Source organism: Euleptes europaea, chromosome 16 (assembly GCF_029931775.1).
Source record: "Euleptes europaea isolate rEulEur1 chromosome 16, rEulEur1.hap1, whole genome shotgun sequence".
Classification (NCBI taxonomy): Eukaryota; Metazoa; Chordata; class Lepidosauria; order Squamata; family Sphaerodactylidae; genus Euleptes; species Euleptes europaea.
This window is the reverse complement of record NC_079327.1, coordinates 3,830,649-4,119,006: the sequence shown is the minus strand read 5'-3', so window position 1 is coordinate 4,119,006 and position 288,358 is coordinate 3,830,649. Positions and strand designations below refer to the sequence as shown.

General features: G+C 46.5%; 1 protein-coding gene across 1 annotated transcript; it reads right to left on the bottom strand.

The window, feature by feature from the left end:
• Positions 1-123,916: 123,916 nt before the first annotated feature.
• On the bottom strand, positions 123,917-275,839 carry PCDH17 (protocadherin 17). The gene is made up of 5 exons (XM_056862123.1): positions 273,218-275,839; positions 205,046-205,104; positions 204,710-204,882; positions 132,635-132,709; positions 123,917-125,189 (listed from the first exon to the last, which is right to left on the bottom strand). Exons 1-5 carry the CDS (start codon positions 275,837-275,839, stop codon positions 124,504-124,506), a joined length of 3,615 nt encoding a protein of 1,204 aa, XP_056718101.1. The 3' UTR covers positions 123,917-124,503.
• Between the last annotated feature and the right edge of the window lie 12,519 nt (positions 275,840-288,358).

Here is a 288,358-nt window from a genome sequence, read left to right as displayed (position 1 = left end):
GACTCTATGGCACTGAAGTCCCTCCCCTCCCCAAACCCCACCCTCCTCAGGCTCTGCCCCCAAAACCTCCTGCTGATGGCAAAGAGGGACCTGGCAACCCTATAATTCTCCCTGTTGGCTGCGCTAGGGGAGGGTCCCCAAAGTGAGGGATCCCCCACCCCCACTGGGGGTTTGGAATCCCTATTCAGCGATCAGAGTAGAGAACTAGGAGCGAATAAATGTGTGCATTACTGATTATTAAGGAAGTGCCGCCGGAACCTTATTAATCAATATTGGATGTGAACCATGGTCGTCTTCTAATACCGTAAATGCACCCAATCTCCATGGAGTTGTTTGTGACATTCGTGAACAGTTGGAAACCTTCCAATGTGACAACAGTTTGGACAGTTCTGTGTGCATGACAGGACATTATCCAACCAGAAGACCTTGTCAATGTTCCTGCCAAGCATGATAATCTTAAATGGCATTTCTGTGCACAGCCTTGCCACTTTCCACCAGCAAATGCACTGCCTCAGGTTCTGGAAGGGCTTTCTGAGTTCTGTATAAAGTGTGGGTCATGTTCGCAGGAGCCGTTTGCTTGACTGAGTCGCATCTTCTGGCTCGATAGGGATCCAGGCTGAGTTTGGGCTCGCTGCCAAACAAGAAGAGCTCTGCAGGAGGGGGAGGGACAGGGGGGGAGGACGCCCGGGCTGCCCCCTCTCCATTGACAGGCAGCTTGAAAATTGTGTGATGTGCCCTTAAGTCGCTTCTGACTTAGAGCAACCCTATGAATGAATGCCCTCCAACACATCCTCTCATTAACAGCCTTGCTCAGGACTTGCAAATTGAGGGTCATGGCTTCCTTGGTTGAGTCAATCCATCTCATGTTGGGTCTTCCTCTTTTCCCGCCGCATTCAACTTTTCCTAGCATGATTGTCTTTTCCAGTGAGTCTTGTCTTCTCATGATGGGACTAAAGTATGATAGTCTTGATTTGATCTAGAATCCATTGATTTGTCTTGACAATTAGGCTTACTAATACGAACACTGTATTCCCCCCCCCTTAAACTGATCTCTTCATCACTCAGTTTCTTTATCTATGGCTGACTGGATAGATTGGAACACATATTAAAAGATCCTCCTCCTTCCTCTATTATTATTATTAGGGTTGCCAACCTCCAGGTACTAGCTGGAGATCTCCTGCTATTACAACGGATCAGTTCCCCTGGAGAAAATGGCCGCTTTGCCAATTGGACTCATGGCACTGAAGTTCTTCCCTTCCCCAAACCCAGCCCTCCTCAGGCTCCACCCTGCCAATTGAGAAGAGCTTCTTCCTCTTCCTCTTCCTCTTGATGGTGGATTTATCCAGTTTGAAGTCTGCATTCCATTTAGGGGCTGTGGCTCAGTGGTAGAGCATCTGCTTGGCATGCAGAAGGTCCTAGATTCAATCCCCAGCATCTCCAGTTCAAGGGACTAGGCAAGTAGGTGATGTGAAAGACCATCATCTCCAGTTAAAGGGACTAGGCAAGTAGGTGATGTGAAAAACCTCTACCTGAGATCTTGGAGAGCCGCTGCTGGTCTGAGTAGACAATCCTGACTTCGATGGACCAAGGGTCTTATTCAGTATAAGGCAGCTTCATGTGTCCATTATCTCTTTCCTACAAACTTCTTTCGATGACTTCAGCAGACTGGTTTTTAAAGGGTTTTAAAATGTAATGTTAGCAATTGGTTTATTGCAGCTTTCTAGTGACCAGGATTGTTGTTGTGTTTTTGGAAGCCTCCCCAAGGGAACTGGCTTAAAAGGCAAAGTGCAAGGATCCTGGGAATTGTAGCACAGTGACAATTCTCCCCTAGTGCTCTCTAGCTGCACCCCACCCCAAACCATATTGCCAAGGCTCCCTGGGGCACTGGAACAAAAGTTAAACTGTTTTAAATCTGTAGCCGAAAGATTCCCTTCTTCGGCTGAACTGTTATTGCCGCATCAATTCATGAGGCAGTGCAAACTGAAGCGCAATGCACACAGCCCGACACCGTCCCGTTCCCAATTATGTAACTCCATCAGCAACAAGGCACTCGCTTGACTTGGTCCAAGGTCACCCAATGTCACTGATGCTAATTTAACCTAGATTTCCTAAACTCTGATGGAACAATTAGGGGAATTATCTCAATCTGCTTCAACGGGCCAAATTAATTTTTGGTGCCCGCCTGCCGTTCCGTTCTCTCTTCCTCGAAGTGGTCCCATGATATTTGGAACAGGAGTGAAAAATTTAAATGTCAGAGCCGTTGCTTCTGATAATCAAATGGAAACATAAAACAGATGCTCGGAACATGTGCTTACCAAAGGGAGATGTTCCCTGGAAACATAAGCAAAAAGGCCTATGACATTAATAAAACGACTCCCTCTTCTGTGCTATAGTTCGGTTAAGTAAACATCTGAAATACTTGCTCATGCCTCCCTTAGCCTGTGGTAAAAGCACATGCGTTTCGTAATGGGTAAAAAATAAAATGTCATAGCTCAAGAGTAGAGGTGTGTGGCTTTTGTTTTAGAACACGCCTGGGCTGTTTGAGAGCTGATCGGCTGTCCTGTGTATTTGTAGTGTTCAGGCTTACAGGGATTCCTAATTATCCTGTGGAATTAAGTAATTTCATCCGGCAACATTGCGGTAACACTTGCAAAGCAGTTCCTGGCAGCTCCCAATTTATGAAATTCAAATAGTGCAAAATCAGCTCCCATCTGTTCGGCAAAGATAAAGCAACAATTAAAGCACCAAAAAAGATCAAGTAAGCATATTGGCCCAACTTTCCCTCATTTCAAAGAATCCAGGTCTCCCAACCTAGAAAATCTTTCTTTCCACAAGCGAGAAAGGCCAAGGTGGGGTGGAACGTCAGGGAGCCAATCATGTTGGAGGCCGTCTCCTACAATGGAGTATTTCACTCCAGCCTTCATACCATTTTAATCGAGCTGAATGGAAACAGATCCGTTACACAGAAATTGCTTGGGGGGTCAGAGATGCCTCACTCATCTCGCGCATATTTGCCAAGCTGCACTTGAACAGGCACAATGTAATAAGATACAAGAGGCCAGTGGAGGCCCAGTTAAAAGGAGAGAAACTGCCAAATGGGTTTCCTGAACCTTTTCGAGATAGTCTATGTAAGTAGAGTGAAAATGCAGAGATGGAGAGACAGAGAGAGAGGGCAGGAACATCACAGCAGCCTGTTTTCCTCCAACCTACATCTGTTCATTAAAACACATTATCTAGAGTCTACCTGTGAGCATAGATATGCTCTTTCGCCATGATCAATAAAGGTAGTCCCCTGTGCAAGCACCAGGTCATTCCTGACCCATGGGGTGATGTCACATCCCGATGTTTACTAGACAGATTATATTTACGGGGTGGTTTGCCACGGAGTAACCAAGCTTCTGTGTCCCACACTTTGCCTTATGCATGGGGATTTCACCCGGGCTGAGCTCAGGGGAGTGTGAGCTCCAGGCTGAGAGCTCAGCTGGAGTCAAGGTCGAGTAGCTCAGAGGTTTGTTATGACGGCCTGCGCCCCGGCGCGATAACTGTAATCTATCATGGGAACCAGGCTCAGCCTGGTATCCAACGGTGCCTTTCTGATGTATATGTTTCAACCTGCCTGCTTTCCCCCACTTGAGTCCTCATACCTTTTCCTGTAAGTTGCTGCTACACAAATTATGCTTCCCAAATAAACTGCTTCTTAGACGACTCTGTCTGGATGTTCTGTTGTTTGGGATTTGACAGGTGGACTCAGACCTTACAGGGAGAGGGAAGGATTGGGTTAACAGAGGAATGGAAAGGTCCAGGATTTGTGAGGGCTGACAGTGAGGTCATCTCTAATGGAGGGAAAACTCATGCATAACTCCAAGGAATAACTGAGACAGGTGGAGGGCGAACGTGAGTGAACGTACCCATGTCAATGTGCACATGTCCCAAGGTATAGTGGAAATCATATTTGTTACATGTATTAGTCTATTACTCTCTCTATCTCTAATTTTTTTTTTTTTTACAGTATTTCAAATTGCTGGCATTTCTCAAACCACACAAACAACAGACCGAAAGCAGCTCTGGTTTAATTGGGTTCTCTCCTTAATGTCTCTGAACTGGAATGGTGGCACGGGAATGTCCCCTCTGATTTATGATAGCTTCAAAACCTCTTGAGCTGTGCGCTAGACAGAGGGGGCATTTGGAAGTACCTAGTTGTAAAGTGCCTGCTTGGAAGAGGATGTTACTGTCCATCCCTCGACGTTGCTTAAAAATTAAGATGATCTATTCCCTTTCTAAAGAATACCCAGAAGAGTTACAGGCTGTTTACATATCAGGCTAGTTGTATTTCAGCGGGTTGGGAGAAAAAAAAGTGTTTACAGCGGAGGATGTTAAATGAATCACGCATCCTTTGCCTGGCTTTGTTCAGTGACAAGATGATTCAGGGTTTGTGCTTCTTTCGGGGGGGGGCAAACCACTGAATTCATAGAATCAGAGTTGGAAGGGGCCATACAGCACACCTTGTCCAACCCCCTGCTCAATGCAGGATCAGCCTAGAGCAATCCTGATAAGTGCTTGTCCAGCCACTGCTTAAAGACTGCCAGTGAGGGGGAGCTCATCACCTCCCTAGGCAGCTGATTCCACTGTCGAACAACTCTTAGTATAAAATGTTTTTTCTTGATATCAGGTACCTTTCCGCCCGCAATTTAAACCCATTAGGCCAACAGGAACAGCTCCCTGCCCTCCTCGAAGTGACAGCCCTTCAAATACTTAAAGAGAGCAATCAAGTCCCCCCTCAACCTCCTCTTCTCCAGACTAAGCATTCCCAACTCTCTCATTAGTCAATGTCAGCATGGTATAGTGGTTAAGAGCTGCAGACTCTAATCTGGAGGACTGGGTTTGATTCACATGAGCAGCAGACTCTAATCTGGTGAACCACATTTGTTGTCCCACTCCTCCATATGAAGGCTGCCGGGTGACCTTGGGCTGGTCACAGTTCTCTCTGAACTCTCTCAGCCCCACCTACCTCACAAGCTGCCTGTCATGGGGAGAGGAAGGGAAGGTGATTTGTTAGCTACTTTGAGACTCCTTTCATGAGCTGCTTATGCTCTCACAAAGGGAAGCACTCCAAACAAACAAGGGTAGACCCACATTTGCGTAGAGCCTTTTCCCTGGCCAGGTTCAATGTAATGCCCTCTGCGGTTTTATATGGCAGATTTCAAAAAGTGGTGTATGATGATAGACTTTGTACATGTGCATTAGGAAGCGTAGAATCAATTGGGCATATTCTTTTCTATTGCCCTTTTTATACGCACCTTCGGCTTAAACACATTGACCCCATTTTTATTAACCTAATGGGCTTGACTGATCAAGCTAAAGAACAACATGTACTGAAAGATGTGTTTCCCGACATCACTGTGGAGGTGGCCAAATTTCTTAATAACGTCCTAACGATTCGTCCAAAAGAGAACTGGGGGTAATCTGATGTATTTAACTATGTTTCTATGGTTGTTTGATATCTGAGTGAAATTTATATTAATTGTTATCTTATGTCATTAAAGGTTATTTGAATTTGAGACTCCTTTCAGTAGAGAAAAGTGGGGTATAGAAACCAACTCTTCTTTAATTACAGTCAGGTTGGGTTCCCTGGAACCTTTAGAAGGCAAATTTCAGGTCCATCCAATAAAACATTTTCTGTTTTGTTTTAGGTAAACTGGAAATGGTTCTTCCCAAAACTGCAATCCCCATTCCCCCCCCCTCCTGAAAAGGGGATCTTCTATGTTTGATCAACATGGTTTGAAAGCTCAAGGGAATAAAGACTAGGTTCAGACGTTGCTAAATAATAACACTTCACCTATTATATAGTACTTTTCAAATGTGAAAGCTGCTCACATACTTATCCATCTGTCAGGGAGAGGGGGCGATGAATTCTAATGAGTGGACTTGGGCTAATCATACATCACTGAATTATATCCCAGCTCTTCTTACTACAGTCTGGTAAGGTAGCATTAGAAGCCCCGGGTTACAAATGGAAAGCCGAATCAGAGAAAATTGTGATTCATGTCAAGCAAGCTTGTGATGGATGAGAGGTGGGGGCAGGCAGGAGATGGTGTGATAGCTACTTATGGTGATGGAAAGGGACCCTGGCATCCCTGTGGATGGGAATAAGGGGATAACATGCTCATGGCTGGATAGAGAGCATCCTATCCCAACCGACAGGAGAACACGCTAGCGTTTTGATGCGTTAACACCTCTCGATTGGAAGGTCCAGATCTGGCAGGTTTGAGCCCCAAGACCTGGCACTAGGGTTGACAGCTCCGGTTGAGAAATACCTGGAGATTTTTGGGGTGGAGCCTGAGGAGGGCAGGGTTTGGGGAGGGAATTCAGTGCCAGAGAGTCCAATTGCCAAAGCGGCCATTTTCCCCAGGTGAACTGATCTCTATCGGCTGGAGATCAGTTGTAATAGTAGAAGATCTACAGCTAGTACCTGGAGGTTGGCAGCCATACCAATAAACAGCCCCACAAACAGATGAAGCAACTTCACACTGAATCAGACCATCCTTTCATCAAAGTCAGTATTGTCTACTCAGACTGGCAGCGGCTCTCCCGGGTCTCAGATTGAGGCGTTTCACATCACTTGCTACCAGATCCTTTTAACTAGAGGTGCCGGGGATTGAACCCAGGACTTTCTGCATGCCAAGCAGAGGCTCTTCCGCTGAGCCATGGCCCCTCCCAGCCTTACAACCAGAATTTCATTCAGCTGTGCCGTTCTTAAAGTGAGCAACACCTTGAAAGACTGTTTCTTAGCAGTATGACACAGCAGGGTAAGGTGTTACGGCATATTCTAATAAATTGTTACTCTGCATAAAGGATATGTTTTTAATCATTAACTAGCATTTCATTAACTTTGGGATTGGGGCTACTCATTCTAAATTAAATAATTATTTGAAACACTGCACGTTCCCCAGTCCTTGTTCCTCTTGTAAGGAGTACATAAGTTGTAATGAATAGGTAGGGTTGCCAACCTCCAGGTAATAGCTGGAGATCGCCTTCTGTTACAACTGATCTCCAGCTGATAGAGATCAGCTCCCCTGGAGAAATACGGTTCCCTCTGGGAACCGGTCTGACTTTCCTAATAATGGAACTAACTCCATCAGGAAGAATTTTCTAACAGTTAGAGCGGTTCCTCAGTGTACAGGCTTCCTCGGGAGGTGGTGATCTCTCCTTCCCTGGAGGTTTTTAAGAAGAGGTTAGATGGCCATCTGTCAGCAATGCTGATTCTGTGACTTTAGGCAGATGATGAGAGGGAGGGCATCTTGGGCATCTTCTGGTCACTAGGGGTGTAGAGGGGGGAGGTAGTTGTGAATTTCCTGCATTGTGCAGGGAGTTGGACTTGATGGCCGTGGTGATCCCTTCCAACTCTATGATTCTATTCTATGAAAACTGGATTATACTAGAGGTGGTTCCAGTTATAAATTGAGAGGAGACTTTGCACAGTCATGTATTGAATTGAAGAGAGACTGAGGAAGAATCAGAAACGAACATCTCCCCTTCTTTTCCTGACATTTGGAACCTGCTTTTTCTCTTGTACCTGGCTTAAGGACATCTGAAAATAAGAAGATTCACTACTACATATACTCTTACAGGCTTTTGTACCAATATTGGACTTTTATAACACATGCAAGCCCATTTGGGGATAGTAATCCTGTGTTATTCACTTGGCTATTTATAGCTATGAGGACAGATATATAGTTGCACTGTCATTGACCCTGTTTTTCATGTTATGTAGCTTGTATCATATTATATTTAGCACTTTGTGATATATTTTCACTCCAGGTACTAGCTGGAGATCTCCTGCTATTACAACTGATCTCCAGCCAATAGAGATCAGTTCACCTGGAGAAAATGGCCCCTTTGGCAATTGGACTCTGTGGGACTGAAGTCCCTCCGCTCCCCAAACCCCGTCTTCCCTACCTCTGCCCCAAAAACCTCCTGCTGGTGGCGAAGAGGGACCTGGCAACCCTATGAATAGGGGGATAAGGGTTGGCATTTTGCTCACTCTTTTCTGGGTAAAACAGAGAGAGATGAAGGCAAGGCTGAAGGGATTCCTGCTGACTGTTAATTACGGTTGGCTACAAGTGCAAAAGACAGGAAACTCAGAAAACAAAACAAATTACCAGGAACAGCATGGAAACGAGGGGAAAATCTGCACTTCCTGAATAATTTTTGTGATGAATTCCAGAGTTTTAATTTAGGAGTTGTTTCTCAATGGGAAAAAAATCTGCAAAACTACACCATCTTTATTGATATTAAAACAAAGTGGAGTTTTGCGTTGCCTTAAAGACTGTCAGATTTTATTGCAGAATGAGCTTCTGTGGACTAGAGCCCATTTAATACTGTGTTATAGGCTTGCTAGGTGCCCCGTGGCGCAGAGTGGTAAGCTGCAGTACTGCAGTCCAAGCTCTGCTTAAGACCTGAGTTCGATCCCGATGGAAGTCGGTTTCAGGTAGCCGGCTCAAGATACTGATCTTGCCAATAGAGATCAGTTCACCTGGAGAAAATGGCTGCTTTGGCAATTGGACTCTATGGCATTGAAGTCCCTCCCCAAACCCCACCGTCCTCAGGCTCCACCCCAAAAACCTCCCGCAGGTTGCAAGGAGGGACCTGGCAACCCGAGCCTACAAAGATCACTTTTTCCTGAAGGAAATGGCAGCTCAGGTGAATGGACTGTTGGCATTTTACTCCACTGAGGTGTCCCCAAATCCCACCTTCCCCATGCTCCACCCCCCAATCCCCAGGAAGTTCCTCATCCTCAGCTGGCAACCCTACCCATATATCAAGGGTGTGTGTATATATATATATATATATATATATATATATATATATATATATATATATATATATATACACACACACACACACACACACACACACACACACACACACACACACACACAAACAATGCATGCCTATTCTCTCCAGGATCAGAGGAGCATGCCGAATATATTAGGTGTTGTGGAACACAGGCAGGACAATGCTGCTGCAGTCGTCTTGGGTGAACAGACTGCTGGACTTGATGGGCCTTGGTTTGATCCAGCAGGGCCTTTCTTATGTTCTTGTGGAGGAGAGGGCTAGCCACGGCTACTAGTCAAAAGGGATACTAGTCATAATGCACAACTATTCTCTCCAGGATCAGAGGAGCATGCTTAATATATTAGGTGCATTGGAACACAGGCAGGATGGTGATGCAGTCGTCTTGTTTGTGGCTCCCTAGAGGCACCTGGTTGGGCCACTGTGTGAACAGACTGCTGGACTTGATGGGCCTTGGTCTGATCCAGCAGGGCCTTTCATATGTTCCAACGTATAGAAGAAGAAATGAGAAAAAGTGGGGTCAAAGAGAAGTGAAACTCTGCAAGAGACATTCTGTGACTGTACTAGAGAAGACTCAATTGTATATAAGACAGGAAACAGTGAGTATCCGCCACATCAGTAATAGGTGATAACTCCATCTTCCTAAAGATCATGCCAAGTAATTAACACCTGTAGTGTGCTAGGACTCCACTGTGTTTATTGAGGCCTAATGTGATAGTGTTAAACTGCCTGATGGATTTTAATTCAGGAAGCACAAACTAATCTGGCCTGAGAAATTCTGGGAGATTTGGAGGTGGTGGCTGTTGGAGGGGGGATGTTGGGGGGTGGTTTCACCTAGAATCTATGGTATATCATAAAGTCTGCCCTGTGGAGCTGGTTTTTTTTTTTTTTTTTTTTTTGGCTTTTCCTTTCTTTCTTTTTTTTTGCAGGGAAACTGGTCTCTGTAGCCTGGAGAGCAGTTGTAATTTTGGGAGAAATTCAGGCTCCCCCTGGAGTTGGCAACCCTAGAGTCCTTTTGTGAAGGACAGGGACTTCCATGCCTTCTCTAAAGTAAACCAGGAAATTGAAAAGTTCACACACTGATTTCTATCTTATATATAGGGTTGCCAACCAGCAGGTACTAGGTGGAGATCTCCTTCTATTACAACTGATCTCCAGCTGATAGAGATCAGTTCACCTGGAGAATATGGCTGCTTTGACAATTGGGCTATATGACATTGAAGTCCCTCCCCTCCCCAAACCCCGCCTTCCTCAGGCTTTGCCCAAAAAATCTCCAGGTATTTCCCAACCCAGACCTGGCAACCCTATCCCCTCCCCCAACCCCACCCTTCCTGCCTTCACCCACAAATCTCCAGGAATTTCCCAACACTGAGTTGGCAACCCTACTTACAAAGACCCATCTTACTAGTATTCAGGGATAGATTGAAAACGAAGCTGTATATTTCAGAGAGATTTGTTGAGATTGTTTCCTTTTATATACCTCACAATCACTGTTGAGATGTTATCAACAAAAGCCAAACAGCTGCCTGTATAAGCAAAGGGATTTATACCTTGGGCATTGTGTGGCTGGCCTTGCACCATCTCAGGCAGGTGAGCACATTATTAGTTGGGGGGGGGGGAGTACATTTGCGAGCACCAAACCAAAGTGTACCATGGAATGCCCAGAATAAAACTGTGCCAGTTTCCATCAACACAAGAATTAGTTCTTTGGTCTCCCCATTTGCCATCAAAAGATATAAATAAATTAACCCCCTTCTAGGAAAAAAAAAATAGATGTCTGTTCTTCCAGAAAACCATCCTTTCAATACCCTTCTCTTCTGTCCTTTGCAAAGTTTAAGCTTTTTATAGAAGAACAAGAACAAGAACAACAACAAGAAGAGTTGGTTTTTATATGCAGACTTTCTCTACCACTTAAGGAAGAATCAAACCGGCTTACAATCACCTTCCCTTCTCCTCCCCACAAGAGATACCTTGTGAGGCAGGTGGGGCTCTAAGAGAGCTCTAAGAGCTGTGACTAGCCCAAGGTCACCCAGCTGGCTTCTTGTGGAGGAGTGAGGAAACCAAATTAGTGTCTGCCACTCATGTGAAAGAGTGGAGAATCAAACCTGGTTCTCCAGATCAGAGTCCACTCCAAACCACTGCTCTTAACCATTACACCACATTGGCTCCTAAGCCAGGTGGACGAGATACAGCCAGTGCTGCAGTCCTTCACAAAGGGCCTGATTCTTAGAAGCACTTACAGACAGCTGACAGCAACCATTTGCCCATTCATGCTGAGCCTCTTCCTTTTCTGAATCCAGCTTGGAAATCAGGCATTTCTCGTTCCACATATGGTAACGTTCTTTGTTGTAAGATTTTGAGCATCACTTTACTCACATGAGAAATTATTTCATGGTCCGAAAGTTGCTGCAATCTTTGATATCTTCTTTTGGGGGGGAATCGGAATATAAATTGACCGTTTGCAGTCTGTGGGCCATTGTTTTGTTTCCTATATTTGTTGGCATATTCTTTTCAAGATTTTGACGGGCTCCCTTTCTGTGGCTTGGAATAGCTCTATTGATATCCCATCTGCTCCTGGTGATTTGTTTCTCCCAGTTGCTCTCAGTGCAGCTTTCACTTCACTTTCTAAAACTGCAGGTTCTTCTTCAAAAGCTTCTTCTTGGAAGGAATCTGTCACCCTTTCATCTCTTCTGCATAGTTCTTCGGTGTATTGCTCCCAGTCAATACAATGAATACAAAATATGAAAGATAAAAACAAATAGGGAAAAGATGCCAAAATACAATGTATGTGCTCATCCCAATGAATGTCGCCTTGGGGACCTTATATGGGTGGGAAAGTGGCATATAAATATTTTAAATAAATAAAATAAAGCATTCTGTGATGTACAGGAGGCTGTCCCGCCCCTGAAAGTAAAAAAACAACCACTCAGCTGAGCCTATGGGAGTGTTGCTCCAGCATTAGGGGTGCCAGGTCCCTCTTTTAGCCAGATTGGTGTAGTGGTTAAGAGCGGTGGTTTGGAGCAGTAGACTCTGATCTGGAGAACTGGGTTTGATTCCCCACTCCTCCACATGAGCGGCGGAGGCTAATCTAGTGAACTGGATTTGTTTCCCCACTCCTCCACATGAAGCCAGCTGGGTGTCCTTGGGCTAGTCACACTCTCTCTGCCCCACCTCACAGGGTGTCCATTGTGGGGGGGAGGGAAAGGTGATTGTATGCCGGTTTGATTCTTCCTTAAGTGATAAAGTCGGCATATAAAAACCAACTCTTCTTCTTCTTCTTTGCCACCGGCGGGAGATTTTTTGAGGCAGAGCCTGAGGAGGACACGGTTTGGGGAGGGGAGGGACTTCAATGCCATAGAGTCCAATTGCCAAAGTGGCCATTTTCTCCAGGGAAACTGATCTCTATCAGCTGGAGATCAGTTGTAACAGCAGATCTCCAGCTAGTACCTGCTGGTTGGCAACCCTATCCAGCACCCAATCACCTTTCCGAAGGGGAATTAAATGTTGGAGGGACGGACAGCAGGAGTTGAGTTCTGGTCTGCCTCAGGGAGAGGAGGGCAGTCATTGTTTCCGGTCTACCTCAGAAAGGGAGGAGAGTTTGGAGTGTAGCTCTGCCTCTGGGAGAGAATAGAGGACCCGGTTGTTAGGCTTGGCTCTGGTAATGAGCAGACTTTGTACCTTTTAGTTTAACTCATGGGCAATGGCAGGCTAGCGTGGGTCGAATCCTGTATGTGTGAGAGTATCCAACCCAGTGGGTAGTCAGAGAAAGACTCTTTGTACCTGCAAGCATTAAAGGGAGCTGAAACCATACTCCAAAAACAAAACTAGCTTAAATTTATGTGGCTCAGCCAGCTTTCCCCTTTGACTGTCTGGAGACCTGCGCTGCCGATCTGTTCTCCAAAAGCAGCCTGTAAATAAATAAATCTTCTTTTTGTATGCCTTCGTAGATCTCCCTGTTATGCTCGGTTGCCACAAAACTTCCCTCACAGCAGCAAACCCAAAGACTTTATGCTGGCTAGCTGAAGGACCTCTTGTAACTGAGGGGAAGGTTTACGGTTCAAAACAAAACTGGTTTCCCAAAATCGTAAGAGAAATGGGCTGTCTCACATTCACGTGTTGAATGCTGGGGTAATATTTCCCATCCAAAATATACATTTCCAATCTGGATTAAGAGTTTTGTATTTAACACTGAGTGGAAGGCTTTTGGCAGCTTTAAAGTATTTCTGACTATTCGACTGCCCCTTTTAGGCCTTTCTTTTCTGGTCTATTTGAGATGAGCGGCGGATGGTGGACTCTAATCTGGTGAACCAGTAAGGTTGCCAGGTCCCTCTTCACCACCGGTTTTTGGGGCAGAGCCTGAGGAGGGTGGGGTTTGGGAAGGGACTTCAGTGTCATAGAGTCCAATTGCCAAAGTGGCTGTTTTCTCCAGGTGAACTGATCTCTATCGGCTGGAGATCAGTTGTAATAGCAGGAGATCTCCAGCTACTACCTGGAGGTTGGCAACCCTATGAACTTGGTTGGTTTCCCCAAATGCTACATATGAAGCTTGCTGGGTGACCTTGTGCTAGTCACAGCTCTCTCTGAACTCTCTCAGAGTTCTAAGCCAACCTCACAAGGTGTCTGTTGTGGGGAGAGGAAGGGAAGGTGATTGTAAGCTAGTTTGAGACTCCTTTCAGGTAGAGAAAAGCGGGGTATAAAAACCAGCTCTTCTTATTTGACCCAGCCGCGCCACATGGACTACCTTTCCCTAAATTTCTCTTCTTTGGAAAAAAAAAAAACATTCCCATGTTCGTTTTCTAGCTCTTTTCTTGAGGTTCCCACTTCTTGGCCTTCAGCTGTAATCAATAGACAAGAGATTGTACTCAGAGCTGGCGCTGTCTATGGTGAATACTGGAACGCCACCAGAAGACTTTCAGTCTTTTAATCTTCATCTGGGGGAACATTGAAAGAAGTTCAGGTATTTTACTGCTCAGCCTATCTCTGCACTAATGTAGCATTTCACAGGATTTCAGCAATAACCATTGTTGGGTCTCCTCGTAAGAGCCCTGTAATAGCCATAAATATTCCTCAGGAGAGCCAGAGACTCTCTGAAAGGCCCATAATAGCGCTCATAAATGAATAATAAAATGCAGAAAGGACAAGCCACGCCGAAAATGGCAAATGAATAAGATGACGTCTGTGTGTATGTGTGCAGATGCGTGGGACGTGAGCTCATTTGCTTGTTTCATATTTAGAAAGAAAGAAAGAAAGAAAGAAAGAAAGAAAGAAAGAAAGAAAGAAAGAAAGAAGCCATTTTCAGTGTGTCAGCATGGTTCATTGAGGAGGTAGAACATTCTGCCTTGAATGTGCTTGGCACAGAAAGTGGGAAACATCTTTGTAAAAGGCCCAAGGCCAGTTTATACAACCTGCAGTTTCAAGGAGTACAGGTTTGGTCTGTATTGCACTTGTTCAAGCTGCAGGATGCTTACTACTGGTCGTGGCCCTAGGGTTGCCAGGTCCCTCTTCACCACCGGTGGGAGGTTTTTAGGGCGGAGCCTGAGGAGGGCGGCGTTTGGGGAGGGGAGGGACTTCATTGCCGTAGAGTCCAATTGCCAAACCGGCCATTCTCTCCAGGTGAACTGATCTCTATCAACTGGAGATCAGTTGTAATAGCAGGAGATCTCCAGCTAGTACCTGGAGGTTGAGCAAGGAAGAGTAATTGTAACAAGCACACAAGCCAAAAAACTCTGTGATTCAAAGCTGAGTATATTCAAGGTAATGATGCTAAAGTAACATATGTAACTTAAACATGCATAATTGCATCAATATGCATGCACCAAGCAGTACACAAATTATCTACAACAATATAACAAGACAGGAAAACAGTATCCAAAAGCCAAGCTGGAAAGCTTCCAAGAGCGGGGTTGAAAAAAAGTCCTGCAATAGCAATGAGGAGCATGCGCACTGTAAGTGGCGAAAGGATGAGGCAGGTCACGATCCTGCGTCTTGGCTGGAGGCTTGATAAGTACAGTTATACAGAGCTATTTTGGGGCAGACAAAAGTAGAGAAATGGTGAAAACCATCCTTACATCCCACAATAGGCTGGGTGTCCAAGGCTGCAACGAGGCCTGGAATGTATGAGCCTTGGATGGGATCGGTAATGTTGGTCCGTATGCATGTGAAATGACAAGCACTGGTTACACTTGTTTCGTATCCTTTTTCAGAAACATGTAACACATATAAACTCCATCAGACTGCAGCATTTGCAGTTCGCGGAAGGACTCGTGTGTCATCATTGAAAGCCTCGAACAGTACCTAACAGTACCTGGAGGTTGGCAACCCTAGGGCTGAATGGGCCTAGGAGGTGACCAGCCCCCTAAGCTGGCATCCATGCCACTTGTGCATTGCAAACTGGCACAAATGCTGGCATAGTGCCATGTGCAGTGGCCCTCCAGGACTGATGAGGCAGTGCGGCCCTTTGCAAGACCCCCGCCCAAGACCCTGGAGATCCGCTGCCAGTCTGAGTAGACAATACTGACTTTGATGAACCAAGGGTCTCATTCAGTATAAGGCAGCTTCATGTGTGTTCATGTGTGACACCGGCTCGGCCTCCCGCCAGCGTCCTGACAGTGCAAGCGCTCGCACTGGCATCCTGGGAGGTTACCAACCTCCAGTTACTAGCTGGAGATCTCCTGCTATTATAACTGATCTCCATCTTCTTCTTATTATTCTCCTCCCTGCTCCCCGCAAACTCTGCCCTTCCCCAGGCTGTCCTCAAATTTCCAGAAATTTCCCAGAATTGGCAACCTTACACTCCACTGAGCAGAGTTTGAAGCCTTCCTCCAGCCTAAGGAGACTTCCTCCAACTTAAGTGGCTCTCGGCTCTTCTGTTTGAGTGGGCGTCAAGAGCTCCCAACAGTTGATGTATTTGCAAAGCAAGAATACCTCTTCATAAACTTTAACAGTGAGATAATTAATTTTTCATGGTGAGCTAATCAGTTCCAGTCCTGACGGAGCCCAGGTTCAAGAGTGTCAAAGACAAATATAGTTTCAGAGAGTAGCCGAGTTGTTCTGCCGTAGAACAGCTAGGTTACAGTCCAGTAGCACCTTAGAGACCAGCGATAAATCAAATAAAGCCAGAACTCTCCCTAGAAGCTAAAATGACAACTGAGGCTGTTGTACTTTGGTCACATTATGAGAAGACAAGAGTGACTGGAAAAGACAATAATGCTAGGAAAAGTTGAGGGCAACAGGAAAAGGGAAAGACCCAACATGATTCTAGACGGATTGACTCTATAAAGCAGTGGTTCCCAAAATGGGCAGTACCACCTCCTGGGGGGTGGGATTACCTGGGGGGCACTGAGAGGCAAGAGGGCAGCAGGGGACGCTAGAAGTGGGCCCCTTCAACTGTGTTGATCACTAATTTACAATATCTCAAGGTATGGCTCCATGCTGGCAAATTTGGTGGAAACAATCAGAATTTTTTTCCCCAGACTTTGAAGAGCTGGTACCACTGGATCACATTCATCAGTTTTGTTGAGCAAATTTCAACTAAAAAGTTTTAATTTGATTTTGAATAGACGTGCAATTCATTGTTACTGTTTTGAAATTTTATTGTTGTTATCTTCTTTAGTGAGTCATGCAAACCCCTATTTTGAATCATGCTTTTTATAGGATAGGGTAGGGGGCGCTGGGGTTGAGTTTGTGGAACCAAGGGGACGGTGGCCCGAAATGTTTGGGGACCGCTGCTATAAAGGAAGCCCGGGCCCTCAGTTTGCAAGAGCTGAGCAAGGCTGCTGATGATAGGACATTTTGGAGGGCATTGATTCGTAGGGTCACCATGAGTTGGAAACGGCTTGACGACACTTAACACACAGATTATCCTAACAGATTATCCTGAGTTAGGTGCGCCGGCCACAGTTACACAACACACAGCACAAATAGTTGCGACTCTGCCAACTCGGCATAACGAACGGTGTTTGATATTTTACAGCGGTTAATAAATTACCATAATCATGCCCGTTTATTTCAATTTAAAAAGAATACTGAGCTTCATCAGGAGAACCCAAAGATGCCTAACATCGAAATAAATCATTTCTTGTTACACTATTAGCATGAGGACTGCCTCCAGCCTCGGCCCTCAAGCCGAGAACTGCAGGAGATATTATAACAGGCTACAAGAAATAGGAAGACGCTGATGGAGGAACACAAAGGGAGACATTTTTTTTCTCATCTTGTTTCTTGATTTATTTTTTTAAAAAAATGCTATCCAATGGGCTGGGTACCTTCACCTGCCACTGTGAAGCAGTCACCTCTGAAATAAAGAAGCTAGGTACAGAAGAATTCCTCAGCTGGTGGAGGGAGGTAATTGCCTTTGCATCTGGAGGGGAGGGGGGAGGGCCCCTTCGTCTTTTGTGGAACAACTTTTTTATAGCATTCAAATGCAGGTGTTCATCTGAAAGTGGGGGGGGGATCCCTCACCTGGCACCGAAAGGCAATACATTTTAGAAAACCTGGTAGCCTGGGGTAACCGAATGGCATAATGGAGATGGCCACAATTACGCTGAATGAAGCTAAAGTCCGGTGCACTTTAACAGCATGCTACATTTGCACAGTTCCTGTGGAGCAAGATAAATAAACGCCAAAGTCATGTACACAGGAAAAGGACAATACTGCTCTTCTCAATGGACCAAGCGGATATTCTTTTCATCTGAGTAAGAGGCTCGGAACAGGCCTGAGAGAGAGCCACCGTGGTGTAGTGGTTAAGAGCGGTGGTTTGGAGCAGTGGACTCTAATTTGGAGAACCGGATTTGATTCCCTACTCCACATGAGTGGTGGACGCTGATTTGGTGAACTCCACATGAAGCCAGCTGGGAGACATTGGGCTAGTTACAGCTCTCTTAGAGCTCTCTCAGCCCCACCTACCTCACAGGGTGTCAGTTGTGGAAGAATCAATCTGGCTTACAATCGCCTTCCCTTCCCCTCCCCACAACAGACACCCTGTGAGATAGGTGGGATTGAGAGCTGTAAGAGAACTGTGACTAGCCCAAGGTCACCCAGCTGGCTTCGTGTGCAGGGGTGAGGAAACCAACCAGGTTCACCAAATTAGTCTCTACTGCTCCTGTGAAGGAGTGGGGAATCAAACCGGGTAAGCCAGATCAGAGTCCTCTGCTCCAAACGGTCGCTCTTAACCACTACACCATGCTGGCTAATACAACTTGATACAATGATGACCCATTTCAGTTTGTCTACAAAAAGCTTCAAGCAGCCTCAGTTTGCCTCAGGGGAATGCAGGAAGGGAGAGGAGAGGGAGTTTAGCCCTTTGAAAGCCACTCAGTTTTGCTGTTTAAAACAAGTTCCCCTGCTGTGTCATCAGCATTTTAAAGGAGAAAAGACATCCTTTCAAAACAACAACAATATGTAACTCCCTTTAAATGGTCAAAACAAATCGGGGCGCCTAGGTTCACACATCTGAAATGAAGTGGCAAGTAAGCTCCCTCTCCCTTTCCTGCACGGTCCAGAGGAAAATTGAGGCTGCTGGAATCTGTATTTCACAAACTAACTGGGAGGAGTGATTTTCATTTCATCTGTTTTGAGCCCTTGGCCAACTTTTTCAATTCCCCTGGCTAACAGTAGTTCAGCAGAGCAAAACCAAACTCTACCAGCGTGTAACTCCAACCCTATAACTTAACTTTCATGCCTTGGAACAAGCGGCATCTACCCCAGGGTATACGTCAAGAAAGCAGCGTGTGCATTGGCTCTTCATGTGGTTAAATTTACAGCCATTTCCCCTGTGTAACAAGGCTGGGAGGTACAGCTTGCTTGACTGACTGGGTGATACTTTAGGATTCTTTCTCAGAGGTGCTCCTGTCAATAGGGAGTACGCAAAACAATGAACTAGAAAGGAGGGATTAAAAAAAAGACGAGGAATAGGAAGAAAAAATGTGATTGTTGCTCCTCACAGAAGAGCAAAAACAATTCCCAGCTTCCTTCAGACTCGACAGGTAGGAGCAGGTTTCGATGAGCACATTTACTCTGCCAAAGCAAAATTTATACTGGGCAACATGTTCCAGGGCAAAGGAACAGTAGAGAAGCTGATGAATACAAAGAGATACTTTAACAACTTGGCCCAATTTATCCACGGATAAACCCTCCAAGTAAGCTTTGTTCCTCTTTTTTGCCGATGTAGCCCTTGTGAGAGGAAAGCAATAAACCAGGCAGAGAAGAAACAGTATATTACAAGTCAGAGGAAAGTCCCCACTTGCTGCAGTGTTGAAGTGCTTCGTCACACAGTCATTCTTTGATTGGAAAGACTTTGGGCTGCTTTGGATGTAACACAAAGAGAACCAGTGTTGTGTAGTGGATAGAGTATTGGACAAGGATCTGGGAGACCAAGGATCCCCACTCTGCCTTAGAAGTTTGTTGGGTGACCTTGGCCCAGGATTGTTGTGGGGCTAAAATGAAGAAGGAGGTTGGTTTTTATATGCCGACTTTCTCTTCCATTTAAGGAAGAATCAAACCATCTTATGATCACCTTCCCTTCCCCTCCCCACAACCGACACCCCTGTGAGGGAGGTGGGGCTGACAGAGCTCAAAGAGAACTGTGTCAAGTGCAAGGTCACCCAGCTGGCTTCATGTGTAGGAGTGGGGAAACAAATCCAGTTCACCAGATTAGCCTCCGCCACTCATGTGTAGGAGTGGGGTATCAAACCTAGTTCTCCAGATCAGAGTTCACCGCTCTAAACCACTGCTCTTAACCATTACACCATGCTGGAGGAGAGTAGACCAACTGTATCACTACTGAATCTTTCCTTTTCACTGCCCTTCTGGCTATGAACGACACTGAAATTGGACAGCAAGGGATCAGTATAACGTAGCGTTTCCAGCCATTCCAGGTATCAAGCAAAATTTGTGTTGGATTTGGAGAATTTACAATATTAAAGAATAAGTGTGGTTTGGTTACAGCCACACATTTCCAGCATATATACATATCTTTTACTGTAAGCCTCAGAGAGAAAAGTGAAATCCTTTGGCTTCGTGGATGATGAATGAATTGTATATGATGAGTCAAATATAAAACCAAATAGCTTAGAAATGCTGTTTCAGATCACAAGGGAAGGCTTGGTGTGACTTTGAAGTCCTGAGGGAGGGCAGTCCAAATTGGCTATTACTACTGCCATTTCCACATCAAACACCCAGTGGGGGACCACAACCTGGGTCACAGAAGAGGCACAGCTGGCAAAGGGACATGTTCAAAAAGCAGACAACAGAATTCACGATCCGATTGCAATGTCACAAAAGAGGCAACAAACCAACCAGTCAGGTCTGTTTGCCTCCCAGACTTCATTTGGAAGTTAAATACATTTGGTGACTGGTCTGTCCCACAAGGACACAAGAAAACAACCATGGAAGCAATTTGAATCCACCTGAAGTGGCAATCCTGGGGTGGGGGGAGTTCCTATTGAACACACACACACACACGGACAATGAAGCTGTTTTATACTGAATAAGACCCTTGGATAATCAAGATCATTATTGTCTACTCGGGCTGGCAGTAGCTCTCCCGAGTCTCAGGTAGAGGTCTTTTCGAAGAAGAAGAAGAAGAAGAAGAAGAGTTGGTTTTTATACCTCACTTTTCTCTACCTTTAATGGGTCTCAAAGCGACTTACAATAACCATCCCTTCCTCTCCTCACCTTGTGAGGTAGGTGGGGCTGAGAGAGGCTGGAGAGAACTGTGACTAGCCCTAGGTCACCCAGCAGGCTTCATGTGTAGGAGTGGGGAATCAATCCCAGTTCTCCAGATCAGAGCCCATACGACATCCACTTACACTATCCTTTAGCTGTACAGCAGTAGGAAGTATAATGCAAAAAAAAGTGCCAATAAAAAGAGATAAGTAATGTTTCCTATACCCACATGCTCCAAACCCACTGCAACCTGTGTCCTTCAGGTTCTCATTAAACCAAGTAGTAGCAAAACAGCAAGAAAAGACCAGCTAGAAAGGAGATGTACTGTGAGTTTCACAGTAAACATGCTCTCCAGGCTAAACTTACCTTGTTTAAACTCTCTCGGTTACATCCTGATTGGATCACCCCAACTGCCCCTCGTGAAGTTAGCCTTGGGCATAGTACCATACTGATCATCTTTGTGTCTGGAAAGTAGTCAACTTGCCCAGTCCAAGAACTAAATAAGCTCAATCAGAGAAAAGGTAACCTCTCTTGGATCACAGTTTTTTAAAAGTTATTATCTGTGCAATCCTCCTTAGACTCACACCCTTCCAAGTTCATTGAAGTCAATGGAGGTAGAAGGGTATAACTCTTCTGAGAACTGCACTGTAAAGCTTGTATAAAGAATCACTTGCATCTGCACAGTTGGAGAACTGATAATCACAAACAGCCTTTTCCATGGCAATCACAGAAGGTACACTAGGACACCAAAATAGTAAGTCTCATACTCAAACATCTCAAACTTATTATTTCGGTTCTTTGTACTATGGGCCTTTTAACATTGGAGGAAATAGCAGCTGGCGGGTTCTACTGCAAGAAAGCTATCTTATATGAGGAAACGGTGTAATTCAGTGAAATTATGCACCTCAGATGAATGACTAGAACACAGGGTCATCTGCTGAAGCTGGAGGGTGAGAGATTCAAAACAGATAAAAGGAAGTATTTCTTCACACAACACATAGTTAAATTGTGGAACTCCCTTCCCCAGGAGCAGGACGATTATATTAGGTGCTTTGGAACACAGGCAGGACAATGTTTCTGCAGTTGTCTTGTTGGTGGACTTCCTAGAGGCACCTGGTTGGCCACTGTGTGAACAGACTGCTGGAATTGATAGGCCTCGGTCTGATCCAGCAGGGCTTTCCTTATGCTCTTATGTAACACTACACCTGACTACAAAGAGAGCCGGAACAGCACAGCAACAAGACAGGTAGTTTCCAACCCAGATATTTTGTTCCCTGCTTGAGACCTGTGATTCTGTGTTGGGAGAGGAGACCACGAGTGCCATCCCGGACTGCCTCTCCCGTATCTCAAAAGTTATCATCAATTTATCCAGTTGGCCATTGGGGAGATGGATGAGTCTGTGGTAAGGCAGCTCCCCTAGAAGTAGCATCCAGGTTAATCATGCTGTTTCATTTTCCGTCCATTGTTTTGGAGAAACTTGTCTTCTCCTGCTCACCTCCATGCCTCAGGGCTTGCTTCTAGCCCTCAATGGTTTGATTTGAAGCACAAAAAACCACCACAACCGATCCATACACAGCCTGGCAAAACAGCTGTTGTGACAGATATTCTTTCTGCCTTCAAATTATTGGAACACATAGTTAGATATGCATTATGGTATTATTAGTACGATCCACGGGTGTTTCTTTTCTTTGTGGTTTGTCACATTTAGAGACCACTTAATTTAATTTAGCCCTCGTTTCCTTGCGGAGAATATTGACTCGGTTGCCACAAGCCTGAAAGGGAAAATTGGGGCTGTCTTCTTGCGAGCTGGCTTTAAAGACACTCGAACAATCCCTTGGGAAAACCTGAATGTGAGCTGGCTGGTGGAGGCTGAAGTGGCTTGCTATTGTGCCTGGGGGCTGGTGCAAGTTAAGTGGAAGGGTTCCGATTCCTTCTGCTTTTGTTCCCTGGGAAGCCTCAGGGAAAATAATTGCCCCGGCATTGAGCCTGAACTTTCCAAAGCCGATGGGTGGCTGAAATTAGACTGCTCAAATGGAAATTAAATTTTGTTGTTGTTATTTCTGTCTTAATATTACAGTGGAAACCAAGGTGAAGCTGAGACTTTCGTTGCAGTCAGAAATTGCACGTGCAAGCATTGCTTCGATGATGCCTTTCCCAGGCTGAAAGGAATTGCTCTCAGCAGGATTAAGGTTATGGACATGACCTGCAGGTTCTTATTTAGGGAACTTTAGAACAGCTGCACCCAAATAGCCATAAGCTTGTGTCTTGGTGAAACTTCTCTGTAACAAGGCTGTCTTGACACACAAAGTCTCTTTGTTCAGACTAGGATTGCCAACCTCTAGGTGAAGCCTGGAGGTCTCCCCAAATTACAACTGATCTTCAGACTACACAGATCAGTTCCCATGGAGGAAATAAGGTTATTTTAGTGATAGAATCATAAGCCAATGGGTTGAAGTACTTGAATATGCTCTAATACCTTAGAATATGCTCTAATACCCATTTCATATGGCCTCAAAATGTCCCTGTAACTGGTCAAATTTCAAAATTTTCTCGTGGGGCTTGCAGTGCCCAAACACCCAGAGCCTGAACCCAGGCCTCGTTGCTGGTGGGAGGGGGTAGGGTTGCCAGGTCCCTCTTCGCCACCTGCGGGAGGTTTTTGGGGCAGAACCTGAGGAGGGCGGGGTTTGGGAGGGGAGGGACTTCAATGCCATAGATTTCAATTGCCAAAGCGAGCATTTTTTCTCCAGGGGAACTGATCTCTATCGGCTGGAGATCAGTTGAATTAGCAGGAGATCTCCTGCTACTACCTGGCAGTTATACCAAAAAATCAGCACGGAGGCTCAACTAATAAACAAACTGAATATACTCACAATGCTTTGGTGTCCCTGTACTTATGCAACATTGTACATATACAAAAACATAAACAATGTGTTAATTCACACACAACATTTTCAAGTTCAGTTATTTGTGGGCAAATGCTGAAAGAGAGTCCAATTAAAGTCCAATTAAATGAAAGGTTCAAAGCGCACCGCGACTGCCTTTCCACAGCCGGAGACCGAAGGTAGGGCTGTTGATTCGGTTCGGCCCGAACTGAAAATCAGCCGAATTTCCCCTGATTCGGTGGTTTTTAGTTCGGGAGGAACCAAACTCAAAACTGGCGGGCAACCGGGGAGCCGAATTCAGCGAGTTCGGGAGTTCACGAATAAATCTGGCAAATTCGGGGCAGTCAGTAAGCAGCATAACCATCAGTAAGCAGCATTCTCCTCCCCCAGCCAATCGGTGGCCAAGCTGGGTCTTCTTCTGGCCAATCAGTCAGGATTGAGTGCTGGAGGAATCAGCTGATGTGCGGCCCAGCCAGAGAGAGAGAGAGAGCGAAATCCTCGTGTGTGTGTGTGGGGGTGCTTGTGCACATTTGCTCCTTTCTGTGGCTGCAGGGGGCGTATTTTTTGGGGTACAGACACAAAACTTTCACTGGAGCTTCAGATGAAGCTTCTTAAGATACCCCCCAAGTTTTGTAAACATTGGGTCAGGGGGTCCCGAGATATGGGCTTCCCCCTTTTTCTTTCCATGGCTGCAGGGGGCGCATTTTTGGGGGTACAGACCCCAAACTTTCAGTGGAGCTTCAGATGAAGCTTCTTAAGATACCCCCCAAGTTTTGTAAACATTGGGTCAGGGGGTCTCGAGATATGGGCTCCCCCCTTTTTCCTCCCCCCTTTTCCATTTATGTGGCTGCAGGGGGCGCTTTTTGGGGATATAGCCCCCAAACTTTCAGCATAGCTTCAGACAATCATTCTTAAGATACCACCCAAGTTTTGTAAAGATGGGTTCAGTGGGGGCAGAAATATTGGCTCCCCCCTTTTCTCTTTCCGTGGCTGCAGGGGGCGCATTTTGGGGGGTGCAGATCCCAAACTTTGAGCGGAGCTTCAGACAAGCCTTCTTAAGAGACCACCCAAGTTTTGTGAACATTGGGTCAGGAGGTCCCGAGATATGGGCTTTCCCCTTTCCCCTTTCCCCTTTCCCCTTTCCCCTATTGGGATGAATGGATCAGCCGATCCTGTGTGTGCATCTCCAGAGCAAAACGTCCCGTGCCTAATTGGAATCATCTTGGATTACAAGTCCTCCCCAGCCCCTCCTGATGGAACAGAAGACAGCCACAGTAAGACCCCTTTGGGGGCTTTAATCTATAATTTTTCTCCTGTGTATGTGTGTGTGTGTGGGGGAAAGCAGAGTCTGTGTGTGTGTGGGGAGGGAGCAGTTTCTGTGGGTGGGGGGGAAGCCAAAGGGGGCTTTCGTTGGTTCTGCCTGGGGTGTGTGTTCCCCCTCGAGTCTCTCGCTCCCTGGTTTGAGGGGGGAGGTTTCAGTTGTGTGTCTTCTGGTTTTCCCTGTTGCAAAGGTGTTGTTTTACAAGGTTGTGTTGCTTTGCAGTTGCTTTGCAAACGTCTCAGCTGTTGTCGGGGCTGGGAGCTTTGTGCGTGGGCGGCAAGCTCTGCTGAGAGATGCACATTAAGGGTGGGGGGGGACCCCTTTCAGGGCCCATATCTCAGCCCCCCCTGACCCAATCTTTAAAAAACTTGGGGAGTCTTTCAATAAACGTCCTTTGAAGCTCTGCTGAAAGTTTGGGACCTCTAACCCAAAAAATGCCCCCCCAGAGCTGCGGAAAGGCGCGATTGTGTTTTTAATGGCTTTATTCGGCCGATTTTTCCCCCCAAACTTTGAATTCCCGCCGAATTGAACGGACCCGAAGTGGGGGAGTTCGGACTTCGGCATATCCCGAATCTAAACGGGCCGAATTCGGCCGAATCCGAACTATACCGAATTTTTTTTTAATTCAACAGCCCTAACCGAAGGTTCAGTGCCGGCTGTGAGACGAGGCGCATGAAAAAGGCAAAGGAGAACACCCAGACGGGGTTACTGGGTAAGGAGATCACTGAGTCAAAATGGAAGCCGCGCCTCCTGGGTGTCGGAAGTTCCCTGAAATCTCCCGGTAGGAAACACCACGAACGAAAGGAAATGAATGTCGGCAAAATGAAGTCCAACCATAAATGACACCCTAGGTTGCTGCTCGTTTCAATACTTCATCAGTATGTGGGTCTTCTTCTTAAATTTATATTTAGCTTCTATGTGGGAAACTGCCCACGTTGTGTTAATCAGGCATAAGACCTCTGTAATGAAAAAAATGCATTTAGACTATATTCCTAACTATACAATGGTGTTCCATACTAATAACACATTCAACTTTTATGGTTACAAATTCCCATTATAAAAATGTTACATTCGGGGGAAAAATTGATACGTTACTTTACATATATGCGTAGTCCCCGCATACCTTGTTACGTTTGTTAAAGACCTGACACGGTTCCAACAGGTTGATACTCTCCAGACCGCATACAATTAATTAGCATCTGACATACAGCCACAGTAGGTTACAGCTGCTTGCAGTCACTGCCTCATCTTAAAGAAATATCAGGCTAAATTAAAGAACTCAGTTAAGGTTACAGAATTTTGAAAGCCTCATAACAAACAGGAAAGATCAAATTCTGTGTTGAGACCTATAGGCATTAGAGTTTTGAATAAGTGTATGAAATACATTTTTTTTCCTAAGTAATATACTTTTTATATCTTGGGAGGCATAAGGTTTGGGATGATATTGCCAAATGAGAAATAAAAACAAATCTGTGTCTGAGTGGCCTTTACTGAGGTAATGTGACACAAGTGGCGCGTCCTTGATCTTCGGGCGAATTCTAGCCCTGTGTCGCCTATTTGTAATTTAACGGGGCGGGATGTGGACCCTACGTACATCAAAAACATGGACACAAAATTCCATAAATAACATTCTGGGACTGACAATTACTGAACCCTTTTATGATGAACTTAAAATTAGAAGCGAGGAGCTGATTTCTTTAATGGGCAAACTGAAAGCACAAGAGGAACATGATCCACATTTAAAATGCCCCCTGATGTTAATGATGGGTTTCTTAGGTGGCATCAAATCTGTTTTCACCAATCTATTCTTAAGAGAAATGGTTTTCCGCATTCCAAAAATGGGAAGATTTTCACATTCCGGTATATCCTTAAGAATATGCCAGTGTCTGTTGACTATTTTTTGTATATCATATGTTAAGTGGTTGTATTCAAGTGAGGCGAATATACGCTTGTCTTTAGAAGTTGTTTTCCTGGTGTTATTCAGTAATGAGTTCCTGTCTCTACCTTGGGCTCTTCCCATAGCATCTCGTAAAATATCTGCTGGATATCCTCCGTTCTTGAATGTTGTTTTCATTTCCATGGCTGCTTGTAAAAAATCTTCCTCGCGAGTACTGTTGCGCTTTAATCTCAACAATTGGCTAAAAGGAAGGTTCTTCCGGAGGTGCATTGGGTGGTGGGAAGAAAAATGTAGCCCCGTGCCCCTATCTGTATTCTGCTTAAAGAGTTTCACTGCAACTTTGTTTCGTTCTGTTTTGTAGACTGTCACATCCAAAAAAGAAATGAATTCATTATTATGATTTTCCGTGAATTTTAAATGTTCTGAGAGTGTATTAATCGAGTCATAGAACTCCAGAAAGTGTTCTTCCTTATCAAAAATAAAAAAGATAATCAATAAAACGGCGAAAAAAATGATATGTGCAGAAAAAATTCATATTTATACAAAAATTCATTTTCAAAATTAATCATGAATAAATTTGCCACCGAGGGCGCGGAGGCTGCCCCCATTGCAACCCCTTTCTTCTGTAGGTACAACTGTTCCTTGTACCTAAAAAAAAAGTATTGTCAAAAATGATGTCCAGAAGGCATAACAAAAAATGAGTGGGGGTTTGTTTATTTTGTCTTGTGTCCAGAATGCCTTGTATGATAAATCGCGCTTCTTCCAATGGAACGTTGGTATAAAGGGCTGATACTTCCAATGTGGCGAACACAGCTGTAGCTGGCAAATGGAAATCCTCAATTTGTGAAAAGAAGTCCTTGGTGTCTGAAATATATGAGATGGTGTCGCGGGTAAAAGGCTGCAAAAAGGAATCCAGGTAACGTGAAATAGGTTCTATTAAACTGCCTATGGCTGAAATTATGGGTCTGCCTGGAGGGTTTATAGGGGATTTATGAAACTTTGGCAATGAGTAGAATATTGGGATTCTTGGATGTTGTACCATTAAAAAATCAGCTGTCTTCTTATCTATGTAATTCAATGCCAATCCTTCAAAAATTACCGTCCTAATCACTCTCATCATCTGTGAAGACGGATCTGCTCGAAGAGGTTTGTAGTATGTGGTGTTGTTTAATTGCCTCCAGTTTTCATCATCATACTGTTTAAGATCCATGGCCACCAAAGCCCCGCCTTTGTCAGCTGCCCTGAACACCAGATTAGGATCGGAAGTGATATTTTTTAGAATTTCATTTTCTTCTTGAGTAAGATTGGGTGGGTTCCTTTTACGGTTTTGATAACGTTTCTCCAGATTGTCAACATCGCGGAGAACCAATGCTTGGAAGGTGTTAATAAAATGACTGGGGTTTTTTGGAACGAAAGGGAATTTTCTGAAAGGGGAATTTTCAAGGACTCCACCCCACCACCCTGTTCTCCGCCTTTTGGGCCTAGAGGTCCTTGTAAGGGCAGTAGGGTTGCCAACCTTCAGGTAATAGCTGGAGATCTCCTGCTATTGCAACTGATCTCTAGCCGATAGAGATCAGGTCACCTGGAGAAAATGGCCGCTTTGGAAATTGGACTGTATGGCATTGAAGTCCCGCCCCTTCCCAAACCCCCACTCTCCTCAGACTCCACCCCAAAAACCTCCCGCCGGGGGCAAAGAGGGACATGGCAACCCTAAAGGGCAACAAGGCCCTTTGGACCTTGTTGGACGTTGTCCTATTGTTGCTGGTTGCGAAGGGGCCCCCATAACAGTTCAAGCTTCAGGGTCCCAAAAATGTAGGTCCACCACTGGCTGGGATCACTCTGTCCTCACTAAACCCTGTCCTTCCCAGGGTGGTGGTGGTGGTGCTGGTTGTTGTTGTTGTTCTTCTTCTTCCATTCCATCAGAGGAAGATGCTTGGCTTGGAGCCTTTTGTGGAATGTCTTAGTACTTTGTGATTGGACCCAACCTCCATGGCAGCCATTGTCTCATGGTGCCCACCACCTATTCTCAACGTTCTCAAAGTTTGCACAGGTTCACAGAGTTGGGAATCCCTACCCTATACCCCTGCTTACACAAATGAGTAATATGAAACACCAGCTTGAAAGTGACCGGGTGACCATTTTAAGAGAAATGACTGGAAGACCCCGGTACACCCAGACTCAGTAGATGAAAGAGAGGAGAGCTTTCGTTTCCAAATACACTGGTTTTGGCTCAACAGACCTTGGAAGTTGTTTTTATTTTCTCATGTGGATTATATGAAGCTGAATGCATGACTGTGTAAAAGTGATTTGTGTTAATTGCAACCCACATTTCAAAAGGGCATGTGACACTATGGCCTTGCAATGGCTATGAGTTACTGGACCTATGTTACGCTTCAAAAGTTATGTCAGGTAGCCACAATATCTAGTATCATTTATTGTGATGCTAACATTTCACGGGGCAACAGGAATGTGTGGAAGGTAGCTTCCCTTCCATTAATGTCTGTTTTCTACAGTCCTAAATTTGCAGTTAAGCAGCCTGAATAGCCTGAGCTCATCAGATCTTGGAAGCTAAGCAGGGCCAGCCACGGTTAGTGATTGGATAGGAGCCGCTGCCGGTCTGAGTAGACAGTACTGACTTTGATGGACCTAGGGACTGATTCTGTAGAAGGCAGCTTCATGTGTTCACGTCTCTCTCTCTGTGTGTGTGTGTTCATGCCATTACATGCTCACGTCTACAACCATACAAAATTGCTGGTAAAAACCGCTTCAGGGTTTTCATACCTGCATGCATGTGGCACAGGCCATTAACAGATGATTTACAAGCAATACATAATTGGTCAATGTTGCTCGCTGCATAGCTTGGGCAAATTTGAAAATTAAGCATGCGTAAAAGTCCTACTGAGTTCAGTGTGTGAGGTGTAGGCATGAGCGTAACATTCCTACTGAAATCAATGGCCTTCAAAGTACTTAACATTGGCTCTATCCTTCTTTCATTACTGGGGGAGGGAGAATTGTGTTTAATGCTCCCAGAATGACTCATTTCTATTTATCTTGAAGCCCGTTCCTGGCAATCGGTATTCTTTCCACTAGCGCAAGGTGTGGAGCCATGTCACCAGATCTGAGTTTTACAGACCACAGTAGAATCCCATGCTCTTGCTTCTGCTAGGGTAAAATTTTTTGGTTGTCAGCAGAATCTGCTAGGAAAATGCCAGCCAAAGCAATTCCACTCTATTTTGGTTTTTGTGTGAACCCCACACCCTAAAGAAGAGTTCTATATAACTTTAAAAGCCTGTGATCAGCATTTTAAGGATTAATTGAGTGTTGGCTTTTTCCCACTACTGAAGTGTACAGTTGCCCTGTGCAGACAAGGAATGCTGATTGTCTCAGGTACATTCCTTCGCGTTTTCAGCTTGGATGTTCTGCATGTACCATGAACACTGTTACAAGAAAATCCCAAAACACATCTTTGGGGGGAAATAACCGAAGGTTTCGAAAAGCAAGCTCTTTGCAGATATGTGTGGAAGAGGATAAGAAACTACAATTCCAATGAGGCACCGTGAGAATGCTGATGGATGAATTTAACTGGATCTGGACAGCTTGAGAGCCATTAATAAAGAGATGCTAGAAGAAGAAGAAGAAAAAGAGGAGGAGGAGGAGGAGGAGGAATTGGTGTTTATATGCCGAATTTCTCTACCACTTAAGGAAGAATCAAGCCAGCTTACTATCACCTTTCCCTTCCCTTCCCCACAACAGACCCCCTGTGAGGTAGGTGGGGCCGAGAGAGTGTGACAAGCCCTAGGTCACCGAGCTGGCTTCTTGTGGGGGAGTGGGAAAACAAATGCAGCTCACCAGATTAGTGTCCGCAGCTCATGTGGAGGAGTGGGGAATCGAACCCAGTTCTCCAGATCAGAGTCCACCGCTCCAAACCACTGCTCTTAACCATTATACCACACTGGCTCTTGTGCAGGCATGCAGAGACAGTACCTAAATCAGTAAGTCATTCCCATCTTAATTTTTGTTTCGTGTTTATTTTTTGCTTTTCGCAATGGGCACAGCAGTGAGGGATGCATGCCTTGCGGGTGGGGAAGAAGAATCTGTGGCAAAACCTGGCTTGCCATTTTTCAGGTGGGGCCTGGAGATTGTCCAGAATCAACTGATCTCCAGCCTATAGAAATCAATTCCAGAAAATGAGAGGGAGGGCAGGAAGGGTTGTATCAGTGCTTGGCTCTCGTGGCCCTTCTTGCATGCCCAGGGTAATGCTGATTGCCACTTTGAGGTCAAGAAGCAATTTTTCTCCAGGCCAGATTGGCCAGGGAGCCTGATGGTTTTTTGGCTATCTTATGGGCATGGAGCAGGAGTCACTGGGGGTGGGGAGGTAGTTGTGAATTTCCTGCATTATGCAGGGAGTTGAACTTGATGACCCTGGTGGTCCCTTCCAACTCTATGATTCTTAGGGTTGCCAGGTCCCTCTTCACTATTGGCGGGAGATTTTTGGGGCAGAGCCTGAGAAGGGCAGGTTTTGAGGTGGGGAGGGACTTCAATGCCATAGAGTTCAATTGCCAAAGTGGCCATTTTCTCCAGGGGAACTGATCTCTGTCGGCTGGAGATCAGTTGTATTAGCAGGAGATCTACTGCTACTACCTGGCAGTTGGCAACCCTAATGATTCTATGCATTGGAGGCTGGACTCTATGGAATTATATTCTATTGAGGTTAGGGTTGCCAGGTCCCTCTTCACCATCAGTGGGAGGTTTTTGGGATGGAGCCTGAGAAGGGCGGGGTTTGGGGAGCGGAGGGACTTCAATGCAATAGAGTCCAGTTGCCAAAGCTGCCATTTTTCTCTATCGGCTGGAGATCAGTTGTAATAGCAAGAGATCTTCAGCTAGTACCTGGAGGTTGGCAACCCTAGTTGAGGTCCTTCCCCTCCCCAAACTCACCCTCTCCAGCCTCCACTCCAATCTCCAGGAATTTCCCAACCCTGCTCTGACAACCCTGTGCAAAACAGTATGTAGTCCCACAACCATCTTTTTCACTGTCCATCAAACATGATCGAGCTATTGGGACCTAGACCATCAGTGGTGTGAAACATTCAACTCCAACGATTGCAACTTACAAGCAGGTGACCAGCTGCACTGTTTTGTGATTGAACATCTACTTATCTTGGGGGGAAGGGAGCCATGACTGTACAGCGCTGCCTGCCAGCAGGTATAAACAAAACCTTGGCTCTGCCTACCCAGTGCAGCCTTGGATACTGGAAAAACTCCATTCAGACTCAGTATCTGCGCTTCTGTAGAATGAGAAAGCTCTCCCAAAGCCACTGAAATGGTGGGATGATTGATGAAAAGTGGAAACACTGCCCAGGAAAACACCAATCAGGATGAACCTGTTCCGGTCGGAGAGCATCCTTATCAGGCACATATTTGTTGGATCATTCTCATTGTGTTTCTTGGGAAACCGAAAGCAGACTGAAAGATGTCAAAAATAACCCATCAGATTGGATATGAATACTCACATGAAAACATGAACACACGGAGCTGCCTTATACTAAATTAGACCCTTGGTCCATCAAAGTCAGTCTGGTCTACTCAGACCAGCAGTGGCTCTCCAGGGTCTCAGGCAGAGGTCTTTTACATCACCAACTTGCCTAGTCCCTTTAACTGAAGATGCCGAGGATTGAACCTGGGACCTTCTGCATGCCAAGCAGATGCTCTACAAACTGAGCCACAGCCCCTCCCCTGCAGTCAAACTAATTGTATTAAAGAACGGACATGATCCAAGTCAGATTTTTGAATCGTTACTATTCAAGTGAACCTTCCTAAAGCAGGATCAACTCAAATTCCACATTAAGTTAGAGTGAGCCAGGGATGTGATTGGTTTCGATACTGCTTTAGAAATACAGGCCTAGCCTCTTTGCCAGCAAAACTGGTATAACACTGCTGATTGCTAAACATCCTTTTCAGTTAAATTCCCACATCCTTTTCACACCCTCTCCTCTCTCTGACCTTCTGAAATTTTAAGACGGGGTGCAAGAAAGCCGATAAGCTGGAACAAAGAACTGGTAAGAAACTGGCTGAAATGTTTCCTTCCGCCCCCTGCTTTGATTACACCCCAAAGTTGGGGTTGCCAACCTCCAGGAACAGTCCAGAGTTCTCCCAGAATTACCGTATTTTTCACTTCATAAGACGCACTTTTTTCCTCCTCAAAAGTGAGGGGAAATGTCTGTGCGTCTTATGGAGTGAATGCCGGCTGGGCGTGTGCGCGTCCGTACGGCGCGAGCCGGCGTTCCCCGCCCCGACGGCCAGCTGGGAGGCGGGCAAGGCGCACAGAGCTGGCTGGGCGCGTGCATGTCTGGATGGCGCAAGCCGGCGTTCCCCGCCCCGACGGCCAGCTGGGAGGCGGCTGGGGCGCACAGAGCTGGCTGGGCGCGTGCGCGTCTGGATGGTGCGAGCCGGCGTTCCCTGTCCCGACGGCCAGCTGGGCGCGTGCGCGTCGGGACGGCACGAGCCAGCGCACGCGCCCAGCCGGCTCTGTGTGGCCCTGTCCGCCTAACAGCTGGCCGTCGGGGCGAAGAATGCCTGCTCGCGCCGTCCCGACGCGCACACGCCCAGCCGGCATTCACTCCTTAAGACAAGTTTTTAGAGGAGATTTTTTTCTTGTTTTCCTCCTCTAAAAACTAGGTGCGTCTTATGGTCAGGTGCGTCCTATGGAGCAAAAAATACAGTACTGCTGATCTCCAGACTACAGAGATCAGTTCCCCTGGAGGTAGGGTTGCCAGATGCCAAGAAATGGTGGGCAGTTGCCCACCAATTAAGGGGGCCACCCGCTTCCCCTCAGCTGGCTGGCAGGCGGAAGCAAGCCAGCTGAAGAGGGGCGATTAATGCCACTTCCAGGTTTACCCTGGAAGTGATGGGGTCGCTCTACCACATTCCTCCAAAAAACTCTATGGTTCCTATAGAGTTTTGGAGGGATGTGCTAGAGCATCCCTGTCACTTCTGGGGTAAACCTGGAAGTGATGTTATTGTGCCAATCACACACACACAGCCCTACCACAACAAAGCTCCCATGGGTTGCAAGGGGGGACCTGACAATCCTACCTGGAGGAAACAGCCGGCTTAGAGGTCTTTCACATCACCTACTTGCCTAGTCCCTTTAACTGGAGGTGCTGGGGATTGAACCTGTAGGGTTGCCAGCTCCAGGTTGGGAAATACCTGAAGATTTTGAGGTTTTGAAGAAGAGGTTAGATGGCCATCTGTCAGCAATGCTGATTCTATTACCTTAGGCAGATGATGAGAGGGAGGGCATATTGGCCATCTTCTGGGCATGAAGTAGGGGTCACTGGGAGTGTGAGGGGGAAAGGTAGTAGTGAATTTCCTGCATTTTGCAGGGGGTTGGACTAGATGACCCTGGTGGTGCCTTCCAACTCTATGATTCCATGATTCTATGATTCTATGAGAGCGCGGGTGATGAAAGGCCATCTTTAAAAAGTGATGGAAATGGTTGGAAACTACCCTTGCTGTTATTCGAGATATTTGATTCCAGGACAGTAGATGTATGGCAGGAGACACGTCGCCATACGTTTTCCTTTAAGCCAAATTGATGATAAACTATGTTCTTTGTGAAAATTTGAAAACTTCCATTGGAACAATTTGTGTGTATTTCCCCCCTTCTTTTCCTTGGGGACCTTTCTACATTTGCAAATCAGAAACCCGTGATGTTCTTCTTCTTCTTTTTTTCTTTTTTTTTCTTTTTTCTTTTTTTTTGCAAAATTGTATATCAATAGTATAAGCCAAGAAACCCCTTGGAGGGAACCTTTAAATAATGTGACTTCATTAGTCAGTAATATATTACTCCATTGTACATTCTCTACAGTCAAGAGAATCTTGGGAGTCCTCAATGTGTTTTATTTGTATTCTGGCCAAATATATTTCTCATGTACTCAACCCTGAGAAGATCTGAATGTTAAAAAAAGAATGGGCTTGAAGGTATCTGTTGACTTCATTATATCCTCACATTCATTTCAGCCTACTTAATATTCAGTCAAGAATTATAAGATCTTCGCTGTCACAAGTTTTGGTCTCTATAAGTTATAAAAACAGAGGCACTTGGAACGTGGACCCCTCCTAGGGTTGCCAATCTCCAGGTACTAGCTGGAGACCTCTCACTATTACAACTGATCCCCAGCCGATAGAAATCAGTTCACCTGGAGAAAATGGCCACTTTGGCAATTGTACTCTATGGCATTGAAGTCCCTCCCCTCCCCAAACCCCGCCCTCCTCAGGCTCCCCCCCAAAAACCTCCCTCCGGTGGCAAAGAGGGACCTGCTAAGCAGAGATATTATCAACGTACTGTTTATACCACTATCCCTTTTAAGCTATTTATTTATTTTTATATTTGTAATTTTAAAATGATTTCTGAATCCCAAGATTTTAAAGTCATATTGTCTACAATATTTTAACATTCCATAATGTTGTAAATTTTGGTTTTTATCTTATGTATGTTGAGCTCAAGGTCTTTGGTCATATGAGCTTGAAATAAAGGAAAGGCAAAGAGTGACCTGGCAACCTTATTGGTGACCTTGGGCTAGTCACAGTTTTCTCGGAATGCTCTCAGCCCTACGTACCTCCAAACATGTCTGTTATGGGGGAAGGTGATTGTAAGCCAGCTTGAGACTCCTTAAAAGTAGAGAAAATCAGCATATAAAAACCTTCTTCTTCTTCTTCTTCCCCCCAACCAATCAAGAGCCATATAGTGGATGATACTATTTAGCCTATCACTTTGGTTTATTTGAAGACAATAAAATCAAGCGAGAGTAAGGACAATATTCCCTGTAAAGGTCAAATGAATCATGGTAGACAGTCAGAGATCACAAAAGAAATACTTTCATAGCTCTTTCATTGGAATGCAGTTCAACTGGTTCTGATAACGATTTTGGCAAGGCAGAACCCTCTCTTTTATTTTTTAACTCCTAAGATAGATGAAAGCAGAGCATTATTTCAAACTAAATATTTTATACCCTGGCAATGAGTCGTTTCTTGAATAACATTTTTCATCTAATACATCTATAGTCTTCTTGACTATAAGTGTTGTTAAATAATTAGATAAAATAATCTAAAAATACATGTCTCTCTAACAGAAAAAAAAAGTAAATTATGGATGGCTTTTCCTCTTAACGAAGATACAGTACTCCTGTTCCGGAAAGCAGTTACACCAAACAGCCTGTCTATTCATTATTAACTTAATTTTTAAAATATATTTCCAATAACTCTGGTTTAACTGAAAGCTTTCATCCTTTCAATCCTGAGAGCTGTTTCTATACAACAATCAATTTCAAAACCATATTAACAATTTCTAGGCATGGACATGCACATCTGAATCATCTTTGTGCATCAATTTGTGTAAGGGCACTTTCACATATCCTGAATCATGAACTTTCAATCCACTTTCAATGCACTTTAACAATAATTTGCAAGTGGATTTTGCCATTTCACACAGTAAAATCCAGCTGCAAAGTGCATTAAAAGTAGAAATAATGATAAACTTAGTTTTTAAGACCATGAGATATGTAATTAAATGTATAAATGACATATAATGAATAAGAATTTGAATGCAAAGGGGAGAATAGAGATACTAAAGAGACAGAGGAGGGAGAGGGGAAGTCAATAAGTAAGAACTATAATGATTAAAGAAAAATGGTTTATGTTGTATGATTTTGTTGATTGGAGGACGGATGTTAATGTTATCTAATTAGAAAACAATAATTTTTTAAAAAAAGTAAAAAAAGAAAAGAAAGTGGATTGAAAGTTCATGATTCCAGATTTGTGAAAGCACCATTATGTCAGCCAATTTTTTCCTTTACTTATATGTTCATCTAGATATTTATGTGTGTGTGTGTTAAGTGCCATCAATTCGCTTCCAACTCATGGCGACCCTATGAATCTGTGTCCTCCTAAATGTCCTGTCTTTGACAGCTTTGCTCAGATCTTGCAAAGTGAGGGCTGTGGCTTCCTTTATTGAGTCAATCGGGTCTTCCTCTTTTCCTTCTGCTCTCAACGTTTCCTGGAATGACTGTCTTTTCCAGTGTCTCGTCTTCTCATAATGTGACCAAAATACAATAGCCTCAGTTTCATCATTTTAGCTCCTAGGGTCAGTTCAGGCTTGATTTGATTCATAACACACTGATGATTTTTTTTTTTTTTTTTAGCAATCCACGGTATCCATAATACTCTCCTCCAACACCACATTTCAAAGGAATCTACTTTCTTCCTATCAGCTTTCTTCATGGTCCAGCTTTCACACCCATACATAGTACCAGGGAATATGATGGCCTGAATGAACTTAATCTTGGTGGCCAGTAACACATCCTTACACTTTTTATATGCCGACTTTCTCTGCCACTTAAGGAAGAATTTAACCTGCTTCCAATCACCTTCCCCTCCCCTCCCCACAACAGACACGTTGTGAGGTAGGTGGGGCTGAGAGAGCTCTAAGAGAGCTGTGACTAGCCCAAGGTCACCCAGCTGGCTTCATGTGGAGGAGTGGGGAAACCAATCCAGCTCACCAGATTAGCCTCCACCACTCATTGGGAGGAGTGGGGAATCAAACCCTGTTCTCCAGATTAGAGTCGACTGCTCCAAACCACTGCTCTTAACCACTACACCACGCTGTCTCTACACCACACTGATTTCAGGGACAATTGTGTTCTGGGGAAATTTAGTGCTGTTATCTTTAGAAAAAACTGCCACAGTCCTTCACAGACATCCCCCATTGAAAACTCTGGAACCACATGGATTTGAATCCTGAACATAACCAATCATGATAACAATCCCCCTCAAAGTCCAGATCCATAATTAAAACATTTTTTCCCCTCAGCAAACACCCCTACTCAAAACTGTGCATCAAAGAGCATAATTTCAACTGCATTATAGGTCAGGAAGTATGTCATTACAAAAGGCATTTCCCCCCTCTTCTTAAACGGGAGAGATCACTCCAGAGAAGTGTACAGTTACATCTTTGCCAAAGGACCTAGATGCTACATCTCAATGACATCAAGAGTCTTGCGCACACAAACACACCTGGCCTTTCATATCTAGACTACAGAAGAAAACAAGCAGAGAGAGCCGAGTGTTTCTCACTGGAACGCAAAGGAACACAAGCCGCTTTCTTTCCTTCTTTTAGCCGAAGAACCATCCACTGGCAATTAAAGATAAGAGAATAATAAGCCTCCGTATAGAATAATTTCAGTTAGTTTCTGGAGGTCAAGTATTGCCTTTACTGTTTGTAAGCATAGTGATAAGTGGAGTGGTAGCCACAGAACATAGGTTGGAGGAAATGCAAACTGCCGGGACGGATAATTGCTTATTAAATTTAGGATCTGTTTCCACTCGCAAGTCATCGGCTTGCCTCGTATTAGGTCACACCTTCCTCTGACTTATCCAGGAGGGGTAAAACAAAACACACAACAACTTTTCTAATCAGAATCCAGCAAATCATTTGTTTTTATCGCCACACAGTACTCCAGCCACACAAAGTTGGAGTATGGCAAGACTATCAGAAGTGGCTTTCTGTTTGATGAGCTTTGTCACTTGGAGAAGCGATCCACTCTCATTTATGGAGGTTACATAGGCCTAATACGCAGCGACTGTGCTTTGCCAGGGAATTTCCAACACTGCCTTTATTGTGATTTACAGGCAAAATATCAGAGAGAGGCTGATAGGAAGAAAGTAGATTCCTTTGAAATGTGGTGTTGGAGGAGTGTTATGGATACCATGGAGGAGGAAAAGGAGGAGGAGGAGGAGGAGGAGGAGGAGGAGGAGGAGGAGGAGGAGGAGAAGGAGAAGGAGAAGAAGAAGAATTGGTTTTTATACGCTAACTTTCTCTACCACTTAAGGGAGACTCAAATCAGCTTATGATGTCCTCCAAAACGTCCTATCTTTAACAGCCTTGCTCAGGTCTTGCAGACTGAGGGCTGTGGCTTCCTTTATTGAGTCAATCCATCTCTTATTGGGTCTTACTCTTTTCCTGCCCTCAACTGCTCCTAGCATGACTGTCTTTTCCAATGTCTTCTCATAATGTGACCAAAATAAGATAGCCTTAGTTTAGTCATTTTAGCTTCTAGGGTCAGTTCAGGCATGATTTGATCTATAACCCACTGATTTGTTTTTTTGGCAGTCCACAGTATCTGTAACACTCTTTTCCAACACCATATTTCAAAGGAATCCACTTTCTTCCTATCAGCTTTCTTCAATGTCCAGCTTTCACACCCATACATAGTAATATGGAATACAATGGCATGAATTAACTTAATATTGGTGGCCAGTGACCCTTAAGGATCTTTTCTAGCTCCTTCATAGCTGCCCTTCCCAGTCTCAATCTCCTTCTGATTTCTTGGCTGCAGTCTCCCTTTTGATTGATGATGGGGCCAGGGAATAGAAAGACTTATTGTTAGTAGTCTTCCTGGTAGTAGTAGTAGTAGTAGTAGTAGTAGTAGCAGTAGTAGTAGTAGTAGTAACAATAATAATTTGATAACAACAAAGACAGCAATGACTACCATGTGAGAAGGAGGGCATCACAGATTTAACATTCCAGATGAAACATCCTTATCAATGATCTATTGAGTTCTAGGTTCGAGTCCAGTAGCACCTTAACGACCAACAAGATTTTCGGGGTATGAGCTTTAGAGGGTCAAAACTCCCTTCATCAGATACCCTAATTCTTGTAATATATGCATATCTCTATATAGGGTGTCTAACACTGCAAAACCAGACAAAGTTACATCCTGGTAAGACCATTGACTTCAAGGGATGTAGAGTTGTGTTACTCTGTTTCAGTCTGCACTATCAAAAACTTCAAAAATGTAACCATTTTTTAAAAATAAAAATAAAAAATGGCTTCTTCCCACTCCCATTTCCATAGCCCAATTTTTCCTGGAGACTGCGGAAAGCCCTGGAGGTGACCTTCTATCAGAACAATGGAATGATGCATCTTGGAGTCAGAAAGGAAATGCTAGATTATTTTCCAGGTTGGAGCAATTTAGAGTCCATCCTTTTTCCCTCCACCCAGTCCCATTGTTCATGATCTCTCTATATATAGAGAGATCTGCAGATGCCTATCATGTTAAACAATATGTAAAGGAAGACATATGATCCAAGTATTTCTGGGGAATACATTTACAGAACCCATATGTGAACAACAAAGAGCTATGAAAGATCAGTGTTAACCCATTGAAAATCAGAAAGATATAACTCTGAACTGATGGCATCATATATCTTCTACACATTGTAATGAATCATCTTGTACGAAGGTGTCATCCCTTAAAATATCCTATTATTCCATTTAAATATCGAATTGATTATTAATTAATAATTAATTTATTGGAGCAGTGGACTTTGATCTGGAGAACCAGGTTTGATTCCCCGCTCTTCCACATGAGCAGCAGAGGCTAATCTGGTGAACTGGGTTGGTGTCCCCACTCCTACACATGAAGCAATCTGGGTGACCTTGGGCTAGTCACAGCTCCCTCAGCCCCACCTACCACACAGGGTGTCTGTCGTGGGGGGGGGAAGTGAAGGTGATTGTAAGCTGGTTTGATTCTTCCTTAAGTTAGAGCGGTTCCTCAGTGGAACAGGCTTCCTCAGGGACTGATAAGCTCTCCTTCCATGGAGGTTTTTAAGAAGAAGTTAGATGGCCAACTGTCAGCAATGCTGATTCTGTGACCTTATGCAGATGATGAAAGGGAGGGCATCTCGGCCATCTTCTGGTCACTGGGTGTTTGTGTGAGGGGGGAGGTAGTTGTGAATTTCCTGCATTGTGCAGGGGGTTGGACTAGATGACCCTGGTGGTCCCTTCCAACTCTATGATTCTAAGTGGTACAGAAAGTCGGGATATAAAAACCAGCTCTTCTTCTAAGGCCAAGGCAGAGCCTGGACAAAACCTGCTGGCTCATCAAACTGTGATAGGTTCTTAGCAAGGCCTGACAGAACCTGGAATTTGCATGCCTTTGGGACGATAATATCAAATATAGTTTTATTATTCAAAGCCCCTAAAGCATGGGTGTCAAACATACGGCCTGCAGGGCGGATCCGGCCCCTTGAAAGCCCTTATCCAGCCCATGAGCCAGTCAGCACCCTGCTCCCAATCTGGCCCAGCCTGACTAAGTGACATTTATACCATATCTGGCCCTCATAACAAATAAGTTCGACTCCTCTGCCCTAAAGTATAGGGTGGTGAACAATCCTTCTGCCCCATTTTCATGTGACAACCAGGGATACATGTTTGCATGTTCCAGGAATGAGTCAGTGAGGATGTATGAGTAACATAGTCTACATCTTTCTCATTTCTGTTTTGAGCTCTAGGGGAATTCTCTAGGTTTACCAATCTCCAAGTGGGGCCTGGAGTTCTCCGGGAATCCCAGACTAAAGAGATCAATCCCCCTGGAGAAAATAGCAGCTTCGGAGAATGGGCCCTGTGGCACCGCATCTTTGCTGAACTCCCTTCCCAAGCTCTACCCTCGGTGGGCTCCATACCCAAATGTTTTTGATACTCCAGATGTTTTCAAACCCGGAGCCGGCAACCCTAGGATTCTCCCCTCTCCCACATGGATGTGTGATGTCCAGATATGACAAAAACTTATGCACCTCTCTGTGGGGGGCAGATGCAAACCTCAGCCCTTCACAATAAGCATGAAAAATGGGCACTCTGAGGCACTCACCCCTGATATAATACGGGGAAAGATTCCTGAGGCCGTTTGAGTGCATTGGATTGTGTCTGACACATTTTGTTGGCGCATTTTTTTAAAAGGAATCCCTCATCAATCTTCTTTCAAAATCTCTTCAAACTGGAATCCATTCTGCGAATGTTATTAAATATGCCTATTGGAGAGAAGAGACATGAGCTGTTTTCTATCAGATAGCAATCGGACTCTGCGCCCCTTCCTATCCTCCTCCTAGGAAAAATAACAAATTAAAAGTGATAAACTTCAGAGCCACACTCTGTCAGGCGAGCAGATGTACCATCTATGAAGTCATAGCCAATTTCCCTCCCTTATCATTCAGCTACGGAGGGGAAATATATATATATATATATATATATATATATATATATATATATATATATATATATATATATATATATTCCTGTTTTTCCATCCTGCCTGATTTTGAGAATCTCCCTGCAAGCTGGCGGCTTCGCTGCCGGGCTGCGATACAAGAGCATTATACCCCCAGGAGCAGGGACTGATTTCAAGGCCAGGTGCTGGGCAATTTGAAATGCATGAGCTCCTTGTTGGGAAACAATCATTCCCTCAGAGAGTGTGATTGTTCTCATCGCGCCATGAACTGTATGCGCGGGGAATGTGCCTTTCCTCGCTTTCCGGCTAATGCCTTGCATGCATATGCAGAAGGAGAGAGAATTGCCAAACTCTCCTTTGATTTGTGGGACGCTCTCCTGATCCAAACCTGAACAGAGCCTTTTGCTCTTGCCACGCGGGTTGATATAGGAAGGGGAGCCAATGCTCAGACGAAATGATCGGGGCGGGGGAGCTAGACTCGCCAGTCCTGGTCACTAGATCAGGGGTCCCCAACCTTTCTGGGTCTGTGACCACCTTTGGATTTCTGACACAGGGTGGTGGCCACAGCCACAAAATGGCTGCTGCAGGAGGTGAACCACACAACCATACAATGGCTGCCACAGGAGGAGGAGACAACCACAACATGACTGCAAAAGGAGGTGGAGACAACCACAAAATGGCTTCCACAGGAGGAGGAGAAAAGTACAACATGGCTGCCGTAGGAGGTGGAGACAACCATAAAATGGCTGCTGCAGGAGGTAGAGACACACATATACACAGGAAGCCCAACTGCAGGGGACAAGGGGAGCCATTTTCAAAAAATGCACTGTGGAAAAGGAGCGTGCGAGAGAGAAAAATCAATACTACAGCGGCAGCTATTGCCAAAATGATTTTTTAAAAAAATAAATAAATAAATAATCCACACAGCCCATCAGATCACTAATGGCCAATCAGAACCCCTGCTTGACAGCAGCCCCACCTGACTCCGCCCATTTTCTGAAAACATTTGGTGGGCACAAGGAAAGGGGATGGCAGAAGCCATGGCACCCAAGGGCACCACATTTGAGACCCCTGACTTAGATGGAACTTTGGTCTGACCCAGAAGGGCGGGTCTTCTAGTCATAAAGATCAACATAAAGTGGAAGTGTTTGTCAACCTCAGTGAAAATAAACTCAAGAAGTACAGAATAGTTCCTGCTCAAGCACAATAACAAAGATGCTCCCTAAGTAGACTTTCACCAGATGGTGGCTTCTTATGTATATCCTTTGAACACCCACAACTATGGTTGCCAACTCTGTCAGGGGAAATTCCTACAGATTTGGGGGCAGTATCTGGGGAGGGTTAAGAGTGGTAGACTGTAATCTGAAGAACCAGGCTTGATTCCCCACTCCTCCACATGATAGGCGGACTCGAATCTGGTGAACAGGGGTTGTTTCCCCACTCCTACACTTGAAGCCTGCTGGGTGACCTTGGACTAGTCACGGTTAAGTGCGAATGGTCTCAGCCCCACCTATCTCAGAAGATGTCTGTTGTGGGGAGGGGAAGAGAAGGTGATTGCAAGCCGGTTTGAGACTCCTTAAAGGTAGAGAAAATCAGGTTATAAAAAACAACTATTTTTCTTCTATTTCTTCTAGACTCTATGGCCCTTCATAGCAGCCATTTTCTCCATTGGATGTCTGTTGTCTGGAGATCAGTGGTAATTCTGAGTTAACTCCAGTCTCCACATGGAGGTTGGGAACCCTACCCATGACAGCCAAGCTCAAGTTGACCAAGCCTACAAGTACCCTCTGAAATCAAGGGGGAAAGGAGAGGTATTAACAGTAGAGAAACAAGGGAGGGAAGAGATACCATAAGAGCCAGAGTGGTATAGTGGTTAAGAGCGGTGGACTCTAATCTGGAGAACTCAGTTTGATTCCCCATTCCACTACATGAAGCCTTCTGGATGACCTTGGGCTAGTCACAGTTCTCTCGGAACTCTCTCAACCTCACCTAACTCACACGGTGTCTGTTGTGGGGAGGGGAAGGGAAGGCGATAGTAAGCCGTTTGATACTCCTTAACAGTAGAGAAGAGTGAGGTATAAAAATCAATTCTTTTTCGTCTTCTAAAGAACTCGATGATATGGAAGGAGGGTGGGCAGAAGTCATTGCAATGATAGAAGAACGCTGTCATCACAAAGACAGAAAGTACAGGCATCGTTTTCTGTTTCTTATGGATGGGAAAGACTGCCAGATTTACGAGCAGGGATTTTTACAGTATACATAAAACATTTTTACAATACTATTATCTTTACTAGTATTACCACACTCTGAAAGAAGTATTGCAAAGCTAGAAAATTCCTCCTTCCTGAGCTTGCTGCTTGCTCTTTCATTAATTATAACATTTGAACCAACTAAGATATGTTTGAGAACAATGAAGGAAAAGACTGCTCTGTTCACTAAATATCGTAAATCATGTATATTTTTTAAAAAATCTTTGAATGCAAGATTTTGCACCTACTCAATTTGTATCTACATTTTTAAATGCCTGCGATCAAACAGTTCTGGTCCATCTCTTCAAAAAAGGGTCCGCCACAGAATTTTGGAAAGCAATCTAAATGTCGCGCTTGACAACAGCGATAAAAATATGTTGGGGAGCGTCAGCAGTTTTGCCAATTAGAGCTCAGTCAGCATGGGCAAGTCTCTCTTAGGGTTGCCAGCTTTTGATTTCAAAAAATGGGGACACCGGATGAAGGCACATGAAGGAACCGAGGAAAGACCTGGTGGTTCAGAGTCAGAATGGAATCTGGTTATGAGGGGCTCCAAGCTCACCTAAGATTAAGGTAATTTATGCATGGGAGTTTTAGCTGAGGTTCGTTGCTCGCTGTCCCCACACTTTCCTGTTGGGAATCTATGCTCCATCAGTCTCCAAGCTCAAATCAGGAAGCATTTGAGCCCCCACCCTTGGAAGTGGTGCTTTGTAATTGGCTGTAGTGAGAGAAAAGTACCCCCCCCAAAAAAAAAACCAAATTTCCTCATAAAAAAGCATTTTAAGAACAAAAAAACAGAGCTATCTGAAAGGAACCAGGGGGTGGATGGACCCAAGCCTCATTTCTAAAACCCCTTCTTCTGCTCAGAAATAACTCCCAGGAAGCAGGAAGTATTTTAATGCCCGCCCCTTGACACACTGCTTTGTAATTGGCTGTAGTGCTTGCAATGGGCCCTCACAAAGCTAAGTCTTCTGTCTCTTTTTCTCTCAGCTGGGTTAGAGTTCAAGGCACCTACGATGGAGGAGAGGTGTGTGACAGAGAATGAGAACCAGGCAGTCACCAGGGAGTGGAAAGGGAATTCTCCAGTTTAGAGTGAAATCCAAGCTGGGTAAGAACCGAGATACTCATATTTAACCATGCTGAGAACTTTACAGCATGCCTGCTCACCAGGTAGGGTTGCCAGGTCCCTGTTTGCTACCAGCAGGAGGTTTTGGGGGTGGAGCCTGAGGAAAGCAGGGTTTGAGGCGGGGAGGGACTCAATGCCATAGAGTCCAATTTCCAAAGTGGCCATTTTCTCTAAGTGAACTGATCTCTATCAGCTGGAGATCAGTTGTCATAGCAGGAGATCTCCAGCTAGTACCTTGAGGCTGGCTGCCCTATCACCAGGTGAACATACGTTGATTACCCATGAGATGACCTCCTGATCCAATCACCTCAACGTTCCCTGGCAAAGTTTGATGCGCTCTCCATACTGTTCTGGTTAGCTTTGTGCCTGCACAGTAGCCACTTGTTCATTGCCGCTTTTTGCACAGTTAAAAAATGAAACGGTCTCATTTCCTGGACAAGTGACCTCCTCCTCCTCCAGAGCCATGGTCATTGAGGTCATTCAACTAACAGAGTTTTACAAAATGTGGAATCACTTGCCATCTACCCTTTTTTTTGCCCCAGCACAGTTAGATGCATGGCTTAAACAACTGACATTGGAGTGCGTGAATTGCGTGCTTTCTACCCCTGCATCTATTCAAGAAATTATCACGAGGACTGAGCGTGAGGTTAACTCGTTCATGAGCAGATGCTGCAAAATTTCTGCTTGCACTAGAGGTCTTGGCCAAGTGGAAAGACAAGCAAAAGACCACAGTAGCTGCTCTCACAAAGTCAAACCTATTGAGGGTTGCCAGCCTTCAACTGGGGAGGGTCGTGGCTCAGTGGCAGAGCATATGCTTGGCATGCAGAAGGTCCCAGGTTCAATCCCCAGGATCTCCAGTTAAAGGGACTAGGCAAGTAGGTGATGGGAAAGACCCCTGCCTGAGACCCCGGAGAGGTGCTGCCTGTCTGAGTAGACAATACTGACTTCGATGGACCAAGGGTCTGATTCAGTATAAGGCAGCTTCATGTGTTCATGTGTGTTCAGGTGGTCGCTGGTGTCCAGGTGACAGAGATCAGTTCCCCTGGAGAAAATGGCTGCTTTGGAGGGCGGACTCCAATGGCATTATATCCTGCTGAAGTCCCTCCCCTCCACAAACCACACCTTCACCAGGCTCCACCCACAAAATCTCCAGGAAGTTCACAAACCAGAGCTGCAACCCTGTGTATCCCACCTTTGCATTTCTGCTAGTGTGAGCTCTTGTGTGACCAATCCCGGTGTTTCAGGAAGTAAACTGAGTGGATCCTTCATTCTCAAAATGGCTCCCTGAGGTACAATGTAGGAGAAGAAGGGGACTGTTGCTGAAGATTTTTCTTGTGTATATATCACTGTGTAGGTGAGCACTGTACATTAAGAAATTTAAGCTTATAAATTACACACACACACACACACACACATATATATATATACTTATTTAGGGTATTTCTATGCCCATAGAGAGCTGGCATGGTGGAGTGGTTAAGGCATCGGACTAGGATGTAGGAAACCCAGGTTCGAATCCCCGCTCTGCCATGCAAACTTGCTGGGTGACCTTGGGCCAGACACACGCTCTCAGCCTCAACCCTGGATAGAATTTGGACGGGTGACCTCCAAGGAATACCAGGGGGTACAACACGGAGGCAGGTAATGGCAAACCACCTCTGAATGCCTCTTGCCTTGAAATCCCTATGGGGTCGTGTCACCATGTCAGCTGTGACTTGATGGGGGAAAAAAATCTATTCCACTTCTGCAGAGTCCTGCTTGAGGCAGCTTACAATTAAAACAACATAGATCAAATCAAGCCTGAACTGACCCTAGAAGCTAAACTGAGGCTATCATATTTTGGACACATTATGAGAAGACAAGAGTCACTGGAAAAGACAATCATGCTAGGAAAAGTTGAGGGCAGCAGGAAAAGAGGAAGACCCAACAAGAGATGGATTGCCTCAAGAAAGGAAGCCACGACCCTCAGTTTGCGAGATCTGAGCAAGGCTGTTAAGGATAGGACGTTTTGGAGGATATTGATTCATAGGGTCACCATGAGTCAGAAGCGACTTGACAGCACTTAACACACACACACACAACAATGTAAAAGCAAGCTGTCTCTGTCACCACATATTAAAAACAGGGATATATTTGTTCCGCTAAGTGCCTTGTCCTCAACATTTAGACTCCCACTGGAGCGTGAGCAGCATCTGACTCCTCCTTGCTTAGTCCTCAAGACGTTTAAGATCTCTCAACCTGGGAGGAAGAGCTAAAATGCCAACCAGCAAAGAGGACTAATGTATTGGGAATGAGAGAGGAGAAGGAAGAACTCGTCAGTGTTATCTTTTTTAATGTTGTGAAGTGTTTTAGGGACTTGGTAACCCACATTTCTACTGTCATGGTAAAGTTTTTTAAAAAAAAAATCATTTCCAGGAAAGAGGTTTTGTGTCACAGGGTGCATTTCAGAGTCCCTGAAGGGGCTGGGTTTCCAATTTGTACGTACCATCGCTTTCTCTTTTGTCCAAAATATGGCACATTTTGACAGCGGATGTGTGCACACTTTGATATTTAACAATCACCTGTTAAAATATGAAAAACGGTTTAAATTATTGCAACACTTTTTTCCCATTCCGAAGTACCGGATATATTATTCTGGGTTTTCATTGCTTTCATTATGCTGTAGCAGAACATGGGAGCGATTTTCTTGTCTGCTTCAGGAAAAAAAAGAAAGAAATTGGCTGTAAGTTGAACAGCTATGGCAAGTTCCTGATAGGAAGAATTTCCCTCCCCTTTCAATAATTTAGCTTTCTCTCCCAGACCCGTCTGCTTCCTTTCTTGGAGTCCCAGCTCAGAGGGTCATCTATATTGATTTGCTTCCAGTGTCAAGATAAAGCCGTGAACTGTAAGAAAAAGCCGAATGGTAGTCGGGCCAATTAGATCAGCCATAATACCCGGGTGGCAGAACGAGTATTAATAAAAAGCTTAAAGAAAGAGAAATCCTATTTTTTCCTTCTTCTTTTCATTTGAGTGAATTCCCATACTTTCAGACTGCTGATTTCCCTTTCTCCGGAGCCTGAGCCGGTCTACGAGGCAAGCGGGAGTTTTCACGCCCCCAAAAGGAGTGAATCAAGAAATGACAGTACAGTATAAAGAGAAGCGACACCTACGTGCTGTATCCACTGCCTACCCATCCGGGAAATTGATCAAACACGAATATGCGTGTAACGTCGGGGAAGGTATGAGGGAATTGTTAAAGGGGTTGCCATAGCTATGGCGGGAAGCATCCAAGTAAACACTAGAGTCAACTATTAATCACGGTAGAAAAGGAGCCATTTTTTAAAAAATCTGCATTTAGTGAGATAATACAGTAAATAAAAACTTTAACTCTGGACATTCCCTCAAGGCAAAAAGAGAACTATCTAAAAATATGATTTCACTCTGGAGTAGGGTGGCCAAGTCCCTCTTCACCACTGGCGGGAGGTTATTGGGGTGGAGCTTGAGGACGGCGAGGTTTGGGGAGGGGAGGGAATTCAATGCCACAGAGTCCAGTTACCAGAGCTGGAGATCTCCTGCTATTACAACTGATCTCCAGCCAATACAGATCAGTTCACCAGGAGGAAATGGCTGCTTTGGCAATCAGACTCTATGGCATTAAAGTCCCTCCCCTCCCCAAACCCTGCCCACCTCAGGCTATGCCCTAAAAACCTCCCGCCGGTGGCGAAAAGGGACCTGGCAACCCTAGTTTAAAAGCCGCTCTGCTGCTCAGGCTTCCATGTTGTCGTCACGTAGAAGAAGAAGAAGAAGAAGAAGAAGAAGAAGAAGAAGAAGAAGTTTTTTATACCCCACTTTTTCTATTAAGGAGTCTCAAAGAGGCTTACTATCACCTTCCCTTCCCCCCCCACAACAGACATTTTGTGAGGTTAGGTGGGGCTGAGAGAGGTCTGAGAGAACTGCGACTGGCCCAAGGTCACCCAGCAGTAGGGTTGCCAACCTCCAGGTCCTAGCTGGAGATCTCCTGCTATTACAACTGATCTCCAGGTGACAGAGATCAGTTCCCCTGGAGAAAATGGCCACTTTGGCAATTGGACTCTATGGCATTGAAGCCCCTCCCCTCTCCAAACCCCACCCTCCTCAGGCTCCACCCCTCAAATCTCCAGGCATTTCCCAACCCGGAGCTGACCACCCTACCCAGCAGGCTTTGTTTGTAGGAGCGGGGGGATCCCACCCAGTTCTCCAGATGACATTCTGCCGCTCTTAACCACGACACCACACTGGTGTTTAAAAAAATGGAAATATGATTGGCAGTCCAACATGCCTGGATCATTTCAGTGTTAAGAACATCCTTTGTTCTTTATGTGTGGGCCCACATTCCCTTTACTTTTTTCTTCTCCCAGTGTCAAGCGTAATAGGAAGGGCATTGTTAAAAATTGTAACAGGATTTCATTTCCCCTCACAATAGCCGTGCAACCCAGAGCTGCGGCTTCCCTCTCCATCCCGAACTCATTTCATGGCACCTGTAGGTATTACAGAGGCCCGAAAAGACTTGTGTGATCTTATTGACCATATGTGCCATAATCCGACTTAAACACAAAAGCTGTGTAAAAATAATCCGTCAGAAGCCAGGAATGACAGAGGTAAGGCTTCTTATTCGGTCCCTAACACAGTTTCACATACCCACAGACTGAGTTTAATACTCTTCTGTTTCTGGCCCGACGCAGGGAAAGATATACAATTTTGCAGTAAAGGTTCCTCTGTACTGTGAGTGTTCAAAACCCACTTGAAATTAATGTTTGTTCTGTGATTTCTCTCCAAAATCAGATCAACTATAAGATATGAAGAAGATAAGGGGAACAACCATCTTTAGATCTTTTCAGAAGGCTAATTCATTTGCCAGGGCTTTTAACTGGGTGCAGACTTTTGGCATCTTTTTGGAAAGAGAGTTATTTGGCGATTTTCTTGTGTGTTTTAAATTGTGGTGTCTTTAATTGTGATTTGTAAGTTGTCTTGAGCCAAGAGGAAAAACTGGATATAAATAATGAAAGGAAGGAAGGAAGGAAGGAAGGAGGTTCAGATATTTCCAAACATAAGGGAAATGTTTCCATCCTTGGGGAGGTTTTGGGAGGTGAGGGATCTCAGTAGGGTAGAATGCCACAGAGTCCGCCCTTCAGAGCCTCAATTTTCTCCAGGGGAACTGATATATGTACTGTGGAGATCAGCTGTACATCTGAGCTACCTCTTGGCTAAACCTGGAGGTTGGCAACCCTACTTTCTCCCTACACTAGGCCTGCCAGCTCCACGTTGGGAAATACCTGGAGATTTTGGGGATGGATCCTGAGAAAGGCGGGGTTTGGGGAGGGGGAGGGACCTCAATGGAATATAATGCCATAGAGTCTGCCTTCCAAAGTGGGCATTTTCTCCAAGTGAATTAATCTGGAGATCAGTTGTAATCCCAGGAGATTTCTAGTCGCCACCCGGTTGGTAAACCTTCTCCACACCCAACACTACTTGCATACCAAGAGGCAGGGGGAAAGAGGGAAATAATCTTTAATTTTGGGCTAGCCACAGCTCTCGCGGCCTCACCTACCTCACAGGTGTCTGTTGTGGGGAAGGGAAGGGAAGGTGATTGTAAACCAGTTTGATCCTCCCTTAAGTGATAGGGAAAGTCAGCATATAAAAAACAACTCTTCTTCTTACAAAATTTCATTCCAGCATAAATTTTGTGGACTACAGACCACTTTCCCAGATGCAGTGATGCATTCTTCAAATGTTCATTTCAGCAAATAAAAGTGAGAAGACCAAGGAATCTTTGTAAGTATTTGAAGGACCGTCTCCTTCCATATCCCTGTACACCAGCTATGCTCATTGGTTAGCCTATCACTTGGGGTGGCCCATCTAGCATTGACCAGAGCCCAAAAGGCCTTTTTCATTGTGGCTCCAGTCCTTTGAAATGGACTCCCTGAGGAGGTGTGTGGGACCCCTCCTTGGAGATCTTCAGGGGGCACTGCAATGCCTGCCTGTTTGCCAGGGCTTTGGAAGGGTTTTAAATGGAAGGCATCTTTTAAGGGGGGAAGAGATTTGAGATTGGCTAATATTTCTTTTTGTTTTTAACTGAACATGTTATTGCTATTATTGTAAGCTGTCTTGAAAGGCAGGATATAAATGTTTTAATCAGTAATATAAATAAATACATTTAGACTGAGCTAGAAGTTGTCATATCAGGTTTGTTTTCTGAGTTATGCATTTCCCTTTCCCTTCATTTCTCTAACTTCTCATGTGTTTAGAATAAACTCTTGGATGTAATCCTGAGATGCTTTTATTGCTAGGTTTTCCCTATAGGCAGTTGCTGCTGCTCACTATACATGGAAGGCTGTGGAAAGAAAGACAGATGCCTTGTTGGAGACAAGAGAATTTAATCAGGGGGCTGGAGCAACTGCCCTATGAGGAGCAGTTAAAACGCTTAGGGCTATTTAGCTTGGAAAGAAGGCGGTTAAGGGGAGATATGATAGAGCTCTATACAATTATGCATGGTATGTAGAGAGTGGACAGGGAGAAGCTTTTCTCCTTCCCTCTCTCATAATACTAGAATGCTGAAGCTGGAGGGTGAGAGATTCAAAACAGATAAAAAGAAATATTTCTTCACACAATGCATAGTTGAATTGTGGAACTCCCTGCCCCAGGAGGTGGCGATGGCTGCCAACTTGGAAGGCTTTAGGAGGGGAGTGGACGTGTTCATGGAGGAGAGGGTTATCCATGGCTACTAGTCAAAATGAGTACTAGTCATGATGCATCCCTATTCTCTCCAGGATCAGAGGAGCATGCCCATTATATTAGGTGCTGTGGAACACAGGCAGGATGGTGCTGCAGTCAGTCGTCTTGTTTGTGGGCTTCCTAGAGGCACCTGGTTGGCCACTGTGTGAACAGGCTGCTGGACTTGATGGGCCTGGGTCTGATCCAGCAGGGCCTTTCTTATGTTCTTAATTTGCCCAATACTCCCTCCTGAGGCACATATATGGGTTAATGAATGCACACTTACACACATGAGGGTTTCCAGGTCCCTCCTGACCACCGACAGGGGATGGGGAGTAGGGTTGCGGATCCAAGTTGGGAAACTCCTGGAGATTTGGGGTTGGAGCCCGGGGAGGACAAGGACTTCATTGGGGTACAATTCCACACAGCCTACCTCCATAGCCTCCATTTTCTCCAGGAGAACTGCTCTCTGTGGTCTGGAAATGAGCTGTAATTCCAGGGGATTCTCAAGTCCTACCTGGAGGCTGGCATCCCTAACACACATAGACACGTGCACAAACTGGCCACTGAGATTCAGGAATGTTCGAGGTAGGGATGCCCAGCCTCCAGGTGGTGTCAGGAGATCTCCTGATATTACAACTGATCTCCAGCCGATCGAGAACAGTTAACCTGGAGAAAACGGCTGCTTTGGCAATTGGACTCTATGGCATTGAAGTCCCTCCCTCCCCAAACCCTGCCTTCCTCAGACTCTACCCCTAATCTTCCCATTGGTTGTGAAGTGGGACCTGGCAACCCTCGTTCAGATGAAGAAAATGGCTGCTTTAGAGGGCATTGTACCCCACTGGGTCCCTGTCCTACTAATGCTCAATCCCCAAATCTCCAGAAGTTTCCCAACCTGGATCTGGCAACCCTACCTCTCCATCCCCTGCCCGTGGCCAGGGCGACCTGACAACCGTAGTTTGAGGGCAGCCAATCAGGGCCACAGTGTTAACCCACTCCTCATGGTTACAGTTGTGCCGAAGAGCATGGGATCTGGAGAGACCGAGCATCATGCATAAGGCCGCTTTAAGCACCCACACCCCACAGAAGATCCTTCTGCAGACTGAGGCCATCCAAAGATTAATACCCATAGGATCATAGAGTTGGAAGGAGCCACCAGGGTCATCTAGTCCAAACCTCTGCACAATGCAGGAAATTCACAACTCCCTCCCCCCCACACACACACCCAGTGATGCCTACTTCATGCCCAGAAGATGGCCTAGATGCCCTCCCTCTCATCATCTGCTTAAGAACATAGAATCAGCATTGCTGACAGATGGCCATCTTACCCAATGTGGTAAGTGGACCTAGAGAACATGGCTTAATAATGAAGCAACGGCGGTCATAGCCATTTAAGTGTCTGGATTGGCCATTTTCAGACAGACGCTCTGCTCCTGTTCTAAGCAAACAAAAAAGATATCCCAATTACATTTTTATCTCAATCAGCCACTACTCCGTTTACCAGAGACCACTAATGGATGATACATTACACTAAAATGAGAACATAATCTAATCACATTTATTATTCTCATCTTCTTTAATCATCCGTTCTCTGGCAAACATGACAACCCCCCCGCCCCCAAATGACATCAACAGCTACCGGAAGGCCTGAACCCAGACAATGGGGAAGCTGAATTAGGGCAGAGTTAGGGTTGCCAGCTCCAGGCTGGGAAATACCTGGAGATTTTGGGGGTGGAGCCATCTGTTAGTCAGTCATTTATTAATACGGCACATATCCAGGCACGTACAAAAGAACAGAATTGTCAACAGTTGACTAAAATCCCATAGATATATTGGAGGTGAAGCCTGAGGAGGGTGGGGTTTGGGGAGGGGAGGGACTTCAGTGGGGTATAATACCATACAGTCCATCTTCCCAAGCAGCCATTTTCTCCATGTGAACTGATCTCTGTCGTCTGGAGATAAATTGTAATAGTGGGAAATCTCCAGCTACCACCCGGAGGTTGGCAACCCTACACAGAGTCGATCTACCCACATGTCAGAATCATCTGAGACAGATTTTCCTTAACATTTCACTCTGCATAGGGGTGATGAGTTGGATATATTTGAAAACTGCTCTGTGGAGAAGGGGGGAAACCCCCCCCCCACATCTTACAAAATATTGCGTGAGGAAGTAAACAAAAAGGAATTCCATAGAGAGATTAAACTATAATTGCTGCATTTATCTTTTTGTTCCTGAATATAGTTCTGGGATCCTTTTTAATATTCAACCAAGTGGGTTATATAGGATTATTGTCAGCTCCTGTAAGATCCATTTAAGTCCTGAAAGTAGAAAGAAGGTAGGAGGTCACCTGAGAAAGCCCACCCCCCTTTCTTTTGTGCTTGAACTGTGGGGTATTAAGTGTTTCATATCATGGTGTGGAGCAACTGGATAGAGACCATCTTCTCCTTTTTGCCTCATACCAGAATTTGTGGTAACCCAATACGTTTGGCAGCCAATTATACGGACATCAAAATTTGTGTTTTCATTAATAATATGATCCATCTTTATTACTATTATTACACCTGCTCATTTACTTTATTCTATTATTTGCATGCAATGGTTTCCTTAGGAAATACATTTGTGCCACCCTAGTTAGGGTGGCCAACCTCCAGGTACTAGCTGGAGATCTCCTGCTATTACAACTGATCTCCGGTCGATAGAGATCAGTTCACCTGAAGAAAATGGCCGCTTTGGCAATTGGACTCTATGTCATTTAAGTCCCTCCCCTCCCCAAACCCCACCCTCCTCATGCTCCGCCCTAAAAACATCCTGGTATTTCCCAACTCGGAGCTGGCAACCCTACTCCTGTGGCAGACATTTTATGGCTGATGTTTTATGGCTGCACCTACCACACCATGATAGAATTCCAAAGGTGCCTGCAGGCTCCAAAAAATTGGGGAGCCCTGGTCTACAAGTACTAGGGTTGCCAACCTCCAGGTGGTGGCTGGAGAGCTCTTACTATTACAACTGATCTCCAGGCAGCAGAGATCAGTTCTCCTGGAGAAAATGGCCGCTTTGGAAGGGGGACTCCATGGCATTATACCCCACTGAAATCCCCCATCCCCAAACCCCACCCTCCTCAGGCTCCGCCCCCAACCTCTCCAGGTATTTCCCAACACGGGGCTGACAACCCTTGCAAGTACAAACTCTGTTTGATGGTAAAGATATAGTAACCAAGGCATACATTCGGAGCAGCAGAGATTAGATTAGCAGAAAAAACAACCCACCACATTACATAGTGGGCAATAATTGAGGGGGGGAAATGAATTAATATAGTTGGGGACTTATTTCTTGTAATATCAGTTTCTGTATCCATCAGAGACCTTGTGCACTATTCGGTTTGAGACCCAAACTATAGATTCAGAAACATCACACAGAACACCCTGCCTGGGATTGTCAACTGTCAGATTACATGATTGAATGTTTCCCCATAACAATAATAATAATAAAAAAAATCCTGACTTGTACAAAAGACATCAAGAAGGGAAATGGCTGAGCTCCAACACACTGGGAAAACCAAATACTAGAGAACTACAAAGCCACACCAAACACTGGAAAAACAGTCAAAGGCAAAAGTAAAAATGTGTGACAAAATCTCTGATAACGAAAAAGCGTGTCTGTAAGGGGCAGGCATAGATCTTCAGAAAATGAATCTAGGAGTTTCAGACTTGACCACCACCTTCAGGATGATCATTAGGGTTGCCAACCTCCAGGTCGTGGCTGGAGATCTTTTGCTATTACAGCTGATCTCCAGCCTATAGAGATCAGTTCCCCTGGAGAAAATTGCCGCTTTAGCAATGCGGAGGGTGGGGTTTGAGGAGGGCAGGGACCTCAGCAGGGTTTAATGCCATAGAATCCACCTTCCAAAGCTGTCCTTTTCTCCAGGGGGACTGATCTCTGTCACCTGGAGATCAGTTGTAATAGCGGGAGATCTCCAGCCACCGCCTGGAGGTTAGCAACTCTAGCCAAGGGAAGGTTGCAACCAATCTCCAGATGACAGAGATCAGTTTCCCTGGAGAAAATGGCTTCTTTGGAGGGTGGGCTTTATGGTATTGTACCGTGATTTGGTCCCTCCTAAAACCTGAGCTTCCCTACGCTCCACCCCAAAATCAGAGGCAACTGGCATCCTCTCCTGCTTGGTCCCAGCTAGGATGGTCACTATCATGGACAACCTTGTGCCCTGGTGCTGTGTTCCCCACCACTGTTTGATAGATAGAGTAGTGAGGGAGGATGGAAGCAGGTGAAATGGCACCATGCAACGTGGCAGTGTCACAGCTGCATACCTGGAAGTGGCATCACCACATCGCTAGACTCTCAAGGTGTTTCCCTGATTTCTATGGTTCTTGACAGAGAGTTTCAAGGAAATCCTAGAGCGTTGCATGGCACAGTGATATCGCTTCCTGGTACATAGCCAGAAGTGGCATCTTGTGATGTCACCCCTGGTCTCCTGGGGGTTGCCATCCCAGCTGACAGTATCAGGGCCCCACAGGGGATGGGTATTCCTTGTTTGGAGCAGCAAAATACCTTGAACTGGCCCTGGAAAAAGACCTCAGAGTAAACAACACTGGGCTATGCAGACCAAGAATATAAGCTTTACATGTCAAATTGTATTTTAGTTTTAAAAGCTTCCCAACCAATGCAAAAGGCAGACTTTTCAATTAAATCCTTCCAAATGAGATTAGACTGCATAAAATGCATAGTGCTGCTGATAAAATAATGATAACAATAATAGTAAAACCAGAAAAGGTTAACCCTAATCCCACAATTCAAGCACAAAGGGAGCGGGGGCTTTTGCTGTTCGCCTCCCAGCTTGTTCTTCGTTTCAGGACATAAATGGACCTTTCAAAAGCTGACATTAATCCTATATATCCTCCTTTGTAGAATATTAAAAAGGAGCCCAATACTGTATTCAAGAATGAAAAGATAAACGCAGCAATTACAGTTTAATCTCTTCGGCTACAGAACTTCTCTCCGCTTCCTTCCCCCCGCGGTATCTTTGTCCAGAAGACGGCCACCGTCACGCAGATGACAAACGTCTAGTGTGTCGGGCGTTGCTTTTTACGAGGCACAAGACTGTCATGTCTTGCATGAAAGACCGAGGGGAAGAAATGGTTTGCAGACTCCGGCTTGGCCTCCTGCAAGAGTCCTTGAAGGAAATGTGATGCAAATTTTATGCCGGTTTTTTTTTTTATGTCGTATCTTGCGCCCATAATAAGTGAACAAATTATTGATTTTCAATAGGGAAATTATATCAGACGCTTCTTTCATGCTTTTCTGGGGCAGGGTGAGCCAGCAATAAGCCTGAAAGGATGACATTTATTTAAATCCGGTCACCTCGGTTATGTCAGGAGCAGCTGCTGAGTTGGCGAGATGAATCAAAGTTGTCTGCTTTAACGCAAAGGTCCGAGCCCACACCTTTAAAAATCAATTTTAAGACCAATGGGACACTTTTGAACAGCATGACGAGTCCTCGCATGAAAACAGACCTTCTTTTTGTCCTCCTCTGAAGCCCAGACTGTAGTGTTTCCTGAACGCAGGGCAAATTATCCCACTGGTTGCAAAGAGGGACCTGGCAACCCTACCTCCAGGGCCTAGAGATCTCCTGGACACAAAGCACATTTGTGTGTGCAGAGGCTGGGAACTTTGTGTTAGCTCATGCCATTGGATAGATCCAGTGTTGATGACCTCCAAGTTCTTGATCAATCCAAGGTATGGTAATTGTTTTTTTTTTTTTAAAAAACTCCTGTCTGGAGTCTTATAACGTCATGCTGATGCACAAAGACTCCACTTTGAACATGAACTTGCACACGTCTTCCTTCTCAGTTGCAAGCCTCACTCGATACACTATTGTTCAAAACAGATAAAAGGAAGTATTTTTTCATACAACACATAGTTAAATTGTGGAACTCCTTGCCCCAGGATGTGGTGATGGCTGCCAGCTTGGAGGGCTTTAAGAGGGAGTAGACATGTTCATGGAGGAGTGGGCTATCCATGGCTACTAGTCAAAATGGATACTAGTCATGATGCATACCTATTCTCTCCAGGATCAGAGGAGCATGCCTACTATATTAGGTGGTGTGGAACACAGGCAGGGCAATGCTGTTGCAGTCGTCTTGTTTGTGGCTTCCTAGAGGCACCTGGTTGGCCACTGTGTGAGCAGACTGCTGGAATTGATGGGCCTTGGTCTGATCCAGCTGGGCCTTTCTTATGTTCTTACGTTTAAGGGCAAATGTGTAATTCTGTGCATTCATGTTGCCTTCTTGCAACCAAATGGACCCGCAGACCAATTGTTCTTGTGTTCATGTTTCTGGCCGCCCAATTGGGCTGTTTGAATGCTTGCCCTGACTTTGACTGGGAGAGGCTGCCAAAACTCAAAATCCTATTGGAAACCTTGCAAAATATGTATATTTTTATTTATTAGATTTTTACCCAGTGCCTTCCCAATGGTTTAATAAAATCGCAGTAATATAGAAAATACTGTGTACAAAAATGACTCACTGTTTGCTTAACCCCAATACTGGAAGCTCGCCACCATTCCAGTGGTACAAAGGTCTCACAAAACTATATTTTACTACATGATAATTGCGTAGCAGTTTGGTTATGTATGTAGCTGTCTGCCATGTATAACCCATTCTTAGCATGTGTACTACCCCATTTAGGGAGGGGGCGTGGCTCAGTGGTAGAGCATCTGCTTGGCATGCAGAAGGTCCCAGGTTCAATCCCCAGCATCTCCAGTGAAAGGGACTAGGCAAGTAGGTGATGTGAAAGACCTCTGCCTGAGACCCTGGAGAACTGCTGCCAGTCTGAGTAGACAATACTGACTTTGATGGGCCAAGGGCCTGATTCAGTACAAGGCAGCTTCATGTGTTCATTATGAGAGGCCAGCTTCTCAAACAAGATGCTTATCACTTGACAGCTCCAGAACTGATAGTATAGCATGCTAAAAAATACAAAATTTGGCCATAGGAATATTCAGATTTTGGTGGCAAGTAAACCCAGAATCTGTGAAACAAAACACATTTGCATCAAAAAACAAACCCAAGTCAAAACAAACAAATTCCTAAACTGTGCAACCTTTTCTTCTGGCTCCGCACATTTTAACGCTATGTAATGAAAATCATGGCATATTCGGATACTGAAGTAGAAAGGCTGTGCCTCAACATCTGCATCAACATCTGCATGCAGATGCACCTATATTATAATAACTGCACCAAAATTTTCATGACATTCCATTATCTCGGCAAAAAGTATCATTTAACAACATAAGAAAGGCCATGCTGGATCAGACCCAGACCCATCAAGTCCAGCAGTCTGTTCACACAGAGGCCAACCAGGTGCCTCTAGGAAGCCCCCACACAAGACGACTGCAGCAGCACCATCCTGCCTGTGTTCCACACCACCTAATGTATTAGGCATGCTCCTCTGGTCCTGGAGAGAATAGATATGCATCATGACTAGTATCCATTTTGACTAGTAGCCATGAATAGCTTTCTCCTCCATGAACATGTCCACTCCTGTCTTAAAGCCTTCCAAATTGGCAGCCATTACCACATCCTGGGGCAGGGAGTTCCACAATTTAACTATGCGTTTATCTGTTTTGAATCTCTCACCCTCCAGCTTCAGCAGATGACTCTGCGTTCTGGTATTATGAAAGAGGGAGAAAAGCTTCTCCCTGTCCACTCTCTCCATACCATGCATAATTTTATAGACCTCTATCATGTCTCCCCTTAACTGCCTTCTTTCCAAGCTAAACAGCCCTAAGCTTTTTAACCACTCCTCATAGGGCAGTTGCTCCAGTCCCCTGATCGTTTTGGTTGCTCTTTTCTGCACTTTCTCAACTTCTGCAAAATCCTTTTTGTAGGTGTGGTGACCAGAACTGCACACAGTGTTCCAAGTGTGGTCTCACCATAGATTTGTACAAAGGCAGTATGAGAGCAGCAGTTTTATTCTCTATTATTTATTTATTTCAAAGGCAAAGAGCCTCAAAACTCCTACTTCCACCTCTACGTTCCATTACAACCACTGCTGCAAACTGTTGAGCATTAATAACTCTTTAAAAAACACACATACACCTTCTTGCTGTGGTAGTTTCCTGTAGCTTAGGGACCAACAAGATTTTGATGCTATCAGCTTTCAAGAGACAAAGCTCCCTTCGTCAGTATCTCGAAAGCTCTTACCTGGAAGATCCTGTTGGTCTCTAAGGTGTACTGGACTCACATCTAGCTCTTGCTCGGCAGGCTAACACAGCTCCTCTCTGGAATGAACCTCTTTCTGTTCGCTGATCTGTAAAAACACCTGGCTTTAAAAGCACATGCAGAATTAAAGACTGTTTTCGCTGCTATGGGCTCGCAGGTGCATTAAAAGGCCGTCTTTTAAGCCTGATGCTGCGTGCTAATGCACATGCTAATGTACTGTACAAGTCCGCAATTATGTGCATCGAAAGAGCCAGCGTGGTGTTGTGGTTAAGAGCGGTGGACTCTAATCTGGTTCGATTCCCCACTCCTCCACATGAGCGGCAGACTCTAATTTGGTGAACTGGGTTGCTTTCCCAACTTTTCCACATGAAGCCAGCTGGGGGACCTTGGGCTAGTCACAGTTCTCTCCGAACTCTCTCAGCTCCACCTACCTCACAAGGTGTCTGTTGTGGGGAGTGGAAGGGAAGAAGAATAAGAATTGGTTTTTATATGCCGACTTTCTCTACCACTTAAGGGAGAATCAAACCTGCTTACAATCACCTTCCCTTCCCCTCCCCACAACAGACTCCCTGTGAGGTAGTTGGGGCTGAGGGAGCTCTAAGAGGGCTGTGACTAGCCCAAGGTCACCCAGCTGGCTTCATGTAGAGGAGTGGGGAATCAAAACAGGTTCTCCAGATTAAAGTCCACCCACTCCAAACCATTGCTGTTAACCACTACACCACACTGGAAGGAGATTGTAAACCAGTTTGAGACTCCTTAAGGGTAGAGAAAATGGGATATAAAAAACAACTACTACTCTTCTTCTTCTCCTCCTCCTCCTCCTCCTCCTTCTCTTGCTTGGATAGCATCCCAGCAGTGCCAATCATCTCTAATTGCCTGCTACTTATTCCAGTTCAGGATACCAATACGATGGTGACTTGTTCACTATTTAGTTGAAACCCGCTCCTAAAGGAGTACATTCATCATTTGTCAATGCATATTTTGAGGGCAGTGCCTGAGGACAGTGGAATTTGGGGAGGATATGACATCACTTCTGGGTGATGTTCTAGGAATTTCCCCTAATGTCTGTGGTAAAGACCATAGAAACATGGGGGAATTCCTAGAGGGTCATTATGGAAGCCAATTTCTGGCATTTTTCCCCTCCTGCATCTCAATTTCTCAGGGACAGGGGATCAAGACCAAGATTGGCAGCTTACCTGCCACAGGTGAACAAATTGCAGACCTAAACATGAAGTGTGATGTGAATACCTTTGCATTCCTGTCCCTGTTCCAGGTATTGACTGTTGTATGTGAAGAACATGAGTGTAATGTTTCATCTTGTGGTTTTTGTTTTTGTTTTTTTGCTAGTTCAGCCCTAACTTTGCTTACCTTCCAGGGAAATAAATGGGATAACATTTGCCATACGGTGCAGGATTCCACAGGAGTGATTCATGCTAGGATGCAACTCGTCTCCCCTAATGTGACTATCATGTATTCAATAATAATCTAAATGATAACTACTACATGCTCTGATTACTGGTTCACAGTATCAAAAATTCAGTGATATAAGTGTTACATTATCAGTATAATGGGTTCTCAATGCAGCGTTTAGAGTAACGGCACAGAGCAATGGCCCAGAATAACATTTTGGAATTGCTGCATTTTCATAAACATTCTATGAGAACCTTTTAGTAGAAAAGTGGAAGCAATTCTTCACCACTAAATAAGTGGGGACAAGCCCCGGCCCCCCTCAACACCCACTTCCGCAAATTACCACAGAATGTTTCAACTTTAGTTGAGATTAACTGTAGCAAATAATTACCATAATAATTACAATAATTGTTATAGAAATGGGGGGGGGGACTTGTAGAATAGATTGAGGTAACATGCATTTCTTTTGAAACAAAGGACTGACTCATTATTACAAGACATATTTTCTCTCCGAAACTAATTAACTTGTCAGTCAAAATATACTTGAACAATGTTTAAAATGCCTGTGGAATGCTGGAATAAAGTTTTAGAAATGGAAAAGTGCTGTCTTAATTCTCTTTCTCTCTCAAACACACATACATTTTCTTTCTTTGGTGAGATTCGAAACCATAATTTGAAACCATGGTATATAAGGGTATGGTGTATTTAGGTATGGTTAGTCGGAGAGCCAGTGTGGTGTTGTGGTTAAGCTGTTGGACTAGGATGTGGGAAACCCAGGTTCGAATCCCCATTCTGCCATGGAAACTTGCTGGGTGACCTTGGGCCATTTGCACACTCTCAGCCTTGACCCGGGTAAGTACAGTAGTGGAGAACCGTAAAAAAATTTTGGCCCCTCCAAATTATCTCAGTACCTTAGAACACCCTAAACACCGGAGAGCCTTCACCTTAGCACGTTTTAATGCCCTTCCATCTGCTCTTCTTGACGGGAGGTATGCCAGCCTCCCTTACGAATACCGCCTCTGTCCATGCCAATCTGGAATGGTGGAAACTGTTGAACATGTGCTATTACACTGCCCATTTTATCAAGACACACGCAAAATGCTCATTGATCCAATTTTGTCTAGCTTCCCAGATAGAGACAGAGTTCGCTATACCACTTTATTATTAGAAGATTCTGTTAAAGATATTACCTATCAGGTTGCGAGATTCTGTGCTAGGGCATGTGCAATAAGGCAGAAGAAGCTGCTAAAATGACTTTTACGTTAAACAGACTATTTTACCAAATATCAGATATTCTGTTTTAATTATTATGATATCTCTTTTTGTATAAACTGGTCTTTGACCATAATAAACAAATGAATGAATGAATGAATGACCCGGGTAAGTATTTGGATGGGAGACCTCCAAGGAATACCAGGGGCGTGGTGTGGAGGCCAGCAACAGTAAACCACCTCTGAGCATCTCTTGCCTCAAAAACCCTAAGGGGTCCCCATAAGCCAGCTGTGACTTGATGGCAAAAAAAAGAGAGAGTTGGAGACATGCAGGCAACCCTTCGAATCCTGGCTTGGCTCAAGGAATGCTAGTTTCATCATCTTTGGTTTCTCAAAAGAGCAAACAAAAGGATCAGGGGACTAGAGCAACTGCCCTATGAGGAGTGGTTAAAACATTTAGGGCTGTTTAGCCTGTTTCTCCAGACAGGAAACCTCCTCTCTTTCTTCTTTGTTTTCAGAATTCTCGAGAATGGCCAAACCCAGTTTTCGGCTTAACTGAAGTTGAGCTTTTCGCTGAGGAGCATGCAGAATAATATAAATATTGGTTATCAGTATAAACAGGCCATTTAGATTTCAACGCTAGGCACTCTATAGGAAGTACTTACTGAAGAAAATTGCTGTCGTAACCTTTCATGACTTTACACTAACACCAGTAGGAACACTAATTAGCACCATGAAAACAAAGTGATTTATTTTTTGAAAAAGTTATCATCCACGGGAAAACAAGCCGTGCATCATAATGCTTACAAGCGAGGACCTGAAAGGAATTGGAAGGGGGAGGGAGGGAGGAAGCCAAAGACGGGAGAATCTTTTGCCCCTCTCCTTTGTATCTCAGTTTGAACACATGAACACAGGAAGCTGCCTTCTACTGAATCAGAACCTTGGTCCATCAAAGTCAATATCACCTACTCAGACCGGCAGCAGCTCTCCAGGGTCTCAGACTGAGGTCTTTCACATCACCTACTTGCCTAGTCCCTCTCACTGGAGATGCCGGGGATTGAACCTGGGACCTTCTGCATGCCAAGCAGATGCTCTCCCACTGAGCCACAGTTTCCCATGCTCTCCTTCACAGGAGTCCACTCAACCCACCCTCACATCTGTATACTAGTTCCTGAGCGTGTCCCCATCTGCGGATGTCTAAATACAAGGATCATGCTTCCCCCAAACAGATTGTTCTACAAACTTGAGAGACCCTCTGAGTTACTTCCTCTCATTCCTTCTAAAAGCACTTGAAAGGGATGGAAAAGTGACCCCATATTGATCTCTCTCTCTCTCTCATTTTTGCATTCACTGCAGTGGAAAACTCACAAAAGATATTTGTAACACGAGGAGATAGTGGTGACCCGCATGCTTCTTCACTTTCATAGAGATCGTCCTATGACAGCACTGGGGGGTGGAAGGGGTTAATGGGGAGGAAAAGGGAGTCAGGCACCTGGCATAGACATGCGGAGGCCTGCTTATCTCCTGGCCTTGGAGAGCTCTCTTCCAAGTTGCTAGGCAGTAGGACACTCACTCACTCACTCACACACACACACACAGACACACACACTATAGCTTTTCTATAAAGGGGGGGGTACTTTCTTCTCCCCTGCTTGCCTGGCTTCTTCTTGCTTTTTGTTCCAGACCGAACTGTACAGACAGAGCTGTATGTCTTGGAGTCTACCTACAGCTGTATTTTGGGGTCTGTGCAGAGCAAGGAACTTGGGTACTCTTTTGTCTGTCATTCTGTTTGTTTGTTCATTGCTTGTAGGCAATAAAACCTCTTAAATAAGCACCGTGTTGTAATCATTGCCTCTGAAATACTGAAGGTCAAAGAACCCTTTGCCTTTTGGCAATACATTCACCTAGAGCCAGGTGGTGAGGGGAAGCAAACTGTTGTTCTCTCATGACTGGTTTAGGAACTGTATAGGCTTGGATCCCCTTTATTGACTACGCAATCCTGGGAGCTTGTCTTGGGATTGGAGGAAGCGTCAACCACCACACTTCCTGTCTGTGCTTCTATACCTGTGATGTGCCTCTGCACATACACAAAACTTATCCTGTGGCGATTGTGGAGGGAGGCAGGCTGTTATTTCAATATCTCCCCATTTTTGGTGAAAGTAGAGACTTCCTTCTCTCTTACTCAATCTCCCCCCTTCTGTGCACAACGGACCCGGAGTAACATTTATTGTTTATTTTAAACATTTGTATTTACAGTCATAATAAACACAAGTTTACAATAGCCATTCAAACAATTTAGATAGGCAGGCAGGCAGGCAGGCAGGCAGGCAGGCAGACAGACAGACAGACAGACAGACAGACAGACAGACAGACAGACAGACGAGAGAGAGAGAGAGAGAGAGAGAGAGAGAGAGAGAGAGAGAGAGAGAGAGAGAGAGATGGACGGACAAGTGGGTGGGTGGGTGGATGGATGGAAGAATGGACAGTCTTCTGTAAACTAAAGCCCCCAGATTCCCATGGTCTATTTGTGTGTGTGGTGAAAAGGTCTTACAAATGGTGTGTGGGTCTGTGTACATAGAATCATAGAGTTGGAAGGGACCACCAGGGTCATCTAGCCCAACCCCCTGCACAATGCAGGAAATTCCAAACTATCTCCCCCCCACACCTCCAGTGACCCCTACTCCATGCCCAGAAGATGACCAAGGTGCCCTCCCTCTTGTGATCTGCCTAAGGTAATAGAATCAGCATTGCTGACAGATGTGCATCCTCATTACCTTCTGTGGTCTGTGGGATAACCTGCCCTGAGCCTGGGTCACTGGGAATGAGGGGGGTATAAATTTTATAATGATAGTGACGATAATAATAATAATAATAATAATAATAATAATAATAATAATAATAATAATAAGTAAACCAGCCCCAATGGTGCTGTGTGGAGCAAAAGAATCTGCCTCACTGCCTTAAGGATCTTAACATCATAAGAATATAAGGAAGAGCCCTGTTGGATCAGACCAGTGGTCCATCTAGTATAGTATCTGGTCTCACACAGCCAACAACCAGTTGACCTGTATGGCCAATAAGAGGGCATAGAGGCCAAGGGCTTCCCTGGCCTCCTCACACCTGATGTCAGAAGTTTTCCTACTGCCTTTGAAAGGGGAAGTTCCTTTTAGTCACCATGGCCAGTAGCCACTCATGGATCGATTCCTCGTCAATTTGTCTGATCCCTTTTTAAAGCTGTCTAAGCTTGTGGCCATCACTACGTCCTCAGGCAGTGAACCTCACATTTGAATCACCTGTTGAGTAAAGAAGTACTTCTTGTCCATCTTGAATCTATTTCCTATCAACTTTGCCCGCCGCCTTCAAGTTCTAGCATTTTGGGGGAGGGAGTGAATAAATGACTGGATGGTAAATAGATGGACGGCCGACCTGTCTGCCCTGTCCATTGTAACACGTATGGAATTACATAATGCATACAGTGCAAGCAATAAGATGTATAGAGGGTTACAACTGGTGCTTTGGAAGACTATTTGCAATAAATCTGAATTGCTAACACATTGCCCATCTGCTTCTTATTTTCAGCAGCAAAGTTACAGCATTAATATAAATGCACGTTGGTGGAATAGGACACACATTTCGTTTCGCAGAAAGCAGGCACACGTTTTGAGCAGGCAGCATGCTGCAGCAGCGTTTATCCAATTTAGGTTTATTTTCGCCAAGGTCATTGCAATCTGTCAGAATGGTCAGAATGACTTGTAAATGTGCGTCGCATGGCAGACTGGACAAGGTGGGGGAGAAGATTAAGCAGAAAAAGAAGAAAGGGATTGCATAAAGATAGGGTTGCCAGCCCTGGATTGGGAAATACCTGGAGATTTTGGGGGTGGAGCCTGAGGAGGGCGGGGTTTGGGGAGGGGAAGGGCTTCAATGGGCTTCAATGCCATACAGACAACTGACCAAACTGGCCATTTTCTCCAGATGAACTGATCTCTGTCACCTGGAGAACAGTTGTAATAGTGGGAGATCTCCAGCCACCACCTTGACATTGGCAACCCTATGTATGGAAGATGCCAGCTCCAAATTGGGAAATATCTGGAGATTTTGGCAGCAGAGCCTGAGGAGGGTGTGGTTTGGAAAGGGGAGGGATTTCAATGCCATAGAGTCCAATTGCCAAAGACGTCATTTTCTCCAGCTGAACTGATCTATGTAGGCTGGAGATCAGTTGTAATAGCAGATCTCCAGCCACTACCTGAAGATTGGCAACCCTACTGATGACCCTAGCTGGTGCATAGGGAAATATGGAAGGAGATGGTCCATCAAATATGTTGGTCCCAGGTCGTGAAAGGCTTTACAGGGCATAACCAGGACCTTGAATTGAACTCAGACACAGACTGGCAGCCAATGGAGCTGTTTCAAAATGGCTAATATACCTACATTCCCGGCGGCTAGCCCTTGACAGTAGTTGGGCTGCCACATTTTGGACCAGCTGTAGTTTCTGGGTTGTCTTCAAGGGCAGGCTTGCAGTGGTCCAACCACGAGGTTACAGAAGCATGGCTCAGCGTGGCAGCGTCGGCCGAGTCCAGGCAATGAGAGAGTTTGTGAATCAGACACAGCTGACAGAAGGTTTGTGGGCTTCCCAGAGGCACCTGGTTGGCCACTGTGTGAACAGACTGCTGGACTTGGTGGGCCTTGGTCTTTCTTGTGTTCTTAAGGTGCTCCTGGCCATCAGGCCAACCTGCTTGATTTCCAGTTGCGCTGTGGTGCACAGATAACAGCAACATGGAACATCCAGGCCGCTCACCTCCCGGATGCTAACCAGCAGACGTTTGCCTCGAGGTCTTACCAGCCAAAGGATTTGAGGCTTTAATTAAGGAAACATCCCAGAACGTCTTTCCCTTTAAATAGGCAGCACCTGCGTCCAGTGGAAATGATCTGTTTGGATTGCTTGATTTCCTGACATTACAGAGGCAATTGACAGTACGCATATGGCCATTAAATACATGTGATGAACAAATACACAGGAATCGCAAGATGGGACTTTGACATCTGATTCATTTCTTCTAAAGGAAATTGCTTATGATAGAGCCGTAGAAGCACACTTAGGGGCCCTTTCTGAAATCTGCACCACGGCTGGACAAGATAATTAAGACTGCTGTTTTAATGGTCTTTGGGATATTTAGCATGAGCTCAGTCTTTGAAAACTTCCCCAACGACATATGTAGATTATATTTTATTCTTGAACTGATTGTCAGAAATTGCATGGTTTTTTGTTGTTGTTTTCCTCTGTTGGAGTCGAGAGACTATGCTGTAGCGGAGAAATTATCCAAGCCTGCCTCATACACCTGCAGAAATCAACAAAAAATGTACATAATTTAATGAATGTAATGGCTTTAAAAGAAAGCATGGATATTCTTTCCAAAAATCTGCATTGACCTCAAGCCTCGCTGCGAGAGCACGTTACTCCAGTGCTGAAACAACTGCACTGGCTCCAGCTGGAGCATTGGATCAGGTTCAAGGTGCTGGTTTTAACCGTTATGCCTTTTACAGTCTGGGACCATCGTACCTACGGGACCACCTCTCCTGGCACATCCCCCCAAGAGCCTTGCGCTCAGGGAACAACAACTTGCTGGTGGTCCCCAGCCCGCGGAATGTGCGGCTGTCCTCGACAGGGACAGGGCCTTTTCAGCCCTGGCCCCGGCCTGGTGGAACAGTTTACCAAATAACATCAGGGCCCTGCAGGACCTAAATGAGTTCCGCAGGGCCTACAAAACAGAACTGTTCCGCCAGGCCTACACCTGAGGGCAGCTGCAAGCCTTTCAATTGGTGCAAATTGCTGGCCTCCCCATCCTCCCCCAACTGGTTGTGGGGTTCACTGCCTAGTCAGGGCTGTCCAGCATCTGAAACTATGAAATTATGGAATTATGCCATCTTGTTTTTATAATATGTGGTATGAATTTTTAAGTTATGTTTTAATATAGATGTTTTTAATATAGATTTCAAATTGATGTTTTTATATTGTGTTGTGAGCCCGCCCTGAGCACGGCTTGCCGGGAATGAGGGCGGGATATAAATGTAAATAACAAACAAACAAACAAATAATAAGCCCACGAAAGATAACCAGAAGCCAATAGCTATACTAGATTTCTTCAGAGTGTGTCAGGCTATAGAAGCCATTCAGGATGAATATACGTGTCTATGATTTGAACTAACGTTGAGAAATATAAAGGCTGTTATACAATATTATTTCCATCAATTATTGATCAAGGATACTGAGAGCCAGTGTGGTGCAGTGGTTAAGAGCAATGGACCCTAATCAGGTGAACTGGGTTGGTTTCCCCACTCCTACGCATGAAGCCAGCTGGGTAACCTTGGCCTAGTCACAGTTCTCTTTGAACTCTCTCAGCCCCACCTACCTCAGAAGGTGTCTGTTGCGGGGAGAGGAAGAGACGGTAACTGTAAGCCTGTTTGGGTCTCCTTAAACGTGGCTGGATCTCAATCCAGAAAGGAGGTCCCCCCAGATTGCAGCATGTTCCGTCCCTAATAAATTATCAACATGCCATATGGAACGCCCCTGGGAATGCCCCATTCAGCACCGGAGCCTCGCGCTGCTGCGCTGTTCTCCAGAACCAGTGTAAGTTGCCCTGTGCCTGTGTTCATGCCCACTTAGCTGACGCAAGTGACATGAATGCCAGTGCAGGGGTCACACCAACTCCAAAGGCCATTCGGCTCCCTCCCCCCTTGAGGATTGCTCTGTAAGTGTATTAAATAAATTAGATGTATTTAATATTAAATACAGAGATATTTCCCATTCTATTTCTTTTTCAAACATCCATCCTGAAGAAAAGCTCCTTGCAACTCAGAAAGATCTCAGAGGTCATGAAGAACATTGGTGGATCTTGATAAAGTATATTTCACTGACCCAATGAATTTTTGTTTGAAGAGACTGGCAAGGTGACATCTTTTTGATCTCAGTCCAGAAAGGAGATTCCCACAGATTGCAGCGTGCTCCATCCCTAATAAATTATCAACATGCCATATGGCCATTAAAGCCAACGTCTCTAATTTAATTTCCATTTTCTTAAAAAAATGAGTTTTTGTAGGTCATCCAGAAACCTGATGAGAACCAAGGTGGCAGTTCCTGTCTATCAGCCTCCCGTCAGGGAGCGGAGAAAAGGAAAAACCTACCTGCTGGCATTCATGTCTTCCTGTCAGGGGCAGGGAGGGGATTTCTGGGAAGTGTGTGGAAAGTACATTTCAAGGCTGTGCTTACTCTGACCTCACAGGAAATGGGAAAGATTAGAGTTGCACCACTGAGCCCTCAGGGATCCCAATAACCTCTTTGGCACATCAGTCTTATGGGTCACACTTGTACTATGGCCGAAATGTCAAATCAGGGCCTCTCAGCTTGAGGCTGCCATGAGGGAGGGAAGGAGGGGAAGAAGAGGAAGAAGAAGAGGAAGAGGTGCTTTTTATATGCCGAGTTTCTCTACCACTTAAGGAAGAATCAAATAGGTTGCAAAAACCTTCCCTTCCCCTCCTCACAACATAGACCCTCTGAGGTAGGTAGGGCAGAGAGAGCTCTAAGAGCTGTGACTAGTCCCAGGTCACCCAGCTGGCTTCATGTGGAGGAGTGGGGAAACCAACACGTTTCACCAGATTAGCCTCAGTCGCTCATGTGGAGGGGTGGGGAATCAAACCCAGTTCTCCAGATCAGAGTCCACTGCTCCAAACCGCCACTCTTAACCACTACACCACTCTGGCTCTCAGTTGAAGAGGGAGCAGATGAAGGTAAGTTGGCTGGTGAATGGGAAGAAGAGAAGCAAGCAGGGAAAGGGGGACAGGCTATGGGGGCTGCTAGGGAAGGGGAAGAGGGAATTGTGGGGAGAGGGAAATGAGTGCACCCCTCAGGTCCTTGTGAGTTCCCTGCTTGTAACAACTAATCACATACTAACCATTGTTAGTAGCTTTAGCCCTGATTATGATATCAGATTGACCGTAAATGTAGGGCTTTACATGCTGGGCTGATATTTGACTTCCCCCAAGAGGATATCTATAGGGAAGATACCTGAACAGATAAGTCAGACATTCCAGAGACAAGTCCTTTAATAATTTCATTCTCAGCAGACACCACCCCAGGTTATGTCACATTGATGGGGAATTTATTGCAGGCTCCAACAAGGGTTGCCTATTGTTTTCTCCAACCAAAACAGAGCCACTAAAGTAATCCTAAATTCTACTGAGCTCATTACACATACAACTTTTATAGTTTTAATGACATCACAGCGTCATTAGGGAAGAACTAGAAAAGGGAAAAAAATCCCCTCCACTTAACCATAAGCAAGTATTGACGTATTCATACAGCTTAGAAATTGTATCTAGCTTCTTGACATGATAGGGAGGGTTGGTCAAATTTCTTCTCTGTACCACCTTATCAGTAGTCAAGGATGGGTGCCTTGTGTACTCTGACAATCCTTTTAGAATAGCAAAGCCAGCAGGAAAACCTGTCAGAATACAAAGGTTCATTTTTCCAGCCAGAGGAACCTAGTAGACAATAAAGATGGCTCCTCTTATACCAAGTTAAAATTCACACACAACGTCTTGCTTCCTCACTACATCAGGGATACCAGTGGGAATTTTATTTTATTTATTAAAAACGTTTGTTAGTCACCTTTCTCCTTTACTGAATTCGAGGCAACTTACAATCTACTTCTGGGTCGGAATTTGGCTTTGTATAGGACTCCCACCCAAGTCTCTGGTGTGAGGTAATCTTGACTGAAGCAAGACGGTTTTTTTTTCTGCTAACAAAGTGGAAAAGAACAATGTTCATTTGATACAACACCAACTGAAATAAATATTAACAGGTAGCCCGTGTAGATGTTACAATATAAGCAAAGCCCTGCTGTAATTCCGGGACACTTTCACTCAGTTGTGGGACAGTATAAAGGGTCTTAATGAAAAACCTGATCCTCATAAGAATATAAGAAAGGCCATGCTGGATCAGAGCAAGGTCCATCAAGTCCAGAAGTCTGTTCTCACAGTGGCCAACCAGGTGCCTCCAGGTGCCTGGAGGCTGGCAACCCTATATTGCTTTCAACCACATTCCAAAGTTTGGACCTCGGCATGCTCCCATAAGAGTGTTGAGGCACAAAGAGCCATGGGCCACTGATACCTGTTAATTATTCAGGATGCCAGTAACAGTTGCCCTGACCTGGATGACTCAAGCTAAGCAGGATCAGCCCTGTTAGTACTTGGATGAGAGGCCACCAAGGAAGTTCAGGGTCACTACGCAGAGGCAGGCAATGAATCATAAAATCATAGAATCATAGAGTTGGAAGGGACCACCAGGGTCATCTAGTCCAACCTCCTGCACAATGCAGGAAATTCCAAACTACCTCTCCCCCGCACACCCCTAGTGACCCCTACTCCATGTCCAAAAGATGGCCAAGGTGCCCTCCCTCTCATGAACTGCCTAAGGTCATAGAATCAGTGCTGCTGACAGATGGCCATCAAGCCTCTGCTTAAAAACCTCCAGGGAAGGAGAGCTCGCCATCTACCGAGGAAGCCTGTTCCACTGAGGAGCCGCTCTGTTAGAAAATTCTTCCTAATGTCTAGATGGAAACTCTTTTGATTTAATATCAACTCGTTGGTTCTGATCTGATCTTCTGGGTCAACAGAAAAGAACTTGGCACCATCCTCTCTATGACAGCCCTTCAAGTACTTGCAGATGGTTATCAAATCACCTCCCAGTCTTCTCTTCTTCAGGCTAAACCACCTCTGAACATTTCTTGCCTTGAAAACCCTATGGGGTCGCCCTAAGGCTCCTGCAACTTGACTAGTGTTGCCAGGTTCCCCTTCACCCCTGGTGGGAGGTTTTTGGAGCAGAGCCTGAGGAGGATGGGGTTTGGGAGGGAGGGGCTTCAATGCCATAGAGTCCAATTGCCAAAGCAACCATTTTCTCCAGGGGAACTGATCTCTATTGGTTGGAGATCAGTTGTAATAGCAGGAGATCTCCAGCAAGTACCTGGTGGTTTGCAACCCTAGACTTGACAGCACTTTCCGCCCTCACCTGGAACATTTTGGCCATTTATGCATGGGTACTTGTACTCATGTTCGTCCCGTCTGATTCAGTTGTTCCTTGGAGTTCAGCATGAGTTTTCCGTCCATTACAGATGACTTCGCTGCCAGCCCTTGCAACGTCCGGGTCTTCCCATTCCTCTGTTAACCCAACTCTTCCCTCTCACCTGAGCTCACCCTGACTGAAATCTCCGTGCAGTAGGCAAAGCACTGGACACAGAAGCTTGCTTCCTCTCACATCCAATCACAAAGCAGTGTGTAAAGAGGTGGGGATTCAAATGCTTTTTAAAACTGAGGCTTGGATTCCCTCCCCCCTTTCTTTCAGACTACTCTTTTTTTGTTGCTGTTGTTCTTAAAATGGTTTTTATGCAGCAATTAGTTTTTTTTGGGGGGGGGTGTTTCTCTCACAGTGAGCAATGCAAAGTAAGCCAACTACAAACCAGAATTTAAGGTGGTGGGGACTTGATTTGAGTTGGGAGGCTGCTGCAGAGATTCCCAAGTGGAAAGTGTGGGTCCAGCCAGCCACAAACCTCAGGTAAAACTCCCATTAATAAATGACCTTCGTTTCCCAGGTTCCCTACCTCCTGGATGCTGTCAATTCGACTTTCCCCAAGAGAGTAAGGGATCACAGAGAGGTCTCTGATTAGGCCTCCTCAAAGCGTCAGCCGCTTCCAGGTAAGTTTTGTGGAAAAGGAGGCAAGACAGCTGCGGGGCTGGGGGTTGAAGAGCAAGAGCAAGCTCATTACAAGCTGAGCTCAAACTTCAGTGGAGTTTGTGCTCGACTCATGATGAGTTCAGGGAAAGGTGAACATGCAAGTTCACCATCGCGAGCCTCCCCAATTTCAAAGCTGAGTGCCATCACTAATTTTGTTAGCTGGCACAGAAATATATTCCCAGGGCACTGAATCGGTAACACGCGAGAAAATCCTTTCCTCTGCAAAACCAGTTCCGGCGTTACGGTTTGTAGTGTTGCTGACATTTGATAATTCTGCATCCCGTTTATAGTGGCTTTACTGTGTTTGCAAAATATTAATACTGAATGATTTCTAGCTCAGCGCCCAGGCGAGAAATATGTTACACGTCGAATGGCGGCCGTGCCACAATAATAGACTCGTTTACAAGCTGCATCGACAAACAGTTTCTTAAAACCAGCAGAAAAGTATTCCTAAAAACATCGGTGTTAGGAATGGAATAGAGAAAGGGTCTATCATCCCTCAAACTTAAAACTTGTTTCCTCTAAATAAAATCTAGTATAATTTGTCTCTTTTTTAAAAGTGGTGTGTAGAAGGCGCAAGATGCAGAAATTTAGTTGTAAAAATAATAATAAAATGGATTGATGCTCTCCTTCCAATAATATATATTAAGGAGAAATGTATGTTTTGGCATGGACATGTACTTGGCTTTTATCTCTTGCATACATTTTATCAAACTGGATTATATGACAAGAAAGAAAGAAAGAAAGAAAGAAAGAAAGAAAGAAAGAAAGAAAGAAAGAAAGAAAGAAAGAAAGAAAGAAAGAAAGAAAGAAAGAAAGAAAGAATCTTATAGCACAAGAATAAGGGTACCTTCTTAGGAGTAAACCCCACTGAGTAGACTTGAGAAACATTTGGAGTAGACCAGTTTAGGCTTGATCTCCTAGGTTCTCTTGTCCCACCACCAAAGTTGGAATAGATAGGACTGTTGTAGGTTGATCTTCCACTGTTGGCCAAGGAGGAGGAGGAGGAGAAGAAGAAGAAGGTTTTTATATGCTGACTTTCTCTACATTTTAAAGAGAATCAAACCAGTTTATAATCTCCTTCCTTTCCTCTCCCCACAACAGACACCTTGTGAGATAGGTGAGGCTGAGAGAGTTCAGAGGGAACTGTGACTTGTCCAAAATCACCCATCTGACTTCATGTGTAGGAGTGGGGAAACCAACCTGGTTCTCCAGATTAGAGTCCACCACTCCTAACCACTACACAGTGCGGGAGACTTTTGAACATATGGAGTTGACCATTGGTCATGATGGCCAACTACTGTCGGTCCTGATTGGCAGTGGCTCTCCAAGGTCTTTTCCTGTCCTGCCCACTGAGATCCTTTAAGTGAGATATCAGGATTTGCAGCTGCAAATTAATGCATGCAGAGAAAGTAGAGGTTCATATGATTATGCGTGGGGTGGAGAATGTTTTCTTCCTCTCATATAATATTAGAAGTCACAGGCCCTCATTGACATTGTTGGTCAAATGACAAAAAAGGAAGAATTTCATGCAGCACATAAATCTGTCATGGAAACCACAGCTACAAAAGGTAGTGAAGCCATTATCTTTGATGGCTTTGAGGGGAACAGACAAAAAATTCATGGAGGTTAGGTCTATCAGTAGCAATTAGCCCCAATGACTAAATGAATTCTTCATGCTCAGTGGCAGAGTGAACTTCAGTTGCAAAGAACAGAGCAATAGAGAGGGGCTGTCATCTTTGTTTCCTGGTGGTGGGTTTTCTGTTCTAATCCACCAGGTCTTTTCTTGTGCTGAGCGAGTATGGTATAGTGGTTAAGAGTGGCAGACTCTAATCTGGAGAACTGGGTTTGATTCCCCACTCCGCCACATGGGTGGCAGACTCTTATCTAGTGAACCGGGTTGGTTTCCCCACTCCTACACATGAAGCCAGCTGGGTGACCTTGGACTAGTCACAGGTCTCGCAGAATTCTCACAGCCCTGCCTACCTTACAAGTAGACTGGCAGGTTCTCCCTCTCAATTGGAGGGAGGTTTTAGGGGATAGGGCTGGGGAGACCGCATGTGTGTGTCGCCGCACACATTCAATGATGTTCCTTCTGGGTTTACTTCTGGAAGCACTGTATTGCCGTGGCCAATTGCTACTATGAGAGAAAGAGTTCTAGACTAAAATGCCCCTATTCTGCTCCTACCAGGCAGATATTTCTTGTGCTCTTTTTTTTTCTATGGGCAATGGAGGCAACCCCTTTAGGACCCCATAAAATTGGACCCCTGACACAATCTTCACCAAACTTTGGGGTTCGTGCAAGGAGAGTCCCTTCAAGTTACCCTGAACATTTGGGAACTCTACCTCCAAAAACACCCCCACTGTTACATGACAATGGCTCACAAACACAGACAATAAAATAAAATCAACAAAAGATAAAAGACAAAAGTAAATATTAAAAACCAGTCAATCATATCCCCCAAGCAGTAGAAGTACAAAAGCAGCAAAATGCCTGAGTAAAGGTTTTGCCAGGCGTAAAAAGTTTAACAAGCTCATTTGGAGAGGGATGAAGGGGGTGTGGCATTCCATAATGGGAGAGCCACAACCAAAAAGGACTTTTCCCCGTGTTTACAGAGGCCACTGCTGTTTAGGTGACATCTATTTTTGCGACCACTTTGGTTTTCAAGGATGCAATTGTCTTTGAAACAAGATACACTTTATTTTCTATGTGTGCAAATCAAGGCAGGTTTATATTTCAGACATAAGAGCACCGTTGATAATACAATATATTTCTGTGACAAAACAACAAACGGCAGAGGTTATCTGGAGCAGATGCGGATGTTTTTCTATCCAGGTGTGAAAAAAGTGATTTCTTCAACGTGCATCTCATTTTCTCATACCCAGAGTAAGAATCAGATGGCATTTTCTTCATTCGGTGTGACAACGCAGGCACAGTTATTGTGTGAAATAATTCCTCAACACCTTACATTTGTTACATAAATATTTTTCAATTAAAGTTCCAATCTTTTGTCAATATTGTTGGAAGGAGTTCCAAAACACAGAGGCAGTTTTCAGCATGGGTTCTAGGGTTGCCAGCGCTGGTTTGGGAAATTCTGGGAGATTTGCTGGATGGATCCTGGGAAGGGCAAGTTTGGGGAGGGGAGGATTCTCAGTGGGGTACAATGCCTTAGACTCCACCCTCCAGAGCAGCCATTTTCTCCAGAGAAACTGATCTCTGTAGTCTGGAGATCAGTTGGAATTCCTGGACATCCCAAGAAGAAGAAAAGAAGAGTTGGTTTTTATGCCCTGATTTTCTCTACCTTTAAGGAGTCTCAGTGCAGCTTACAATCACCTTCCCTTTCCCTCGTCCCAACAACAGACACCCTGTGAGGTAGGTGGTGCTGAGAGAGTTCAGAGAAAACTGTGACTAGCCCAGGGTCACCCAGCTGGCTTCGTGTGTAGGAGTGGGGAAGCCAGTTCACTTGGAGAAAATGGCCACTTTGGCAATTGGACTCCATGGCATTGAATTCCCTCCCCTTCCCAAACCCCACCCTCCTCAGGCTCCACACCCAAAATCTCCAGGCATTTCCCAACCCAGAGCTGGCAACCCTATGTGGAGAAGCGGAGAATCACACCCGGCTCTCCAGATTAGAGTCCGCTCCTCTTAGCCGCTACACCACGCTGGCTTGTATAGGTTTACAAACCCACATCATGAAACCTCAGAAGCCACAAACACAGAGGAACTTCTTTCAAGTGAATGTGAGGAGAAGTCAGCTTGGATATTTCACCGTTCCGTGACGCTTGGGATAGTTGAGATCAGATTTTGCCTCTGGGTGTCCTTGTTCTGCTATTTTGGTCTCCCCCCCCCCGCCTCTCTTTCTCTTCAGCTGTCTTTCTTTCACTTGTACCTTTGCATGCCCCCTCCCTCCAGGTGCCTTTATGTTGTGGATCGGTTTTTTAAAAAAATCAGGAGGCAGGTATATTTTTACTCTCAGAAACTGTCTGATACTTTTCCCGTGTCCTTTTATGCCACCAAAAAAAAAAAAAAAAAAAAGACATGCAACTCTCTCTTTTTAAAAAAAAGTAAATTCTTCTTGGTCAGACATCAGAGACTAAAATATTTTGAGGTTGGCAACCGTGGTTATAAGCCAGGAATGGTGTGTATATTTGGCACGACTTTTGGAGTTGAGAGCTGAGCTAGATACACTTGGGGTTAGTTGCTCCCCATAACAACATTTGTCCCAAGTGCAGAAATAAAGAAAGTTTGCAAGGATTTGATGCATTCCCCAGTGTGGTGTAGTGGTTAAGAGTGGTGGTTTGGAGTGGTGGACTCTGATCTGGAGAACTGGGTTTGATTCCTCACTCCTCCCCATGAGAGGCGGAGGCTAATCTGGTGAACTGGATTTGTTTCCCCACTCCTCCACATGAAGCCAGCTAGGTGACCTTGGGCTAGTCACACACTCTCAGCCTCACCTACCTCACAGAGGTCTGTTGTAGGGAGGGGAAGGGAAGGTGATTGTAAGTGGGTTTGGGTCTCCCTTAAGTGGTAGAGAAAGTCGGCATATAAAAACCAACTCTTCTTTTTCTTCTTCTTTTTCTTCTTCTTCCTCCTCCTCCTCCTTATGCTTTAGTTAGCCTCACAGTGAAATCCTAAGGAGAATTACACCTTTCTTAGTCCATTAGAGCTCAGAAGCGAAACAGGGTTCTCCCTGGTTATTATTTTAATGGGAAACCACCAAGGAAATCCAGGATTTCTATGCAGAGGCAGGGAATGCCAAACCACCTCTGTTCATCTCTTGCCTTGAAGACCTTATGGTGTCACTGTAAGTCAGCTGTGACTTGATGGCACTTTTTACACACACAAGTCATGGAATCATAGAATCATAGAGTTGGAAGGGACCACCAGGATCATCTAGTCCAACCCCCTGCACAGTGCAGGGAATTCACAACTACCTCCCCCAGTAGCTCCTACGCTATGCCCAGAAGATGGCCAAAGCAAATCCTCCAGGATCCCTGGCCAATCTGGCCTGGAGGAGAATTGCTTCCTGACCACAAAGTGGTGATTGGCATGTCCCTGGGCATGTAAGAAATGGCCACTGAAGTCAGTGGACTTAGAATGGTGTTGCCAACTTAGGGTTGCCAACTCTGAGTTGGGAAATATCTGAAGATATTTTGGGGTGGAACTTGGGGAGCAGAGTTTGGGTAGGGGGAGGGACCTTGGTAGGGTACAGTGCCATAGAGACCACCCTCCAAAGCTGCCACTTTCTCCAAGTAGGGTTGCCAACCTCCAGGTACTAGCAGATCTCCTGCTATTACAACTGATCTCCAGCCAATAGAGATCAGTTCACCTAGAGAAAATGGCAGCTTTGGCAATTGGACCCTATGGCATTGAAGTCCCTCCTCTCCCCAAACCCCGCCCTCCTCAGGCCCCACCCCAAAAACTTCCCGCTGGTGGCAAAGAGGGGCCTGGCAACCCTATCTCCAAGGGAGCTGATCTCTGTAGTCTGAAGATCAGTTTTAAAAGCAGGAAATCTCTGTCCCTACCTGGAGGTTGGCAAACCTAACTTATGATGGCACTGTTATAAAACCTCCTCTATTGGCCAACCTTGGGGTCTTCAGGAGTTGCCCATGTTTCGAGTTTTTAAGACCTCATTTTCTGAGTTGTAGTTAAGTATAGGTTCTTTGAACGCGGCATAAAACAAGTTAATGTTTGCATAAAATCACCAAGAATATGGCCATAACAGATAAAACACAGGGAAAAGATGAAGAGTATTAAATTATTGAATAGTGTATGCACCATCACGATCATTTGTAATGTTCCCCATAAGAACTTCACAGGAAAGCAAAGGAGTTATTGCAGAAGACCCTGAAATCTTGAGTCAACGTATAGACAAATGTGTTTAAGGAGAAGCGGGGGCTGGGAGGGAGGGAAGGGAAGGATGTTTGGGAAGCTTACATAATGCAGTAGCAGCTCTAGCAATTGGCTAAAACAGTAAAAGTGTGAACCGAAGTGAAAATTGCAGCAGAAGTTAAGGTAAACAATAAGCCCTATTTTCGACAACGTGGGGAAAGGGAGGTCATTGAAGGAGACAGTGGGATTTCAAATAGATAGCCAGGGTAATTTACCAACCGAGGAGGCAGACGTGGCTAAAAATGAAATCAAATGTATTCTTTTCCTCTGTGCTCACACAGAAGACTGGGGGACAGATGTCAGCAACACTCGCGCATTTCCCACGAGAGCTAGCAATATATATATATATATCCGGCGCAGGCAGATTCATGGTAGAACAGGTGATCAAAATATTAGAACATCTGATGATTAGCGGAGCTTCAGAACCAAGGGAAGAATATGGCGATTCCCTCCGGAATTCAGAAAGAAAAGGCCTAGGATGGCAGGGAAAAAACAAATTCCAGGGAGGTTTGAAGTTCTCTGGGAATACGGAGAAGGATCAGTTTGAACAGCAATTCCCAGATGGTCGTTCTGGGCCTTCTGGTGGGTTGGAGAAACTTTGCAAGGCGTATCAATTTTTCAGCAATGGCTTTGGGCAACTTTGAGCACAGGCGCTGAGGATTAAGCCACGCTGGGAGTGGGAACCAAGACAAATTCCTTGGGCTGCTTCTCCTTAGTCAAATGTTTGGTGAATACCCAGGGCCAGAATACATTAAATATAGTGAATCTGGAAAGTGATGCTAAGTATTTGAATTGTCCAACAAACTCCTGAAACAAATATTTGGGCTTTTTTCTGTGGTTCGGCAGCTGGTCTCCAGAATTTATATGATGAAGAGTGATTTAATTTGTTAGTAGTGTAGGCTAGGGATGCCACCCTCCAGGTACTAGCTGGAGATCTCCTGCTATTACAACTGATCTCCAGTCGATAGAGATCAGTTCTCCTGGAGAAAATGGCTGCTTTGGCAATGGGACTCGATGGCATTGAAGTCCCTCCCCTCTCCAAACTCTGCCCTCCTCAGACTTCTCCCCAAAATTTCCAGGTATTTCCCAACCTGGAGCTGGCAACCCTACTCCACAATGAGAACTAGCACCTCAGGAAGAAGTGTTCCAGTCAAGACTTCCTCCTGACATCTTATTTTTCCAAATACTAGATCTGGGGTGCTCTGACCTGGAAAGCCTAGGCTAGCCCAGTCTCATTAGATCTCATAATTTAAGCAGGGCCCTGGCTATGAGAGACCACCAAAGAAGAAGAGGGTTACTATGGAGAGGCAGCAATGGTAAACCACCTCTGAACATCTCTTGCCTTGAAAAGCCCATGAGGGGTTGCTAGGGTTGCCAGATCCCTCTTCACCATCGGCGGGAGGTTTTTGGGGCAGAGCCTGAGTAGTAGGGTTGCAAGCCTCCAGGTACTAGCTGGAGGTCTCCTGCTATTACAACTGTTCTCCAGCTGTTAGAGATCAGTTCACTTGGAGAAAATGGCCACTTTGGCAATTGGACTCTATGACACTGAAGTCCCTCCCCTCCCCATACACCACCCTCCTCAGTCTCCATCCCAAAAACCTCCTGCCGGTGGTGAAGAGGGACCTGGCTACCCTACTTTGGAGGGCAGGGTTTGGGGAGGGGAGGGACTTCAATGCCACAGAGTCCGGGCATTTTCTCCAAGTGAACTGATGTGTATCGACTGGAGATCCATTGTAATAGCAGGAGATCTCTAGCTAGTACCTGGAGGTTGGCAACCCTAGGGGTTGCCCTACATCGACTGTGACTTGATGGCACTTTCCTCCACCACCGGATGTGGGTCATGCGTATGTATGTGCATGTGTCGAGAATAATCCTTTCCTGTGAACTTCTACCTACAGTCTGAAGCGATATAGCCAAGGATAAGGTTTGCCGCCTCTCTCAGAACTAGGCCCAAGAAAAGAAAACTTGCTTTTCAAGCTCCAGATGATGAATCACCTCCCCTTGTTTCTCGACACTGGCCTTGGGAGACTGAGGCAACTTTTGCATCTCTCAAAGGACCAACTCCGACAGAGTGTGTCACAAGAGGTGAGACAACTACAGGTTGTGTATGCATTTTTTATGCCTCTACACACTGGAGTGTACAGATGTGAAGTCTCCTGATGTGCCCCTTTGCTATAACCAAGTAAACAAAACAAAGAGAGAGAGAGGGAGAGGCGGTGAGAGAAAGCCTTCTGCATTTGAATTTCAGCCTTTGTAAAAAAAAGAAAAAGAAATATTCTTTTGATATTTCTTCCCTTATCTCATACAACCTGTCCCTTCATATTTGGCAGGGTGAAGGTAATGGGCTTTAATGTCTCTCCTTTTATAAATTTTTTGTTCCCTTTTCTGTTTTGAAAGAAAGTGCTCAGGTAACAGAATAATGATCAAGAGATACCTACTGTATCTTCCCAGTTTCTGCTTTCTCCAAAGTGAGCGTGTCTATATATAAAAGATGTAAGACAGAGGAAGCCTTGATAACCCTGTGGGGTTTCAGCGTGAAACTGCAAGAATTCGAGAGCAAAAGTACACCCTCAGCCGAACCCTAAGGATATGAAACAGAACACAGCCCTTGCTTGAGAACTAGGGTTGCCAGGTCCCTCTTCGCCACTGGTGGGAGGTTTTGGGGGCAGAGCCTGAGAAGGGTGGGGTTTGGCAAGGGGAGGGACTTCAATGCCATAGAGTCCAATTGTCAATGCGGCCATTTTCTCCAGGTGAACCGATCTCTATTGGGTGGGGATCAGTTGTAATATCCAGCTAGTACCTAGAGGTTGACAGCCCTGCTGAGAACATCTTATTGCCATTTTGAAAGCTCCATTTTGAGTAGAGTTGCCAACCTCTAGGTGACACTTGGAGACCTCCCGCTATAACAGTTGATCTCCGGACAGCTAAGATCTGTTCCTCTGGAGAAAATGGCTGCTTTGGAGGGTGGACTCTATGGCATTGAAGTCCCTCCCCTCCCCAAACCCCACCCTCCTCAGGCTCCGCCCCCAAATCTCCAGGTGTTTCCCAACCCAGAGCTGGCAGCCCTAGTCTTCTGCACCTCAGCCTCTCCAATGAACGTTCATTGTGGTTTGGAGGAAAATCTGAGGTTGGCAGATATTCGAGTATCTCCCTACTACTCCCTTTCTCAGGAATCTGTGGCTAGAGGTGCGTGAGCGTCAATGCGCGCCAGGGTTCAGCCGTTGATCAGAAGCCCGCAGCCTGCAGAAACCATTTCTGGCTAAAGGCAACGGATAAAAGCAGCCATGTAAAACGGTGACAGGGTCCTAACATCACTTTAGAGGAATGGCTTACAAGACGGGGGGGGGGGGGGAGAACGGCTCCCAAAATCAATACCCAGGTCTTGGCACGCTTCAGATATCTAAGTGCTTCAGAAAGCGGGGGGGGGGGGAAGTACGCTGTTTGGAAATAGTCACAGAGACAGTTCCTTGGCGCTTGGAAGTGAGAAAAATCTTCATTTGCAACATTTTCCTACCCGGAACTTTATAGACTTTTTTCTTTGTTTGCTAAGTCAGGTTTAAATACTTGTAGGAGCCGATTGCTGGAGTCTGCCAGCCGAAATGGGGAGACGAACATTACTTCCTATACTTTTTAGCAAGGCAAGGAAATTTGGGCAAAACAGGCCATCCATAAAATCACAGACAGAGATGTGGTTGTTTTCTGTAAACATCTCGTGCCTCCCTTTTCGTCTCTCTGTTGCTTCTCTTTTGTCTTTCAGGGTTCCCCCCCCCAAAGGCTCTTCAGAGAGGGCAGTTATGTCAGTACTGTACTCTCAAAAGCAGATGGTCACTAGGATTTTTGGCACAACCGTCTGTTCGAAATACATTATGAGCCTTCTTGTTTATTATTTATTTTTATGGTGCTTATTCCAGGAATAGTAAAGACGCCGCTGATATATAAAAGTCATTAACTCGTACACATAATAATATTGCATTGCAGTTTATACGGCGCGCTTCAAATGCCTAAATTGCTTCATTTCCACTACCCCTAGGGTTGCCAGCCTCCAGGTGGTACCTGGAGATCTCCCACTATTGCTAGGGTTGCCAGATCCCTCTTTGCCACAGATGGGAGGTTTTGGGGGCAGAGCTTCAGGAGGGTGGGGTTTGGGGAGGGACTTCAATGTCATATTGTCCAATTGCCAAAGCAGCCATTTTCTCCAGGGGAACTGATCTCTATTGGCTGGAGATCAGTTGTAATAACAGGAGATCTCCAGCTAGTATCTGGAGGTTGGCAACCTTAGTCATACCTGCAGGACTGCCTCTCCCAATGCACCCTCCAAAGAGAGCTTCACTCAGCTGGAGAACATCTACTGGTGATCCCTGACCCAAAAAGCATCCAGCTGTCTTCAACCAGGACCAGGGCCTTTTGGGCTCTGGCCCCAGCCTGGTGGCACAATATGCCAGTGAAATTTGGGCCCTGTGGGACATAAAGCAATTCCACAGGACCTGTAAAACTGAGCTGTTCTGCCAGGCATATGGTTGAGGACAGGAGTGATTACCCATCTGGCTGGTCTCCCTGTCCCTCCTTTCTCTGCCTCTTCTATGATCCCACAAATGATTAAATGTTACTGATGCTATGTTATTGGTGTTAGTATAGATCTATTAAGAACATAAAAGCCATGCTGGAGCAGAGCAAGGTCCATCAAGTCCAGCAGTCTGTTCACACAGTGGCCAACCAGGTGCCTCTAGGAAGCCCCATAAACAAAACAACTGCAGCAGCACCATTCTGCCTGTGTTCCACAGCACCCAATATATCCGGCATGCTCCTCTGATTCTGGAGAGAATAGGTATGCATCATTACTAGTATCCATTTTTATTAGTAGCCATGAATACTCCTCTCTTCCATGAACATGTCCACTCCCCACTTAAAGCCTTCCAAGTTGGCAGCCATCACCACATCCTGGGGCAGGGAGTTCCACCATTTAACTATGCGTTGTGTGAAGAAATACTTCCTTTTATCAATTTTGAATCTCTCACCCTCCAGCTTCAGCAAATGACCCACATTCTAGTATTATGAGAAAGGGAGAAAAGCTGTCCACTCTCGCCATACCATGCATCATTTTATTGTGCAATGTATTTAAGAACATAAGAAAGGCCATGCTGGATCAGAGCAAGGTCCATCAAGTCCAGCAGTCTGCTCACACACTGGTCAACCAGGTGCCTATAGGAAGCCCCCAAACAAGACAACTGCAGCAGCACCATCCTGCCTGCATTCCACAGCGCCCAACATATTCAGCTTACTCCTCTGATCATTGAGAGAATAGGTATACATCATGACTAGTATCCATTTTAACTAGTAGCCAATTACTCGTTAGTATAGATCTGGTTTTATTGTTAAATTTTTTATGTTAAGTATGAATTGGTTGTAAATTATTTTGAAGTGTTGTTAGCCGCTCTGACCCTGGCTTTGTCAAGGAAAGGGTGGCCTATAAATCTAATAAATCAAATCAGAAAGGAGGTGCACATCCCTTGAGGTCATGGCAGGCCATACAGACGATCTACTTATCAAGCACAGAATCCTACCTTTCAACCTGCACTTTGGTGTGCATCCTTTATATGAACCTACAAGAGGAGATGTTTCCAGTCAGCAGCATCTCTTGAGAAGTGATTGCAAGAACTGGTCACATGATGAGTCACCCACATTAATGGGCAGAGTCAATGTGAGGTTGTCATAAAGCACTCAAGTAGTAAGTCTCAACTAAAAAATCTCAAACTTAAAAAAAATGTACCTTTTAACAATTGATAGCAGTGAAACACCAATTTTCAGGGTGGAATGACAGGATCTCCATTTTTTAAAATTTGGGCAAATTGCATCTATGAGAAAAGCATACATAATTGTGCAAATGAACATATCCATACTCTTCAGATGCAGGTGAACAGGCAGTCAAACAATCATGACTAGTGAGGAGAAGTCCTGTTGGTAGGTGAGTGCACATTCCTTCTCATGACAGCAGTTATCCGCAATGCTTTCTCATCTCCAGCAGCCCATGGACTGGTTCTTAGTGTAGCATGTGTACATTAAATAAATGAGTGTGTTTGCGCATGCATGAGAGTCTTTTTATGGAAAGCAAAGGAAACCTTTTTTTCCCCCTTCTTGAGCATCTGTGCTGTATTCTCCCAGGCTTTCCGTCGCTCTCCCACACATGCTTCTTCTGTCTCTCTTGCTATAATGCAGCAATTCCTGCTACACCAATTATGCTTTGGGGATGTGAACCTGCTACGTTCTGAGAAATTCATTATTTTCCCCTAACAGTTGGGTAATGTCTAGCTACAGAAACGGTACACAATAAGGTAGACATCACACCTTTCAAAATATTTCTGTTCGGAGCCGCTCTGGTGCTCTTCAGGAGGCAATAGTCTGGACAGCAGTGAAATAACAATTTTCGGGAGGAAGGGGGGGGACGCAGGCTCTCTATTCGGTTCCGCTCCCATGCCATTCCATGAAAACTAGGTAGCGAGAAGGAAATGGTTTGTTTGCTTCAGTTACGATTCCAGCATCGTCCTGGCAGGTTTAGGCATCTTAAAGATCAGAATAATAAAACCTAAATGATGACCACATAACCCAGACTCATAAAGGGCTCCCCTGCATGGTGCCCCTGGGTAGCATGATGCCCACCAACACAGTTTTTTGGTGCCCACCAAGTAGGGTTGCCAACCTTCAGGTAATAGCTGGAGATCTCCTGCTATTACAACTGATCTCCAGCCAACAGATAGGGTTGCCAGGTCCCTCTTCACCCCTGGCAGGAGGTTTTTGAGGCAGAGTCTAAGGAGGGCGGGGTTTGGGGAGGAGAGGGACTTCAATGCCATAGAGTCCAATTGCCAAAGCAGCCATTTTCTCCAGGTGAACTGATCTCTATCGGCTGGAGATCAGTTGTAATAGCAGATCTCCAGCTAGTATCTGGAGTTTGGCAACCCTATATAAACCTCAAGTTCTGTTTGAACCATTGGCTGCTTTAGTAAAGACCAGGCTACTCCCAGGTTGCTCAGCTGTACTTGCTCAGCTTAATAGTGGAAAAGGGGGAGACCTCAAGCTAAGTGCTCTGGGGTACAGCTAGGGTTTCCATTTGCCTTTTTATTAGGGTTGCCAGGTCCCTCTTCGCCACCGGCGGGAGGTTTTTGGGGTGGAGCCTGAGGAGGACGGGGTTTGGGGAGGGGATGGACTTCAATGCCATAGAGTCCAATGGCCAAAGCTGCCATATTGTCCAGGTGAACAACAGATCTCTATTGGCTGGAGATCAGTTGTAATAGTGGGAGATCTCCAGCTATTACCTAGAGGTTGGCAACCCTATAAATCAGTCAAATGCAGTCCTAAATAATACTGTCTTCAACTGTCTCCTGAAGATTGTCAGTAAGGGTGCCAGGTGTACCTCCCTAGGGAGGTTGTTCCATAATCGTGGGGCTGCCACTGAAAAGGCCCTCCCTCGTGTGCCCAAAAGCCAAGCCTCTTTGTTTGGAGGGACAGTCAGGAGGGGCCTCTCCCTGTGATCTTAATTCCTGGGCAGAAGCCTGTAGGAGAAGAAGGCCCTTCGAGATATAGCTTTACCAGCTGCCGGTTTAGGAAATACCTGGAGATTTTTGGAGCGGGGCCTGAGTAGGGAGGGTTTAGGGAGGGGACGGGCTTCAATGCCATAGAGTACAATTGCCAAAGCAGCCATTTTCTCCAGGTGAACTGATCTCTGTTGGCTGGAGATCACTTGTAATAGCAGGAGACCACCAGCTAGTACATGGAGGTTGGCAACCCTATTGGTGAACCATTCAAAATAGTCTCAGTTATCTTACTCCAACACTTTTGCTGTCTGTGAAGATTGCAAAGGGTGGGTAGAATTTTCCTAGGAAAAAAGTTAATGTATCAGGATCCTGTGGTGGCTGAGATCACGCGAATTAATCACAGTGAGGCCTTGATGAATGGTCTGGCATTGTCGTACGGATGAGACTCCTCGTTGGCTGTTTTCCTCAGTCTGTAAAAAGAGATTAGGTGCCAGCTTGCTTACTCTGCCTTTTGGTTTCAGATAGACCAGACACCCCATTCTGCTCATCCTCCTGGGACACTAGGGTTGCCAACCTCCAGGTACCAGCTGGAGATCTCCTGCTATTACAACTGATCTACAGCCGATAGAGATCAGTTCCCCTGGAGAAAATGGCCGCTTTGGCCATTGGACTCTATGGCGTTGAAGTCCCTCCCCTCCCCAAACCCCGCCCTCCTCAGGCTCTGCCCCCCAAAACCTCCTGCTGGTGATGAAGAGGGACCTGGCAACCCTAAGTGCTAGGCAGCTGAGTGATAACGCTCTCGCAAGGGCATTAGGGGAAGGGTGTGAATGTGAGTGTCAGGAGTGTCGATGTCAGTATCAGTGGCAGAGTTGCCAGCTCCAAATCTTCTCTACTGGTGGGAGGTTTTTGCCCGCTCTGGGTGGGAAATACCTGTATATTTTTGGGGCGGATCGTGAGGAGGGTGTGGTTTGGGGAGGGGAGGGACTTCAATGCCATAGAGTCCAAGTGCCAAAGCAGCCATTTTATCCAGGTGAACTGATCTCTACTGGCTGGAGATCAGTTATAATAGCGGGAAATCTCCAGCTACTACCTGGAGGTTCAACAAAATAACAGCAGTGGAAAAATGTGCTATATGCAGAATTTTTGAAAATGCTTAAACAGTGTATTATACAAATGCATACATCCACAAACCACATATAAAAGATATTCAAGCAAAGTCCAAAGCCAAAACCGAAAACTCCTCGAGTAGAAGGAGTATAGTATCAGTGACTTCTTATAGGATCGGAACGATAATCACCATGAATCCTTCATCAAAACTAGACAGGGATCCAGGTATAACCCTGTCTAGTTTTGATGAAGGATTCATGGTGATTATCGTTCCGATCCTACAGTATATGGAGTTGCCGATAGTATACTTCTACCACGTAGTCATTGCACCTTATATGGAAGTCCAGCATTTGTCTTTCTACTCTGGGGAGATCAACCTTCACGGACTTTGGTCTCAAGGGGTTTTTGGCTTTGGCTTTGGACTTTGCTTGAACATCTTTTATACATAGTTCGTAGATGTATGCATTTGTATAATACACTGTTTAAGCATTTCCAAAAATTCTGCGTATAGCACATTTTCCCACTGCTGTTATTTTGTTGTGCTTCACTAGACAGCAGGCTAACTTCTTTGGCTGAACTACTTGGAGGATGGCAACCCTAGTGCTGGCGCCAGCCCTGATCTGGCTTGTCGGTTCTTTCCTACTTTCCAGAGTCCTGTCAAAGAAGATCAGCAGTGGTCAGCACTGGGGCCAGCGAACTGAAGAGCAGAAGCCACCCGAAAGCCAGACCAGAAGAGCTGGATTAGTCAGGGCGACGGTGACAGTCCCTAACAAATTGTTCAGGGGCGAGAAAAGTCGAGAGCCAAAAGCTGTTAATTTCCCCGGAGCCGCTCCGTACAGGAAGCGGGCTGGTGCAGGATCACAGCTGAATGAGTTTTGTCCTTCCATCATGAGCTGCAGATGGCGCGTAATTTAGGGATGCCCGTTTGGTAAAATTTACTAGTTTCTCTGGAGATTGCACATACGGGTGTGCGTTGATTTTTTTTTTTTTTAAGATTATGTCACATACTGAATATAAAGCAACAGATGTAAGTAGTGAGAGAGGAACGATCCATTTTAATATTATTATTTTTTAAATGTATATCCGTCCAAGAGATGCTGCGCGTGTAAGCTGTGCCTAGGGGCACTCAAGCCTGGCTTTTTTTAAACTTCATAAAAAAATCGACAAAAAAAAAATAGCTACGAAATCAATGTGTGCAGTGCTTGCCAAAACTCCTAAATTAGATATGAGGATCTGTCTTTACCGTTTATAGCTTTTCAGCATCTCTCTTGTATCGCAACGGTGGCCAGGAAGCCTTGGGCACCAAGAGGCTGAGTGAATGTCGATGGCTCAGAGACTTCCCTTTGCAGCCTAGGGTTGCCCGCCAATTGCCCGCCAATTATGGGGGCTGCCTGCTGCCCCTAAGCTGGCCAGCGGGCAGAATCAGGCCAGCCGAAAGGGGGGCCATTAACGTCACTTCCAGGTACACCTGGAAGTGGCAGGGACGCTCTAGCACATTACTCCAAAAACTCTTTGGTTTTCACCCGGAAGTGATGATAATCGCCCCTTTTCAGCTGGCCGGCTTCTGCCCACTGGCCAGCTGAGGGGCATGTGCTAGAGCGTCCCCGTCACATCCAGGTTTACCCCTAGGATTGCCAACCTCCAGGTACTAGCTGGCTATCTCCTGCTATTACAACTCCAGCTGATGGAGATCAGTTCCCCCTGGAGAAAATGGCTGCTTTGGCAATTGGACTCTATGGCAATGAAGTGCCTACCTTCCCCAAACCCTGCTCTCCTCAGGCTCTGCCCCCAAAACCTCCAGGTATTTCCCAACCCAGGGCTGTCTACCCTATTTACCTAGGGTTGCCAGGTCCCTATTCACCACCGGCGGGAGGTTTTTGGGGTGGAGCCTGAGGAGGGTGGGGTTTGGGGAGGGGAAGGACTTCAATGCCATTGAGTCCAATTGCCAAAGCGGCCATTTTCTCCAGGGGAACTGATCTCTATTGGTTGGAGTTCAGTCATAATAGTGGGAAATCTCCAGCCACCACCCACAACCCTAGCTGTGACTTAGCAAGCTTAAAGGAGCAATGAGGGCCAAGTGAGTAAAATTCAACCCCCCACAATGAACGGGACATGACCCAATGCATACTTCCCTGCCCATCCTTTGTGGTTGTCTCTGTTTTCTCTTCTCTGTTCAGGTAGTAGTGAATTCATGTGCTGAAGAGAGGGAAGCGGCCCCCGCCTTCCAATTCAGCAAGACAATCTGGTCCTTCTCTGTCGTTCGCTGGACCATCACATACAGACAGAATTATAATTAACAGGTTGGCTTATCTGCGAGGATTTTTGACCCTGATTGTTTTGGGATGGCACAATGTTCTATGCTATCCACAAACACACACCCATCTGCAAACACTTCCTGATGTAAATAGCCTGGACTGTAATTTCACATGCAAATCATGGCATTAACAAGCGAAATCTAGTGAGTTTTCTCTCCCTCTGCTGCTTGTGAATGGCAGGCATTTCAAACTGCAAAGCGTGGAAGAGCTTGTAATAGGCAAAGAGGATGGGCTGTTGATCTAGGAAAATGCCAGAGAGTAAGCAGGTTCTCTAAAGAAGACCAACGCCTTTTATGCATGGCTGTTTCCCTCACGGTCACCCCTCCAATGACTTTGGGTCTTTGTTTGATTATGCATGGTGTTTACGGTGGTGAGAGGTCGCCTCACTCTCCCCCTGCCTTTCCTCGCGTTTTGCCCACATTTTCCAATTTCAGATAAAACAGGTCCCTGAAAACGCAGGCAAAATGCAGGGAAAGGCAGGGGGAGAGTGAGGCAACTCTGACAGTCGGAAACAGTATGGCCCTCTTCTACCCACTGACCAGCTGAGGGTTTGTGGGCAGCCTGGAGAATTGGCAGGCTTTTGCCCACCCTCACCGGGCAGTTGTCAAATCTACTCATAAGTGTGGGATGCCCGTTGTGCCCTCCGGGAGCTTCTGGGGGCTAGAGCGTCGTGGCGCCATGGCGTATGATTCTCCGATATAACTTCCAGTTACAAAGCTGGAGGTCCAACACGGCAATGTTGTAGGAATCTGCTGTAAATTGGCCCACCCACATTCTCCTACTGAATAACGTTGGATTATCTTTTTGATGTATAGGGTAATGCCAGAACGTTTGGAGGATCCTTCCATATGGGGACAAAAGGGGAACTTTTTTTCACCTGCTCTACATCGGTCATGGTTTTTGGGGGTAGGGTAAACCTGAATAGCCCTGATTAGACTGATCTTGTCAGATCATGGAGAGTCAGCGTGGTGTAGTGGTTAAGAGCGGTGGTTTGGATTGGTGGACTCTAATCTGAAGGACCAGGTTTGATTCCCCACTTCTCCATATGAGCGGCGGAGGCTAATCTGGTGAATTGGATTTGTTTCCCCACTCCTACACACGAAGCCAGCTGGGTGACCTTGGGCTAGTCACAGCTCTCTCTGTCCCACCTACCTCACAGGGTGTCTGTTGTGGGGAGGAGAAGGGAAGGTGATTGTAAGCCAGTTTGATTCTTCCTTAACTGGTAGAGAAAGTCAGCATATAAAAAACAACTCTTCTTCTTCTTTTTCTTCTTCTAAGCAGGGTCGGCCTTGGTTAGTACTTGGATGGGAGACCAGCAGAGAAAAATGAGGGTGCTTTGCAGAGGCAGGCAATGGCAAACCACCTCTGTTAGTCTCTTGCCTTGAAAACCCCATGGTTTTGGGGTCGTCATGAGTTGGGGTGTGACTTAATATTAATTCTACATAGGCCTTTGTGATTAATGGGTTAGGCCATAAAAGCCCTGACCTGGATGGCCCAGGCGAACCTGATCTCGTCAAATCTCAGAAGCTAAGCAGGGTCAGCCCTGGTTAGTATTTGGATGGGAGACCTCCAAGGAATACCAGGGGCATGAGGTGGAGGCAGACAATGACAAACCACCTCTGTTAGTCTCTTGTCATGAAAACCCCAAAAAGGGGTCGCCATAAGTTGGCTGCGACTTGACGACACTTTACACACACACACACACACACACACACACACACACACATAGGGATGGCAAAAATCGTGCAGGTTGTTAAAGCCTAAGTGGAGGTAACTGGAGAGCTTGCTCAGGTATCTAAAGATGAAGGAGCATTCCCAAGCCAGCCCCACCTTTGGCCTGTGCAGCCAGATTGCTCGAGGAGGGGCAGATACCCTGGGAGGTAGGTGAGGCTGAGAGAGCTCGAAGAGAACTGTGACTAGCTCCAGGTCACCCAGCCAGCTTCATGTGGCGGAGTGAGGAATCAAACCCAGTTCTCCATATCAGACTCCACTGCTCCAAACCATGGCTCGTAACCACTACACCACACTGGCTCAGGAGGGGACAATCCTTGTTCTGATGTTTTGGTAACCACAGCCGGTATTTTCTCTGCACTTTGTAGGAAACAAAACAGTCAGGGAACTGGCGCCATCTCTGAACTTTCTCGTTCACCTGCTTTGGCACATTTCCTAACAAGAGTGTATGAGGAGGCATTGAAGAGCCTTCCCCTCACCTTGATGAGCACTTAAAATGTAATTTACTGTTGCTTTCAATTACTACAGATTCCACGAGTGTTTACTATTTCTGGCATACTGCGAGCTCACAGCCAAATGATGATGAATGAACATGAAGAGTTCGTTCCTTTTTTTAAACACACACACACACCCAAACCCCCAGGAATCTGACGTTGAGGCCAAATAAGATATGTAGATAAATCTACATGACTTCCATGAGAAACTTTAATAAACTGTCAAGAAAATGTGGTGAAAGAAATGTGCCATGTTGACAGATTTTTTTTTTTGTCATGGGAATCAGTTATTTCTTCCAAAAAAAGAAAAGAAGGGAGGAAGGACAGTGGCGCACTTCACAATGATCTTATCGGGATTCATTATGCAGAGGAGATGCTTTCATCGTGGAAATAAGCTCCCATCAAGCACCCAGGCTCTAGGTTCAAGTACTTCGGGGAGTGGGGGAGTAATTTCTTTCCTCGCTGGTGTCTCATCACTTTTTTCCTCTAGGCGAAAAAAACAGGAGGGGGAAGCGGACAGAAATATTCCAGCAACACAGGCTTTCAAACTGCCTCTTCTTTAGAAGAAGAAGAAGAAGGACGAGGAGGAGGAGTTGGTTTTTATATGCCAACATTCTCTACCACTTAAGGGAGAATCAAACTGGCTTACAATCACCTTCCCTTCCTCTTCCCACAATACACACCCTGAGAGGTAGGTGAGGCTGAGAGAGTTCAGAAAGAACTGTGACTAGCCCCAGGTCACCCAGCTGGCTTCATGAGTAGGAGTGGGAAAACCAACCCGGTTCACCAGATTAGCCTCCGCCGCTCATGTGGAGGAGTGGGGAATCAAACCCAGTTCTCCAGATCAGAGTCCACCCCTCCAAACCACCGCTCTTAACCACGACACCATGCTGGTAATGCCATTACTTATTGAAGAGGCAATGGCAAAAAGCAGCCCCACTGCCCACACTTCTGAGAAGCCGGTTTGTGTATTCTCCCATCCAAGGACCTTGTCTTGTTAGTGGCTTCTTATATTCTTATGTTTGTAATATAGGTATATCGAGGTCAGCTTTGACTCTTAAAAACTCATATCCCTCAAAATCTTGCTGGTCTCTAAGGTGCTACTGGACTTGAATTTAGCTGTTCTAACGCAGACCAACATGAAACCCTCTGAAACAATCTTCCTGAGAGACACTGTAAGTAACTTAAAAACAAACATGAATGAGATGTTACAAAGGATAGTGAATTTTAAAGGGGAAAAAAACCCTCTACCTTTTCACAGAAGATATAAAAGATATGCAAGAGGTAAACAATTCAGTATACCTAAAAATCAACTGTCAAGCATCCTCCTGTGCCTTATGAGCACCCATAGATTCTAAAGCTAGGACGGATTAGTGGCACTACACGTATAATTCAGCAAATTGAATTACAGATTTTCCACCTCAGCCACGCTTCTCTCCAATCCAGAAGTAACAATATAATTATCATTTAAAAGCTGATGACAATGGGATCTAACCAAAGCCCTGCCTCCCCAAGGAGATAGATCATGACAAGTAGCCATTTTAGTCTGTCTGTAGCAGTAGAAAAGAGCAAGAGACCAGTAGTACCTTAAAGACTAACAAAATTTCTGCCAGGGTGATCCACAGCTGAAGAAGTATCTGAAGAAGAAGAAGAGTTGCTTTTTTATATGCCGACTTTCTCTACCACTTAAGGGAGTCTCAAACTGGCTTACAATCACCTTCCCTTCCTCTCCCCACAACAGACACCCTGTGAGGTAGGTGGGGCTGAGAGAACTCTAACAGAGCTGTGACTTGCCCAAGGTCACCCAGCTGGCTTCGTGTGTAGGAGTGGGGAAACAAATCCACTTCACCAGATTAGCCTCCGCTGCTCATGTGGAGGGGTGGGGAATCAAACCCAGTTCTCCAGATCAGAGTCCACCGCTCCAAGTCACCGCTGTTAACCACCACACCACGCTGGCTCACGGAAGCTCATACCCTTCCAGAAATGTTGTTTGTCTTGAAGGTGCTACTGGACTCTTGCTCTTTTCTGTCCCAAGGAGAGTGAGGGACAACCAAAGATGCTTCCTTTCGAAAGCTTCCGCTTATGCCGCCAGCGCATCGCAGCATTTGTGCCTTCCCTGTCCAAGCAAACCATTTACGGGTCTTCCTCAACATCCTGGTTCGACTCCTGCTGGAATGTGAAGAGCATGCTAACATGTTGCATCGCTCTAGACCGCTGGCGGCACTCCCCTACCTGGGAGCAATATTTTTTTCCTCTGCCAGCGTTATAGTGAAAATGGCCTGTTTTCAAAGGGATGAATTCATCTAGAGATGTCATCTTTATTACCTTCTAAAACACATCCATTACTAACACCTGGGGTAAACAGCACCTTGATGTCTGTTGGGGGTAGTTATTGAAATGTTGGATTCCCCCCCCCCCAAGTCATGACATCGTGGGAAGAATATTGTTTTTAATATGATTTTAGAGAAAAAGGCATGCTTAATCAATGCAACAGCTAGTCTGGATAGAGGCTAAAGAGCCAGAGTACAGGATGATCTTGACAGGCTGGAGAATTGGGCTAAAACCAATACAATGCATTTCAACAGAGATAAATGTAAAGTTCTACGTTTAGGTAGGAAAAATCAAATGCATAATTATAGGATGGGGGAGACGTGTCTTAGCAGTAGTGTGTGTGAAAAGGATCTTGGGGTCTTAGTAGACCAAACACTGAACATGAGTCAGCAGTGTGATGCGGTAGCTAAAAAGGCAAATGCAATATTGGGCTGCATCAACAGAAGTATATTGTCCAGATCACATGAAGTGATGGTATCACTTTACTCTGCTCTAGTTAGACCTCACCTAGAGTATTGTGTTCAGTTTGGGGCACCTCAATTTAAGAAAGATGTAGACAAGCTGGAACGTGTCCAGAGAAGGACAACAAAGATGGTGAGGGGGTTGGAGACCAACTCCTATGAGGAATGGTCGAAGGAGCTAGGTATGTTTAGCCTGAAGAGGAAAAGACTGAGAGGGGATATGATAACCATCTTCAAGTACCTGAGGATGGTGCCGAGTTGTTTTCTGTTGCCCCAGAAGGTCGGACCAGAACCAACAGGTTGAAATTAAATCAAAAGAGTTTCCGCCTAGATGTTAGGAAGACTTTTCTAACAGTTAGAGCAGTTCCTCAGTGGAACAGGCTTCCTTGGGAGGTGGTAAGTGCGCCTTCCCTGGAGGCTAGATGGCCGTCTGTCAGAAATACTGATTCTATGACCTTAGGCAGATGATGGGAGGGAGGGCATCTTGACCATCTTCTGGGCATGGTCACTGGGGGTGTGAGGGGGAGGTAGTTTCCTGCATTGGGCAGGGGGTTGGACTAGATGACCCTAGTGGTCCCTTCCAATGCTATGATTCTGTGATTCTATGATTTGTGCAGATTATGCTTAACATTATTGGAAATTGTGCTGTGCGGACGGCTTGGGCTACATATCAAAACTAACACCTGACAGTTATAGGAGAGTGTGGATGAGTGTAACCGTGCAATTATTTTAGTGAAGATGGAGGGACTCCGTCAAGATTTTTTTTTTTTTAAAAAAAAATACTTAATAGGCACATCTCCTCCTCTCTCACTTTCAAGGTCTAGGCAAAGATGAAAAGTGATATTGCTACAAAAGTACAGCACATGTTCTCAAGTGAGTGGAATGCTAACTAGGAAAAGGGAAATCATCGCCTATAAAGGAAGCAGAGGAAGCTGCGGAAAGCGACTGATTCAAGCCTAAATGGATTAGTTTGAAAATCGGCAAGTAACGCTGTTCTGTAACTGAGCTTGACAATAGGGTTGCCAGTTCGAGGCTGTGAAATGTCGGGAGATTTTGGAGATGGAGCCTGAGGAGTGTGGGGTTTGAGGAAGGGAGGGACTTCAGTGGGGTATAATGCTATAGAGTCCACCTTCTACAGAGGCCATTTTTTCTGAGGGAACTGATCTCTGTCGCCTGGAGTTGAGTTGTCATCTCAGGAGATCTTAGGGTTGCCAACCATCAGGTACTAGGAGGAGATCTCCCGCTATTACATCTGATTTCCAGTCAATACAGATCAGTTCACCTGGAGAAAATGGCTGCTTTGGCATTGAAATCTTTCCCCTCCCCAAACCAAGTCCTTCTCAGTCTCCTCCCCTAAAACCTCCTGCACAGATCAAGAATTAGAAATGGGGTACTAGAGGCTCCGCTTACTCAACATTTTAGGGACTCAACATTTTAGGGACTTCAAACACAGTGAAAATGATCCCCCAAAATGATTTTGGGGGTGGAGCCTGGACAAGGTGGCATTTGGGGAGAGGAGGGACCTCAGTGTGGGTATACTGCTAGGGTTGCCAACCTCCAGGTAGAAGCTGCTTTGGAAATTGGAGTCTATGGCATTGAAGTCCCTCCCTTCTCCAAACCCCGCCCTCCTCAGGCTCCACCCCCAAAACCTCCTGCCAATGGACCCGGCAACCCTATCTGTGCGAGTTTCACAGAGGGGCGGCCACAGATCTCAAAAGACATCACATGGATGCTAGGGCTGTGCATATTACAGCCCGTGAATTCTAGCAAGCGTTTTCTTGACAAGATAATTGCTTTGAACCATTTGGAAGTCGTTACAAAAAGGTTATGCCTAATGGAGACATTGCCTCCTTCACATCCCATTTCTCTTCCTTGCACCAGAAGTTTCCCAGCAGAAACAAAAATTCAAATCTGGGGAAAACACAGAGCAGTAAAAAAAAAAAATCGCCCAGGAAGATTTTTCATTCCCTCTCCCTTCCTCCCTCAGATATACACGGGGCATAAAAAATTTCATAAACTCACAAGTATTTATTCTTTAAGCTAATTCTGCAGCATTGTAAAACAACGCGGAAACTGTCGGCTGGAGAGAAATAAAGAGTGCCGGCATAGCAGAACTCGATTAGAAAGTGTGATTTGATTACCTCTAAGTTATTTGCATCGCAGTGCTAGTTCACTGGGTAATACCTGACAGGAATATTGTTGCTCCCGCTCATGCAGGAACTCACTGAGACAGGAAGCGCACCCTTTTCCACGCTGGAACTTTCCAGCATGCTAACGATCCTTTTATTTTTGTAATGATTTTCCTCTCGCCCTCTTTCCAGCTCCCTTGTGCTCACCCCTGCCACCCTGGGTCTTCTTGATGGATTTGGAAGAAATCCAGTAAAATGAGGAATCGTAGAATCATAGAATTGGAAGGGCCCAGCAGGGTCATCTAGTCCAACCCCCTGCAAAATGCAGGAAATTCACAACTACCTCCCCCCCACACCCCAGTGACCCATACTTCATGCCCAGAAGATGGCCAAGTTGCCCTCCCTCTCATTATCTGCCTAAGGTCATAGAATCAGCTTTGCTGACAGATGGCCATCAAGCCTCTGCTTAAAAACCTCCAGGGAAGGAGAGCTCACCACCTCCCAAGGAAGTCTGTTCCACTGAGGAACCGCTCTAACTATTAGAAAATTCTTACTAATGTCTAGACGGAAACTCTTTTGATTTAATTTCAACCTGTTGATTCTGGTCCGACCTTCTGGGACAACAGGATGTAAAAACTGGGGTTAAGGATGTAAAATCAGGGTGTGTGGAGGAGAATGCAATGAGGAAAGAGTTGGTGCACTCTAATGGATAGGGTTGCCAAACTCCAGGTAGTAGCTGGAGATCTGCTATTACAGCTGATCTCCAGCCGATAGAGATCAGTTTACCTGGAGAAAATGGCTGCTTTGGCAATTGGACTGTATGGCATTGAAATCTCCTCCCTTCCCAAACCCTGTTCTCTTCAGTCTCCACCCCCAAAACCTCCCACCGGTGGCGAAGAGGGACCTGGCAACCCTACCAATGGATTGATGCCCCCACTTAACTTACTGTAGCCCCCCCCCCCCAAAAAAAAAAATTACATACTTTATCCAGCAAGATGAGGGAGACCACAAACCATCAGTTGCTGATGGCTTTAAAAGTCACAATAAAAGAGAAAATGGTTGTATATTTACTGCATGAGAGCTGCAGAGAAGACTTTCTTTGGCAACAATAATTAAAAAGAAGTTCGACTAAAGAGGTTAGCTTGAAAAGCAGAGAGGAAAACCCCAAAAAAACAAAAACAATACAAAAAAACCCTGACCTTTTTGTTCTTAGAAGAAAGCCCATTAGTCGAATGATTGATTTTCTGTTTAACTTCTCCTTTTTTAATCCCTTCTCAGCATTTATTTCCCCCCAAGTTCTTGCTTCTGTATTTGCTACACCAACTTCTTGGGCTTGAGGGGAGGGGCCAGATCTTGAGCCACTCAAGGGCTGGAGTGACCAATCCTGACCACAGGCTTGCCAACTTCCAGGTGGGGCCTGGAAATGTCCCAGAATAACACCTGATCTCCATTGCAAAAATCAGTTCCTCTGGAGAAAATGGATGTATTGGAGGGTGGGCACCATGGCATTATGAGGTCCCTCCCCTCCCCAGATCCCATGCTCCCCAGGCCCCATCCCAAATCTCCAGAAATTTACCAACCTGGATCTGGCAACCCTACCTGGCCAGGATGCTGTAGTTCCTTCCCTGGAGCAAGTTGGCAAACAAGCTGCATTTCATAGGTGGCCCTGGGGCATCTTTCCCTGTGGGACACAATGTGTCTCACGCCTTCCTATTGTGGGTATGCAGGAAAGAGGTAGGTGTAGGGTTGCCAGTTCTGGGCTGGGAAATAACTGGAGATTTTGGGGATGGAGCCTGAGGAGGGCAGGGTTTGGAGAGGGGAGAGACTTCAATGGGTTATAATGCCATAGATTCCACCTTCCAAAGCGAACATTTTCTTCAGGTGAACTGATCTCTTCCTTTTATCTGTTCTGAATCTCTCACCCTCTAGCTTCAGCAGATTACCCCTTGTTCTAGTATTATGAGAGAAGGAGAAAAGCTTCTCCCTGTCCACTCTCTCCATACCATTCATAATTTTATACACCTCTATCATGTCTCCTCTTAACCTCCTTCTTTCCAACATAAACAGCCCTAAGTGTTTTAACCATTCCTCATAGGGCAGTTACAATAGATGGATGGATGGATAGATGGATGGATAGATAGATACATACATACATAGATAATTGGGGACACGTACTTATTATATTTTGATATTCATGAGCATCTCTCAACCTTTACTTTTATGGAGGTTAATCAGAACTGGTACAAGAAGGAGACAAATCAAATGATCTGCTATCTATTTTGGAGGGGGCATTTCCATTTCTGTTTGCCCAGACATACTGTTTGAATCAAAATGAAGCCAGCGGAGTCTTCTAGCCTAGGAACGCAGAGGTCATGTATAACACAGATGAAATCCAGCAGGCCAGAAATCTTCCTTTTTGTCCCTGTCCCTGAATATTGCCAGCCTCCCCTCAGGTTTTCATTACACCAATGTAATGCCAGCCATTTCCCGTTTTCATTAGACTATTGTAATGCCAGACTCCTACTGTTCTCATTAGCGCGGGATCCCATAATGGCAGCCACCTCATGTTTTCATTATAACTGAGCTGTATGGTGCCAGATGCCTCTTGCTTTCCTTTACAGAATTACATTTGACCACAGACGATGAGCTCGTCAGCAGACAAGGGGGAAGGTTTCACTTGAAATGCTGGGGTTAAAAGGTAAGAGAAGTTGTTTCTGTACAAGACAGAGCGTCAGTCCACATAAAATGAATCAAAATTTTGTGCTGCAGGTGGAGCCCGGAGATCTCTCGGAATTATAACTGCTCTCTACAGAGATCATTTCCTAGGGTTGCCAGGTCCCTCTTCCCCACTGGCAGGAGGTTTTTGGGGTGGAGCCTGAGGAGGGTGGGGTTTGGGGAGGGGAGGGAGTTTAACGCCATAGTCCAGTTGCCCAAAGTGACTGTTTTCTCCAGGGGAACTGATCTCTATCGGCTGGAGATCCGTTGTAAGAGCAGGAGATCTCCAGCTACTACCTGGAGGTTGGCAACCCTACCCTCCTTCCATTTCCTAAACAAATCTTTTAAAATTCTCAGATCTTTGCAAAGTTGTTTATGGAGCCACACTTGCTTCTTTAGACTGCTCTCATTTTTCCTTCTCGTTGGAATCTTTTCTGATTTTGCCTTCAATGTCTCGCTTTTAAGAAACTCCCACCCCTCTTGAACTCCTTTTTGTGTGCTACCCTCAAGGATGGTTTAGAATATACCACTAGGGCAAAATGCAGAAAACTGTCATTCCGCCAAGGAGAGAGAGGAACAACCACGTGTCAGTGTGCTTGTGAGCCCATTTCAAACAACTGAACTTTGAGGCTTTACATATCTTGGAAGGACCAGCTGAATTTGGGAAATCATGCTTTGCTTAATATACCTAGAAGCAGAGCCTTTACCAGCGTAGCCCCTAGCCTTCTGGTGTTCTCTGCCTCTTTGACTGTGGAGGTGCTGTTCTTTGCCTACTTTTTACAAAGGCTGGACAATTTCTCCCCCCTCTCTATAGTCTCATTGACGTCTCTGACAACTTTGGTGGTGGAAAGTGCCATCAGGTTACAGCTGACGTATGGTGACCCCGTAGTAGGGTTGCCAGCTCCAGGCTGGGAAATACCTGGAGATTTTGGGGGTGGAGCTTGAGTAGAGGGGGTTTGTGGAGGGGAGGGTGACCCCGTAGTAGGGTTGCCAGATCCTGGTTGGGTAATAGTTGGATATTTTGGGGTGGAGCTTGAGAAGGGTGGGGTTTGAGGAGGGGAGGGACTTCAACAAGGTATAATGCCATGGAGTCCATCTTCCAAAGTGGCCTGGTGAACTGATCTCTGTCACCTGGAAATCACTTATAATAGTGGGAGATCTCCCGCCACTACCTGGAGATTGGCAACCCTACCCCATAGGATTTTCAAAGCAAGAGAGGTTCAGAGGTGGTTTGCCATTGGCTGCCATTGCCTGGGCAGTGAACTGCTATATCACCAGCATTGGGATGCATTGAATTACTATGGTGGTCTAGCACTATAGCACTATAGCACTAACCTTAGAAGGTTTTTTGTTTGTTTGTTTGTTTGTTTTTAAGCTGAAAAAGAATGCACGACAGAAAAAAAGGTGGGGGGAAATTGGTCCTTTCGGAAGTGCTCCAGACATTTTAAACAGCACACTGCAGCAATTCAGAAGCACAAGGAAGAAGTGAAAATGGGAGAAAGCTTTCTTAGCCCTGGGAAGCAGCTTTCTCTGAAAAGGTTAATAAAATCCGTAACCAGCCGAGAGCCAAACCGGTTGTGTCTGAAATGACACACACAAAAAATTGGTTAACAACAGGCTGCTTAAACGGATTATAAGGGCAGTTTGAAAGGGGCGTAGGGGTTACGCCTGCCCTTATCACTACAATGGAAGGGACTAGAAACTTTTAAACAAAGAAAGCTGGGACTTTAGCGATTGTGGCAATTGATTGTCAAAACATCCATTTGCAATAGGGCAATAGCAATTACTGATTTTTTCCTCTTAAAAAAACACCCTCAAAAAGCCTTCCAGTGGGCCAGCAGCTGAAAAATGTAAGGAAAATAGTGGTTCGCTTATGTGGATACTGCCATAGAGAATTGTATCCGTCCCATGTTATTCAATTATGTTATGAACAAATGCCGTGCTTTTTTGTTTTGTTTTTTAAATACCACCCTCTGGTGTTTGTCTAAGTAGTCCCTAGTTAATGGCTGCCAATCTGTTTGCATCAGCGGTGCATGCTCATTTCAACATGCTCATTCTCGGGGAAAAACAAGGCACACCTGCTTGGCAGGTGTTTGTGGCCATTTGGCATGAGCCAAACAGACCAGGTGATCAGCTCATGTCTCACTGGTGCCTTTGAACATAATAAAGATGACTGCAGAACGTGTTCAACATGAAATCTGTGGCACCCCTATTCTTTACAAGAACACAGTGGAAGCAGCCAGTGTTAGCCAAGCTGCTGCCCCATATGCCTAGGGTTGCCATGTCCGGGATATTATCGGGATATTTTGGGAAAAGAACCTGAGGAAGGTGGGGTTTGGAGAGGGGAGGGGCTTCATTGCGATAGAGTCAAATGGCCAAAGTGGCCATAGTAAAATAGACTCTCCTCCTTCTCCTTCTCCTTCTCCTTCTAAATAGTAGACCATCACTATATTCCATTTAAATAATGGTTGTACAACCGAGTTTGGATTTTAATACATTTTGTAATGCCAAACTGTGATGGACTCAAGCCTATCAACTTTTTTTCCCATTGGAAGGAGTGATGGATTTAGGCTGAGAGGAACTGTGCCTTCTTTGGATGGTCCCAGGTTCAGATCCTGACCCATCATCTCACTGATTTTAATCCCCAGCTGCCCATCTGTCACAGAGGAAGACCGGCCAGCTTCTCTGTCTGGTCCACTATGTGTCTGGGGGAAGGGCCTGGCTCACTGTTCCAAGGCCTTTGGCCAAGCCAGCTGAGCCCGGGCCAGCTGTTCTTCAGCCCAACTGTCTGCTAAGGTTTGCTGAGACACTCCTGGCAACAATTTTTGGCAGGCATTCCATGGCTTTGAGAGGCTTCTCGGTCATTGTGACCCAGAGTTAGTTCAGAGGAGCCATAATTGAAGGGCAGGATGCAGCCTTAATTCCCTAGAATCTCCAGTTAGAGCGGAGAATCAAACCTGGTTCTCCAGATAAAAGTTTGGCACTCATGTGGATGAGCAGGGAATCAAACCCCTTTCTCCAGATTAGAGTCCACCACTTTTAACCACTACATAGGGTTGCCAGGTCCCCCTTGGCCACCGGCAGGAGGTTTTCAGGGCAGAGCCTGGGGAGGGCGGGGTTTGGGGAGGGGAGGGACTTCAATGCCATAGAGTCCAGTCGCCAAAGTGGCCATTTTCTCCAGGTGAACTGATCTCTATCAGATGGAGATCGGTTGTAATAGCAGGGCTACCCTGAAGGGGGGCAGGCTGTCATTGAAACTCATCTGCGCCTCCCGCCCGGGAGGCGCAGATGAGTTTCAATGACAGCCCGCCTCCCTTCTGCGGGCTACCCTGAAGGGGGGCGGGCTGTCATTGAAACTATCTGCGCCTCCCGCCCGGGAGGGGCAGATGAGTTTCAATGACAGCCCGCCTCCCTTCTGCGGGCTACCCTGAAGGGGGGCGGGCTGTCATTGAAACTCATCTGCGCCTCCCGCCCGGGAGGCGCAGATGAGTTTAAATGACAGCCCGCCTCCCTTCAGGGGAGCCCGCTGAAGGGAGGCGGGCTGCCCTTTAAACTGATCTGAGCCTCCCAGCTGGGAGGCGCAGATCAGTTTAAAGGGCAGCCCGCGCCTTTCAGCGGGCTCCCCTGAAGGGGGGGCCGAATTGGCCGAATTTATTCGCGAACTCCAGAACTCGCTGAATTCGCCCCCCCCGTTTGCCCACCAGATTTGAGTTCGGATCCGTCCGAACTGAAAATCACCGAATCAGGGTAAATTCGGTTGATTTTCAGTTCGGACCGAACCGAATTGACAGCCCTAGTGGGGGGGACCCCTTTCAGGGCCCATATCTCAGCCCCCCCTGACCCAATCTTTACAAAACTTGGGGAGTCTTTCAATATACATCCTTTGAAGCTCTGCTGAAAGTTTGGGACCTCTAAGCCCAAAAATGCCCCCCCCGAGCCGCGGAAAGGCGCAATTGTGTTTTTAATGGCTGTATTCGGCCGAATTTTTTTTCTGAACTTTGAATTCCCGCCGAATTGAACGGATCCGAAGTGGGGGAGTTCGGACTCCGGCACGTACCGAACCCACAAGGGCCAAATTCGGCCGAATCCGAACTGTACCAAATTTTTTTTTTTTTGGCAGCCCTAATTGGCTGATGAAGATTTTTGGTGAAAACATTTCTGGATAACGTGTTCCCTCCCTGTGGTGCCGGGAGCCTCCCGGCTTCCACCCCGTTTTACGGGGTGAAGATTTCTATCAGTCCTCGGGCTATTGCTGTGAAATAGGACGCTCTTCATTGATCACACAGTGACGTTATCGCTTCGGCATCTCATCACAGCGTTATTTTTTACCATTCTTTAGGAGCTTCATATATCTTGGTCTCTTTCACTTTCAGTTACACAAGAGCCTGGATGAACCATCCAAATTGTTCATTGTAATATTTATTATAACACAGAGTGTTACAACGTAGTGCGCCCGTGTTCTGTTTTTTTCCTTAGTACCTGGAGGTTGGCAACCCTACCAGTACACCACACTGGCTAGGAGGGCTATTGGCAATTTGTGCAGACAGCATGGACATACATGGACCAACCCATGATGATTGCCAGGGTATAGCTATGTTAGTCTGTTGTAGTGAAATAAAGGTCCAGTGGCATCTTGAAGACAAACAACATTGATTTTGATATGACCTTTCGTGACTGACAAAGGCTCATATTTAAATAAATGCTCTTATTCTGTAATAGTCCTGTCTTGATCGGCCAGGATAGCTCAGTCTCATCAGATCTCAGAAAGTAAACTGGGTCAGCCGTGGTTAGGACTTGGATGGGAGACCACCAAGGAAGTCCAGGGTTGCTACGCAGAGGCAAAGAGAACAGTTCCCCTGGAGAAAATAGCTGCTTTGGCATTATCTATCTATTTATTTATATTTTAGATTTTTATCCCACCCCTTCCCCACTACAGTGGGGCTCAGGACCTGTAACAACACATCAAATGCCTTTAGAAACAGAAACAATTGAAATAGATTAAAATCCATTCTACACCACTGAGGTCCCTTCCATCCCCACACCTAGGGTTGACAACCTCCTGGTGGTTACTGGAGATCTCCTGGGATCACAACTGATCTCCAGGCAATAGAGATCAGTTCACCTGGAGAAAATGGCTGCTTTGGAAGGTGGACTTTATGGTATTATACCCCATTAAGTCCCTCCCCTCTAAAAATCCCGCCCTCCTCAGGCTCCACCTCCCAAATCTCCAGGAATTTCACAACTCAAAGCTGGCAACCCTACCCAGACCCCATCCTTCCCCAGCCTCTACCCCCAGCTTCCAGGAATTTCCCAACCTGGAGTTGACAATGGTAATCTTTAAGGGAGGTTGCCAACCTCCAAGTGGTGGCTGGAGATCTCCCACTATTACAACTGATCTCCAGTTCTTTTTGAACTCTCTCGGCCCCACCTACCTCACAGGGTGTCTGTTGTGGGGAGGGGAAGAGAAGGTGATTGTAAGACGGTTTGATTCTTCCTTAAGTGGTAGAGAAAGTGGCATATCAAAACCAGCTCTTCTTCTAATATATTTATTAAAATATTTATATCTCAGTTTTCATTTCAGTGGAAGAGCCACTTAAGTTGGAGGAAGGCTTCTTAGCTTGGATGATCTACCCCATTTCATCTGAAATATGCCCTGACTTTGTGGTGCAACCCTCAATAAAATAACAGTGTAAACAAGTTCTTGTCTCCTGTACTCCAGTTCCATAAAAACGTATGGTGTGCCCAATAGACCTGGTGGCAGTTTTTCTTCACCTGAATCCAAATTTCTTCCGACCAAGCGACTTCGATTTTAATAATATATGTGATTTTATCTTCACACCGTTTTAGCCGTTGTCTGTTTTAATGTTTCATGGTTGTAATGTTATTTGGAAGTGATCCAAGAACACTTCACAGATACGATCAAACTAAGGTTTAGGGTTGTTAGTAACAATACTGGTGTTTTCCCCTTATTGCTGTGGTGGAAACCTTATTTTCCCCCATACACACCGTTCTTTTTTCCAGGATGAAGTGTTTGAAGTGGGGGGAGGGGGAGGAAAAGTGTCATGTTCCAATTGCAGCATTATTAACACCGCTGAGTAGAGTAATTGACAGGTGTGTATAAGTTGGGTTCAAATGATTAAAAGCTGCCGAAAATCATAGCCTGTCGGCTTTCCCAGGGAAATGAAGACCTATCCATCTGCTTGGGGACGCCGAACACGACTGTAATGAGTCACCTTTAAAATGACAGCTGTCACCCCCCCTCCCAGGAACGCAGCCCCCGGAGCTGATCTAAAACGCAGCATGCATTATGCATCCTCTGTCATGTAGGAAGAAAGAAACCCCCTCGCCATGCAAAGGCTGGACCCCAAAGTCGGTGTCTAATTTGCTGCTATTCTGATCGTGTTCCTCAACAGTAGAGAGGCCCTATCTTGTAACATTATCGGTGATCACTCGTGTTTGGGCGCAGCCCAAGTCAATAAGAGGATAGATTATGCGAGAGAGATGTTACAGTTTGATAAGGCGCAGTGTGCCGGCTTATATCTCTGCAGTCTGCTGTCACATCCGCACAGAACGAATGGGGCTTTACCGGGAGAGAGGCAGGCGATACCATCGCACCTGGAAAATTAATTCTGCCAAGCTGGGCTGCCCCCCAAAAGAAAACAAACATCTTTCAGCGGCTGCTTTGTGCTCTCCCTGATAACTCTGATACACAGAATGGTCCGTCCAAAACTCACCTTGACGCTATGGTCATTTTGACCAAAGCATCTCTTTCCCCTTCTTTTTTTTTGACCCCTTCCTGATAATTTTTCTCATCTCCCATTTTTGGTGTCTCCTATAAAGTAGGGCAGGTGGAGCCATAACATTTGCTTGTGAAAATAAAATGCAAATTCCGCTATGCAAATGGACCATTAAGAAGTAAATTAGATTGAACAGCGGTGGTAAATCAGCAATTATACTGTTGTTTCCTCTCTTTTTTTAATATAGCAAGATTCCAACACAAATAAAACCTGCGATGGTTGCGGCACATGTTGGGGGTGGTAATACAAGTCGCCGCTGGAAAAAGCTACCCCGGGGCTTCCGACGTGCTTTGCTGGATCCGGTGTTCATTTGGCTGCTGCTTTTGATGCCTTCTTCAAAGCAAGGGATGCTGAGCAAACCGCTTCTCGACTGCTGGTATTAATTACTGTTTATAATAGCTTCCATTTTGACATAATTATTGCATATTTGGGCACATTATGCCAAAGGATATCCTCAGCATGGGCTGATAATTAGGATTCATATTTATATTGTGCTTCAAATGCGCATAGCTGAACCTTGCCCACCAACAAGCCCCTCCTCCTTCTCGATGAAGTAAGGCACAGTTTCCCCATTGTATGGTGACAGCAGGTTTTGGACATCAGCCCCTTTTCCCTGTAGATTCGAACACATGAACCCACATGAAGCTGCCTTTTACTGAATCAGGCCATCAGTCCGTCAAGAACAGTATGGTCTACTCAGACTGGCAGCAGCTCTCCAAGGTCTCAGGCAGAGGTCTTTCACATCACCCACTACCTGGTCCTTTTAACTAGAGATGCTGGGGATTGAACCTGGGATCTTCTGCATGCCAAGCAGAGGCTCTTCCACTGAACCACAGCCCCACCCCTGTTGGGTAAGGACACTGGTTGCGCTCGGGCATGCAGAAGAGGCTCAGTAGTACTCACATTGTTAGATGGGGATGTGAAATTCCATGGAGGAATAGAAGAAGAAGAAGAAGAAGAAGAAGAAGAAGAAGAAGAAGAAGAAGAAGAAGAAGGAGGAGGAGGAGGAGGAGGAGGAGGAGGAGGAGGAGGAGGAGGAGGAGGAGGAGGAGGAGGAGGAGCTGGTTTTTATACCCCAATTTTTTCTACACTTTAAGGAGTCTCAAAGGGGCATATAATCACTTCCCTTCCCCACAACAGACACCCTGTGAGGTAGGCGGGACTGAGAGACATCAGAGAGAACTGTGACTACCCCAAGGTCACCCAGCAGGCTTCATATGGAGGAGTGGGGAATTGAACCCGGTTCTCCAGAGTAGAGTCGGTCACGCATAACTACTACACTATGCTGGCTGCATGTGTACTGTATGCAGCCAGTGTGGTACTGTACAAGTACATGTGTACTGGTCGTGTAGTGAATAGGTATGCATCATGACTAGTATCCATTTTGACCATTAGCCCTGGATAGCCCTCTCCTCCATGAACACTGCAAACTATTTTTTTCCATTCTGACCAATGTTTTAGATGGCTGGGAGAACAACCACTGGGGCAAAAGAGGTGCAGGGACATGCATTTTGGCAGCCTGAATCTGACCAATGCTCCTGAGAATGAATGAACATAGAATCCTGTGGGCTGGAGTAGACAGAGAAGCCGCACACATCTTTCTTCCTTATCACAAGACCTGTTATTTCCCCACTTGTAATAACAAGGGCCAAAGATAGATGGAATGTGGGGAAAGCACTGTGAGAATCTGTATGTGCAGAGCAATTGCAATTCACTTCTGCATGTGTGGAAATATGTTCACGAATGCCAAACATGAAGCTGTGATCAAATTATTTTCCCAACAGAGGGCTGATCAAGGAGGGTCCAAAAACCCTCTGTGTCTTTTAACACGTTGTGTCCTATTATTTTTTCCTACCCCTGAAATCGATTGATTGTAGCTGTTTGTTACATGATCTATGATAGAAGTACTTTTTAATTATGCATTTTTGCAATGAATAAGGCAAACTCCCATGTGTTCATTGCCATGTGCCTGAACCCTCATGAGAAAAGATCTAGATAAGAAGAAGAAGAGTTGGTTTTTATATGCCGAGCTGGCCAACATCCAGAAAAGCTCTTCAGACATGATGAGAGCTTATCTCAGATGTTCCTCACCCATCTCTCTTGCCCGCCCTTCCGCCCTCCCCATCCATTTCTCTATCCTCTCTGGCTTTATACCGACCTAACATGTTCCTCACGTTTCACTTTATCTGCAAAAAAAAGTGTGATGAGCATATTTCTTCCATTTTCTAACCGGCTGTGCTACCTCTGACCCCGTTCTCTCCAGCTCCTAAAATGAGGACCGTAATGGGCTTTTAGTGCTATTAAGACTTACCAGTTTGGCGACAATTGCTTTTATAAGCTTAATGGGCAAGAAGAGGGCAGCCATTTTGAGAAGTCAGCTCGCTCAGGATTGCGGGATAAGTCCATTAATGCAATTGTGCAGCTCCCTTTACCCAGGTATTATTATTGTCATGGACTGATGTTTATCCGCAGGATGGTGTTGGTAAAATATCCATAAAGCACCACCAACTAATGATCTCTTTGTTTACACTTCTCTGTTTTGGAGCAGAACATTCATTTTTGGATGGTGGAATTGTGGGGGGCAATACTTTTTTTTACAAAAATAATAATGAAACGGCATTATCAGGCAGGTGACAGCAAATTAGCATTCTGTTGCTAAGCACGATTGATATTATCTGTTGGATTAGCATGTGTTGGTCTGTAGAGGTTCATTGCGGACCCATTAAAAAAAAAACTGCCATCTTCTGCAGGAAGCAGCTCTGATATATTAAAATGTGTGAACTGATTTATGCAGTCTGGCCAGGGGAGGGGGGAGGGGGTTAAATCAAAGCCTAAATGAGAATAAGCAGCTTATAAACCAAAGATAAAGGGTTATTAATAGTTACTAATCTACTGCTAAATGCCTAAAGAAACAACTTGTGAAATATGTGTTTTTAAAGCCCCTTTCTCTTAAACGTGTTTCCTTTGTCAGGTCAAAACCCCGAAAAAAAAGTTATTACCCATAATCTGCCAGTATTCTGTTTCTCATCTTTGAATAATGTTGGGAAATCATGATCTATTGTAGACAAATTCTCTTTGCACGTTTTCCCCTGCTTAAAGGAAAAGAGAATACAGGGATGTCTTGCCTAGATTTTCTTCTTACTGACACGAACTCTTAGGAACATTTCCCAGGAACAATGGACACAGAACTCCAATAGCTAGGGTTGCCAGGTACCTCTTCACCACCGGCGGGAGATTTTTAGGGGGGAGCATGAGGAGGGCGGGTTTTGGGGAGGGGAAGGACTTCAATGCCATAGAGTCCAATTGCCAAAGTGGCCATTTTCTCCAGGAGAACAGATCTCTGTTGGCTGAAGATCAGTTGTAATATCAGGAGATCTTCTCTTATTACCTAGATGTTATTAACAACAGTGTTTGGCTAACAATAAATATGAACAATGACTGCAATATGTTAAATTAAGACACAAATGACAAAAATAAAGAACACACTGAATATCATCACAATTAGCACATCTGCATAGACAAATATGATACTAATATTAAATCCACAGGTAATCCAGTCTGTGATCAGTTCATTAATTATATTGGACCTGCAAGTGTGATTCTTGCTCCGGTCTTATCAATGCAGTTACCCATTGTCTTGACAGGTATTCACCTGTTTCGAATTTTCTTTGTCAGGACACACAGTCAATGCATGTATATGTACAGCACTTTTGCTGGTTCACATATTAAGTTTGAAATTGGGGAACAGTGCAATTAACTTTTAAAATTAATTCTTGTAGGCCTTAACAATGTTAGGTAAGGCTTCTGTAAAGGTTACGGTTGCCAGATCCCTCTTCGCCACCAGCGGGAGGTTTTTGGGGTGGAGCATGAGGAGGGCAGGATCTGGAAAGGGAGGGACTTCAATGTCATAAAGTCCAATTGCCAAAGAGGCCATTTTCTCCAGGTGAACTGATCTCTATTGGCTGGCGATCATTCGTAATAGCAGGAGCTCTCCAGTCACCACCTGGAGGCTGGCAACCCTATATATAGGGGTGTTATTGTACATAATCACCTTGACTACCTGAGCTATTCAAAGCTTCAGCTGCTGGGTTTGAAAAAGAAATCATATGCTTGTGCCGATTCACCAACAGAAGAGGCAGCGATTGCTCTCTTTTGTATGCTTCAGTCTTCTGGCTGGGAAGATTTCTTAGCAGCTCCTGCTCTTCATCTTCTCTAGGCCACTTCTGCCGATCCCTTTCATCAAAAGCATTTATCTCCAAGGACTCCAGGTTAATCTTCTGACCCTGGACCTGTTCCGCAATCAGAATAACTCAGGCTAAATGCCTTCGCAGGGTCTCCTCCTTTCTGTTTCTCTCTCTGGTGGTGTCTAGTTTCCGCCGAATCCTATGGCTGACCCATTGGGACTCCAGCTGACCACAATCAGGTGCCTCTTGAGTTCAAATTGGAAGAGCATTTCTTTCCAGCTGGGACTAGGAGATGTCATCAACCTTGTGATTTCTGTCCAAGAACAAGAAACTACAGGGCATTGATTTATGTGGAGCCAGTTCACTTACCTGCACACTTTCTGAAGGCTTTATAAAAGCCCTGACTTATAAAGGACACACGGACAGCTTTCAATAACATTATTAAAGACAGCTTAACTTCTGCAGACTATGTCTGAAACCTAATGAATCTGAGGAAACAGAGCACTGGCTGAGAACTTTGGGCTGAAATCCTGCACGTGCAACGGGATACCCACGGGTGTATTTGAAGCAAGTTTGTTGTTGAAGCAAAAATATCACTGTGCCTCCGGGTTGCCTGGCAGGGGAAATACCAAGGCAGCCACACACACACACACCAGCCCTGATATGGGCTGGCGAGGCACGGCCTGGCCCAACCAAGTGACATTTATGTCATATCCGGCCCTCATAACAAATGAGTTCAACACCCCTATTTAAAATTGTTAGCTGTCTTGGTGACCCTTATAAGTGCAGAAAGGTGGGATACAGATTTTGTAATAATAATAATAATAATAATAATAATAATAATAATAATAATAATAATAATAATAATAATAATGAACCAGCATGGTGTGGTGGTTAAGAGCGGTGGTTTGGAGTGGTGGACTCTGATCTGGAGAAACGAGTTTGATTCCCCATTCCGCCACAAGAGTGGCAGACACTAATCTTGTGAACCGGGTTGGTTTCCCCACTCCTCCACATGAAGCCAGCTGGGTGACCTTGGGCTAGTCACAGTTCTCTTAGAGCTCCCTCAGCCTCACCTACCTCACAAGGTGTCTGTTGTGGGGAGGGGAAGGGAAGATGATTGTAAACTGGGTTGAGTCTCCCTTAAGTGGTAGAGAAAGTTGGCATATAAATACCAACTCTTCTTCTAATAATAATAACAACAACAACAACAACAATATTGGTCAATTCTCAGGGATGCTGGCAAAATTTTATCTCCAGTTTGCAAAGAATGAATCAATTATCTCTGGATTTGGGGGGGTCACGGCAAGTGAGGAGTGGGTTGTACTTGGAGCTAGGCTCTGGGTGAGAAAGGCAGAGAGGGCGGCCACCAGGCACCCAAACCCTCCCTGTGTCTAGCGAGGCAGATCCTGGCAGGGCGCAGTGCAGGCAGCAGCTTGCCAGAGACTGCAATGCAGCTTCTTGAAAGGCAGGGATGTGCAGCCGAAAGGGAAAGAGGGAAACAACGGGGCTTTCTTCTTCTTCTGGGCCCAGGGTAGGAGCTAATTAGACACCAAACACTTTCACTTGTGTACAATGCGGCGGCAAAAAAAAGCGGAACGTCTGGGCAGATGAATGGACGCCCTACCTGTCGCTCGGCGGAGTTCTCTCAGCCTCTTGCAAACAACAAAAGCTGACAAAAGGCTGGAGAGAAAGTAATAATTAGACGGGAGGCTCTTCCAAGACCGTGCCCGCGTATTCAGTGTTCTGAGCGATCCTCCAAACCAGGATTTTGGTTTTTTAACAAACAGTCATTTTTTGAGCTGCTCTATCATTCTAGACTAAATCATATTTAGGACTTATATATGCAGGTGTTTACATGTTCGATGGACTTTGCAAACATTCTTTTGGGGGCAGTCCTTTGCACAATCCTGTAAATAACGTCACATTCGTATCCCACTATTGAAGAGTGGAAGGGGCAGAGGCCAAGAATGGCTTGCTGGACACCAGCCTGGTGAGCTCAACACAGAGGTAGGGTTACCAGGTCCCTCTTCGCCACCGGCGGGTGATTTTAGGCGGGACCTGAGGAGGTCGGGGTTTGGGGAGGGGAGGGACTTCAATGCCATAGAGTCCAACGGCCAAAGCAGCCATTTTCTCCAGGGGAACTGATCTTTATCAGCTGGAGATCAGATGTAATAGCAGATCTCCAGCTAGTACCTGGAGGTTGGCAATCTTATGGAACAGAGATGACTGACCCAAAAAGCAGACATGGAGGCAACTGGACATGGTTATAGTGACGGAATCTGAAACACACACATCAGTTGCATGCCTCAGTTGCACGGCGATAACGCTGCTTGTGGTGGGGTTAAAGAGCAGAGCCGCATTCACACATACCCTTGGATTATCCTTGAACTGTGGCAGTCATTGGAAAAATATATATGGAAAATCCACTGGCAAGTGATTGCTGTAGCAACACTGTGCAGATGCAACCCCTGCGCTCAGCATGACATGAGAGAAACCCACTTAAAAAGCCCTGCTGGATCAGAGCAATGGTCTACTCTAGCCCCATATTGAGACACCCCTTGAAACACTACTATTATTGACATGTTTTGCTTTCCCTTTGTTTTCCTTCCTGGCCCAAAGAGTGTCCAGCTGGCCTCGATCAGGGCCTTCTCTGTGATTAGCCCGAGGTCCCTCAGCTGGCTTCATGTGGAGGTGTGGGGAAACCAACCCAGTTCATGAACATGTGAACTCATGAAGCTGCCTTATACTGAATCACACCCTTGTCAACTCAGATGGGCAGCGGCTCTCCAGGGTCTCAGGCAGGGGCCTTTCACATCACCTACTTTCCTAGTCCCTTTAACTGGAGATGCTGGGGATTGAACCTGGGACCTTCTGCATGCCAAGCAGATGCTCTATCACTGAGCCACAGCCCCTCCAGGTTCACCAGATTAGCATCCACCGCTCCAAACCACCACTCTTAACCACTACACTATGCTGCCAGCCACCATGCTGGCCTCAGAATGGGAAGGAGAGGGTGTTCAGGCACCCGGGTCCTCTTCTTTCCCTTCAAATATGCACACCCTTGCTCTCTTTCACTCTCTGGCCCTGTGTACTCCACCCAGTTTTTCCTTCCAAAGTGCCCATTTTCTCCAGGTGAACTGATCTCTGTTGCCTGGAGATCACTTGTAATCTCAGGAGATCTCCAACCATCACCTGGACATTGGCAACCCTAGGGTGGGGCCAAAGGTAGAATATAAAGGTGGCCTCCAAGCGAGGCCAGGGAGGTTGCTCTTCAAAAGATGCACATCTAGGATTGTCAGGTCCCTCTTTGCCACCAATGGTAGGCATTTGGGGCGGAGCCTGAGGAAGGTGGGATTTAGGGAGAGGAGAGACTTCAACACCATAGAGTCCAATTGCCAAAATGGCCATTTTCTCCAGTTGAAATGAACTCGGTCTGCTGGAGATCAGTTGTAATAGGGGATCGCCAGCTATTACCTGGAAGTTGGCAACCCTAATGGGTGGAGCACACAGAGCCAGAGAGTGAAAGAGATCATGGTCATGCTCACTTGAAGGGAAGGAAGAGGACCCCTCTTTCTGAACCCCCTCTCCTTCTCATGCTGAGGCTGGTAGAGAGGCTGGTCGAAACCCATCCAGGATGGCAGAGGGTGGGAAAGGCAGAATAGCAATGAGGAAGCCTCCCTCTCTGAAAGCCCTTTAACCAGTTGAAAGCACACGTCATTTGCCAGATGATGTGGGGAAGATACTCAAGTGTTCTTTTCCAGAGTTTTCTAGTTCTCTTGGATGACACGTGTCCCAAACGGCATGTTTCCAGGTAGCATGGATGTCCCGAAATGATTTTGTTGCCTGCCTGAATGCATAACTCAGTACTAGAAGAAGAAAAAGAAGAGTTGATTTTTATATGCCAACTTTCTCTACCACTTAAGGAAGAATCAAACCGGCTTACAATCACCTTCCCTTCCCCTCCCCACAACAGACACCCTGTGAATTAGGTGGGGCTGAGAGAGCCCTAAGAGAACTGTGACTAGCCCAAGGTCACCCAACTGGTTACATGTGGAGGAAATGGGAATCACACCCGGTTCTCCAGATCAGAGTCCACCACTCCAAACCACCGCTCTTAACTGCTACACCATGCTGGCTCCCAAGCAGGTTTACATATTTATTGAATACTGTTGCTTTCTTTTGCTTAACATGCCTTAAGGTTTGGAAGCAGTGGAATACAGATCCATCCATTTTATAAAGCCGGGTATTGCAATCTTCAAGTAATATTCAAGGGGGATAAAATGATCCAGGAGGAATAAGGCAACATCTCCAGACCAGAAGAGGAGATTACTTTCTTGCTAATAAGGCATTACGAACTCCACATTTTTCAAAAGACTACTTCTCGATTATATCCCACTAGGCAATTAAATATCATTTACAATAAGCTTTCTCGGAGAGCTTACTCACCACCCATGTGCAAAGCAGAAGTGCTTTTAATGCGGTGCCGCATTCTTGCAAGCGCCGAACAGACAGCAGGACTTCCATCGTATTGCCAGCTTCCAATACAAAAATTACCCAGCAGGCTGGATAAACCTCTGCCACTATCCCGTTGAGGGAAAACAGCTACCCGTTCCTAATGAAGGAAGTGAGAACTGCCAGTGATTTTGGCAGACCAGCAACTAGATACAAGCATTTCAACGCTGCAGTTGCTTTTCCGAAGTAATTATCAATATGGTTCCCATTGTATGCTGTCTTAATGTATCTTCCGTATTAATGAAAGCAAAGGCAGACAACACCACGATTAGTAACTGCTTTATTACGACGATTATTCATTATTATTGTTATTAATCGTCCTCGTTTTCCAGATGTCATCTTAAAACACAGCCATTAAACAACAGTGACTAACGTGATCCATTCCAGTGTGTCCCATCTGTGTGTTCCCTTACTTGGTTTTGGTGCTTGCCAATCACCGTTTGTGATTCTTCCAGCCATGCAGGGGACGGAGGCCGATCGACCAGAACAGCAATCTGAGCATTTTTACGGGGCGTGGAAAGCCAAGGGCTTAATCAGGCCCCATTCAGTGATACTTCCAGCCAACCAATCTGGAAAGCCCGCACATCACTTGAAGTGACACACTGATAAAGACCTCCCGATGGCATGGAGCATAATGAGGCAATCACAAGGGGGGTATATATATTTTTTACCAAGCAGTGAATGAGTTGTTGACCTCAGCACCTTCTAATCCATTAGGCACCAAAGAGCCTGAAAGCCAGTCGAGATAAAATATTGTGTTCCATTACCAGCATCTGAATAGCTTGTACATTGTGCCATTTTCAAAGGAGATAACTTCGTGTTTGTTGTTACTATCAACATGTGGTTAGACGGAACGTCTGTTCTAGAAGGCCGGGCATGGGTATAGTCAGTTCCCTGGCTAAATAGGAACCCAAGTCCACCTTTCCTTGACTTTGGATGAGACTCCCATACTAGTTGCATCGTTTAATTAGAACATACGAACATAAGAAAAGTCCTGCTGGATCAGACCAAGGCTCATCAAGTCCAGCAGTGCCAACCAGGTGCCTCTAGGAAGCCCACAAGCAAGACAACTGCAGCAGCATTATCCTGCCTGTGTTCCACAGCACCTAATATAATAGGCATGCTCCTGTGATACTGGAGAGAATAGGTATGCATCATGACTAGTATCCATTTTAACTAGTAGCCATGAATACTCCTCTCCTCCATGAACATGTCCACTCCCCTCTTAAAGCCATTACCACATCCTGGGGCAGGGAGTTCCACAATTTACCGGTAACTATGCATTGTGTGAAGAAATACTTCCTTTGATCTGTTTTGAATCTCTCCCCCTCCAGCTTCAGCAGATTACCCCGTGTTCTAGTATTATGAGAGAGGGAGAAAAGCTTCTCCCTGTCCACTCTCTCCATACCATGCATAATTTTATAGACCTCTATCATGTCTCCCCTTAACCACCTTCTTTCCAAGCTAAACAGCCCTAAGCGTTTTCACTGCTCCTCATAGGGCAGTTGCTCTAGTCCCCTGATCATTTTGCTTCACCAAAATTCACCAATCAGACCCACTCTTAATCTTATCAACTGTTCAGCATACTTCCCTACATAAGCAAATAAATCCTTTCCCCCATTATGAACAAAATATCCCAAATATTTGTGGCATTGCAAAGTGGGGATTAACTTATTAAGTGCGCTTAGAATTGCAGTTGTCTACTGAGAGTTGCACAGGCTGTCTAGAAAGACGTCTCACAGGAGGTTTATTCCAGCCAAGTTTCCATTTTCTTAAAAATAAATACATAATTGGATCGAACCCAGGGTTGCCAACTTCCAGGTGGTGGCTGGAGCTCTCCCGCTATTACCACTGCTCTCCAGCCGATAGAGATCAGTTCACCTGGAGAAAATGTCTGCTTTGGAAGGTGGGGTCCATGGCATTATACCCCATTGATGCCCCTCCCCTCCCCAAACTCCACCCTCCTCAGGCTCCACCCTGAAAATCTCCAGGTATTTCCCAAACCAGAGCTGGCAACCCTAATTGAACCTAGGACCTCATCCATGCATCCAAAGCATGTCCTCTGAGACACTGCCTTGCAAAGGATAAGAACATCACCTGATTTTGCATCACCAAGAGTGCTTATCCCCTCTGCGGTCAAGGAGACTTCTTCCCTAGTAGTTGTCCTCATGCAGACATAATTTCTCTGGTTTTTATCCTTGATCTTACCTACCTTGGGTACAATCACTCTTTTTTTTTTCATGTGACCGAACACCTGAATGCAATAATGGGATATTGCAAAAGCAATAATATTTTTGGGAGAGAGAAACTGATATTTTGCAACTGCTCTCCCCACCACCACCTTTCTGGCCTGTGCAGTACCTTACAAATAAGAGTAAGAATTGCTATTAGGACAAGGGATGCAGCTGGGTGCTTCCTTAGCATGTAAACATTCCCATGCTTGATTTCTGGTCAGATTCAGACAGTAGAATGAGAAAGATCCCAGTTGGAGATGCTGGAGAGCCATTGGTAAGGTTGCCAACCTTCAAGTGGGACCTGGATTTCCCCCCAGAATTTAGGGTCGCCAACCTCCAGGTAGTAACTGGAGATCTCCTGCTATTCAACTGATCTCCAGCCGATAGAGTTCAGTGCCCCTGGAGTAAATGACTGATTTGGCTAATGGACTCTATGGCATTGAAGTCCCTCCCCTCCCCAAACCCCACCCTCCTTAGGCTCTGTCCAAAAAACCTCCCGCAGGTGGCGAAGAGGGACCTGGCAACCCTAAGCTGGGTGCTTACCTAGCATGTAAAAGTTCCCATGTTTGATTTCTGGTTGGTTTCAGAGAGCAGAGTGAGAAAGACCCCAGTCGGAGACACTGGAGAGCCATTTGTAGGGTTGCCAACCTTCAGGTGGGACTTGGAGTTCCCTCCAGAATTACAACTCATCTCCAAACAATAGAGATCAGTTTTCCTGAAGGAAAAGGTCATGTCAGGGAGTGGACTCTATGGTATACCATAAAGTCCACATCCTCTCAGACCGCCTTCCTCTCCCCAGACTCTGCTCTCCCCAAGCACTGCCCCCAAATCTCCAGGAATTTCCCAAGCTGGATCTGGCAACCCTACTGGTCAAAGAAGGCAGGGATGACCTCACAGAGCATAAGGCAGCTTTGTAATTCCGGGTGAAGATGCTTCATGTTCATGATTGCTGAAAAATGATGCCTACACCCCTCCTCAAGAGTAGGGTTGCCAGTACGTAGTTGGCAACTGGCAAGAGGCTTGGGAGGGTCCTCACTCAGTGATATAATGACATAGAATCATAGAGTTGGAAGGGACCACCAGGGTCATCTTGTCCAACCCCCTGTACAACGCAGAAAATTCACAACTCCCTCCCTCCCCCACACCCCTACTCCATGCCCAGAAGATGAGGGGAAACCCTCCTGGATCCCTAGCTAATCTGGACTGGAGGAAAATTGCTTCCTGAACCCCAAAGTGGTGATCGGCATTACCTTGGGCATGTAAGAAAGGGCCACAAGAGCCAAGCACTGACACGACCCTTCCTGCCCTCCCTCTCATGATCTGCCTAAAGTCATAGAATCAGCATTGCTGACAGATGGCCATCTAGCCTCTGCTTAAAAACCTCCAGGGAAGAGAGCTCCCCACCTCCCAAGGAAGCCTGTTCCACTGAGGAACCACTCTGTTAAAAAATTCTTCCTAATGACAGAAACTCTTTTGATTTAATTTTAACCCATTAGTTCTGGTCCGACCTTCTGGGGCAACAGAAAAGAACTCAGCACCATCCTCTATATGACAGCTCTTCAAGATCATATTGCTGTTAATGTGCTAGTTATGCTGGAAGCGAAGCCACTGGGCGAAAACGCATGGTCACTTTAGCCTCCTTTATTCCCTGTTTCAGCCAGGATTCAGCCCGGATCGAACGCATGCGTTTTTGCCGAATGTGCATTCGATCATGGCTGAATCCTGGCTGAAACAGGGAATAAAGGAGGCTAGAGTGACCATGCATTTTCGCCCACTGTGTCTCTGGTGATATTCTAAACAAAAAGAACAGAACTCCACTGTAAACTATACTAGAAATATAAACCACAGCGAGTGTGTGAGTACTTGCTGTGGTTTATATTTCTGGTGATGCTCTAGCATTCAGTCCAAACTCTGTGGTTTAACCTTAGAGTGTTCACTGAATCCTAGAGTACCACCAGCGACAAGCTGACATCACTTCCTCTCATGCTGGAATTGATGTTAGCCTGTCAGGATGCTGGTGATAGCCCACCCCCTTTTCTCCTGCCACCCAGTTGAGCGGCAGTGGACGGGCCCGCTGGGGGTGGGTGGGAGATCAAGTTGTAGATGGAAGATGGGCTGGCTGACAGCCAGCGTGGTGTAGTGGTTAAGAGTGGTGGTTTGGAGCGGTGGACTCTGATTTGGAGAACTGGGTTTGATTCCCCACTCCTCCATAGGAGCGGCAGAGGCTAACTTGGTGAACCAGGTTGGTTTCCCCACTCCTCCACATGATGCCAGCTGGGTGACCTTGGGCCAGCCACACTCTCTCAGCCCCATCTACTTCACAGGGTAGTTGTGAGGAGCAGAGGGGAAGGTGAGTGTAAGCCGGTTTGAGTCTCCCTTAAGTGGTAAAGTCAGCACATAAAAACCAACTCTTCTTCTTCTTCTTCTTGTTCTCTCAGGTAAACAACCCCTAATAGTTTTAAATCTAGCAGGTCAGGGAGATTGAAACAGGCTAGAACATTCCACGTCCCATTTCCAGCAGCGGGGGTTTAACCAAAGCAATGGGGACATCACGGCCGATCTGAGGATTGTGAAGTTTCCCCCCCATTTTTCAACGACTTGTATCCACTGGAAGCAACACGTCTGAGGCTCCACTGCGTTGCCTGACAGTTCTAACCGTGACAGCTCATTCACACATGCATGCTCATGCCCCATGTCGGTGCGGTCATGTGAGTCACGTGCTCGAGAGGGCCAGGTTTACAGCAGTGGTCGTGTGGCGTTCGGTTCCGCGCCGACCTGGGCTGGTGCTGAATTGAAAACAGTCGTCCATCTCCAAGCAGAGTGCCAGAGATCTTTGGCGCCCAGCAACTGTCAGCGGAATGAAATAAAAGCCAGGTTTCCCAAACTGAGCTTTTCTGCGGTGACTCATGAGTGTTGCATTACCTTAGACTGGTAAATAAATAATCACAACTAAATACAGATCATGCGTTAACAGCTAGAGCTAGTAAATCACCAGTGACAGAGCGCCTTGAGGTAAATTCCAAGTTGTTGTTTTTTACATCAGGGAAGGCCTTTCTTGGGGTGTTGGGAACGTGTGTGTATGTGTGCGTACGTCTTCCGACACCCAACGAGACACTTGTAGAATTCGTTACTCAGTCTGGAAACCATTTAGAAAATGCACATGCCTCCGTCACTTAACATCACTTCTATTCTGCTTGAGCTTCCGCGGCATAATTCTGTTGCTGGTGGAAACTACATGCCCAAATGTTCAGGCATTTCACTTATATGCACTTCAAAAATACAGGGAAGAAAATAAAGCTCCTTCCTAGCAGGCACCTTTCAGCTGTCGAAGCAACGCCAGCCTGCAGTTTCCGGCCAAAATTATATTTCAGAAAATTGAACAACACATTTTTAGCATGTACACGTTGGTCAAACCGAAAGAGCTTAGAGGCGCGAGCAAGCAGCTGATTTTTATTATGATCATATTTGGGTTGCATTTATTATTGTTACCTGCCTTTGGACTTATGTCAGGAGAGAGGCAGGGTATATAAATGGTGGTGGAAAGTGCCGTCAAGTCACAGCCAAATTATAGCGGCCTCATAGGGTTTTCAAGGCAAGAGGCGTTCAGAGGTGGTTTGCTCTTGCCTGCCTCTGCGTAGTGACTCTGGACTTCCTTGGGGGTCTCCCATCCAAATACTAACCAGGGCTGACCCTACTTAGCTTCCAAGAGCTGACAAGATTGAGCGAGTATGTAAATATCCTAACAAATTGAGATAGTACAATACTTGACTCTCTGGCCATGATAGGGGGTGTGGAGGGGAGAGGTCAAATTGCCATGAGGTTTCTCAAGTCTGAGGACCCCCTGAAAATTATTGGTTCATATTAGCTAAGTCTAGTGGAAAGACCAGGTTATACCCCTCCAACTTTTCACCTTTGACTTTCAGGGAAACAACTTCCAGAGTCAAACAGGAAGCCAATTTGCCTATACAGTGCATCCACACTCCTGGTAGTTTATGAATTTATCACCATTCAATACTACATACTAAACTTAGACAGAGAGAGAGAGAGAGAGAGAGAGAGAGAGAATATTCCATGTACTTCCAAGAACCTACGTTATCTACTGATAGTGTGACAGTGTTGGCGGAAGAAGCACAAGACGAGGGTCCCAAGACTGTTTTGCCCTGACCCCCTTCTCTGCAGCTGACCATGACTTAAGGCTTCAAAGCATAGAACATCTTGGGTACAAGGATGCATCTGTATCACATGACTTCACTTAGATTACACACTGCACTCTGAATCAAAATTTCCTGTTCACATGAGGCTCCTTATCTACCCCGGTTTGGGGGCACCTGTGTAATGGAAACCAAGTCCTTCAGAACTTTCTGCTTATAGACCCCAAAAGGGATACTTCGTAGCTTTGTTGTTTTTTAAAGCGTCCTCAGCATTTTTTCTAACCTAAGCTAACCAATTGCTACTATTTGGAACAGCTTCTCCAGTGGAATAAATATGATAAAAGAAAGGCTTTATGAAGTTTGAAATCTGCCAGCTAGAAGTACAGCAGTCTTTATATGTATAAAATTGATAATATGATAGACCAAAAATTAATATCAACATTGACATAATTCCCACCTACTAAAATACAGAGATGTAGGAGAAAACAAATAAAGAAGCTATATAGATGCTTACTTGTGTGATATATATATATATATATATATATATATATATATATATATATACACACACACACACACACACACACACACACACACACACACACACATGCTGCTTAATTGTGCTTATGAAAATTTCGTTCCGATAAAGCCTTTCGATTTTATCCTGCAGCTCTCATATGGACCAGAAGCAAAAATGCTACAACAAGAAACGTGTGCGAGGGAGAGATAGACTAAAATTACAGAAAGCTCTTGTAATGGAGGGTGACAGAACGGGCAGAGGGAGAGCTGTGAGCCCAAATTGAAACCTTAATAGACAGAACAGCACTTTCCCGAAAAAAACCAGACAAACGATCATTTGTACCACATGGGCACCAAAGCATTTTCATGCTCCATGAACCAAAGAGTGGCATCAAACTTTGAAAGATTAGGGTAATTTGAGCATTCAGCCATGACCACGATATATAAACAGACTGGCCTGTGTCTTTGTGAGAGTGTGCCCAGGAAAGAACAAGGAGGTTCCAGGTGTTGGTTCAAGTGTAATTTTTGTTATTAAACATGGATTCGCGACAGAAGCTTCTACAAGGACTCGCACACAACCATGACTGATGGATGCATTTCTTGGCCGTTCGGGTTTGCGCCATCAACTCATTCAAGACACATTTGAACAGATTATGTACTGCGGTACTTGGTAGACCATACATTAAACAAGAAACTTTGCTCTGAGGCTCTGATTCCCACACTCCCGCAGGGGGAAAAAAAAGGAAAACAAATGAGAAAGAGAGAACAAAACTCATAGAGTTTGACAGCTACTGAGGCAACACTTGCCATTTACATTATAAGCCCAAATATTTTTTTTTGTTTTTGCAACACAACTATATATTAATTTAATAAAATACACAATATAGCTCTTATACACTCAACAATTTGGCTCAAATGCACGGAATCGGCAATAAATCAATAAAAAATATGTCATTGGATGTAAACACATTGAATTTTCTCACATTTCAACATTTAAATGGTTTGTGTGGATTGGCGCGGATGGCTGAAATGGTTGCACTCACTTGAGCGATTGTAGTGTCCACAAATGAACTACAAAAGGTGTTAATAATGTTAATTCTTTTCTATTTATTACCCGTCAAATGGGCAATTCTCGTTTGCGATCTCATATTATGCCTCAGGTTCAAAACATACTGCTAACCTAGAGTTTTGCTGGACACTAAAAGCCCCTTCGCCCCCCTCTTCTTACCACATGAGTTAGCTTATGTGTGCGCTGGACAATCATGGGACTCTACCATTTTACATTGAACTTTAATATGAATTATGAGTGGTGTTACTAATGACCAGGATATCTTCGCAGAACGATGCTATGAAATGTACTCTTGGGGTTTCTTTGTGTTTGTGTGTGTTTGTGCGGCAGGTAACTTTTATACAGAAATGGTTGTCACAAATGCATGTTAATGCTCGGTGTAGCTCGGTCTATGACAAGAACGCTTGTTTCGTGGTTTACTCGGTTTCTGGTTTCAGGATTTTCAGTAGAAGCCTGTAACGGACTGCTGGAAACCCTATCCCACCCTGACTTTTATGGGGTCTACAGGTAAACAATCACATCGACATCAACTATCAAGTCTTAAACATTAGATTCCATTTATCTTTTAAAAATCCTTATACCTTTCTATTAGATTGTCAAAGTGGCGCCATTTTTTTTCCTTCCTCACTTTCTTTCTTTCTTTCCCTTCTTCCTTCTGTTTTCTTTACATACATCGCACTGTCCTAATGAAAGTTTGGTCAAAACGAAACCAGTGTTATCTGTGAAAAAGAAAGAGCAGTGAAAAAGAACATACTTTGTGGGCACTTCAGATGTTCACTAAAAGCCGTAAAGCAGCATTGGTCTTCGTTCATCCCTGTATAAATTCTAGAACCAGGGGGAGATTTTGTTTTGTTTTGTTTTTAAATCAGCAGAAGAAGCAAATAAATGCCAGGCTGTCTTTTTTTGTTTTTGTTCACTTTCTCACAGATACAGCATCATTTCCCCGACAGTCCTGTAAAAGCTTGTCGATCTCCCGCACTACTTCCTCTGCGTCCACCGACTCTCTCCCTAGTTCCCTATTGGAACGGTCTATCTGCTCCAAGACAGAGTCCATTTCGGCGGAGTCTCGGCTGACTCGCGAATGCACCTCAGCAAAAACCCTCGCCATCTGATCGGACGCGAGGAAGGTCGCGTCTCTGGGCTGTTTACTAGGCGACAGGTACTGACTGTCAGTGGCGGTCAAGTACTGGCTGTTCGGATCAGCCAGGCCTCCCGTTTTGACTTCGCAACCATCCAGCGGCCCCTTTGTCGAGGCGCAAGGCTCCATACAGGTCTTGGTTGGGCTGCTTGATGCTGAGGGCACCTCCTGGAGGAGAGGACTCAGGGCACGTTTGGCTTTGAGATAAGGTTTCACATTGGCAATGAGAATTGTGTGCTCTCGCTTGTCTTTCCCAAATGTACAAAAAGTCTTTTTCCCCGTGGGGTTCACAGTTTCGTAAGTCTCAGTCTCCACGTTGGCTTCCACTGTAGGGACAAAGAGATTTGTTCGATAATCCGCATTTTCGGCCTGGTTGGCAGTAGGGAACTGGGGCATCCAACACCGGTCGGAATGACCAAGCACCCGGCATTCGTCGGTGCAGTTAACGCACTCCTCTTGTTCTGCGAAAGCAACGAGAAACAACAATGACACTTTTAATTGGCTGCCTCAATGAGATGGATCGCAGCACGCCTGCTCAACAACCCGGACTCCTTTGTTACAAAAGCAATCATAATTACACCATTTCAGGAGTGTTGCATAAGAAGCCTACAGGTTGAGGCCATCGATTTATTTAGCAATTATTCTCCAGGTATGACAAGTGGCCCCGTAGCCCCAAGGGAAGCAGAGAGGGAGTCTTGAGGGAGAAGCTCTCTTCGGAATTAAGCATCGTCAATAAACTCCTCTTGCTATAGAAATCCGTTCCGGTAAAATCATTTACGAAAACACTGAACAGTACTTAAGAAACTCAAAAAGGCATTATCGGAATTATCCCCCCATCCCCCCCACACACACACCCTCTGATCCAATATCTGAACAACAGCTGACTTTGTAGAAACACAAACACGTTATAAAAAGTAAGCAAGCTGAGTTTTCATCTTTGACACCTCTGTGTGTTTGTAATTGTTATGTTGGGTGGCAGGCATGTAATAAAGAGGGGTGGGGAAGCTTCCTTTCCCAGCTGAGAAGAGGGATGGGATTTTCTTTCACTGTACATTAAGCATAAGCCTGTCAAGAGATGCATATTTTATTAGACCTGAGTATGGATCATGCAATTGACTCCCCCCCCCCCCAATTTTGATTTTGTTTTACTGCAAGAATGGGAACATTAATTTGCAGGATACGTATCAGGGAAAAATATCATGAATTTACATTCTCTTAGATCATGCCTCTAGTCAGAGAGTTGTTGTTTTTTAAAGTGATGTCAAGAATAGTTAATGAGGTGGGTCTTCTTCTTGGTCATCATATTCTCATTTCAGTACTAGCAAAATAGTTATCATTATGGTGTGTGTGTGTGGGAGGGAGGGAGGGAGGGAGGGAGGAAGAGTTGGCCTGTGCAGGCATGTATCCCCCACATGTGTGTTTATGAGCAATGTGCCTCTGGAGACTCTGTGAACAGAGACACATGCTAGAGCTATGGCTCAGCGGTAGATCATCTGCTTGGCAAGCAAAAGGTCCCAGGTTCAATCCCTGGCATCTCCAGTTAAAGGGACCAGGCAAGTAGGTGATGTGAAAGACCTCTGCCTGAGACCCTGGAGAGCCCCTGCCAGTCAGAGTAGACAATACTGACTTTGATGGAACAAGTGTCTGGTTCAGTATAAAGCAGCATTGTGCATTTGTGTGTGTGTTCACCCCTTGTAATTAAATCGGAGTGAGGCTTGCTGGGTAAAGTTATTTTTTGGGGACTAGGCAAGACCTCTGCCTGAGACCCTGGAGAACCGCTGCCAGTCTCAATAGACAATACTGACTTTGATGGACCAAGGAACTGATTCAGTATAAAGCAGTTTTATGTGTACATATGGAGACATATCATTGGGCTCCTGTTAGGGGAGACTTGGCCACAAAGTGACAGGAGCAAAGGACAGGTTCATTCACAAAGTCCCACCCAGTTTCAGTTTTTGGTCACACCAGAGTGCAGCATATAAACCATCAATTTAGGGTTACCAGAAATGTCTCAGCAAATGCTGGGATATTTTAGGGCAGTGCCAGAGGAGGGTGGAGTTTGGGGAGGGTATAATGTCCCTTGCTCTAGGAATTTCCCTGAATTTCTATAGTAGAGATCATAGAGATATGGGGAAATTCCTAGATGGTCATTATGGAGGCCATTTCCCCCCTCCCAATCCTCAATTCTCAAGGACTGGGGCTGAGGGTGGGGGTTTGACTGTTGACTGTGTGACGCTGTGGGACCCAGCAAGAACGTTAGAAGCGCATGTTTACCAGCTCAGTGAGTCCTAGGGTAGAGAGAGTGTATATGTGTGTGAATGACAAAAATAGAGTGATTATTACATGTGAATGCAGTCTCCTGATGAATCTCTTTCAGGGTTGCCAGCTCTGGGTTGGGGAAATTCCTGGAGATCTGAGGGTGCAGCCTGGAGGGTAGTGGGAGGGGCCTCAGTGGGATACACTGCCACAGAGTCCAACCTCCAAAGAAGCCATTTTCTACAGGGGAATTGATCTCTGTCATCTGGAGATCAGTTGTAATTACAGGAGAGCTCCAGGCCCCACCTGGAGGTTGGAAACTCTAAAAGCAACTCACTTCATCACACATCTGCCACTCGATGAATCCAAAGTCCCATCAGCTAACTCTTTCTCTTTTTCTCACATGAAGCTGCCTTATCCTGAATTAGACCCTTAGTCCACCAAGGTCAGTACTGTCTACTCAGATGGGCTCTTCAGGGTCTCAGACTGAAGTCTTCCACATCACCTCCTTCTTGCCTGGTCCTTTTAACTGGAGATGCTGGGGATTGAACCCAGGACCTTCTGCATGCCAAGCAGATGTTCTACCACTGAGCCATGACCCCTCCCCAACAAACAAAAGGGTTCCCAGAAACCTTACACACACATGAACACATGAAGCTGCCGTCTACTGAATCAAACCCTTAGTCCATCAAGGTCAGTACTGTCTACTCAGACTGGCAGCAGCTCTCCAAGGTTTCAGGTAGAGGTCTTTCCCATCACCTACCACCACATCTTTTTACCTGGAGATGCCAGGGATTGAACCTGGAACCTTCTGCATGCCAACCAGATGCTCTACCACTGAGCCATGGCCCCTCCCCAATAAAATTGTAAATAGAGGGAGGGAGGGAAAGAGAGAGAGTTTTGTATTTATGGTTACAGTATCGACTAACTTTCCATTTTTGCTACCTGGGATTCCCAGCACCAGCTAAATTAAATATGAAGTGGAAAAGAATAGAAGGGGAGAGTGGTTTTATGAGGAAATCAGCACGCTTTGACCTTGAAAGGAAAACCCACCGGCGCTGCCTGAGGTTTTGCTCTACTCTGCTGGGAAACAAACCAACAAACAAACCCTCCGCGGCTCCCTCCTCCCCTCGTTTCCCTCTTTTATGTCACATCATAGAAAGCAGATTTGAGGTATTGATTATCATATATTATAAGCTGCTCGCTTCTCCATCAGCTTGCAGTTTCAACGTGCTGAAGCTAGTAGATGAGGGGGAGAAAAAATCGAAGCGGTACTTTGGTACCTGCGGCAAAAAAACAAAACAAAAACAAAACTATAAACATGGAGTGAACTACGACCGCCCACAGCTAAATTAGTATTTATGAGAAAGTGGTATCAATTTAGAAGGTAAAAATAAATACGTCAAACGACCCCCACACCTCCCACTGCGCAGGAAAAGACCCGGGTCGGGCGATAGGCGCCATCGGTCTTTATCGCCACTTGCGCCTACCTGCCTCCTGTCGAAAACAAACCTGTAAGAGTCCAAGTGCGTGCAATAAACAGCAGCAGCAGCCTCAAGGCGTTTGCGGCCTCTGGAGGCTAAGGGATAAACAATCAGATGCGCTCTGCGCACATTGGGGAGAAGGACTCCGAAAATAGAGCAGAGAAATTAGCATCAAGAGAAAGAAGAGGAAACGAGCTACCTGGAATTAGCCACGGCTGACAAGCTGGAGTACGAAGAAGAGCCGAGGAATGAGGCAGCATGGTGAAATTCAGGGGTGGCAAAGCACATAGACTGCCTCCCACGTCATTTATTCTTTTATTGACTTAGAACATTAGGGTTGCCAACCTCCAGGTGCTAGCTGGAGATCTCTTTCTATTACAACTGATCTCTAGCTGATAGAGATCAGTTCCCCAGGAGAAAATGGCCGCTTTGGCCATTGGACTCTATGGCATTGAAGTCCCTCCCCTCCCCAAACCCCGCCCTCCTCAGGCTTCGCTCCAAAATCTCCCGCCAGTGGTGAAGAGGGACCTAGCAACCCTATAGAACATGCTTATTCTGCCTTTCCTCCCAATCAGGGTCCACAAGGCGGTGAACATAAAAACGTGAAAACATTTAAAATGAATGTTTGGACTAATTGCATCCAAATGGCTGGTGCTCGTTACATGTATACCTTCACATCTGATGAAACACCAAGCTTTATATTCTCATTGAAGACAAGAATCAGCCTTATGCTGAATCAGACCCTTGGTCCATCAATAGGGTTTCCAGCTCCCGGTTGGGAAATACCTGAAGATTATGGGGTGGAGCATGAGGAGGGTGGGGTTTGGGGAGGGGAGGGACTTCAACGGGATATAATGCCATAGATTCCACCCTACAACGCAGCCATTTTCTTCAGGTGAACTCTATGATTTTCTGTCGCCTGGAGATCGGTTGTAATAACGGGAGATTTCCAGCCACCACTTGGAGATTGGCAACCCTATCCATCAAGTTCAGGATCGTCCACTCAGATTGGAAACGACTCTCCAGGGTCCCAGGCAGAGATCATTCACATCACCTGATCCTTTCTAGCTGGAGATGCCGGGGATGGAACCTGAGACCTTCTGCACACCAAGGAGATGCTCTACCACTAAGCCACAGCCCCTCATACTCCCACAGTATGAATTACGATTAAAAGACAATACACAATGCTGCTGTGCACAAATCAAAATAAGTAGCAGGCCCTTCCTTGAGGTGTACAGTGTACACAACGAGACACACAAGGGAATAAGAGTGGAAGGCAAACTTGGCACTGCCTTATACTGTATCAAGCCCTCAGTCCATCAACGTCATTATTGTCTACTCTGACTGGCAGCCGCTCTCCAAGGTCTCAGGCAGATATCTTTCATATTACTGTACCTACAACCTGGTCCTTACTGGAGATGATGGGGATGAAACCTGGGATGGGGATCCACCACTCCAAACCACCACTCTTAACCACTACACCATGCGGTCTCTCAAAAACAAATTTCCCCTTTGATACTCTTTCGGTGACCAGAGTTATCTTGAACTACATGTCAGCCTTGTGAAATGTGCAAAAATTTGAAGAAGCTGGATTCAAGGAAATTCTGCAAAGCAATGAGCTTTTCCAGGTGCTGGGCTGGGGTCACCAACCTCCAGGTGGTGGCTGGAGATTTCCCGCTATTACAACTGAGCTCCAGCCGACACAGCTCAGTTCACTGGAGAAAATGGCCGCTTCGAAAGGTGGGCTCTATGGCATTATAACCCATTTACGTCCCTCCCGCAAACCCCACCATCCTCAGGCTCCACCCCCCAAATCTCCAGGTATTTCCAAACCCGAAACTGGCAACCCTAAGGCGGGCCCACGCTTGGCCTGCAATAGTAACCACCGCAGGCTGTTTCTTGTATGTGATGGAAGCAGCATTTGTCTATCAAGGTGCAGTTTTCAAATCCCAGAGAAACTGTAGGTTTGCACAAAAGTCAGATTTATTCCCATAGGGGGAAAATGGAGGGATAAATAAGGTTAAAAATGGTCCCTACTCTCCAGTGTTTAAGCAGATTCTTGGCTTGCAACCATGACCACCACAGCAAGGACAGGTATGGGGAGAGAAGGTTTGCTGATTCCTTGATTTCAAGTGAAACGCTGCTGCTCCTACATTTTCTAGAACACATTCACAGCGGAGACGCGATGAGCGAGCGATTCCTCGAGCAATCAAGTGCAGTTGTCTCTGCTAAAATGCGTGGTGGTCTGAAAGCGTCCTTTATCACAAGCTATCTATAATTGGACAGAGGTGAGAAAGGGAGAATAACAGTTTCTCTGCCATGTCCTAAGCCTCGGGCATGCGGGACTCTCGTGATGAGAACAATCAAGCTGAAGTGCCACTTCTGACGCAGAACCCCCATCTTTAATTACTATTGATCTTGACATAAATAAGCAGAGATAAACAAATAGAGTTCCATCTCTGCTCCCATTCGGCGTTATTAAAGGGAGCGGCGCGGAATCTGCATATTTATATTGGCCGAGGTGCTTTTATTTTTCAGTTAGGCAAAGCAATTAGGCGAGGGAGATTAGAAAACTGATTGGCAATAAATCCATGAGGGACATTTGTTTTCCCCCCGCTGTTGTATAAAGCTTGACTTTCTTGCCAGCAGTGGGCCGAGATATGTTGGGGCTTGTGGGGAAAATCCAGACGCTTCGGCTAGATTCCGAGCATTAACTCACACATGGGAACCGTCTACCAGGATGCTCTCTGCTGCAGGTTTCAGGTGGGTAGTCCTGTTGGTCTGCAGTAGAACAGCTAGATGAGAGTCCAGGAGCACCTTAGAGACCAACGAGATTTTCAAGGTGTGAGCTTTCAAGAGTCAAATCTCCCTTCCTCGAGATACCAGCGCAACGAAGGGGGCTTTGACTCTCGAAAACTTACCCTGAAAATCTTGTTGGTCCCTAAGGTGCAGCTGGTAGGGTTGCCAGGTTCCTCTTAGGCTATTTCCTTTGAGTCAGTAGAAATGTTGTGTATTTCTACTTATGGATGATAGTCATGCTGCATACCTATTCTCTACAGGATCAGAGGAGCATGCCTATTATATTAGGTGTGGTGGAACACAGGCAGGATGGTGCTGCTGCCATCGTCTTGTTTGTGGGCTTCCTGGAGGCACCTGGTTGGCCACTGTGTGAACAGACTGCGGGACTTGATGGACAGGATTGTCACGTCCCTCTTCACCACCAGCGGGAGGTTTATGGGGTGGAGACTGAGGAAGGTGGGGTTTGGGGAGGGACTTCAATGCCATAGAGTCCAATTGCTGAAGCGACCATTTTCTCCAGGTGAACTGATCTCTCTCGGCTGGAGATCAGTTGTAATAGCAGGAGATCTCCAGCTAGTACCTGGAGGTTGGCAACCGTAGTTACTGGACTCCAATCTAGCTGTTCTTCTGCCAGCTGTAATGGAATTAATGTGAAGGTGCTTCAGATGGCATTGCACTGCCACTGGATCATGCCCTGTCTTATCTTTCGGGCTTCTGTCTTTGGCCCTTAAGGCCACCCAAATTTTTGCCAATCAGGCAGCCTAATTACCAGGCTTCATGGAAGTTCCATGAAGATTTCCCTCTTCCTGTCTGACTGTGCCAGAGAACTGCTTCTACGAAATGTTCCACACAAAGGCATGCAACAAAATGCTTAGGGTAGCCAACCCCCAGGTACTAGCTGGAGATCTCCTGCTATTACAACTCATCTCCAGCCGATAGAGATCAGTTCCCCTGGAGAAAATGGCCACGTTGGCAATTGGACTCTATGGCATTGAAGTCCCTCCCCTCCCCAAACCCTGCCCTCCTCAGGCTCCACCCCAAAAATCTCCAGGTATTTCCCAACCTGGAGCTGGCAACTAGGGCTGCCAACCTCCATCTACTAGCTGGAGATCTCCTGCTGTTACTACTGATCTGCAGCCGATAAAGATCAGTTCAGCTAGAGAAAATGGCTCTAGACTCTATGGCATTGAAGTCCCTCCCCTCCCCAAACCCTGCCCTCATCAGGCTCCACCCCAAAAACCTCTAGCCAGTGACAAAGAGGGACCTGGCAACCCTAAGTGAACTGGAGCAGAGTCTGGGGTTAAAGCACCACAATTAGACCAAACATATTTGTATAAAATGCAAGAACAGGAAAACGTGATCATTACCTGAAAATTTTCCTTCTTTACAGCGGGCCGGTCCACAGATCCCAACAATGGCTCTTTGGCCTCTCCCTTGCTGTTCTGGAGGAAAATTGGACCTGTGAGTTACAGAGAAGGAAACAGCCTCATGCCAGTCCCCCCTCCCCAACACCCCCCCCAAAAAAAGTCAGCAGAAATTCAAGTTTCTCCCTCGAAGGGTGATTTTAAACAACAGGAAAAAAAATACAGCTTTCTGAAAATATGAATGTCAGTTCTTCAATGTTCAAGTTTGAGAAATGCCAAATTTAAAATTCAGGTTAAGATTTCTTTCTATCTTTGGATCAAAACATATTGCCCCAAGCTCAGTGAAATTTGCAAAAGAGCTCTTCCCATCATAATTTTCACTGCAGGATATTTCACAACCATTTAGGGAGATTGGTTCCAGGCACTGGGCTCTGCTCAGTTCTACCTTCTGCCTGGCCCAAATATACTGCAAAGAGACATGAACCCTAAAGGAAGACCACTTTAGGGTTCCCACTAGGGTTGTCATGTCTTCCCTGGCAACCAACTAGAGCTTCGTGGGGACTGGGGGGGGGGGCAATCCTTGTGCTTATAGCAATGACATCACTTCCAGTTTTGCCCAGAAGTGCCAGGATGCTCTAGCACTCTCCTGTGGTTCCATAGAGTTTTTTGGGGAGAGTGCTAGAGAGTCCCTCTCACTTATGGGTAAAACTGGAAGTGACATCATCGTGCTCGGTGTGTGGATCACTCACCCCCTTCAGTTGGCTGGCTTCTGCCTGCAGTGGGGAGCCCAGTCAATTGGCAGGCAATTGCCCAATCCCGGGCAAATGGGAACACTAGTTGCTACACGTAGTCTGATAAAGAGTGGGGCATGGAGGGAAGCAGGTACTTACTGCAGGGGGGGCAGCGGTGATCTTTGTTACCATGTGATGATGTCACTTCCGGCGCAACCAGGACGCTCCAGCATCACACCGGGGTGATGCTCTAGCACTCACCCAAAAGCTCTATGGTGTTTCTGGGCGAGGGCTAGAGAGTTGCCACGGAGTGATGCCGGCACTTCTGGGTCACGCTGGATGGGACATCATTATGCAGCGATGGAGATTGCTGCCCCCATTTTGCCCATTGACCAGATGAACCTCAGTAGGCATTGACAAAAATTACCAGGAGCTTGCCTGCCATTAGCTGGCACCTGGTAAGCCTAGCCCTTCTTCCATTCAATAAACCACAGAACTCTTTTAAGAGTCTATGACAAACTATTACTAAGAGTATTCTGCCAAGTGTACAAGGTAATTTATATGGCGAACCTTTTAATATGTTGAAGTCAACAAAGTAGGACTTTCTCAGTGGATCTAAAAGTGCTGAGCAGGGCTTGTGAACAGGCCAAAGAAATCTACCCATCCTTTAAAAACTCACCGAGAAGGTGAGTTGAAACAGGATGAGTAATATCTTGCTATTTACATGAGTCAAACCTACTCACAAATCTTCAGTTCACTGCGAAACAAATGGTTGTGTGAACTGGCTCTGAGCTGCAGAGGGCCAGCATGCATAAGCAAATAGTTTCAAAAACCTCTATTCTCTTCAGAAAGGTTAACACAGGGGTCCCCAACCTTTTTGAGCCTGTTGGACACAAGGTATTGGGCACAACCACAACATGGCCATCATGTAGGGTTGCCAACTTCCAGGGACTAGCTGGAGATCTCCTGCTATTACAAGTGATTTCCAGCCGATAGAGAGCAGTTCACCCGGAGAAAATGGCCGCTTTGGCAATAGAACTCTTATGGCGTTGAAGTCCCTCCCCTCCCCAAACCCCGCCCTCCGCAGGTTCTGCCCCAAAAACCTCCCGGTGGTGATGAAGAGGGACCTGGCAACCCTACCATCATGGACTGGGGAGCAAATCAGAAAATGGCTGCCATGAAAGTAGGGTTGCCAACTTCCAGGTACTAGCTGGAGATCTCCTGCTATTACAACTGATCTCCAGCCGATAGAGATCAGATCACCTGGAGAAAATGGCCGCTTTGGCAATAGGACTCTGGCACTGAAGTCCCTCTCATCCCCAAACCCTGCCCTCCTTAGGCTCCACCCCACAAATCTCCAGGCATTTCCCAACCCGGAGCTGACAACCCTACATGAAAGCCACATGAAGGCCAAGTACAGGAGGCAAGAGGGGTAATTTTAAGGAATACACGGCTTTGCTTTGTGCTATTTTCCATTTCCAAGCACCAACCCCCACACCAAGTGTATTCATTTTCCATCATTGTCACTATATCTATAAAGTGGGGATGCTCTGGTATTTGGGCAAAAACTCTATGGTAGAGATAACCATAGAGTTTTTGCACAAATAGCACCGTGTTCCTTGCAGCACAGGCAACTTCTCTTCCGGGGGGCCCTGGAAGTCGCATTGCTATGGTTGTCAACCTCCAGGTACTTGAAGTATTCATTAAAAAAAAAATCCCTGCAGTTTTAAAATAAGATCAGTGTGACTTCCCCACACACTCCATAGGATTGCCAACTTCCAGGTGGTGGCTGGAGATCTCTTGCTATTAGAACTGATTGCCAGGTGACAGAGGTCAGTTCACCTGGAGAAAATGGCTGCTTTGAAAGGTGGATTCTAGGATACTGTACTCCACTAAAGTCCCTCCCCTCACCAAAACCCCACCCATCTAAGGCTCCTCCACCAAAATCTCCAGGTATTTCCCAACCCGAAGCTGGCAACCCTATATCCCCAGAAATTTAGAAAAGTAGGGTGAGTATTCAATGTGGTTGTTTGCAACATTATCAGGACTTAGCTAGTTAAATACATGTTAACATTCATCGATTACTTTCCTGTATTTTTGGTTTTTAAAAACTGAATTTTGCCTAGAACTTTGTCAGGTAGAGATAGAAAGATAGCTGGGGCACACCGAGTTCTCTTTGTGTATTTAAGCTGTTCTGAGAACAACTTCAAATCTGGATGAGCTATCAATTCACTGAGAATACTCTCTGTTATCCCTAGGGTTGCCAACCACCAGGTATTAGTTGGAGATCTCCTGCTATTACAACTGATTTCCAGCAGATAGAGATCAGTTCACCTGGAGGAAATGGCCGCTTTGGCAATTGGACTCTATGGCATTGAAGTCCCTCCCCTCCCCAAACCCTGCCCTCCTCAGGCTCTGCCCCAAAAACCTCCTTCCGGTTATGAAGAGGGACCTGGCAACCCTAGTTATCCCCCCCCCCCCAGTAGTAAGGGATAATCATGCTTGTCTACCTTTTAGGAGTGTTGTACGGCTGACTGAGATAACCTTTTTACTGAGAGAGCTAAGGGAAAGCTCTATATATTACAATGGAATATTTTATAGATTGGGAAGAAAGCGCTTAGTTCAGTTAATGCAAGAACTACATCCTATGCTCAGTGCATAGTACAGAAAGAAAGTACAGATTCTGCAAGAAAGAGGAATCTGGAGGACAATCATTTCAGCACCTCCTGCTAACAACCATGAGTCAAAGAATGAATGACATAGTGAGTTTGGGTTTGTTTTGTATCTTTTGGGAACAGGCAAATTGGTTTTTGTGCTCTCTTCTAGCTGTCTCCCAGCAAGAACAAATTCTTAGTTGCGTTCAAGAAAATCATGCGTAGTTTTCAGAGCCAAGGCTGCAACTATCCTTGGGAGAGAGTCCTGCTGATCATTAGTGGGTCCTACGTCTGACTAAACGGGCAACCATGTTGATGTTAACTGTTGGATTTAGAACAATGAGTATGGGGAACCCATCAAAAAACAGCCCCAATGCTATTTGACATGTGAAGAGTACATAAGAACATCAGAAAAACCATGCTGGGCCAGGCCAAAGCTCATCAAATACAGCAGTCTGTTTACACAGTGGCCAACTGGGTGTCTCTAGGAAGCCCACAAACAAGACAACTGCAGCAGCATTGTCCTACCTGGGTCCCACAGCAAGATCTAACATAATAGGCATGCTCCTCTGATCCTGGAGAGAACAGGTATGCATCATGACTAGCATTAATGACTAGAAATACACAACATTTCTATGTCTCAAAGGAAATAGCCAAAGACAGTGCTGGCCTTAGTCATAACCATTTATAACAAACGTTCATTGACATGGTTTGTCTGTCTGTCCACAATAAAACAAATTCAAAAGGGGGACCCACAAGGACCTGCAGGGTATAGGAGATAGCATCCCACCACTCCTGTTCCCGCTTCCTCCCATCTGCCTGTGGTTTGGCATTTCCTCCCTTCCTCTGCCCAGCTGCCTCCCAGAATCCTCGTCTTTGGACTCCCATTCCCCTCCCCAGCTCCTTCCCAAGTGTTCATGGGCTCTTGACTAGGGTTGCCAACCTGGAAGAAGGGCTAGGCAACCTCCAGGTACTGCAGAAAAAACAATGTTAGCTTGCTGCAGCGTGTGTTGAATGCAAGATCTTTCACCCAGACAAGAAATCTGCTGGCTAAAGCTGCCTAATTTTGTGGCTCAACGGCTTTGATGATCTAATGGAGAGGCTACTTGCCTATCCATATATTGAACTTTAACGCATAGAGCTAGACTTGTTTGCGACTTATGTACAGCAATTTGGATCTATTGGACTTTTGTACACATCTTTGACATTTGATATAAATACTGATGTCATAAAAATTATTTCCTGTATGTGAAACAATTTATCAGCATTGTCTTCCTAGAAAAAGAATTACCTGTATATAGTTGTATTGTATACGTTTTGTTACAAGTGATGGTAATTTTTGTACTCACATTTTTGTAATAGCACGTGTTCACTTGGTATTGTAATAATATATTTATTAATTTTGGCATTATTGCTGCTTAATTTTTTCACCCTCCAGGTACTAGCTGGAGATCTCCTGCTAGTACAACTGATCTCCAGCCGACGGAGATCAGTTCCCCTGGAGAAAATGGCTGGTTGGCAATTGGACTCTGTGGCACTGAAGTCCATCCCCCAAACCCCGCCCTCCTCAGGCTCTGCCCCAAAAACCTCCTGGCGGTGGCGAAGAGGGACCTGACGACCCTACTATTCACCCCCCACCTCCATCTCTGCTTCTCTTCCCACACCTGTCCTTGCTGTGGTGGTCATGGTTGCAAGCCAAGAATCTGCTTAAACTCTGGATAGTAGGGATAGTTTTTAGCATTATTTATCCCCTCCTTTTCCCTTACAGGAATAAATCTGACTTTTGTGCAAACCTACAGTTTCTCTAGGATTTGAAAACTGCGTCTTGATAGACGCGAATGCTGCTTCCATCACATACAAGAAACAGCCTGTGGTGGTTACTGTTGCAAGCCAAGAATCTGCGTAAACTCTGGGTAGTAGGTACAATTTTTAGCGTTATTTATCCCCCATTTTTCCCTAAATGAACAAATCTGACTTTTGTGCAAACTTACAGTTTCTGTAGGATTTGAAAATTGCACATTGGTAGACGCGAATGCTGCTTCTATCACATACAAGAAACAGCCTTATAATAAATTGGAACATTGCCTGGGATTATCTGCTGAGGTTTGCACGGGCTCTCCAGGGACCCTGATGTGAAGTCATTTCACAGAAAGGCTATGCAAGAGAGACCAGGCAAATGTATACAAAACAAGTTTTGAGTAAACGAAGTCTCTGGAAAGCTGGCAGCGTGAACGTCTGTTGCCGTTTCTACGTTCATATGAAAATCGGGGATTTCTTATGGCCAGAAAAATGAAAGTGAGTTGCTGCCAAGAAAGCCAAATTCTCTTCGGTTCTCAGCAAACCTAATTGCTAAGGAAAACAAGACAGATATTGTTCACCTGGTTCTTAGCAACCACAACAAACCACAAAGAGTTCACCAAGAAAAGGTAAAATGTACAAACGTTCCAATAATTGTGCATAGCAAAGGTGGCGACTGCATGACTCAAGAGTTGCTGAAGGTTCTGTGATTATTTTGATTTAAAAGTCATAAAACGAAATGGTCTGGAAAGCAGAAAAGCAATGGCATCAACTGTATTTTACTACTGAATGGCACTAGAACAGGCCTGGTGTGAGTAGTTGCTAGGGTCAGAATAGGGCTGCCAACCTCCGGGGACTAGCTGGAGTTCTCCTTTAATTACAACTGATCTCCATCCAATAGTGATCAGTTCCCCCTGGAGAAAATGGCCGCTTTGGCAATGGGACTCTGTGGCATTGAAGTCCCTCCCCTCCCCAAACCCCACCCTCCTCAGTCTCCTCCCCCAAAATATCCAGGTATTTCCCATCCCAGAGCTGGCAACCCTACCCAGAGGTGATGTCCAGCCTCTCTTGGAATTACTGGAAACTCTATGGAAAACCCATAGAGTTTCCAGCAATTCCTAGAGAGGTCTAACATCATTTTGGGGTTTTCACTAGAAATGTCTCCTTTTGGTGGCAATTGGTTATTTTTTAATGTTTTTCCCTTATGCCAGCTGCTGAAGTGGCAGTGGGAAACCTCAGAATACTGACCAGGGAGGAGCCATGCTGGTAAAGCCAACCAAGAAGCTCCAGATAAATTAGAAATGGAGTCTTAGTCTAGACATGATGAGTCTAGGCCCAAATATGGCCTGTTTTCCCAGCCAAACACTGACACTCTTTGTTTACGTTCACACTAGCAGATTTTGAAATGTCTGTGAAACACAATGATGTTTGTTCTATAAAAATAAGAAGAGAGAATTTTAATATGTTGGGTTCCAGGAAGGCAGATGGTATACCAGAGCCATAAACAGATACTCCTGTAATGCAAGATATCAGATTTATTGCTATGACGATTCCACCGAGGTTCACAATAAATCTTTTTTTTCTTTTTAATGACTGGATGGAACTGATAAACAAGACAAAACCCTAGCTGTGGTGTATATGAATTCAAAAGTATTGAGGAAGAGAATGGAGAAGAAATTAGAATAGGATCCTGAGTCTATTCCTGGTTGTCAGAATCCCCCCCCCCCCACAAAGGCGAAAAAGCATGACATTCTGCTGTAGAACAAAGCAATGCTTCTTACAAGCAAATCCAATTCATTATGCTCCACTGAAGTCCCTTCCCCAAACCTTGCCCTCCTCAGGGTGCACAGCCTCAAATCTCCAGGCATTTCCCAGCCTTGAGCTTGCAACCCTATGCCACAGTATGGTGGGGAGGGACTGGCCTTGATTGGTGGGGCTGGTTGCCGGTTCCAAGGTTACCCAAGGTCATGGCCATGTGCCACTGACATGACGCTATGACTACACACAACAGTTGGACTGCATTTGGCTTAGTGGGTAAGCAGTTGCGGAAACTCAGCATGCTGATTTGAGGGGAGGGGCTGTGGCTCAGTGGTAGAGCATCTGCTTGGCATGCAGAAGGTCCCAGATTCAATCCAGTTAAAGGGACCAGGCAAAGGCCCAAATAGGGCAGTGCAAATAGAAACGGAGTCACACCAGACTGATTTAATGCACTGCAATGACATCCCCCTTATTGCAGTGCCCCCACAGAGTACTCCCACTCTACAGTTAGATCTGGAGAGACCAAAACTGGGTACAGGGTTTACAAAAGCTAAAGTTCCCATGATACAGTTAGCTCATGCCCATTTAGCTAATGACATCGAAGAAGATCTCTTGAGCTCTTTTGGGGCGTTGCCATGGGAGGACCAGCAGTTAATTGTCGATAGACAATTTAGTAATCCAGAGCGTGAGGGAAATCCAAGAGAAGAAAGTGTCACCTCTGGATGGTACTAAGACACTGGGGTCTGTGCCCTCCTTATTAGATCTGGTTTCTGAGCTCTCTAAGGATGCAGAATGGCAGAGTGTGACTAACTCTATTGCCCCTGTTTGAAATGACCCTCACAAAGCTGAGGAACCACTAAGGGACTAGGCAAGTAGGTGATGTGACCCTGGAGACCCGTTGCCGGTCTGAGTAGATGATACTGACTTTGATGGACCAAGGGTCAAGTTCAGTATAAGGCAGCTTCATGTGCTCATGTGTAGTTTCGTTCTGCAAATAGTTTGGGATTATTTACTGTATGCTCTTGGTCTTGGGTTCCCCCACCCCCCGCCCAAGGTTGTCAACTCCAGGTTGGGAAATTCCTGGAGATTTGGGATTGGAACCTGGGGATGATGGGGTTTGGAGCAGGAAGGGACTTCAATAGGGTTGCCAGGTTCCTCTTTGCCATTGGTGGGTGGTTTTTGGGGCGGAGCCTGATGAGGGTGGGGTTTGTGGAGGGGAGGGACTTCAATGCCAAAGAGTCCAATTGCCAAAGCAGCCATTTTCTCCAGGGGAACTGATCTCTGTTGGCTGGAAATCAGTTGTAATAGCAGGAGATCTCCAGCTAGTACCTGGAGGTTGGCAACCCTAGACTTCAATAGGGTATAATGCCATAGACTCCACCTTCCTAAGCAGCCATTTTCTACAGGTGAATTAATCTTCTGGAGATCAGTTGTAATCCCAGGAGGTCTCCAGTTATTACCGAGATATTGGCAACCCTTGTCCCCCTCCCCTTTGAGATACATTTGGAAAGAACTGTCTTGGCCAGGTAATAGGGTTGCCAGGTCCCTCTTTGCCACCAGCAGGAGATTTTTAGGGTGGAACCTTATGAGGTTTGGGTTTGGAGAGGGGAGGGACTCTATGGCATTAGAGTCCAATTGCCAAAGCGGTCATTTTCTCCTGGTGAACTGATCTCTATAGGCTGGAGATTAGTTGTAATAGCAGTTGCGTAATAGCACATGCCACATGTGGTCCCTTTTCCACAGGAGGTATAAAACTGAACAGAATACATGGATCATAATGTCACTGGGTAAATGAGGGCATCCAAAAGCCAATGACAAGCTGAACTCCACCTTTTCTGACTCAAGAACTGGCCCTTATAGAAATTGCCATGAAAGTAGTTGGAGAAATAGGGTTTCGTCCATTATGCGAGCTATGTGTCAGCAATCCTTTCATCCAAAAAAAGTTTTAAGAAGTCGTGCCCTCAACAGTGATCATGATGTATTAGAGGGGCATTCCCAACAGATTCATTAGGGCTTGACCAGATGGTACCACAAATTACGGTTTTCCAGATTCACTTCGTTGAAAGTGTTATTACCCCCAGGTGAGAGATTTCCTGGATGAGGTTAGATGAATCTTGGCTGGCTTTATGGGAAACCCATGTTTTGTGCAAAACTTCAAATAGCTGCACAAGTATCTATTTTGGGGCCCTGCCTGGCCAGTGTTCCATTGAGGAGATATTTCAGAGGGCTGGAATACTGGAACCTTCTTGTCTGCGGGCTCTGTCTGAAATTATTGTTATTGTAAGTAGGGCTGTCGATTCGGTTCGTCCAAACCGAAAAAACAGCCGAATTTTTTGCAATTCGGTTGTTTTCAGTTCGGATGGAACCGAACTGAAAAAAGGCGGGGAATTTGCTGAATTCGGGGCGATCGCCGAATAAATTTTGCAGGTTCGGCGTTCCCGCCTTTTTTCAGTCCCCCCCACGCACCTTCACGGGGCTTCCCTGAAGGCATGCAGGGGGCACTTTAAACAGATCTGCACCTCCCAGCTGGAAGGCGCAGATCTGTCCCCCCCCTGCACGCTTTCACGGGGCTTCCATGAAGGCACGCGGGGGGCTCTTTTAACAGATTTGTGCCTCCCAGCTGGAAGGCGCAGATCTGTTCCCCCCCGTGCGCCTTCACGGGGCTTCCATGAAGGTGCACGGGGGGCTCTTTAAACAGATCTGTGCCTCCCAGCTGGAAGGCGCAGATCTGTCCCCCCCCCCCGCATGCTTTCACGGGGCTTCCATGAAGGCACGCGGGGGGCTCTTTAAACAGATCTGTGCCTCCCAGCTGGAAGGCGCAGATCTGTTCCCCCCCGCGCGCCTTCACTGGGCTTCCATGAAGCCGCACGGGGGGCTCTTTAAACAGATCTGCGCCGGCGCGCGGGGGGCTCTTTAAACAGATCTGCGCCTCCCAGCTGGAAGGCGCAGATCTGTCCCCCCCACACGCTTTCACGGGGCTTCCATGAAGGCGTGCGGGGGGCTCTTTTAACAGATTTGTGCCTCCCAGCTGGAAGGCGCAGATCTGTTCCCCCCCGTGCGCCTTCACGGGGCTTCCATGAAGGCGCACGGGGGGCTCTTTAAACAGATCTGCGCCTCCCGGCTGGAAGGCGCAGATCTGTTTAAAGAGCCCCCCACGAGCCTTCATGGAAGCCCCGTGAAGGCGTGTGTGTGTGTGTGGGGGGGGGGGCTCGGCCGAATTTTCCCTGAACTTCAGATCTCACGCCGAATTTTGCAGATCCGAAGCTGGGGAGTTCGGACTTCGGCACGTCCCGAATTTAAAAGGGCCGAATTTTGCCGAAGCCGAACTTTAATGATTTTTTTCGACAGCCCTAATTGTAAGGTCACAATTTAAGATTTCTCCATCTCATCCCAACTGAATGTCCATGGAAAAGCTCTCTGTAAGATACTAAAATGAAAATGCTTTTTTACACAGCAACAGTTCTATACAACCAAGTGCATTGTGGGATGGGAGAAGCAAGCATGAAGTTGGGTTGCTTGGCAACTGGCAGGGAGTTGAAGATGGGGACATGGTGTGGGGGTATGATGACACCACTCCTGGGGAAAACCCAGAAGGGAAGGCTGGTAGCTCTAGGAAGCACCAGTAACTCTATGGTTTCTATCTGGGCCTGCAGCCTAGAATTTCAGTTTCCCTTGCTCATCTGTAAAGTATGTCATTGTCAGTTTTGCATGATCCCTTATTGATATTTTTCTGAAGACTGCAACATGGAGGACCTGGACATTATCTGGGTATTTAGGGCGGCCACCTTAAAGACTCTTTCCTGTAGGGTTGCCAACCTGGAGATCTCCTGTTTTTAAAACTGATCTCCAGATGACAGAGATCAGTTCCCCTGGAGAAAAGGGCAGCTTTGGAGGGTGGCATTGTACCATGCTGAGTAGGGTTGCCAACCTCCAGGTCAGACCAGAACCAACTGGTTGAAATTAAATCAAAAGAGTTTCCATCTAAATATTAGGAAGAACTTCCCAACAGTTAGAGCAGTTCCTCAGCGGAACAGCCTTCCTCGGGAGGTGGTGAGCACTCCTTCCCTGGAGGTTTTTAAGCAGAGGCTAATGGCCATCTGTCAGCAATGTTGATTCTATGACCTTAAGCAGATCATGAGAGAGAGTGCACCTTGGCCATCTTCTGGGCATGGAGTAGGGGTCGCTGAAGTGTGTGTGGGAGAGGTAGTTGTGAGTTTTGTGCATAGTGCAGGGGGTTGGACTAGATGACCCTGGTGGTACCTTCCCACTCTATGATTCTATGATTCTATGACCTTTAAAGCAAAACTGTGTCCGGGCATCTTTCCACACGGCTGCACTGGGAGAGCTAGTTCTAATGTGACAGAGGGTTCCCTTCCACACCACTTCAATATTGTTTGGGGGCAGTGCCGGCGTTGGCAGCAATCACTGCGTTGGCCCTTCGATGACCTCTCCACTGTAACATTGCCGGACTGGCATGTGTTGGCACCAGGGAAGCAGTAGCAAATGCCACCGTTTCTGGACTCGTGCTTTGTTTGCATCTGAGATCTTCTGGTACAGAGTTGGCCATAAAAGAGCCTTATTTTGAATTCATTCTGCCTTAAGACAAACCCTGTGTTGTATTGTAGAAATAAAACAGTGGTCTTGACAGCAGGGGAGATCTTGAAAAGTCTCTCTCTCTCTCTCTCTCTCTCTCTCTCTCTCTCTCTCTCTCTCTCTCTCTCTCTCTCTCTCTCTCTCTCTCTCTCTCTCTCTCTCTCTCTCATCTGCGTACTATTGTCCATATGCATCAGTATATCTTAAAACTCTTGACTTTTAGGCAGTATAATTTAGCTTGATGGTTGTAGCTTTAAAATTCTCTCTCTCTCTCTGTCTCTCTCGTGACTCTGCCGTTCAGCTCAAGACGAATGCACAGCAGCCAATTTGCTGCTACCCAGGGAAAATGTGTGAACATAAAAATATTCCCTCCCCTTAGCTTCAGAAAGAGCCTAGGGCTCGGGGAAGCAAGTATTAGTAAATCTGATGCCATGCATATGCTCCGATTGCAGCTGCTTATAGACAGACCTCTGGCATCTCTCTCTCTCTGCGTTAAAGCAGGTTTAATTGCATGTGTTTCTCTCTTCTGGGTGCTGCATATGTGGGGAAATACAAAACCAACAGTTATGAGAAAGGCTGAAACTATATTCGTATTTTTTTAAAGAAGAGTCTTCACAATGGATTTTTGCTCGGCCATCAACGTGGTTCTCTCCTCCCTCACCCCAAGTTGATGGCCTTGCAGGGAATAAATAAATAAATGTCTTGCTTCCAAAGAAATGGGTGCTAGCTGATCCCATCCCTCTCAAAATGTATGCTACAAGACAATAGGTGTCAGTCTATGTGCAGGAAACCTCTCTGTGAAATGTCACTAATCTTATGAAAACATTTTTATTTCCCTCAAGATTCTTCGAATGATATGCTTGAGAAAGAACTTTTCAAATGAGTTTTAAATTCTGGTTTTGGCTCTAACTGGGATGTGTGTTAATCCCTCCTTGAGCCATTTTTTTAAAAATTGCTTCCTTCTCATTTTGCATGAGAAGAAGAGTTGGTTTTTATATGCCGACTTTCTCTACCACTTAAGGAAGACTCAAACCAGCTTACAATCACCTTCCCTTCCCCTCCCCACAACAGACACCCTGTGAGGTAGGTGGGGCTGAGAGAGTGTGACTAGCCCAAGGTCACCCAGCTGGCTTTGTGTGGAGGAGTGGGGAAACAAATCTAGTTCACCAGATTAGCGTCCACCACTCACGTGGAGGAGTGGGGAATCAAACCCTGTTCTCCAGATCGTAGTCCACTGCTCCAAACCACCGCTGTTAACCACTGCACCACAAATGGTTTTGGGGGGTACATTTAGTCTTTCAGGTGAAACCACGTTTCTTTTCACCACAACACAGTAATGTAATTGCCACTTCGGAATTAAAAAAAAGAAGAAATATTATTTCACTTATTCGGTGAAACTTCTCACAGTCTTCTTGTCTGTGGGCTCTTTACACTAGGAAATGTTTCATTTGGAACGCTCTTCCCCAGTTGTTCTCACTTCATTCATTTCCAATTCTCCCAACTCTCACCAAACCTAATAAAATAGGGGCAGGTGGGGCCTGGGGTACTCCTGGAATTACAACTGATCTCCAGAGATCACTTCCCCTGGAGGAAATGGCAGGTCCAGAGGACAAACTGTATGGTATACAGGTTGAGTATCCCTTATCTGGACCTTCTGAGCCAGCCTGCAGGCATTACTCACAGGTAGGGATGCCAGGTCCCTCTTTGTCACCAGTGGGAAATTTTGGGGGCACAGCCTGAGGAGGGTGGGGTTTGGGGAGGGGAGGGACTTCAATGCCATAGAGTCCAATGGTACAAATGGCCAAGGCGGCCATTTTCTCCAGGGGAACTGATCTCTATCGGTTGGAGATCAGTTGTAATAGCAGGAGATCTCCAGCTAGTACCTGGAGGTTGGCAACCCTACTCACAGGCCACACCAGTCAACCTACCTACTCACTAGTCTTCTGTTCTTCAACAAGGGTTTCCAGGTCCCCCCTCTTGATTGGTGGTACGTTTTAGGGGGAAGGGCTGGGGCGGCCACAAACAGGCGATGATGTCACTTCTGGAAGTGCCACATTGCCTTGGCTGATTTAACACTCAAACCCCCAAATTTTGAGGGTTTTGAAAGCTAAAGCAGCCGCAGCAATGCATCACTTCAAAAAGTAAAACTGGAAGTGATGTCATCGCTTGTGCATACCCGCACTTGCACATGATTGCCGCTCCGGAGTGCCTGGGTGGATTGGCAGGCAATTGCCCACCAAACCCACCCACCTGGCAACCTTATATACCACTGGCACCAGAGTAAACAGTAAAGTTGGGAATTGTTGGTATTTCCAACCAGAACATTTGCCAGCCTCTTGCATAAAAACGTCCCCTTCTGCAAGGAAGGACAAAAACGGGGGAATCGCTGACAGCCCTCATGAATTACAACGGTGGTGGCCAAATCCGCTCAAGGTCTTCTGTTTCAGAAAGCTTATTACTATTCACATTTGCTCTCGAGTCTATAAGCTTTAAAAGCCTTCCTCCTTGTAGCAATAAGTCACTTTGGAGAAATGACACCTTGTACTTGCTCAGCCTCTCTCTCTCTCTCTTGCGCGCGCTCACACACACACAGAGACCCACATGCTCTGCTTCTGTGACTTTACTTGTCATCATTGTTCAATGCGTAGCAGTCAAAACACAGCTTTGCGCATCCTTCTCTCCAACCCTTCTGTCGAAAAATAAAGATGTTTCCTACGGCTTGGTGGATAATCTCTACCAGGGTTTCTCTGAGGAGTTTTTCTGTGCATATCTGCAGATGGGCCTCGGCCTCCTTAGAAGCATAATGAAGGCAGCACTTGAGTTCACTTCTTCTGGAATAACAGGATTAGTGGGTTTAATGTAGGTTTGCCAACCTCCAGGTACTAGCTGAGAGATCTCCTGTTATTACAACTGATCTCCAGCAGATAGAGATCAGTTTCCCTGGAGAAAATGGCCACTTTGGCCATTGGACTCTATGGCACTGAAGTCCCTCCCCAAACCCTGCCCTCATCAGGCTCCGCCCCAAAAACCTCCTGCTGGTGACGAAGAGGGACCTGGCAACCTTACCACAGAACCCGTTCTCCAAAGCAGCCATTTTATCCTGGGGGATTGATCCCTGAAGTCGGGAGATCAATTGAAAATGCAGAAGTGGTAGAGAAAGTGGTTAAGAGTGGTGGTTTGGAGCGGTGGACTCTGATCTGGAGAACCGGGTTTGATTCTCCACTCTTCCACATGAGTGGTGGATGCTAATCTGGTGTGCTGGATTTGTTTCCCCACTCCTCCACATGCAGCCTGCTGGGTGACCTTGGGCTACTCACAGTTCTCTTCGAGCTCTCTCAGCCCCACCCACCTCACAGGGTGTCTGTTGTGGGGAAGGGAAGGTGATTGTAAGGTGGTCTGATTCTCCCTTAAGTAGCAGAGTAAGTCGGCAAATAAAAACCAACCCTCCTCCTCCTCCTTTTCCTCCTCTTCCTCCTCCTCCTACTGCTCATGCCTGCCTGACATGACATTCCAAGCCTGTGCTTTAAAAATGTTCTCTTACTCCGATAGCATGCAAGGGCTCTAACCTCCTGATCTGAGCGATGTTCCAGTCAATTCTGCTGCCACTGGAGGCTCCAACAGACAGACGGCATTTACAGCATCGGCTCAGAGGTCCAGGACCTCTGCCAGGACCCAAGCCCACTCTCCCTGACCCTCTGGACAGACAGCTGAGAAGGTCTGCGGTAGCTCGTGGGCTATTATTGGCAAGCATCAGAAAGCCCCGTGGGTGGCTGATGTGAAAGAGAAAGGGACGAGAAATTAAAGGTAGGAAAAGGATAAAACTTTGGATTGCGGCAGAAGGAGGAATACAGCTGGGGATGGTTAACAAACTAACAGAAAAGGGGAGTGGCTTTTCAATGCTGCATCAGGAAGGGGGTTTTTTTTTTTAAAGGGGGGTTACAGGTGACAGGAAATGCATTCGACAAGGCAGATAAACATGAGGCAGGAAGAGTCTGAACATCCAAAGTGGATGCAAGAAGAAGAAACAGAAGACTTTTATTCCACTTAAGGAAGAATCAAACTAGCTTACAATCACCTTCCCTTCCACCCCCAACAACAGACACCCTGTGGGGTAGATGGGGCTGAGAGAGCTCTGAAAGAGCTGTGACTAGCCCAAGGTCACCCAGCTGGCTTCACGTGTAGGAGTGGGGAAACCAATCCGGTTCACCAGATTAGCCTCCGCCGCTCAAGTGGAGGGGTGGGGAATCAAACCCGGTTCTCCAGATCAGAGTCCAACGCTCCAAACCACCATTCTTAACCACTACACCACACTGGCTCTCAGAAGAACCAGAGCAGTTGGCGGGAGTGACCGCAAGGAAAACAGCCCTGTATAAATGGCCCCTGTGTGCATTTTAGAGGCAGAAATGCAATTCCGCTGTAACCAATGGAAACAAATAAGGATTCAGAGGAAATGACTATAATAAATGCAGTGAATACAAACGACTCAAGACCAAATGTGCGCCCACTCACTCTGTTCATTCACCTGGGAGCTTGCTGCACTCATGATATTTAACAGTCGTTTCAATACTGAATGGGCAGTTCTGCCTCCTGCCAAAAGAGGTGCAGCAATACCAGATGAAGCAACAGCACACACGGTCATCCTTTTTGGGCAAAACACAGCCACATTTAGACTTAGAACAAATGTCATACACCACTTGTCTCCCCAACGGAGAACCCAATCAGCTTACAATGTTCTCCTCTCCACCATTTTATCCTCACAACAACCCTGTGAGGTAGGTTACGCTAAGAGTGCATGACTGGCCCAAGGTCACCCAGCAAGCGTCTCTGCCAGAGTGGGGAACTCAACCTGGATCAATAAGGGGGCAAGCCTAAGTGAGTCTACTTGTATCATTCAACGGGGGTTATTCCCAGGAAAGAGCCTTTAGGATTGCAGCCTAATTGTGCTAACCTTTATGGGGTCATGAAGTTTCGTCTTCTTCGTCTTCATCATCATCATCAATTTTTTGCTTCAACACATGAAGCTGCCTTGCACTGACTCAGAAGATTGGTCCATCAAGGTCAGTATTGCCTACTCAGACTTGAAGCAGCTCTCCAGGCTCAGGCAGAGGTCTTTCACTTCACTTACCACCTAGCACAGCCCCCCCCCCACAACATAATAGCCCCTGCAAGTGTGCACCTCCTTCTGGCCTGCTGTCTTCAACAATCTGCACCTGGCTTTTCATCTGTGCTGTTGAAAAATTGTTTAGTTATTTTTCATAACATGGCAAAGTTTTAACCTACTGACAATGGGCGAAAATGCATGGTCGCTTTAGCCTCCTTTATTCACTGTTTCAGCCAGGATTCAGCCAGGATCGAATGCATGTGTTTAGCTGAAAGTGGGTTCGATCCTGGCTGAATCCTGACTGAAACAGGGAATAAAGGAGGCTCAAGCGACCGTTCGTTTTCACCCAATATCAGCATGGTGAAGTGGTTAAGAGCGGTGGACTCAAATCTAAAGAACCGGGTTTGATTCTCCATTCCTCCTCATGACCAGCGGACTCTAATCTGGTGAACCAGGTTGGTTTCCCCGCTCCTACACATGAAGCCAGCTGGGTGACCTTGGCCTAGTCTCAGCTCTCTTAGACCTCCCTCAGTCCCACCTAACTCTCAGGGCGTCTGTTGTGGGGAGAGGATGGGATGGTGATTGCAAGCCAGTTTGATTCTTCCTTAAGTGGTAGAGAAAATCGGCAAATAAAAACAATTCTTCTTTTATTCTTCCTGCCCAATACCTGTCTAGCATCTACACGGGGCAGGATCGTCTTAGCCAGTTGTCCAACTTCCACTATTCCTTCTTTTCTCCAAACATGGTCCTGTGATGGGCAAGAGGAGGAAGCAAATTCCCACTAAAAATTCTTCCAAAATAATATTTGAGGTCTGGGGAGGGATTTTCAGCTACTCACAGTCCTGCCCCTAGCTTTGCCAATGCTGAGACACCGTACGCAGCTGAAAAGGAAAAAAAAAAAAGGACTTGCAGAGGGATGTGCAAATGGGATATCAAAAACCAAGGGAGAAAAGCTGCATGCTGTGATAACGCATAGCATGTGGGGGCAGGACTGCGGGGCCTCTGTGCTGAAAAATAAGAACAAGGGACCAATATTTTGCTGCGCACAGATTCTGCAGTATTCAAACGCTTCTCATAATTGTAAGAACATAAGTTTGTAGGAGTGGGGAAACAAACCCAGTTCACCAGATTAGCCTCTGCCGCTCATGTGGAGAAGTGGGGGAATCGAACCCAGTTCTCCAGGTCAGAGTCCACCGCTCCAAACCACTGCTCTTAACCACTACACAACACTGTTCCTCTCATTAGGACTTCTCTGCTTGTTTTGCCGCCATAGATTTTCTACAGGGCCTGGGCTTCTATTTACTGCCACAAATCTTGTGGTTCCAATTTTGCTTCTCTAGCCTCGCCTTTGTTCTTTTTTTTTCCTTTCTCGAGGCAGGCAGACAGCATTGGCGGTCTCATTAGCGCTCTCCGAAGACGCGGGAAACGCCGATACGGTTAATCCCCTCCCACTCCTTATTCAGGAACCGGCACCTGCCAATAGGATTTGGGAGTCCCAGAAGACACGAGGGCGGAGAGAAGGGTTTCATGGCAGGCCCCGTTCCGGAGCTCATTCATCATATTCCAGGGAACGGCGTCGCGGAGGGAGCGCGTAGGTTGCCAATTAAGCTAAATTAAGCAAGATGGACAGGGCTGTAAGCGAACGAGATCCATTGTCTCAATCGCAAGCAACTTTATTAATGACAGAAAGCAATCTTGGGCGACGGCGGTTCTTTTTAATCAGGTCTGTCCCTCCATCCTCTGTCTCATTAAAACGCTCCATTGGGGAGAGATTGTTCCTTCAGCTCTATTCCCACCAAAGGGAGGAGAGTAAGAGTGAAATTCTTTGCTACCAACATGAAGTCTCTGAGATTGTTCTTACATGACATGCTTCTTACTTAAAAAAAAAAAGTCATTTCTCAAACAGCCTGGCTCGTATGACACTACTAATCCTGGATAGAGACTTTCTCCATCTTGGCCAATCATCCGTCTTTTGAAATTGCTCTGGGAGCTAATCTTCAACTGACTTTACGATTTGGAAGATACAACTCAGTATTTTTTAAAAAATATCTCAGTAATGCGTTAGACATGAGGACTGAACTATCTCCTCTGTCATTCTCGGATACGGTATTTGATTGATCAGGCCCTAGTATGAAGGTATCTACCAAAAAATCAAATCGAGAGATAAATTCAAGATAAAGAGGAACACACTTGGCCAAATGAAGGGAGGAAAGAACCGGATCCCAGTCCTGTTTACTCAGAAAAGAGCCCTACTCTCCTCTGTTATTCTCGGATTGAGGATTTGATTGATTGGCCCCTGTATGAAGGTAAGTACCAAAAGTCAAATGGAGATATAAATTCAAGATAAAGGGGGACATGCTTGGCCAAACAAAGGAAGAAAAGAACCAGATTTTAGTCCTGTTTACTCAGAATAAAGCCCTACTCAGTTCAAAACACTCCGGGGGGGGGAGAAGGAAAACATCCAGAAGTGTGGTTGCCATCTCTGGAATGGGAATGTCCTAGAAAGTTGGGTTAGGAGTCCCAGTATGGTTGGGTTTGTGGAAAGTAGGGTTGCCAACCTCCAGGTATCAGTTGGAGATCTCCTGCTATTACAACTGATCTCCAGCTGATAGAGACCAGTGCCCCTGGAGAAAATGGCCGCTTTGGCAATTGGACTCTATGGCATTGAAGCCCCTCCCCTCCCCAAACCCTGCCCTCCTCAGGCTCCGCTCCAAAAATGTCCCACTGGTGCCAAAGAGGGACCTGGCAACCCTAGTTGAAAGGGCCTCAGGGTGGTTTAATGCCATAGAGTCCACTCTCCAAAGCCCCCATTTTCTCTCTGGGAACTGATCTATGCAGCCTGTACTTCTGGAAGATCTCCACACTCCACCTGGAGATTGGCAACCCTAAAATGCTGCAAAAACAATTCTGTTGTTGTTGCTTAAAAATGATATATTTCAAACTTGCTTCTCTCATGAACACAAACAAGGAGAAGGAAGAGAGCCTGTTTCTTATGAGAGCCTTGGCTGAAGAAAATATCCTTGAAACACAGGAGCAAGCTTGAAAAGCAGCAGGGGTGAAACCTTAAAAAATAAATCAATTTTTCTATGAGCACCTTTGGACATTGCCTTCCTGGTTTTGCTATAAATTGGCACCGCTCTCTTGTTTCTGGGCAACATAAATACAAAATAGCTTGGGGGGGGGGGACCCCAGGAAGACTGCAACAGCCAAATAAAATCAGTTACAAGCATTGTTACGGTTTTCTTTCTTTCTTTCTTTCTTTCTTTCTTTCTTTCTTTCTTTCTTTCTTTCTTTCTTTCTTTCTTTCTTTCTTTCTTTCTTTCTTAAATTTTAGAGAAAAATATGGAAGGCAGGCAAGGAGGAAATTTGGCAGGCTTCCCAGGGGACGTTAAGAGGCATCACCACTCAAAAGAACCAGTCAGATTTTAACTCATGATTAGGAAGTGTGGTGCAACTGAGTCTGAGGGGATGTGGAATATCCTATAGAAGAACCCTGTGTAGGGTTGCCAACTGCCTGGTGGTGGTGGGCAAAATTTCGCCAATCCACCGGGCTGCCTGCCGAGAAGCTGATTGGTTTTTCTATCTGCTAAGAGTAAGGTTGCCAGCTCTGGGTTGGGAAATACTTGGAGATTTGGGGGAGGGGAGCCTGAGGAGGGCAGGGTTTGGGGAGGTTTGGGGAGGGGAGGGACTTCAGTGGGGTATACTGCAACGGAGTCCACCTTCCAAAGCAGCCATTTTTTCCAGGTGAACTGATCTCTGTTGCTGGGCAATCAGTTGCAATAGCAGGAGATCTCCAGCTACCACCTGGAAGTTGGCAACCCAGGAGAAGAATAGGGTTGCCAGGTCCCTCTTCCCCACTGGCGGGAGGTTTTTGGGGTGGTTCTTAGGAGAGTGGAGTTTGGGGAGGGGCTTCAATGCCATAGCAGCCATTTTCTCCAGGGGAACTGATCTCTATCAGCTGGAGATCAGTTGTAATAGCAGGAGATCTCCAGCTACCACCTGGAGATTTGCAACCCTAGCTAAGAGCTTGCTAACAGGATCGATGCCAAAGGAGGTCAGACTTTCATCCCAACTCCGCTGGTGATTCTCCTTTTAAAAACAGAGACAGGATAAGATGTTGCTCAGTTAAAAGGGAATTAATTTATAGGCATGGGGGATCTCCAGGCGACAGAGATCAGTTCCCCTGGAGAAAATAGCTGCATGGGGAGGTGGACTCTGGCATTATATCTCATTGAAGACCCTCCCCTCACAATCCCCACCCTCCTCAGGCTCCACCCCCAAAATCCCCAGGTATTTCCTAACTGGCAACCCCAGGGAGGAGAGGAAAGCTAAACAAAAGGGAAATCATGATGGGTTGCTGTGTTTGTCTGAAGCAGTACAAAAGAGCAAGAGTCCAATAGCACCTTAAAAAGAAAAACAAAATTTTTGGCAGAGTATGAGTTTTCTCGAGTCACAGCTCACTTCTTCAGATTATGGTTGCCAACCTCCAGGTGCTAGCTGGAGATCTCCAGCTGTTACAACTGATCTCCAGCCGATAGAGTTCAGTTCACCTGGGAAAATGGCCACTTTGGCCATTGGACTCTATGGCACGGAAGTCCCTCCCCTCCCCAAACCTCGCCATCCCCAGGCTCCGCCCCCAAATCCTCCTGCCCCAATAGCAAAGAGGGACCTGGCAACCATACATGATTCAGCTAGAATGTGAGTTCTTCTATCCTTAAGTAGAGAAGAGTGAATTTAGACAGTCAGTGCTACTGACATTTACATTGTATGTCTGAATTCACTCTTCTCTATGTAAGGGTAGGCAGACTCACATTCTAGCTGTATCAAAAGGAAAACCAGAAGCTGAAATCCATTGTAATACAACCTACACACAGGCACACACACACACAACTTCATCTCTGTGACCCGCACCTGCCTTGCTTTCAAGCATTTAGTCACTTTTAAAAGGCCCAGCCTGCTTTTTCTGAGGAAGCACCTGTCTTTTCCTCTCCTCCGTTGCATAAAATACCTGCAGGCTCGGGAGGGGGAACACATTGATAAACAGGTTCTGTCTAACCGCAGGCCCGGGGGCGTTTTCGCTGACCTCCAGCCAACTGGAAAGAAAAACCCAAGCATTCCTTGCAAGCGTCAAATAATAAAGCAGAGACTGGCGGCTTGTTTAATCTCTGCAGTCGCTTTCGGGATGTCGCTTTGAGAATTGGACAGAAGGTAACAAACGACGTGCCTTGAAATACCGGAGTGGGAAGGAACACACAAACACAGAAGCCACCTTCTACTGAACCAGACCCATGGTCCATCATGGGCAGTATTGTCTATCAGACTGGCAGCTGCACTCCAGGGTGTCAGAGGGAGGTCATTCTCATCACCGTTTGCTCCATTGATAGGGGGGGGGGAAACAGTTTCACACATGCATCCAAACTGGGGATCTCTCTAGATTGGATCCCTACATATGTGGCGACTGTCTCGTTGTAAGCCGTCCCGCAGTTTGCCTGACCTTGACACCCATAGCATATGCACAAGCATACATCCAGGACTGCTGCTTTAAGGCTGCCAACCTCTAGGAGGGACATGGAGATCTCCTGAAATTACAACTGATCTCCACACTACATGGTTCAGTTCTCCTGGAGAAAATGGCTGCTTCGGAAGATGAGCTCTATGGCATTGTATCCCATTGAAGTCCCTCTTCTCCCAATACTGTTGACCTCCCTCCCTGCCCCAAACCCCACTCTCCACAGGCTCCACCCCCAAATCTCCAGGGATTTCCCAGCCTGGAGCTGGCAAGCCTAGCTCCTCTGCTTTTGGCCAAACGCCGAAATCTTCACAGGCTGATGGTAGCTCCAGCATAAAAGAAAAAAGGAGAAAACTCTTTTGTTGTGCTGTCGGAAAAAAATCTCTCCCACTGCCCCCTACCACACAGTAAAGCAGGTAATAACTAGGTAAACTCTGCCAGCTACTTCTGCAAAAACAGCCTTTTTAATAAACTTACACTATGCAATAATGAGCTATGTTGTGAGGTATTTAATCTGTTCCTTAAAAAAAAGAAAAAAAGAAGTAAAAAGGAATTCTTCTGCGTGGCTCTCAGGTATTAAAGTCCGCACATCATTTATGTTGACAGTTTAGCTCCAGGCTATAAAACAGAAGAACCTGTTCTACATCTCCTGTTTAAAAAAGGAGCAGAAAACCTACCCCCCCATCAATCCACTGTCACAGTTTTTTACAGCTTATCTGTGGCACAGGGGGGAAAATGAATCATTGGAAAGATTGCTTCTGATTTCACAGACAGATCCATCAAATTGGTGAGGCTTGTAAAATGGAGGATTTGTGCCAAGATTGGGAGCCTTTGCAAATGGGATGCATTAAGAGTATGAGCCACCAATCCGGCCTTGTGATTTCTCAGGATGTGAGGGTGATTTCACAGGGTATGTCTCGACAAGAGCACACATTAGGGTTGCCAGCTCCGGGATGGGAAATTCCTAGAGATTTTGGGAGTGGAGCCTGAGGAAGGTGGAGTTTGGGGAGGGGAGGGACTTATATGCCATGGAGTCCAATTGCCAAAGCAGCCATTTTCTGCAGGGGAACTAATCTCTATTGGCTGGAGATCAGTTGTAATAGCAGGAGATCTCCAGCTAGTAGGTGGAGGTTGGCAACCCTAGCAAAGAGCAATAAAGAGAAGCACAATAAAACGAGGCATGGCTATATAGCCTGGGGAGGGTGAGGTTTAGGGAGGGGAGGGACCTCAGCATGGTATGACACCAGAGAATCCACTCTCCAAAGCTGCCATTTTCTCCAGGGGGACTGATCGCTGTATGGAGAATGGTGGTACTTCCAGGAGATCTCCAGGCCCCACATGGAGGTTGGCAACCTTAAACCAGATCTAAGCCAAGCTCCTGTGTGCCAGCAGTGGCTCAATCCCGCCAGAGACTGCAGTGCAGGGGGCTGGGGCTGGGGGTAGTCTCTTTTCCTCATGCTGTTTTCAAGGTCCAAAGCATCCGCATGGCAATTTTAGAAGTTTAAAAAGGCGCTTAACTGGTGCAGCATCCCTGTGGTGGATTTGGGGACATGGTATCATCTAGTTTGGCACTTTAGTGACACTGGAGTGCTCCTTTATTTTGCTCCTACAGACTAACATGGCTACCAGTCTGGAATTATCACTGCCCACTGAAAATGCAATAGAAATATAATGTCGTACACCACGGACCTTATGAATGCAAGCACAAAATGCCACAAAGAGCAAAATTTCTGAAACAATTCAGCCAAAATGTTCCATTCAACAATTCGGCCAAAGAAAGTTCCATCCATCCTAACCAGATACAATTTTTGAGTTACTTCGTAAGATTCCATGATTACCAAGATCTCTAAAAAGTCCTTTCAGCAAAAAAAAAACAAACAAGTACACAAAATTATCAGTAGTGATCTTTAAAAAAGAGAAGAAAGATCCTCCCCCCCCCTCTCCCCCAGGAAACTTTACAATCTCACATGTAAAATTTGGATCACGAGAGTAAGGTCGTTTATGCATGGGTACTTTCACTCATGTTCGCCCCCAGTCTGTCATGGTTGTTCCTTGGAGTTATGCATGAGCTTTCCAACCATTAGAGGTGACTTTGCTGCCAGCCCTCACAAATTCTGGGTCTTCCCATTCCTCTGTTAACCCGATCCTTCCCTCTCCCCTGAGCTCAGCCCGGGTGAATTCCCCCTTAATAAGGCAAAGCGTGGGACACGCAAGCTTGGTTTCCCTCACAGCCAATTACAAAACAGCATGTCCAGAGTTGGTGATTCAAATGCTTCCTGCTTCCTCGGACCTCTTTCTGAGCAGAAGAAAGCCTTTTTAAAACCGAGGGTTGGATTTCTTCCCCCCATCCATTTTTTGTTTGTTTGTTTTTGTTCTTAAAATGCTTTTTTATGCAGCAATTGGGTTTGGGGGGGGGGGTTCTCTCACAGTAAGCTCTACAAAGCAAGCCAATTACAAAGCGGCATTTCAAGGGGTGGGGACTTGATCTGAGCTTGGAGACTGCTGGTGCAGAGATTCCCAATGGGAAAGTGTGGGTCCAGCGAGCAACAGACCTCAGGTGAAACTCCCAGGCATAAACGACCTAAGACAGCTAAGCAGACGAAGGGTTTTGCTCACCTGGCAGAAGGAGATCAACAGACTGAAGTCTAGCTGTGATGGTGTGTAGGGTGAGGAGAGCAAAGGAAAGCAAAGTCGGGAATGCTTGAAAAATAAAATATTATTTTTTTAGTTAACAAGCGGGAAAGAAAGATCATCTGCAGGGGGAAAGGGGTCATTGAATGCAAAGTCCCACTCCCCAAATAAAAAATCTCGTTACAGGGTCCAGGGAGTCCAGAGGAATCCTAAATTCTGTTTTCCAAGCCCTCTCCGCTTGACCATCAAAGAGAAAAGATGGTGCAGAGGGAGATCTTAGGGCTTCCTTGATGCTGAATGACACCGGTGACATGACACGCACTTTGCACATGGATACACTGCTGGCTATTCCACGGCTCAGTAGCCTCATGATACTCATGGGCACAAACTCACATTTCCTTGCTGCCGGTGAGGGCAGAAGGCATTTTCTGTCTCAGGCAGACAACTCAATTGTTGGGAAAATAACAACAGCAGGCAAAGGGACCGTGAATAATCTGAAACATTTGATCATGGGCTACTTTTTAATGTGTATGCCAAAATCTGCTGCCCTCGGGTGAGTTGGCACTGCCCACTGGTTCTCAACTGAAGTTGCTTCTGGATTGAAGGGGGGGGCGAAATCAAGATGGGGAAATCTCAGTCTGCCACACTGTTTTCCAGGACAGAATCGGACGGTTCTGACAAGCCCTTGACAACTATGTAGTAGCCAAGCCTGTGAGTCAAGAAGTCTTGGGTTCCAATCTCCATTCAGCTACAAACTCGCTACACAACCTTAAGCAAACCAGTATGGCTCGGCCTCCCCTAGACTGCCTACCTTGCAAAACTGTTGTAAGGACTGCTAAGATAACTGAGCATGCAGGGTGTGCTGAATTCCTGAACTGCGTTGAATAAAAGCCAAAGATTATTGTGATTATTTTGTTGTTATTATTACAGGGAGTTCCACAGTTTAACTATACATTGTGTGAAGAGATACTCCAGCTTCAAAGACCCACTGGGCGGTGCTGCATGACCTTGGGCCAGTCATACCCTCTCAGCCTCACCTGCCCAAAAGGTTATTCTGAGGATAAAATAGAGAGAAGAATGATGTAAGCTCCTCTGGGTTGTTGCCCAGCACACTGGGGAGAAAGGCAGTGTATCAATGCTGAGCACACGGGAACTTCCTTCTGAGGAATCGTGCAAGTGACATCATCTGTGTTTATCTGTGAAGATGGTGATAAGGTACGAGAGGAGGGTTGCCAGTTCCCTCTTTGCCATCAGCGGGAGGTTTTTGGGGTGGAGCCTGAGGAGGGCGGGGTTTAGGGAGGGGAAGAACTTCAATGCCATAGAGCCCAATTGCCAAAGCCATTTCATCCAGGTGAACTGATCTCTATCGGCTGCAGATCAGTTGTAATAGCAGCTATGGTTTCTGTAGAGTTTTTTGAGGGATGTGCTAGAGCGTTCCAGTCGCTTCCAGGCTTACCTTATTGTGCCACCCTTTAGCTGGCCTGTTTCCCCCGCTGGCCAGCTGAGGGGCAGCGGGCAGGCCTGTTAATTGGAGGGCAATTGCCCACCATAAACAGGCACCTGGCAACTCTACCAACGCAGCCATTTTCTCCAAGGGAACCGATCTCTGTAATCTGGAGTCCAGTTATAAATCTTGGAGATCTTCAGGAGGATGGCGGCCTATAAGATAGGGTTGCCAACCTCCAGGTTGTAGCTGGAGATCTCCTGCTATTACAACTGATCTCCAGCCAATAGAGATCAGTTCACCTGGAGAAAATGGCCACTTTGGCAATTGGACTCTGTGGCATTGAAGTCCCTCCCTGCCCCAAACCCCGCCTTCTTCAGGTTCCGCCCCAAAACCTCCCACCAGTGGCAAAGAGGGACCTGGGAACCCTGCTATAAGACCATCAGAGTGTAAGATGGCCTAAATTCACCACCGATCCTACCTTCTACAAGCTGGGGTGGAGCAGTTCTATCCCAACGCCATGTGACAACGATTCTTCGCTCAAGTGTGCGTCTCAAGCACACCTTAAAACTCGAGGCAGCTGTGGAGGCCCTGAGCTCGACAATGCGCTATTTTTGCCATACCTTAAGGCAGTTTGCTGGATCTAATATGTAATTCCACTATAATGACATTTATTCAACAAAGACCTTGACAACCGTACTCCTTTATTGATTGTTTTCACCCTTTTTTGTGCTGGGTAAAACAATTAATTTATACGGAGCAGAGGAAGGGGGGCGTGAGAAGAAACCCTCCTCCTTCTCCTGCAAAAGCAGTCACTGCATTTTTTTTTTGACCTGATATCATATTCATTTAATCTGCTTTATGAAATTGCTGGAGGAAACATTCAGCTGTTTCCTGAAAGACCGACTTGGGGATTATTGGAGCCGTATAATTGTTCAAGTGATCAGATGCAAGAAGAAACGCTCGGCTCGACATTCATCTTGCTGAAATGGGCAATGAATTTGAGAAATAGATTGCTGTCTGGCTGGCGTGCCAAAATGCCTCTCGCTGAGAGCAACTATAGCTCATTTTTGGGGAGGAAGAATATAATTTAAACGGGCTCCTTCTAGAATTTTCAATCTTTATCTAACATCTGTTGTTCCCCTCTCTCCTAGAACGTAATTATGAAGAATCCCAGTGTAAAACAGGGGTTGTTCTACTTAATAACAGGCAGTTTAAAAGATCCATACTGTTGCCCATGCAGATGTTTCTTTCATTCCTTTCATTTCTGGATGTTTTTCTCCTGCTCTTAAAAGGGCATTCACACGATATTTGGAAGCGCCTGACAATCATTCTGTGAAATGCAATTGTTCACATGACTCCAAAAGATGCCCTCGGTACTCTCCCGAGAATGAAATTCCATGACTGACTGAGCTGAAGTTTATAGCATTGATTAGGGTTAATTTCAAACATAGACTCCAATGTTGTCTGCAGTGTCATACACATATAGTGTCTGTTGCCAACCTCCAGGTACTGAGATGATGCAGAATAGCCATCCGCTTGCAATATGTGGCTACATGCCTTGGTCTTAGAACGTATGTTCTGAAGCCTATATGTAGATTATCGCGCAATTGTTGGAATAGAAAAAGCTGGCGCAAAATAGGACTTAATACCGGAAACCTATTTTTTACTCTTGGCACCCTTGGACTTTGGATTATTCAACAGGAACTTGTTTCCATTGTAATTGTATTGAAACTGTGAATTGTACATATTTTGGAATATATTGGTGTTGGTTACCTTCTGAGTATGCTTTGGAATTATTTGCCATAAGTGCCTTGTTTTGTCTTAGCTAACCTCTAGGTACTAGCTGGAGATCTCCTGCTATTACAACTGATCTCCAGCTGACAGAGATAAGTTCCCCTGGAGAAAATAGCCTCTTTGGCAATTGGACTCTATGGCACTGAAGTCCCTCCCCTCCCCAAACCCCACCCTCCTCAAGACCCACCCCCAAAATCTCCAGGTAATTCCCAACTTGAAGCTGACAATCCTACTTCCCCGAGTTCATAGGGTTCCAGATGCTCCCTCCTCTACCGTTGAAAACCAGTATTAAAAACCACTCTTCAACATATGCTTCTTTAAAAGTCCTCTAGAAATTCCCCCACCCCGTTAAACTCCACCTTCTTCTTTATCCCCCACCCCTGCAATCTATGACTATGAAATGCATAGTAGGGAGAAATCTTAGAAGTGGCCTTATTCCCAGTGAAGTGGGAGAGCTCTTTGAGGACTGTACCACTTTGGACTGCAGGAATCACAAATGTATAATACTTCTATCCCATGTAGGTAGTGGTTATCAGATGACTGAACATTTATCCCTACAATACAGGTTTCCTCCTGTCATTTTTTAAAACAAAGATCTCAGAGAGAAAGGTTATAGCTTAGCTTCCCCCATTAATAAGGCTGTCCAACCTCCAGGTACTAGCTGGAGATCTCCTGCTCATACAACTGATCTCCAGCCGATAGAGATCAGTTCCCCTGGGGAAAATGGCCACTTTGGCAATTGGACTCTGTGGCATTGAAGCCCCTCCTCTCCCCAAACTCCACCCTCCTCAGGCTTCGCCCCAAAAACCTCCCGCCAGTGGCAAACAGGGACCTGGCAACCCTACCCATTAAGTGCTTCCTGTAGAAGGACATTCCATGATCCATTGTGACCCACTCACCGCCTTGCCATCGGTAGTTTGAACCAGTACGGTACTGACCAAGCTTAACCATCTCAGTGAAATCTAGACCTAAGAATCTCTTGACTTCAGGATAATAGAGTAACGGTACAGGGTTGTACTGGGAGCCAATATCTATGCCTATACCCATGCTACACCTATAGTAAGGATTGAACTAAGGTTGCCAGAACAAAGTTGGCAACCAGCAGAAGACTTCCCAGTGATGATACTTTAGCATTCAGCCAGAACTCTATGGTTTAACCATGAAGTTTTGTCTGAACACTACAGTCACCAGCGACATGTTGTTGTCATTTCCTTTCCTTTCTCCCTTAGAAGCTTCTTGATACATAAATCTTGAGCGGCAAAATTCTAAATCTATATTCACTGTCAGTTAGGGTTGCCAACCTCCAGGTACTAGCTGGCAATCTCTTGCTATTACAACTGATCTCCAGCCGATAAAGATCAGTTCACCTGGAGAAAATGGCAGCTTTGGAAATAGGGCTCTATGGCATTGAAGTCCCTCCCCTCTTCAGGCTCTTTCCCAAAAACGTCTGGCTGGTGATGAAGAGGGACCTGGGAACCCTACTGTCACTTCACAAATATAGTATGAACATAGAGATACTACTCCAATCTGTTAGAAAAGGAATAATATAACTTGATGTTTGAACCCTACCTGGTGGGGGCAGGAGATCCCCGCCACCAGTGGGAACATGGAAACCCTGGGGGTAATTCACTACGTGACTGATCTAACATCAAACAACAACTACACAAGAAGTGCTTGTTTTTCTGTGATAACTAATTTTCAGTTTTCAAAGACATGGTTTTGGTAAATCACATTTGCCATTCTACAAATAGTAAGGCACATGTCAGAAGCAATCTGCTTTGAAATTTTAGTGCTCAACAATTGCTCCCCTCTAACAGACAGACGTAAGACATAATTGGTTTCCTTTGCATTCTTAACAGATCATTTATTAGGATGAGTAAGGATTCCTAAGAGCAAATGGAGATGGAGGCCAGCTCAAATAAAGGGAAACAACAGAACAGACAAATTAATTATTTCTTACCAGTATTAGCTAAAGGATAAACTAGCAGGAAACACAGTTCCAAAGATGGTGCTCAGTGAAAATAATTTGTCATGGGATCCACAGAACACCCTGCCCCCCAACCCCCATTCCAGAGAAAGTTTTCTTGTTGTCTGAAAAAATGTTTGCTTCCCTGGAAATATACCGTTGCTCAAGCAGAAACCTCCACATTCATGGAATTTTAGACAAAGCAAAGTAGCAAAGGGTTGTGAAGAGAAACTCCCACCCCTCAAGCATCGTGATCCCATAGCGGCTTTAAAAAAAAAAAAAAATCTTTCTTTCCTGAAATTCCCTTAGATGTGTTCACCTATGCATAGAATCATAGAGTTGGAAGGGTCCATACAGGCCAGCTAGTCCATTCTTACTGGATTCAAATATAGTCAATCTCAAGACTATTTCTTATGATACATTTTGTATCATAAGAAATAGCCTTGGGGAAGGACCGTGGCTCAGTGGCTGAGCATCTGCTTGGCATGCAGAAGGTCCCAGGTTCATCCCCGGCATTTCCAGTTAAGGGACTAGGCAAGTAGGTGATGTGAAAGACCCCTGCCTGAGACCCTTGGTAATCGCTGCCAGTCTGAGCAGACAATACTGGCTTTGAAAGACCAAGGGTCTGATTCAGTATAAGGCAGTTCCATGTGTTCATGTGTTTTTTTATTACCTGAGTTATAAGGGGATAAAGTTAGAGGGGAAATTGTAAAATCTGCAGCTCGTGCCTTCAAAATAGGGCAAACCATTCCTATTTTGAAAACCTTTTAAATGTATTATCTATGTTTTCCAAATTACATGTGTAACTTCTCTGGCACTTGAAATACTGTGACCCTATCAACAATTAGGTTTTCCAACCTCCAGGTGGGGCCTGGAGATTTTTTGGAATTACAACTGATCTCCACACTACTGAGATCAGTTCTCCTGAGTAGACTCTATGGCATTCTGCTCTGCTGAGGTCCCTCCCCTCCCCAAACCCCACTCTCCCCATGTCCCTCTCCCAAAGTCCAGGAATTTCCCAACTTGATTGGAACCTTTTCTACAATACAAACGTGATGGCAACTTCCTTTTAAAACCCTTGGGATTCTTCTCACCCCATAGAAAAAAAATGGCAACCATACCTGACCTTGATGGCCCAGGCTAGCCTGAACTCATCAGATCTCAGAAGTTAAGAAGTGTCATCCCTGGTTACTATTTGGATGGGAGACCACCAAGAAAGCCCAGGATTGCTACACAGAGGCAGGCAATGGCAAACCACCACTGAATGTCTCTTGCCTTGAAAGCCCTACAGGGTTGTCATAAGTTGTCTGCAACTTGACAGCACTTTCCATCACCACCCACCCGTATCCCATATTTTACCACTTTCCCACATCGGCATTTTCATTTGCATATGTAAACTGAAGACCATAATATTAAAGTAGTTCATATAAAATTGTGTGTGTGTTAAGTGCCGTCAAGTCGCTTCCGACTCATGGCGACCCTATGAATGAAAATCGTCAAAAATGTCCTATCCTTGACAGCCTTGCTCAGATCTTGCAAACTGAGGGCGGTGGCTTCCTTTATTGAGTCAGTCCATCTCTTGTTGGGTCTTCCTCTTTTCCTGCTGCTCTCAACTTTTCCTAGCATGACTGTCTTTCCCAGTGACTCTTGTCGTCTCATGATGTGACCAAAATATGATAGCCTTAGTTTAGTCATTTTAGCTTCTAGGGTCAATACAGGCTTGATATAAAATTAAGACTACAAAATTCATGATGCAGTGAGATGTGGGAAAAACATAGCGCCTTTGCAAAACTAAACAATTTTTAATACTTAAAGAAAAATTGCCACAACCAAGACAGAGAAAAATTATGAAAAGGTTTATGGATTTTCCACGGAAGTCTGCTACTAGAGACCACGCTGATGGAACTGAACCAAAATTATAAATTTCCCAGGAGTTTTAAAACATGCCTCCTCTCCCTCTTAGTTAAGTCTGCACATATAACATATTCTTTCTGTGCAGAATTATATGCGAAAAAAATAGTTACAGATTATAAGATCGTTCTTCTCTTTTGTTCTCCTGAATGAAGTCTGTTTTCCCCTAAGAAGAAGGTTAAAAATAATTTTGATACAAAACATCTCACATATCAAATCTTCCTTTTGAATCTGATAAGCAAAGCATCGGGATACGTTTTTTTAAAGAACACCTTTATGTTGGAAGCTGCTTTTATAATAAAAAGATTACACTTGTCGGTTTGGGTGAAAATACCCTTTAATAGTAACCATAAATATGTGCATATTTAATGTGGACATTTCTTTTGTAATGTAAATTATTATTTTTTTTAACTTTTTTGGGGGGAAATGTATTCCTCTCCTTGCTTTTTAAGCCACTGAAGTTACAAACCCACCTTTTGTTCCAAACCAGCTTCATCTGCTTTCAAGGAAGGCATCAAAGCAGAAACCCGTGGTTTCGAAGTTAAGAAGAAACACCAGAGAATGTTAAAGCCAGCTGAATGACAAACTTTACATTTGGCACCTGCAGAATCTACCCAGAAAACCCATAAGCTTATACTTCTACTGAGAGTGCTGGGAATGAAAGAACCAGGCAAAACACAACCGTACGAGTAGCATATTATATTAATCGAAAAGGAATGTTGAGTAAGTAGAAAGAACGGAAAAGGCAATAGCAGCTTCAATGGAAAGTGATTTAAAAAAAAACATGACCGTGACAAAGGGTTGCCAACCTCCAGTTACTAGCTGGAGATCTCCTGCTATTACAACTGATCTCCAGCCAATAGAGATCAGTTTGTCTGGAGAAAATGGCCGCTTTGACCATTGGACTCTATGGAATTGAAGTCCCTCCCTTCTAGGGATGCCAACCTCCAGGTACACACATGGACATATGAAGCTGCCTTATACTGAACCAGACCCTTGGTCCATCAAAGTCAGTATTGTCGACTGGCAGCGGCTCTCCAGGGTCTCAGGCAGAGGTCTTTCACATCACCTGCTGCCATACTGGAGATGCCAGGGATTGAACCTGGGATCTTCTGCATGCCAAGCAGAGGCTCTACCACTGACCCATGGACCCTCCCCGAGAACTCCTGCTATTACAACTGACCTCCAACCAGTAGAGATCAGTTCACCTGGAGAAAATGGCCACTTTGGCAACTAGACTTTATGGCATTGAAGTTCCTCCCCTTCAACAGGAGAATATGGCCGCTCTGGCAATTGGACTCTATGGCATTGAAGTCCCTGCCCTCCCCAAACCCTGCCCTCCTCAGGCTCCGCCCCAAAATCTCCCACCTGTGGCTAAGAGGGACCTGAGAACCCTACTTCCCTCCCCATAACCTGCCCTCCTCAGGCTCTGCTCATAAAAACTTCCTGCCGGTGGCAAAGAGGGATCAGGCAACCCTATCTAGGCAGCTTGTCAGTAAGTGAGAATGTATGTCTGAAGTTTTACAGGAAGGAACCCTAGACTGAGGGGCACAACCTCTGAAACACTCACCCCCATTCAATGGGGAAATACAAAGTTAGAGTCAAACACGTGCCTTGATTTCCCTTGCTTTTGAAGCAGGGCTGGGGTTTTTTTCCTCCTGGCTGCCTTGAATTTGACTGGGAGGTCCACTTGTTGAAAGGTGAAATCCCAGCGGGGTGGAAAACCAAAAAGTGACCGGAAAGTATTTTCCATTGAAACCAAGGAAAAGTAATAAAGACTAGAAAATGTGTTGTAACAGAAAAAAAGAAAATAAAGTGATCATGGAACAAAGCAAATGGAATATGACTATATAGTGGTCACGTATTATGCTTGCCAACCTCCAGGTGGGGCCTGGAGTTGTGGAGTTGCAACTAGGGTTGCCAACTCCAGACTGGGAAATTCCTGGAGATTTAGGGGTGGAGTCTGGAAAGGATGGGGTTTGGGGAGGGACCTCAGCAAAGTATAATGCCATAGAGTCCACCCTCCAAAGCAGCCATTTTCTCCATGTGATGTGATCTCCGTAGTCTGGAGATCAACTGTAATTCTGGGAAATCTCCAGGCTCCAACTGGACATTGGCAACCATAATTGCAACTCATATTAGACTGCAGAGATCAGTTCCCATGGAGGAAATGCCAATGTCAGCAGGTGGATTCTATGGTATCACACATCCCCGCTGAGGTCTCTCCCCTCCCCAAACCCCTCCCTCCCCAGGCTCCCTCCCCAAATCTCCAGGAATTTCCAAAGCAAGAGTTGGCAACTTTTCCATACATATATGTTATCTGTGTACTGAAAATAAAACTTAATGCAGGACAGCGTGACCGCATCTTCCACTGCTGCAGTCATTCGCATTATTCAGCAATCTGGAAACTCTCCCTTACATTTTTTAAAAAAGTATTCTGTGGTTGCAAAGTTAGGGTTAAAACATTTTCAGTCATCTAGAATAGGATTAGGAGCCCCGTGGCGCAGATTGGTAAACTGCAGTACTGCAGTCCAAGCTCTGCTCACAACCTGAGTTCGATCCCGATGGAAGTCGGTTTCAGGTAGACGGCTCAAGGTTGACTCAGCCTTCCATCCTCCTGAGGTTGGTAGAATGAGGACCGAACTTGCTGGGGGAAAAGGGAAGATGACTGGGGAAGGCACTGGCAAACTACCCCGTAAACAAAAGTCTGCCTGGTAAACATCGGGATGTGAAGTCATCCCATGGGTCAGGAATGACCCGGTGCTTGCACAGGGGACCTTTAATATTTTTAGAATAAGGTTAGTTATCTAAATAGAACAGGGTTGTTGACCTCCAAGTGGTAGTTGGAGATCTCCCGCTATTACAACTGATCTCCAGGCAACAGATATCAGTTCAACTGGAGAAAATGGCCACTTTGGAAGGTGGGCTCTATAGCATTATATCCCATTGAAGTCCCTCCCCTTCAAACCCTGCCCTCCTCAGGCTGCACCCCCAAAATCTCCAGGTATTTCCCAACCCAGAGCTGGTAACTCTACATTCTATATTGTACTTTTACATCATTTCCCAACCTGGAGCTGGTAACCCTAACGTGGATGGTCTACTGTTAGGGTTGCCAGCTCCAGGTTGGGAAATACCTGGAGATTTTGGGGGCGGAGCCTGAGGAGGGTGGGATTTAGAGAGGGGAGGCACTTCAATGCCATAGAGTCCAATGGCCAAAGCGGCCACTTTCTCCATTGAACTGATCTCTATTGGCTGGAGATCAGCTGTTAATGGTGGGACATCTCCAGCCACCACCTGGAGGTTGGCAACCCTATCTACTGTGCATAATATTGTTGATATGTTTTTGTTGTGTGTTTTCATTGTGTTCTGCCATGAGCCCACTTTGGTGGGGGAGCGTAGATGATGATGATGATGATGATGATGATGATTCCTTCCCTAGAAAGACCCAACCCCAGCCACAAGTGACCAGAAGCTAATTGGAATAAGTGAGGTCATAGATGAACAATCTTAAACACTGTTTTTGTGAGTACAGGAAGCAAGGTACAGTATACTTGTGTTTTCAGTGTTTTTTTTTTAAAAAAAACCACAAAAAAACACAACAACTGGTAAATAAAACCTGGTGGTTATTAATGAGGGCAGCCAGCGTGGTGTACTGGTTAAGAGCGGTGGAGAACTGAGTTCAATTTCCCACTCCTCCACATGTAGTCTGCTGGGTGACTTTGGGCCAGTCACGGTTCTCTCAGACATCAGAACAAGGCAGTTTCATGTGTTCAAACGAGTCTTTGCTTGCTCAGTACCAGGTAGAATAAGCCTTGGATTATTGCTTGCACTGGTTTGCTTATCTGGCATCGTCAATTTCAATCTATATTTTTTTCCACCGAGTCCCGAAAAATTATTAAGGAACAAATATAGCAGGAAGGTTGAGGGGAAAATGTTGACGGTTATTACTATCACATTTGATAAGAAAAACCGAAGCCCATTTCCATGTTCAGCAATTGAACTCCCATTTACATTCTTGTTCTACTTTTGCTATGACAATGGAACGGGGTGGGTGGGGGGTGAGCACATAATAAGACTACAGTAGATTTTAAACTTTCAAAGTAACCCTTTATTGCCTGGAGTGGGCCCAGAAGATGGATTCTTGGATGGTTTAGAGCAGGGGTCCCCAACCTTTGGGGGCCTGCAGGCATATTTGAAGGGTTGCCAGGTCCCTCTTTGCCACCGGTGGGAGGTTTTTGGGGTGAAGCCTGAGGAGGGTGGGGTTTGGGGAAGGGAGGGGCTTCAATGCCATAGAGTCCAATTGCCAAAGTGGCCTTTTTTCTTTGTCGGATGGAGATCAGTTGTAATAGCAGGAGATCTCCAGCCACAACCTAGAGGTTGTCAACTCTACACAATTGGGATTTTGAGAGGGGGTGGTGAGTGTCACCTATGGTTGCCAGCTTTGGGTTAGGAAATACACAGAAATTTTGGGGGGTGGAGCCTGAGGAAGGTGGGGTTTGGAGAGGGGACTTCAATATCATAGAGTCCAGTTGCCAAAGCAGCCATTTTCAACAGGGGAACTGATCTCTGTCTCCTGGAGATCAGTTGTAATAGCAGGAGATCTCCAGCTACCACCTGGAGGTTAGCAACCTGGTGTCACCCCAAAAGGGCTGCTGTAGGAGGTGGAGCAAAACAGAAATACCACCTTCCTCACACTTACTAGGAAGAAGGAAAACCTTGAAAGGGCAATGGAACCACATGCTGAATAAGGAACGCTTAAGTGCTTACTGGTCCTCCAGCGGCTGTGGCTAGGGTTGCCATCCTCCAGATACTAGCTGGAGATCTCCTGCTGTTACAATTGATCTACAGGCAATGGGGATCAGTTCAACTGGAGAAAAATGGCCGCTTTGTCAGTTGGACTATATGGTCTTGAAGTCCCTCCCCTCCCCAAACCTCGCCCTCCTCAGGATTCGCTGCCAAAACATCCCACTGGTGGCTAAGAGGGACCTGGCAATCCAGCTGTGGCTGCTATTGCAACCATGGAAAATGCTTTCTTTGGATGAGGGCAGCCCATAACAAGCCCTGCCTTACTATGGCTGCGCCCAGTTTCTGAAAAGTATGGATGGAAGAACTGGCAGGCACCAAGGCACCCAAGGGCACCATGTCGGGGAACCCTGGTTTAGAGCACCACCATTTCTCTCCAACCTGTTTAGACAATATGTGGAAATTTGATGGCTTGTTGTTCTGAAGAAGAAGAAGAAGAAGAAGAAGAAGAAGAAGAAGAGTTGGTTTTTATATGCCGACTTTCTCTACCACTTAAGGAAGAATCAAACTGGCTTAACAATCACCTTCCCTTCCCCTCCCCACAACCGACACCCTGTGAGGTAGGTGAGGCTGAGAGAGTGTGACTAGCCCAAGGCCACCCAGCTGGCTTTCATGTGTAGGTGTGGGGAAACAAATCCAGTTCACCAGATTAGCCTCTGCCGCTCATGTGGAGGAGTGGGGAATCAAAGCCGGTTCTCCAGATCAGGCTCCACCGCTCCAAACCACTGCTCTTAACCACTACACCATGCTGGAACACATACCAGTCAACTGGTCAAATGTTGCCATGGAGTGCCTCTTATTTGAATGCCCTTGGAGATTCCATAAAGCCGAGAATGCCATTGTGTGGGTGACAGCTTCTCTTCTTATTTAGTTATGGTGTCATTTGTTAGCTGCCTGCCCCCTAACCCCGGGGCAGCCCGGGGCAGACCTAACTACACACCAGAGTTTCTCCCATCGGCCACCTGTTATAATTGGAGGCAACTCTATCAGAAAATAATTGGCTTCCTGCCTGCATAGAGCAACCATCAGAACTGACTTTTTTTTTAAATTAAGAGCTGCTGTTAGTTTGCGTCATCTCTTGGGAGTTTTATTTTAAGCGAAACGGGATGGTCTTCTATTGTTCCAAGATAAAAACGAACAAAGACCTGTTCGGTGAATTACTTGCTTTTATTGCAACCTTACCTAGTGTTGTTCTTATTTCTAATCATTCATTGCAATCAAAGTTAATTGTTATTGTTAAGCAGTGAAATTAATTAATTGGTTATTTGAAATGAACGTTAGGCCTATTGATTGAAATCCCATTTTCCCATTGCTCTAGCACAATTTATCAGTATTTTACAATATTAAAGGATATTTGATACAGGAGGAAAGCGGCATATGGTAAATAAATATGCTAAATAGATATTAGGTGGGTCAATAGAACAAATTATTGGATTGGTCAAATTACCACCCTCAGAACCTAGATTTGAGTCCAGTAGCACCTTAGAGACCAAAAAGATTTTTTGGGGTATGAGCTTTTGATAATTTTTTGAAGAGGAACTATTAGAGTTATATATAACCTCACTCCCTGACATTTTGTGTATGGCTCTGTCTCGGGTTGCCAGGTGCCTCTTCGCCACTGGTGGGAGGTTTTTGAGGTTGCCAGCTTCGGGTTGGGAAATACACAGAAATTTTGGGGGTGGAGCCTGAGGGCAGGGTTTGGGGAGGGGGGGACTTGAATGTCATAGAGTCCAATGGCCAAAGAGGCCATTTTCTCCAGGATCTCTATCGGGTGGAGATCAGTTGTAATAGCAGATCTCCAGCTAGTCTCTGGAGGCTGGCAACCCTCGCTCTGCCTCCTATGGCAGCCATTCTGTGATTGTGCCCATTGCCCTGTGTCAGAAGCCCCAGGGTGCCCACAGGCTCAAAAAGGTTGAGGGTCCCTGATCTATTGCTACACATTAATCAGAGGAACGCAGCATATGAAAACTCTAAAGGACTAGGAACATGAAATATTACAAATAACAGGGCACAGACCCTAAAGGCCTGCCAGAAGTTCAGCATGAACAACATGAACAAACCAGTTGTTTCCAATTATATAAGAAGTGGCTCAAGAATCAGAGATGAAAAGAACTATTGAATAAACTTCTGTTAAGTGTTACTATCATCTCCCTGAATGGTCTACAAAAGGAAAAGCAGGCAATTAGACCTACTTAATTCCTAATTCTCACAAATCTACATCACAAATCCCAAAAAATTAAGACTCATTTAAAGCTAACCAAGTGGGCAATTAACAGCTTGTTGAAGCTGTCAATCAAGTGCAGACGGGGGATGAATTTCAGCAGATGTGAATTCTGCCGGTTCGGTTTCTCCTGCAACTCCCTTATTTCTTTTTCTCCTGCCTACTAATGGAGAAAGGATGCACACAGCTTTCATTCTTTACGTTTGTTATCATTTTGGCCAAAGTAGACCATGGGTGTAGGGTTGTCAGGTCCCCTTCAGCTCCAGCAGGAGGTTTTTGGGGTAGAGCCTGAGGAGGGTGGGGTTTGGGGAGGGGAGGGACTTCAATGCCATAGAGTCCAATTGTCAAAGCAGCCATTTTTCTCCAGGTTAGGGCTGTCGATTTGGTTCGTCCCGAACCGAAAAACAGCCGAATTTCCCCTGATTCAGCGGTTTTTAGTTTGGATGGAACCAAACTCAAAAAAGGCGGGGAAACGGGGAGCCGAATTCAGCGAGTTCAGGGTGTTCGGTGAATAAATTCGGCAAATTCAGGGTTCGGCGCACGAGCATAACTATCAATTAGTAAGCAGCATTCTCCCCCAGCCAATCGGTGGCCAAGCTGGGTCTTCTTCTGGCCAATCAGTCATGATTGAGTGCATGAGCCCAGCTGCTGCGCGGCCCAGCCGGGGAGAGAAAGAGAGAGTATCTGTGTGTGAGAGAGAAATCCCTGTGGGGGGTGCTTGTGCACATTCGCTGCTTTCTGTGGCTGCAGGGGGCGCATTTTTGGGGGTACAGCCCCCAAACTTTCAGCGTAGCTTAAGAGGAGCCTTCTTGAAAGAATCCCCAAGTTTTGTAAAGATTGGATCAGTGGGGGCTGAGACATGGGCCTCGAAAGAGGTCCTCCCCTTAATGTGCATTTTTATTCCATTTACAGCACACATTCGCTCCTTTCCGTGGCCGCAGGGGGCTCATTTTTTGGGGTACAGTTCCCAAATTTCAGTGTAGCTTCAGAGGAGCCTTCTTGAAAGAATCCCCAAGTTTTGTAAAAATTGGATCAGCGGGAGCTGAGATATGCCCCCCCTTTTCCCTATTGGGATGAATAGGATCAGCTGATCCTGTGTGCATCTCGACAGCGGCAAATCCAAGGCAAAACCTCCCGTGCTTAAATGGAACCGTATTGGATTACCCAGTCCTCCCAGTCCCTCCTGATGGAACAGAAGACATCCACAGTAAGACCCCTTTTGGGGCTTTAATCTATAATTTTTCTCCTGTGTGTGTGCGTGTGGGGGAAGCAGAGTCTGTGTGTGTGGGGGGAGGAAGCAGTTTCTGTGGGTGGGGGGGAAGCCAAAGGGGTTTTTCACCCATTCTGTCTGGGGGGTGTGCCCCCTTGAGTCTCTCTCTCCCTGGTTTGAGGGGGGGGGCTTCAGTTGTGTGTCCTCAGGTTTTCCCTCATTCATAACATCGGTTAGGTCTATTTTGATGCTTGCTCAAAAATTGTTTTCAAATTGTGACTTAAAGAATGCATTTTCCTGGTCCCGAGTCCGATGCAAAAGGGGAAATTCCACCCCCTCCGGCTCCTGCTCCTTATGCTTAGCTAGCATGCCTCTGTCCCTTTCCATGGTTTGCAAACTCCCAGGCGTCAGGTGTTGCTTTGCATGGTTACAAACATGATGGTTTGCATGGTTGTGTTGCTTTGCATGGTTTGCAAACTTCTTCTGTCCCTTTCTTCTGTCAATCTCAAGCTGTGACTGAATGTTAAAATAAAGCCAATGGGTAGACCTGGCCTCCCAATGGGACTCAGCCGGAGGCCAAGTCTACCATTAGGCTTTTATGGCGGTAGACCAGGCCTCCAGACGAGGACTCCGGACGGGGAGAGGGAAATGGCAGAGACTTACAATTTAATTTTTATCAATAAATAAGATCACTATTAAGTATGATATCAAGTTTTATTCAGTGTACCTATAGTTTAATTAAAACTTTAATTAAAGTTTATTAAGTTAATAAACAGTGTACCTACCTATATAGTTTAAGTTTAAGAAATTTGGCTCTCAAAAGAAATCTCAATCGTTGTACTGTTGATATTTGGCTCTTTTGACTAATGAGTTTGCCGACCCCTGCACTAGAGTATACTTCTGCTGTGCTCACATAGTGAGGATCTCAGTGTTATGAACAGAACAATGGTTTATTTTCATTTGAACCCATGCATTTTTGTGTGTGTACAATATACAAATCAGAACATTTTGTAACAAAAGATTTCATTGTTCGTAACAGCCATTGATTTCATGGTTTATATGAGAGGGTCTTTTTAATCTATAGATTTTATATTTCATAATGCTCTTCTTTAGAGGGCAAAAAGTTATTGTTCTGAAGAGAAACGCTAATTGTTCTCGAGAAACACACAGTCAGTTTGCTTTTGAAAAGTCTCACTCACTTGTACTGCTTTTAGCACAATAGAGCTTTTCAGTTTTTCCATTTTTCTTTTGTTGCTCGTGCAAATAAAGTATGAAATTATATCCAGTGCTGGTAAAATGGTAAGATGAGACTTATTTGTTGTTTTAGCCCTAACCCTCATTTCTTGTCACATCTGCCTTGAATCACTCCATCTGGGACAAATGTAGGGCAGGACTCATAGAACGGACCTCCTTTGTTGCAAAAACAATACCAGTCCAGATCATGGAAGTATAAGTCATTCAGCTGGTACATTGTTTTATGTCGATATGTTCCACCAGCAGCACCCAACCCCAATGCTGCTTAGTAGGCTGGTGGGGGGGGGGGAATAACACACAAATTGCCAGTGCATTGACGGTGTGACAGTCTTTCCAGGGCAAACCTGGATGTGACATCATGCCGTTCTAGGATTCAGCGGATTACTGCTGTATCCTACAGTACCATGACATCATACCATGGGGACACCATGGTGGTTACCCATGTCCCTGCCGCCTTCCCCCAGTTTGCTGCTAACCACCAGTTGACAACCCTCTATTTAACACAATCTATGTGTGGATTTCCCATGACCCGTATGGCTCAGGTTAGCCCAATCTCTTAAAATCTCAGAAGTTAAGTAGGGTGGGCCCTGGCTAGGACTTGGATGGGAGACCAACAAGGAAGTCCAGGGTCACTACATAGAAGCGAGCAATGGCAAACCACCCCTGTGTATTCTGGCTGCTTTCACTACCCTTTAGCGCACATGTCTGTCTTCACCTTAAAGAGCCCTTTCATTTTTTCACACAGAACATGGGAGTGTCCCCACAGTCTTCCCACTATCAATCAATGAAGTCTCCAGGGGACAGACAACCCTCAAATAGAAGAAAATACATGGTAGTCCTTATAATAACAAAGACCGAGGTCAATGTAGGTGATAAACTTGTCTTCAGAAGCCAACTAGAAGCCAATATTGCCTAGGAAATAATTTTATAGATAATGGAGTCCAGCCACAGTGCCCATTACAAACCCTTCTTAATCCTGGCATTTGATTCAAAACTTTTGGTTTTATGTTTTGTGTAGTCTATTCCATTTATTTTATAAATATTGTAAGCCACCTTGAGCTCTGTAAGGAAGAAAGGTGTTTACAACCCTAAGAAGAGTGAATTCACTCACCATAGGTGCTGTGGAACACATGCAGGATATTCATGAAGCTGCCTTATACTGGTCCATCAAAGTCAGTATTGTCTACTACTCAGACTGGCAGAGGCTTTCCAGGGTCTCAATCTGAGGTCTTTCACATCACCTACTTGCCTAGTCCCTTTAACTGGAGATGCCGGGGATTGAACCTGGGACCTTCTGCATGCCAAGCAGATGCTCTACAAGTGAGCCACAGCCCCTGCTGCTGCAGTCGTCTTGTTTGTGACCTTCCTAGAGGCACCTGGTTGGCCACTGTGTGAACAGACTGCTGGACTTGATTGACCTTGGTCTGATCCAGCATGGCCTTTCTTATGTTCTTATGTTCCGTCATCTGGAGATCAGTTGTAATTCCAGGTGATCTACTCGTATCACCTGGAGTTTGGCAACCCTGTCAAAAGGTAGAAACCCCACATGGAATAGTCTACCAATTCTCCCTCACCCATGTATTAAACATGGAATACTGTTGGCAAAGGCAAGTGTGTTTGTTTTCGCACGCACAAAACGACAATCAAAGAGGCTGGTCCTTTGTCTCACGCTTTATCGCCGATTCTAAAGGTACAGTGTGACCCTCTGGGGTGCAACTGAGCAATCTCAAGCTGTGACTGAATCTTAAAATAAAGGCAAGGTTGCAGTTAATTAGTTAGATCAGTTTCATTAATTAACTCTAATTGGTTAATTAGGTTGGGGGGTAATCTCCCTCCTCTTTCTTCCATGCTTGGAAGGCAGGAGTCGAAACAGATATCGCTATTCAGGCCCTACTTACTTGTACTTTGGGGTGGGAGAGCTGGAGTGCAAATCACATCTTTCAGGTCTCATAGACGCAGATCTTCCCGTGAACTGGAATGTTGAAAATGAGCAAGGCTGCTGTGTCTGAATCAGTGCTTATGTGGCACCTTCCTGACAATTTTTATTACACTTGCTTTCATATCCATTATTCAGAATGTCAGGGAGCTATTTTAAGTACCAGCTTAGTTCAGCTTAAAACAGGTACTAAAATATCTACATTTCAGAAATGTGTGTGTGTGTGTGTGTGTTATAAAGCAGTTTAGACAAAATAACAGCTTCGTTGGGCAAAAACAGATGTTTCCCCACCTGCTCAATGATGCACATTCAGCATGCTGCTGCGTAGGCGACCAGTCCTTCAACCCAACCCAAGCCCTATCAAGTTTTGCAACCCAACCCTAAAGTCCTTCAACCCAACCCAAGCCCTATCAAGCCCTGCAACTCAACCCAAAAGTCCTTCAACCAAAGTCCTTCAACCCAACCCTAAAGTCCTTCAACCCAACCCAAGCCCTATCAAGCCCTGCAACTCAACCCAAAAGTCCTGCAACCAAAGTCCTTCAACACAACCCAAAAGTCCTTCAACCAAAGTCCTTCAACCCAACCCAAGCCCTATCAAGCCAAAGGCAACCAAGCAGAGAACATAAGAACATAAGAAAAACCATGATGCATCAGACCAAGGCCCATCAAATCCAGCAGTCTGTTCACACAGTGGCCAACCAGGTGTCTCTAGGATGCCCACAAACAAGACGACTGCAGCAGCATAACAGGTGTGCTCCTCCAATACTGGAGAGAATACGTATGCATCATGACTAGTATATATCCATTTTACTAGTACATAAGTTGTACAACTACTGAGAAAAGCAGTCTGCAAGCTGCATCTCCTTGCAAAAACAACAAGCAAGCAAGCAAGCAAAAAGATCCTACTGCTGTCCATTGTGCCATTTTTTTTCAGTAGTAGACAAAGAAGTAAATAAATCTTCCAAATCTACACTACATTATCTCCACACTGTGCCCTACCAGCTCAGGTACAAGAGTCAGCATGGTGTAGTAGTTAAAAGTGGCAGACTCTAATCTGGAGAACTGGGTTTGATTCCCCACTCCTCCATATGAAGCCACCTGGCTGACCTTAGGCTAGTCACAGTTCTCTCCAAGCTCTCTCAGCCCCACCCACCTCACAGGGTATCTGTTGTGGGGAGAAGAAGGTGATTGTAAGCCGGCTGGATTCTCCTTAAAAGGTAGAGGAAATCAGCATATAAAAACCAACTCTTCTTCTTCTTCTTCTTCTTCTTCTTAGACTGGTTAAACATGACGTTCAACACACACTCGAGAGGTATCAATGCTGTTGATGAGTTGATCCAGGAGATGAAAAATGGCGCCTCCCATTCTTTCTTGGAATGCCCTCCGCTGGCTTGCCAGAAGTGCAATGTAAATGGCATCTGCCGTCCCACTGATCAAAAGGAGGGAAGCCTTTTCTAATCACAAGTGTGGTGCCGAGATGCACAATGTGATTCTCTAGTTCTAGTAATGATACATGCTGAGTGATGATGGATGTTGCCGGGCAGGGTAGATGGCTCCAAGTGTCTGTGGTGCATATTTATTTGAATTTAATAAGACCATGACACTATGTTTATTAAATGCCTACTGATTCCTAAGCCTATTTGCCAAAATTAATAGTAGTTTAAGTATCCATCTGTAATTAATGAACACAAGAAGAGGTCTCTGTGTTAGTTATTATCAAATGATTCAAAAAATGGCCCACAAATATATATATTTTTGTATGACAATGGTATTGTACATACAGGTGGCAATCTATGCAAGCTTACTCGAGAGTCACAAACATGCCAAGCAATGTGGATCCAGCTACACAATTTCGAAAACTTAATGGAGTTTAAGTCTTCAGAAGAGGGGGCTGCAATTTCTTCTGTTTCCCCCCCTCCGACTGGCAACTCTCATTTGGCCCCCGATGCTACTCCTGAGAATCTGTTTACCCCTGGGAATAATTTCCGGAAGCTCAGAAGACTACAGCGAGAGGGAAAGCGCAAGCGTTCTGCTCTGCAGTCTGAGGAGCTGGATACGCACCATTAAACTTAAGTTAATATTTACATTTGTTATTTTAAATATTTATTTTAAGATTTCCAAACACTATAAACCTGACGAGTGTTTGGAAGCTGCAGCTAGTGTAGAACGCCGGGGCTACACTGCTGGTTGGAGCCAGCCGCCAGGAGCACGTGACCACGATACTACCGCAACGACACTGGCTACCCATCTGCTCTGAGCCCAATTCAAAGTGTTGGATTTGACCTTTAAAGCCCTGCATGGCTTGGAACCGGGGTATCTGAAGGACTGTCTTCTCCCATACGCCCCTGCCCAAGAATTAAGAAGTTCATCTGTTGGGCACATGAGAGAGGGCCTTTTCAGTGGCAGCCCTACGATTATGGAACAACCACCCCGGGGAGGTGTGCCTGGCCCCCTCACTGTCGATCTTCAGGAGCTGAAGACGGTTTTATTTAGGCCTGCGTTTATTGGCAGTCCTAACTGGAGATTTGAAATTGTGGTCTTTTATGTGTCTTTTGTAGAGAGCCCCGTGGCGAAGAGTGGTGTGCTGCAGAACTGCAGTCAAAAGCTCTGCTCACGACCTGAGTTCGATCCCAATGGAAGTTTGTTTCAGGTAGCCGGCTCAAGGTTGACTCAGCCTTCCATCCTTCCGAGGTCGGTAAAATGAGTACCAAGGATCTGTTTACCCCCAGGAATAATGTCTGGAAGCTCAGAATACTACAGTAAGAGAGAGAGAGTGTGAGTGTTGTGCTCTGCAGTCCACAGAGGGCTGCATACACGCCATTAAATTTAAGGAAATATTTGCATTTGTTATTTAAAATATTTATTTTAATATTTCCAAACACTATACACATAAAATATTGTCAAAGGCTTTATGACTATATATTACACTTGACACTGAGAGACACTGTCCTTCAGTGTTACTCCTCTGAAGATGCCTGCCACAGCTGCTGGTGAAACGTCAGGAAAGAAAATACCAAAACCATGGTCACACAGCCCGGATAACCTACAAGAACTATACACACACTACACAAACACACACACGCGCACGCGCGCACCATACTCTATGGGGGCTTCCCTTGAAGACAACCTAGAAACTTCTTCTTAGCTAGCCAACAAGAAGACACCTTGCCTGTTTTAAAAAAAACTACATGGACTGCTGGTTTGTTTCCAAGTTGAACACACATGAAGCTGCCTTCTACTGAATCAGACCCTGGGTCCATCAAAGTCAGTACTGTCTTCTCAGACCGGCAGCAGCTCTCCAGGGTCTCAGGCAGAGGTCTTTCACATCACCTAGTTGCCTAGTCCCTTTAACTTCTGTGACTTGTTCCCTTCTGTTACTAGGACTTGAAAACACTGAAACTATGCAAGTCCATTATTGTTTGAAATTTACACACACACACACACACACACACACACAAACAGGGTTGCCAGTTCCGAGTTCAGAAAAACCTGGGGATTTTGGGGGTGGAGCCTGAGGAGGGCAGGGTTTGGAGAGGGGAGGGACTTCAATGCCATAGAGTCCAATTTCCAAAGCGACCATTTCCCCCCAAAGGAACTGATGTCTATCGCCTGGAGATCAGTTGTAATAGCAGGAGATCTCCAGCCCCCACCTGGAGGTTGGCAACCCTACACATAAAACAGTGCCCACAAAATCAAAGAATTGCGATGCTTACTGCAAAGCAACAAGGCTCTCTGCATTTTACTGGCTATCCAGCTTTTCTTCGAGAAGCTACATCAGTCCATCCTCAAAATAACCTCATCAAGCTCATATTGTATCCCACCCTTCGGCCAAGGAGTCCAGGGGATCATACATGGATCTTTCCCCATGCTCTGACCCCTGCACCCCAACAGCGAGGGATGGAGGGGTAGGCTGGGAAACTCCTGGAGATCTGGGGATGGAGCTTGGGGAGAACAGGGACCAGAGAGCCAGCATGGTGTAGTGGTTAAGAGCAGTGGTTTGGTGCAGCAGACTCTAATCGGGAATCTGGTTTTGATTCCCCACTCCTCCACATGAGCAGTGGACACTAATCTGGTGAACCGGGTTGGTGTCCCCACTCCTACAGTACACATTGAAGCATCTGGGTGACTTTGGGCTAGTCACAGTTCTCTCTCAGCCTCACCTACCTCACAGGGTGTCTGTTGTGGGGAGGGGAAGGGAAGGTGACTGTAAACTGGTTTGAGTCTCCCTTAAGTGGTAGAGAAAGTCAGCATATAAAAAAACAACTCTTCTTCTCCTTAGTGGGGTACAGTGCCATAGAGACCACCCTCCACAGCATTCATTCTTTCCAGGGGTACTGAACTCTGTAGACTGGAGATGAGCTGTAATTCTGGGGGATCCCCAGGTCCCACTTGGAGGCTGGCATCCTTGAGCCTCACCCACTTCATAAGGAGCTTATTTTCTTCTCGAAGGTATCCCTTCCCTTCAGTAGGCAGTCCCTTTTACTGCCTTAGAACTCTACCTCCCTTCCTTTTTTCCTATCACGTGCATAAACTAGGCCCTGTAGGCTGGCAGCCTTTCAGCAGTGAAATATTTCCGCTGATTTAATACTGTACCTCGAGTGCATATTTAAACTACAAATTCACCTTGGAATCTTGCTGAAATTGTAGTTTGACAACGGCGCTGAGGATTCGAGAACCCCCGCCTTCCCTTCCAAGCATTCTCTGGAGAGAGGGGAAGAGAGACAATGAAATTCGCTCCAGTCTATGGTGCAGACATTTGCGTAACGCGCCGGAGCTGAATTCCAGGGAGTTCCAATCTCATCACCGCTACCAACTCAGCAGGTAGATCATTTTCTCAGCCATCACCATCCAGAGAGTGATAATAATTCTGGCTTTCCTTACTGGTCTATAGTAAATATTACTGAGACAATGTTTCTGAAATGGTTGGAACGCTTGAAAAGTGCCATATGAATATGAAATGATAACATAAGGACATAAAGAAAGCCATGCTGGATCAGGCCAAGGCCCATCAAGTCCAGCAGTCTCTTCACCCAGTGGCCAACCAGGTGCCTCTAGGAAGCCCACAAAGAAAGACGACTGCAGTAGCATTATCCTGCCTGCGTTCCACAACACCTAATAGAATAGTCATGCTCCTCTGATCCTGGAGACAATAGGTATGCATCATGACTAGTATCCATTTTGACTAGTAGCCATGGATAGCCCTCTGCTCCATGAACATGTCCACTCCCCTCTAAAAGCCTTCCAAGTTGGCAGCCATCACCACAACCTGGGACAGGGAGTTCCACCATTTAACTATGTGTTGTGTGAAGAAAGACTTCCTTTTATCTGTTTTGCATCTCTCACCCTCCAGCTTCAGTAGATGACCCCGTGTTCTAGTATTATGAGGGAGGGAGAAAAGCTTCTCCCTGTCCACTCTCTCCAAACCATGCATAATTGTATAGAACTCTATCATGTCAACCCTTCTCCACCTTCTCTCCAAGCTAAACAACCCTAAGTGTTTTAACCACTCCTCACAGGGCCGTTGCTCTAGTCCCATAATCATTTTGGTTGCTTTTTTCTGCACCATCTCAAGCTCTGCAATATCCTTTCTTAGGTGTGGTGACCAGAACTGTACACAGTATTCCAAGTGTGGCCTCACCATAGAGATTTGTACAAGGGCAGTATGATAGCAGCAGATATTATGACGATCATTATGCTGTCCCAATAAGGCTGCCAACCTCCAAGTGTGGCCTGGAGAACTCCCAGTATTACAACTGGTCTACTTAAGGTGGCCAGCCTCCAGGTGGTGTCTGGAGATCTCCCACTATAACAACTTATCTCCAGGTAACAGAGATCTGTTCACCTGGAGAAAATGGCTGCTTTGGAAGGTGGGCCCATTGAAGTCCCTCCCCTCCCCCAAACCTCACCCTCTCCAGGCTCCGCCCCCAACATCTCCAGGAATTTCCCAACCCAGATCTGACAACCCTATCTCCAGACTACCAGATATCAATTCCCCTGGAGAAAATGGCTGCTTTAGATGGTGGTTTTTTATGGCATTATACTCAACTGGGGTCCCTCCTTTCCCCAAGGCCTGACCTCCCTAGGCTCCCCCTCCCCAATCTCCAGGAATTTCCCAACCTGGAGTTGGCAACCCTATATCAACCTTCAGTGAGCAAGGAAGTACAATAGTGCTAGATATCCCAGAATAAAATAACACACACAAGGAAGTACAATAGTGCAGCATGGTGTGGTGGTTAAGAGCGATGGGACTCTAATCTGGAGAATCAAGTTTGATTCCCCTCTCCTCCTCATGAGCGGCAGACTCTAATCTGGTGAACTGGGTTTGATTCCCCACTCCTCCACATGCAGCCTGCTGGGTGACCTTGGGCTAGTCACAGTTCTCTCTGAACTCTCCCAGCCTCACCTACCTCAAAAAGTGCCTGTTGCGGTGAGAGGAAGGGAAGGAAATTGTAAACTGGTTTGATTCTCCTTAAAAAGTAGAGAAAGTCAGCGTATAAAAACCAACTCTTCTTCCTCCTCCCTTCCTCCCTTCTGTCCTTCCTTCCTTATCTCTCTCTCTCTGGCACATTTCTGGTTGCTGCTTCATGATCAGCCTGAATGAATTTCTCTTGCTTCCAGGCAGCTTGGATTATTCATATCACTTACACTGCCTTTGAACTTTATTTGGGCATGGAATGCCCTCTGGTATTTTGACCAAACGAGGCGGCTCAAGTCTTGCAGGGTTTTTTTTTTTTTTAGAGAAAAATTCTTTGAGGTTATGCACACACAAAAAAAGCCCATTGTGCTGCAAGAGAGGCTGATCTCCATTCTGGGACAGAGTGTGGTTTTTAAGAGCTGAAGATGGCGCTGTAGAACCATCACTGGCCAGGGCTTGCTGGGGAGGGTGTTCACAGTCATTCCCTTTCGTTATTTAAAATTTTTGTAGCTTACTTTTCTTTCCAAAGGGATTCAGAGCAGCTGATAAGAGAAATGGGGGGGAGGGAACAAGCAACTTTGATAAGGGACCACACAGAGAGCCAGAAAAAAAGGGGACAGTTGTCAATTCTATCAGCCTGGTTTATAATGTCTTCCTGAACAATTGAGCCTTGCAAAGCCTTCTAGATGTTGAAAGCATAGATGCCTTCCTGAGAGGGTTGGAAACCTCCAGGTGGTGGCTGGAGATCTCCCACTATTACAACTGATCTCCGGGTGACAGAGATCACTTCCCGTGGAAAAAATAGTGGCTTTGGCAATTTCTACTCTATGGCCTTGAAGTCCCTCCCCTCTCTACACCCTGCCCTCCACAGGCTTCACCCCCAAAATCTCCAAGTATTTCCCAACGTTCAGCTGCCAACCCAATGTCCTGACAGGGTGGACAACTTTAGGGTGGGAAATTCCTGGAGATTTGGGGGTAGAGCTTGGGAAGGATGGGGTTTGGGGAGGGAAGGACTTCTGTGCGGTACAATGCCATAGAGTCGTCGTCCCCCCCCCCCCGAAGCTGCAATTTTCTCCAGGGAAGATGATCTCTGTTGTGTGGAGATCAACTGTAATTCTGGGAGCTCTCCAGGCCCCACAGCTCAGAGCTGAACTGACTGGTCTCAAAAGCTTTATTCAACTTCTTGAAATGGACCAACATGGTCTGACATCCTTAAGAAGGCCATTCTAGAAGTCTTGGCCAAAAACTGGAGAGGGGCTGTGGCTCAGTTCAAGACCCTCTGCTTGGCATGCAGCAGGTGGCATGTTCAACCCCCCGCATCCCCGTTGAAAGCTCCAGGAAGTAGGAAATGTGAAAGACCTCTGCCTGAGACCCTGGAGAACCGCTTCCAGTCTGAGGAGGCAATACTGACTTTGATAGACCAAGGGTCAGATTCAATACAAAGCAGCTTCAGTGACCAAGATGAGGCTTTGTCTATATCACAAGACTCCAGGTGTTCAAACACTATCTTAGTAATCTATTATGGTTGCCAGCTTCTAAGTGGGTCTGGAGCTCTCCCACTGTTACAACTGATCTCCAGGTAACAGAGATCAGTTCAGCTGGAGAAAATGGCCACCATGGAAGGTGGACTCTATGGCAATAAACCCCTTGAGGTCCCTCCCTACCCCAAACCCTAACCCTACTCTCCAGGTTTTTCCTGACCCGGCGCAGGCAACCTTAGTAATCTTTGTAACAGTCTTGTTAAGTAGGCCAATATTAAGTTATAAAACATGGGGTTAAGAATGGGGAACAGGTGTCACCCATTATGGTCATAGACAAGTAGATGCAATTTGAAACAAGAACTCCCTAGCTCTCTGAACTATTTTTTTTAATTACACAACACTACAGGCTCCCAAAGTTTTGGACCAATTTCAGCCCCCCTCATCCCAATGACCAGCTCCATTAATTTCACTGCGATGAACGTTAGGAGACTGCATTCCTAAATCCGCACGCGATGTTTACACAATTTCAATACAGATGTTTCAATGTCGCAGCATGGTTTGGATACAATAGAAGCTAGTGCCCTCCATTTCCGAATTGCAGAGCAGAGCAGATGGAGGGAAATGTAATTTGGCACACTGCTCCTGGGAAATTATGTGCCATTTGCCACGAACACCATGTAGTCATGAGCAGCCCCTTCAGAAGAAAGTCAAACAGAGTCTCCATAATAAAAAGGGCATGATGCCTTCAGAAAAGGGGAGAGATTGAGCATAATATCTGTGGTTCATGGCATGTTTCCAACAGAAATAGCATTAATGCTAACATTTGTTTTTGTTTTAACCTTGCCACTTTTAAGAACAGTGGGCTTTGAGAGGCCAAGGAAGGTTATAGGAGACCATCCTCAGGGTGTGAGGGAAAATATTGTCTACAAACTGGTAGTGTGTGTAAAGTGCGGTCAAGTCACAGCCGACGTATGGCAACCCCGTAAAGTTTTCAAGGCAAGAGATGAGCGGAGGCAGTTTGCCTTAGCTTGCCTCTGCCTAACAACCCTGGACTTCCTTGGTGGTCACCCATGCAAATACATACCAGGGCTGACCCTGCTGAGCTTCCGAGATCTGATGAGACTGGGCTAGCTTGGGCCAGCCAAGTCAGGGAAGACAGAGCCCGGTTTGCCATTGCCTGCCTCTGCGTAACAACCCTGGACTTCATTGGCAATCTCCCATCCAAATACATATCAGGGCCAACCCTGCTGAGCTTCTGAGATCTGACAAGATTGGGCTAGCCTGGGCCATCCAGGCCAGGGAAGATAGACTTCCTTGGTGGTCTCCCATCCAAGTACTAGCCAGGACCAACTCTGCTTAGCTTCTGAGATCTCACAAGATCAGGCCAGCCTGGGCCATCCAGGTCAGGGAAGAAACATGTTATGAGAATGTAAGAAAAGCCTTGATGGATCAGATCAATGATCATCCAGGATTCTGTCACCCCAGTGAATGGTCCGTACCATAGAGATTTGGGGGATTCCTAGAGTGTCACCTGGAATTCGCATTACACCCAGGTTTGGATGCAATTTCCCTCTCCCCCAGACACAAGGAGCAGCAGGCCTGGCAACACTATAAGGCACAGAAAAAGACAGGACTCTAGAGAAGCATTGCAGGCTGGATTTCTGTCAGTTCCGCCCCCCAGACTTCTCCAAACCCTGAAGAAGCCCTGAGAAAGGAGTAGATCTGACAGATCTGATTTTTCGGTATTTTTCGGGTTCGAGTTAATCAAACCTGGAAATGTTCGAAAGATCCGGGTTTGATAAATCCGAATCCGAAAAATATCAGGGAGGAAATTGGTGAAAACCCTAAAAGAGAGGCCAGAGTGGGGGGCTGGATATCCTTCAGTCCAGAAGGCCTCAGAGCTGCCTGTCCTCTCTCTTTTACCTGATAGCCGCCACAGCTATGTATGCCTAAAAGAACACAAGAGGAGCCCTGCACCGAAACCTTGTTGATCCTGCATGTTTTGTTTCAGGCTGAATCTTCTCCTCTTTAGCAACATGGCAATGTTTAGGCAGCATTGCAGTTCTTTCTTGCAACAGCATGCACTCGATTGCACCTTGAGAGAATGAACCCCTGGCCCGTTCCCTAACTTACAACTAGGCACCTCCTCCAAATAAATAGCTGTGCAAATACTATTACCTTGTGCCAGAGCTCTCTACATTCTGCACACACACATACACACACGCCTTGAACCCCCGCTAGCCCTTTCTCACAGACAAAAACTCAGAGGATGACGCCATTTAAGCATTCCCCCTCTGTGCATTTTTCTTCCAAAAAGGACGCCAGGGCCCATTGTCACATTTCATTAGGAACATGTTCTAATTTTGCAGTTGGCATAACTGGATATGCACACACAGAGGCTGGCAATTGAGACTCTAATGGGACCCAACCATAACGTTAAATAGGCAGACTTTCATCTCTTTGTACAGAAATTAGGGGTTTAAGGGCATTCGTGGGGAGGTTAATGAGCTCTACGTGTTAATGGACAGATAGCAAAGAGACCGAGCTCAGTTTCTTTTCCGGCAGAGGGCCCAAATGCTCATAACCCACCTTGTGTTGGCTTGTGTATATCTGATCACATCTGAAATGTCTTGGAATGATTTTGTCTGTGTGGGAATTTTGTGACAGTCCCCTAACATGACGATCACTGCAATGAGGAGGCTTGCCGGGTTGGGAAATACATGGAGATTTTGGGGGTGGAGCCTGAGGAGGGTGGGGTTTGGGGAGGGACATCAGGGGTGTGTGATGCCATAGAGTCCAATTGCCAAAGCGACCATCTTCTCCAGATGAACTGATCTCCTGGAGAGATCTCATAAGAATATAAGAAAGACCATGCTGGATCAGACCAAGGTCCATCAAGTCCAGCAATCTGTTCACATGGTGGCCAATTAGGTGACTCTAGGAAACCCTCAAGCAAGACGACTGCAGCAACATTGTCCTGCCTGTGTCCCAAAGCACCAAATAGAATAGGCATGCTCCTCTGATCCTGAAGAGAATAGATATGCATCATGACTAGTATCCATTTTGACTAGCAGCCATGGTCAGATAGCCCTATCCTCTGTCAACATGTCCACTCCCCTCTTAAAGCCTTCCAAGTTGGCACCCATCACCACATCCTGGGGTAGGGAGTTCCACAATTTAACTATGCGTTGGGTGAAGAAATACTTCCTTTTATCTGTTTTGAATCTCTCACCCTCCAGCTTCAGTAGAGGAGAACTGGATGATTCAGGTGTGCATTGGCAAATTGCAGACGGGCCTGTACATGTGCTGTCTTGAGCAAGGGGACCTTGCGGGCTCTGCAAGATCTCAGTCCTTCACGGCGTAGTGTGTTACCAACTGTTTTCATGGTGACTATGGTCCCAGCTGCCCTGAGATCATTGAGAAGTTCCCCCCGTGTAGTTCTGGGCTGCTTCATCACCGTTCTCATGATCATTGCAACTCCACGAGATGAGATCTTGCATGGAGCCCCAGACCGAGGGAGGTTGAGGGTTAGGGTTAGGGTTAGGATCTGGCTGGTTGATGGGAGATCAAATACTTATTTCCCTCATTATAATGCACATCAATCTCTGACTTTTGTCTTCTGGGTTTCTGGGGGTTATTCTGTCTCTCACAGCTACAAGGAGGTTGAGGGTTAGGGTTAGGGTTAGGATCTGGCTGATAGGGGATCAAATACTTATTTCCTGTTGTTTTTCCTGTTGTTATTCTGTCTCTCACAGCTACAACAAACCTACCATTAAAATTATGGACTGGTCATTTCTTCGTCAGAGGGCAAACGGGCAAATTTAGCAGGGGACCAAATACTTTTTCCCCTCACTGTACATATATCTCGATGGTCCCCTAACATCTAAACAAGTCTTCTTTTCTTTTCTGTACCGCTTCAATAGTAGAAAGCTTGAAAAAATCACCAACACCCAGGAAATTGACAAAACGAAATTACTTTGAGATTAGGATTGAAAATAAAAAAAGGAAAACATGCATGGCAACTGGTTTTAAAATCACATGCTTGTTAGTCACATTACTCCAGACTCGGCTTTTTGTTCATGCTGAGCAGTTTTGACAGGGGAGAAGAACGTTCCTGCCTCCCCGCTCCCACAGTAGTGCTCTGATCTTCCCCAAATACAGCCCTTGGAGGGACAGGGAACATTCCAGAACAGTTTGAGAGGCAAATCAGGGTCTGTAGCGGGAACGGGGAATTGGTGGAAATTCCCCCACCCCTTCCATCAATTGAAAATGTATCCTGGTCCAATCCCAACATTTAACTTGTTAATTTTCCTTCCTGTAGACATTATGCTGTTTTCTCTACCTTGTTAAATCCCAAATACATAAAATGACCAGTGGTTATTCACACTTCCTAGTTATGGATACCTTGAGAAGTAAAAGCACTATGGTATCTGCATCGGGCCCAGGGGCCCAGTCAAAAGTGGAGCCAAGGGATGGGGTCCAGACATTTTTCATGGGACTGGGTGTTGAAACAAATGCAAAAGCACCCCCCCCCCCGTATCAATATACCTATGGATAAAAATGGCTATTCTAGCAGTTAGCCCAAACGAAGTGTAAAATAACAAACAAACAAACTGGTTGCTGGAGTACATTAAAGGTATTCTGCCAAGAATTGGACAGAAGGGCATGTACTACCTTTCTTTCAACGTTTTAAGTTCTGATCAATATTTTTTCGCCCAAGCGGAAAATTTCCCCGGACTCGTGAAGATCGACTGTCAATGAAAATGGCATTTTATTCCTGATTTGGTGGGCAGAGGTGTGAAAACCATTTCAAGCGTCTTCGCGGATCAGTCAACCAGCCTTGGCTCTCAACCGTCCTAGGTTTTTAACATCAAATGAGCCCTACACAATCTCGGGCAGGAGAAGTCTAAAGATCTGAAGGTGTACATCGCAACAGCAAAGCTCTTAAAATCAACAAGGGATTCCTTCTAGATACTTCGGTTCCCTCTGCGTGCAAAAATCAGGTTGTAGAGCAGCTCCTGAACAGACGAACCTGCCTTATACTGAGTCAAATGATTGGGTCTGCTGAACCCAGTATCACATACTTTGATTGGCAGCAGCTCTCGAAGGTCTCAAGTTTCGTTCCACCCTGCTCTAGGGATGCCAGCCTCCAGGTGGGACCTGGGGATCACCTGGAATTACAGCTCATCTCCACATTCAAGAGATTAGTTCCCCTGGAGAAAATGGATGCTTTGGAGGGTAGATTCTATGGCATTGTACCCTGCTGAGGTCCCTGTCCTCTCAGGCTCCATCCTCAAATCTCCAGGCATTTCCCAACCTGGATCTGGCAACCCTCTCCTCCCCACCCCCCACCAATGGCCAAAGGGGACCTGGCAACCCTACCCAGCTCCCTGAGATCCTCCCCCCAAATTAGCCATGCCAGAGACTTTTATCAAGAGTATCTTTGTACTGCAATGCACTGTGGTCCTTATTGCATCTTTTTTTCATTGACTCTCGTGTATTCTGCTGCCAGGAGAAAAGAGCAAGAGTCCAGTAGCACCTTAAAGACTAACAAAATTTCTGGCAGGGTATGGGCTTTGGTGAGTCACAGCTCACTTCTTCAGATGAAAGCTCTTACCCAGCCAGAACTTTCATTAGTCTTTAAGGTGCTACTGGGCTCTTGCTCTTTTCTACTGCTACAGACAGACTAATACGGCTACCCATAGTGATCTATCTTCCTGAAGCTAGTTTGTCTAGTCTCTTAATACCTAGATTTTTGGTGACTAGGACTTCACCTGACCTGAATGGCCCAGGCTAGCCTGATCTTGTCAGATCTCAGAAGCTAAGCAGGGCTGGCCCTGGTGAGTAGTTGGATGGGAGACCACCAAGGAAGTCCAGGAACGTTATGCATAGGAAGGCAATGGCAAACCACCTCTGCTTGACTCTTGCCTTGAAAACCCTGATCCATTCTGCTGCCATTGTAGCTGTCATGCTAAGCACATTGGCACACCACTAGCTTTTTCAGTTCACATGAGAAACGCTGCCAAAGTTTGCTACTCTGGAACTGTGCCGTGCTCATGATTCCCAGAGGAATTACAAAGAGAGCTTCCAGTCTCCCAAGAGTTCTTCTGTTCATATCTTAAAGTGATCACTTTCTTTTACTTTTTTTGTCTGTGCAGTATGCTTTAGGGAGCAAGGCTTGTCTTTCTGACTCCCTTTTCTTTGCCTTTTCCTAACCAGAGGGACTCCCCAATGCACATGAGAGGAATACTACAACGTCTAAGAGAGACTGCAATCTGATGGGTATATATGAACCTAGGAATTGGCCCCATTGAACTAAATAGGAATTACTTCTATGTAAATATGCACGGATCAGGCTGAAAAAGGCGGGGAGAAGGAAAGTTCCCAGTGTATCAGGGCAAATAATAATAATAATAATAATAATAATAATAATAATAATAATAATAATAATAATATAGTTCAATGGGGCCAATTCCTAGGTTTATATATACCCATCAGATTATATATGAACCTAGGAATTGGCCCCATTGAACTAAATAGGAATTACTTCTACATAAATATGCATAGGAACTGTCCTTTCCATCAGGGCAATCTGTTTTCAGTTTATCAAGAAAAAGTGCATGTTGTTTGAACTTCAATCCAAGGAAAGTTGGGGAAAATGATTCATGTGTCATTCAAGCAGAGAGCCCCCCTGCCTTAACAATAGGGTTGCCAACCTCGAGGTTGTGGCTGGAGATCTCCCGCTATTACGATTGATCTCCAGGCGACATAGATCAGTTCCCCTAGAGAAATGGGCCACTTTGGCCATTGGGTATGACATTGAAGTCTCTCCCCTCTCCAAACCCTGCCCTCCTCAGGCTCCACCCACAAAATCTCCAGGTATTTCCCAACAGAGCTGGTAACTCGATGTGACAGTACTTCCAGGGGAAAATTGGAAAGGACATCAGCCCGCTCTAGGAATCCTAGAGAAGAAGGAAGTCACTTGCCAAGGAGGGCAACTTGTAGCAGCCCTTACGATCCTATATAGAGCAATCAAACATTTGATTGTTAGATATGCTGCTCCAGTTTGGTACAATGGCCATATAGAACATCTTGATAGTCCTAAAGTTAAATTTTTTAGAAGCTTGCTGGGTATTCCACTATGTATCTCCTCCTCCACTATACGGTTAGAACTGGGGCTCCCAAACTTATCATCTATTATATATCAATCTGTCAGTAAATTTCAGTACTCCGCCTTTGAGCCATCAACAGCTCCTGACATGTTTTAGTTGTTAATCTCAGATATCTCTGTATCCGCCTGGACTAGTAGGTTAGACAAAAGATTTTCCCTTCCAATAGAGCCACTGAAAGCTGCAAGGAACAGTACTCGAAAAGCAAGCTGTAAACAATTGCAAAATAAGATCTTAAATGAGGATTGGTCTTTAGTGTTTAAGGATGCAAGTTGTAAATGTTCACCTCGCTTCTTCCAGATACCCATCAACAGAACTTTCTCCATGCCAGACTATTTCTGCTGGTTCACAAGTTCAAATGAGCTTTCTTATTGGCGAGATGTCATGCCCCAGACTCAGCTGAGACACAAGGGCGATACAATAAAATTTCTGCAGAAGAACAAAAATGGCATTTTGTCTGGATCAAATAGACGCCCTCGCCCACATTGTTTTAGCATGTCCACAAAATAACATTGCACAAAATAAATATATCACTCCCTGGATAAAATTTAAAGGTTTTCCCCAGGAGTGATGTCATGCCGTCATCCAATGGCACCCCCTATGCCACTGCCATGTTACTGCCAATTGCCAGATGGCTCCAAGGAGAGGCAACAAAGGGCCTTCCTTTGAAGTAAATGGCCGGGCTGCATTGCCACTCCCCTGGGACGGAGACCGCCAGGTAGAGGAGGTCAGGGTTGCGACTGAGAAGCAGCTCAGCGTCTTCTCTCTGCTTGCCAGAAGGAAGAGGGTTTTAGGGTTATGTGAATCGGCTGTAGATGCTTTGGATGGCAAACCGCATCCTAAAAAAATCTTAAAGATGATTGATCACTCGTTTCCCTTTTTACGTCTCCTTTTTAGCCAATGTCATAAGGCCAAGGAACTAACCCTTAGAAAAGAGCTAGAGAAATGCTGGGCCTGGCTGCATTCCCCCCCCCCCTTTACAGGGATTGCTTCAACCACAAAAAAGCCCTTTCAAAACCAAAATGAAAATTTAAAAGTCTGTGGGATATTGAGGGCAAATGCTTTTCAAGTTATCTCCGGAGTCTGCGCACCAGCACTCTAGCCCAGGGGTGTCGAACTCAATTGCTACGAGGGCCAGGTATGACATAAACTCCATTTAGTTGGGTCGGACTAGTGTTGCCAGATCCCTCTTCAGTGGGAGGTTTGGGGGGCAGAGCCTGAGGAGGGCAGGGTTTGGGGAGAGGTGGGACTTCAATGCCATAGAATCCAATTGCCAAAGCAGCCATTTTCTCCTGGTGAACTGAGCTCTACCAGCTGAAGATCAGTTGTAAAAGCAGGAGATTTCCAGCTGCTACCTGGAAGTTAGCAACCCTAGGTTGGGCCGGGCCATGCCTTGCCAGCCCAGATCGAGAGTGGGGTGGTGGTGGTTGCCTCAGCTGGCTCATGGGTTGGATAAGAACTCTCAAGGGGCCAGATCCAGCCCGTGGGCCATATGTTTGACACCCCTGCTCTAGCTCCTGTCTCTCCAGCAGCAGGTCCCTGAGTTGAACCAAAGTGACGAACGGGAATGTCGTGCAAGTCCTAACATACAACAGCAAGGCAGTCTCTTACCTGACCTTGTCAGGGATAACCAACTTGGAGTGGACGGTACTCTTGGACATATTGTTTCTTAGGTGGCGTCAGAACAGGGAGAGCCGTCTGACAGCTAGCCTCATTTTGGGCACAGAGAGAATGAGAGAGAAGATGTTCTGTCCAAGGGGAAAAACCTATGGGAGGAAGCAATGGTGAACAACATTTCACAGGCGGTGTCATTTTAGGGTGGGACCTGCAAACTAGGACGCACTCGCAGCTTTTTTTGAGGGGGGTGGGGCAATTGCCAAATGTTGAACCATTTTAAGAAAGATTCTCAAAGTTATGGCAGGGCCCAGGAATTTGCCACCATGGCACAAGGCCCTTCACTGTGAGATCGAAGGGACGAAGAAGAAGAGTTGGTTTTTATAGGCTGACTTTCTCTACCACTTAAGGAAGACTCAAACCGGCTTACAATCACCTTCCCTTCCCCTCCCCACAAGAGACACCCTGTGGGGTAGGTGGGCCTGAGAGAGCTCTAAGTGAACTGTGACTAGCCCAAGGTCACCCAGCTGGCTTTGTGTGTAGAAGTGGGGAAACAAATCCAGTTCGCCAGATAAGCCTCCGCCACTCATGTGGCGGAGTGGGGAATCAAGCCCGGTTCTCCAGATCAGACTCCACCACTCCAAACCACTTCTCTTAACCACTATCCCATGCTGGCTCTCCAAGCTGCTGCCAGTAGCCATTTTGCGACTGGCTCCACCTCCTGCGGCATCTCTTTTGCAGCAGCTATTTTGTGCCCGCGCCCGCTGGGACAGAATTCCAAAGGTTCCCGCAGACTCAACAAAGTCGATGACCCCTGATGCTACACACTTGCCTCGCTTGTATATCAGTTTAATTGCCACGGATCCCCGTGAAGAATCCTGGGAATTGTACTTTGCTAAAGTTGCTGAGAACCTGCTGTCAGCGAGCTGCCGGCCTGCGCTCCCCGAGCAAAACAAGAGTTTCCGAGGTTCCTCTGGGAGCACAAACAACCGCTAAACACCCATATGCCTCAGGTGCCCGCCTCTGAAATGCTATAAAGATCATCCAGCTCGTGGTGTTAAGTTGGGTAACTTCGGAGTTATTATGGCCACCAAGGGAAGAAGAAAAGTACGACTCTGCGGGCACATTTAAATTACAGATTTTGTATCCATTTGAGAGGCTGTCATTTCCCCCCAAAGAATACTGGAAATTGCAATTTGGTGAAGAGCGCTGAGAACTATGATGCGGATCCCTCGCACCCTACCCAGGCGCTGTGGGTTCCAGGGTTCCCTGAGGTGAAGGAATTACTGTTAAACCAGTTTAAATCCGAAATGTAGATATGCCTGAGTGTGTTTTATATAACCAATAAAAAAACACAGTGCAGCTACTCACTTCCCCTGCTGATATTTGATTAGATATATGAGCTCTTAAACAGCAAATTAGTTTCATGGTGTTTGCACTAAGAGCTGTCAACTGATTCATGCAAACCCCCTTTCTAGGCGCCTCTGCTTTTCTTAGCTCAAGGTGTCTGTGCTACGCTTACCATGTGGCTCAGCGAAATTCGCACTGTGGACAAGATCCAGTCCAAAGAAGAAGAATAGTTGGTTTTTATATGGCAACTTTCTCTACCTTTTAATAGGGTTGCCAGCTGTGAGTTGGAAAATACCTGGATATTTTGGGGGTGGAGCCTGAGAAGGGCGGGGTTTGGAGAGGGGAGGGACTTTGAGAGGGTATAATACCATAGACTCCACTTTCCAAAGTGGCTACTTTCTCAGTTGTAATCAGTTGTAATAGCAGGAGATCTCTAGCTACCACCTGGAGGCTGGCAACCCTACCATTTAAGGAGAATCAAACTGGCTTACAGTGGCCTTCCCTTCCTTTCGCCACAACAGACACCCTGTGAGGTAGGTGGGGCTGAGAAATTTTGGAGACAACTGTGACTAGCCCAAGGTCACCCAGCTGGCTTCATGTGGAGCAATGGGGAAACCAACCCGGTTATATATATAATAGCAGCTGACTTATGGCAACCCCATAGTGTATTCAAGGCAAGAGATGTTCGAAGGCGGTTTGCCATTGCCTGCCTCGGCGTCATGACCCTGGTATTCCTCAGAGGTCTCCCATCCAAATACTAGCCGAGGTCAGGGCTGAGAGTGTGTGACTGGCCCAAGGTCACCCAGCAATTTATTTAGATACAAGGAGGAATGTTGAAAGTTGAACGGCAAATTTCAAACATTTCAACCACCAACTTCATTTAAAATTAGGAAATTTATGGGGATGGATTCTTGTAGCCAGAGAAAGGGGAAAGAATGCTATTGGATCCAAGCTCATGACGCCTGTAACTAATTAAGTAATCCACTAACTTAGATCTGATTAGGATAGCTAACTGCAGATGATCCTGTTGTCTTCTTTCAGTCCCCCTGCCAAAAAAAAAAAATCTATATTTTTAGCTCTTCAGCATTTTTATGCTCTGGCTGGGTTTTTCAATGCTGGAATTTAATTTATAACTTTTAACATTTTATGTTCTTAGTATGTCTTATTTTGTAAGCAGCCTCCAGCAGGTTCTCTAGAGACATGGCACAAAACATTTATACATAAATAAACAAACATGGGAGAGAACAATCTTCCACAACAGTGGTTCCCAAATTTTTTGAGTCATGGAGCAGTAATTTTCACCTAGCACCTATATACCGAACCGAATGACAGCTGTATTTTTCTTTCCAATCTCTTCACGAAGAACAAGGAGATGTTTCCTGGAGCACCAAGTGCTCTGTGGAGCCTGGTTTAAATCCAAAGTTTAACAGATCTCCTTAACAAAGATTCTCCTTTCTCCCTTTCCTAATAAGTCCTTCTGGTTCAGAGGGCCCCATCTCAGCTTCCTTTCTACTCGCCCCTTCTTGGCAATGGCTGCTTTGATTTCCAAAAGTGGAATTACGTATTTCTTTTCAACTCTGAAACGATCTTGAGGGATATTAAATTCCCTTTGAAGAATGCACTTATATAGCTGGGCTAGAAACACGCAGAGAAAAATTCAGAAATATTTTGAGCAGTTTTGGAAGGAAAATTAATATCTAATGAGTACGGTTACCTGGCTGCAGCCATTTAGCCCCAGGCAAAATGGGGGGGGGGGGTGCTGGCGTGCTGGTGTCACTTCTGGCTACTGTTGCCAGGTCCCACTTCACCACTGGCAGAAGGTTTTTGGGGCGGAGCTTGAAGAGGGTGGGGTTTGGGAAGGGGAGGGACTTCAATGCCATAGAGTCCAATGGCCAAAGTGGCCATTGTCTCCAGGTGAACTGATCTCTATCGGCTGGAGATCAGTTGTAATAGCAGGAGATCTCCAGCTAGCACCTGGAAGTTGGCAACCCGACTGATAGAGATTAGTTCACCTGGAGAAAATGCCATAGAGTCTGATGGCCAAAGCAGCCATTTTTTTCCAGGGGAACTGATCTCTATCAGCTAGAGATCAGTTGTAATAGTAGGAGATCTCCAGCTAGTACTTGGAGGCTGGCAACCCCAACAGTAGGGTATAAGAAATGTCTCAGGTCAAACATTTTGGGGTGTGTGGTCGAAATCTGGTCCCCTGACACATCCCCTAGATTTGCCTAGTGGTTGGGCCAGACCTGCCTGAGAACCCTGCCTCCATCACAATCTGCTCTGTAGAAGAAAGTTCACATTTTGTTGGAGGAAAAGTATGTTTTTTTCTAGTATAGTTTCTACCAAAAGAACAAACAGCATCTTGGACTTTAAATCAAGGGAGTACCGGCTGTTGAAGAGTAGAGAGCACACAGCAGACAACGTGTATCGACGGCAGAAAGGACATGGGGTTCTGGCAATGATCCTGCTTATATAAGTGAAGGGGTCATAAACATGCTGTTATTGTTATCTGTGACATTAACGAACTTTAAGGTTGCCAAGTGCCCCGTGGTGGTGGGCAAAATCCCGCCAATCCTCCCCACTGCCCACCGACCAGCTGAGGGTCAGCGGGCAACGTGTGCATGTGCACCTACATGCCATGCCCACTTCACTTCCGAGTTTACCCGAAAGCGACGCAGATGCTCTAGCAAGCTCCACCAAAACACTATGAAAACCATAGAGTTTTGGCAGAGATTGCTAGAGTGTCTGCGTCGCTTCCAGGTAAACCCAGAAGTGACATAGGCACAGCATGTGGAGTGCGCACGTGCATTGTGCACCCCAACCATGCCCCTGGAAAGCTCCCGCTGGTGGAGCTAAAGGACTTGGCAACCCTATGGAACTTGTGGGTGTAAGTTGCTAAGGCCTGTCCTAAATTATGCTCCATTGGGGTAGATTTAAGTTCCAGAGCTTCCACTCCTTCTCTAACTTGATCTTTGGGTCTCCTGCATCCCAGTATAGGATCCAATTCACAAGTTACAAACAAACTCTGTTTCTGAAAGGGTGCAAATGTGAACAACAGCAAGTGTGGCATAACAGCAAATTCGTGTCAAAACTCCCTGAATTAGAGCAGGAGATGCATTGAGGAGGGTTTATTTTGGGGGTTTAAATTGAAACAGGACTTGGGGGGCAGGGCTGCCAGGCCCCCCACTGCAGCTTGCAGTGGGACAAGAATTAAAAAAAAATGGCTGTCACATTGATCATGTGGCATCACTTTCAGGGAAAACCAGGAACTGAAGTCAGTCCTCTCTATGAATTGCTGAAAACTTTATGGTGAATCCATAGAGCTTCCAGCAATTCCCAAGAAGGTTTGATGTCACTTCTGGGAAAACCCGTTATGCTGCAGAAAATAAGAACCAGGAACCTCACTGTAAATAAAATGAGAAGGAAATCCTGCAACTTTCTAACTTAGAGGAGGTTTAGAGCGTATACGGAGAGGGAAAAGATACCAACTCTGTATTGTGGCTTTGACAGAAATAAGGCAAACAGAAAAGGAACACATAATTTGTTTTGCTATTACACTAGCCAGTGATGGAATTGCATTTGGGAGATGTCTTTCCTTTCTTGACACATTTTGAGAAGCTCTCTATTCATCAGGGTGATGCTCGGCTTACAGTCTGCCAAAGAATTAGGTGACATGAGTGGCCTGTATAAGCCGGTCTTATGTCACGCTCATCGGCACACACTCTTTTTGTCTGACAGGCAACATAGGAAGGCCATGCCACGAACCATTCTTACGCACTGGAAATGGCTGCCATGGCGCCCACTACAATCAGTTGCTCCTAAGCGTCTACGTTGTAAGGACAAGTAAAGACCCACAAAGACCTTTCTTGGCGGAAAGAGGAAAAGGAAGACCAAGAGGATAGTGGTACATGTGTCTGGGAGAAGAACTCATGAACACATGAAGCTGCCTTCTACTGAATCAGACCTTTGGTCCATCAAAGTCAGTATTGCCTACTCAAACCGGCAGCAGCTCTCCAGGGTCTCAGGCAGAGAAAGGTCTTTCACATCACCTACTTGCCTAGTCTCTTTGACTGGAGATGCTGGGGAATGAACCTGGGACCTTCTGCATGCCAAGCAGATGCTCTACCACTGAGCCACAGCCCCTCCACAAGAAGAAGAGTTGGTTTTTATGCTCTGATTTTCTCTACTGTTTATGGGAGGGGCTGTAACTCAGCAATAGACTCTATGGTACACTGTACAGTCCACCCTCCAAAGCGACCAGTTCCACCAGAGGAACCTTTCTCTGTAGCGTGGAAATCATTTGTAATTCCAGAAGATCTTCAGGTCCCAGTTGGAGGTTGGCAACCCCATTCCTGAAGCTGATCTTCACTGCAGGCTGGGATACCAGCTGGATCTCTTCAGGGGAAAGTGCAAAAAACAACAATGAAACTTTTATGGTGGCAAAGTAGGATCTGAGCTTTCCAAACCAACCATCGTTTAAATAAATGATGGTTCTGTGTTATGTCTGAACCACACCACGAACAGGGTTTGAAGGAGATCATGTTTGTTTTAAAAAAACAAAACCCTAAAAACTGTAGTTTAGAGAGGACACCATAAAAAAATGAGATGCAGACAAAAATGTTAGGTGGAACAATTTCCCTTGAAGACTAGTAAACATATGGGAGAGTCTGCTCTGCAAGGACCATGAACCAGAGAGCATAAATAAGTTTGTGAGACAGGCAGGCATTTTTAGAGAAAGAGGAGGTTGAACACTGGAGTGAGGAACACTCAGAGGGGAGCGCCTGCTTATTACACAAGACTTGCTGTCCCAATGATTACCCTGACTCTTCCAAAGATTCTCCTCCTCTAGGCCACCTGCCAAGACTTATCAAAGCTCCCTTGTTTTTAGATTATTCTCCCTCTGTTGACTACCACCACGGAGGCCAGCACAGAACAAATATTGCTGCCTGCAAATATCGCAGCCTCTTTTTAAACAACACTTCCTCAAGAGCAAGGATTCTTGGGCTTGCTTCTTCGTCTTCCCCATTCTTTCAACCCAGCCTTGGAAAGCAAGATAAGGATGGGCTCCATGCTTGGCAGAGTTGCCAGGTCCTTCTTGCATACAGGTGAGGGATTGGGGGCGGGGGTAGGGTTGCCAGATTGAAGTTGGGAAACTTCTGGAGATTTGGGGTGGAACTTGGGGAGGACAGGGACCTCAGTAGGGTACAATGTCATAGAATCCACCCTCCAAAGCATCCATTTTCTTCAGGGGAACTGATCTCTGTTGCCTGGAGATCAGTTGTAATAGTGTTGGGGTTGCCAACTCAGGGTTGGGAAATTCCTGGAGATTTGGGGGGTGGAGCCTGGGGAGGGTGGGGTTTGGGCACAGGAAGGACCTTGGCAGGGTATAATGCCATGGAGTCCACCCTCCAAAGCAGCCATTTTCTCCAGAGGAACTGATCTCTGTAGTCTGGAGATCAATTGTAATAGCAGGAGATCTCCAAGTGTCACCCAGAGGTTGGCAACCCTACCCACACTAGTTCCTGTCACTACATCCTATAGTGTCAAACCAGTAGCAGTTGTTTTCCATATTGTCTACTGTTGTGTACCTGTCTGTCTGACTGTCAATGGCAACTAGCTACGGTGACCAAAGAGAATCTCCACATCCAGGAGCAGTCCATCTCTGAATCCCAGTGCTAGGAGACAGCATCAGGGGAAGGCCTCAGCCACCATGTGCTGCTATTGGACCTCCAGAGTAACTGGTTGGCCAGCATGTGAAACAACCAGGTGGAATAGATGAACCACTAGTCATCTTCAGCAGGACTTTTTAATGTTCTTATATCTATCTGTATGTCTAGTATTCACAGTCAAATTCTCAAATCACTCTGCACAGGGGTTTGAAACTGACCAACACTTGCTGTGAAACTGACCAAATAAGCAGCCACATAGGTAGTTTGTGATTATTTCAGTGTTCTTGCTAGTTCCAAACACACACAAAAATGTTGGATCAGGCTGAGGTCCGAAACTGACCACACTCGCTGTGAAACTGACCAAATAAGCAGCCTTATAGTATTCCATCTTCGAGGGGAGGGGTTGGATAAAGGGGAAAGACAAGTGGGAAGGAGAAGCAAGAATGGGCGTGAGGAGAAAACCCTGAATTGACAAGTATGCACAGGGCCAGCTTTCAATTTGGGATCGAGGCAGACATTAAACTCAGGGTAAATCAGCATCCACAAAATGCAGGAAAAATATGAGGGGAGAGCAAGATTACTTCTAAAGGTTGGAAAAAAACATGCAAAATGAACACAAAGCCCTGAAGTACTCAGGGCTTGATGGTGATGGAAACAACCTGTGCATAAAAGGCCTTTGTTTATTTTGCTCAAACATCTATAGAGGATTTGCTTGGATGTCATCCTTTGATATAACAGTTTGGATTGGAAATCTTATTCTGTGTTTTCCATAGTAAAAAAGTAAAAGGTGCTTGCTGAAAAATGTTCCTTTTTCCAGTTTTTATATTTCCAAAAAAGTCGATTCAGTGTTATGCTCATATCGAATGTGTTTTAATTACTTTGGCATTCGCTGTGCATTTGGAAGAGCATTTGTTGTGTAAAAGAAGAGATCAAAAATGAGAGTCCCTTTAGAGAGTTTAAAAAAATGTAGTCCTGCATCTAAACACAGATCAATGTCCAATTATAAGACGAGAGCCAGGGTTGTAAAGGAGGAAAGGGGGGTGGGAAATATCACCTTGGGGGTATTTATTACTTGGAAAACAAGGCCCCAAAGTGAAGTCGTCTCTCAACGATATAGACAATACATTATGAAACAACACCCTAAATATTCTGCACCACAAACTATCATCTTGCATTCTTGACATGATCAAGCAAATGAAGCCAACCGAGTATTTCTTGATGAATGTGGTACCCAACTCAGGCTGTGCTGGAGGCAAAAATCTAGCTCTAATTAATCACCAATTAATAGAAAGCTTAGAATGTATTTCTGCTTAATTATAAATATAGCTTCTCATTAAGAAGGACTTAATTAATCAATTTTTAAAACATCCTCAGAGCTGTGAATCATTTTCCCACACAAAGAGCTGAAATGACTAACCGAAATGCGAAAGCTGAAATTCAAAATAATTCCGGCTGCATTCCTCCTTCCTGCCTGGGAGAGGCTACACACAAAATGTACAACACACACACAATGCACACCCGCTCTCAGATTTACAGATGGCACAGTCAGTTGAGCTGGCACCATTAGAGGATGGTGGGTTTCTTTGGAAATAAACAGCCCTTGCAATTAGCATAAACCAAATCAGACCCAGACTATGATGGAAGAGAGATGCTTCTTCTTGTGAATTGTCAGCCAGGATGGAGCACCCACTGATAAACAATAGAGACATCTATCAGCAGTTGGTTTGGAATGAATGAACTTTACAACGACTAGGGTTGCCAACCTCCAGGCAGGGACCAGAGATCTCCTGGAATTACCGACTACAGAGATTCTGGAATTACAGACTACAGAGATGCTCCAGACTAGAGAGATTAGTTCCCCTGGAGAAAATGGCCGCTTCGGAGGTTGGACTCCATGACATTATACCCTGTTGAGGTCCCTCCTGTCCCCAAACCCCACCCTCCCCAGACTCCACCCCCTAAATCTCCAGGAATTTCCCAACCCCGAGTTGGCAACCCAAACAAGAATGTAACTGTAACCATGCTGTATTGGACCAACGGTCTATTCAGTCCAGCTCCATTTCCCGTTCTGGTCGGTCAGATGCCACAGGGAAGACCACAAGTTGGACCCACGGACAACAGTCACTCCTACTGGCTGCCCCACCCCCAGCATTTGACAATGAGGCGATTCCGCCTCTGAACCCAGAGATCCCGGTCAGCTTTCCTAGCAAAAATCCAAGGACAGGCCATAAATTTGCCCCCAAACCCTTTTAAATCTATTGTAACCCAATGCCCATCACAGCATCTTGCAGAGGGCAGATTGATCCAGCAAATGCAGCAACGTGAGTGGCTGAGAGACTGTGGTTGACTAATTGTCCTTGTTGAAACCCCTGGAAGATTATGAGGCATTTCTCAAGGGTGAATGATCCATTATCTGTCTGTCTGTGTGTCTGTCTGTCTGTGTGTCTGTCTATCTATCTATCTATCTATCTATCTATCTATCTATCTATCTATCTATCTACCTACCTACCTACCTACCTACCTACCTATCTCTTTTTGATTTATATCCCGCCCTTAATCCCCGGCCAAAGGCCAGGATCAGGGCTGCTAACATGAATATTAAACAGCATAAAACCACAATGCCATAATCAAAAATATATAAAACAGTACAAAATATAGTGGACAGGCATCATGGAAAGGCAGCAGGGTCCCTCCCTTGGAATTTGCCTTCGGACGTTGTAGGAAATGTCACACCCTGCAGGCTGAATAATTGTGGGCCTGTTTTTTTTTTTTTTTTTAGGGTGGCTCAGTGGTAGAGCATCTGCTTGACATGCAGAAGGTTCCAGGTTCAATCCCCAGCATCTCCAGTTCAAGGGACTAGGCAGGTAGGTGATGTGAAAGACCCCTGCCTGAGACCCTGGAGAGTGCTGCCGGTTTGAGTAGGCAATTCTGACTTTGATGGCCTGATTCAGTAGAAGGCAGCTTCATGTGTTCATTTACATTTTCTGAGCCACTTGTGTAAGAGCCCTAGTGATGAGTCCCAGAATGCATCTCTGCCGTATGCCGGAGTTTCATGGCGGAGGCTGAGGGGGGTTCCTCAGTGTGGAACATTCTCCCCTAAGAGGCAAACGTCTCAGCTCACTACAACGAAATGTTACAGAATGCTCCCAGTCGGAATCCGTTCCAAGGACTGGAAGCCACCCAGCTACCACGCTCAGCAGATTGCGCTCGAGATGTCATCGCTGGATCATTAACAGCCTCCTCCTCTCTACAGATTCTTGGAATCATTCCTCTCGGCAGGCGTATCCCATGCCTGACATGAACAAGCAGATCAGTCGCGGAACTAAAAGACCCAGAAGGTCGGACCAGAACCAACAGGTTGAAATTAAATCGAAAGAGTTTCGGTCTAGACATTAGGGAGAACTTTCTAATGGTTACAGCGGTTCCTCAGTGGAACAGGCTTCCTCGGGAGGCGGTGAGCCCTCCTTCTCTAGAGGTTTTTAAGCAGAGGCTAGATGGCCATCTGTCAGCAAGGCTGATTCTATGACCTTAGGCAGATCATGAGAGGGAGGGCATCTTGGCCATCTTCTGGGCATGGAGTAGGGGTCTGTGATGGTCTATGACTGCAAATAAATTATTGATTGATTAAGTAGGGGTCACTGGGTATGTGTGGGGGAGGTAGTTGTGAATTTCCTGCATTGTGCAGAGGGTTGGGCTAGATGACCCTCATGATCCCTTCAAACTCTATGATACTATGATTCTAGGTGGCCATTTATCAGGGTCCCTTTTTTATTCCAAGGGTCTCTCCTGCTCATTCCGTATCATCAGTACTAAAAAGGGGGGAAGGCATAATCCCTAGGGTTGCCAGCACGGGGTTGGGAAATACCTGGATATTTTAGGGGTGGAGCCTGAGGAAGGCGGGGTTTGTGGAGGTGAGAGACTTCAACGGGGGGTAATGTCATTTTCTCCCGGGGAACTGACCTCTGTCACCTGGAGATCAGTTGTAATAGCAGGAGATCTCCAGCCACCACCTGAAGGCTGGCAACCCTAATAATCCCACTGCCAGCTGCTATTCCAAAGGATAGCTTGGATCTGATTAAACTTTTAATTGCAATTTTGCCATCATGGATAAAGTGTTTGTGCTCACTGTACCCAGCCCAATCATACGGGGAAGGGTACATACTGTATGATCATAAAACTGCCACAATAACTGTGCAAACCCAACTTAGCCTTGCCAGACACATAAGAACAAAATAGCCGTCGGCTGAATGTTTTCACAAATCCCCTCAAATCTAAATATATAAAGCCAGAATTAGAACTACATGGTTGCTATTTGCCCAATGACAGAGGGTAAAGCCTCTACACTTGGCCCCAATCCCTCGCCCTCAAAAAAGTGAGGAAAGAATGGCCAGAAAATGGCCTCCATAGTAACGTTCTAGGAATTTCCACGTCTCTATGGCCTTTACCAAAGAAATTAGGGAAAATTCCTAAAGTGTCACCCGAAACTGGCATGGCAGCCTCCCCAAAATCTATGTTCCCCAGACAGTGCCCTCAAAATCCCCCAGCATTTGCCAAGGCAGTGCTGGAAACCCTACTTTTGGCATGCCTAGTGGTCTTGGAACAGTAGCCCCTTCCACTGTATTATAAATGATTTTTGAATACTCCTTCACTGAAAAAAACAACAACAACACAAAAACAGTTTGCCATTTGGCATGGGGATCTGCTCTTTAAGAAACACAAAAACTCCAAAGCCCTCTCGGGCACGGGCTGATCTTGGGATCCAGCATGTAGTCTAATAGTGGGGTTAAACAAATGCTGTTATTCTTTGTTAATAAATCAGCATCAGCTTGGAAAACGTAAATAGCCAACTAAATAGGAATAAAACTGTGCATGCATGTGTACACACCAGAGAGAGAGTGAATACGAGGGTTTTTTTTGCTGTGGGCCGGCTAGAAGATTTACAGTTTCTTCCGATAGCATTATCAATGTAGCTCGTCCAACGTGATAAACTGCCGGAGTGGCACTAATAGCTTTCTAATCATTGCTCCAGCCTCAGACTTTGCAAGCCTGGGCCGTTCCACTCACCTTGTTCGAGTGGCTGGCTTTTAGTCGAAGTCGTTTTCATCTTGAGTGCCTCCCTCACGGACATGTCGCAGCAGGAGCCTTTGTTAGTATCTTGGTCGCTGTCGGCCTGATCGCTGTCCCCGTGCCCGCTGTCTCGCAAGCTGGCACGTTCCGGGTCCTTGAACGTGGAGCTACTGAAATATGTGCCAGGCAAGAAAGAGGGCGAGAGGGAAAGAGAGGAAGAGAGAGATGTGAAAGTCGTATGAGCTTCCCTCCCTTGGAATTGTACTCTCTGGCAAAGCAATTTTGACAAGAATGCAAATTGGGAAGCCGAGAAAGTTATTTAATAGGCCTTACCTTTGAACAAACTGCTGCCTGCTGCCCATGTAATTGGGCTCTGCGGGAAAATTGTCTGTCTGTGAAAGAAAAGGAAAAAAATACATCGAGTTGTACACTGGACAAATCTCCTGCGGAGCAACAAGATTTCCTAGAGGAGGAATGATTAATAATTCAAAAAAATTCCCCCCTTCATCTTCAAATTTGTACATTTTAATTAAATTGCAAAATGCTGGTATGTAATTATGCACTCGGAACAATTAAGTGATCCTGGTCCACAAATTACCTGCTAAAACAAACAAGGAAGATTTGCATAAGTGACAGGGAAATATGGCTTGTAATTAGCTACTTGGCAAGCTGATCGTAAGCTGATAGTTAGGTAAGTTTGGGGTGGCCCAGGAGGACTTGTGGTGACGTATCACCGGCATTCTTAGAAGGTCTCCAGAAATTATTTTAGCATGCACTAAAACTGTTCCTGATCTTATTTTATGCAGGCAAGCTGGGAAAAACAACAACAATAAAAGGTAGTAGCCTAGTTCATGATCTGTCATGGTAGTTTTCCACGTGCAAGATTCCTTCGTTCATTTGTTCATTCATTTCAAAAGTTAAGAAGAAAAGGAAGTAGTAGTAGTAGTAGTAGTAGTAGTAGTAGTAGTAGTAGAAGAAGAAGAAGAAGAGTTGGTTTTTATATGCCAACTTTCTCTACCACTAAAGGCAGAATCAAACCGGCTTACAATCGCCTTCCTTCCCTCCCACAACAGATACCCTGTGAGGTAGGTGGGGCTGAGAGAGCTCTTAATAGAACTGTGACTAGCCCAACGTCACCCAGCTGGCTTTATGTGTAGCAGTGGGGAAACCAACCTGGTTTGCCAGCTTAGTGTCCACCGCTCTAAACCACCGCTCTTAACCACTACACCACGCTGGCTCTCTCTTGTGTAAATCAAGGCAGCTTGCAACACAAAACATTATAAAAATGCAATAAACAGCCAACAATCATAAACAATTATAAATTTAATAAAAACCAATTAGGACTGCCAATAATAAAAACTAAATGTATCAAATGCAGTCAACTACCTCCTGAAGATCGACAATGAGAGGGCCAGGCACACCACCCTGGGAAGGTTGTTCCATAATTGTGGGGCTGTCACGGAAAGGCCCTCTCTCTTGTATCTACAAGACGGGCATCTTTAATTGGTGGGACAGTCAAGAGAGCATCTCCCAGCGATCTTAATTCCCAAGCAGGAAAGTATGGGAGAAGATGGTCCTTCACACAACCTTGGTCCCAAATTCTATAAGGCTTTATCATGGGAAGCCTTCGGTCATGGAATCTCTCCCTTTCTGGGGCTCACCACAGTCTGAAGAAATGGAGTCCAGCCACATATTTGCCACACTGGGGATGGAAGCATACACAGTTGGATTTGTTCAGGGCTAGGGTACTAGGCTTGGCCAGGTTTTCAATCTGTGGTCGGTGGCCAGGTTTTCAATCTGCGGTCGGTGGCACGGGGAAGAATATAGATCTCTTGCCTTGAAAACCCTACTGGGTCACTCTAAGACCACTGTGACTTGACAGCACTTTCCACCACCAGAAGATGTATCCTTATCAGGAAATGTATTTCTCCTCATGAATATCAATATCCAATAAGAACATAAGAAAGGTCATGCTGGATCAGACCAAGGTCCATCAAGTCTAGCAGTCTGTGGCCAACCTGGTGCCTCTAGGTAGCCCACAAGCAAGACAACTGCAGCAGCATCCTGCCTGTGTTCCACAGCATCTACTATAATAGGCATGCTCCTCTGATCCTGGCGATAATAGGTACACATCATGACTAGTATCCATTTTGAGTAGTAGCCATGGATAGTCCTCTCCTCCATGAACGTGTCCACTCCTCTCAAGCCTTCCAAGTTAGCAGCTGTCACCACATCCTGAGGCAGGGAGTTGCACAATTTAACTATGCGTTGTGTGAAGAAAGACTTCCTTTAATCTGTTTTGAATCTCTCACCCTCCAGCTTCAGCGCGTTCTAGCATTATGAGAGAGGGAGTAAAGCTTCACCAGGTCCACTCTCTCCACACTATGCATAATTTTATAGACCTCTATCATATCTCCCTTTAACTGCCTTCTTTCCAAGGTGAAATAATCTCTGTGGCCTGGAGATCAATTGTAATAAGAGGGAGATCTCCATCCACCACCTGAAGGTTGGCAACTAGGGTTGCCAAGTCCCTCTTCTCCATCGGTGGGAGGTTTTTTCGGGGCTGAGCCTGAGGGAGATGGGGTTTGGGGAGGAAAGGGACTTCAATGCCATAGAATCCAATGGCCAAAGTGTCCCTTTTCTCCAGGTGAACTGATCTCTATCAGCTGGAGATCAGTTATAATAGCAGATCTCCAGCTAGTACCTGGAGGTTGGCAACCCTATTGGCAACCCTAAGGAAGACTCAAGAATTAGGTATATTAGAATCAAGGGCTTTCGGAACCTCAGTTTACAGGACAGCAAATGATTTGATTAACCATTTTCCCCTCACACTTAACACGTTTAGCAATGTTACCGAAGTTTATGACTTCTTGGACAGGAATACAAAATTGCCCAGGTCGTAATGTTTGGATGTATTCCCAGTTTAAAATCATTTTTCCCTTTCCCCTGAGATGTTCTTCTGAGGCTCAGAATGTAAAAAGAGATCCGTGAAGTAGAATTCAGCATTCTTTGTAGGTGCAGGTGCCAAATTATGTTCAATGAGGGGGAAGTTAGTCAATTCACACAGAAACAGAAAGAGCATCTTTGCTTCCAGTTGAACTCTGAGTCTTGGACACTAATCATAGCTCAGATACAGCTGTAAAGAAGCACCTGCCAAACGATTCTTAAGATTTCCAGCAATCCTCTCTAGCCATTTTTTTTTAATCCCACCCACCCTCCAGAGAACTCGCTTCCCCATTTTATCACAACAACCCTGCTGAATTTGTCTTGACTGAGCATGGAGACGTGCCCCACCCAAATGAATTTTGGGGAGATGTGGAACCTTTTTAACTTGCTTTCTGTAAGACCTTTCCTAGCATCTACTTCTTTAACTTTTATGGGATGGATGGAATGGAATGGAAATGGCGCAACAGAAGAGTGTATTTTCCCATTCCTTCCTTCCTTCCTTCCTTCCTTCCTTCCTTCCTTCCTGCCTTCCTGCCTTCCTGCCTTCCTTCCTTTCTTTCTTTCTTTCTTTCTTTCTTTCTTTCTTTCTTTCTTTCTTTCTTTCTTTCTTTCTTTCTTTCTTTCTTTCTTTCTTTCTTTCTTATATTTATAGGCCACCCTTTCCTGGCCACAGCTAGGCTCAGAGCTGTTCACAACCTTTTAAAACTCTTTAAGACCGAACCATTAATTACATAAAATTTACAACAATAAAACCAGGCGCCTTTAACTATAGCAGCAACAGTATATCTACAATAATAATACCATAAGCGGCAATAATATTTATACCAGTAATGGGAGCATAGCAAAGGCAAAACAAGGAGGAGGAGAGACCAGCCAGAAGGAAAACCATTGCTGTCCTCAACCCTATGCCTGGTGAAACATCTCAGTTTTACAGGCCCTGCAGAATTGTTGTAAGTCCCGCAGGGCTAAGGTTGCCAGGTCCCTCTTCACCACCAGCGGGAGGTTTTTGTGGTAGAGCCTGAGGAGGGTGGGGCTTGGGGAGGGGAGGGACTTCAATGCCGTAGAGTCCAATTGCCAAGTTATACTCTGTTTGATTGCTCGATGGTATGCCAATAAAGGTACTGAAATTGAAAATTTAGTCCAATTGCCAAACCGTTTCTTTTAAATTCCACCTGGAAACGTGGCAGCCACTGGCTCAAGCACAAAGACCTGATGAGGACTATACAAGCTGTTTCTTGACTATACCACTTCAGACAGGGGCTGTTGTTCAGTGGTGGAGCATCTGCTTGGTATGCAGAAAGTCCCAGGTTCAATCCCCAGCATCTCCAGTTCAAGGGACTAGGCAAGTACGTGATGTGAAAGACTTCTGCCTGAGACCCTGGAGAGCTGCGGCCAGTCTGAGTAGACAGTACTGACTTTGATGGACCAAGGCTCTGAGTCAGTGGAGCTTCATGTGTTCATTAGGGCTGTCGATTCAGTTCGCCCCGAACCGAAAAACAGATGAATTTCCCCTGATTCGGCGGTTTTTAGTTCGGGACGAACCGAACTCAAAGAAGGCGGGAAAACAGGGAGCCGAATTCAGTGAGTGTTCAGGAGTAAATTCGGCACATTCGGGGTTCGGGTCAGCAGCAGAGGGGCAGGGGTCTTTAAACCCCTCTGCGCTGCCTGCGCAGACAGCGCAGAGGGGCTCGACAACCCACCGCCCCTTTCCCGGGACTCCCGGGAAGAGGGGCGGGGGGGTCTTTAAACCCCTCTGCCCTGCCTGCGCAGACAGCACAGAGGGGTTTGACAACCCACCGCCCCTTTCCCGGGACTCCCGGGAAGAGGGGCGGGGGGTCATTAAACCCCTCTGCCCTGCCTGCGCAGACAGCACAGAGGGGTTTGACAACCCACCGCCCCTTTCCCGGGACTCCCGGGAAGAGGGGCGGGGGGTCTTTAAACCCCTCTGCCTTGCCTGTGCAGACAGCGCAGAGGGGCTTGTCAACCCACCGCCCCTCTTACCGGGAGTCCTGGTCTTTAAACCTCTCTGCCCCCCCGCTCCTTCACGGGCTTCCCTGAAGGCGCGTGGGGGGGCTTTTAAACAGATCTGCGCCTTCCAGCAGGAAGGCACAGATCTGTTTAAAGAGCCCCCCGCACGCCTTCATGGAAGCCCCGTGAAGGCCCGAGGGGGGCTCTTTAAAGACCCCCGCCCCCTTCCTGACTCTTTGAAGTGGTGGGCGCCACCTGGGCAGGCGGCGCCCAGCACTTCAAAGACCCGGCCGAATTTTTCCCTGAACTCCGGATCTCCCGCCGAATTTAAAAGGGCCAAATTTTGCCGAAGCTGAACTTTACTGAATTTTTTTTTCAACAGCCCTAGTGTTCATGACCCTCTGCTTCCCTGCTTCCAATCTGCTAGTGCTGAATGTGCTGAACGTGTGTTTTTTCCACCTCCCGGTGAAGCATTTAACCATGTCACCCCCACCTGCATTTAAGTGGTACAGTCCGGGAACAGTTCCGTTATTTTATTTGCTGTTGGTGTGAAAAAAGCCCCAGGACCAGGCAACACACCTTTGCAAGATATAAACTTCACTCACACTGATGGGATGCCGCCTACAAAAATAACTTTTCAGACTGTGTTCAAAAGGTAACCGTAGTTGTGACGATTCCAAATGGCATTGCCTGCTAGCATCCTCGTGCATTTCGTAACTTCTGTCTCATGGCATGTCATTCCGCCTAAGTTGCAAACAATACTGTCAGGCTATTTATGTTGGGTCACAAAGATGGTGAGGGGTCTGGAGATCCCTGGAGAGGGGTCTGGAGACCAAGTCCTATGAGGAAAGGTTGAAGGAGCTGGGTATGTTTAGCCTGGAGAGGAGAAGACTGAGAAGCTATATGATAACCAGCTTCAAGTACTTGAAGGGCTGTCATATAAAGGATGGTGCCAAGTTGTTTTCTGTTTCCCCAGAAGGTCGGACCAGAACCAATTGGTTGAAATTAAATCAAAAGAGTTTCTATCTAGACATTGGGAAGAACTTTCTAACAGTCAGAGCGGTTCCTCAGTGGAACAGGCTTCCTCGGGAGGTGGTAAGCTCTCCTTCCCTGGAGATTTTTAAGCAGAGGCTAGATGGCCATCTGTCAGCTGATTAGGCAGATCATGAGAGGGAGGGCATCTTGGCCATCTTCTGGGCATGGAGTAGGGGTCAGTGGAGACATGTGGGGGAGGTAGCTGTGAATTTCCTGCATTGTGCAGGGGGTTGGATTAGATGACCCTGGTGGTCCCTTCCAACTCTATGATTCTACGTTGACAAGCTTGTGCTCTTTCTTTTGAGTTTCCAAGAAAAAGAAGGCCAATCATGACGGATGGTGTCTGAGTTCAAGCAAACGGAGTTCAGCAAACTCAAACTGGCATCAATAAGCACTTCTGAAAAATTGGTGGGGGGGGGGGTCAATGCAAACAACACAAGTAATTCAATTTTGCTGTACCCTTTTAAAAAAAAACAGGGTCACATCTGTCAAATAAGATCTCTGCTAATTAGGGACAACCCAGCTACAGTAAAGTTTCATTTCATAGGCAGCGCCCTGAAATCTCTCCCACAGAGATCAATGGACCTTTTCAGAAACACTTAATTGGGGCTAGATCATGTCTAAAGTGTTTACTTAATTAATTATAGGGTCAATTTTAAATGGAAGCCCAGAGAGCAAAGAGAATGCTTTATTCATTTTTTTATTCATTTTTTTGCAGCAATGTTATTTGCATGTGTTACAATAAGGAACGGAAAATAATATATTAAAGATGGCCCTTCCTTCCAGCTGTGAGTTAAAACTTTTTTTTAAAAAAAAATTAAAGGTCCTCTCAAAACATCCTTCGATGTGCTAAGAGAGGCACCTGCATTCAGTTTTGAATCATGTGCCAACTCATTTAAATTTAATCGAGTACATTTCATTGATTAATTGGTTACAGGCAGGTGATTTATCAACTGAATATTCTTAATTAATTGATAGAACCTCCCCCCCCCAAAAAAATACCATGTGTGAGAAGCATTTTTAAATCACATTGATTGCAGTAGGAAACTGCTAAGCAAAATGTGAAGTCTTTCCCAATGAAATAAATGGGGTTTCAGCCTACCGAATGCTGGCTCAGCCGTAGCTTCGGTTTTGTAACGTCCCTGTTATAATTAACTGAACGAGCACAAGATAACTCCAGAACAGAGAGTATTTACAGCTCTGTGGAGACCAGCCAAAGCCGAGAACTGAATCTCACTTGTATTATCCACTACTAGAAGGCCCTTGAGAGAGAGAGAGAGAGAGAGAGAGAGAGAGAGAGAGAGAGAGAGAGAGAGAGAGAGAGAGAGAGAGAGAGCTGATATCTTCCACAGAATCCACTGTGCCGCCACCCCACAGCGTCTTGCAGCTGAATCGGACAAGGCTCCTACTGTGTTCTGCGACACTTCATTCCCTGCCTCTCCACTACGAAGCAGCTTTATGCTCAGCAACCCTTTCTCAGACTCTGGTTCTCCAGGTGAGAAGTGGACCTGGCGGGCCACACAACGTGCAGGCCCAGCCAGGGCAGAACTGGCCACAATCCTGTCCGGCGTTCTGGACAATCTTTGATCTGAATACTGAAAGTGCACAACCGACACACAGCAAAGTATTGGAACTGGTTGGCTACACCCATCATAGGTAGTAGCTGGAGATCTCCCGCTATTACAACTGATCTCTGGCTGATAGGGATCAGTTCACCCGGAGAAAATGTCCGCTTTGGCAATTGGATTCGATGACATTGAAGTCCCTCCCCTCCCCAAACCCCACCCTCATAGAATCTTAGAATCATAGAGTTGGAAGGGCCCACCAGGGTCATCTAGTCCAACCCCCTGCACAATGCATGAAATTCACAACTACCTCTCCCCACACATCCCCAGTGACCCCTACTCCATGCCCAGAAGACAGCCACGGTGCCCTCACTCTCATCATCTGCTTAAGGTCATAGAATCAGCATTGCTGACAGATGGCCATCTAGCCTCTGCTTCAAAACCTCCAGGGAAGAGGAGCTTACCACCTCCCGAGGAAGCCCGTTCCACTGAGGAACCACTCTGTTAGAAAATTCTTCCTAATGTCTAGATGGAAACTCCTTTGATTTAATTTCAACCATTGGTTCTGGTCCAACCTTCTGGGGCAACTGAAAACAACTTGGCGCCCTCCTCTATATGACAGCCCTTCAAGTACTTGAAGTACCTCCTTAGACTCTATCCCAAAAACCTCCCACCGGTGGCAAAGAGGGACCTGACAACCCTATCCCATTGTGACATCTTTTTTTCCTAGAGCAGAAGCTCAAACAACTTTCAATCCACAAAAGCCAAATGGAACCCACCAGGGATTGATATACATAAAATTCTATATATATTTTTTTACTCTATATTCCCAAATTTTTAATTACAACTCCGGAAAAAAGTAAATGAGTAAAATTAGCCATATATGACTTGGAAAGCAGGAGGATTGTCACAGACTTGGCAGGACACAATATGTGGTTCTATTTAGCTTGGTAAGTCACCAGTTGGGGCAAAATTGCAAGAAAGAACACATTCCCATTGCTTTCCCCTAAAATATCCCCTCTCTGCTCCAGGAATCTGAAAGGTACTTGCCAGAGACAGAGAAGCTCTGCCAGTTTGGGTAGGGTTGTTGGTAGGGTTGCCAGCTCTGGGTTGGGAAATACCTGGGGATTTGGGGGGGGTTGAGCCTAAGGAGGGTGGGGTTTCGGGAGGGGAGGGACTTCAATGGAGTATAATGCCATAGAGTCCACCAGCAGGAGGGTTGTGCAGGGGGAGAATTATTTAAAAGAAAAACAAGGCATTGTCTACATACAGGAAGTTCTGACCATAGAGTTCCTGGTGATTTCTAGAGCCACCTGCAAGGTTTTTTGCCTGCTGATCAGCTGAGCATTTTGGGCAAGTCCTGCAAGTACCTGGAGGTCTCCCATTATAAGTGGACAATCGAGACCCTGACACCTGGAGCTTGGCAACCCCAAACCCAATTCAGCCCACCAGCTAATTTGGCCTTCCACAATCCATTGTTGTCTGGTGTGGTATCAAGATCTTGGGGAGGTCTGGTGGGGATACTTGCCCCCGGTGCAAGGAGAGGTAGGCGCCAATGCAGGCATGGGGAGCACATACATGGGCAGAAGGAGCACCACTGCACTGCAGCATGGGCGCAGCTGCTCGCCCGCGGCCTGGCTGGTGTGTGCGCTGCCTGCCTGGCTGCTGCCCTTTCTCTTTTTGTTTCTGCAGGGGTGGCCGCTGCACACCCTGCCTGGCACGTTTGTCTCCACCCCAGCAACTGACTCCAGTGTGCACATGGCATGTGCAACATACCCCCTCCCTCCCCCAGGCACTCCTTCCCCCAGCTCCATGCCTGGTATCAAGCTCTCATAAGCCATGGGTAGTAGATAGGGTTTCCGACCTCCAAGTACTAGCTGGAGATCTCCTGCTATTACAACTGATCTCCAGCCAATAGAGATCAGTTCACCTGGAGAAAATGGCCACTTTGGCAATTGGACTCTATGGCATTGAAGTCCCTCCCCTCCCCAAACCCCACCCTCCTCAGGCTCTGCCCAAAAAACCTCCTGTCAGTGGCAAAGAGGGACCTGGCAACCTAGTGGTAGAGGGCTGCATTGGACTTTGGTGGTTTTCGAGTCGGATGTATCATTTTCTGTCTGCACTCGAGCCAAGGACAAGCAGAAATGGTGGAGGCTGAAGTGTTTCGTGTGACTTAAATGGCATTTGGGAAGCTTCAGCCTTGGCTGAATAGGGCCAAGTTCCTTTCATGAGCAGGAGTTAAGTGTCAGTTCTCTTGTTATATTTTAAAGACATGGGTACATTCGCATGAGTCAATCCCATCTCTCCAACCATCTGCAAATGTAATGCAGGATGACACACGCAAGCTGCTCAGAGATTAGACCTGTGAACTTCAAAGCTATTGTGATAATATTCTGAATTTAGAGGCAGGCATTCGCTTAACTAGATATTGAGCCAGAGAGACGGGAATTGGAAGAGCAGGCCTAATCAGAAACTGAAAGCAGGCAAACTAAGAGGACAGAACCTGACCTCTTCGTATGAAAAAATGGTTCTTTTCTCACTCATAAGGGTTCCACTTACTGAACTGAACCATAATGAGAAGAACCGCTTTCACCATCTTCCTCAGCTGTCCCTCCTCCACGTAGGGTTGCCAACCTTCAGGTGGGGCATATGGAGATCTCCTGGAATTACAACTCATCTCCAGCTGATAGAGATCAGTTCACCTGGATAAAATGTCTGCTTTGGAAGGTGGACTCTAGAGCAATGAAGTCCCTCCCCTCCCCAAACCCTGTCCTCTTCATGCTCTGCCCCCAAACCTCCTGCCGGTGGCAAAGAGGGACCTGGCAGAAAATGGCCAATTTGGAAGGTGGACGGTATGGCATTATACCCCACTGAAGTCCCTTCCCTCCCCAAACCCCATGCTCCCTAGGCTCTACCCCCAAAATCTCCAGGAAATTCCCAACCCAGTGTTGGATATCTTAATGCCACACCATACTGCTTCTGCAGGGGCTGCAGATTGGTGTATGTAGGGCACATCGCCTGGAGATCAGTTGTAATAGTGGGAGATCTCCAGGCACCACCTTATCTCGTCAGGTCTGAGAAGCTAAGTGGCATCAGTCCTGGTTAGTTGTGATTAGTGGTTAAGAGCGGTGTAGTGGTTAAGAGTGGTAGTTTGGAGTGGTGCACTCTGCTGTGGAGAGCCCGGTTTGATTCCCCACCCCTCCACATGAGCGGCGAAGGCTAACCTGGTGCACTGGATTTGTTTCCCCACTCCTACACACGAAGCCAGCTGGGTGATGTTGGGCAAGTCACAGCTCCCTTACAGTTCTCTCAGCCCTATCTATCACACCAGGTGTCTGTTGTGGGGAGGGGAAGGGAAGGAGATTGTAAGCCGGTTTGATTCTCCCTGAAGTGGTAGAGAAAGTCGACATATAAAGACCAACTCTTCTTCTTCTGCTTGGATGGGAGACCACCAAGGAACTCCAGGGTCGCTATGCAGAGGCCGGCAATGGCAAACCACCTCTGCTCTTCTATTGGTTTGAAAACCCTCGGCTGAGTTTTGACTGCACTTCACACACACACACACACACACACACACACACACTAAAGAGCACAGCCATTCCATTCGATGACTGTTTATCATTCGTGAGGTAAAAGATATAATTGATCATTGACTTGCTATCAGTCTTTTGAGTCCTCATTCAAGGAAGCCGCTGAGCTTCTGCGAAACACTAGCTACACCATGTCATCTGTTCACTGCTTGTTATTTCCAGCAGAAGTGAATACTATTACCAGACATTTAACATTAACATTTTTGAGGGGATGTGCATCACTGTGTGGGCAGATTTTAAAAGTAATTGAATTTTATGGATGTGTTTTCATTGAAGCCATGCGGCAATATGAACAGCAGTTCTATTTAAAAACACTTCAGCAGCCACGGAGTTTTGTGTTTTCAAGAACATTTTCATCTGGGGTGGGGTAGTTGTGAATTCCCTGCATTGTGCAGGGGGTTGGACTAGATGACCCTGGTGGTCCCTTCCAACACTGTGATTCTATGATCTTTTGACAGTAAATAAATATATAAAATGTCAAATATAATTCACATTTTGCCCAAATGGGTTTATAGATCTTTCTTCCTGTTTTTCTAGTCCAAAGATTCCTATTCCTATTAACGGGGGGGGGGGGGGGGGCAACAGAGAGACTCAAAAACAAACTGAGCCAACCCCAAACTGAACAAGAACTTTTTCCTGTGGGTGCTCCCAGGGAAATAATGGGGACCATCGCAAAGTTTCTGACACAATCCCCATTGACTGCAAGGGGTAGGGTTGCCAGGTCCCTTTTCGCCATCAGCAGGAGGTTTTTGGGGTGGAGCCTGAGGGGGGCAGGGTTTGGGGAAGAAAGGGACTTCAATGCCATAGAGTCCAATGGCCAAAGCGGTCATTTTCTCCGGGTGAACTGCTCTCTATCGGCTGGAGATCAGTTGTAATAGTAGGAGATCTCCAGCTAGTACCTGGAGGTTGGCAACCCTAGTAAAGGTGAATTCACGGAATAGTTCTCTTTGGGTTTTTTCCCAGTTTCCAACAACATCAACAACAACAACGAAAGAAATTTAAACAGAAATGAAGTTACTGTCTTTTTTTTAAAGTAATGTGTAGCCTTCTTCTTCCTGTTCAGAGCTGGTTGGAAGGAGAAACTTAGGTTTGTTGCTAGATCTGTCCTGATTGCTGCGGGGTTAGAGGCCTAACCCATTCTTATTCCTATGCTTTCTAACAAATGCTGTCAGATTGAGATAAATAAGCAAGCTGTCGTCAACACAGTGGCGTTCTTGGCTTCACTGAATGTTTGACCACATTCAAATAATAGGCCTCGACTGACAACATTTGATTGTTCAATTGCCTGGCGTCTCAAGCGCCGCGGCAGGTCATCGCGGATGGGAGGAATGCAATCGCGGTTTTCCGAGCATTCAGGGTGGATCAGAACAGCGCTGTTGCCAGTGGCAAAGTACGGCTTTTCCACTGGTCAACAGAGTTTGCAGATTTTGTGCACCATCAACCCCCCCCTCCCCAAAACAGCAGAATTTGTTTGGCCAGAAAAAACAGGGGAGGGGGAAGAAACATGGGCCCGTGGGGGAAATGCATACTATTTTCCACATGTCCTGGAAATGATTGTGAGTCGTACTGGGCTTACTGATAGAAAAGAGCAAGAATCCAGTAGCACCTTAAAGACTAACAAAATTCCTGGCCGGGTATCAGCTTTTATGAGCCACAGCTCACTTCTTCAGATACATTCAGATACTTCTTCAGATATTTCTTCAGCCAGTTCAGAGAAAGAGCACAGCACACGGCTGGAACGTACTTCACCTGAAACACTGATTTGCCCCATGGAGTTTTTTTTTAATGACTATTTTTAATTTATGGTATTACTGTTTCCATTGAAATGATCATAGAATCATAGAGTTGGAAGGGGCCATATAGGCCATCTAGTCCAACTCCCTGCTCAATGCAGGATCAGCCTAGAGCATCCCTGATAAGTGCTTGTCCAGCCGCTGCTTAAAGACCGCCAATGAGGGGGAGCTCATCACCTCCCTAGGTAGCTGATTCCACTGATAAATAACTCTTACTGTAAAAATATTTTTTTCCTAATATCCAGCCAGTACCTTTACGCCTGCAATTGAAACCCATTATTGCAAATCCTATCCTCTGCTGCCAAGAGGAACAGGTCCCTGCCCTCCTCTAAGGGAAAGCCCTTCAAATACTTCAAGATCATGTCCCCCCCACCTCAACCTCCTCTTCTCCAGACAAAACATTCCCAACTCCCTCACCCTTTCCTCAAAGGGCTTGGTTTCCAGGCCCCTGATCATCCTCGTCGCTCTCCTCTGCACCCGCTCAGTTCTGTCCACCAAGATCAACTGATAGCAGCAAGCTCTCTGCTTTGCTAGTTGGGTCAAGTTTTCAAAGAAATGGAATATTTTAAAGGTTGCTTGGTTCAGAGACGAGAAAGCAAAGGTGGCCACCTAGTACTGTTCGGTACCACCACCACCACCCCAGACAACCAGTCAAAGGTTCTACTACTCGTTGAGACATCCTCTGTGTTTAATTACAAAATGAAGGGTTAGCTGGATGGTAGAAGAAATGGAAGGTGTGGGGTCTGGAAGAATGCAGCACTATTGCCGTGGCGTCACATGTTCCCTTGAAGTGAGAGTCATCAAATTGTCAGACAGCCTGAGAGGAAATGTTCCACTTTGAATGATTTTGTGTTAAGTGATTGTAACGGTTTGGTGCCCTGAGGTTATCAATCTTAACTGCGAGTCTCACATAAATAACTTGCTCTAAAAGTTACCTTACCAAAAAAAAAAAAAAAGGAAAAAAAAACCCAGCTAACACATCAACAAAGAGACCAAACCACAGTGAAAGAATTTTGGAAACCATTCGGGAGATGTAAGTAATGAGTTTGGGGGAAAGGGGCTGTGGCTCAGTGGTAGAACATGTGGTAGAGCTGGGGTAGAGCATGTGATAGAGCTGTGGCTCAGTGGTTCTGCTTGGCCTGCAGAAGGTCCCACGTTCAATCCCTGGCATCTCCAGTTAAAGGGACTAGGCAAGTAGGTGATGTGAAAGACCCCTGCCTGAGACCCTGGAGAGCGGCTGCCGGTCCGAGTAGACAATACTGACTTGGATGGACTAAGGGTCTGACTCAGTAGAAGGCAGCTTCATGTGTTCATGTGACGCACTGATTCCTGCTGTTCCCCTCTCCTTGAAAATCAGGCCTACGGTACTTTTGAGAAGGGAAAAGGACCATGTGTTTCTCACGCTTCACACATGCAGAAAACACACAGAATATCTCTCTTCAGGAGTAGGGAAACAGACAATATAATACATTGTTTTCTATTCCCAACTAGGATTCCCAACATTGCCTCAACAAATGCCAGGAGATTTGGTGGGTGGTGCCTAAAGAGGGCGGAGCTTGGGGAGGATGTGATGTTGCTTCCAAATAATTTCAACCCACAGAGATTAAGGGAAATTCCTAAAGCATCATCATGTGGAGGCAATTTTGTCTTGCACCTCAATTCCTCAGAGTCGGGAAATTGGGGCTGGTAATCCCCCACCCTAGTCAGGTAAACAGACAGCTTATTCTCTAGGATAGTTACTTCCATCCTAGCCACCTGGAATGGAAATCGTTCTTTCATTTATGAAGTACTCAAACAAAAATTTTGCCACTCTGTTGTATTCGAGCGATTTCCATCTTTTCCCAGATATCTTTCTTCTTCTTTTTAAACTGAAAATACAATTGCCAAAGCCGCCATTTTCTCCAAGTGCACCGAACTCTATCGGCTGGAGATCAGTTGTAATAGCAAAAGATCTCCAGCTAGTACCTGGAGGTTGGCAACCCTATGTGGCAATCGTTTTGCAGATTAATTAAGTAAGTTTCAGATCCTAACACTGACTCCATCTCGTGAGTGCAATAAGAGAAGAAAAAAGAGGAGAATGAAACCCAACCTAGAAAACAGAAGCTGGATACCCAAGGTTGTGTGGGATAAATACAATATATAGACAATGAAAATATAATTTATTTAAAGCACTATGTCAAGACTCGTCTTGAGCAGTAGTGTGTGCGAAAAGGATCTTGGGGTCTTAGTAGACCAAAAACTGAACTTGAGTCAGCAGTGTGATGTGGTAGCTAAAAAGGAAATGTGATCTTGGGCTGTATCAACAGAAGTATAGTGTCCAGATCACGTGAAGTGATGGTATCGCTTTACTCTGCTCTGGTCAGACCTCACCTAGAGTACTGTGTTCAGTTTTGGGCACCACAATTTAATAAAGATGTAGACAAGCTGGAACGTGTCCAGAGAAGGGCAACAAAGATGATGAGGAGTCTGGAGACCAAATCCTAAGAGGAAAGGTTGAAGGAGCTGGGTATATTTAGCCTGAAGAGGAGAAGACTGAGAGGGGATACGATAACCATCTCCAAGTATTTGAAGGGCTATCATATAGAGGAGAGTGGCGATTGTTTTCTGTTGCCCCAGAAGGTGGGACCAGAAACAACAGGGTTGAAATTAAATCAAAAGAGTTTCTGTCTAGACATTAGGAAGAATTTTCTAACAGTTAGAGCGGTTCCTCAGTAGAACAGGCTTCCTTGGCGGGTGGTGAGCTCTCCTTCCCTGGAGGATTTTTAAGAAGAGGATAGATGGCCATCTGTCAGCGATGCTGATTCTATGACCTTAAGCAGATCGTGGGAGGGAGGGCATCTCGGCCATCTTCTGAGCATGGAGTAGGGGTCACTGGGGGTGTGTGGAGTGGGGAGGTAGTTGTGAATTTCCTGCATTGTGCAGGGGGTTGGGCTAGGTGGCCCTGGTGGTCCCTTCCAACTCTATGAGTTGATGGTTCTATGATTCCAAGATTAAAATTGTTTTAAAAACATTAAAACGGAACAATGGCTCCATCTCCTGCAGGAAGCCATTTTGTTGCTGAGCCCACCATGCCATGTCAGAATTCCAAATGTACCCACAGGCTCCAAAAGGTTGAGGACTCTTGCCCTAAAGGACCACTATACATTGGCTGCAACTTGGCGGCGCTTTCCTCCACCAAGTCTTTGTCTTCTGTGACATACACTGCAAGACCGAATTCTGAAATCTACTATCCAACAAAACAACTTTTTGCAAGAATCAATTGCACCTTCTAAATAAATAAACCAGGGCTTTCAGGGGTGGACATTTATATAATGGATTGTGTCAAGGCATTTGTTATTTCCTTGGGCAGACTCCTAACTTTCTTTGAATTGCTTCAGGTACAATTCATAAACTCCTCATATATCTTTCACCACAGTTCATTTCCAGATGTAGGACTCCCATGGTAAAACAGCGGTAAATTCCAGCATCATTGAAAATACTGGGGGAGGGGGGGAATTATATGAAGTTTTTCATTGATTTTAACCAGAAGACTTTGAAAATCTTTTTTTTTTTAGCTCAAAATAAATCTAAGTCCAATTGTAAATTGCATTAAAAATATGACCTGTACGGGCAATCTAATGGCAATTTTAACTAGGGAGCTACTACAGCGAAGCTCTATATTTAAAGTAATTTTTAATGGCCTGTAACAATAATTTGACCAGTTTTCTCCATACTGTATTGAGCACAAAAACAAAACGGCTGGGTGCCTACGTTATATCTAGCATACAAAATGACTAATAAATCACAGATAGCCGCAGAAGTGTAGGCAACATAACCATTGCAGCAGCCCCAGAAATGCAAGCAAAACAAGATCCTCCAGAGCAGATTAGGGTTGCCAGCTCCAGTTTGGGAAATACCTGCAGATTTAGGGGGCAGAGCCTGAGGAGGGCGGGGTTTGGGAGGGGTGCGACTTCAATGCCATAGAGTCCAACTGCCAAAGTGGACATTTTCTCTGGATGAACGGATCTCTGTCTGCTGGAGATCATTTGTAATAGCAGGAAATCTCCAGCCACCACCTGTAGGTCGGTAACTCTATGGTTGACGCTAGATGTTCACATGATAGAGGTGACAACTTAGGGCTGCCCATCTGTGTCTGGCAACCAGTGGGAAAGTTGTAGGGGGCGACAACAATTATAGCAGCTCTATATCACTTTTGGTTAAAAAAACCCAAAACACAACACAACAACCCAGAAGTGACAAAGGGTAGCTCTAGGAATCACTGGAAACTCTATGGTAAAACAAGAGCTACCCTTTATCACTTTCTGTAAACAAATGATGCTGGCTTAAAAAAATAAATCCTGCCACCAAGAAATTAGGGGCAGGGGATCTGGCTTGGCAGCCTTGTGACAAGAAGAGCTTTTGATAAGCATAGGCTGTTTAATTTGTCGCAGCTGTTCCTGGGGAAAAATTGGATCGGGCCATTTGACTACGGTAATACACTGTACATGGGGCTGCTGTTGAAGGCAGCCCAGAAACCTCAGCTGGATTAGAGCGCCCATTTCTTCAGATGTTACTAAAATGTCCTCACTGAGCAAAAGGAAATAAAAGTCCAATGACACCTTAATGATGAACATCTATTTCATCATGAGCTTCTGTGAGTTGGAGCTCACTTCTTCATATGCTACGAAGAGAAGATCATTATGGTGGAAGGAATAATTTTGGGGATTTTTTGTAGGGAAAATTACAGAAGGGTTGGGAAAGGAGGAAGGTGAGACAGAGAGAGACTTGGTGTGAATTGTGTCATAATTCTTTCAATGTGTCGGAAGCAAAGCAGAGTCGGCCCTGGTTAGTACTTGGATGGGAGACCATCAAGGAAGTCCGGGGTCGCTCCGCAGAGGCAGGCAACGGCAAACCACCTCCGAACATCTCTTGCCTTGAAAACCTCACTTTCCACCCCCATCTACACAGTCATTTTATTTAGGTGATATGAAAAAACGAGCAAAACAACAAAAACCCCAGCCAGGTCAAGGGACTATAAAAAGAAGAAATTGGTTTTTATATGCCAACTTTTTCTACCATTTAAGGGAGACTCAAACTGCCTTACAATCACCTTCCCTTCCCCACAGCAGACACCCTGTGAGGTAGGTGAGCCTGAGAGAGCTCTAAGAGAGCTGTGACTAGCCCAAGGTCACCCAGCTAGCTTCATGTGGAGGAGTGGGGAAACCAACCCGGTTCACCAGATTAGTGTCCGCTGCTCATGAGGGGAATCAAACCTGGTTCTCCAGATCAGAGTCCACCGCTCCAAACCACTGCTCTTAACCACTACGCCACGCTGGCTCTCCCTACGCCACACCAAGCAGACAGAACAGGGCAAAACACAATCATGTCCAATTCAAAAGCAGAGATTGACCAATCATTAGTTAAGCTGAGCTACTTAAAGCCTGTAATGGGCACAGAGTCGCATGTTGGAATCACTAGCACTAATATTGAGATAAAAAGGCAAAGTCCTTTTCAACCCAGCAGGGGGGAATAGTGGGAAACCTCTTAATGAACCCCAATTCAGCCGTTTCACACTGGTGTCTCCCTTTAAAGTTCTTTTTGTGGAAGAATTATGCCTTTCAGGTCACAATGAGACTGAAATTTTCTCCCACTGGTTTTTGATTGTAATTCTTAAGGTCAGATTTGTGTCCAGTTGTTTTAATTTTTTTTTCTCCTGTAGGGACTGTTTGTCTCATGCAGAGAGCATGAGGGCATTGTTGACATAGGATGGCCCAGATCGCATTATGATACAGACCTGTATTTACCCGCCTCACTGCAGGCTTCCGGGTGAAGACTTTTTAAAGACTGTTTTTAAAATTGAATTCTTGCCCAGAGTGCAAACTCTGCTCAAGGAGTCTTACTGTTTTCAAACACTTTGTTTACATATTTGTATTTTATTCAGCAATTCAGTGGCCTAAAGATGGCCTCAGTAGGGAAACAGTCATTCCACGGCCCTTCTGTGGTCCTCAGGGTTGCCAACCTCCAGGTACTAGCTGGAAATCTCCCGGTATTACAACTGATCTCCAGCCAATAGAGATCAGTTCCCCCGGAGAAAATGGCCACTTTGGCAATTGGACTCTATAGCATTGAAGTCCCTCCCCTCCCCAAACCCCGCCCTCCTCAGGCTCCGCCCCAAAAACCTCCCGCCAGTGGTAAAGGGGTACCTGGCAACCCTATCTCTGTGTAGGGTTGCCAACCTCCAGGTACTGAGTATTGGCAACATGTGAAAATCAGTATATAGTTATTGCTGTGTTCCGTATGGAAAAATACCAAAATAATAAAAAAATTACAAATAAACCTTATTTGCTTTTACTGTATGTTGTATATACTTCATACAAACTGGCAATCATTTAGCTTCTCACATACGTATACATGCAGATTTACACATCTGAATACATAGGCATGATATGCCCTTGCAGTTTTTCCAAATCTGGTATAATTTCCAATTTTTCTATGAGCATTACTTGCCATTACAATTTATGCTGTGTCATGCCATTATACCAGATTTGAAAAAAACTGCAAGGGCATATCATACCTACTGTATGTATTCAGATGTGTAAATCTGCATGTATATGTATGTGAGAAGCTAAATGATTGTCAGTTTGTATGAAGTATATACAACATACAGTAAAAGCAAAAAAGGTTTATTTGTAATTTTGTTTATTATTTTGGTATTTTCCCATACAGAACACAGCAATAACCCCCAGGGGCTAGCTAGAGATCTCCTGCTATTACAACTGATCTCCAGCCAATAGAGATCAGTTCCCCTGGAGAAAATGGATGCTTTCGAGGGTGGACCTTGTACCCCACTGAGGTCCCTATACTCCCCAGGCTGCAAGCCCAAATATCTAGCAGTAAAGGGGGTGGGACTTGGACACCCTAGACAGGATGCTGGGCTAGATGGACCATTGGTTTGATCTACCAGGGCTCTTCTGATGTTCTTATCTGGGTAAATATTTTGATCAATATTATTAGCATTCCTTCTATGATCCCTCCTTCCTATCCAGTTTTAATTGCTGGTTTTTATACCCTAATTTTCTCTACCTTTAAGGAGTCTCAAAATGGCTTACAATCGCCTATCCTTCCTCTCCCCACACTAGATACCTTGTGGGGCAGGTGGGGCTGAAAGAGTTCGGAGAGAACTATGACTAGCTCATGGTCACCCAGCAGGCTTCGTGTGGAGGAGTGGGGAAACCAACCTGGTTTACCCGATTAAGAGTCCGCCGCTCATATGGAGGAGTGGGGAATCAAACACGGTTCTCCAGATTAGAGTCCACCGTACTTAACCACTACATCACACTGGTTCTCTACCAGTTGGAAGGTGATGTGAAAGATCTCCACCTGAGACCCTGGACAGCCCCCACCAGTCTGATAGACAGAACTGACCTTGATGGACCAAGGGTCTTATTAAGTATAAGGCAGCTTCCTGAGGGCAGGGTTTGTGGAGGGATCTCAGTGTGGTACAATGCCACAGAGTCCACCTTCCAAATCAGCCATTTTCTCCAGGGGGACTGATCTCTGTAGTCTGCAGATCAGTTGTCATTCCAGGAGACCTCCGAGTCCAACCTGGAGATTGGCAGCCCTAGTTCTTTGCCAGATGTACCAAGATCAAGCCAAACACCACTGATACCTACAACACCTCTGCAGCTCACCTTGACCAGATAACCAGCCCTGGGCAAAATCATACAAGGTGTTGGTGCTGGGAGTTGCCTACCAGTGGAGTAAAGTAATCCTGCTTACTAACAGCAGGAGACTGTAAAAGAAAACAGCCTTTTTTCTTTCTAAAGACATATTTAGCAGAAACAGCATGCATTTTAAGGAAACAGCATGCATTTTCTTTTGCAATCATGAAAGCAAGAGGTATGTATATATATATCTCCTGTCATTAAAATGAAAGACCCAATTATCTTGTTAATTCCTCCTGCTGCAAAGTCATCACCACTTTTTTCTTTTTTCTTTTTTTTTTACAATGCAGATTTACTTCATTTAGATCTTCTGTTTGCCAGACCTGTGCTTCCCCCCTCCGCTGAAAACTCGGAGTGTCGTAATTGTAGGCACCAGATTCAGCTTTCTAGGGTTGTCAGCCTCCAGATACTTCTAGCTGGAGATCTCCTGCTATTAAAACTGATCTCCACCCAATAGAGATCAGTTCACCTGGAGAAAATGGCAATTGGACTCTATGGCATTGATGTCCCTTCCCTTCCCTCCCCAAACCCCACCCTCCTCAGGCTCCACCCAAAAAACCTCCTGCCAGTGGCAAAGAGGAGCCTGGCAACCCTAGAAATGGGAGCTTCTTTGTGGTGGAGCCTGGGGACGATGGGGTTTGGGAAGGAGAAGGACCACAACAGGATATAATGCCATAGAGCAGAGCTCCCCGAAATCAGTCCCTTATTCTATGAATAAGGTTACTCTGTTCATTCAGAGCCCATTAGTATATTTCAGGGCTCCCCTCCTGGTGGGCGCAACCACAAAATGGCTGCCATAAGAGGCAGAACAAACCACAAAAGGAGGGCGGTCATGCTTAATTCTAATGGTAACTCTTCAACATTTCAGGCAGAAGCTCTATTTTTTGGGTTGCCAACCTCCAGGTACTAGCTGGAGATCTCCTGCTATTACAACTGATCTCCAGCCAATAGAGATCAGTTCACCTGGAGAAAATGGCCGCTTTGGCAATTGGACTCTATGGCATTGACGTCCCTCCTTTCCCCAAACCCCGCCCTCTTCATGTGCCACCCCAAAAACCTCCCACCAGTGGTGAAGAGGGACCTGGCAACCCTATATTAGCTGGAGATCTCCTGCTATTACAACTGGTCTCCAGCCAAAAGAGATCACCTAGAAGAAATGGCTGCTTTGGCAATTGGACTCTATGGCATTGAAGTCCCTTCCCTCTCCAAACCTCACCCTCTTAGGCGCCACCCCAAAAATGTACCACTGGTAATGAAGACCTGAAACCCTAATTTAACAGGATGCTTTTTTTTTTTTAAAGAACATATTGTTTAAAAATATCTTCTTGCATACACACCGCTTATCTTGAGTCACACAGAGAAGACCTGCCAACCCAAAGATCCCCAGACCTCACCTAGGGGCTGGCAACCCTACTTACAACTAGAGACACAATGAAAATCTCCTTGAGAGAACTTGAGCTACAATGAGTTTTCAACTCTGAGAGACCACCCCCCCATATACACACAAAGCTAAACACACACACTGAACCATCCTCACTGAAAACTGTGGAAGAACTGTGATATTCAGCACTAATATCGGTGCCTGAAAGATGGTCTTATTTGATGAAGATTTATTCTCACATCTTAAACATTCATCAGATTTATGAATGTGAGGCTGCTGGAATATTCATATTTTTTGGCCAGAATTACGAGAACAAGAATCACGGTCTCCAAAACGTATGATTCAGAGCTGGCCTTATTGCGTGGAGGTGTTCGTACCTGAAACTGTAATAAAGCAAAACGTCTTGGCTGAGTTTAACTGCGTTTTAATTAAACATTACTCAGAAAAAAATGAAACGGAACACCGCGACCCTTTAGCAGGCTGCTACATAATATCTCATCCGAGCAGGTTCCAGTTCTTCCCTCGGAAACCTTAATTCTAAATATTTCCCTTCAGTGCCACAGAATTGCGTCCTGCCAAATCGAGTTGGAAGGAACAGGCGACGACTTCTTAGAAACTGTGTGCATTTTGGCTCGGATTCATTTTTCACGAAGAGAAAGAGAGCACAGTAACTTGTAGTGGAGTGTGTTCTTGGTCTTTCTCTCTAAAAGGGATCACTCCTTCCCCCTCCCCACAACAAACCGGGAAAGGTTGCGTCAGTGGTTGGCTCTCGTGGCCCTTTCTTACATGCCCAGAGTAATGTTGATCGCCACTGTGGGGTCAGGAAGCAATTCTCCTCCAGCCCAGATTGGTAGGGTTGCCAGGTCCCTCTTTGCCAACGGCAGGAGGTTTTTGGGGCAGAGCTTGAGGAGGGCGGGGTTTGGGGAGGGAGAAGCTTCAATGCTATAGAGTCCAGTTGCCAAGAGGGCCATTTTCTCCAGGTGAACTGATCTCTATTGGCTGGAGGTCAGTTGTAATAGCAGGAGATCTCCAGCTAGTACCTGGAGGTTGGCAACCCTACAGATTGGCCAGGGATCCTAGAGGATTTTTTCTTTCTTTCTTTTTTGCCATCTTCTGGGCATGGAGTAGGGGTAGAGTTGCCAGCTCCAGATTGGTAAATACCTGGAGATTTGGGGGGGGGGGGGCAGATCCTTAAGAGGGCAGGGTTTGGGGAGGGGAAAGACTTCAATGCCACGGAGTCCAATTGCCAAAGCGGCCATTTTCTCCAGGGGAACTGATCTCTATCAGCTGGAGATCAGTTGTAATAGTGGGAAATCTCCAGCCACTGCCTGGAGGTAGGCAACCCTATGTAGGGGTCACTGGTAGGGTTGCCAGGTCTCTCTTTGCCACCGGCGGGAGATTTTTGGGGTGGAGCCTGAGGAGGGCGGGGTTTGGGGAAGGGAGGGACTTCAATGCCATAGAGATCAATTGCCAAAGCGGCCATTTTTCTCCAGGTGATCTGATCTCTATCGGCTGGAGATCAGTTGTATTAGCAGGAGATCTCCTGCTACTACCTGGCAGTTGGCAACCCTAGTCACTGGGGTTGTGGGGGGTAGTTGTGAATTTCTTGCATTGCACAGGGGATTGGACTAGATGTCTCTGGAGGTCGCTTCCAACTCTATGATTCCCAGGCTAGCCTGATCTCATCAGATCACAGAAGCTAGCAGGGTCGGCCATGGTTAGTATTTGGAAGAGAGACCACCAAGGAAGTCTAGGGTCACTCCACAGAGGCAGGCAATGGCAAACCACCTCTGTATGTCTTTGCTCTGACCATGATGGCCCAGGCTATACCAAGCTCATCAGATCTCAGAAGTTAATAGGGTTGGCCCTAGGGTTGCCAGGTCCCTTTTTGCCTCCAGCAGGAGGTTTTTGGGGCGGAGCCTGGGGAGGGTGGGGTTTGGGGAGTAGAAGGACTTCAATGCCATAGAGTCCAATTGCCAAAGTGGCCATTTTCTCCAGTTGATCTGATCTCTATTGGCTGGAGATCAGTTGTAATAGCAGGAGATCTCCAGCTAGTCCCTGAAGCTATTGTGTTTTGGTCACATTATGAAATGTCAAGAGTCCCTGTAAAAGGCAGTCATGCTAGGAAAAGTGGAGGGCAGCAGGAAAAGAGGAAGACCCAACAAGAGATGGATTGACTCTATGAAGGATTTGAGCAAGGCTGTCAAAGATAGGACATTTTAGAGGACTTTGATTCATAGGGTCGCCATGAGTCAGAAGTGACCTGACGGCACTTAACACATACACACTCCTGGGGGTTGGCAACCCTAGTTGGCCCAGGTTGGTATTTGGATGGGAGACCTCAGGGGAAGCCCAAGGTCACTGCGCAGAGGCAGGCAGTGGCAAAGCACCTCTGAACATCTCTTGCTTTGAGAACCCCCAAGGGTTGCCATAAGTCGACTGCAATTTGGCGGCACTTGCCATCTCCAGTATTTTTGACCAACAGAAGTTATCACAAAATCACACAAGGTTGGAAGAGACCACAAGGGCCATCCAGTCCAACTCCCTGCCATGCAGGATCCCACAATCAAAGCGCTCCCAACAGATGGCCATCCAACCTCTTCTTAAAGACCTCCAAAGACAGGGACTCCACCCCACCCCACCCCCCAAGGCAGCGCATTCCACCATTGAACCGCCCTCACCATCAGAAAGTTCTTCCTAATGTTTAGATGGAATCGCTTTTCTATTAGTTTAAATCCATTACTCCGTGCCCTAGTCTCTGAAGCAACCGAGAACAAGCTAGTTCCCTCATTAACATGGCATCCCTTCAAATATTTAAACATGGCTATCATGTCACCCCTTAACCTTCTCTTCTCCAGACTAAACAAACCCAGCTCCTTAAGTCTCTCCTCATAAGGCATGGATTCCAGACCTCTGATCATTTTGGTTGCCCTCCTCTGGACATGCTCCAGCTTGTCAACATCCTTCTTAAATTGTGGCGCCCAAAACTGGACACAGTATTCCAAGTGAGGTCTGACCAATGCAGAATACAGTGGTAGTATTACTTCCCTTGATCTAGACACAATACTCCTATTGATGCAGTCCAGAATTGCATTGGCCTTCTTAGCCGCCATATCACACTGTTGACTCATGTTCAGTTTGTGGTCCACTAAGACTCCCAGATCTCTTTCACGTGTACTGTTGCCAAGCCAACTGTCTCCCATCTTGTACCTGTGCTTTGCGTTGCCTCTTGTTGTCTCTTGTTTTTTGTCCCTTGTTGTCTCTTGGCTTGGGTGCCGCTGCCCTTGTTCCCTCCCCCTGGCTGTAATCTAAGGAGAGCTCAGCTGGCTTGGAAAAGCTCCATCTCATATTGATTGTTATGGGAGGGAGTGGATATTCATAACACGCAAAAGGCCTAATGTAACATTCGTATGGAATTAATGTGCCTTAAATAATGGAAACAGGAGCCCCTCCGATACGTCCTATGGGGATGGCTTCATTGAGATCCAAACAGCTCCTTGGGAATATTTGTAAATTAACCTCTGGGTCCTGTTTGATAGATACGTGACAGCCAAGGTTACCTCTCTATTGCTTTCTACACCACAGCACTTTGTCACGGCATTTTCGCAATTACGAGAAATGGCGAAAAGACGTTAAAATTAGGTTTCTGGCAGTGATAATTAGAAAATTAGGTCATTAAAATAGGAAAATCTGCAGGCGGACAAAGGAATCTGGCTTCTGAATTTCTGGACTGACTCACAGATCGAGGCCTAGGCTAATAAATAATAAATATGTAATGGTTAATAAATGCCAAGCCGGATAGAGTCCTACCCTCTCCCACTGCAGGAATCAAACTCTTGGAATGGAAAGATATGACAGCTCAAGGGCATACAACTCATCATTAAAGCTCCAAGCACAAATTACTGACAATATCGGCACAATTTGGGACTAGGGTTGCCAATCTCCAGATACTAAGCAAACAAACAGCACCAAGGCTCAGTCAACTACCGTATTTATTCACCAAATATAATACCACAAATTCAAAAAATACAAACAAATCAAATCAAACAAACACCAAGCTACCAAAAGACACCTGAATGTGTACAACAACCCGGGGGAAAACCCCGCACACAAACCCCTATGCTGCAAAGTCCAAAGTCCATACAACGAGCACAAATGGCAAAGTCGATAGACCCGAAGGTTCAGCCTGAAGACCCCGGAGGAGCCAACTGGCTGCTGGACTGGAATTCAAAGCAGGTGAGTAGAAGCAATGTCCGGGGTGCAGAGAGATGTCAGAGAACTGGAAAATCAGGAATGTGTGATCTAGATATCTTTGACACGTTTCGTGGTGCACTAGCTGGAGATCTCCCGCTATTGCAACTGATCTCCAGCAGATAGAGATCAGTTCCCCTGGAGAAAATGGCCGCTTTGCCAATTGGACTCTACAGCATTGAAGCCCTTCCCCTCCCCAAACCCTGCCCTCCTCAGGCTCCACCCCAAAAACCTCCCACTGGTAGTGAAGAGGGACCTGGCAACCCTATAGTATATGTATGATATATTGTGTTGTTACCCGCCTTGAGCCCGGCCTTGGCCAGGAGGGAAGGATACATATCCAATAAACAAACAAACAGACAAACAAACAAATAAATAAATAAATAAATAAAATAGAGTCCACACTCCAAAGCTGTGATTTTTACCAGGGGAACTGATCTTTATAGTCTGGAGATCTGTTGCAGTCCCAGGCAAATTGAAAGCTGGCAACCCTATATCAGCCCTAAATCTCTACTGATTACTCTGCATTCACCCAAGCCAGACAAATGGGCAATTTTAAAGAAAACTCTTAGATACATCAGATAAAGAGACAAGGCAAGACATGTATTCTTAAATTGCGAAGGAAACTCTGTATTCCATTATGTGTTGATTTTCATACAATTGGGCACAATGGTTTAGTTCTAGCCAACCGTCAGCGTAAGGCGTTGCCAGATTTGGATTTCCCTCAAAAATATTTTTGGGCATCAAAAGGGATTGTCAGGGAAACAAGGGATGTATTCTTTACATTTCTGTTCTCTGTGAAGCATTTGATCATTGACTGTAATCGCTAAGCATTAACATTATCAAAAAAACATACTGGAATAAAATAAAATACCTTTTGGGCTGGAATGAACAAAGTGGAAGTCTGATAGATACAAATCTAAATTGAATTTCTACTATGCATTATCTTGTTTTAACTACAAAGACGCTACAGGGCTGCAAACCTCCTGGTGGGGCCTTGAGATCATCTCCCGGAAATACAACTCATCGCCAGATGACAGAGATCAGTTCCTCTGGAGAAAATGGCTGCTTTCAAAGGGTGACTCTATGGCATTATTAGGGTTGCCAACCTCCAGGTACTAGCTGGAGATCTCCTGCCATTACAGCCGATAGAGATCAATTCACCTGGAAAAAACAGCCACCCTGGCAATTGGACTCTATGGCATTGAAGTCCCTCCCCTCCCCAAATCCTGCCCTCCTCAGGCTCTGCTCCAAAAACCTCCCGCCGGTAGCAAAGAGGGACCTGGCAACCCTACATTATACCCCACTGAAGTCCCTCCCCTTCCCAAACCCTGCCCTCCTCAGGCTCCACCTCCAAAATCTCCAGGAATTTCCCAGCCCAGAGTTGGCAACACTAATGTGGTCAAGTTTACATCAGTCTGGGGACCAAAACTGGTAAAGGAATACCTCACAGGACAATGGTAAACAGAGTTAATCCCTCTGAAATCAATGGGTTTAGACTGGAGAAACTCCGCCTAGGATTGTGCTGTTATCGTACCTTTTTCCAGCTCATGAAGAAAGCCTGCTAGCTTTTAGCAGAAAAAAGCATTTTAAAGTTTTGTTCTGAATCCAGTTGTCATATCTGAACCAAGAAGAACATTCTATAAGGGGAAGAAGGACGACCCTTAGGGTTGCCAGGTCCCTCTTCGCCACTGGTGGGAGCGGGGCCTGAGGAGTGCAGGGTTTGGGGAGGGGAGGGACTTCGATGCCATAGAGTCCAATTGCCAAAGCAGCCATGTTCTCCAGGGGAACTGATCTCTATCAGCTGGAGATCAGTTGTACTAGCAGGAGATCTCCTGCCATCATCTGGAGGTTGGCAACCCTATCTACCCTTCTGAGCTGAATGGATGTCTCCTAGTTAAAAAGAATCTTCCAAAGTGAGTTCCCTTAAAAACCACTTGCTTCCCACGTATTACCCCCCAGAAAAAAACAATAACACAGTATTTGATCCCCACTGAGATCTTAGTAAAAAAATAAAAAATCAAAAAAATCTTCTGAGTGATTAAGTGAGGCGAAGATAGATTTTATTGTATCACAACAGGGCTTCTTAAGATAAACTGCTCTTCTGAGAATTAGATGAGATTCCCGCGAGAAGTGGCAACTATCACAGTATATAAATATTTCTAGTCAGGAGTCAACACAATAGCATTTCCTTCAGCTATCATCCAGCAGAGTCAATAAATAAACTTAATGAAATTCATGGCACATTATTACGTTACTTGGTAGGGCTGCTATTCATTTGGAAAAGAGAGGGGGGAAGACGGGGGGGGAGCGGAAGATTTTTTTCAAAAAATAATAATAATTCACAACATGTCAAATGCTCAGGAGCCCGTCGCAGCCCAGACGGATGTTTGAAAAAAGGATCTGTTAAGGCTGGGTGACGGAGCTCGGTTTCGTGCGCATCAAAAAGTTCAGGCGGAAACGGTAACAAAATCTATTGCGCTCTAACCCACCCCCATTGTTGTCTTGGAATATATTCACGTCGCTCACCAAAGATATGTGTTATTTACTGAAGCGACGCTGCCAATAATAACTGCATCAGGAAAGAAAACCACCCAAAAAAAACCCTTTAGAATATGCTTCCTTGTCAATTAAGTTGCAGATGGATTCTGTCATTCCGTTTCCCCCCTGTGTCATTTTAATATATTGGATCATATTAAGAGAGCCGGGCTTGTCAATAAGGCAGATAAGAATCCTATTACCGGAGTTACCCTGCCAATATAATCAGCTTTCTACGTATTGAACTACCCAGTATTTGATTTTTTTAAAATGTAAGGTAGTAGTAAAAGGTTACAATTTATGCATCTATCTTGATATTAGGTAAATACTGCAGGGATCAAAACCCACAGAGAGAAGGAATGGTCCCTGGATCCTCTTTTCGCCTCTTAATCTCATTACGGGAGCCTCAATCAAAAGAACAGCACAATGCCACAGACAGGACATGCGGCGATCCCCGTGCACATTCACCTGGGAGTAAGCCCCGCCGAATATGGTGGGGGTGACTCCTGAATAGTCATGCAAAGAATTACGCAACAATTGCATTCACGTTATAAAAAGCTGCCTGTTTTTTCCTAAGTGTTGTTATCATGTAGCTGTACAAGATAACGTCTTTGTATCTTATCCATATGGCAATGCTCCCCTGAAACCCACCCACACACTTGAACAGGAAGTGGCTTTCAGGTAGGGTTGCCAGGTCCTTCTTCGCCACCAGCGGGCGGGGTTTGGGGAGGGATTTCAATGCCATAGATTCCAATTACCAAAGCGGCCATTTTCTCCAGGGGAACTGATCTCTATCGGCTGGAGACCAGTTGTAACAGAAGGAGATCTCCAGCTAGTACCTGGAGGATGGTAACCATACTTTCAGGTGCTGTCACATGGACACATGAAGCTGCCTTATACTGAATCAGACTCTCGGTCCATCAAAGTCAGTATTGTCTACTCAGACCGGCAGCTGCTCTCCAGGGTCTCAGGCAGAGATCTTTCACATCACCTACTTGCCTAGTCCCTATAACTGGAGATGATGGGGACTGAACCTGGGACCTTCTGCATGCCAAGCAGAGGCTCTACCACTGAGCCAGGTTCTCAGGCAGGGGTCTTTCACATCACCTACTTGCCTAGTCCCTTTAACTTGGCTCGTCTGTCACCTGCGTCCCTGAATGAGAGGGCCTAGCCAAACAGGCCCCAGCCTGGGATTTGGGTTGCCAACCTCCAGGTGCTAGCTGGAGATCTCCTGCTATTACAGCTGATCTCCAGCCGACAGAGATCAGTTCACCTGGAGAAAACGGCTACTTTGGCAATTGGACTCTATGGCATTGAAATCCCTCCCCAAACCTCACCCTCCTCAGGCTCTGCCCCCAAAACGTCCCGGCAGTGGCGAAGAGGGACCTGGCAACCCTACCCAGGATGCTGGGAGTGTCACAGAGCACTTCTCCTCTTTGGTCCTTTAAACCAAATTGTCGCATTTATTTTGTATGCTGCTTTGAGTCCCCAGATGTGGGAGGCAAGTGGGGTATAACTTAAATAAACGTTAGTAATTGGGCTAAATCAGAAAACTAATTTAATTAGGGAAGTAATTAAAGCAATAAAAAGGGCTTTGGGGAATGTTTCAGAAAACATTTGCGCATCTCTCTGTCTTTTTTTTTTTTTTTTTAAGCGTCCTCTGAAACAGAAAACGGGAACATAAGCTGTAGGTTTGCTCCGTCTTTTCATATCCGACCCTGTTCTCGCAGATGCGTTTTCATCACTTCCATATCATTTTCATGGATCTTTTCTTGGTGGTTTCACACTCCTGTCACTCCCTGGGGAGGGTGTGCCATCCACACTTCGTGCTGGCAGATATCTAGTGGCGGTTATTCTATACTCCCTTCTGCAGCTTCCGCTGAGAAAACAGAAAGGTCACTGAGTGCGTGGGAAGGGCAGGAATAAAAATGTTGTCTCTCTCAGTAAAACTTTTTCACCCCCAAGTATGGAAATGCAAAGGGGGGAAGAGAAATCTTCATATGTAATATTTTCCCTTTCAGAACAATCGGAAAAACCTCAAAAATGCAATTTTAGGGATGTTCATTTCCCAAGATTTTATTCAATATATAACAAGGGATGCCAACCTCCAGGTGGGGGCTGGAGATCTCCTGCTATTACAACTGATTTCCAGGTAGGGGTGCCAGGTCCCTCTTTGCCATTGGCGGGAGGTTTTGGGGGCAGAGCCTGAGGAGGGTGGGGTTTGGGGAGGGGAGGGACTTCAATGCCATAGAGTCTAATTGCAAAAGCAGCCATTTTCTCCAGGTGAACTGATCTCTATCAGGTAATAGCAGGGGATCTCCAGCTGGTACCTGGAGGTTGGCAACCCTATCTGCAGGCAACAGAGATCAGTTCACCTGGAGAAAATAGCCGCTTTGGAAAGTGGAGTCTATGGTATTGAAGCCCCTCCCTCCCCAAACCCCGCCCTCCTCAGGCTCCCCCCGCCAAAAAAAAAAACTCCAGGTATTTCCCAACCCGGAGTGGCAACCCTAGATATAACTAGACCGAGCTCGACAGTGTTTGAAGCATTTCACAAACATTCTGTTATCTGCACAACAGCCTTGTCAGGTTGGCCAGTTTTATGACCCCCCCCCCCAACCTTGAAGGCAGGGAACTGGGGCTTTGAGAGAAAAATTTGGCTAAGACCCCCAAGTTTGTTTACAAAAGCGAGATTCGTACCAGAGATTTCCTCTACATCTGTCTAAAAGGAATGCCTTCTTTTTTTAACACTTCAACTAAAATAAAATTTTATCTTAAAAAACCCCCAACAACAACACATTTGTCTTAAACCAGACAGCTAAACAAATACATCTCAAAAACGAGCATAAAACAACTGTCATTGTACTAGGAGGGATCATTCAGATTTGGGGTGTCGGGGGCTGAGAAGCAGCATTTTTCGAATGCTGGAGAACCCCCACCCCAAAAAATGGAATAACAACAAATTACAGGTTTTCCCATCCTTAATAGAAACCTCTGTATTTTTGATGCTAGCAAGGTACGCCCAAACCGTGTTTCTCATACAACTGCAGGAAGAGCCAGTTGCATTCGATGTATCCTTTTGAATGCATTTCTTTTATTGCTTCCCTCTGGACTTTCCTCCCCAAAGCTGAAATGCAGCCCCCCCTTCTTTTCCCAGCCCAAGGAGAGGGGGAGGGAGGAACCAGCCCCAGTTGCAACAGAAGGTTGTTTGGCAGGGGATGGGAGACAGGAAGAGGCTGTTTTCAACCTCCCACGCACATCTTTACTTATTGATAAAGCTTCAAGATGAACATTAAAAAAAGAAAAAAGGAAAAAAGCACGTTTTCTCCACTTCCATTGTGTTGAAAACCTGGATCCAGATTTATTTGCCAGCACCGGCTTCACTCTCCTCCTCTCTCCATTCTTTTAGAAACAGAAGAAGACTCACCTGCATGCCTTTCTATGAATAGCCTAACAATCTCTACTGGTTGCCAGCTTCCAGGTGGTACCTGGAGATCCCCCCGCTATTATGACTGATCCCCAGATGACCAAGATCATTTCTCCTGGAGAAAATGACTGCTTGGAGGGTGGACTCTACGTTGTTATACGCTGCTGAAGTCCCTCCCTAGGATAGCCAGGTCCCTCTTTGCCACCAGCTCGAAGTTTTTGAGGCAGAGCCTGAGGAGGGCAGGGTTTGGGGAGGGGAGGGACTTCAATGCCATAGAGTCCATTTGCCAAAGCCGCCATTTTCTCTGGGGGATCTCTATTGGCTGGAGTTGTAGTAGCGGACGATTTCCAGCTAGTACCTGGAGGTTGGCAACCCTACACTCAGCATAGCCTTTTCTGGCTGTCAAATAGGACCATGCCTTTCCTTTGACACCAGCAAAAAAAATAATAGTTGGATCCAAGCTATTCTCTTCACATTCAGATAATTGCCAAATATTTGGAAATTATTTGTTATTTACATTGAACATCAAGTGATTATTTGATGTAGAGATTTGATTTCTGTGTTTGATAGTTGATATTTTTTTTCTGTGCTTTAATTAGAATCTGCAGCAACGTGCAACACAGCAACGTCACATTCATTTTTACCAAGAAGTGACGCGGATGCTCTAGCAATCTCTAGACAATTGGGAAGCCTATTTGGAGGGTGGACTCTATGGCATTATACCACACTGAGGTCTCTCTCCTCCCCAAGCTCTACCCCTAAATCTCCAAGAATTTCCCAACCTGGAGCTAGGAACCCTATGTGTGAATGACTGTTGACTGCTGTTAGAGCCACACATTGTGAGATATTGTGATGTCTGGACTGGAAACAGGGTTGCCAGCTCCACCTTAGAGAATTCCTGGAGATCTGGGAATGATGCCTGGGGATGGAGGAATTTGGGAAGGGGAGGGAGCTTGGTTACATTGTGATGTCACTCTAGGACTTTCGTTTTTCCTAGGCTCTATGGTATACCATACAGTACACCCTCTGAAGTTGCCACTGCCTCCAGAGGAACTGATCTTTGGAGTCTGGCGATTGGATGTAATTCCAGGAGAACTCCAGCCTGCACCTTGAAGTTGGTAATACTAACTAGAAAATCCAGGAGGCAAATTATTTCAGCAGGGCAATATCAAATCACCAAATGCTGATGGTGTCCTGAATTTCAGTCTTCTCCCCTTGCAAATATCGGCTTTTATTTTATATTATTTTTTAATGCTTTTTATAGTCTACCTTTCTCACTTCAGTCTCTCATTGAGATTCCTGTACCATTCCTTTGGAATACAGTCGTATCATCATTATAAAAATGTCCACCAGAACAATTCGCTTCACCTTTACTTAGTCTGCAGGAATGACAGAAGTGTGGGAATTAGGGTTGCCAACCTCCAGCTGGGACCTGGAGATCTCCTGGAATTAAATGTCATTTTAGACTACAGAGATAAGTTCCTCTGGAGAAAATGACAGCTGTGGAAGGTGGATTCTATGGAGGGTTGACAGACTCTAGGTGGGGCCTACAGATCTCCAGGAATTACAACTCATCTGCAGACTGCAGAGATCAATTCCCCTGAAAAAAAATGCCTGTTTTATAGTTTTGAGTCTATGGCATTATATCCCACTTAAGATCTCCCCTTCCCCAAATTCCACCTTCCCCAGGCTCCACCCCTAATAGGGTTGCTGGAGATCTCCTGGGTTGGGAAATACCTGGAGATTTTGGAGGTGGAACCTGAGGGGGACAGGGTTTCGGGAGGGGAGGAACCACAACAGGATGCAATGCCATAGAGTCCACCTTCCAAAGCAGCCATTTTCTCCAGGGGAACTGATTTATTTCGCCTGGAGATCAGCTGAAATAGCAGGAGATCTCCAGCCACCACCTGGAGGTTGGAAACCCTACTGTGGAAGTAATTTTAGCTTGGAAAGAAGGCGGTTAAGGGGAGACATGATAGAGGACTATACAATTATGCATGGTATGGAAAGAGTGGACAGGGAGAAGCTTTTACCCTCTCTCATCATGCTAGAACGCAGGGTCATCTGCTGAAGCTGGAGGGTGAGAGATTCAAAACAGATAAAAGGAAGTATTTATTCACACAACGCATAATTAAATTATGGAACTCCCTGCCCCAGGATGTGGTGATGGCTGCCAACTTAGAAGGCTTTTAGAGGGGAGTGGACATGTTCGTGGAGGAGAGGGCTATCCATGGCTACTAGTCATGATGCGTACCTATTCTCTCCAGGATCAGAGGAGCATGCCTATTATCTTAGGTGCTGTGGAACACAGGCAGGATGGTGCTGCTGCAGTCGTCTTGCTTGTGGGCTTCCTAGAGGCACCTTGTTGGCCGCTGTGCGAACAGACTGCTGGACTTGATGGGCCTGGGTCTGATCCAGAATGGCCTTTCTTACATTCTTATGTTCTTAACCTATGTTCTTAACCTATGTTCTTAACCTATGCATTTGTTGATCTTGCCCCTTGGCAGGGTGGCACCTGTAGAAACCCCTGACAGATGCTCATCTCTCACAGGTATCCAGACGGGCTTCAGTTAGGTGGGGCATTTGTCGCTGTGCCCCGTGCTGCTTTTTGAAGCAAGGACATGGATGCCGAAAATGCTGGGATCCCTTTCCCCGCAGCATCCCTGCAATTAGCGAGCTCAGCCGAACCGCAAGCAGCCCTTTAAATGACTGACTGTTGGACCGACTTGCCGTGAATTAATCTGCCATTTCACACGGCCCCCCCAAGGGAGGCATTGTAATTGCAAATTTTGCATGCCGACTGCTGAGAGTCATAACAATTATATATGTGTGCTTCTTTTTCCTCTTTTTTTTCTAAAATAGAAATAGCCACAGGTGGTTAAAAATGCGTTGTGAGATGGGAAACCGGGCATGCATTTTAATTAACCCAAATTACTCAGGGAATCATCTCGATTAGGAAAAGAAAGTGTGGTAGCAAAACTCATTGCTCGAAATGTACCTTGGAACAATTTTGTTTTATAAATCCTTCTTGCTTCTCTGCTGCAAGCTCCCTTTATTAATATCCACATGACATATGGCATTGGAGTCCCTCCCCTCCCCAAACCCTGCCCTCCTCAGGCTCAGCCCTCAAAACCTCCTGCCTGTGGCTAAGAGGCACCTGGCTACCCTACTAGCTGGAGATCTCCTCCTATTACAAGTGCTCTCCAGCTAGGGTTGCCAACCTCCAGGTAATAGCAGAAGTTCTCCTGCTATTACAACTGATCTCCAGCCAGTAGAGATCAGTTCCCCTGGAGAAAATGGCCACTTTGGCAATTGGACTCTGTGGCATTGAAGTCGCTCCCCTCCCCAAACCCCGCCCTCCTCAGGCTCCACCCCCAAAATCTCCCTTTGATGGCGAAGAGGGACCTGGCAACCCTAACAACATGGAAATAACCCCAAAATGTCAGCTATTGTCAGTACCAGCCAACACGCGCCCCCCCCCCCGCCGGCTGTTTACATTTGTATAGCCAAAGAGGGGTTGTCTCTTGCGTTACCTTCCAACTAGGATAAACAGTTGCCTTATTGAACAGGACTAGCGCTGTTAGTGTTGCTGCTAATTGTTAGTCCTTCCTTGCCAAAATCCAAAATGCAGTGTTTGAGGAATGCAGTTCTCCGCTCCCTCCCCCCCTTCCCCCCATTGAACAGGGCTGAAACAAACTGCCTTCCTAGTGGCTGAAATTATGGCAGCCTCTTGAAAACCGGGAGCGAAATAACTTCCCGCTCTCATGAAATCTTTATTTCATGACATTGGCGCTGCTGTCGATGAAGAAATACTGCACGTGGAATGAACAGCAAAGGACATCTAGTAGGGAAAATAATCTTTAACCCATCTAGAAGAACATAAGGAAAGCCATGCTGGAACACACCCAGGCCCATCAAGTCCAGCCGTCTGGTCACACAGTTGCCCACCATTAGGGTTGCCAGGTCCCCCCCCCCTGGCTCCAGTGGGAGGTTTATGTGGTGGAGCTGAGGCTGGCATCGCATGTACGTGGATGCGCCAACAGGATTGTGTCACTTCCGGTTTACACCCGGAAGTGTCGCATTGCAACGGGCCTTTTACCACTCAAACCGGGAGTTTGACTGGTAAAAGGCCTGTTACGATGTGGTGCTACCAGAAGTAAACCGGAAGTGATGCAATTGTGTTAGCGCAGCCGCACATGTGATCCCTGCTTCCAAGCCAGGCACTGGATTGGCGGACAATTGCCCACCAATCTAAGCAATCTGGCAACCCTACCAACCAGGTGCTTCTAAGAAGCCCACAAACAAGACAACTGCAGCAGCACCGTCCTGCCTGTGTTTCACAGCACCTAATGTAACAGGCATGTTCCTCTCATCCTGGAGAGAATAGGTAAGCATCATGAGTAGTATCCATGTTGCCTAGTAGCTATGGATAACCCTCTCCTCCATGAACATGTCCACTCCTAGGGTTGCCAACCTCCACACAGTAGCTGTGGAGATCTCCAACTATTACAACTGATCTCCAGCTGATAGAGATTGGTTCACCTGAAGGGTTTGAGTGCTAAAGCGACCACAGCAATGCAGCGCTTCTGGGGGTAAACCCAGAAGTGACGTAACCGTGTCATGTGCAGCTGCACGTGCATGTGATCGCCCGAGCCCTGCCCCCCAAAACCTCCCACTGCAACCCTACCTGGCAAGGAAGGACAGTTCATAGAATCATGGAAGGGACCACCATGGTCATCTAGTCCAACCCCCTGCACAATTCAGGGAATTCACAACTACCTCCTCCCCACACACACACCCAGTGACCCCTACTCCATGCCCAAAAGATGGCCAAGATGCCCTCCCTCTCATCATCTGCCTAAGGGCACAGAATCAGCATTGCTGACAGATGGCCATCTAGCCTCTGTTTAAAAACCTCCAGGGAAGGAGAGCTTACCACCTCCCAAGGAAGCCTGATCCACTGAGGAAGTGCTCTAACTGTCAGAAAGTTCTTCCTAATGTCTAGACGGAAACTCTTTTGATTTAATTTCAACCTGTTGGTTCTGGTCCAACCTTCTGAGGCAACAGAAAACAACTCAGCACCCTCCTCTACATGACAGCCCTTCAAGAACTTGAAGGTGGTTATCCTATCACCTCTCAGTCTTCTCCTTTTAAGGCTAAACATACCCAGCTCCTTCAACCTTTCCTCACAGGACTTGGTCTCCAGTCCCCTCATCATCTTTGTTGCCCTCCTCTGGACACGTTCCATCCTTCTTAAATTATGGTGCCCAAAAAATTGGAATGGATGGGTACAATAAGGTGTCAGCATGTTAATGGGATACACAGTTTGGGTAAGGCTAGTTTGGAATTAAACAAAATTGATGCTTATTTCTTTCTCAATAATGAAGGAGGGCACAAACTGCCCCTGGACGAGATGCATGTTGTATTTACTGAATAAGAATCTAGAGAACAGACATCTTTTCCAAAGCAGTTATTCACAGCTCACACAATATCTCTAGCAAATGCCAAGAGATGGGTATTGTTAAGATGTCGCCCCCACCCCCATTCCCGTCACTGAAGTGGATCTCTGCCTCCCTTTGAAGCACACTGTTTCTGCCTCTTCCTTTCGACTGCACACACACATTTATTTTGTTTGAAGTATGGCCTAGATATTGAAATAATTTCTATGGGATTCTTAATGCCATTTTTTTTAAAAATAAATGCTTTTAAATCAATTATTTCCCGGGTACTCTAAAGTTGACTCTTATTTCTCACTGTCATTTGATCCAGAGGAACGACAAAGGGGATCTGGAGAGGACACGCGGTATAGTTTTTCACAGCTACGGCAGGGATAATTTTGCGCCTGATCATCAAAGCGGGATTTTTGTTTTCTGCTTTACGATCTTAAGATCCTCATCTCCAATTACACACAAGTGTATGCAAAGCAGGCCAAGCTCTCAAAGAGGCAGCTGTGAAGATTATCTCTACAGAACTCCACAGAACAGTAAAGAGAATGCATCTCTGGAGGTGGAGGTGCCCTTGAAGGGGCGCTATAGCGCACTCCTCCACTTCTCCGCTCCTACAAATAAAGCCTGCTGAGTGACCTTGGGCTAGTCACAGTTCTCTCCGAACTCTCTCAGACCCACCTACCTCACTAGGTTTTTTGTTGTGGGGAGGGGAAGGGAAGGTGATTGTAAGCTCTCCCTAAAAGGTAGAGAAAAAAGGTAAAGGTAGTCCCCTGTGCAAGCACCGGGTCATTCCTGACCCATGGGGTGACGTCACAACCCAACATTTACTAGGCAGATTTTGTTTACGGGGTGGTTTGCCAGTGTCTTCCCCAGTCATCTCCCCTTTACCCCCAGCAAGCTGGGAACTCATTTTACTGACCTCGGAAGGATGGAAGGCTGAGTCAACCTTGAGCCGTCTACCTGAAACTGACTCTTATCTGGATCAAACTCACGTTGTGAGGAGAGCTTTAACAGTCACAGTTCTCTCCTAACTCTTTCAGCCCCACCTACCTCACTAGGTGTCTATTGAGGGGAGGGGAAGGTAATTGTAAGCCGGTTTGATTCTGCCTTAAATGGCAGAGAAAGTTGGAATATAAAAACCAACTCCTCCTCCTCCTCCTCCTCATGTCAGTCTGGCTACAAATACAGGGGAACCAAGTGCGTACCATACCTGGATGGTTAGTACACATATGATGTCTATAAACTAGATCATCCATTGAAAAGACTTTCCTTAGCTTAGGGCTGCAAGAAGGGCTGTGCATATTGATATACCCAAACCGAAAATAAACCTGAAATTAGCCGTTTCGGCAATATTCGGATTTTGGGTCAACCAAAACCTGGGAATAGGCGATTCCCAAAAAAACTGACTAGATATTGGAAGGTTGCCAACCACCAGGTAGTAGCTGGAGATCTCCTGCTATTACAACTGATCTCCAGCCAATAGAGATCAGTTCACATGGAGAAAATGGCCGCTTTGGTAGTTGGACCAGGCAACCCTAGTAGGCTGTGTTCCTCAGGCCTGCCTGGAAAAGTCAGATATTGGTACTAGCATCACTTTCACATTCAAATGTGTAACTTCCGGCTCAGTTTTTGATTGAAAGGTAGCGTGGATGGCTTGGATCCAGCAGTGCGCTTCCGTGGGCGGATGAATCTCCGAATCTCTGCCTGCAGAGCATAATTTTCTTACCACCTCCTCTCCTGTTGTGACACAAAATGCTCCCTGAGAGGGAGAGCAGAGGAAGGGTGTCATCCTAAGCAGGTCTACTTAGAAGTAAGTCCAATTTTATGCAGTGGACCTTCTTTCCAGGAAACTGCTCTTTGGATTGCTGCTGGAGTCGCACTCAACAAGTGGAAATCCTTCTACTAGGGTTGCGAACCTCCAGGTACTAGCTGGAGATCTCTTGCTATTACAACTGATCCCCAGCCGATCGAGGTCAGTTCGCCTGCAAAAAATGGCTGCTTTGGCCATTGGACTCTATGGCATTGAAGTCCCTCCCCTCCCCAAACCCCGCCCCAAAAACTTCCCACCAGTGGTGAAGAGGAACTGTGCAATCCTAACTGTGGTTGAGGGCAGCGACAGTGTTATGTAGATTCTGGACTCACCTCTTCCCCTTCCCCTTCCTCCCTGGCAACCCTACCTTCTACCCACAGAAACACTCCACGGGATTCATAGAATCATAGAGTTGGAAGGGACCACCAGGGTCATCTAGTCCAACCCTGTACACAATGCAGTAAATTCCAAACTACCTCCCCCCCCCCCAATGACCCCTACTCCATGCCCAGAAGATGGCCAAGATGCCCTCCCTCTCATGATCTTCCTAAGGTCGCAGAATCAGCATTGCTGACAGATGGCCATCTAGCCTCTGTTTAAAAACCTCCAGGGAAGGAGAACTTACTACCTCCCAAGGAAGCCTGTTCCACCGAGGAACTGCTCTAACCATTAGAAAATTCTTCCTAATGTCTAGACAGAAACTCTTTTAATTTAATTTCAACCCGCTGGATCTGGTCTGACCTTCTTGGGCAAAAGAAAACAACTCAGCACCATCCTCTATATGACAGCCCTTCAAGTACTTGAAGATAGTTATCATATCCCCTCTCAGCCTTCTCCAGGCAAGCTGATGATTATTGCCAGAATGGATTACATACCAATCAACCCCCGCCAATGTACGTAACACAGGGTTGCCAACCTCCAGGTGGTAGCTGGAGATCTCCCGCTATTACAACTGATCTCCAGGTGACAGAGATCAGTTCCCCTGGAGAAAATGGCCACTTTGGAAGGTGGACTCTATTGTATTCTACCCTATCGAGGTTGTTCCCCTCTCCTATCCCCACTGCACCCCCAAAATCTCCAGGTATTTCTCAGCCCTCAGCAGGCAACCCTATTGTAACATCATTTACTGACATCTCAGGAAACAAATCATGATGTTCATTAAAGTAAAACAAAGAGAGGAAAACACCCTCACCTGTCACCGAGAAGAGATGGAAGCAAAGCTACAATCAAAAACCCCAAAATAACTCTCAGGTTCCAAATTATTTATTTAAAATAGCTACAAAGTGCGACATTTATGCCACTTAATGGCATAAGATCCTGTCGCTATTATAAAAAATGCATAAAAATCCTTCAAGTTCAGGATGCCATTATTTACCTTTTGTTTTTCTAATGCAATTGTCAAGTGTGTTTCCAACACTTTTTCTTTAAAAAAAGGTATATATCTACAAAGCAAGCAAGACTTTTGGGCTTTGAAGACTTGCAATTGATTTTTAATGCCACCGCTTTCAGGTACTACAAAGGCGGTTCTGCTTTGATAGAGACAGTAAACAAGAAATAGCCTTTTAAATGTTCGCTTCAGTGCTTCTTTCCCCCCCTTTAATTAAAAGTCAATCAAAAAGTGTGCTGCAATTTTATTTTCAAATTTAAGGTTGTTGTTGTTTTTAAAGATGGACATGGCTGTACAAGAAACTCCTGATTCAGTTTGCAAATTCCAGGACGACGCTCTAGGGTAGTGATCAATGAATGCTCGAAAAGAAGAGCACAACAGAGGGAAAAGGAGAACATACATTTGTCCTAAATTTGATCAAGGAGGAGGAGGAGGAGGAGGAGAAGGAGGAGGAGGAGGAGGAGAAGGAGAAGGAGAAGGAGAAGAAGAAGAAGAAGAAGAAGAAGAAGAAGAAGAAGAAGAAGAAGAAGAAGAAGAAGAAGAAGAAGAAGAAGAAGAAGAAGAAGAAGAAGAAGAAGAAGAAGAAGAAGAATTGTGGAGCTCCCTGCCTCAGGATGTGGTGATGGCTGCCAGCTTGGAAGGCTTGAAGAGGGGAGTGGATATGTTCATGGAGGAGAGGGCTATTCATGGCTAATAGTCAAAACTGATACTAGTCATGATGCATACTTATTCTCTCCAGGGTCAGAGGAGCATGCCTATTATATTAGGCGCTTTGAAACACAGGCAGGACAATGCTGCTGCAGTTGTCTTGTTTGGGGGATTTCTAGAGGCACCTGGTTGTCCAATGTGTGAACAGACTGCTGGACTTGATGGACCTTGGTCTGTTCCACTGAGGAACTGCTCTAACCGTTAGAAAATTATTCCTAATGTCTAGACAGAAACTCTTTTGACTTAATTTCAACCTGTTGGTTCTGGTCCGACCTTCTGGGGCAACAGAAAACAACTCAGCACCATCCTCTATATGACAGCCCTTCAAGTACTTGAAGATGGTCATCATATCCCCTCTCAGCCTTCTTTTCCTTAAGCCCTGTGTGGCACTGGTTTAATGTACTCATTGTGGTATGACTAATACACTAACAATTTGAGCTTGTCTGAATATAGTTTCTTTGGGATAGTATTTTCCTTCCTTTCTGTTTATGGACATTCAATATAATGCTTAGCTCACCTTAAAAAAATCACTTGAGCCTGTGTGCTGTTGTTCTCTCCAGTTTCACTATTTCAGTATAGGGTTTTTTTGTTACTTGAAGAAACACCTGGAGGTTCGCAACCCTAGTCAATTCAGGAATCATGCCTCTCCAGACATTTTAGCTGATTTTAGTAGGCAGAACCCAGAAAATTCAGACAACTGGAATCAGAAGAAAACCCAGTTGTCTTCTGAAAAAAAGACAGCTGTCCATCCTGAACCCACAGGGTTTCCAAGGTGGTTTGCCATTGCCCTGGTATTTCCCAGTGGTCTCCCATCAAAGTACAAACCAGGGCCAACCCTGCTTAGCTTCCAAGATCTGACCATCAGTCTAGCCTGGACCATCCAGCTCAGGGCTAGTTATTATAGCTTCAATTGAAAGAAACAAATGTCAACTCTAAATATAAACCCATGCTGAATTTGGCATATGAACTGGTTTGCTTTCATGAACCAGAAACACTTTTGGGGGATGCTCCTCAGTTTTCATATCCGATCCCCTCTGTGTTCTCATTAGTTAAACTGCCTACTGATGGACAGAGTCTAAAACTCTGGATGAAACTTTTCTGACATCTTCATTATGAGCATTCTGATTGCTTTTTTAATGTTCTTTTCACTCTGATATATAAACAGATTTCTTATCATCCAAGGTTTTTTCTACTTGCTTCTGCCTGACATTAATTTTGGGCATACAAACAAGCCAGACCCTGAAACGATTTATGTGCTTTTTATCCAAAGGATTCGATAATCCTGGTGGAAACAAGATTATTCAATGTATGGCGAGGAAAGAGAAATGTTATACTTTTGTTCACTTGCCCGATTCTCTTTGGGTGGTAGACACCATTGATTTTAAGTGCAATTTTGTTTTTGGGGTTGTTGGTTTTTTTTGTTACTGAGTGCAACCATTTTTAATAGAAATATGTCAAAAAATAGGAAGCTGTTATTTTAAAAAGACTGAAACAAAATGATTTTAAAGACAAAAATACTTCCAAATTATTTTAATGTATTCCATTCTTCTAATCAGACCAGAGCTTATTTATGTAGATTAGTTACATCTACAGTCTCATTTATCCAACCTGTATTTATCCTTTGATCACAAAGCTTGTTAACTTAAATGCTCTTTTATTGTTATGATTCGTTTTCCCATAATTATGCAGTTTAACTGCCGGATTTTTTTTCTCCTCCCGGAATAAATATATGTAAACGCGCCAATCATATTCAGCCGTATTATGCTAGATGCTCAATGAACTGGAAGAGTTCTTTCGCGACAATGAAACTGCCTGGACGTGTTCCAGGTCAGGGCCCCCAAAACCAGCAATCAAAGCGTCAGTGGGACTCAAAGGGAAGGCTGACACAGGAGTCTCGGCGGATTGTCTGAAAGGCTGTCTGAATGGATTTCTGCCTGCTGATCACTCCGAGAGCAAAATGAAAACCATTTTTTTTTAGGAGACGCAGATGCCTAATTCCCATTGTGTGGGCGGGACTGTTGCTCAACGCTTGCGAGTTCCTCAAAGTCACAAAAGGGAAGCGTGCTGCACATGTTTCATTTCGCTGCATTTCTGGGACAGGCTGATGGCCTTTGATAGGGCTTGCCACCGGGAAGTGCCTGGAAACTAGCGGGAGGTAGAGTTGCCAACCTCCAGGTACTAGCTGGCGATCTCCTGCTATTACAACTGATCTCCAGCCGATAGAGATCAGTTCCCCTGGAGAAAATGGCCGCTTTGGCAACTGGACTCTATGGCATTGAAGTCCCTCCCCTCTCCAAACCCCGCCCTCTTCAAGCTCCACCCCCAAAACCTCCTGCCGGTAGCAAAGAGGGACCTGGCAACCCTACTGGGTGGGCTGCCAGGTTGCTAACCTCCAAGTGGTCCTGTAGCTCTCCTGGAATTTCAACTGAGCTCCAGACTATATAGATCAGTTCCCCTGTAGAAAATGGTCACTTTGGAGGGTTTGGATGCTTTGATATCACAGCCCTGCTGTGCACACACACCCCAAACCCACCCTCCTCAGGCTCCACCCCCAAATCACTGGGAATTTCTCAATCCAGAGTTGGCAACCCTAGTGGGACGTTGTACAGTAGATGAGGCCAAGGGTGATCTCAATTGTGCTCTATCCCATAAGAAAAAAATAAATCTTCTGCAGTCTTCTTAATGGGGGCAAAACCTGACCCCCCATCCTTATCCCAGCACTGAGTAGTTCGGTCTCCACTAGGGTTGCCAACCTCCTGGTATTAGCTGGAGATCTCCCGCTATTACAACTGATCTCCAGCCGATAGAGATCCAGTTCATCTGGATAAAATGGTTGCTTTAGCAATTGGAGTGTATAGCATTGAAGTCTCCCCTCCCCAAACCCCACCCTCCTCAGGCTCCACCCCAAAAATGTCCTGCCTTTCCTCCTTTATTCCCTGTTTCAGCCAGGATTCAGCCAGGATTGAACGCATGCGTTTTGCCAAACGTGCGTTCAATCCTGGCTGAATCCTGGCTGAAACAGGGAATAAAAGAGGCTAAAGCGACCGTGCGTTTTCGCCCTATGATTGCTGTAGTGCAATGATAGCGCAAAGTCCAATGATGTGCAGATGCAGGCTTTTAGAAGAAGAAGAAGAAGAAGAAGAAGAAGAAGAAGAAGAAGAAGAAGAAGAAGAAGAAGAAGAAGAAGAAGGAGGAGGAGGAGGAGGAGGAGGAGGAGGAGGAGGAGTTGGTTTTTATATGCTGACTTTCTCTACCACTTAAGGAAGAATCAAACCGGCTTACAATCCCCTTCCCTTCCCCTCCCCACAACAGGCACCCTGTGAGGTAGGTGAGGCTGAGAGAGCTGTGACTAGCCCAAGGTCGCCCAACTGGCTTCGTGTGGAGGAGGGGAGAAACCACCCAATTCACCAGATACAGTCTGCCACTCATGTGGATGAGTGGGGAATTGAACCCGGTTCTCCAGATCAGAGTCCGCCGCTCATGTGGAGGAGTGAGGAATCAAACCCAGTTCTCCAGATCAGAGTCTACCACTTCAAACCACCACTCTTAACCACTACACCACGCTGGCTCTCTTTTACTTAAAAAGGTAAAGGTCCCCTGTGCAAGCACCGGGTCATTCCTGACCCATGGGGTGACGTCACATCCCAACATTTACTAGGCAGACTTTGTTTGCAGGGTGGTTTGCCAGTGCCTTCCCCAGTCATCTTCCCTTTACCCCCAGCAAGCTGGGTACTCATTTTACCGATCTCAGAAGGATAGAAAGCTGAGTCAGCCGTGAGCCGGCTACCTGAAACCCACCTCCGTTGGGAATGAACTCAGGTCATGAACAGAGCTTGGACTTCAGTACTGCAGCTTACCACTCTGTGCCAAGGGGCTCCTTTTCTCTTTTACTTACTTGTTTGTTTATTTAAAATATTTCCACCTGAAGGAAATGGCCACTTTGGAAAGTAGACTCCATGGCATTACACCCCATTGAAGTCCCTCCCCTCCCCAAATCCCACCACCTTTCCACCCCATCCGTGCATAAACATCTAAGGATCAGAGCCCAGTGTTCAGAAATAATTTTAACGGCTGATGTTTTCAACACATAAAACTGCTCTTTATCTCTAGGAAGCCAATGGCAAAGGGCTGATTTAATGAGGTGGGCTTTCATTTCAAATGCATCATTAATCCTCCGTTCTCACAAAAGCAACATGTTCCTTCTTGTTTTATTATCTTGTAGCAACACTATCAATAATGAAGTGTCCTCAGACAGAGAAGCGATTGGCTGTGCTGCTGTGACATCACGGAAGGTTCATGGACACTCTAACTCCCGAAAGAGAAACTGTTGAGTTTGCATGAATGCACACAGAGAGCAGGGACAGAGTAACTCGTGTGGGCAGGTTAGGCAGCTAAGTACAAGAACAATTTAAAAAGAAATATTATATTCCCAAACAGAAAAGAGGGAAGGAAGGCAGCATGGCATAGCCCGATCTCATCAGATCTTGGAAGTTAAGCAGGGTCAGTACTTGGAAGGGAGACCACCAAGGAAGACTCTGCAGAGGCAAGCAATAGCAAACCACCTCCACTTCTCACTTGCCTTGAAAGCCCCTTGCTGAGGTTCCCGTAAGTCAGCTGTGACTTGAGGGCACTTTACACACACGCACAAACACAAAAGAAGTAAAAAACAAAAACAAATATAACAATGGTGGCAAGTCTACACATAAACAACTACAAAAGGTTGCCAAAGACCGACAAATATGTCCATCCGCAATTGCTGTCTATATGCTGTATGGTCAGATGTTGATTAAGTTAAGCACAAGAAAGATGAGGAAATGGCAGACAATGAACTTAGGGAGCAGAAGGAGAAAAGAGAAGCCAAAGGAGAACGTCGGCTGGGATGAAAACCTCACAAGGGAGGCTTGGATACTCGGGGACTCTGGGCCAGAGATCCAGAGAGGCATTGTGCTGCTATCTAGATTGTGAAAGAGTTTCGGTACCTTGTCAAAAGACAGAATTCTGTCACATGTGCCTTCCCCCTCATGGCAGCAACCGTAATCCTAAGGGGACAGCAAGGATAGCCTTAAGACAGCCCTAAGGGCACAGCAAAGGCAGAAAAAAACCCAAGCAAGATAACAGACTGACTTAACCTGAGCTAGCAATGAGCAAATCCCCTCTCAGCTTTATTTGCAACGGTTTTGGTGTTCACAAGCTTTCTCTGAAAACGTTTGCTGTTTCCCAACAACCGCTTCAGGGAAGAGTTTCAATCAGAGACGCCGTGAGGGAGCCGAACCCCCTTCTACAGCCAGGGCAGTGGTCCCAATCCAACCCAAGGCGGCTTTCGGGGGTTGAGGTGGGACAACAGAGCTCTCAAGAGATCCAGTCAAAGAACTCCTACATCTGCCTTGACCAAGGCCGGGCCAGGAAACATTTACAGCCAAGGTAGGGTTGCCAGGTCCCTCTTCACCACCGGTGGGAGGCTTTTGGGGTGGTGCCCAAGGAGGGTGGAGTTTGGGGAGGGGAGGGGCTTCAATGTCATAGAGTCCAATTGCAAAAGTGGCCATTTTCTCCAGGTGAACAGATCTCTATCGGCTGGAGATCAGTTGTAATAGTGGGAGTTCTCCAGCTAGTACCACTACTTCACTTTCAAGGAAAACCTAGAAGTAACACAGAGTGGCTCCAGGAATTACTGGAAACTATGGTAGCTAGGGTTGCCAGCTCCATGGTTTGGGACTTCAGCAGGATATAACGCCATTGACTCCACCCTCCAAAGCAACGATTTTCTCCAGGACAGCTGATCTCAGTCATCTACAGATCAGTTGTAATTCGGGGAGATCTTCAGGTCCCTCCTTGAGGCTGGCAACCCTAATGGTGGGTGTCCAGAAATTCCTAGAGCTACATTATGTCTAGGATTGCCAGCTCCGGGTTGGGAAATACCTGGAGATTTTTGAGGCAGAGCCTGGGAAAGGTGGGATTTGGGTTGGGGAGGGACTTGGGGAGAGTGTAATGCCATTTTCTCCAGGTGAACTGATCTCTGTCACCTGGAGATCTGTTGTAATAGCGGGAGATCTCCAGCTACCACCTGGAGGTTGGTTGGTTGGTTGGTATATTTCATATTATTATCTTTAAAGCCACGTGCTGTCATTTATTACAGTTCCAACACACCACCTGGAGGTTGGCAACCCTAATTATGTCACTTCTCATTTTTTCCTGGAGGTGACGTAGACACACAAAGGATGAGGACAGCTGCCGGTGGGAGGTCTCCTGCCCCAGAAGAATGCCTGGCATCCATAGTGTGAATGTGAGGAGCAGATCATTGATGGATAGGGTTGCCAACCTCCAGGTACTATCTGGAGATCTCCTGCTATTACAACTGATCTCCAGCCAATAGAGATCAGTTCCCCTGGAGAAAATGGCTGCTTTGGCAATTGGACTCCATGGCACTGAAGTCCCTCCAAAACCCTGCCCTCCTCAGGCACTGCCCATAAAACCTCCCACCGGTGGTGACGAGGAACCTGGCAACCCTACTGATGTAGACTGAAAAAACTGTTTTTTCATCCTTGACTCAGTGACTGCAAATGGATCACAACAAGGGAGATCCCCATACAAGCCAGGATGTTTCTGGTTCAAGGACACGCCTAACCTGACGCAAGCGACCCCAGTGGTTATGAGGACAGCTTCCTTGCGGTTTCCTCGAACGTTGCTTAATATAACAGGGACCGATAAATAGGCTTCAGATTTCCCTAAGGACCTGGGCGGTCTCCTGGGATCTTTGCGTGAGCTGAATAACTGCACAGCTCAGGAGTATTTCATCATTTGCCCAGATGGTGACTGAACGGGCGAGCATTCAAGCGTCAGCGCCAACAACAACAACAGCGACGGAGGAGTTGGACACGTGTTGAACCATTCACAAGACGACACCATCCCTGGTTCCTCAGTTATACCCTTACGTAAGGAAAACAAGACACAGGTATGCAGAATGCACACACACAAAACTTGAATTCAGTGTAGGGTTGCCAACATCCAGGTGGGGCCTGGAGACCTCCCGGAGTTGCAACTTGTCTCCAGACTACAGAGATCAGTAGCATTTCCCTGTAGGAAATGCCAATTGCAGAGAGTGGACTCTGTGCTGAGACTGAAGGGGCCGTGGCTCAGTGGTAGAGCATCTGCTTGGCATGCAGAAAGTCCCAGGTTCAATCCCAGCATCTCCAGTTAAAGGGACCAGCCAAACAGGTCATGTGAAAGACCTCTGCCTGAGACCCTGGAGAGCCGCTGCTGGTCTGAGTAGACAATACTGACTTTGATGGACCCAGGGTCTGATTCAGTATAAGGCAGCTTCATGGGGTCATGTGTTCATGCCTCTCCTCCCCAAAGCCTGCTCACCCCGGGCTCTAACCTAAGGTTGCCAGGTTACTTAGATTGGCCAGCAATTGCCCACCAATCCATCAGTTGGCTCAGAGCGGGGATCACATGCACAGTTGGGCGCTACACGCTGACGTCGCTTTTGGCTTTACCCCAGGAACCTCCGCATCACAACGGGATGCTTTAGCACTCAAACCCCCAAAACGCAACCAAGAGTTGGCCACCCTATTGCCCTGGCTCCTGGTATAGGGATGACAGTTTTGCTAGATGGGAAGGCCCACATGGAGGGAAATCAATTAAAAAAAAAAACTTTGTCTTCCCCCCCCCCCGACTACTTTAAAAAAAAAAACAACAACGGAAAAATTGGACACTTTTGAGGGAGGACTGAACAACAACAACAACAAAAACCCTACTGCAAAATTTCTCTTTTGAAATGGTTATTTTTTTCATTAAATCCTTTTTTTATGACTAGGTTTTACTCACTCAAAATGTGTAGTAGGAAGATTTTAATGTAAGTCATCGTTAGGTCATGGTAATTCCTGGGCAGCCTGCAGATATATATATTTTCAAATATACTTTCGATGTTTAAATGTCACTAACGTCACCCACAATTAATATGCTGTAATCTGTATTATGAGAATATACTGTACTACCGAAGAGACCACTGTTTCCAGGGTCACACAGTTAATCCAACATCTAAATATGCTACTAGACTCCCTGAGACTGTACGAGTTCATTTCTCTCCAAATACTACATTTTCTTTTATTACCGAGTTTGTGTTTCTATTTTATTCTTAATTTTTTCTCCTACCTCGCAGATGCCAAAAATTAAGATGTGTGTGCTGTGATATCCAGATGGCCATTTCGCGTTGTAATACAGCTTCAGGGTACCAGAATCTGGGGCAGCTCCCGATAGGGTTGCCAACTACAGGCTGGGAAATTTCTGGAGATTTGGGGGTGGAGCCTGGGGAGAGCGGGGTTTGGGGATAGGAGGGGTCTCAGCAGGATACTACACCATACAGTTCACCCTTCATAGCAGCCATTTCTTCCAGGGGAACTGATCTCTGTAATTTTGGGAGATCTCCAGGCCCAAGGGGAACTGTCAGTGTCCAGTAGGGTTGCCAACCTCCAGGTACTAGCTGGAGATCTCCTGCTATTACAACTGATCTCCAGCCGATAGAGATCAGTTCACCTGGAGACAATGGCCACTTGGCAATTGGACTCTATGGCATTGAAGTGCCTCCCCTCCCCAAACCCCATCCTCCTCAGGCTTCACCCCCTAAAACTTCCCGCCGGTGGTGAAGAGGGGCCTGGCAACCCTTATCTCCAGGTATGGTTGCCAGCTCTGGGTTGGGAAATACTTGGAGATTTTGGTGGTGGAGTATGAGGAAGGCAGGGTTTGGAGAGGGGAGGGACGTCAATGCCATAAAGTCCAATTGCCAAAACTGACATTTTCTCCAGGTGAACTAATCTCTATTGGCTGAAGATCAGTTGTAACAGCAGGAGAGCTCTAGCTACCACCTGGAGGTTAGCAAACTAAAGTTAGCGTGTTGTACAGTAGTTTAGCAAACATAAAACAACAGCAACAAATGCAAGAATTATATGAATATAGCAATATTATTGAAATTGCATATACACTAATGCCAACAGTAAATATCTGGTTCACATTACACCAAGATATATTAGGCAAAAGACAAAATGAATTCGTCAAGTCGCAGGTACAAAGTCCTATTCGACTATATTGAGTCCTGTGGGTTCAAGGACAAAATAAATTCGTCAAGTCGCAGGTCCATTATCAACCATAACTCTTGAACCTCTTGAACCCACAGGACTCAATATAGTCGAATAGGACTTTGTACCTGCGACTTGACAAATTCATTTTGTCTTTTGCCTAATATATCTTGGTGTAATGTGAACCACCTGGAGGTTGGCAACCCTATCTCCAGACCACCCCTGGAGGTCAGCAAACCCGAGGGAAGCCCGCCTCAGATAGCCATATGCAGTGCTACCTTGTAGGATTGTTGTAAGGACCGCCACAAAATGGCATGTGTAAAGCGCTGTGCACACTCTACATAAATGCTAAGTCGTACGATTCACTTCTTTCACTCGAGCGAAACGGGCAGGAGAAGAGAAGCTGTTATAGCGGGTCAAAAGATCCGCCTAAAAACAAGGCGGCCGACCTCCCGTTTCTCAGCTGAAAAGTACCACGCTATTAAGCAGGGCAGGACGAAAACCTAACGTACAGACAAGAAGAAACAACTGTCAAGATCCAAAGAGCTGCTGAGGTTCACACAAGGGAAGGGGTCTGGATTGTTCTCTCCCTTTGAACATAAATCGTTTCCGAAATTCCCCACACCTTCAAAAGCAGTTGGCCAGGGGTGCCATGGGGTGGGGGGGCAGAGCCCAAAGACCAAAGGCCTCCCAGAGCCAACTAGCTTCACAGTTTGCCTCTGATATGTGTGTTTTCCTTCTCAGCCAGGCTCCGACTGACAGTCTGTGCTTTCGGAGAACAGAGAGAGCGACGCCAGGAATAACAGGCCCAGTTGAAGCCGACCAAGCGGCATCGCGGAACAGCGTCCCGCTCACGGAGGGAAGCTGGGGCATCCCTTTTCCTAAGAGGGCTGTGAGCAGGTGAAAGGGTTGCCAGCTTACAAGGGGGGGGGGGGCCTGGAGAGCTCCCAGAATTACAACTGATCTCAAGGTGACAGGCCTCAGTTTGCCTGGAGAAAATGGCTGCTTTGGAGGGTGGGGGGACTCTATCAGCTTGCCAGCTCCAAGTTGGGAGATACCTGGAGATTTTTGCAGTGGAGCCTGAGAAGGGCAGGGACTAGGGTATCCAACCTCCAGGTACTAGCTGGAGATCTCCCGCTATTACAACTGATCTCCAGCTGATAGAGATCAGTTCACCTGAAGAAAATGGCTGCTTTGGCAATTGGACTCTATGGCATTGAAGCCCCTCCCCAAACCCCACCCTCCTCAGGCTCTGCCCCGAAAACCTCCCACTGGTGGCGAAGAGGGGCCTGGAAACCCTAGGAGGGACTTCAATGCCTTAAAGTCCAGTTGCCAAAGCAGCCATTTTCTCCAGGTGAACAGAACTCTCTCACCTGGAGATCAGTTGTAATAGCAGGAGATCTCCAGCTAGTACCTGGAGGTGTCAACACTAACTTTGTGGCATTATACCTAGGGTTGCCAACTCTGGGTTGAGAAATACCTGGAGATTTTGGTGGTGAAGCCTGGGGAGGGCAGGTATTTCCCAATCCAGAGCTGGCAACCCTAGGTGTAATGCCACAGAGTCCACCCTTCAAAGCAGACATTTCCTCCAGGGGAACTGATCTTGGTCGGCTGGAGATCAATTACAACAGCAGGAGATCTCCAGGTGCCACCTGAAGGTTGGCAACCCTAATTATACCATGCTGGTATTCCTCCTTTCCCCAAACCCCGCCCTCTCCAGGCTCCACCCCCAAACCTCGAGGAATGTTCCAATGCAGTTTTGGCAACCCTAACTGCTGAGGATCCATTGTGGCTTCTTTTGGAGCTCAACCCAGAAATCCGTCAGGTTAGACACGGCTCACCAGGTAGATATTTTGATCCCCCAGAACACGTCTTGTTTCTGCAAAATGGCATTTGGCCCTGCGAGTTCTGAAGCCTGATTTATTTTATTTATTGAGGATGTTCATAGGCCCACCCTTTCTCCTGGGCACCTGAGGACCCGAGTTGGGTAACAACAATGGAAAAACAATTTTATAAAACCAGTGTTAAAAACAACAGTTATAAAAGCATTTAACACAGTCTACAAATACCTTACACCACCCCTCTGCCCAATAAGCTGTCTGGATAGAGTTGCCAGCCTCCAGGTGGGGCTTGAAGATCTTCCAGAATTACAACGCATCGCCAGACTACAAACATCAATTCCCGTGGAGCAAACAGCAGCTTTGGAGGGTGGACTCTATGGCCTTATATCTTGCTGGGACCATTCCACGAACAGGCCAAACATGCCCATCCATACATTTACTAAGGCATGTGTCCTAGGAGAGAGCCAGCGTGATACAGTGGTTAAGGTGTCAGACGAGGGCAGGGGTGGGGAACCTCAGGCCCGGGGGCCGTATGCGGCCCCCGAGGACATTTTTTGTGGCCCTCGGGAGCTCCGGGGCCCTGCTGCAGAGGCAGGGCGCAGGGCAGCCCTCCCAGAGGGTGTTCCTGACGCCACGGCTTACAGTGGCGCTGCGGCGCCCTTTGGACCTTCTCACCGACTGTCGGCTGTTGAGCAGTGAGAGGGAGGGGGAAAGAGGCTAGCGGCTCCCGGCGGCAGAGCATGCATGCAGGAGCCAATCGGGCTTCAGGGGTGGGGGGGCTTTTGTGGACTCTGGGGAGGAAAGGGCATGGAGACTGGGGCCTGGTCGCGCGGGGCTCTGTGCGCCGCCGAGTGTGTGTGTGGGCAAGGGAGGCTGGGGCCCGGTTGTGCGGGGCCAGCGGGTGTGTGTGTGGGGGGGGGAAGGCTTTTCTCTCTTTTCTTCCTCTTTTTCTGTCACTCTTTCTCCTTTCTCTCCCTCTTTTTCTGTCTCTTTGTCTCCCTCCGTCCTTTTCTTTGTCTCCCTTCGTCCTTTTCTTTCTTTCTCCCTCTCTCTCCATTTCTTTCTCCCTTTCTCTCCCTTCCTCCCTTTTCCTCTTTCTCTGTTTTCCTTCCTCCCTTGCCGATCGACTGTGGGCTGTGTCCCCCCTTCACCTTATTTGCTCGGGCGCACTGCTGGCTGCTGGGAGTGGGGAGGGGGGCACCCTGCAGGCCTTCTCTGTGTGGCCTCCCCTGAGGTTGCCAACCTCCAGGTGGTGGCTGGAGACCTGGCAACCCTAGCCTCTTCTTCCCGCCACCAGGAGATCGACACCTGGTATGGCCCCTGAATGATGTCATAAATGTGCAAATGGCCCTTGGCAGGAAAAAGGTTCCCCACCCCTGGACTAGGGTCTGGGAAACCCAGGTTCGAATCCCCGCTCTGCCATGGAAACTTGCTGGGTGACCTCGGGCCAGTCACGTACTCTTAACCTTGACCCTGGCAAGTATTTGGATGGGAGACCTCCAAGGAATACCAGGGGTGTGACGCGGAGGCAGGCAATAGCAAACCACCCCTGAACATCATTTGCCTTGGAAAGTCTATGGGGTCGCCATAAGTCAGGACTTTTCCCATCTGCTTGAACTTGCTTGAGATCACTAGACAGGATTTCTCAGGGATTTTCTCGTCTGGAGCATTTATCTTTTCCCAAACAAAAGAGCCCATGTTTACGCTCGCTTCAATTATATCATTAACTCCTACTAACTAACAGAAAATTGCTATGCTTGCGACAAAGAGGATAAACGCAAGATTAAAAACAATGTCTCTCTTGTGACATTGGAGTTTTCTGATGTTTCTACACATTAGCAGCATCTTAAAAGATCTCTCCTCTCTTTCTGTTCCAGCGCCCTCCGGCCCTATTGAAGTTCCTCAAAGTAAAAACAGAAGTTTCTTCAAGCAAAGCAATGGAACAATAAATCCCAACCGGCCAAACAGCGGGGACCCAACGTATGGATTTATCCTTCCCCCTCAAAATCTCATCTCTTCTTCTGAGATGCAACTAGGTACACCCGGTGATGAGGTTGCATTGGGATTTGACAGTAATCTTTCAACATGTCGTAAACATCAGCTGCCTAGAAGTATTACCGACGGTCCCTACTTTATCTTCAAATGTTACAGGCCTGCCTACCACAGTAAACCCCGGCGATTCTCAGCTTGAAATGTTTCTTGCAAAATGGGCTTTTTTCTTTGTCGCCGGTGCTCACTAAAAAAGCTGCGGCCACGACGTGTCTCTTATTCTGCCTCCGCTCGCGCTACAGTATATTTACAAACCTCTCCGCCGTGCATCACAAGGGCAATTGTAAATATTCCCTATGATCATTGGCACAACTTGCATATGTAGATACTTCTTGACGGCGACGCGTCAGTTTAAAGCATCTCTATCTCCAACTTTCCCTTTATCCATCAACTCTTTCATCTTTTTTTGGAAACGGGAAGGAACCAAAAGCTTAGCTTGTTTGCCAGAAGTATTTAAAAAAGAAAAAAAACCAAGCCTCTTTCTTGTTAACATGAAATTACTGCAGTTACCCACAGCAGGGTGTGTGTGTATGTCTGATTTTGCATACGACCGTGCCTACATTTGAAGGAAATGGGAGAACATCCGTCTTCAAGTGATTGAGGAGTGATTTAAGAGTGGAAGAGTTTGAGAGAGTGCTAGAGGAACAGAGCAAAGGCCCATGATTATCCAGTGTTGGGTTGCCAAAAGAGGTCTCTCAAAGCTCCCAAATAAGGAATGGAAATCTTCCCCATCTGTACCCATCAGTTAGCAGTGAGGTATACTGTCTCAATGTATGGAAGGTCCATTTAAGCGTGACAGCTAATAGGCGCTGATCAACCTCTGCTCCAGGGGTCCCAAGCCTTTTTGAGCCTGTTTGTACCTTTGGATACCAGAGGAGGTGGAACCCACCACAAAATGGCTGCCAGGGGAGGCGGAGCCCACCACAAAATGGCTGCCGCCGAAGGCGGAGTCACACACACAGAGGCAGCCGATGTATTTTTGAAATACGCTGGGAAAGACGAGTGAGAGAGGATGAAACCAGCAGCTGTCACTGAAATAATGCTATTTTAATCTGTCCAGCCGATCAGATCTCCAGTGGCCAATCAGATGTCCTGCAAGGCAGTTCCCCACCTGGCCCCACCTACTTTCTAAAAACACTTGCTGGGCTCCAAGAATGGTATTGGTGGGAGACATGGCACCCATAGGCACCATGTTAGGGACACCCTGCTCCACTCTATATATTTACCTAATACTGTGCTTCTTAACTAAGGCAGGGGGCATTGAGAGTTTAGTCCATCCCTTCTCCCCATTTGCAGTGGCTTCAGACAGCTGGTGGTGGGGAAGTTATTTTATACTGCCCTCCCCACCCTGAGGATGAAATCCCAGTTCCTAGGTTCCTCCCCCAGGCACACAAGATTTAAAAAATTCTCCCCTAGGCCCTTGCACAAAGCAAGGAGGAAACAAATCTGAATGTCTAACCTCCCCCCCCCCTGCCGCCAATCCTCCTCCATTCACAATATTTTTACTTGTGGCTTAAATCTGTTGTCTTGGAAGTTCAGAACCACTGATCCCATCCTCAACAATAAATCTAAATGAGTGATCATTACAAGGTTTTCTGGGGGCCAATCCCAGAAGTTCATTATGCATTCTGTGAATAAGTGCTTAGGCCCAGTCTGAATCGACTGAATTGATGGTGAGGGGTCTGGAGACCAAGTCCTATGAGGAAAGGTTGAAGGAGCTGGATATGTTTAGCCTGAAGATGAGAAGACTGAGAGGGGATATGAGAACCATCTTCAAGTACCTGAAGGGCTGTCATATAGAGGAGGGCGCCAAGTTGTTTTCTGTTTCCCCAGAAGGTTGGACCAGAACCAATGGGTTGAAATTAAATCAAAAGAGTTTCCGCCTAGACGTTAGGAAGAACGTTCTAACAGTTAGGGCGGTTCCTCAGTGGAACAGGCTTCCTCCGGAGGTGGCAAGCTCTCCTTCCCTGGAGGTTTCTAAGCAGAGACTAGATGGCCGTCTGTCAGCAATGCTGATTCTATGACCTTAGGCAGATCATGAGAGGGAGGGCACCTTGGCCATCTTCTGGGCATGGAGTAGGGGTCACTGGGGGTGGGTGGGGGGAGGTAATTGAGAATTTCCTGCATTGTGCAAGGGGTTGGAGTAGATGACCCTGGTGGTCCCTTCCAACTCTATGATTCTATGACTGAGAATCTCTAGCATTATGTGAGAGAGCAATCCCATTCTTTGTCGTGCCTACCCAACACACCTTAAGTTTTTTTTTTAAACTAACCCACCCCCCCACCCCCAAATGCTTCATCTTTTCTTCTTGGCACGGAACAACTACGGACACCTCCAGGTTTTATGCCTTTTTTCCAGGCCCAAGTCCTGTGCTTTTAACAGACACGCCGAAATTAAAGCAGTAAATGTGTTCCTTGCCATTAGACACCGATGTCATAAAAAGCTTCCTTGGTTCACTTCTGGGCGTCGGGCTGCTGTGAACGGCAAGGTGGGAAAACACTGGGCGACCTGAAGCGACCCAGACGCCACCGAGAGGGAAAGCCTTGCGGATTGGGAGCAAAGACATCTGCACACATGTTAAAGTTAACGTTCAGTCAGCGTCTAATACTCGGGAACAGGCTGTCTGGCACATTTCCCCCCTGCTCTCTTTGCACAGAACACAGGTTCTTTTTCCCTCTTTTGATCCTCATGCCACCTCTGCAAAGTAGGTTAAATTGAGAGACAAGAGAGGAAATGATTGGCATAAGGCCACCCAGCAAGTTCCATTGACACGCTTGCCAACTGCCCGCCAATCCACCGGGCTGCCCGCCGACTCTCAGCTGGCCAATGGGCAGAAGAGGGTGAGCTGAATGAGGGAGTGATCATCACTTCCAGGTAAACCCAGAGGTGATGTAGACGATCTTGCATTCTCCCTGCAAAACTCTATGGTTTCCACTTCTGGGTTGCATCACCCCAGACCCAGAAAGCTCCCACCGGTTGCCATGGGGGACTTGGCAACCCTATCCATCGAGGGTTGCCAAGCCTAGTTTGGAAAATGGCTGGAGATTTGGGGGAAGAAGCTGGGGCAGGCAGTGTTTAGAGAGGGGAGGGACCTCAGAGGAGACGTGATGCCATAGAGTCCACCCTCCAAAGCGGCCATTTTCTCCAGGGGGGCTGATCTCTGATTTCTGGAGATTAGCTGTAATTCCGAGAGATCTTCAGGCCCCACCAGGAGGTAGGCAACCCACTCTATCGGATTTTATGCATTCTCAGTTTCCTAGTGTCTAAGTTCCTGTTTCTTCGTGGGTTTTTCTTTTTCAGTTCTGCATGTGTTTTGCTTCGACATCAAACAGCTTTCAATGAAGTGTTTCTCCCTGCAGTTTGGATCAGCAGCTTTTTATGCTTGACAAAAATTGGTGTTATCTCAAATTGACCACTAGAGGGAGGAAAATGCATGCAGAACTGACCCCACTTCCGATGAAACAGGAAGTCAGATGTGAGGAAACTGAGAATGCATAAATGCCCCATGGCAGAGTGGAGATTTGAATGCAGGTCTCTTGGGCTCCAGGCCAAAACTCAAGCAGTATACCACACTGGTATAAACAAAACTGACATCATACGCAGCAGGACTGCACAGTTAGCTATATCATCTACTCTCTTTATGGTTGCCAACCTCCAGGTAGTTAGAGATCTCCTGCTATTACAACTAATCTCCAACCGATAGAGATCAGTTCACCTTGACAAAAAGGCTGATTTGGCAGTTGGACTGCTTTGGCATTGAAGCCCCTCCCCCCCCAAACCTCCCCCTCCTCAGGCTCTGCCCTAAAAACCTCCCATCGGTGGCAAAGAGGGACCTGGCAACCCTAACTCTCTTATGTATTTTTTGTGGAGTAAAATACTTTATGGCCTGCATACGCATCCACCCACATCTCACCAGCTTAGGGCAGACTAATATCACAACGAGATACTCTACTACCAGGGCAGCTAGCACACTGTTACTCTGCTTTCACTTAAGTAGCTCAGGAATCCTGCCTTCCTCCTTGTTATCAGGTAAAGTAGAGCGGTTACATTGAGATTGCCCAGCAGGCTTGCCAACCTCCAGGTGGTGGCTGGATATCTCCCGCTATTACAACTGATCTCCAGGCAACAGAGATCAGTTCACCTAGAGAAAATGGCCACTTTGGAAGGTGGACTGAATGGCATCATACCCTGTTGAGGACCCTCCCCTCTCCAAACCCCACTCTCCTCAGGCTCCACTCCAAAAATCTCCAGGTATTTCCCAACCTGGAGCTGGCAACCCTATCGCCCAGAGAATTTCAGGACAAAGTAGGGATGTGTACAAATGGACACATGAAGCTGACTTATACTGAATCAGACAATTGCTCCATCAAGGTCAGTATTGCCTACTCCAACTGGTAGCGACTCTCCCGGGTAGGGTTGCCAACCTTCAGGTACTGTCTGGAGATTTCCTGCTCTTACAACTGATCTCCAGCCAACAGAGATCTCCAGCTAGTTCCTGGAGGTTGGGGAGAAAAACGGCACCTGGAGGTTGGCAACCCTAGCTTGACTCCACCATTTTATGGGCACTCATAATGCTTTAGAAAAGAAAAATCGACCTGCACACAGACATCAAGCACTGCAGCTAATTCTCTGTGGATAGGAAGAGTATTTTCCCCGAATGGGTAACCACCCAGATTTAACAGAGCATTCAGCTCAACAGTGACTTTGAGGGACTTACAAGAAGAAGAAGAGTTGGTTCTTATGCCCTGTTTTTCTCTACCTTTAAGGAGTCTGAAAGTGGCTTACAGTCGCCTTCCCTTCTTCTCCCTGCAACAGACACCTTGTGAGATAGGCGGGGCTGAGAGAGTTCAGAGAGAACTGTCACTGGCCCAAGTAGGGTTGCCAGGTCCCTCTTGGCAACCAGCAGGAGGGTTTTGGGGGCGGAGCCTGAGGAGGGAGGGGTTTGGGGAGGGGAGGGCCTTCAATGCCATAGAGTCTAATTGCCAAAGTGGCCATTTTCTCCAGGTGAACTGATCTCTTATCAGCTGGAGATCAGTTGTAATAGCAGGAGATCTCCAGCTAGTACCTGGAGGTTGGCAACCCTAGGCCCAAGGTCACCCAACAGTCTTCACATGGAGCAGTGGGGAAACAAACCTGGTACTCCAGATTAGAATCCACTGCTCCTTGTGGAGGAGTGAGGAATCAAACCTGGTTGTCCAGATTAGAGTCTGCCACTCTTAACCACCACACTACACTGTCTTCGGACATAGGGTTGCCAGCTCTGGGTTCAGAAATACCTGGAGTTGCTGGGGGTGGAGCCTGGGAAAGTTGTGGTTTAGAAAGGGGAGGGACCTCATATGGGTATAATATCGTAGGGCGAAAACGCATGGTCGCTTTCGCCTCCTTTATTCCCTGTTTCAGCCAGGATGGAACGCAGTTCAGCGAAAATGCATGTGTTCGATCCTGGCTGAATCCTGGCTGAAACAGGGAATAAAGGAGGCGAAAGCGACCATGTGTTTTCGCCCATAGAGTCCACCCTCCAAAGCAGCCATTTCCTCCAGGAAAGCTGATCTCCATTGTCTGGAGACTAGCTGTAATTCTAGGAGATCTTTATCGGCTAGAGATCAGTTGTAATAGCAGGAGATCTCCAGCTATAACCTGCAGGTTGGCAACCCTAGTTAGAGAGGGCACATGGAACACAGTTGGGCTTATCCCAAATTCTGGAGTTCATTGGGGGGGGGGGAATCCCCAACCCACAAGTCAATCTCCGTTTAGACATTAGGAAGAATCTTCTGTTAGAGTGGTTCCTCAGTGGAACAGGCTTCCTCAGGTGGTGGTAAGCTGTCCTTCCCTGGAGGTTTTTAAGCAGAGGCTAGATGGCCATCTGTCAGCAATGCTGATTCTATTACCTTAGGCAGATGATGAGAGGGAGGGCATCTTGGCCATCTTCTGGCCACTAGGGGTGTGGAGGGGGGAAATAATTGTGAATTTCCTGCATTGTGCAGGGGGTTGGGCTAGATGACCCCGGTGGAGCCTTTCGATTCTATAATTCTAAGTAGTAATATAGTTTTTTAAATGTCAATGGGCAGGTTGGCCTGCTGGACTGGTGCCAAGAGACATGCTCATCGTTACAACTAGGGAAAGAAGGAGCCAGGCCTCTAACCCTGCTGCGTTTGACCGGCCTCATGGACAGAGGCCAGGATTTGTCCAGCAGGGCTCCTGTTACTTGGAAGAAATTCAGGAGGGGAAGCTTTCCAACCCACAGCAGCTCCATGCCAAGGAAGGAAGCAAAACTGTGTCTCTGTCCCTTCCACTTGCCAGGAACTCAGGGATCCACTGCTAACCGGCTGGACTGGAAGGAACAGTTAAGCTTGGCTCCAAAGGAGTCTCCTACCCCACGGGCTGCAGAAATGTGATGCTGCAGCCACTTAATTACAATATTAAAAAGGTAAAGGTCCCTTGTGCAAGCACCAGGTCATTCCTGATCCATGGGGTGACGTCACATCCCAACGTTTCCAAGGCAGACTTTCTTTACGGGGTGGTTTGCCAGTGCCTTCCCCAGTCATCTTCCCTTTACCCCCAGCAAGCTGGGTACCCCTTTTTCCGATCTCAGAAGGATAGAAGGCTGAGTCAACCTTGAGCCGGCTACCTGAAACCAACTCCCTTTGGGATCGAACTCAGGTTGTGAGCAGAGCTTAGGACTGCAGTACTGCAGCTTAGCACTCTACGTCATGGGGCTCAATATTACAATATTACCCCCCCTAAAATATGTAAACATTACATTGACTTTGATGGAGCTAGGACAGTGTCCCCAATAGGGTTGCCAACCTCCAGGTACTAGCTGGAGATCTCCTGCTGTTACAACTGATCTCCAGCCAATAGAGATCAGTTTACCTGGAGAAAATGGCCACTTTGGCAGTTGGACTCTATGGCATTGAAGCCCCTCCCCTCATCAAACCCCACCCTCCTCAGGCTCCGCCCCAAAAACCTCCCACCGGTGGTGAAGAGGGACTTGGCAACCCTAGTCCCCAATCTTTTGTAGCCTGTGGGCCCCAGTGGAATTCTGAGAAAAGATGGTGGGCGCAGCCACAAAATAGCCACTATGTAGGGTTGCCAACCTCCAGGTGGTGGCTGGAGATCTCCCGCTACTACAACTGATCTCCAGGCGACAGAAATCAGTTCACCCAGAGAAAATGGCTGCTTTGGAAGGTGAATTATATGGTATTGTACTCCACTGAAGTCACTCCCCTCCCAGGGTTGCCAGCTCCAGGTTGGGAAATACCTGGAGGTTTTTGGGGAGGAGCCTGAGGAGGGTGGGGTTTGGGGAGGGGAGAGACTTCAGTGTCATAGACTCCAATGGCCAAAGCAGCCATTTTCTCCAGGTGAACTGATCTCTATGGGCTGGTGATCAGTTTTAATAGCAGGAGATCTCCAGCTAGTACCTGGAGGTTGGCAACCCTATCCCCTTTCCAAACTCCACCCTCCTCAGGCTCCACCTCCCCCCAATCTCCGGGTATTTCCTAACACAGAGATGGCAACCCTACTATCATGAGAGGCAGAGGAGTAATTTTATAAAATACATTAAAAAAGAGGAGTAAGAGAATAAAGCCAACACTTTCACACAGCCCAAATAATGCACTTTCAATCCACTTTCAATGCACTTCGAAGGTGGATTTTCCTGTATGAACTGGCAAATCCCACTTGTAAATGATCATTAAGGTGCACTGAAAGTGGATTGAAAGTGCAGTATTTGGGCTGTGTGAAAGTGCCCATGAAGCATCTACCGAAATCACATCTCTGGTGGCCATGTGGTTGCCAACCTCCAGGTACTAGCTGGAGATCTCCTGCTATTACAATTGATCTCCAGCAGATAGAGATCAGTTCACCTGGAGAAAATGGCCGCTTGGCCAATTGGACTTTATGGCATTGAAGTCCCTCCTCTCCCCAAACCCCACCCTCCTGAGGCTCCGCCCCAAAAACCTCCCATCCGTGGCAAAGAGGAATCTGGCAACCCTAAGTGGCCAATCAGAAGCCTTGCTGGACAGCAGCCACCTGGCCACACCCACTTTCTAAAAATACTCAGCGGGTACCAGGAAAAGTGTCAGGGGGCTCCATAGCGCCCCCCCCCCCCAGGCACCATGTTGGGTACCCCTGAGGTAGGATGTGGAGTTAGGATGGCACCGAAGAGTGCTTATTTAAAATCTCAGCCTCTGTGATCCTGGTTTTTTGAAGTATGAAGAGGGAGACATTAGTCCACTGTTGAAAATGTATGCTGCCCTACCTGTAGCAAGTTCTCCACGCCCAACAGGGGCTGTTTGAATGCTTCCTTTCCACGGTCGGGACGGTTAGAATATTATAGAAACCACAGAACACCTTTTTTTAAGGGAGGAAATGCCTCTTTCAGTTTTATATAGCTGTCAGGACAAAATAATAATAATATCACACAGTATACACTGTTTAAGAAAGCACGTCAACCGACTGGGATTTTATACCACATTGAGGACGGTCTCTGTCCGCATGACAGATATCACACCTTTTTAGCAAAATAGAGTTTCCAATATTTAAATAGTTATTACAGTAGATAAGTAGGTTTGGGGTAAAGGTTTGTTTGTTTGTTTGTTCTTTGGTATTCTGGCTACTCCACTTTACATTTTGTTTTTAAAAAAGACATGACTTAAACAAGCGTCAATGGCAAAAAAAAAAACCAACAACCCAAAAACTATTTAATGCATGAATTATAAATCAAATTACCTCCAGTTCTGCCCTAACCTAATCTTCTTCCTCTAAGTGTCACTTTTTGTTAAAATCAATTTCAGATCCTGAGTATTGCTCACCTCACCTAATTGATAGCAAAACACATCCATGATAAGCATAAAATGAAATTGTTTCTGTAATACAACTCAATAGTGGGCTGAAAACCAGGTTGCGGTGACCTTGCATGGGAACCCCCCCCCACACACACACACACACACACACACCACATTTTTAAAAATAATAATAAAATTCCACAGGATCCAAGACTTCCGTTTTAGGTCCCCGAGTTGCCACTAATAAGGTATTTTCCTCTCCCACCAACCCACCCCCCTTTCTGTCCTCAGGTTCTTGTCTTCTAGGATAATGCCAATCATAATGACAGACACAATGTGCATTAAAAGGAGGCAAAGACAATTGTAGGAATCTAAGTGCATGTGTGTTTTTGTGCATGTAATTGGCATGTACCCAGAGGGCCGTTCCAGGGTTGCCAACTCCGGGTTGGGAAATTCTTGGAGACTTGAGGGGTAGAACCTGAGGGAGTGTGGGGTTTGGGGAGGGGAAGGACCTCAGTGTGGTATAATGGCAGAGAGCACCCCCTCCAAAGCGGCCATTTGCTCCAGGGCAACTGTGCCCAATAAGTCTGGCAACCCTGTTTCCTGCCCCTGATGAATCCCAGCCCCTGTGAGTCTGTCCATCCTTGTCTTGGGTTCTAATTCTCAGTCCCCTTCAAGTGTAACTGGAGGAAGTTTGTAAAGTAGCTTTTGCACCCCGATCTCTATGCTTGCTTACTCAGACATAAACCATACAATGAAGCATAATCCCAAATCAGTGCGCATAGGATTACAGAGATCGGTAGGTAGACAGAGAATAGCCTAAACAGAACCGAAAGCCATTTCAACTCTCTTTTTGATGAATCAAGGGCAACTTCCGTGAACATAAAATGAATCTGTGTCACTCAAGGTACAGTGAGGGAAAAAAGTATTTGATCCCCTGCTGAATTTGCCCGTTTGCCCTCTGACGAAGAAATGACCAGTCCATAATTTTAATGGCAGGTGTATTGTAGCTGTGAGAGACAGAATAACAACAGGTAAACCCCCAGAAATCCAGAAGACAAAAGTCAGAGATTAATGTGCATTATAATGAGTGAAATAAGTATTTGATCCCTTTGCAAAAGATGACTTAGTACTTGGTGGCAAAACCCTTGTTGGCAATTACAGAGGTCAGACGTTTCTTGTAGGTGGCCAACAAGTTTGCACACATCTCAGGAGGTATTTTGTCCCACTCCTCTTTGCAGATCCTCTCCAAGTCAGTAAGATTTCGAGGCTGATGTGTAGCTACTCGAACCTTCAGCTCCCTCCACAGATTTTCAATGGGATTAGGGTCTGGAGACTGGCTAGGCTACTTCAGGACCTTAATGTGCTTCTTCTTGAGCCACTCCTTTGTTGCCTTGGCTGTGTGTTTTGGGTCATTGTCATGCTGGAATACCCATCCTCGACCCATTTTCAATGCCCTGGCTGAGGGAAGGAGGTGCTCACCCAAGATTTGACAATACATGGTCCCGTCCATCATCCCTTTGGTGTGGTGGAGGTGTCCTGTCCCCTTAGCAGAAAAACACCCCCAAAGCAGAATATGTCCCCCTCCATGTTTGACCGTGTGTATGGTGTTCTTGGGGTCGTAGGCAGCATTCCTCCTCCTCCAAACACGGCGAGTTGAGTTGATGCCAAAGAGCTCGATTTTGGTCTCCTCTGACCACAACACTTTCACCCAGTTCTCCTCTGGGTCATTCAGGTGTGCATTGGCAAACTGCAGACGGGCCTGTACATGTGCTGTCTTGAGCAAGGGGACCTTGCGGGCTCTGCAAGATCTCAGTCCCTTCACGCCGTAGTGTGTTACCAACTGTTTTCATGGTGACTATGGTCCCAGCTGCCCTGAGATCATTGACAAGTTCCCCCCGTGTAGTTCTGGGCTGCTTCATCACTGTTCTCATGATCATTGCAACTCCACGAGATGAGATCTTGCATGGAGCCCCAGACCGAGGGAGGTTGACAGTTAGGGTTAAGGTTAGGATTTTCACCTTCTCACCAAGCTGCTTGGCAATAGTCATGTAGCCCAGTCCAGCCTTGTGCAGGTCTACAATCTTGTCCCTGACATCCTTGGACAGCTCTTTGGTCTTGGTCATAGTGGCTAGTTTGGTATCTGATGGATTGATTGCTTCTGTCGACAGCAGAACCCTAACCCTAACCCTAATCTGGCTGGTTGATAGGGGATCAAATACTTATTTCACTCATTATAATGCACATCAATCTCTGACTTTTGTCTTCTGGGTTTCTGGGGGTTTTCCTGTTGTTATTTTGTCTCTCACAGCTACAATAAACCTACCATTAAAATTATGGACTGGTCATTTCTTCGTCAGAGAGCAAATGGGCAAATTTAGCAGGGGATCAAATACTTTTTCCCCTCACTATACCTTGTGGCTCAGAACAGCATAGGAGAAGCAGCAGAGGGGGAAAATAACAAACAAAAAAGACATTTGCCAGTGAATTGAACAGCCATTTCTCCACCGCCTCCTCCGAAATGCATTGCAGTAAATTATCCTCCAACATTTACTACTGATACAGAAAAGCAAGTAAGTGCAGGCCATTTCCTGTTCTCCATCACCACCAGGAAAACTTAATTCACAGAAGGAGGTGGTGGGATTCTGGATTGTGCCACTTCATATTTCGAGGGGTGTGTGTGTGTCAGAGTTTTGAATCCTTCCTCTCAAAAGCCCTCTCTCTGCATAGGGCGCTCACACACTAGAGATATTCTTTTCAATGTACAAGTCTACTACGTATAGGAAGGATCTATTTGGACAGGGATTCCCACCCCCACGGGGGAGCATTCAAAAATACGACTCCCCACGCTTGTGCTTCTCAAGTGGTGCAGTCCAGAATTCACCCCCTCCTTTTTTCTGTATAATGTATAGATGGACTCTGAAAATGCATCCCAATAAAGAACAGCTGGTGTCAGTGGAACTAATTCGACTCAAAGCCAAGGTGTTTTTTTCAGAGGTCCAAGCTGGAGGGCCAGAATCCACTTTCTCTAGAACAATCCTATAAAAAGCATGGACCCATAAGGGGACCTAAGTGATAACCTCAAAGACCTTTGGGGGAGGGGGTCATTGCCATGAAGCAAAGCAAATGATGAACTTGCTGGAAGTAAACCCAAGCTAAGGTACACCGTCCCGTCTCGAGGGGAAAAATTAAGGACGAAGTTCAGCCCTTTAATTTCAGCCCCTTCAAATCCCACTGATTTCACATGGAGCTTTCGCTGTGCACTGAAATCCCAACCCCATGATTATCCTTGGGTTTCCAAAGAGCTCAATTCTGGCAGGACTGGATCTATTTCACAGCCTTTGTTTGCAAAGAAAAGAGGGGCATCGTTTAAGGCACAGTGTGACCCACTTAAAAAAATATTAAATCCTTTAAGGCCGGTTCACACCCTTCTGTATCTCCGGATTTCTCTGCATTTTGATTCCTGGCTGCTTGCGGTGTCTCGAGCAATGGGAATGAGGTGATGTGAAAGCAGTCGCCCGTGCACGTCCCCCCTGGATCCGCGACTGATCCGATAATGATCATGCACGTGTGAACCAGTCTGAAACCTTTTCCCGCCCATCAAACGCGATGGCAGGCCAACAAGAAATATGTTTGTTCGTTTGTTTTGTCAACTGGGGGCATCCTACGGGCAGAAGGCACAATCCAGTCCCAGTGGGGCCCCTTCCAATCCCACTGATTTAAACCGGAGGGTTAAAATTGTGCCTGAATCGCCCCTGTGAATATCACAGGGACCTCACTGACTAAACCATGGCTGCATTCTGCTAGGCTGGCTCATCTACCTCCACCGTTTCTTTAAAGCCACGTTTTGTTATCTGTCGAGGCAAATTAAGAGGCAGGGGCAGTAGAGTCCCAAGAGAGACCACTCTGTGTCCAAAAGAAAGACCTATATGGGCACCTACATTTTAACAGGTCATTTTAAAGATCGGAAACAGACAACGAGCAATATAAATCTCCGATTTTACACAAATGGGAAGCTTCATGTCTGCCCTCTGCAGTTTTCTTCAGCTCAGATCCCAAATGTGTGTGAAAGTGAACAATGCCTATCATCTCCAGTCCGCAACAAGTGGGACAAGTCTTCACACCACCTTTCGTCTCTCCAAGGAACATTGTAGAGGGGGTAAACACCCTTTCCCCATGAACACACGAAGCTGCCTTATACTAAATGAGAACCTTGCTCCAAGGTCAATCCTGTCTACTCAGACTGGCAGCGGCTCTCCGGGGTCTCAGGTAAAGGTCTTTCGCATCAACTGCTACTTGATGCTTTTAACTGGAGATGCCAGGGATGGAACCTGGGACCTTCTGCATGCCGAGCGGATGCCCTGCCACAAAACCCACAGCCTAACCCCCTGGTTCCAGAGCCTATCTCAGCTTCACAGTGCTGCAATGCTTTATTGCTATGGGTTTTCGGACAGGTCCTTCTAGGAGCAGCACTCCTCCTGGTGCCGATGGACCAAGAGAAGAGGCAGGCTCCAAGGTGAGCACATGGAGCTACCTTATACTGAATCAGACCCTTGGTCCATCAAAGTCAGTATTGTCTACTCAGACCGGCAGCTAGCTCTCCAGGGTCTCAGGCAAAGGTCTTTCACATCACCTATTTGCCCAGCCCCTTAACTGGAGATGCCGGGGATTGAACCTGGGACCTTCTGCATGCCAAGCAGAGGCTCTGCTACTGAGCCACAGCCCCTATAATGCATTATAATGCTTTATTGCTATGGGTTTTGGAAAGGTCCTTTTTAGGAGCAGAAGTCTTCCAGGTACCAATGGACCAAGAGAAGAGGCAGGCCCCAAGGTGAACACATGAAGCTACCTTACACAGAATCAGACCCTTGGTCCATCAAAGTCAGAATTGTCAACTCGGACTGGCAGAGTCTCAGGCAGAGGTCTTTCACATCACCTATTTGCCCAGTCCCTTTAACTGGAAGTGCCGGGGATTTAACTGGAGACCTCCTGCACGCCAAGCAGATGCTCTACCACTGAGCCATGGCCCCTATCATTCTTTATAATGCTTTATTCCTACGGGTTTTTGGAAAGGTCCTTTTTAGGAGCAGAACTCCTCCTGGTGCCGATAGACCAAGAGAGGAGGTGAGGCCCCAAGGTGGGAAGGGCGGGACCCCTGACCCCGGTGGCCTCTGCTGACACACACAGAAAGCACTCCTAAAAGATTCCTACCTGAATTATGGACATCCTGCTGGGGGGTGCTTCAGTGATGTTAGTCCCTTGCCCCGTGAAGCTGGTGTGGCACCCCACGGGGCCCTGCGGCACGGTCAGGTTGTTGGAGGCGGGCTTGAGGTACATCACCTCCGAGCGGGGGGAGCTGAGGGGCAGGCGGGTCTGGTAGTCGAAGTACATGGGCGAGGTGGCCAGGGAGGGGCTGCTGACCACGTTCATGACATTGAGGGGCCCCCGGCTGTCCTCCCCTTCGCTGGGCACCAGCATGATGTCGTTCTTGCTGATCTTCTTCTTCTTGCCTTTGCCCCCTCCGCCGCCCCCTCCCCCACCGCTGCCCCCTCCCCCTCCCCCCAGCTGGGGATGGCTGTACTCTGCGATGCGGCAGTTGTAGGTGCGGATCTCCTTGTTCTCCCGCTTACATTTGACAGCAATGGTGATCATGGCCGCCAGCAGGATGATGGAGACGGTGCTCAGGGTGACGATCAAGGGAAGGGAGAGGTCCCAGTGGGGCCGCCGGTGCTGCTCGCCATTCACCTGGGGCTCGCCGGCTTCCGGCAGGGGCCCGGCCAAGGCCCGGACAATCAGCTTGGCCACGGCAGACAGGCTGGGCTTCCCATGGTCGCTGACTTTGACCACGAGCTCGGCCACAGGGCTGAGCTCCTCCCAGTAAGGGTGGAGGGTGCGGATCTCCCCGCTCTCGGGGTCCATCTCGAAGAGGTGCTCCTCGTTGCCTTCCACGATCTCATAGGTGAGGTGGCCGCTCTCCCCGAAGTCGCTGTCCAGGGCCCGGACGGTGCCCACGGGGTAGCCCACGCCGGCGTTGCGGGGGACCTGGAGCTCGGCCGTGTCGTTGACCAGGGTGGGCAGGACGATGACGGGGGCATTGTCGTTGACATCCAGGACAGTGACCCTGACGGTGGCGTTGCTCTCCCGGTGGGGGGAGCCCGAGTCCTTGGCCAGCACGTGGAACTCGAAGTGCTTGGTCTGCTCGTAGTTGAAGCTTCGCAGGGCGTAGAGGGCCCCGTTGGTGGGGTTGATGGAGACGTAGGTGAAGATGGAGACGTCCCCCACGTGGCCGGGGAGGATGAAGTAGGAGACAGTGCCATTTTGGCCCAGGTCCGGGTCCTTGGCCAAGACGGAGCCCAGGTACTCGCCAGGGATGTTGTTCTCCGGCACCTGCAGGACGTAGAGGTTCTTGTTGAAGCGGGGCGGGTTGTCGTTCTCATCCAGGATCCGGACGGTGAACGATTTGGTGGAGTTCAATGGGGGGCTGCCCCCGTCCCTGGCCACGATGGTGACGTTGTACTCGTCCTGGACCTCCCTGTCCAGGGGCCGGTCGGTCACCACGGTGTAGAGGTTGTCGTAGTTCTCCTCCAGGGCGAAGGGGGCCGCCCCGTCGCCCCCGCTGCTTTCCCCCTGCACCCGGCACTGGAGCTGCCCGTTCTTGCCCGAGTCCCGGTCGGTCACCCGGACCAGGGCGATGACGGTGCCCGGCGGGGCGGCCTCGCTGAGCGCCCCCTGGCGGACGGAGACAAAACCGATGGCGGGGGCATTGTCGTTGCGGTCCACCAGCCGGACGGTGACCTTGCAGTGGGCCGGGACGGGGTTGGGCCCCAGGTCGCGGGCCTGGACATCGATCTCGAGCAGGGCCCCCTCCTCGTAGTCCAGGTTGCCCTTGACCCGGATCAGGCCCGTCTGGGGGTCGATGCTGAAGAGCTGGCGCACCCGCTCGGGGGCGTAGCCGCTGAAGGCGTAGAGGACCTGCCCGTTGGTGCCCTCGTCGGCGTCGGTGGCGTTCAGGTCGATGACCGCCGTGCCCAGCGGGGCGTTCTCGGGCAGCTCCACCACGTAGGCAGGGGCCTCGAAGACGGGGCTGTTGTCGTTGGAGTCCACCAGGCGGACGTTGAGCTGGACGGTGCCGGAGCGGGGCGGCTGCCCGCCGTCGAGGGCGGTGAGCACCAGGGCGTGGTGGCTCTGCTCCTCGCGGTCCAGGGGCTTCTGGACCACCAGCTCGGGGAACTTGGAGCCGTCGCCGCGGGCCTTGACGTCGAGGGCGAAGAGGCCGTAGTCGTCGCGGGCCAGCAGGTAGGTGCGCAGGCCGTTCTCGCCGGCGTCGGGGTCGTGGGCGCCGGCCAGGGGGAAGCGGGTCCCCGGGGCGGCGCTCTCGGCGATGTCCAGGTCCACCTGCTCGGCGGGGAAGGCGGGCGCGTTGTCGTTGAGGTCCTGCACCTCCACCTTGATCATGCAGATCTCGCGGTCGTCGGCGAACACCTCCAGGGAGAGCAGGCAGCGGGCGCTATAGCGGCACAGCGCCTCGCGGTCCAGCCGCTGCTTGGTGTACAGCAGGCCGCTCTCGGCGTCCACGTCCAGCAGGTGGGGGGCCGAGTTCTCCAGCACGCGGAAGCTCGACTTGCCGCCCCCGACCCCTCCCCGGCCGCGCTCCACCGACGGCGAGCCCCCGCCGCCGACGACGCCGCTACCTCCGGGCTGCAGCCGGGCATCGCGGCCGATGTTGCCGATCACCGTGCCGGCGCCCTGCTCCTCGGGCACCGTGTAGTTGAGGTTCCTGAGCGTCCAAGCCGGCGCCCAGCACAGCAGGAACCAGAGGGCCGTCGGGGGCATCCCCGCGGGACGGCAAGGGAGCCCCCCCGCCCCGCTCCGGGACGCCCGCCGGCCTCTCCCCCGCCCTCCTGCCTTCTCCTCGGCCTCCCCCTTCCCTTCCTCCCTTCCTACCCCCCCTTCTCAAGTTCCAGGACCTGTTGCGCCGAAAGATCCGTCGAGCCCCGGCACCACCATGGAGGGAGGCGGCAGGGCGGCGGGCGGGCAGGGGGGGGGGGCTCCGGGCTTCCTCTGCTGCAGTCCCCGCTTGCTCTGTCCAACTTGGAGAGGAGGAGGGAGGGAGGCGGGAGACAAAGCCGGCTTCTTCTTTTCCGGAGGGGGAGATCGCAGGGGGGGGGGACCAAGAGGGAGGGAAGGGGGGGCTTCGATCTCCGCCGAGACGCCGCTCTTCTCCCCCCAGATCCTTAACTGGGGGGCGGGGGAAAAAAAGAAAGAAAAGGGAAGAAAAATCACCAGGCGATGGCGGGGGAGCAGAAAAAGGCACCCGGGGACGGTTCTCGGTTGGAGGAGGCGAGCGGGCGCCGGCCGGCCGGCTGGCTGGCTCCCGGGCGCGATCCGGGCGAGGGGCGAGCCGGAGCCCCGGCCGGCGTCTCCTTCAGAGCCTCCTCTGCAGGCGGAGAGCGGCTCTCCGGGGCTGGGCGGCGGCGGAGCGCCGCATCTCGCCGGCCGCCAGCCTCCGGTGCCTGGCTGGCCGGCTGGCTGGTTCTCCCGGGCGGGCAAAGGCGGACGCAGCCCCGCGCCTCCCTCTGCCCTCCGCCGCCGCCGACAGCGAGAGGCTCAAGAGGGGCGGAGGGGGGCGAAAGCACCGGCTCCCGCCGGCGGAACCGGAGCCTCTCCGGATTTGTAGTTCCGACACGCCAGGTCTGGGTCTGGCGGGCTTGGGGAGAGGAGGGGAGCGGGTCGCGGAGCCCCCTTTCCGAGACGAGCGTCCTCCGGGGTCTCTCTCTCTCTCCCCCCCCTAGGAAAAAAGGGGGGGATAAGCCCCTAAGCTGCCCTCCCGGGCCGGTCAAAGGCGGGCGAGCGGGAGCTGCCGCCGCCGCCGCCTCCGCTGCTGTTGCTGCCGCTGCCGGTTCTGCAGGCGCCGCCGCGACCACATCGCCCGCCTCTCGCCGCCGCCGCCTCGGTGCGTGTCTGGAAGAGCCTGCCCTTTTCTCCCCCCCCCTCTCCCTTTCCCCCCCCCCTCTCTCCCCCTCCTCTCCGCTCGCTGCAGTTTAATTCCAGTTTTTGCTCGCGCTCCGCGCCGCGCGCACGAGCGCCAGCCGGGGAGGGAATCAACAGGCGGCTCGGGGGCTGGACGCGGGGATTAAAAAGAGGGGGGGGGCAGAGCGATGGGAGGGGGGGAGGAGAGAGGGAAGGGGGACCCCCCCTCTCCGCGCGCGCACTGGCTCACACACGCACGCGTGCACCGGCACACACGCATACACACCGAGGCACCCGCAGGCACGCACCGGAGCTCCCTGCCAGGGGGAGAAAAAATACAGCCTTTTGCATGCGCCCCGGCGACGAGCCCCCCACCCCACCCCACCCCGGGCCGTTCCGTCCCCCAAAGAAAAAGTCTCCCCCACCCGGTGACCAGACCCGGGGCATTTGGCGAGCGAGGCGTCTGCAGGATGAGGGGGGGGGGGATGGGTTGATCGCTGTGTGTTTTAAAGGCGGCCACGATTCTCTGGTTTGATGTTAGAGGATTTCTTTTCTTTCTCTCTCTCTCCCCCCCCCTCGGGTGATCTGACCAGGGGCATTTGGCAAGCGAGTCGAGGCGTCTGCAAGAATGGGGGGGGGGGAGGGTCGATCGCTGGAGTGGGGGTTGTTGTTTTTTTTAAAGACGGCCACGATTCTCTGCTTTGACGTTAGAGGATTTCTTCTCTCTCTCCCCCCCCCCCTTTTATTTACTGGGGATCGATCGGGTGGCGGCTGGCACAGAAGGCGGCCGGGCAGACTCTCCCCCCCCCCCGTTTCGTCCAGCCCCCGGTGGAGGCGCAGCCAGAACTGCAGGTGTTCCGCGGCGGCTGGGTGAGTCAGAGGCGAGCCCCCCCCCCCTCCCATCCCCGCACACACACATCTACACACGCGCGCACTCGCACACACGCGCACCAGCGCCGCACGTTGTTCCCCGCGCGGGCGGCGAATCGCAGCAGCCACCCAGAGAGGACACGGGCCGGAGAAGGCGAGGCGGTAGCATGGAAGGGAAGGGGGGGGGAGGAAGGGTGTCCATCCCAGGTCCGCTTTTGACCGTGGAACACCCCCCCCCTCCAAAAAAAAAAAAAAAGAACACACAACGACAGCGGTATTTCTGTGCCTCAAACTGGAATAGCACGTGTGAACCGTACGCGGGGAAGGAAAGGGCCGCCCGACACGCGTCCCGCGGAGTAAGTTTCGGCCGGCTTTTGATGTCGTGTGTGTAAACCAACCCAAAACGAGAAAGGGAGCTCGCCGCTTCGTTTCGGGCGCGATTGCGACGAGGCCGGAGCTCCGCGTGCAAATAAAATATTTTAAATATATTATTGTTTTGTAAACTGCGATCCGACTCTAGTTGCTCGTTCCCACGAACGGGTCCGGGTCAGGCCTGCGACTCTGCCCCGCCGGCAACAGTTGGGGAGGGGAGGGGCCCCGCCCTGCCTGCGCCAGCCGCCCCCTCGCACTCCGCCGCCGCAGGCAGACTGACTCGAGGGATTCTCACGCCGCCGCTTCCCCCTCCAGACGGAGCCCCGGCCAGCCAATCGCGGCCCGGGCAGAGGCACCGGCCTCCCCGCCCGCCCGCCAATCAGGGGCCGGCGCCGGGCGGGCTGGGGGGCGGGACCAGAACCCCCGCGGCTCCCGGCGTGTCACTCAGGCGGTCAGGTCAGATGGGAGAATCCAGCGCGGCGGTTCCGACGTGCCGCAGCCCTGTCTCGCGGCAGCGGGTTAGGATGCACGCAGGAGCTCCTGCGCGGTTAGGGGGGAGGCGAAGGAGCCTGAGAGGGTGCGCGGGGGGGTCGGGTCTTTTTAACACCACGCTGGGAGAAAATCCAGACCAGGCTGATGAGTGACTGTGCAAAATAATATTAAAAATAAAAATGCGGGAGTGCCTGTGGTATGAAAGGGATGGGTCATCTGCGCGCTTACTTGGGAGCAAGTCTTCTTGGGCTGAACGGGATCTGCTTCCAAGCCAATAATATGCACAGAGTTAGAATCAGAGAATCATAGAGTTGGAAGGTCATCTAGTCCAACCCCCTGCACAAAGCAGGCAATTCACAACTACCTCCCCCTCACACTTCCAGTGACCCCTACTCCATGCCCAGAAGATGACTAAGATGCCCACCCTCACATGATCTGCCTAAGGTCATAGAATCAGCATTGCTGACAGATGGCCATCTAGCCTCTGCTTAAACACCTGAGGGAAGGAGAACTCACCACCTCCCGAGGAAGCCTGTTCCACTGAGGAACCACCCTAACTGGTAGAAAGTTCTTCCTAATGTCTATACGGAAACTCTTTTCATCAAATTTCAACCCCTTTGGTTCTGGCCCGACCTTCTGGAGCAACGAAAACAACTCGGCACCCTCCTCTATGTGACAGCCCTTCAAATGCTTGTATAGTATAGTGTAAATGTAACTTTTATATGCACTAGGAAACCAAAAAGTGTGTGTGACTCACTTTAGAATCTTAAGAGCTGGAAGGGACCACCAGGGTCATCTAGTCCAAACCCCTGCACAATGCAGGAAATTCATAACTACCTCCCCCCACACACACACCCAGTGACCCCTACTCCATGCCCATTGTAGGGCTGCTAGCCAAAGAGAGAGCCAGAGTCATTCCAAAACTCATGCAGTCTGGTAGCACCACTCAAATAAATTCTCCTCATTCCTCTTTACCCAGTTTCTTCCTGAAATCCAGCAATCGCTTTCTTTCCCTCCTTTTCACAATTCAAAGTCTTGTTTCTAATCAATTCGGTTTTGATCAAAGAGGAATTTGGGGGGGCAGGAAGGGAGATTCTGCAGACTCTTCCCTCCTGCTACAGCACCACCCTGTGGCGTATTGCAGAAAACAGTGGCAAAAGAGGAAGGTAGGAAAGAGAAACCAAAGAGAAATTGAAGAGAAATCTCACTTTTAAAAGGAGGGGGGGGGTGGAGAATAAGTGGAACCGATGGCCATATCTTTTTTTTAAGTGAATTTCAGAAACAGAAATTCCCCAAATCATGGTGTCAGAAAGGCCACCTCTGCACCCAGAGGCAATAAGGTTTTGAATACCATTGCTGGGAAGCAGCCTTTGTTTCAGCCTACCAGGGACCAAAAGTGGCTTACATCATTCTCCTCCTCCTCTGTTTTATCCTCACAACAACCCTGTGAGATAGGTCAGGCTGAGAGTGTGTGACTGGCCCAAGGTCACTCAGCAAGCTTCCCTGGCAAAGCGGGGATTCAAACCTGGATCTCCTTGGCCCCTGTGGGCTCCCTGTGGGCTCTCCAGGGCATGTTTTTGGCCGCTGTGTGAGACAGGATGCTGGCCTAGATGGACCACTGGTCTGATCCCACAGAGCTCTTCTTATATGTACTGAATTACCAAAACCATCCTGTTCACATCTGGAATGAGGGGTGGGCTTTCGAGGTAAGTTGGCTAGCCAGCATTTCTGGGCTTAGACATCCCTAGGAAAAAGAAGAAGAGGAGGAAGAAGAAGAGTTGGTCTTTACACTCAGCTTTTCTCTACCGAAAGGAGTCTCACAGCAGTTTACAGTCTCCTTCCCTTCCTCTTCCCACAACAGACACCTTGTGAGGTAGAAAAAGAAGAGTTAGATTTTATATGTCAACACTCTGTACCACTTAAGAAAGAATCAGACCAGTTTACAATTGCCTTCCCCTCCCCACAACAGACACCCTGGGAGGTAGGTGGGGCTGAGACAGCTCTAAGAGAGCTGTGACTAGCCCAAGGTCACCCAGCTGGCTTCAAGTGTAGAAGTGGGGAAACCAACCCAGTTCACCAGATTAGAGTCCGCCGCTCATGTGGAGGATAAGAGATTCAAACCTGGTTCTCCAGATCTGACTCCACCACACCACACCACTGCTCTTAACCACTGCCTTATACTGCTTTATAGTGAATCAGATCCTTGGTCCATCGAGGTCAGTATTGTCTACTCAGACTGGCAGCTGCTCTCCAGGGTCTCAGATGGAGGTCTTTCACATCACCTACTGCCTGGTCCTTTTAACTGGAGATGCCGGGATTGAACCCGGGACCTTCTGCATGCCAAGCGGAGGCTCTTCAACTGACCCATAGCCCCTCCTGATTAGATAAATAGATGTTCCTTGTTCTGCAGCCACCCAACTGACTGATTGAGCATCACAGCGAGGAGGATACCGATGCAGTTCCTGAACATTGGCGGCATGTGAAGCTATCAGCATGCCCTCCTGGGCCCTTCCAAGGGCTCTGTTCATCCCCCTGCCTGGTAGTGCCACAGATCCAGGAGCAGAAGGGTTAGAACATAAGAACATAAGAAAAACCATGCTGGATCAGACCCAGGGCCCATCAGGTCCAGCAGTCTGTTCACACAATGGCCAGCCAGGTGCCTCTAGGAAGCCCACAAACAAGCCTTCCAATCTGGCAGCCATCACCTTGAACCAGCCCTGGATATTTGAGGTCCAGGAGCTCAAGCCTGCCCAGATGTCACCCATTCACATGGCCTGGGAAAACTTATACTCTCCTGTGCAGGCTTGCAGTTAATGGCTCTAAGCTTGCAGTTAATGGCCCGGCCCTCTTATCATTCAAACTTTTGCAGGCAATCAGCTCTTGGCTTGGAAAAGAGAGTTCTTGGGCTAAGCCCTTCCTGCCTGGCCATCTATCCTAGAGTTGATGCTTGCATCTGCTGATTCAGTTTATTTATTTGTGTGTGTGTGTGTTAAAGGCCGTCAAGTCACTTCCGACTCATGGTGACTCTATGAATCAATGTCCTCCAAAACATCCTATCCTTAACAGACTTGCTCAGGTCTTGCAAATTGAGGGTCCTGGCTTCCTTTATAGAGGCAAACCATCTCTTGTTGGGTCTTCCTCTTTTCTGGCTGCCTTCCACTTTTCCTAGCATGACTGTCTCTTCCAATGACTCTTGTCTTCTCACAATGTGACCAAAGTACAATAGCCTCAGTTTAGTCATTTTAGCTTCGAGGGTCAGTTCAGGCTTACTTTTGATCTGTAACCCACTGATTTGGTTTTTTTGGGGTGGTCCAGGGTATCCGTAACACTCTCCTCCAACACCACATTTCAAAGGAATCGACTTTCTTCCTATCAGCTTCTTCAATGTCCCACTTTCACACCCCTACATAGTAATAGGGAATATGATGGCATGAATTAACCTGATCTTGGTTGCCAGTGACACAACCTTACACTTAATGATCTTTTGTTAGTTTACTTACTTATTTACATCATTTATATCCTGTCTATCACCCCAGCGATGACCCAAAGCTGTTTATGCCACTCTCCTCCATTTTATCCTCACGACAACCCTGTGAGGTAGGTGAGGCTGAGAGTACGTGACTGGCCTGAGGTCACCCAGTTAGTTCCTATGGCAGAGTAAGGAAGCTGAATCTGGGATCTCCCAGATACCAGTCCGACACTTTAACCGCTACACCACACTGCCTGTGTTGCATCTTCACCTGTATAAGCATTGAGAATCAGACCCTTGGTCCATAGAGCTCAGTATTGTCTACTCAGACTAGGAGCGGCTCTCCAGGGTTTCAGGCAGAGAGGTCTTCCACATCTCCTACTGCTTGGTCTTAGGAATTAGTCAATGCATGTTTCTTTTTACCTGGGAATTAGTCAATGCATGTTTCTAAAAATAATAATAATAAAAAAGATCAACTGTACATTGTACCTGAGTTCAATGTAACTTCTGTAGAGGGCCAGCATCTTCCCGAGGTGTCAGGCTGACCTTTAACATGATAAACAACTTAAATTATTTTTATACAAAAAATAATGCAAATGGGAGATACCAAGGATGGAACCCTGCATCTTTTGCACGCCAAGCAGATACTCCACCACTCAGCCGCCTGTAAATGATCGATTTGCTGTCACTCAGCTGCTCCTCCAGCGTGGTGTAGTGGTTGGAGCGGTGGACTCTGATCTGGAGAACCGGGTTTGATTCCTCCACTCCTCCACATGAACGGCGGAGGCTAATCTGGTGAACCGGGTTGGTTTCCCCACTCCTCCACAAGAAGCCAGCTGGAGGACCTTGGGCTAGTCAGAGCTCTCTCAGCCCCACCTACCTCACAGGAAGTCTGTTGTGGGAAGGGGATTTTAAGCCGGTTTTGTTCTTCCTTAAGTGGTAGAGAAAGTCGGCATAGAAAGCCAACTCCTCTTCTTCTTCTTCTCCTGCACCCGATGCCCGTCCCAGGATCTTTCGGGGTCTGCCCAGTCTGCTTTGGATTCTCTTTTCGCGCACCAACCTGACCCTTCAGCCGCTTTCTTGCACTGCCAAGATGAACCCCCCTCCCGCCCCAGTTGCCTTTGGTCCCCCTTCTCCGACGCCAAACGCCGGGAAATGGCCGGGGGGAGGCGGCTTAAGACAGTCCGGGAGACAGTCCATCCGGAGAAGCCCCCTTAGCATTTCCCAGCCGACCACCCCTGGGTGGCGTTTCGGGGAAGGATGGCGCTCAGCCCGTCCTGGTGGGTCTCCCGCGCCCCCTCGTCCACAAGCAACTGCAGGCGGAGCCGTCGGCCTACGGCTTGTAAGGAAAGAAATTGAAAGCAGGTCTTTTTCTAAAGGGGGAGTGGGTGGGAGAAATAGCCCTCCCCCCCAAGATTCCTGCAGGTTGCTTTTGGACTAAGGAAGGGGGACAGACTGGCTGGTCCGCAGAGCCTTGATCTCCATTCATAAAGGCGAGAGCTGCCCTTTATAAATTGTGAATGTCTCTTCTGCGGAAAAGGGGAGGGGGGACATGAATCATTCAGGACCGGGAAGGGAAGGCGCCCCCCCCCCCCCCATGAAACGGCTGCCCGGCCTGGGAGAACCGGAGCCAGGATGGCGCTCCATGACCGCCCCAGGAGAGAGGGAGGGGGGTTGCCAACCTCCAGGTGGAACCTGGAGAGCTCCAGCTATTACAATGGATCTCCAGGAAACAGATATCAGTTCCCCTGGGGGAAAAAGGGCTGCTTTGCAGGGTGGATGTGGCGTTGTATTCTGCCGAGGTCCCTCCCCAAACCCCGCCCTCCCCAGGCTCCCCCACCCCCCAAAAAATCTCCAGGTGTTCCATAGAATCATAGAGTTGGAAGGGACCACCAGGGCCATCAAATCCAACCCCCTGCATAATGCAGGAGTTTCACAACTACCCCCCATCACACCCCCAGTGACCCTTGCTCTATGCCCAGTTGATGGCCAAGATGCCCTCCCTCTCATGATCTGCCTGTGGTCACAGAGTCAGCATTGCTGACAGATGGCCATCTAACCTCTTCTTAAAAACCTCCAGGGAAGGAGAGCTCACCACCTCCTGAGGAAGCCTGTTCCACTGAGGAACAGCTCTAACTGTTAATTTTCCCCCCCTAGACGGAAACTCCTTTGATTTAATTTCAACCTGTTGGTTCTGGTCCGACCTTCTGGGGCAACAGAAAGCAACTCGGCACCCTCCTCTATATGACAGCCCTTCAAGTACTTGAACATGGTTTTCATATCCCCTCTCAGTCTTCTCCTCTCCAGGCTAAACATACCCATCTCCTTCAACCTTCCCTCAGAGGGCTTATCCCAAACCAGAGCTAGAGGGAGAGGAGCCATTGCAGCGGAGGGTGGCTAGCTTCCAAGTGGGACCCGGAGAACTCCAAGAATTAGAACTGATCTCCAGGTGACAGAGATCAATTCCCGTGGAGGAAATGGGTGGTCTCTATGGCTATACTCCACTGAGGTCCCTCCTGACCTCAACCCCCCCCCAGGCTCCATCCCCCCCCCATCAAATCTCCAGGTATCTTCCAACCCAGAGTTGGCAACCCTAGGTTGGCAAGACTTCCAGCTGCCAACTCTGGGGTGGGGGAATTCCTGGAGATTTGGGGTTAGGTGGAGCCTGGGGAAGGCAGGGTTTGGGGACAGGAGGGACCTCAATGGAGAGTTGACCCTCCAAAGCTGCCATTTCCTCCAGGGAAACTAATCTTTGTAGTCTGGAAATCAGTTGTAATTCTGGAAGATCCCCAGGCCTCATCTGGAGGTTGGCATCCCTAGCTGGGATCCATGTTCTACCCACAAGAGCTGATCTATTGATTCATTTATGATGATCATCATACCCATATCCTACAGGAATTTCCCAGCCCACCGTTGTCACCTCTAATATGGACCCTCTCTGAGCTCCTGCACCTCTTACCAACTGCAACCATGCCTTGTCTTTGGGAGAGGAAGGCAACGTCACAATTAGCTTATGGCTCCCTCTAGTGCGCAGAGGTGGTGCTCATCTCTGTGGGGGGCATACTGGCTGGAGAGGAACCAGGGAAGCCAGGGATGCCCTGTACCAAGGAGACTGGCAGAAAATTTTTAAAAAAATACTAATGTAAGGGGGCAAGAAGACAGCGTGGGCATTTATTTTAAGACACCCTCCCCACACACACACACAATGGTCAACAAAAAAGGATTTATTCAAGCTCATTCTAAGCTTTTCCACGAATGATGAGCTGCTGCCAGGGTCTTGTAGTGGTTATGAACACATGAACACGTGAAGCCGCCTTCTACTGAATCAGACCCTCGGTCCATCAAAGTCAGTATTGTCTACTCAGACCGGCAGAGGCTCTCCTGGGTCTCAGATGGAGGTCTTTCACATCACCTACCTGCCTGCTCCCTTTAACTGGAGATGCCGGGGTTTGAACCTGGGACCTTCTGCATGCCGAGCAGATGCTCTACCACTGAGACACAACCTCTCCCCAACACATGAAGCTGCCTTCTACTGAAACAGACCCTTGGTCCCTCAAAGTCAGTACTGTCTACTCAGACCGGCAGCAGCTCTCCAGGGTCTCAGGCAGATAAAGGTCTTTCACATCACCTACTTGCCTAGTCCCTTTAACTGGAGATGCCAAGGATTGAACCTGGGACCTTCTGCATGCCGAGCAGAGGCTCTACCACTGAGTTACAGCCCCTCCCCACTGCTCGTCTCTGGGAGACCCAGGTTTGAATCCCCACTCTGCCATGGAAGCTCTCTGTGTGACTTCGAGCCAGTCACGCACTCTCAGCCTAACCTACCTCACAGGATTGTTGTGAAGTTAAAATTTAAGAAAGGAGAATGATGTAAGTCACTTTGGGTCCCCATTGTGTGTGGGGGGTATACATGAAGTAAACCAATGTAGCTTCCCAGCACTGGCATCCAGAAGTTGACTGCCTCTGCAGCTTATGGTGAAAGCCTAGGGAGAGTTTGGTAGTATAAACAACGTCTGGTCAGATTCGCTTTGGATGAGAGTAACCCCGGCAAAACCAAGCTAAGGTCCTGGGCTTCTGGTATCTTCTGGGGGGTTCAAGGTGTGTATGACACAGGCAAATGCATGTGTGAGCAAAATACCCTTTGCGTTCTTACTGAGAACTTCGGTTCATTTTGAAAACTGTCTCCCTCGGTGCTGTGATGATTATGATTATCATCAAGATTTATATCCCGCCGTTCTGCCCTCCGAAGGGCCACCAAGGCAGCTCCCAAATTAAAACATACATCATAAAATCATTTTTCAAAACCATTAAAAATATGTCCACAAAACACACAAGCCCATCATTAAAACAATTAAAAGCAAAGCTAAATTACGTGTGTGTGTGTGTTAAGTGCCGTCAAGTCACCTCCGACTCACTGCCATCCTATGAATGAAAGTCCTCAAAATGTCCAGTCTTTGACAGCCTTGCTCAGATCTTGCAAATTGAGGGCTGTGGCTTCCTTTCTTGAGTCATCTATCTCTTGTTGGGTCTTCCTCTTTTCCTGCTGCCCTCAACTTTTCCTAGCATGACTGTCTTTTCCAGTGACTCTTGCCTTCTAGTAATGTGGCCAAAATACGACAGCCTCAGTTTAGTCATTTTAGTTACATACTAAACTAGTTTAGTAGTTTAAATCACATACAAAGACATAAAAAAAAACTCAATCAAATAATTGGTTATAAAGCAGGGATCACTGAGGGAATGGCAAACGAAACAAAAACAAAAAAAGGTCTTCACCTGCTGGTGGAAGACGGCAACAGAAGGGGACAGGTGGATTTTCAAGCCAAAAATACCTATTCTTCGAGAAATACTTCTAGAAATCATTTCCCAATATTCTTCCAAGTTGATGATCTTTGGATTCATGACAGACAGAAGGAAGTTGTGCTTAACGTCCATGTCTAGAGGCAGTCTACCTTTGAATGGCAATTTCTGGGGCAACAGCGAGGAAGGAGGTCTTGGGCTTCCATTCCCTACTCCTAGATAGGGCTGCCAACCTCCAAGTTCTAACTGGAGGTCTCCTGCTATTACAACTGATCTCCAGCCAATAGAGATCAGTTCACCTGGAGAAAATGGCCGCGTTGGCCATTGGACTCTTTGGCACTGAAGTCCTTCCCCTCCCCAAACCTCCCCCTCCTAAGGCTCCACCCCCCAAAAAAATCCTCCCGCCAGTGGTGAAAAAGGACCTGGCAACCCTACTCCTAGACCTTCCCAGGGGCTTGTGGGAAACAGGCTGCGAGACAAGATTGATTTTTGGCCTGATCCAACAGGACGCTTCCTGTGATCTAATAATCCCCTCTACCCCTGTTGCTGCCTGGGGGGTAGGGTTGCCATGTCCCTTTTCGCCACTGGCGGGGGTTTTTTGGGGGCAGAGCCTGAGGAGGGCGGGGTCTGGGGAGGGGAGGGACTTCAATGCCATAGAGTCCAATTGCCAAAGCGGCCATTTTCTCCAGGAGAACTGATCTCTTTTGGCTGGAGATCAGAGTAATAGCGGGAGATCTCCAGCTATTACCTGGAAATTAGCAAAAAAAACCCAGCAACGTAGACCACCAACTACTTATATAATAATATTCACAACTCCTATGTCGAAACAGAATCACATGCAACACTGTATGATTTTTAATGTGTGTGTAAAGTGCCGTCAATCAGGTCATCAATTTAACATTTAGAAACCTATGCAAAAACTTCAATACCACCGAATTAAGTCTAGCAGTGCATTACCTGGAGGTTGGCAACCCTACAGACGGGGGGCACAACTGTCCCACAGGAAAAGCATGTATGTGTATGGGGGGAATCACTCTGTCAAAATATTACCCTTTTACCACCGCTGTTCAGAACGGGAAATGCACTTTTGCTAACCAAGTTGAAAACCAGGCGCGGCTTCCGGTTTTAAGCGTTTGTTGAAACAACCTGTTAGGTTAGGGTTCTGTATCTGTGGGCTTCCCCCACGTTCAATATTTGTTTATTCTTTTGAGAGAATTTCCAGCGTAAACAAACAAACAAACAAACAAAAAGTTAAAGAGCATAGTGTAGATAAGCTTTCAAATTGTTATGTGGCATTTTACCGACATACCTGTCAAGTAAAAGGTTAGAATTTTCACTCTCCCGAGGAAAACATACCAATTAGCCGCCGCACGATCCCGTGG

Bases quoted from the DNA above. Each gene is read 5' to 3' on its own strand.
- PCDH17 (XM_056862123.1), bottom strand. From the start codon at position 275,839: ATGCCCCCGACGGCCCTCTGGTTCCTGCTGTGCTGGGCGCCGGCTTGG. The intron at 205,105-273,217 runs GTAGGAATCTTT...TTTCTTTCACAG, and splicing joins GCAGGATGTCCATAATTCAG to ACAGACAATTTTCCCGCAGA. The intron at 125,190-132,634 runs GTAATGATCACG...TTGCTTTCGCAG, and splicing joins TAAAGAAGGAAAATTTTCAG to AACAAGAGGAGTGCGTTAAC.